The sequence below is a fragment of the Myxine glutinosa genome, chromosome 11 (genome assembly GCF_964187855.1).
Source record: "Myxine glutinosa chromosome 11, kmMyxGlut1.1, whole genome shotgun sequence".
Classification (NCBI taxonomy): Eukaryota; Metazoa; Chordata; class Myxini; order Myxiniformes; family Myxinidae; genus Myxine; species Myxine glutinosa.
The window spans coordinates 121,569,153-121,793,434 of NC_136271.1; the positions used below are offsets into that span (position 1 = coordinate 121,569,153).

The following is a 224,282-nucleotide window of genomic DNA, read 5'->3' on the forward strand; positions in this document are numbered from 1 at the left end:
AAATCTGTTAACTAAATTGTTACCAAAAAATTTATTCACCAATATGTTTGTAAAGGTGTGTAATAACATGTGTTAAAATGTTGAAGTTCAACTCCCGTGGGAAACCCAGAAAAAAATCTGTTGAATTCGGGTACCGAAAAATTATTTTCGAGAATTTTTATTTTTTTAAATCGGCCCTTAAGTAACTTATGAGGGGTCAAATAAGGGTTTTTCATGATTCTGAGTTGATTGTTAACATTTATATTTTCACTTTTACATTTACACACAAAGTAGCTTTTATTTCACATACATATATAATACTCAAGAGTTATTTCTCCTTGAGCTTTCACAAAGACCTTGATCACATCTACCATGTGGTGGTACTCCACCCAGAGTGCAGGTGTTCTTCCTCCTTTTGCGAGTCGTTTGAAGGTTTCTTCAAACCTTTGCTCAAACACTGGCACTACTGGGTCTGAGTGTCTGGCTCCCATCTTCCCATCAGCCACCTTCTCCATGAAGGTCTTCATGTCACCACGCTCCTCCTCAGTGAAGGCAGGTTTCATGATGTGTTGATAGATGGCTGCATCGATGAGGAGGTGAACACGGATTGCCTTGTCAAAACATCCTCCATCCATGATGTGGTTGGCTGTCGTACTTCCAGGATAGATCAACTGGATCACATCTAGTAGTCCAGAATCTTCCATGATGTTACCCATTGATCCAAGATAAGACTTCAGCAGGTGAAAACCACCCAACCTTGGAATGACGGGTAGATTTGCCTGCTTTATTATATTCACAGCCTTCAGCCAAATCGGAAGATCAAAGGTCACTATAGCGACCCCAGCGCGCCGTATGCACTCTTTCAGAGTGGTGAAGATGGTGTTGAGGTCATTAGGGTCTCCTTCAATAACTGGGAGGAACTCGATCTGTGTGCTCTGCTTTGCATCATTAGCATGGATTCTCTTCATCCAGCCATTCCAGTTGGAGTGTGGGAACTCAGGATCGTTGGCTTTGATCACCCACCCCGCTGCCCAGAGTGTGTCACCTGGAGTGAGGAGTGGCTGATCATGAGCCAGGGAGGAGGAAAGCTCAGCGAGGGGGAGAAACATGATCGCGTTCGTTCCTATCTGTTTCCTGTTCGTAAATGGAATAATCTTTACTTCAGTTCCTCTCAGGATCTTAACTTTGTCGAGTGCCTTCAACTTCACCCGGGGGAAAGCTGCTGTTGTCTGTGGATCTGGCAAAGGTGGTGCCGGAGAGGTGACTTCGATCCAACCCATTGAGTGAAAGGGAGTGTTTCCGTGAATAGAGACAATGTTTAAATCTATATTGTCTCCAACAAACTGAGTGACTGCATTGTTTGTTTCCCCAACCTCCATAAAGACCACCTGATCATTACTTGACAATTCACTTTCACTGGCTGGCACTTTGGCTGTCATCACTGATTGATCCTCAAGCGCAGCATCAACTGCAACCTCATCATTGATCTGTTCATCGGTTTCCTCCACAATGGTGTCAAGAGTGCCAGAAGTATCTGAAACATCATCTCCACTCCTACTATTAAGGAAGCAGTATTTGTAGTTTTGTGTCTCCGTGTAAGACTCAGTGTATCCCAGCCGGTGGAACTTGTTGAGCATCCATTTTGACCCAAATCTATGATCAAGTTGTATGGCAAGCCCCATTTGGTGTGGCAATACTCCAGACCGAGGTCGACAGGCCTTAATAAAATTCTGCCCCCAAACGGCAACTCTTTCGTCTGTCTTGACAATCGGTCTCAAGAACATCTGAAGGCTTGCAGGAACAAGTGTCAGCTGACTATCGATGTCAGTCATACTGTGTGTGGTGGGGTATGACTTTGGACCTAAATCAATCAAGGCAATATCATTGGATATGAACTTGAGTGCCGTCTTTATGATCTGAGTCTTCTCATCTCCATGGTCAAGATTAGCATGATTGCACTCGCAGAATATTGTCAGTGCCATCTTTGAGACAGAGTACATCTGCCCTTCTTTCCTGTGTTGTGAAATACAAGGTGTCTTCGTATTTCTCTAGAAGTTTTATCTTTAGCCAATGCTTTGAATAAGAAAGGCTCTTCTCTGGTGACTGATCAAACTCCTGCAGCTTTTCATGGACTTGATCCATGTTCATTACCCCATGCTCTAATTCTGAGTCTAACCATTCGCAGAATTCAAAAAAAACTGCCTCTCGCTCCTCATCAATACTCCTCTGTCCTCTCTTCCTTTTTCCTTCCTCATCAGTCTTGGACAAACTGTCACCTCTCGCAAACATAAGTTTGCATCGCAAATGGTACAGTGTTTCTTCTGCTACCAAGTCGTTGATCCCTTCCAGGCGTCCAGTGACTTCAGTGCCCCAGTCATCCCCGCGACTCCGTGCTGTCTTCAGCAAGCTTGCCTTCAGTGTATCTGCAGTCAAATTATCTGGCACTCTGTATTTCTTTCTAGCTTGTGCTGGATTATTTTTGTAGAGCTGGGCTGGTTGGTTGCAAAGAATGCATACATCCTTATACAGGAGGTCAACTGACTGTGATCTTCTAGAACTGCAGCCAGTTGATGAACTGAACTCACAAGTAGTGCGTCTTCTCTTCAACTTTGATGACTCTTTCTCTGCCTTTGATGCTTGAGCTGACTTCTTGGTGGTTGCAACAAAGTTGTTGTACAGATCATTTTTACACTTCTGGTGGTACCTCAGTTTTCCTTCCTTTTGAGCCTCCTTCATACGTTCCACAACAGTAACATTTTCGACAGTTTCTGCTTGTTTCAATAAAGTTGAGTATCCCTTTGGAGTTGCCTGTATGAGCCTTTCAGCTGGTGTATCCGAGCGTGCACAGATGAAGCAATTGAGCACAGGTGGAGTAACGTCTTCATCCATATTGCTCGACTCCATGTCCTGCAAAGTAGAAAATGAGATATATTTAGAAATTATTTTTCCACAAAGGAGTGTCTGTGGTGAAATATAAATGTTAACAATCAACTCAGAATCATGAAAAACCCTTATTTGACCCCTCATAAGTTACTTAAGGGCCGATTAAAAAAAATAAAAATTCTCGAAAATAATTTTTTGGTACCCGAATTCAACAGCTTTTTTTCTGGGTTTCCCATGGGAGATGAACTTCAACATTTTAACACATGTTATTATACACCTTTACAAACATATTGGTGAAGAAATTTTTTGGTAACAATTTAGTTAACAGATTTTCATATGTTTCCCTTACTATTGTGAACGTTACCGCGATAACTTGTGAACCAGTGATGGGATTCTGACCAAATTTGGTACAATTATGTAGAATGATGTAAAGTTGAATTGTTTAGATTTTGGGGTCAAGAGGTCAAAGTCTGTAATAGGTATATAAATTGAGAACAGCTGAAGTGATCTAATTCAAACTTGGTACAGATATACACAATGATGTAAAAATTAACTGATTAGATTTTGGGGCCAAAGGTCAGAGGGCATGTTCGGTAACAATCCTATAACCACGATAAATTGGGAACCAGTCATGGGATTATGACCACATTTGTTTCAAGTATGTATTATGATGCAAAAATGAACTTATTACCCTCGCCAGAGGAGAGGGTATTGCATTTGAGTCCGTTTGTTACTTGCTGGAATAGATTCCGGCAAGTATGTTGGTTGGTTGGTTTGTCTGTCTGTCTGTTTGTGCGCAGTACTACGTCTACATCGTTGCACATGCATCGCCAAACTTTACACACATATTTGCCTTGCCCTGGAATAGACTGTGCCCAATTTTTAACTCTCTCGGCCCAAGGCCTCCATTATGACATCATAATTCGACATGTACAAAACTTCATCCAATCAAGATGCAATTTCTTGAGCGCCATGTCGGCAAAAACTGGTGGAGAAAAAAAAATTAATGATTGCGTCATCGGTCACGTGGTTTGGCCGCCATCTTGGAAAAACCGAAAAACTTTGCACCTCTATATCTCCGAAAGTGCTGAATATAAAAAACGGAGACATGGCTCATTGTAAAGAACTCTCCATGGGGAATAAAATATGTTAATGATGATGTCATAGGTGCCTCCATTATAATGTCATAATTCGACAAGTACAAAATTTCATCTGATCAAGATGAAATTTCTTGAGCATAATCTAGGAATAAATTAGTTTAGAAATCAAATAATGATGACGTCATCGGTCACGTGGTTCGGCCGCCATATTTTCTGTCTGTCTGTTTGTCTGTCTGATTGTGCGCAGTACTACATCTACATGGTTGCACATAGCATCGCCATACTTTACACACATATTTATTATGAATAAAGTACATTCCGGCAAGTCCTCGGTCTCTGACCGATTTTTCATTTGTTTTCTGTCTGTTTGTTTGTCTGCACAGAATAAATATGATTTTATCTGCAACCGTTGGTCCGATTGACAGGAAATTTTCACCATAGGTGCAACTCCGCCTGTATAATTTTTAATGATAATTATGACGTCATAGGTCACATGGTTCGACCGCCATCTTGTAAAAAACGAAAAACTTTGCACCTCTATATCTCCGAAAGCACAGAATAGAAAAAGTTGAGACAGCTCATTGTAAAGAACTCTCCATGGGGAATAAATATGTTAATGATGATGTCATAGGTGCCTCCATTATGATGTCATAATTCGACAAGTACAAAACTTCACCCGATCAAGATGAAATTTCTTGAGCACAATCTAAGGATAAATTGGTGGAGAAAAAAAATATAATGATGACGTCTTCAGTCACGTGGTTCGGCCGCCATATTTGTTTTAACACAAAAGCTAAAAACACATTCTGGAAAGGGTCTGCAATCTCTAATTGCTATTTCTTGTTTGATTATGGGGTTACGAGGTCAATGGTCAAAGTCTGTAATTAGGTTTATAACTTGAGAACAACTGAAGGGATCTAATTCAAACTTGGTACAAGTTTGTATAATGATGTAAAGATTAACTGATTCGATTTTGGGGTCAAGAGGTCAAAAGTCAGATGTCCCGTCAGATACAAATTCTGTTACCGAGCTAACTAGTGAACCAGTCATGGGATTTTTACCAAACTTGGTATAATTCTATATTGTGATGCAAAGATAAACTGATTCAATTTTGGAGTCAAGAGGTCAAAGATCAGAGATCATGTTAAGTTACAATTATTTCATTACCACGATAACTTAAGAACGGCTGAAGGGATCTAAGTCAAACTTGGTGCAGGTATTTATAATGAGATAATGATGAATTGATTAGATTTTGGGGTCACGGGGTCAAAGGTCAGAGGGCATGTTAAGTAAAAATTATGTTGCCGCGCCAACTCGTGAACCAGTGATGGGATTTTGAACAAACTTGGTATGGATATATATGATGCAAAGATGAACTGATTCAATTTTGGAGTCAAGAGGTCAAAGGTCAGAGGTCATGTTAAGTACAATTTTTGTTGCCATGCCAGCTTGTGAACAAGTGGTGGGATTTTGAACAAATTTGGAAGTGGTATATGATATATATGATGCAAAGATGAACTGATTGGATTATGGCATCAAGAGGTCAAAGGTTATGTCAGGTAAAAATGTGACACTTGACACCAGCTGAATGGATTTAAATCAAACTTGGGACAAATATGTATATTTATGTAATAATGTGGGCGGAGGCATATCAGTTGAAGTCATGACGTCGAAGAGTGTCATTCTAGTTTTGTTTTGTATCACCATCAAAGGAGGATTAAAATCAGATTGTAGGCCTAAACAGTTTTTCATCATCGAAGTAACCTTTCACTCCATTTAGAAAAGGAAACTATATATTTGAAAGAAAAACAAACCTTTAGTTTTATCTCGAGTGTGGAAACTACATTTTATGAACCATATGCTAAAGTTGCAGTAATAACATGGGGAAATTCACATGCACCTGGTCGATCATCAAAGACCTGCTTGAAGACCATGGGAATTGCAGTTTATTTTTTAATCAGATTCGACTTATTTGAGTGTAAAATGTGACATTAAACGGCTCAGGGAGGGACACGATGTTCATTACCAAATGATCTGCTTACACCCATCTTTATACAATTGCCTCTACAGTAGTCACATTTCAATAACAGCACATCAGGTGGAACTTTCGAGAATTGCTTTGATTACGTTTTCATGAAGTCTGACTGATCCACTCACTAAGTGCTACAGATGCAGGTTTGCTACATATAGACCTCAGATGGTATTTCTTTCCATTTAGTAAAATAGTTCCACAAAGTCCATTATGGTTTATAATGTTATATATTACACTAAGTGTCATACTAAAATAAGCAATTTGGTGTCTGACTGATGATTTTTTGACCGCGATACATTCCATCGTTACTTATCCAATCTCAACCAAACTTGACAGGATGACTAAGGGTTACACAATGAAGGTTGAAGCGCATTCATTTGCCCCCCTCCCCAAGGGGTTTTTTCCCCCGAGTGGCCTTTCCCCATCATTGCCGTCAATGGGGTTGCGTGTTGAGGTGTATAGAAATGTTAAATTCGCTTTATCGTGGCGTTTTTCCAAGGCCGCTTCTAATAACAAAACGAATGATAATAGCATTATATTGTTGCGGATCTCAGCACCGGCCTTTTCCCCTTACCAAGGGGGGATTAGTCCCCTTGTCTTTGACTAGCCGACGGGACCCGGGCCCTATGACGTCTTTCCCGGACAGCGCGAAATAGGGTTTTAGGACTAAGAATTTGCTATTACCTAATTACTCGCGCTGCCCAGAAACGAGGAAACAAGCCCCGCCCGAATCACGGGTGTTGGTGGATACGCCGAGCGGTAGCGGACCCGTGACCCGAGCCGTTATCAATGACTAAACCCGATCCAAGCGGTTCTTAATCGTGCCACGCTTACCCAATGATGGAAATCACAGAAACGGCCAAATTTTGAAGAAAGGAAGAACAGAATTTATTTACACAATGTACAATGATCAGCAGAAGAAGAAGACACAGTGCAGTCCTTAAACAGTCTTATACTTATCCCCTGGACAAACGGGCCAGTTCACACTCAGACACACTCACACGGGGTTTGCAGACGAAAATCAGCACGTCCAGGGATGGCGTCCAGGCAGCTCGCTCTCCGGTCCCCAACTCGCACCACGAAGAGGAATAAAGACGGCAGGAGCTCTCCGCGTGTCGTTGGCGCGCACGGGATAACACGGGGCGAACGGTAGGGCTGGCTCAGGCGGTTACACTGGCGGCTATGGCCGCGCTCACTCGCGTGGCTGCGTACGTAATAGTTCAATAGGCGCTCACAATGCGCTCTTCAATTCCCCAAGTCCTCGTGCAAATCCTCTTGCAAAGGTTCTTTCAATACAGTCCTTTTAAGGGCAGTCCTCTTGCATCAGTCCTCCTCTCGCGAGTCCTGTTTAAGGGCTTTTTCCAAGGCTTATATAGCCCTGCCCAGCGAACTCTCTGGAACTTACCAGATGTTCTTCACCATGCCCTATCACGCCATGCCCTCCGAGCCCTGGTTGGCTGGGAGCCCTTACCGTCACCACCTCTGATGTGCTCCTCGACTCTGCCACACCCCGACCTCGCGCTCCTCCCTCTTTTCAGGCCTACCTCGTGTCACTTGGCTAGTTTCGAGCCAACAAAGGGCAGCGAACGCTGCTGGCAGCCAAAGCGTAACAAATTGCGGGTAGCCAAAGCGTAACAAACTTGAGGGATGCCAAATGGGGTGCGGGATCGATTATGCCCACTGATGTAATTGTGGGGGGGGGGAGGGGGGTGGTGCAAAGATGAAAGGACCTAAGCTCATTTCTTTACACAACGCAGATGTTACTAGGGAATGGCCTACTCTTACACATACTATGACATAACTAATACTCTAAGTGGGCGTACGTGTTGCTTGTGGACTAATTATGGGGGGCAAACCTTTAACCTTTAATGATGTCATCTATCTATAATTCCAGTAATCTCTGTGTGTGTGTGTGTCTGTGTGTTTACAAAACAATATTAATACTAATAATTCCCTACTTCCCCAAGGGGTTTTTCCTGCAGTGATAACGTGTATAAATAGCTTATAATGGCGTTTCCGTGGGAGCAAAGGCCTCTACAGGAAGTAAAATTATTGTAAACTACAATCACGTTTGATAACGTTTTTAAATGGTCGATTATGCTGTTTCACAAAGAACTGAAATAAATTTGGAGAAAGCCGGACATTAGTCCATGCTTATCACGTCGACGATTGCTCCTGATCGTAGATCTACTGCAGTACCCCAAGTACCCAAAATCGATCGATGTTAATAACATGACCCTTCCTGCCGCTTCCGTGGAGTTCTTCCAAGGCGTTTTCGTAGCGTTTTGGTTTTTCCAAAGCTGCATCTCATTACAAACGTAATAACAACACTTAGAATAATAGCATAATATTAATGATATTATGAAACGATATCCCCACTCCTCAAAGGGATTTGTGGATTGCGATATTGCCCCCTCCCCCGCCCTGACATCCTCACTGAAGTAAATGTTACCATCGGGTATTTATAATGGTGTGGCATGTTCTGATCCTTTCATTCACCTGATCTAACATGTTATAATATCATGCATGTTCTGATCCTTTCAATGGCCTAATCTAACATAAGTAATAGTAATAATAATTGGCAATAATAATAAGGATAATAACATGACTCCCCCCTGCCACTCCCAGAGTGAGCAGGTGTACTAGTTGTGTAAAAGCACAATTATAGTCATGCTTTTAAATATATGGTCGCAGTGGGACACACACCCCTCTGCCGCACCCTTTCTGTCATATCTTGACCTGCTGTGCCATAATGTGCCTTTTTCGGGTTAAACTCTGTGTTTTACTTGCCTAACCTGGATAAACAGTCTTTCACACAATCAAATCACATCATATCAGGATACTGGAAAATAGGTGTAGTCCTACACATCTGGATTGAATACAACTTAACGGCTGCTGCACTGCGCATACGCCATTGAGGACTATCAGTCTAAAATCTCTGGTTCCATCAGTACAGATATAGACTATTTTTAAAAGGAATAACACTTAGAGCCTCAACAACTTTTTGTGGAAGTCCATTCCATGCATTTATGACACTCTGGCTGAAGAACTTGTTTCTAACTTTCAGTCTGGATTTTAGGTGGTGTAGTCTGTTATACAATTTTAGGTGGTGGACTCTTGTTGTGGTTGCTGTGAGTGTGAAAAAGTGATTGACTGGAACCCTGAGCTTCCCATGCAGTAATAGTACAGACATTATGTACCATTACCTCAAACAAATTGCAACAAGAGCTTTCTCACCTGCGTCATACCTAGGAAGGTGTCTTCTATGATATACAGTGCCCTCCAAAGTATTGGAACAGTGACGTCAAATTTGTTGTTATTGCTATATACTCAGGAAATTTGGATTTGACATCAAAATATGAATACGAGGCAAGCGTACAGAAGATCAGCTTTTATTTATTGTTATTTCTATGGATATATGTTTTACCATTTTAGAACAATAGCACTTTTTATGTTCAGTCCCCCCATTTTAGTTAAGAATCCCCCAATTTTAGGGAAGCATAAGTATTGGAACAGACTCATTAGCCCCCATTGGACTTAGTCCGAAACGGGGGTTTATGGATTGGATCTTGTCTGTCCGTCCGTCCGTCCATAACCATATCTCGGAGATGTATGGACCAATTTTATTTATACTTGGCACAACAACAATGCATGATGATATACATATGTACATCATTCTGTTTTGCGATGCAATTAAAGATGGCCGACTGGCGGCCATTTTAGTTGTTAAAAACCCGATGTTGAACACGTCCTCAAACATTTCTCAGACATGCATTTACCGATGTTGTTCAAACTTGGCACACAGATAATGAATGGTGGCTTACATATGCACGTCGTTTATTTTCGAGATCAGATCAAAGATGGCCAACTGGTGGCCACTTTGTTACTTTAAAATGTCCCCAACCATTTATTGAACCTGCATGGCCCAATTTTGTTCAAGCTTAGCACAAGCATAGCATATGATGGCATATATGTGCATCTCGCTTTCTTTTGCGACCTGATCAAAGATGGCCGACTGGTACACTGTCGGCCATTTGAGTTGTAAAAAACTCAATATTTACCATGCCCTCAACCTTTTCTCGGACATGCATTTACCGATCTTGTTCAAACTTGGTATACAGATAATGAATGACAGGTTACATATGCACATCATTACTTTTCAAGATCAGATCCAAGTTGGCTGACTAGCGGCCATTTTGTTCCTTAAATGTGTCAACCATTTCTCGGACATGCATAGACCAATTTTGTTCAAACTTGGTACAAACACAATACATGAGAGTATACATATGCAGAAGATTTTGTTTTGCATTCCACCCAAAGATGCCGACTGATTGCCTTTAACTCCGTACAGCACAATTACTAAAACTACGGGGGCGATGACATTTTATGGCTTTTTCTTCTTGTTAAAAGTAAATTGAAGTAGTATTATAGTTAGTGTTTGGTTGCAAAGACCTTGCATGCAATAACAGCATCATTGAGCCTGTGCCCCATTGACATCACCAAACTCTTGGTATCTTCCTTTGAGATGCTTTCCAAAGTCTTTACTGCAGCCATTTTCAGTTGTTGTTTGTTTTGGGGGTTTTCTGACTTTAGTCTCCTCTTCAGCAGGTGAAATGCAGGCTCTATTGGATTTAAATCAGGAGATTGACTTGGCCAGTCTAAAACCTTCCACTGTTTTTCCCCTGAGGAACTTCTTGGTTGTGTTGGCAGTTTGTGTTGGGTTGTCTTGCTGCATGGTGAAGCGCCACCCAATGGGTTTGGAGACATTTTCTTGTACATAGGCAGACAAAATGTTTCTGTACACTTCTAAATTCATTCTGCTGCTGACATCATTAGTTCCATCATCAATAAAAATGAGTGAGCCAGTTCCAAATGCAGCTGTGCAAGCCCAAGCCATGACACTACCTCCACCATTCCTCACAGATGAGGTAGTGTGCTCTGGATCATATGTAGTTCCTTCCTTTTTTCACACTTTAACCTTTTCATCACTTTGGTAAGGGTTTATCTTGGTCTCATCTGTCCATAAAACTTTGTTCCAGAACTCGACTGGCTCACCTCTGTACTTGGAAAATTCGAATTTGGTTTTATTTTTGTGCTTCTTGAAGTTTGCATCTTGTGGTGTAGTCTTTGTAATTCTGCTGTCAAAATGTTCTGCCAATGGTTGATTGCGATACTTTCACCCCTGCATTCTAGAGGTTGTTGGTGATGTCACTGATAGTTGTTTTAGGTTTTCTTCTTCACAGCTCGGATGATTTTTCTGTCATCAACTGAATTGTTTTCCTTGGCCGACCTGGCCATTTTCTATTGCTGAGTACACTAGTGGTTTCTTTCTTTTTCAAGATATTCCAGATTGTTGTATTTGCTCTGCCCAGTTTTGGTGCTGTGGTTCTAGTAGAATTCCACTGTTTTTTCAGCTTCCAAATTGCTTGCCTTTCTTTCGTAGATAGTTATCTGGTCTTCATGTTGGTTTATGCCAATTGACTCAAAAGGCAGACTCCCAAGGGAAAAAGCAAAGGCTAAAACCAAGACTAAATATTTACAGCTCTTTTATGTGTGAACAATCAATGCAACAAGAAACATCTGGGCAACAAAAAATACCTGTTATATTGTCGCGTCGACCCTGTAGTGAAGACCTCACGGTGACGGATGGCCAAAACGAGCTTTAACTCCGAGGCGTATACCCCAAAATATGGCTGTGCTATCTCTTTATGGCACGCGAGGTAAACGGTGGTCCCTAGGTCTTATTTGAATGGACGGGCGCGATGAAGGTTTATCCGAAACCACGAACAAATAAAGGTACAAGACAAGAACTTGAAAATGCAACAAATAAGGATTTAATGAAAATAATGCAGGCAATAAAGAAATGGTGGTAAAAAATGGTGTGGTTAAAAACTATAATTCCTAAATGAGGTACTCTCCATTCAGACAAAAATACAGACACAGGGAGAAAGAAATAAAATAAAGTGTGGTGTGGTGCGTTGGCCGGTACTCGGTACGTCCTCAAATGGCCCTCGAACCCTAATGGTCATCGAATGGGTCCGTGGCCCTGCGCGGAAAATGCCCGATGGCGCGGTCATGCCGCAGCCAGCCGGTCCGCGTGAGGCAGCCAAAATCCCTCCTCCTCTGATGGACAAGAGAGAGAGAGAGAGAGATAACAATGGCGTGACCACTTGCACCAAAGGCCCAGGGAGAGAGAGAACAATAGCATGACCGCTTGCACGAAGCCAGCACGAGAGAGAGGGAAAATGCGACCGCTCGCCACGAACGCCGGAACAGAGAGAGCGAAAATTGTGACCGCTCACAATGAAGCCCAACATAGAGAGAGAGAGAGAAAATGGCAGTCGCTTTGCTTTTTCTTCCTCCGTTCTCGAAGGTCCCCTCTGACGTCATGCTTGCTTCAATCACCACGTGCGATTCAATCACCCCAACCAATCGTCCTTCGGGTCGTGGCCTCACGGCCATTCTTGACGTCCATCGAGAATGCTTGGCTGGGTGGGGTAGTAATGTCCGGGTACTGTCGGCGATTATGGTGGTTGTAATTATGTGCCGATTGCATGGTCGGCCGAGTGAATGTTATAATAACAAAGGGAAAAATCACAAGGGCCATTGCACACTGGGAATTTATCCTTATGCCCTACCTAATTAGCATAGCTCCACCCCTCACATGGAGACACATAAATGCTTACACGGACATTCGGCCTTAACTTAGGTACATGAAGGTTCTTCTTCATGACATTCGGGGCAAGCTTCTCGATACAATTCTATTTTTAATTTTTTTATTTTTTTTTTGGATACTGCATCGAGGCTCGTGAAAGAGCTAACATTTATTTCACAAACAAATCAAACAGACAAACAAAATATATAAAAAGAGGGAGCGGAAGACAAGATGGGGAGAGAAGGGGAAGCACACAAACACAACATTTGAGAGCAGGGAGATGTGTGGGAGGGAGAGGGCTTGGGGGGGAGGAGGCGTGGGAAGGGGGGAGGTGGGAGAAGTATAAAACACAAGGACCCCAAGGACTTCCAGGACAGAAGTTGGTATTTCAAAAAAGTGGATTTGGGGTGAAATTAGTGGGGGTAGAAAAGATCAAGGTTTTGGATGGGGGAAGGAAGATAAGAGATGGTGGTGAACAGCTGTTTTAAAGACCTGGAGGGTGGAGTGGGATTGAAGAGAGTGAGGGAGTTTGTTCCAGAGGTGGGAGAAAAGAGGAATGAAGGAGTGAAGATGAGCAGAGAGTCTTGATTTTGGCAGTTTAACCATAAGAGGGTTGCAGGCAGATCTTGTGCGACCTGTAGGAATATTTGGGGGACAGAGCCCAGAGAGAGCTGGGGGGGGGGGCATGGCCAGAGAGGAGTCGGTAGAAGACGGAAAGACCACCAACCTGCCTGCGGTGAGTGAGTGAAAGGCCCTTGGAGTTAGCTTCATCGCGGGAGATTCCAATGATTTTGAACGCTTTGGTCTCAACAGCGTGAAGACGAGCTAGGTGTGAGGCAGGAGCACCAGCCCAGAGGGGAGAGCAGTATTCCATTGAGCTGCGGATGAAAGCCTTGTATGTGGTGAGGAGCTCAGGTGTGCCAAGGAAGGACTTCGCACGACGGAGGATGCCCAGTCGGCGACTGGCTTTGGAGGCCAGATTTTGAAATGTGGTTTTCCCAGGAAAGATCATGGCAGATAGTGAGACCCAAAAGCTTGAGTGACAGAACTTCTTGGAGAGGATTATTCAGAAAGTGGATGGGAGGGTTGTCCAGTCGGTCTTTTCGGAGAGACATCGTAAGAGTGTGAGATTTGTCAGGATTGAAAGACTTGTTTGCCCAGTCTGTGATTTTGTCCAGGTCTGCAGAGAGTGAGGAGGCTGCAGACTGCCGATCTGAGGGATGAGGAATGGAGCGACAGAGAGTAGAGTCATCAGCAAAGAGATAGAGAGGATTTTCAAGAGAGTCAGAGAGATCATTGATGAAGACCAGAAAAAGCACAGGGCCCAGAACACTGCCTTGGGGAACTCCAGCCTGAACAGGAAGAGGAGATGAGAGAAACCCATTCAGGGCCACACGTTGATTACGACGAGAGAGGAAGTCTGCCAACCATGCGTGGAGATTTCCATGGATACCAAAGGAGGAGAGTTTGGTGAGCAGAGCGGGGTGCTAGACCGTATCGAAGGCACGTGATATGTCAAGGGAGACAGCTCTAATTTCCTGTTTGGCATTGAGGACCTCCATCCATTGTTTAGACAGCAGAAGCAGCATGTCCAGAGTAGAGTGGCCTGATCTGAATCCAAATTGATGATCAGAGATCAAGCCATTGGAGAAGAGGAAAGATTTCATATCCGAAGCAATTATGGATTCCATGACATTGCTGATAATTGGGAATTAAGGTATTTCTCGATCTTAAGGTATTTCTTAATCTCGATTAAGGTATTTCATTACCTACCCCCTCACACCTAACAATATATGCCATTATTTATGCTTACCTAAAATGGGGCGACTGAACATAAAGGTGCTTTTGTTCTACAATGGTAAAACATATCTAAATCGAAATACCAAGTAATAAAAGCTGACCTTCTGTACTCTCGCCTCATATTCATCTTTTGAACTCAAATCTAAATTTTTTGGGTATATATCAATAATAACAAATTTGACTTCAGTGTTCCAATACCTATTGAGGGCACTGTATAAAAAGTCTTAGGAAAGGGGAAAAAAGCCTCCTGCGAGGGGAAAGTCCTGAATTCAGTATTTGTTTTTGGATTGCGGGAAAGCATATGAAGACACCTGCACCTGCACAGACCAGGCAAGCCCAGAGGCTCATGACCTGTTTTTCCACCCGGAGCCTATGAAGAACACAAAGAACCCTCGCTTTTGGAACTTCAAGTTGGTGAGGAACAGCTTGGTCCAGACATATCCTCTTCCTCCATGCTGTCCTTGGATGACACATCTCGCCTCTATGGGATTGGGAAAGGAACTTCCCTCAATAAATTCAAGACAAGCAGTCACTTCCTTGAGCAAGCTAAGGTGTTTTATGCACAGTCAGCTTCTACTGATGATGTTGTAGCTGCAGGAGAGAGCCTTCGTGATCCTCCACAATGGGAAACCCAGCGAAAAGCTGGACTCTCTCCAGCACAAGCGGTTCTGTGAGAAGGTGGCTTCCAGCACGTCTCACGTTCAACCACAGGCCTTACCACCTACATCAGCAGCAGTGAAGTACCACAGCCTCTGTGTGTACTTTCAGTTTCAGGAGTGGAAGGGATCTGGGGATGGACTCCTTCCAAAAGAGTGAGGATGGCGGGAGAGCGACGAGGGCCTTGTCGCTCTCCAGGCAGACCTAGCTCCTGCTTCTGACGAGCTGCTGTGGGTCATCAGGTGCAACTGCCAGACCGACTGCAGCAGCTTGAGATGAACGTAGTGTGTTCAAAAAGTATCCGACCTTTATTTTTCGTGCGTAAAAAAAAGAAGAAGCTAGGGAGGCGTTGATTGGTGCACGTATGTAGGCGATCCTAATGCACACGCGTGAATTTTTTCACACCTGCAGAAGCTGTCATTCGATGGCAGACCGCCGATGAGTGAGGAAATGTAAGTGAGCACCGTCGGATTTTCGTTTTTGACAAAATGATGGAAAAACTTGAACAACGCTACTGCATCAAATTTTGTGTTTCATCAAACTTGCATCAAAACTGCAACTTGGTTTCTGGGTCGTACCAATAAACCCAGGACTCATCGCCAGTGATCACTGTGTTGAGGAAGCTGGGATCGCTGTTCACAGTCTCCAGCATGTCCTGTGCGATCTCCAAACGGAGTTGCTTCTGCTCAATCATTAGCAGCTTTGGTACGAACTTCGCTGAGATTCTCCTGAAGCCCAAATCCTCCTTCATAATGGAATGAACGGTGTTGAATCTTGCGGATCGTTTCCACTTGGGAATCGCCAAGCTTTACACAAAATTTGATGCAGTAGCGTTGTTCAAGCTTGTGGAAACTCCTGCTTGTGGAAACTGCAGAGGATCTGGTTGTACAAACGTCAAGGTTATGACTTTATTGGCTTCTGAATGCATTTGTACATTGATAGAAGTTACCCAGGGTGGAAAGATGTTGGCAAAATGGCAACTTCTCGTCTCCATTGCAGATCTATGCTTCTCTTGCATAATATAACATGTACATGTTCACTGTGAAGTTATCCGCAGACTCCCTTGTTTTATTCTAAAAGCTCTCAGTACTGTGAACGTTCTCGGTATTATGCTTGTAATTTGGTGTTATGTTTTACAGTTACTAGTCCTGTCAGTTGATGTTGTTCAATATTTGTAATTTCATTATTTAATTAATTTGTGCAATGGCAACCTGCAATAATTGCAAATGATCTTCAATGTTTTATTTCATCAATTATAATATAATTATGCAAGCATCCTTCCTTACTTGTTGACTTTTGTTATTGTGTCAAGAATACGACTGTATATACAGTACTTGGTATGTATCTCAGTATTGCTTCCTACTTCATTATTAAAGTCCAATTAACCCTTCAGATAGCCTTTAATAGTTTGATATGTTTAAAGAAGGCTGAGATTCAGAAAAATGATATTTTTGGGTGGGGTCGTATTGCAGTATTTTTCACAGGTTTTCCTTTCCAGAATCCATTAAGACTTTTTATATGTGCCCGGCGTGGATCAGCTCGCTGTGCTCGCCTCACCACACGCCACTCAAGACGCACGGGCTTGTTTTAATTCAGGATAATGACCTGACTGAACTTTAGTTGTTGTGTTGTCATGATTTACACCAATCATCTATCTATAATTCCAGTAATCTCTGTGTGTATGTGTGTGTGTATGTGTGTGTGTATGTGTGTGTGTATGTGTGTGTGTCTGTGACCGCTGTTTCTCGACAACCACGGGTCCGATATACTTGAAACTTGCCAGGTATATTGCTGGGGACCTGAGGATGTGCCTTTTCAAGGTTTCATATTAATCGGAGAAGTAGTTACCGAGCTATGTCCAAAAAACGATTCAACCAATCAGAGAGCAGCGAGCTATCACGTGTGCCGAACGTGGCGAACAGACTCTGCCTCGGACGGCACATTTGAGAGCGTATTCATTTATTTCACGTTGGCAAACTATGTTGGCGCTATGTTGGCGTTAAACTATGTTTTAAAACTAATTAAAACTAATTTGCGATTCATCGTAACTGCGATATGCGACCTTCCGGACAGTCAAATGAGGACATCACTTCCGGACTTACGGATAGTCATAGTGACGACGTACTGATGCTGAACGTGGCGAGCAGACGCCTCGGACGGCACATTTGAGAGCGTATTCATTTATTTGACGTTGCAATCTGTGTTGATTGTTGTAAGGTACGATCGATTGTAGTACACGTTTATAATAACTCTGCCGATACAGGCCCGATTAACTGCAGCGCCATCCGAGCTGCGGCGTCGGGACGATACATTCATTGTACGGTCACATCACGCACTTACGGGCACGCCCATGGGCCCATGGGCACGCCCATGCATGCATGGGCGAAGACATTTTTTTTTTTTTTTTTTTTTTGGCAAGGAACGGGCACCCACGTACGGGCACGTCCTAGTAATACAAATATTAATTTGGCACAAATTTATTACTTGGCAAAAATTTTTTTGGGACAAGTATGTTGATCACTCTGGTTTGTGTGTTTGTGTGTGTGTTTGTTTGTCTGTCCGCTCACTTATACTTGCCTACAGGTCACAATTTTAAACCGTTCTTCACGAGACTTCGACCAAATGTGAGTTCGTGGTCCGACAAAATGCTATATATTTTTGAGGTCAAAAGGTCAACAGGCCAAAGGTCAACCACCTTTTTCAAATCTCTAAAATCCTCTTTTTATCCGATTGACTTGAAATTTGAATAGGGTTTTCATATCAGCTAACTGAATTCAACCACCAACTATTTTTGAGATCAACATATAGGTGACAAGGTCAACATAAACCAAAGGTCAACCCCTTAATTACAAATTTCTAAAATCCTAAATTTTCATCCGATTGACTTGAAATTTGAAAAGGATTTGCATATCAGGTTACTGAAACCAACCACCAACTATTTTTGAGGTCAACATAGGCCAAAAGGCCAACATAGGCCAAACTTCTAAAATTGTCAATTTTAATCCGATTAAATTAAAATTTGAAAACGATTTGCATATCTGGTCACTGAATTCAACCCCCAACTGTTTTTGAGGTCAACATAGGCTAAAAGGTCAACATAGGCAAAAAGGTCAACAACCATTTCAAATTTCTAAAATCCTAAATTTTCATCAGATTGACTTGAAATCTGAATAGGATTTGCATATCTGCTTACTGAAACAAACCAACAATTATTTTTGATGTCAACATAGGCCAAAAGGTCAACATAGGCCAAAAAGTCAACATAGGCCAAAATTCTAAAATTATAAATTTTCATCCAATTAACTTAAAATTTGAAGAAGATTTGCATATCAGGTCACTGAATTCAACCACAAATTATTTTTGAGGTCAAAAGGATGCTCTACTAAGTGCCATTCTACTTTGTTCTGTTTTGCCATGTGTCGCTCTATGAGGGATTTTTCATTTATAATATTGGTGATATTATTTATTTGTAATCTAAAAAGGTCCAAGTAGTCTGAAGCTCCAAATAGACAAGGGTCCAAACTGGTCTTATGGGTCTTTGGGATCTTTAAGTGTCTTTTGGGTCTTCTAGGTCTTTTGGGTGTGCAGGGTCTTTAAGGATCTTTTAGGTCTTCAGGGCCTTTTGGGTCCTCTTGGTCATTAAGAGTATTTGGGTCTTCAAGGGTCTTTGGAGCATTTTGGGTCTTTGGGGTATTTTGGTTCTTTTGGGTATTTTGGGTCTTCAGGGCATTTTAGGTCATCAAGGGTCTTTTGGGTCTTCAGGGTATTTTGAATATTTTGGGTCTTCAGGGTGTTTTGGGAATTTGGGAGTTTTTTGGGGTGTTTGGGTTATTTTGGGTCCTTTTAGTCTTTTGGGTCTTTAAGGCTCTTCATGATCTTAAGGGTATTCGGGGGACTTAAAGGGCTTGTGGGACTTAAAGGTCTCCAAAGGTCTCAGGTGTTTGTGCAGTCTAAAGGGTCTAAAGCTATATTCCAACAGTACGTATTGAATCGATATATAATCACACGGCTTCATGGACTCACGGACTACGTTTTTCGGTTTTATATATACAGTCGTGACCAAAAATATTGGCACCCCTGCACTTTTTTCAAATAACTCACAATTTTCTCTAAAAGTAATGTCGTGTTCCTGGGGATTAAGATCCTCCAAGGTAACAGGTAGTCAATCAAGCTTAACACTCCGAGGTGTTCAGTCAACAATGTGGAGTTAATACCCGTGGGGGATAAGGCAGTGAAGGGTAGCGAAGCTCTTACGGAGTAAGATGCAAAAATACCGGCTTTAATGAAAGAAATGCTGGTAACAAAAAAAATGCACAGTGAAGCTAAAATTCCTAAATGGAGCGCCCCCTCCCAGACTCGTATACAACACAAGGGGGTGATAAAAGAAATGTGAAAATACAGCGTAGTGTTTGTGAGGTGCATTTGCCAGCACTCAGCCTGGCGTCCATGACCGTCTGGGGCCGTCGAAGGTCCCGTGTCCCTGCGCGGAAAAACACACGCCCTGGCACGAAGTCCGTGCACGGGAAATGTCTTGGCGCGCAGATCGTGCGCAGGAAAATGTCTTGGCATGCAGTTCGTTCCTCCAGCCACCAAGCACGAAGCGAGCAGGCCGCACCTGTCCACTCGCCGTCTGCTCCACACTGCACCGCGGTCTCTCAGCGCGGACAGCCACCGCACCATCAGCACCAATGAGCCAGGGAAAGGAAAATGTGGCCGCTCGGAACCGATCGCCCAGACCGAAAAGCACAAATGTCCGACTGCACGACACCAATGTCCCTGTCCCAATGCAAGAGCCGGAAAATGTGACTGTTCGCAATGAAATCCAAAACCAAGAAGAAGATGAACTGTAACCGCTTTTCATCAGCCCAAAAGGAGAGGCAGAAAATGCCGGTACAAAGTCTTTTGTTCCCCGGGCTCTCACATCATCCGATGACGTCCACGCAAGCTTCTATCAGCGAGTGCCATCCCAATTCTCTATGGCCGTCCTGACCAATGGTTCTTCAGGGCGTGGCCTCACGACCACTTGCCGGCCTTTGTGATCACCCGGTCGGTGGTATCAGCGGTAGTTGAATGTCCTGTTTCCTGCTACTTTTATTTAGTGTTATTTTTAGGTGTGGAGTGCATGGCGGGTGTGGTGTGTGTGTTGTAACAAACAAAGGAGCAATCACAGAGGCCATTTACAAACAGGGAATTTACCATTAATCCCTAACTAATTAACATAACCCCACCCCTCATCATTGGGACAAAGATACACTCCCACATGACATCCGGTCTAACGGGTCCCTACTTAGGTACAGGGGGTTCCTCTTCTTCATCATGACATTCAGAGCACACGATCCTATACAATCCTACCTGGACCGAAAGTAATCCATTGCCGACCCCTTCACAAACGGAACAACAAGTTGAAATTGACAAAAGTATTTGGTCTACACAATTATTTATTTCACTGTTAATATTACAGAACCTTTGTTTTGGATACAGAACTTAATATATCCTTTTAAATCAGAAAATAAAAATAAATGGCATTGACAAAATTATTGACACCCTCGACTTAATATTTTGTAGCACAGCCTTTGGACAAAATAACTGCAGTCAAGCACTTCCTCTGGCCATGAATGAGCTTCCTACACCTCTCTACTGGCAGTTTGGCCCACTCTTCTTGTGAAAACTGCTTCAGTTCCCCCAGATGTGAAGGGTGCCTTCTCCCAACTGCTGTTTTCAGATTTCCCCACAGGAGTTCAATAGAATTTGATCTGGACTCATTGCTGGCCACTTCAGAACAGTCCAGTGTTTTGTCTTGAACCATTCCTGGGTGCTTTTTGAAGTGTGTTTGGGGTCATTGTCCTGCTGCAAGACCCATGACCTTTGACGGAGACCCAGCTTTCTGACACTGGGTTGAACATTGCACTCCAAAATGCCTTCGTAATCTCCTGATTTCATGATGCCATGCACGCATTCAAGGCACCCAGTGCCAGAGACAGCACAGCAACCCCAAAACATCACTGAACCTCCTCCATGTTTGCCTGTAGGGAAGGTGTTCTTTTCTTTGAAGGCTTCATTTTGTTTTCTGTAAACATAGAGATGATGTGCTTGACAAAAAAGCACTAATTTGGTCTCATCTGTTCACAGGACATTCTCCCAGAAGGATTTTGGCTTGTTCAGGTGTGTTTTGGCAAACTCCAGTCGGGCTTTCTCAGCAGTGGGGTCCTCCTTGGTCTCCTACCATAGAATCCCCTTTCATTGAGTTGGCGATGGATGGTGCGAGTTGAAACTGTCATACCTTGTGTCTGAAGGTCAGCTTGAATCTGTTTGGCAGTTGATGGAGGTGCTTTCTCAACCATTATACAATCCTTCACTGCAATCTTCGATGAAGTTTTCTCTTGCGGCCACGTCCAGCGAGGTTGGCTACAGGGTCATAGGCCTTAAACTTCCTGATAACATTGCGTACGGTGGACACAGGAACATATCAAGGTCTCTGGAGATGGACTTGTAGCCTTGAGATTGTCCATGCTTTGTTACAATCTTGTGACTGACCTCCTCAGACAATTTTCTGGTTTTCTTTCTTTTCTCCATGCTCATTGTGGTTCACACAGTGACACAAAACAGCAGAATGACTGCTTTTCTCTATTGAAACTGGTTGAATGAGTGATTTTTATATTGCAGGCACCTGCAACTCACCACATGAGTTCAATTCCAAAGCAAAGGAGAATCACCTGCTTGAAATCTAATTTTTTCTAACAACTTCTAAAAGATGCCAATAATATTGTCTGGGCCATTTTAGGATTTCTGCATGGAATAAGCTAAGATTTAGTAATTTTTTCAGCTTTTTGGTTTTGTTCCACTGCAAACCAAAGAAATACATATGTGGATACCAAAATATTTTTAAATTTCAACAATTTTAAGGAAGAAATGGTGCATTATTTGAAAAAAGTGCAAGGGTGCCAATATTTTTGGCCACGACTGTATATAAATAGAGGACATATTCAGGAGTACAAGACAGCAGAGATACTTTTTGTTGCAATTTGTTCAAGGTTGACCAAAGATTTTTCAAAAGATTCCTCGATGTCTGTAACACAATGGGTGCAGGTTCAGTATCTCCAGTCATTGCTCGTTTGGTAGGTGACACAACTCAGGATTTATACAAGTTACCGTCTCTGTACCTTCTTGATCCTGTCCCTATCAGTCTTAAACCGCAGATGCCACAGAACGTTTCCATAATGGAGGTGGGGCCTAGCCAAAGTTGTGTAGAGGATTGGTAGCATTTCCAATGTCATGTGTGAGAACGTCCATTTAATGATCCCCAAGATTTGATGTTTTTAGGATTGCTGATGAGACATGATGATGGAAGTTGAGTTCATTGTCAATGATGACACATAAATCATTCTTCTACTGGATACCTTGAAGGTCAACTTCATTCATGCAGTAGTTATTTCGAGTGTTTGACCTTCCGATATGTAGGACTTTGCACTTAGCCTTATTGAAAGGGAGTTGCCAGGTGATGGACCATTCCTGTGCTCTATCCAAATAATATCAGAGGGCTTTAATCTGGTCACGGTTGGAAACACATCCAAACATCTTTGTGTCGTCTACCAGGATATACATGCAGTTCTCACAACTTCCGGCAGATCGTTAATAAAAATGATAAACAGCAGAAGTCCGAGGAACACTCCCTTATGGCATGCCGTTCTTCAATGAGGTCTATTTTGAGCTCACCCCATTTATGGTAACCCTCTGTTGTATTCCAATCAGAAATGCAGTTATATATTTGAGGAGTTTCCCTGCTATTCTATAGGTCACAATTTTCCCGAAAAGCCGTTTGTCCCGTACCAAATAAAATGCTTTCCTCAAATCCAGGTACAGATTTATCAACTGGACCTCCGTCCTCTAGTATAAGAGTCATCTCCTCGAATGCACATAATAGCTGGGTGGTTTATGATCTGTTGACAATCTGAAAGTAGTTTGTAGGTCATCATGTGTTCCATGATAGCATCTCTCACCAAACCCCAACAGTTTGCCGACAATCAGCGTAAGGTTGATTGTGCAGCAATTATTTGAACTTTTTCCAAAGCCTCCTCATCTCATCTCGAAGAAGGGGGCTTCATACTATTGCGTAATACTCCAGTTTAGGCCTCACTATAGTGTTTTGCAGAGTAGTACGGGGGTCTTCGGGTACAGATGTCTGAAAGTTATTTTGATGACTCCAAGCCTGGTGTTGGCTTCATAGTACGTGACCGGCATAAGATCTTAGTGTCTTGAGTTTGAGCCCCTGTTGTGCCGTTAAATTTTGTGGGTTGACTCAGCCTGTTACCCTTCCGATGTCGGCAAAATGAGTACCAGGTTACTGCAAACAGGGGCTGCATCAGCAGCATAACCGCACTTCCATCAGTGATGCAATCAGCATCCACAGGTTGCATACAAATTTATTTTTTTTAAATCACACCAAGTCTATAGTTAGGCCTTGCTGTCGTCCTTCCTATATGTGGTGTATGGCAGGTTATTGGCAGATTTAGGTAGCATAGGATTTCAGTGATGGGTTGAAAGTCACTCCCGTCTTTACCTCTGCCACCGAAGCTCGCCCAATGCGATTTCCTGCACCTCTGGTCCAATACAACTCCTTGACAACAGTGTGACAGTTGCCGCCTCCAGATAACTCCAAGAGGACTGTACATCTTAAAACACCACAATCGCCAGTCGCCTCAGAACTCCCCGGTGGGTCCCAGACCCAAAGTCATGTTACCATACAAAAACGCTCAAGTACGAGTGAGTACCATGCCAGCGATCACGTAACCGATCTTAATTAGTTGGCTGAGCGGAACCGAGGACGTTTCTAGCGCTTATTAAGCCTGATTAACCCTCAGATATCCTATTCCTATTAAGTTCAGATAGTTTCTTAAGAGCAGGCTTTTAGTGGCAAATAAACAGGCAAACAAACATACAATAAGTATTTACAAAGGAGAATCAGGTCAATCAAAGCAATTATCTACAACACTATCACACTCCCATTACTCATCCTCCACATGCCAGCCCTCGAAACCTTAATAATGACTTAATTCTACAGTAGCTGGCGCCGTATGCATCCGGTAAAAAGAGAGGGGGAATGGGTCAACCCAGTAGGAGAGAAAGTCACCTACACACTGCCTTCTATGTTGGAATCGTTCGCAGCGCAAACTCAATCGTGGTTTTGGCCGGGAGAAACGCGGGAGGTGCACAAGGAGAAGCAGAGGTCGATGGTTTGGTTAGACAGCGTAGCATGATGAACAGGGCTCGATGCAAGGGTGCGAAGGGACACGAGGCTTTTGAATGTGTGGAAGATAAATGAAGAGCGAGGACGAAAGAAGTGAACAAAGAAATGAAAGGTGGAAGGGGAGAACGAGAATGAAAAGGAAAGGTGAATAAAGTGAAGGCAGAGATAAAAACTGATCAGACGAGAATGTGCGCTGTGAGGATAGAGTAAAACTGAAACCGACTGCCCAGCCAGCATTTGCTCGAGTACCACGATAACATTGTTTCCATGGAGACCACAATGCTGTTAAGCGATGCCGAGCACTCCATTCTGTTGGAGTGCTTGCTTGAGTGCTTTCAATCAAGCGAGCAGCTTGGTGAGCGGTAACTGAGTTGCTTGCTAATGGAACACGCCCCAGAACACCATGATTATGATCAGGGGTTCCCAAAGTTATTAGTCTGGTAGCATGACATATGAAACGAGAACGGCACTCAGTAGAGAGCATACCTCTGCCACGTGAATAGTTCACGTTTTGTATTCCAGAGTAGACCACAAAATCACAATACAGAATCACATTTAATCAAAATCATCGGTCCACAACTTTTTGAGATATCCTGCTGTTTATCGTTTTTGGCCCTATCTCCCAATGGTGAATAATTGGTTCATGAGTTATCAAACAGAGTGACCACTATATTCGTCATGGGTGTGTGTCTGTCTGTCTGTCCACAGCATAACTACCCAATGATATCCGATCTTGATGAAACTTGGGTGGGAGGTTGATATCATGATCTTGTTGTGTCCTGCCTAGAGTGGGCGTATTGCGCCCATTGTGGGCGGAGCGACACCCGAAAAAGATGTCTTTTTAGGGGGTAATCGAGTTCAAGCTACATCTTCTCCGAGGGAGTTTGTGGAATCTGACAGGGGTTTCGGTATTTAGTTAGGCCAATGTCATGTGTCTAGCCCCACGGAGCTCGATTTTTCATCTTCACCCCAAGGTCAAGGTCACAAGGTCACGAAATTTAGAAAAGTCGATTTTTGATTGTCTTATTACATTGTTCGCTTCCTGATAGGGTGAAATGTCATACATGATCTTATATTATCACATACATCATGAAATACAAGTTTTCCAACAAATTTCAGAATCTGGGACCTTTGACCTTTGAAGGTCACAAAGGTCAAATTTTCAAAGTTGTCGGAATCGAACCAAATTTTCGGTATTGTGGAGCTAACTAACCTCATAACTGATTATACATTATTTTCGATCTCATTTCAAGGTCAGTATCCTTCGTTTTGACATTTCCAGGCCAGCACCACACACAATTATATACAGCTGGCTCTTACAGGCCTGCGCATGCAGCGCATTGGGGCGCTTTGTAAATAGGCATGTACACCGCATGTCGGGGGCCGACACCTGCCACGTGGGCCCCCGACCCCCCAGTCCGGGCCTGTTTCGGTTATAGTCCGTCCTTTGTCATTGAATACCGCTCGCTCGTGAACCATCGTCGTCTCCTGACTTGTCACTTTTAAAATTCTACTAGCCAGATCTGGATCCGGATCTTCACCAAAATTGTATCTTTCTTCCTTGTCACACACCCAACCTCTCCACCAAGTTTCGTCCAAATCCATCCATAACTTTTTGAGATATCCTGCGAGATATCGTTTTTGGCCCTATGTCCCAATGGTGAAGAATCACTTAAAAATTCTAGTAGCCGGATCCGAATCCGGATCTTCACCAAAATCTAAACAATTCGTCCTTGTCACATACACTACATCTCTGCCAAATTTCGTCCGAATCCGTCCACAACTATTTGAGAAATCTTGTTCACAAACAAACAAACACACAAGAAAACATCATGCAGAGCAAGATACTTGCAAAATAATACCTATGTTGTGGGGTCAAACCTGGAACCATTTTGACTCCCAGTAGACCCTCTTTGACCCCGATGTTTTAATGCCGTGAACAAACTTGAGTTGCAGGTCTTACAGCATACCAAATATCATTAGTGCCAAGTTTGGTCACAATCCCATCAGCAGTTTTGGAGAAGAGTTTGTAAGCGTTTCCGTATGGATGGACAGACTGACTGACAGATGGACGGACTTACTGACGGATGGACGGACTGACTGACTGACGGATGGATGGATGGATTGACTGATGGATAGACAGACTGACTGATGGATGGACGGACCGACTGGCTGACGGATGGACGGACTGACGGATGGACGGACTGACAGATGGATGGACGGACTGATGGATGAACCGAATGACGGACGGACGAATGGACTGACAGACTGACGGACGGATGGACTGACGGACGAACGGATGGACGAACTGACAGATGGATGGATGGACGGACGAATGGACTGACTGACTGATGGACGACGCGCCATCCCATAAGCTCCCTGGAGCTACGTTCGAAGTGAGCTGGAAATGTCTGATGAAGCGTTACGATATATCGATCTCATCAACTGATTAAAGACACTACAACAAAGTTGCAAGCCGCAAACATGTGTTTGTTATCGTTTATTGGGATTTGGGGTCTCATTGACATAAAAATTCTACTTTTCCATCAAAAAATTCCCACGGGATTTATTATGAGGGGCAGTCAATAAGTAACCTTAAAATATTTTTCACAACTTGTTTATTGCATGTTCGTGTGCAACAACTGTTATTTTTATTAGCCGCGTCGCAGACGCTGCTAATAGAGTGCCCTCTGCTGTTGTTCTTCTTGTTCTTCTTCTTCTTGTTCTTCTTGTTCTTGCAGAGAAGACAAAACCTCAAAGCTCCACCCATTCTGGGAACCATAGCTCCACCCATTTTGGGAGAGGCTTCATATAAACAAATATCCACCATTTTATTAACTCGCATAGCTTTGAGGCCTGTTTTGTAGGCCCGTGGTGTCTTCCTCTCTCACACAGTTTTATTTCAAATCAAATTCGATATATCATTTCATTTTTCACAGTCGCTAACATAGTTTTAGACTCGGTTGAAAAAAAACGGGAAGAAAATCCGATGAAAGTTGCCCTTTATAGAACGAAATGAATTCTCAAAGGCCTGTAACTTCAAGTCCATTGAGATATATTTTTTTTAAATCGCGGCATGGTCAGTCATACACCGCCTGAAATAACAGACGGGAAAATGCCGAGATATATTAAAAATTCGTCCATTTGATGACAATCGTCACGATGAAATATTTAATTCATACGTCGTCACAATAATGTGGAGAGAGGAGCATAGCTTCGTTCACGTGTCGCCACACACGGGAAATTGCCGAGATATATATATTTTTAAATCGCGGCATGGTCAGTCATACACCGCCTGAAATAACAGACGGGAAAATGCCGAGATATATTAAAAATTCGTCGCCACACACGGGAAATTGCCGAGATATATTTTCACTTTGCACAAAAATAACATCAAGTAATCGAATCAATAGGAATGTCCTGTGCCTATAACATCGACGTTATAGGCACAGCTGCATCTAGGCATTGTGTAACATCGACGCGGCTTTTGTTTTAATTAAAACTTTTTGTACTTGTTCAACATAATCTCCATTGTGTCCAATGCATTTTTTCCAGCGCTTTACTAAGGCCTGGAATCCTCTATAAAAACAAGACCAAAAGTCTAACAGCGGCGTAGCCGGGCTTGTAAAATATAAAAAAAACACAAACACATATGATGAGCTTTTCAAACAGTCGCTAATGCTGTTCATTACATTAAGCGAAGAAATTTGGAGGAATCCCGACATTCGTGAGGTAAGTTTTACTTACAGAACTGAGTGAAGATCTACTGTAATCTAGATACCCCACAAGTGTTGGAGGTATGCTCATTTACCAAGCAGCTAGGTAGCGCGATCCACTTGGCGTTGATCACCAAGTTGATCACGAAACCACTTGGCGATCTCTCCACAAGAAACTTGGTAAATGAACACACACCCAATGTTCTTGAGACCAGACCGTAGATCTACTGTAATGTATATACCCCAAAGGGGAATGACTCTTTCTGCAGCTCGCGTCGTGAGCGGGTGAACGAGTAAATTAAAATGTCAGTCGGTGAAGTCAGCCGTTGTAATGACATCATATACATAATGACGTAATGGACACAAAACTGCTGGTACTTTAATATATAGAAGACTAGCCGAATGCACCTGGCGTTGCCCGGGTTCTTTTTGAATGAATTTACGACTATAATTCAGCTTTTACTCGCGGCCGAAGAAGATTGACTACTATAATGCAGCTCAGCTTTTAATTGCGAAATGGGCCCAGCCTGGCCGAGGCGGCCTCGACCGGCCTCACCAACTAGCCTATAACCTTCCCGGGGCCCGTCCCGACATTTTTAGTTCTTTTTGAATGAATTTACTACTATAATTCAGCTTTTACTCGCGGCCATAGAAGATTGACTACTATAATTCAGCTCAGCTTTTAATTGCGAAATTGGCCCAGCCCAGCCGAGGCGGCCTCGACCAGCCTCGCCACCTAGTCCTTAACCTTTCCGGGGCCCATCCCGACATTTTTGGTTCTTTTTGAATGAATTTACTACTATAATTCAGCTTTTACTCGTGGCCGTAGAAGATTGACTACTATAATTCAGCTCAGCTTTTAATTGCGAAATGGGCCCAGCCTGGCCGAGGCGGCCTCGACCGGCCTCACCACCTAGCCTATAACCTTCCCGGGGCCCGTCCCGACATTTTAAGTTCTTTTTGAATGAATTTACTACTATAATTCAGCTTTTACTCGCGGCTGTAGAAGATTGACGAATATAATTCAGCTCAGCTTTTAATTGCGAAATGGGCCCAGCCTGGCCGAGGCGGCCTCGACCGGCCTCACCACCTAGCCGACAACCTTCCCGGGGCCCATCCCGACATTTTTTTGTTTTAGAGGTTTCCTCCTATCTTTCACCGTTCACGAGATTAGCGTGTGCAGACAAACAAACAAACAAACAAACAAACAAAAACGTTCTTTTATACAGACTTGGCATTTAATATGGAATTGTTTTTTTGTGGGGGTGAACTTACTTTTCAAGATGTCTTAGAACCAAAAGTTCATTGGAATTATGTTGAAATTATTCTAGATTTTGTTAATGTGACCTTTAAAAGAAACAAAAACCACATTTGACATTTCAAAACAAATAAATTGATCCTTGAAAGTGATGTAAACTGATATCGAACTCAATTCATGGACAGTACTGTGTTAAACTTCTGTACGTTTTCCAGAAGTATCTCTTTATTTTGCACATTAGCCAAATTTTTTTTTTAGCAAAAACAAAAGTTAAATTACGACTGGGATTACGGACAGTAAAATTACAGTTCAGTACTTCGTGTAACCCCCACGAGCATTCAGGAGAGCACGTACACATTGAGGCATGCTGTTCACGAGATTTGCCAAGGTTTGGACAGGAATCGCTTGCCATGCAGTGACAATATCCTGCTGCAATTCACACACAGAGGTCGGCTGCTGGTCCAAGTGGTCGATTTTACGCGTTAATTCTGCCCACAAGTTCTCTATCGGATTCATATCGGGGGGCATGGCAGGCCATTCCATATGCTCTACACCACGGTCAGCAAGAAAGTGTTGGATCATGCGAGCACGATGAGGCCGTGCATTGTCATCTTGGAAGACAAAGTTTCCTCGAAAGGCTGCACGAGCAAATGGAAGCAATGTTTCTTCCAGAATGGCCCTGTACTTGAACTGGTTCAGGTTTCCATTCAGAACAACCAGGTCAGTTTTGCCCCCTGCATGAAAAGCAGCCCAAACGGTAACCCCACCACCTCCAGCTTGGACTCTTGGCACGATACAATCTTTGTTGTAGGCTTCATGCACTTGTCTGCGCACTCGGACGTGACCATCTTGACGATAGACCAGAAATCTAGACTCGTCACTGAAGATCACGTGATTCCAGTGTCCTGGCTGCCATTGATGGTGCTCTCTGGCCCACTGCAATCGGTGCTGGCGGTGTTGTCTGGTCAGGCGTGGCTTTCTCAGGGGACGCCTGGCACGATAGCCTGCTTGAACCAGTCGTTGGTTGACTAGCCTTCTGGATACAGGCACATTTGTCAGTTGCTGCCACTCAGCCCGAATCCGATTAGCTGACTTGGTACGGCCATTGCGGACTAACCGGTGCAGCTGGCGATCATCCCTCCTTGTGGTTCTGCGGGGATGTCCTGGCCCCGGTATTGGAGTAGGGACACCCCTCTGAGCATTTCATTTCAGAATCTTTGACACCTGACCTTGAGTGATGCCATACTGCCGAGCAATAGCACGCTCTTTCATGCCGTAATTTCGTAAAGCCACCACCCCATGACAAACAGCATTGTCGAGTTGACGGACCATCTCCAGAGGAAGCGGCAATACCTTTTGGAGACGTGCAGCAGTTGTTTTCCACTAATACAGAATGCAACAACCCTTGTATACCCGACTGTGAATGCAATCGTCAAATGCACCTGTCCGTACATTTTGCCATGCCACCTGTGATATAATCCTGTTGTTGACTTCTTGCTGCGACAGACAATCAGTGACATGGTTCTTTTAACAAATAAATCACCAAAGTGTAAAAGAAACTCACCAGATTGATATGCTGAGTTAAGAAAATAAACCCAAGTCAAGAAAAAAATATATAATCCATATTAAATGCCAAGTCTGTATATATTGTTATGGATACGGAACGACGGCTCTCCCGTTAGCAAGGGGGGGTTAACCCCTTGTCCGTTACCTGGCCGTCGCCGCTCCTGGCACTTGTAACGCTATCCCGCGGGATGGAACGGATCAGGGTTATGGGTCCAGGGTTTATCCCGAATACCTTTATCCGTCCCTCCGCAGACTAGGGAGACAAGTACCGCTCGAACCCCGGTTTGGATGGTCTCGTTGCCGAGCGGTTTTTAGCAACCCGAAGTTCGAGTCATTATCCTTTACTAAACCCGATCCTGAACGTTGGCCGAATCGCGCCACGTACACTCAATATTGAAACCACTAAAGCGACCGAATGAGAATGAAGAAGAAGAAGAGGTACGGAGGAATAACAGGATTTATTAATTATTTACACAAGCCAAAGCAAAAAGAGCAGTCAAGGTTATATACAGGGAAATGGAAGGAGCAGGAGACACAGTGAAATCATTAGCTTACCTATACAAGCTTAATTAATAAACCCCAGGACAACGTGAAAGACAGACGAACATTCACACTTACACGGGAAAATGCAGGCAGGAATGAATGGCTTGGAGATGGATGGCTTTGAGAGGCAAGGAAGGTTCAGCGGGGACTGGGCACGGTCGGGCCAGAAGGCACCGCCGTCAAGAAGCCGAGCCGCTGTCGTGCGAACTCCCGCGGTCCCAAACTGCGCGGGCGAAGTTCCTTTCTCCGCACTGCTGCGTCGCGCGCTCCTTCAGTTGCCTCGGTCCGTATTTCCTGCAGCGCGGCACGTATCACGGCGGCTTGGACACACCTGCTCATCTCCAGCGCAACTCTTCTGTCGGCGTCTCCCGCAGGTTATATAAGCCCCACCCTTCAACCTTTGCGAACCTCCCCCAAGCGTTCTCTCTCCGCCCTCTCAAGCCAAACCCCTCGTTCTGGGTTGGATGAGCGGGGCTGACTCACTCCTCCCCTCTATGACGAGGTGGAGACCCGCCTTTCTTCTCCGTACCGACCGCGTGCTCAATGGAGTCCATTTGCGGCGAAAACCATCCAAACCTGACACTTTGCAGATGGGACCTACTCTTATTTAATTCGGTGCAATGAAGAGTCAAACTATTGGGAAACACAGTCTTAAACTACATAGAATAAGGGACTAACTATTTAAAAGGATATATGGTGCCCTGCGTGTAGGTTTATGGAATTAACTAAGAGGACGAGCTTCGACCTTTCTTTACATTACGGAGGGTGACATTTCCACACAACAAAACCATAATTCTCACATTCTTTACACTTTCTCAAATTCGTTACACTGCACCCTCCTTCCTTCAGGCCCGTCCTCGGGCCTATAAAACTTTACTTTTAGTGTGACACGTAGGTGTAGTTCCCTCTACAATTAACCTGACCCTGAGTGCGACAGATTTAAAACACAATTAAGTATGTCCCCCTGCTGCATTGCACCCTATCTAACAGACTTGCGCCCACAGCTAACCGAATTGCGGAATTGTTTTCAAACTATACATTTACGGTGGGGAGCATTATTTACAGTGACGTTATTCCTTATTTACAACGCAACCCAGGACCTGTGTTTTTTTCTTTTCTTTTTAGGGAAACAAAAAGAAGGAAATTCCTGTTGGGAGGGAGGAGACAGCACGCATTGCATCGATGCACCAGTACCAATAACACTAAAGCACCCAAAAGCACCAACCAGTGCAGTCATTACAGTTTGTAATAAACACAAAAAAACAACTGGTGGTGGTCTTCTCCTTCTCTGCTGGGCCGATGTTCTTCCCGATGTCTTCTTGCTTCATGCGGCCTACTTGAACTAAAAAGCAGAAAGTGTCCATTTTTTTAATTTAGGGCCACAGGGGCCAACTAAGGATGGTCCACCTGTTGGGCATAGGTGCCACCTTACCGAGGTCCGCAAGCAAGATTACCTGGCCACTATGGCCGGTCTCCAACAGAGGTGCCCTGCCCCAGAACCTGGGGTCCATCAAGTGGTACTTGGCCGCAGAACAGCGGTCCATAAAGTGGTACATCAATGCAATGCATGCTGGTTGCGAGGGTCCTGGCACACAAGGCGACCTCCGCACGCTCCCCTCGACGCCCGCCCAGTGGCGCACAGTCCTCGGGTGGGAGACAAGGGGGGGGGGGAAGAAGACAGGTGAGTGAGGGGGTAGGGTCACAAAGGTATACATCAAACAAGGTAATGCAGGACGAGGTGCGTACGGAGAGCGAAGTGAGAAATGCTCGTCCCTACCGTACGCCCCCCACATGTGACCTACACTACCCCCCCTTGCCCCTCCCCATATTTACAAAAACCTACACCTTTACAAATTCGTCACGACTGTTACGTCTCCCCCATATTTCCCCTATACCAAATTCGTCACCACAATCCCTCTAACCAAAATTTGCCATCACCCAATTCATCATCAATCCTCATAAGGAGGCAGAGATGGAACAACAAAGCACAATGTCACACCCACGTCATGATGCATCTCACATTCCAAACATCTGCACAATAAGAATAACAAAAACAACCTGGCATGGTGTGGAGGTACGTCACCTCAGGTGAGTGGATGAAGATGGTGCGAGGAGATTTCCATCCGAACTATCCTCTTACTGACATTAACACACTTTACACTACCCGGGGTCTTCCCTGCCAATCCATTGGCCAACTTACACTATGGGTTCTAAAAACCAATTCCCATTGACCAAACTGTGGTGCTTCTCAATTTGGGGTCTCACTCCCCCGATTCATCTCCCGTTGCCCTTGCACAATTTCCGGGCTGAGTCGTGTAGCTCTCCCAGCAGGTCTACCCACCTGCACACCTCCACCACTGTAGTTGCCACCCGAGCTTACCTAGCTCCCCACCCTAACCTATCTAACTGGGGAAGGCCCTCTGGCGCTCTCCCCACTCGGTGCCCTCTCTGGCACTGGGCTACCCGGGTCCGTCCTCCGGATCCTCGGGCCCCATCCACAACTGTACCGGCTCCCAGAGCCCACCTGTGGCCTCACCTGGCCGACATCCTCACAGTGGTGGAGTGCTCAACCAACTACACATACTAACAGGCCACACGCCCAGCCATTTCCACAACACTAATGCACCCATCCAACCATCATTCTTCCACACGCACCACAGATGCCAATATCCAACCACAATTTACCTGTACCCTCTACCTAACGCTTACACTACCCTCCCCGGGTATTCGTGATGGGGTCCATCCTCCTTTCCCCTATCCACACCTTCGCACCATCCACTCCACTCCACAGTTTCCACCATACTCACTCCACGACCATCCATTCCATACTCCATATATTCCACACTCCATGTATTCCACACAACCATTCTCCATACACCTGCAGTTGCACACCTGTGCAATCTCACCTGGTGCCACCTGCACCCTCCTTCCTTCCTGGACCATTTGGTCAACACCACACACATCACCATCTCTCACTCATACACTGCTCCATACACCTGTTCAGTTGCACACCTGTGCAATCACAATTGTTCCTCACTCACTGCTCCATACACTTCCACGCTCAATACAACTCACAATCACCTTCTCACAATACACTTCTGAGTACACCTCCAACACTCACACGGCATCATCTGAACTACCTGGTGCCCTGCTAAAACTCGCGCTTCCCAGTCGCCCCTTATATTATTGCGCTCCCTCGTCATTATAATCCAACTACCCTCTCTATGTCCCCACTACCTGTTCAAAGTCGCGACTTAAACTTACAGTTACCTATGGTCAATCGTCCCTACACATTATCCAAACCCTCCCGGGCTAGTTTTCACTGCCATAAACCCCATAACTAGTGCTCCTTTGCCCCCGTTCTTTCGTCTCCATTGCCTCTGTCACCTCGTCCAACCTTGTTGTTAGTCCCTCATGTACCGTCTGACACTCCTTCTTTATTACTGCTACGTCCCTCTTTATCTCCTGTGTCGCCTTCAACCCCTCGATCACAGCCGTATTCTTTTGTACCTGATCCTTCAGCTCCCTTTGTCCCACTGTCAGCTGTTCCACCCCCTGTGTCAGGTCCTCTATGCCCCCTTGTAACTTGGCCGTCCCATTTCTCACCTCTTTCTCCATATGCTTCTCACCTCGCTTTACCTCCTCGCGTACCCCCGAGACTTCCTCGCTCACCCCTCGTCTTATTTCCTCCCCCATGTCCTCCATTTCTTTAGTAGATGCCGCCCTCATCTGTTCTAATTCATCCCTCTGAGCATCCAGTTTACCTTCTAACCCGATTTTCACCTCCTCTATCTGGTTCCCCATCCGTTTGATTTCCCGGGCGGATTGCTCCCCTATCTCCCGCAATTTGCCTTCCATCTTATCTTCTAGCCCCGTTAACCCATTCTTTACCTCTTTTATCCCGTTGTCTGACCCTTCAAATTTACCCTCAAATTTCTTGTCTAACCCCTCAAATTTATTGTCTAACCCCTCAAATTTCTTGTCTAACCCCTCAAATTTATTTTCTAACCCCTCAAATTTATTTCCCATATTGTTTAACCCATCTCTTAATTGCTCACTAGTACGCCTCGCTTCGTCCCTCATTTGGCCCCTCAATCGCTCACTATCAGCCCTTGCTCTGTCTTCCATTTCTTTCATTTCCCTGCTTCTTTTTTCGTTGTCGCACTTCGACTCTGCCATAGATTCGCTGAACCGTGCCATGAACTGCTGCATGTCAAACGGCTGCATGTTAAAGCCCGCTGGTACAGCGGGCTCGGCTACCGCGCCCTTGTGCGAGGCGCCATTTTGCGCCTCTCCAACCACGTGCGCGAGGGCGCCATTTTGTGCACCTGAAACTCCCTCAACCACCTCCTCATTGCTCTCCTCCATTTCTTCCCTGTGGTCCTGGGTTACCCCTAACCCCTCTTCAGATTCACCCACCTGCATCCGATCGCCTTGATTGTCCATGGCACGACTCAATTTGGGATGTTAAACAAAATTTCGGCCGCTCGTAATTTCGACCAAATTTTTTTATGTTATAAAAAATTTGGTTCGGGCCTCGAATCTCACTCCCAGACACCAATTGTTACGGATACGGAACGACGGCTCTCCCGTTAGCAAGGGGGGGTTAACCCCTTGTCCGTTACCTGGCCATTGCCGCTCCTGGCACTTGTAACGCTATCCCACCGGATGGAACGGATCAGGGTTATGGGTCCAGGGTTTATCCCGAATACCTTTATCCGTCCCTCCGCAGACTAGGGAGGCAAGTACCGCTCGAACCCCGGTTTGGATGGTCTAGTTGCCGAGCGGTTTTTAGCAACCCGAAGTTCGAGTCATTATCCTTCACTAAACCCGATCCTGAACGTTGGCCGAATCGCGCCACGTACACTCAATATTGAAACCACTAAAGCGACCGAACGAGAATGAAGAATAAGAAGAAGTACGGAGGAATAACAGGATTTATTAATTATTTACACAAGCCAAAGCAAAAAGAGCAGTCAAGGTTATATACAGGGAAATGGAAGGAGCAGGAGACACAGTGAAATCATTAGCTTACCTATACAAGCTTAATTAATAAACCCCAGGACAACGTGAAAGACAGACGAACATTCACACTTACACGGGGAAATGCAGGCAGGAATGAATGGCTTGGAGATGGATGGCTTTGAGAGGCAAGGAAGGTTCAGCGGGGACTGGGCACGGTCGGGCCAGAAGGCACCGCCGTCAAGAAGCCGAGCCGCGGTCGTGCGAACTCCCGCGGTCCCAAACTGCGCGGGCGAAGTTCCTTTCTCCGCACTGCTGCATCGCGCGCTCCTTCCGTTGCCTCGGTCCGTATTTCCTGCAGCGCGGCACGTATCACGGCGGCTTGGACACACCTGCGCATCTCCAGCGCAACTCTTCTGTCGGCATCTCCCGTGGGTTATATAAGCCCCACCCTTCAACCTTTGCGAACCTCCCCCAAGCGTTCTCTCTCCGCCCTCTCAAGCCAAACCCCTCGTTCTGGGTTGGATGAGCGGGGCCGACTCACTCCTCCCCTCTATGACGAGGTGGAGACCCACCTTTCTTCTCCGTACCGACCGCGTGCTCAATGGAGTCCATTTGCGGCGAAAACCATCCAAACCTGACACTTTGCAGATGGGACCTACTCTTATTTAATTCGGTGCAATGAAGAGTCAAACTATTGGGAAACACAGTCTTAAACTACATAGAATAAGGGACTAACTATTTAAAAGGATATATGGTGCCCTGCGTGTAGGTTTATGGAATTAACTAAGAGGACGAGCTTCGACCTTTCTTTACATTACGGAGGGTGACATTTCCACACAACAAAACCATAATTCTCACATTCTTTACACTTTCTCAAATTCGTTACAATATATATATATATAGAAGATAGAAGATAGATGATATCTTTTAACTTCCAGTACGTTTGCAGTCACTACGAAGGGATTCGTGTTTCGATTAGATTTACTATAATATTAACTTTATATTTCGAAAATGATATTACTATTAAAAAACCGAGGCCAATTCCTTACTTCTGCGATTATTAATATTAGTGCAGAACACCGGTTACGTCATTGATTCACGAACCATACGCCGCTTCAATCCATTAACTGTGTATTCACGCCATTGGGATTAAGGTGTTATGGTTATATTTACTCCATTATTATTATTATTATTACGAAAACGATACAACTGAAATGATACACAACTGTATTCAGAAACCTGGGCTTAATTTGTCTGAAGCGGTCCAAAGGTGAGGCATGAAGCCTAAGGCCTATACATACCGTATTGTTGGAAGAGACGTAACCGATGCTTTCGATATTTGATGGTCATTTTAACAATCGGTTTGTTTGTGTTTCACACTGAATGAAAAACGTCAAGGTAGAGCATGGCGATTGTGATATATGACAGGTTCGACGATATGTTCAGCATGTACGGCATATAAATGAAAATGACGGTGCATGGAGAGTCAGCCGCAGCACCGTCGTAATGACATCAGACGTAATCACATCACCCTGTCATGTGACCATATCCTCAGCTCTGATTGGTATACGTTTGCAGGGACATACATACATACATACATACATACATACAGACAGACAGACAGACAAACAGTTCTAGACGGCTTTGCCCGATGGGCTACGCTGTAAAATAATATGTTGTCTGCTTGCGTAGCCATTCCTGCACCGCCTCTTGGACCTCTTCGTCGGATCGAAAAGTGGTTCCACCACGCGCCTCTTTTAGTGGCCCAAAGATGTAGTAATCCGAAGTGGCGAGGTCTGGCGAGTAGGGTGGATGAGGAAGACACTCAAAATGCAGGTCCTCCATTGTTGCAGCTGTAGTGTGGGCAGTATGGGGCCGAGCATTGTCATGCTGCAGCAAAACACCGGCAATGAGTAGTCCACGACGTTTTGATCTGATTGCTGGTTTCAGATGATTTTTTAAAGGAGGTCGCAGTATGATGCACTGGTGACTGTGGTTCCTCTGAGCATGTAATGCTCTACAAGTGGGCCTCGGCTATCCCAGAAGAGCGTCAGCATCACTTTTCCAGCGGACGTCTGTGTGCGGAATTTTTTGGGCTTCGGTGAAGTTGAATGGCACCACTCTTTGTTTGTCATCTTCGTTTCTGGCTAAAAGTAGTGGACACAGCTTTCATCCCTAGTCACTACGCGTTGTAAGGAAGTGTCGCCTTCTTTTTTGTAACGTCGCAGAAGTTCTTCACATGCGTCCACTCGCCATTCTTTCAGTTAGGGTGTGAGTTGTCTCGGCTCCCACCTTGCAGACACTTTGCGGAACCCCAGCACATTGTGAATAATATGGTGTGCTGAACCATAGCTAATGTTCAATTTGGAGACCACTCTATCCAGCGCAATGCGACGGTTTTCCTTTAGCACACATTCAACTCCTGCAACCATTTCTGGTTTGTCAGCTGTGTGAAGCCGGCCCGAGCGAGCAGCGTCTGCCACACTGCACACTCCACTTTTGAACTTCCTGTCCCAGTCGTAAGTTACACCTGCTGCAGCGACAAACATGCGTCACCATATTGCAACTTCATTCTGCGACCTAATGGACGTTCTGTCATGCGTAATACCAAAGGGTTTTGCAGTATCCAACATCTCCCCTTCCCTTCAAACCGACGACATATGGAGGAGGTTTCCAAGAAGTGACAGTCCCCAAAATCGATCAACATGCATGAGTACATACAGTGCATTCAGAAAGTATTCAGACCCCTTCACTTTTTTCACATTTTGTTATGTTGCAGCCTTATGCTGAAATCGTTTAAATTCATTTTTTCTCTCACCAATCTACACTCAATACCCCATAATGACAAAGAGGAAACAGGATTTTAGAAAGTTTTGCAAATTTATTAAAAAGAAAACCTGAAATATCACATTTACATAAGTATTCAGACCCTTTGCGATGACACTTGGAATTTAGCTCAGGTGCCTCCCATTTCTCTTTTTTTTTTTTTTTTTTTTTTTTTGTATACAAGATCGAGGCTCGTGAAAGAGCGAACATTTATCACACAGAAAGACAAACCGAAAAACCGACACATAACCGACAAACCGACATAAAACAAATAACATCGGGAGCGGTAGACAAGATGGGGAGAGAGGGGGAAGGACACAAACACAACATTTGAGAGCAGGAACCGAGAGACATGGAGACATCGAGAGATCTGTGGGAGGGAGATGTTTCTACACCTTGATTGGAGTCCACCTGTGGTAAATTCAATTGATTGGACATGATTTGGAAAGGCACACACCTGTCTATATATGATCTCACAGCTGACAATGCATATCAGAGCAAAACCAAGTCATGAGGTCGAAGGAACTGCTTGCAGAGCTCAGAGACAGGACTGTGTCGAGGCACAGATCTGGGGAAGCCTACAAAAAAAATTCTGCTGCATTGAAGGCTCCCAAGAGCACAGTGGCCTCCATAGTTCTTAAATGGAAGAAGTTTGGAACAACCAGGACTCTTCCTGGAGCTGGCCGCCCGGCCAAACTGAGCAATCGGGGGAGAAGGGCCTTGGTAAGAGAGGTGACCAAGAACCCGATGGTCACTCGCTGAGCTCCAGAGATCCTGTGTGGAGATGGGAGAAACTTCCAGAACGACAACCATCACTGCAACACTCCACCGATCTGGGCTTTATGGCAGAGTGGCCAGACGGAAGCCAAACAGTTCAATCTTGGTTTCATCAGACCACCGAATCTGGTTTCTCACAGTCTGAGAGTCCTTTAGGTGCTTTTTTTGCAAACTCCAAGCGGGCTTTCATGTGTCTTTCACTGAGGAGAGGCTTCCGTCTGGCCACTCTGCCATAAAGCCCAGATCGGTGGAGTGTTGCAGTGACGAACTGGGACACCCAGAGTCCCAGATCCACAAAGAATAATCGTAGAGCTCGGATGAGGTCACGTGGCATGGGGTCACGTGTGAAAAAATAAATGCATGGCCACCCAGAGAGTCGGTCAACGTAGACCAGATACGATTTTCCCGCATCGGAAAACAAATCGGCAGATACCTCCTCGAACACACGCCGTGGTCGTGTATAGCTCATAAATGGTTCCTTCTGAAGGCTGGCCATTCGCTCCTGACACACAGGACACGAGCGAGTCACGTTGGCAATATCGTTGTTGATATTTGGCCAATACACAGTCTGTCGAGCTCGGTGTTTTGTACGTTCCATGCCCTGATGTGAGTCGTATAGTCGATTCAATACCTCCGTACGTGCTGCACGAGGTATGACAATGCGTTGACCATAGAGTACGATGTCATCGTCACTTGATAGCTGATCACATATCCCAAAGTAAGCCTTGAGGCGATGGTCCCACTCGCTACGGTTTGCTGAAAAGCCAGTATTTACTGCCTGAGCTGGTAAGCAGTATGCCTCATCGTGTCGTGCTTCCGCACGGAGTTTATCGAGTATAGGATCACGTAGATGATCTTGATTTCCATCATCGACGTTCGCTACTGCCGCCAAGGTGATTTGGTGTATGTGATGTTGAACGTGTATATCCGCCTCCTCATCTGGCAATTGGATATCCACTGGGTGGCGTGATAGAGCGTCTGGGATGGCATGCTCGCATCCCTTCCTCCACATTGCAGTAAACGTGTAGAGAGACAATTTCTCCACGTGTCGTTGCAGACGTGGGTTTTCGATAGCATCCAAAGTGTAGGTGTTCAATATGGGTTCAAGCGGTTTGTGGTCGATGACAAGCTGAAATATGGGTAGGCCCAGTAGGTAATGAAGGCATTTCTTCATGCCCCAAACTACAGCCAGAGCTTCGAGCTCAATCATCGCATAACGAGACTCGACATCCCAGATAACGAGACCCACACTGAACAAGTTTCCACAGATCGCCGTGTTGCTGGGGCAATGCAAACCCTAGTCCATTGAGACGAGACGCATCGGTCTGTATCATCGTGGGTAACGAAGTGCGCAAGGACAGGTGGTGATGCAAGAACATGCTTAGTAGCAAGAAATGCGATGTCATGATCGGCAGTCCAATCAAAGACTGATCCTGTAGTGTCCATAGATTCAGTGTAAACAGCAACAGGAACGAGAATCATGAGGCTTTTCTTCATTCGGCATTCTGCCTCTTCTGCGCATGCGCACCCTTCCTCCATTCACCCACCATCACGTGGTTCCCCGAACCAACAGACACAGCAACTGCCCCCTTTTTAAATCTCACAACAAATAGGTATAGTCCAGTCAAACTGCAGAAACACCCACCACAAATTGCAACAGAAATGAAACCTGGTGTATTTTGTTGCTTGAAGGTATCTTAATGACATACTAAAAGTATAAGAAACTATTTGAGTGGAACGTATTTTTTTTTAGGGTTCAACATATGACCCATCCAGTAGCCTTGACCGCTATATAAAAAATTCACAAAATTACATAACTCCTCAACCATTCATCAGAAATGGACAAATCTGGTGTCTTTACCCATGTTTTCAGGGTCAATCTTTCAAATGAAAACACCATTTAGGCCGTAACGTGGCCCTAAGTACCCATATATGGTTTCAAGCTTCATTCTTATATACGGAATACATGCAAACATCCGCCGAGTCAACATAGCATATAGTTGAACATTATATGAGGAACATCATGTATGGTCAACATGTTTGGCAAGTTACATTTAACTGTCACTGTCCTCATTATCATCTACGTTATCATTTGACATGTTTTGGCAAATGCCTCTGCATCCCGAACAAGCCGATGAACATTCCAGTCCCTGTCGGCGGCACCCACAGCGTAGTGTACCACAGCCTGACGTGCAGGTGCAACTGACCAATCTCAGCAATGACTGAGGGGCAGGATCCAAGTCTGAGGTCACGGGTGTCAAGCGCCCATCCAAAACCTTCCATCCCCACTCTTCAGCATCCAATGTGTTACCCTTCCATTGTTGGATCTGATGGAACACTCGGAGGCTGTGATACTTTGTTGCCGCAGCTGTTGCGGCAACATGTTGGGGTGGATGGCTTTTTTGCGTGTAGTGACCAGCTCCTGAAACCGTAGATATCTCATGGCATTAAGGTGGTCATTCTCCTTCCCTTTGTATAAAGTGACCATGGCATTCTCTCCAGCTTTGATGACCTGATCCTTTGATGACTGTCTATTTCCGAATAGTTCAGCCTGTTCACAGAATTCTGTGTTGTCATTGACCAGTTTCAAAGCAACTGCTTTTCCAACCCCGAATATCCTCGATGTTGTGTCACACCCCAGGAAAGCATGCACAAAAAGAATATTCTCACAGATGTTCTGCCCTAGTGTGTCCCTGATGGCATTGACCCCCATACATTTGACACCTGCTCCTTTCTTTGGTTCGGGTCGAAAGTAGATATTGTGCTTGTTTCTGCCAGCAAGATGAATTAGCAGAACAAGCAGGTCAGTGTCATCACCCACTAGTACTGCTTCGCATGTTTCTGAGATGTCCACTGCTGTTTGGACAATAAGTAAGTCAGCGTCCCCTGCAGCAAATGCTATTTCACAGCCACACCTGACTAGACTTTCCCCCAAAAGGTCAAGGAACCATACCTTGTTTTCTTGATTTGAGAGGAACTCATTCTTTTTAAACTGCAACTTCATGTATGGATTGAACATCACTTTCTGCCCTTCAAACCCCCCTCGGCACTGATGTGTGCTGTCTTTTGTTGAAGGCCCTGCCTTATACCCGTCAAATATGACCACTGCCTGACCATAGTGTTTTGTCACATATTTGCTATAATCCTCCAATATCTTGCCATATGTGTCACCCACTTGCCAAGCAATACGATGCAGGAGAGCCCCTCCATCAAGAACATACTTGAAATTCTGACTTGGTGGTGGTTGTGATGGTACAACAGTCCAGATGGCTTTAGCAAGTTGCGCTTTCACGGCTTCTAAGAGTCTGTCCTTCCCTTCAAACAATGCAGGGGGGTAGTTACAGAGTTCATAGGCCAGGGCATTCGCAAGATCATTAGCTTGAGATCCGGTGATGATTAGCCTTTGGAATAGGAGTAGAGGGTCTATTTGGACCACGTCATTACCTATCTTGACTGCTGCCTTAGAATCAAACGTTACAGCTTGGTTCTTTCTCTTGAAAGAATACTGAAGCACAGTTTTTCCATCCATTTCATTTAGAATGGCCTCTCCGATCTGTTTTGCACAATCAACATTAACCTTTGGTCCAGCTGTGATGCCACTAACTACGTTCCGAAATGAGAGCTTTGCCTCAAATGGGGACCTCCATTCAATGAATGACATGAGCTTTTCTGAATCCGCAGTGTCCCTTGTTTGCCTAGATCTTGATTGGTCCTTGTGTTGTTCACTTGTCTCATATGTGACTGACGTTAGCTGCTGCATGGCAATGTTCACTTCTGCGCAAGCAGGTCTTGACAGACACCAAACGAGTCGTTGGATTTCTGTTATGCCCCTCCCTCTCGTAAGACCACCACACGTCTTAAGGCTTCTCATTAGTACCTGCTCAATAACAAGGTCCGGGGACAACCCTACCCAAAAACGATCACTCCTCCTGACAACGTGTAGTCCCTGGGTGAACTGCCTGTGAACATCGGGATGTGTGGTTGCCAACTGCGTCATCTTCTGCAGGTACAAGTGTAAGGACTTTGTGTAGAGGTTATGACCAGATGCTGCAAGGTATGGTAACATGGCTTGCAATGTCCCTAGGTGGAGAGACCAATCGCCTGTTCGTTCAGATCTGATAAATGTCATCATGATATTAACCATTTCCATATACTGCAGCCACAGTTTGGCAGTGATGTATTTTGCCTCCAGTAGACTTTTTGTGCTTGCTTCAAGTTTCCTTTGCAGAGAGTTCAGCTCTGAAGATGATTTCACTTCCTCCACTGTGGTTTTACCAGAAACGAGATCATCGTAGAGGTTTCCTATTGCTTCAAGTTCCTCAGAATTGATGTCGGGGTGATATGGACAGCTTTGTTTGGAAAATATCACACAGCAAAAGTGTATGAAGCACAGAATCGATAAGAAAGTGACCGCGAATGGCACGGGCAACAGCTTTACCACTGAGTATATGTAAAACCGTGTTGCCAGCAAAGATCACTTCCAGGAGCTCTTGAAGGCCTGTCCCCACCATTAAGTGTCCTATGCTTCCAAGAAAACTCATCAAAGTATGGAACCCCCCTAGTCGTAACACCACCGAATGCAATGGACTGTCCTCTGGAGCACTTTCAACAATTGTCATTGCCTTGAACCACTTTAGAGGGGGTGGCTCAACTTACCTCCGGCTCAACTATCCCCACTCTCCCCTAGTTACCCAATATAATACTTTAAACACGTCCATATTATTAATAGACCATAAAATTATGCGTTATGGTGTTGTTTTTATTGTTTTATCTTGAAAATTGACAAAGTTATACCTATCTGAAAATTCTGCTATTTCGGCGTTTTATAATGAAATGGGTTAAAAACAGATAATTTTAATTATCAAAATTCACCATTTTCCACCGCAAATATGTCATTATACTTTTGAGACGTTATCAAGTAGACCTTACTTAGACAAATAGAAGAGGTTTCATTTCTGTTGCAATTTGTGGTGGGTTTTGTCAAATTTTATTTAGATTGACTGGACTAGTAGTTAATCATTAAGATCACTGTACTCGTCTGTCATATAAACCAGACAGCACAATTACATCAAGCTGTTCATTATTTCATTAACCAACCTACAATGAACTCAGTTTCACAAATGTTAGATTAGAGAGGTAAAAAAATTTTTTTTCTCATACAACCAGGTGGTCGACAAGTACACAGACTCAGCATTGTTCAATTAGTCTTCGCGTTTTCTTCCTTTCTCGCACCGGAAATCTGGACTCGCCAACCCGGTGGAGGTAGTTGACCAGATGATGGGGAAGGCACGGGTTCATCCACAACCGGTTCTGGGTTCCCAAATTGATCAACCCGTGGAGAAAAAAAAAAATATCGAGTCATCAAAATGCTGATCGGGAAGAGCAGCTCGTTCAACAGGTGGTGTAAATGGGATTTTTTTTTTTTTTTTTTTTTTTTTTTTTTGTATACAAGATCGAGGCTCGTGAAAGAGCGAACATTAATCACACAGAAAGACAAACCGACACATAAAACATATAACATCGGGAGCGGTAGACAAGATGGGGAGAGAGGGGGAAGGACACAAACACAACATTTGAGAGCAGGGACCGAGAGACATGGAGACATCGAGAGATCTGAGAGAGGGCGAGGGCTTTGGGGGGGGGGGGGGCATGGGAAGGGGGCGGTGGGAGAGGTATAAAACATATGGACACTGCCAGGACTTCCAGGAAAGAAGTTGGAATTTCAAACAAGGTGGATCTGGGGTGAATTAGCGGGGGTAGAAAAGATCAAGGTTTTGGATGGGGGAAGATAAGAGATGGTGGTGAACAGCTGTTTTAAAGACCTGGAGGGAGGAGTGGGATTGAAGGGAGTGAGGGAGTTTGTTCCAGAGGCGGGAGAAAAGAGGAATGAAAGAGTGAAGGTGAGCAGAGAGCCGAGATTTCGGCAGTTTAACCATCAGAGGGTTGCTGGCAGATCTTGTGCGACCTGTAGGAATATTTGGGGGACAGAGCACAGAGAGAGCTGGGGGTGCAAGGCCGGAGAGGAGTCGGTAGAAGACAGAAAGACCACCTACCTGCCTGCGGTGAGTGAGTGAAAGGCCCTCAGAGATAGCTTCATCGCGGGAGATTCCAATAATTCTGAAAGCTTTGGTTTCAACAGCGTGAAGCCGAGCTAGGTGTGAGGCAGGAGCACCGGCCCATAGGGGAGAACAGTATTCCATTGAGCTGCGGATGAAAGCCTTGTATGTGGTGAGGAGCTCAGGTGTGCCGAGGAAGGACTTCGCACGACGGAGGATGCCCAGTCGGCGACTGGCTTTGGAGGCCAGCTTGGAAATGTGGTTTTCCCAAGAAAGATCATGGCAGATAGTGAGACCCAAAATCTTGAGTGACAGAACTTCTTGGAGAGGATTGTTGAGAAAGTAGATGGGAGGGTTGTCCAGTCGATCTTTTCGGAGAGACATAGTAAGAGTGTGAGATTTGTCAGGATTGAAAGACATGTTCCACTTGTTTGACCAGTCTGTGATTTTGTCCAGGTCTTCAGAGAGTGAGGAGGCAGCAGACTGCCGATCTGAGGGAAGAGGAATGGAGCGGCAGAGAGTGGAGTCATCAGCAAAGAGATAGAGAGGATTTTCGAGAGAGTCAGAGAGATCATTGATGAAGACCAGAAAAAGCACGGGGCCCAGAACACTGCCTTGGGGAACTCCAGCCTGAACAGGAAGAGGAGATGAGAGGAACCCATTCAGGGCCACACGTTGACAACGACTAGAGAGGAAGTCCGCCAGCCATGCGTGGAGATTTCCATGGATACCAAAGGACGAGAGTTTGGTGAGCAGAGCGGGGTGCCAGACCGTGTCGAAGGCACGTGATATGTCGAGGGAGACAGCTCTAATTTCCTGTTTGGCATTGAGGACCTCCATCCATTGTTGAGACAGCAGAAGCAGCATGTCCAGAGTAGAGTGACCTGGTCTGAAACCAAATTGATGATCAGAGATCAAGCCATTGGAGAAGAGGAAAGATTTCATATCCGAAGCAATGATGGATTCCATGACTTTGCTGATAATTGGGAGAAGGCTGATTGGTCTGTAGTTGCTAGGATCTGTTTTTGCACCTTTTTTGTACAAAGCGGTGATGTTGGCTGATTTCCAAGCAGATGGCAGTTGACCTTGAGCAAAAGAGAGGGTGAAGAGAACAGAGAGAGGGTGAGATAGAGCGGCAGAGCAGGATTTTAGGACCCGTGGGCTGATGCCGTCGGGTCCAGTTGCAGAATCAGAGTCGAGGGTTGACAGAAACTTTTCCACCTTGTCAGGAGGAAAGGACACGGAGTCCAGGAGCAGCAGGGTACGACTGGGTATGGTGGGTACAGAGAGGGATGGGTTTGGGACACAAGATTTAGAGGCAAACACAGAGTTGAGGCATTCAGCTTTTTCACGTGCGGAGTCAGCTGTGTAGCCGTTTGAGGTAAGGGAGGGGGTGGAGGGGGAACAAACACCAGAAACGGATTTGACCAGACGCCACCAGGATTTGGAAGAGGGAGACAGATAAGAGAGTTCGGTCTTGAGAACGGAGAGATATTGTTTCCTGGCTCTCCTGAGGGTGGACACACACTTGTTTCGGGCTTTGTGAAAGGAAATGAGATTTCCTTCCGTTGGATTTGCTTTCCAGGAGACGAAGGCAAGTTGTTTCTGGGCAACAGCCTCACCACAAGATTCCGTGTACCATGGACGGGAGGAAGGGTATGACAACTGAAGACGAGATGGGATAAATCTGTGCATGAGAGAGAGCAATTTACTTTGGAAGAATTCCCAGGATGAGTTGATGTCAGAGGTGGTAGAGATGGGAGACCAGTCCAGATGATTGATGGCTGCTTGAAGACCGTGTCAGTTGGCCTGAGTGAAATGCCAGACTCGTCGACGCTGAGCAGGCTCCCTGAGGATGGTCAGAGAGATGTCCACTTTAACAAGGACATGATCAGATGATCCGATCGGAGCAGAAGAAGAGCAGCAGACATTTTCAGGGAAGTTAGTCATAATCAAGTCCAGAAGAGAAGATGTTCCGTTGACTGAGATCCGGGTCGGGAAATTGACAGATTGTGTCAGTCCCAGTGAGTCACAGAAGTCCTTTGCTGAGGAGCCATGGCTGGTGAGAGAGGTACCCACACCCAGCCAACTGGCATGATGACAGTTGAAATCACCACATATGAGGAAGAGAGAGTTGGGATGAGTAGTTAGAAGTTGGTCCATATCATCAGACAGCGAGATGTAGATGGAGTCATCACTGTTTGGTGGACGGTACAACACACATATGAACAAGAGGTGGGAGCGAAGGGGAAGCCGCAGCCAGAGGTATTCCTGGGGGTGAGGTGGAGAGAGTGCAGTGCAGGGCGAGTGAGGAAGAGAGTTTTTGATAAAGATAGCAACCCCGCCTCCAGGACGAGGCTCAGGTCTATCATACCGGAGGAGGGAGTAGCCCGGGAGAGATACTATGGAATCAGAGACATCATAAAGGAGGAAAGTTTCTGTTAAGCAGATCACGTCTGGTTTGACAGAAGCAACCTGTATGGAGAGATCAGTTAAGTTTGAACGAAGGCCCCGGATGTTTGAGGTCCATACCGTTAATGAAGAGGAAGGGGGAGCATCAGATACAGAACAGAGGGGAGGAGGGGTAGGGTAAGATGTGGAAGAGGTGGAAGAGGTAGGGAGAGCTGTTGAAGGTGTGTCAGAGATTTCAGAATAGCTCGGAGAAAGGGAAGGATGGGGCGGACAAAAGGTTTGATGGTGATTGGGTGAGCCACAATGAGGTGTTATTTGAGGAGGGTGAAGAGCGAGGCAGAAGGTTGGGGGTGATGGAGGTGAGAGTTTGAAGGGGGAAGAAGCGGGGAGGACGCTTTGAGGAGGGGGAGTGAGAGGGGGGAAATTGAGAAGCAATGAGGGTGGGGAGATTTGAAGGGGAGGGGTGAGGGGGGAGTTTGGGAGGGAAGGGACAAGGGGAGGGATTTGAAAGGGATGGGATATGGGGGAGATTTGGAGGGGAGGGGTGAGGCAGGAGTCTAGGAGGGGAGGGGCGAGGGGGCGTCTTGGCGGGGAGGGGTGAGGGGGTAGTTTAGGAGGGAGGGGGCAAGGGGGGAGATTTGAAAGGGATGGGTGATGGGGAAGATTTGGAGGGGAGGGGTGATGGGGAAGATTTGGAGGGGAGGGGTTATGGGGAAGATTTGGAGGGGAGGGGTGAGATTGGATTTTTGAAAGTGTAAGATTTATGGGAAACGAACATTTATTGCAAAATGAGTTTCTTGTGACCTTCGAGTTAAAAATACGTTTAAGGACGCTGGATGGAGGATGGAGTGCAGGAGAGTTTAGGGAATGTAGAAAAAAGGCACTATAGGAGATGGATATTTTTTTTGGGATGAATTGATTTGGTGAGCAAGTCGAAAGCAGCCTTTTAAAGAAGAAGAAGAAAAAGGTGTTATAAAATATGACGGAATACATAACTTGAGGGGAAAGTGTAAACATTGAAGGTTAATGAGTGAAAACTATCTGGGGAAATGGGGGAGAAACACGTGGTCGAAGAACGAACGAACGAATAAGAATGAATAAACGAATGAGAACAGAGAAGGAAATGTTTTTTTTTTTTTTTTTTTTTTTGAGTTGAGATTTACACAAGGAAGTAGGCTATGGGTGAAAAGACTGGGAATACAGAGAACGAAAGTTATTGGATCACAAACGACGGACCGCTGAGAGAAAAAACAAAGCCTCAAGGTTGTACAGTGCACACTGTACAAGGCCTCAAGACACGACACGAATTAACACGATTTTCAATACAGGTATGAAAGATTTGCACCGAAAAATCTTCGTCGGGACACAATATACGTACAATACCATAAATAAATACAGTTTTAATGAAAATACAAATGGGAACAATCACTTAACTTCGATTTCAAATCGTTCGCGACGCGGCAAAGGCCTTGCTCGCGACACGGCAAACAGACGATCAATTTATGAAAGATAAACACCGAGAAACGACCAAAGTTGCACACAATAACTTCACACACCGAAAGATAAATACAGTTTCGACAAAATACAATTGTGAACAGACTTAACTTCGAAAAACGTGGAGACCGTGTGGAGCTTCGAAAATCCCTCCCACCGTCTCCGAGATCTCGCGAGATCCGCGAGATCCTCTCGGAATAGACATTTCCTGACCCCCCCTCCCAACAAGACTAGTTGAAGACAAGGGTCCAGAAAGCAAGACTGGGAATTGGTCGGGGCTGCCCATTTCACCACCGGGTTGTAAACATGAAGGGGTGGTCACATTCCGGGGACGTAGTTGTTCTTCATGTCTCTTCCACACCAACCCGTTTACTTGCACATCATAATGTATTGGGCTAATGACCCGAAAGATAGTCCCAGGAACCTAGCTCGGACCTTTTCCAAAATTTTGCGCAAACACGAGTTGGCCCTGCTGGAACTTTGGGACATGTCTGACGTTCTCTTGGAACACCTTAACTTGTTGTTTGGTTTGGTTAACTCGAAGTGCACTGAGCCTTATTCTAAGCTGTCTGTTCATTAACAGTTATGAAGGTGATTTCCCAAACGAGGTAGGCGTGGCCCTGTATGTCAACAGAAATCTGTACAATTTGGTTTGTAACAACTCTCCGGTATCTCCAATTTTTTTCATTTTCCTCCTTAAAATGACCGACATAACATTCTGCCAAACCATTCGTAGCAGGGTGTCCTAGGGCAGTCAGGGTATGTTTAATGTCATTTGTCGTAAGAAACTCTTTGATCTCGGCGCTGGTAAATTGGCTGCCGTTATCAGTCACAAGGTGTTCCGGCAGACCAAAAACACTGAAAACATGTCGGAGGCTTTGAATAATGGTCGTGGCAGGTGTGTTCACCAAGGGAATTACTTCTAAGTACTTTGAACAAGCGTCCACCAGAACCAAAAACATTTCCCCTTTAAAAGGGCCCGCCAGGTCTAGATGAAGTCGTTTCCAGGGACCGGCAGGCCAAGACCACAGTGCCGGCTGGCTCCCCGGCGGAGCCTTCGCATTCTCCTGACACATTACGCACGATTTCACGGTGCTTTCAATATCCTTGTCGATATTTGGCCACCACAGGTATCTCCTGGCCATTTGTTTCATTTTTACCATGCCTGAATGTTCAGCATGTAAATCAGTGAGTAGAATCTGCCGAAGCGATGTCGGAATAACCACCCGAGAGTTCCACAGTACAATATCGTCTTCCACAGAAAGTTCCAGCCTTTTGTTGTGATAAGGCCGAATCACCTCCTCCAGATTCTCAATCCAACCATGTTTTGTGAAATTAAGTACCTTGCAGAGAACTGGGTCCTTCTTTGTGTCCGCCGCGACGACAGCGGCATTCACAATTTCATCATTTTTCACAAAGTACCTCCACAGTCACTCGTTCAGGCTTTGTAGGATGACCCGGTACGGGCTTTCGTGAGAGGAAATCCGCATAAACGTTTTTCTTGCCTGTGATGAACTGTATAGTGTAGTCATAAGCTGCCAACAGCTTGATCGGCAGTCTGCAGCCTCCTCACTCTCTGCAGACCTGGACAAAATCACAGACTGGGCAAACAAATGGAACATGTCTTTCAATCCTGATAAATCTCACACTCTTACGATGTCTCTCCGAAAAGACCGACTGGAAAACCCTCCCATCCACTTTCTGAATAATCCTCTCCAAGAAGTTCTGTCACTCAAGCTTTTGGGTCTCACTATTTGCCATGATCTTTCCTGGGAAAACCACATTTCAAATCTGGCCTCCAAAGCCAGTCGCCGACTGGGCATCCTCCGTCGTGCGAAGTCCTTCCTTGGCACACCTGAGCTCCTCACCACATACAAGGCTTTCATCCGCAGCTCTATGGAATACTGCTCTCCCCTCTGGTCTGGTGCTCCTGCCTCACACCTAGCCCGTCTTCACGCTGTTGAAACCAAAGCGTTCAGAATCATTGGAATCTCCCGCGATGAAGCTAACTCCAAGGGCCTTTCACTCACTCACCACAGGCAGGTTGGTGGTCTTTTCGTCTTCTACCGACTCCTCTCTGGCCTTGCCCCCCCAGCCCTCTCTGGGCTCTGTCCCCCAAATATTCCTACAGATCGCACAAGATCTGCCTGCAACCCTCTTATGGTTAAACTGCCAAAATCAAGACTTTCTGCTCACCTTCACTCCTTCATTCCTTTTTTCTCCCGCCTCTGGAACAAACTCCCTCACTCTCTTCAATCCCACTCCACCCTCCAGGTCTTTAAAACAGCTGTTCACCACCATCTCTTATCCTCCCCCATCCAAAACCTTGATCTTTTCTACCCCCGCTAATTTCGGTCCCCTTGTGTTTTATACCTCTCCCCCCCCCCCCTCCCCTTCCCACGCCTCCTGCCCCCAAGCCCTCTCCCTCCCACACTTCTCCCTGCTCTCAAATGTTGTGGTTGTGTGCTTCCCCTTCTCTCCCCATCTTGTCTTCCGCTCCCTCTTTTTGTATATTTTGTTTGTCTGGTTGATTTGTTTGTGAAATAAATGTTAGCTCTTTCACGAGCCTCGATTCAGTATACAAAAAAACCAAAAAAAAACCAGTAAGGACCATCTCTTTATCCTTGCTGACGCTAACTGTGACACGGGGTTGTGCTCGTTAAACAGAGTTATCAGAGGCTTGTGATCTCATTAGCGTGAAATGTCTCCCCAGGAGGTATTGCCGAAACTTTGTCACTCCAAAAACTATTCCTAAAGACTCCTTCTCAATCTGGGAGTAATTTTATTCCGTGTCATTCAGAGTTCTCGATGCATAGGCCACCGACTCTAACTCACCCTCTGGACTGGGTTGAAGTAAGACTGCCCCTACACCCACAGAGGATGTGTCCGCCTGAAGGACCAAGCAGGCATGAGGGTTGTAATGACGTAGTACGTGACTGGAGCACAAAGCAGCTTTAATTTTTTCAAATGAGTTACCCTCAGCCTTTCCCCATTTCTATTTCACCTCCTTTTTTAGTAGCTTGTACAAAGGAGACATGATTTCGGCAAAATCTGGAACAAAATGACGAAGGAAATTTGCGAGGCCAATGAATGACTGTAATTCACCCACGTTTTTGGGAACCCCTGCCTGTTGGATAGCTTCAAGCTTCTGTTTTGTCAGGAATACCCCCGCAGCCGAAATAACAAATCCAACATACTCAATGTCGTCCAGCATGAGGTGGAACTTGTCACGTTTTAATGTAATTCCGTTTTCCTCCAGCCTTTTCAAAACCCTGTGAAGGGTTTAAAATGGTTGTCAATACTATCTCCCGTCACCAGGATATCATCAATGTACACGCAGCACCCGGGAAGGTCTTTTAGCAAATTCTCCATGGTACGTTGAAAAACTGGAACGGCTGTGTTTACCCCCAAATGAAAGCCTTCGGTACTGGTACAGGCCTCGGTGTGTATTTAGCGTAGTATACTTTCTGCTCCCAAGGGACAACTCTAATTGGTGGTAAGCTTGGGACAAATCAAGCTTCGTATACTTCTTCCCACCAACTCGTTTGTGTAACATTTCTTCCAGCGTAGGTACTGGGTATTGTTCCAACTCTGAAAATTTGTTTATGGTGCCCGAATAATCACCACAAATCCGCAACTGGCCATCTGGTTTATTGACCGGCACAATGGGTGAGGCCCATTCTGAGTAGGGAACTTTCTCAATGACCCCATCCTTTTCAAGATTGTCCAAAGCCTGGTCAACCCTTTCACGGATGGCAAACGGAACAGTTCTAACTTTCATGAATACTGGCTCATTGTCCCGCACCTTCAGCGTAACCTGTCCCCCTCTCAACCTCCCCAAGGCGTTGTTTTCAAACAACTTGGGGTATTGCTTGACGATGTCATCGGTGGTGATGGGAATGGCAACATTGAAAATATTTTTCCAGGAGAGGGAAAATTTTGAAATAATATCTCTACCCAGTAATGAAGGTCCTGCTCCATCGACCACACGCACTGTAACAAAACCACGTTGCTCCTCAATTTGAACACACATTTCTTTCTCACCAAAGCATTTGATGACATCACCCGTGTAGCTCTTCAGTAATATTGTAGTTGGTTTCAAGGTATTGATGTCACCGGACAGACGTTGAAAATCACGACTGTTTAGTAGAGTAACTGAACTTCCCGTATCAATTTCCATCGGAATCTCTGTTCCGTCGATGGAGATTTTGAGTTGGTCGTGAGGAGTAGTGTTTTTAAAAATAGATGCGGAGTTAATATGCATTAAATTCACCGTATCCAGCTCGTCCTCTGACTCATCGCTCGAAACCATAACATGATGGGTTTGTTTCAAAAGACGTTTTACATTTTGCTGTTTCTTCAAACACACCTTAACCAAATGGCCCTCACGTCGGCAGTATCCGCAGATGGTACGAGCATGTTTGCATGTATCAGCCAGATGTTCCGTAGAGCCACACCTGCAGCAACGTTTTCCCTTTGGAAATGGTAGGGTCGTTTTTTCCGACCGATCCTTGAAACGAGAACCACGATGCGAATAGTTTTGTTTTTTAATATTCGTTGTGAAGTCCACAGAGCCCGACACCCCTGGCTCTCCATAGTTGAATTGTTTTACTTCCTTTTCAGCCGTTTCCTCAGCCACAGCCACAGCCAAAGCTTGTTCGAATGTTCTGTCCAGAAATGTTTACCTCGTCGCCAGTTGTAGTGTCTGTAGATTCAGTAAATAGCAACTGGAACGAGAATCAAGAGGCTTTTCTTTATTCGGCATTCTGCCTCTTCTGCGCATGCGCAACCTTCCTCCATTCACACCCCCCCCCCCCCCCCCATCACGTGGTTCCCCGAACCAACAGACACAGCAGATCCCTTCTTCAGTAAACTCCAGAGAGGATCCGAAGCTGTCGAAATCTCAGTGGAAAAGCTATCCAACTGATGAACCAAACCAAGGAACGACCGACCGTAAGTCGGTGATGTTGGCAGGTGTAGCTGTAGGAAAGTCCGCAATAGCACTTAGTTTGCCCGGATCCGATGCGACGCCATCGCGATTCATGATGTAGCCGCAAAATCTGACACTTTCCTGAGCGAAGTGAAATTTCTGTGAGTTCAATGTGATGCCATGTTCCCGACATCGGAGAAGTACATTCCGCACCTGTTGAACATGCTCATTGAATGTCGGTCCATAGGTATAGCATATCATCGACGACCCTGACCGTATTTTGGATTCCCTCCAGAGCGATGTCACCTCTGTAACAATATTACAACAACAGGGCGTTTGACGTAGCGGTTCAACATACGGAAATCCACGCACATGCGGTACCTATTGACTGGCCCTCGTATCTATTAATATTGTTACAGACGCGGTTGTGGATGTTGGTTTACCGAGCGGTTTGGTATGACCGCGTCTGCACGTTTACCCGATCATACTCGAACGTTGGCCGAGTCGCGCTACGCTAAATCAATTGAGGAAAAGGACACAACGGCTGGGTTAAAATGACACGACACCAAGGGTTCAGTTCTCAAGACCTCCGGAGGAGGTTATAATATTGCGGAAGGTCAGATTACAGGGATGAGAGGGACAGCATAGTAAGGTAGGCACTTAATTACGGTCTTATATAGTAGCCCCGACAGACGACAGATAAACAGGACAAAACTGACTCACACGGGGATTGATGGCAAGGAAAGCGGGTAGTCGATGGCTCAAGGTGCACCTTGGCTCAGGGGCAAAATCGACCCGGCCCGGTCCAGTAGATGCGGGGAGGTCGCTCAGCGCTCGGAGGTCGCGACTTGTCTTCTCAAGCTGGGGGCGCATCTGACGTCACGTCCGGTAAGTCGCTGCGCATATCCGGCGGGGAGTGACACGCCCTCGGCTAGTTAGCTCCGCCCCAGATGGAATCAGTCCGCCCTTCTTACTGGCTGCGGGGGGTTACCGGGCTCCGCCCCTGACGAGGGGCTGACAGCCAGCCCCTTCGTGGTAACCCCGTGGGCGCACATGGCAATGGCGGCTAACCAAGCGGTGTGAGGACGCACACTCCCCGCGCCGCGCCGCCCCCAATCTCCTCTGTTGTTGTAGTTGTAGTTGTTGTTGTTGTTGTTGTAGTTGTTGTTGTTGTGGTTGTTGTTGTTGTAGTTGTTGTTGTTTCATGGGGAAGATGGGAGGAGGTAAGGGGAGGTCCTAAACTCACTACTGGTGCCATACAATCACATTCTGGTGCAACGAAGAGTCAGAATTAATGGAAACGAGTCCTTAACTGACATAGACTAAGATTCTAAGAATAACTAGCAAGATGTCCGAAAGTTGTCTACGTGAGATGCGGTGGACCTGGGCACGACATTTAATGGGGGAAAAAGGGGCAAGGTCGGTTCTACAGAGTGTTATTTACAGGCAATGGGACTAGGGAATGGGGGATTGGGGATAGTTGGGGAGTATTGGGGAAATAGGGGAGTATTTACAAGCGGATATTGAGGCCAAATGCCACATCCGCAACAATATTATGCTTTCGGACTATATTGCAGGACCACACATTTTGCTGCGTCGTTTGCCCAAGTCTCATTTTTGAAGTCCCAATTTCATTGGATTCTTGTATATTTTATATTACTCGCCTTATAAGGGTATACTCCTTTGATTCAAAACAAAACGTTATCGGTTCATGTGGCTGAGATTAAGAAGCGGTGTATAAGCACAAACATCGCCACAATATGAAACTCTCAAAAGTATTTTTTTTTTAAACAAAACTTTTAGCAAACTGTCGTTTCGTCCACAAGTAAGTTGTCTCGATGTCAAATTTGTAGTTTTCCTTCTGTACAACAGTGCGAGAGAACGAAAGTGAAGCTGTAAGACTGGATAGAGCCGATAGTTCGGCGAGGTGTCAAAGGCGCGCGAGCTGAGGCGTGTTGGGGACTCTGAATGGCCGCGTCGGCGCCATTAACCGGCGCGGCGTCCGTCAGGTCCGTTCGGTGAACCACGTGATCGGTCCCCATTCACACACCCCGAGTGACAGCCACTCGATTCTGTGAGATTGCTCCGCGAGGTGACGCGCTCTCCGCACTTGGCGCACTCGGACTTCTCACTTCGCGTTCGTCCAACTCTCAACTTGTGTGTGGAAGTCGCTCGGTGAGGTGAGTTGAGGAAACCGCGGCGCGAAACACTCCGAGCGGGTCCGGCTCCTTATACGGTAATATTTACCGATCCTTGTACCTTTGTGCGCGCACCCACCCAGGATAGCCAGCTTTTAGGGAGCGCGCACAGTTGGCTCGCACTGGGTGGGTTCCCACTCGGTGTAAATGGTGTGCGAATTTTAACGTAAATAAGAGAGACGGAGGGAAAATATTGATTAGTTCGGTCAACATGTGTCGGGTATTTGTATTTGTCGGGATTAGGATATTGGTTAGAGTAGAGGGCCGATTATTGGGATATAGGTTATAGGGGCGATTATTGGGATATTGGTTAAAGGGCCGATTATTGGGATATTGGTTAGAGGGGCGATTATTGGGATTGTGGGTTATAGGGGCGATTATTGGGATATTGGTTAGAGGTCCGATTTAATAGGGATATTGGTTAGAGGGCCGATTATTGGGATTGTGGGTTATAGGGGCGATTATTGGGATATTGGTTGGAGGTGCGATTATTGGGATTGTGGGTTATAGGGGAGATTATTGGGATATTGGTTAGAGCCAGAGGTGCGATTATAGGGATATTGGTTAGAGGGCCGATTATTGGGATTGTGGGTTATAGGGGCGATTATTGGGATATTGGTTGGAGGTGCGATTATTGGGATTGTGGGTTATAGGGGAGATTATTGGGATATTGGTTAGAGGTGCGATTATAGGGATATTGGTTAGAGGGCCGATTATTGGGATTGTGGGTTATAGGGGCGATTATTGGGATATTGGTTGGAGGTGCGATTATTGGGATATTCATATTGGTTAGTGGGGCGATTATTGGGATATTGGTTAGTGGGGCGATTATTGGGATTGTGGGTTATAGGGGCGATTATTGGGATATTGGTTGGAGGTGCGATTATTGGGATATTGGTTAGAGGTGCGATTATAGAGATATTGGTTAGAGGGGCGATTATTGGGATATTGGTTGGAGGTGCGATTATAGGGATATTGGTTAGAGGTGCGATTATAGGGATATTGGTTAGAGGGGCGATTATTGGGATTGTGGGTTATAGGGGCGATTATTGGGATATTGGTTGGAGGTGCGATTATTGGGGTATTCATATTGGTTAGTGGGGCGATTATTGGGATATTGGTTAGTGGGGCGATTATTGGGATATTGGTTAGTGGGGCGATTATTGGGATATTGGTTAGTGGGGCGATTGTTGGGATATTGGTTAGAGGGGCGATTATTGGGATTGTGGGTTATAGGGGCGATTATTGGGATATTGGTTGGAGGTGCGATTATTGGGATTGTGGGCTATAGGGGCGGTTATTGGGATTGTGGGTTATAGGGGCGATTATTGGGATTGTGGGTTGTCGGGGCGATTATTGGGATATTGGTTAGAGGGGCGATTATTTGAATATTGGTTAGAGGGCCGATTTTTGGGATTGTGGGTTATAAGGGCGATTATTGGCATTGTGGGTCTGAGGGGCAATTATTGGGGTTGTGGGTCAGAGGGGCAATTATTGGCATTGTGGGTCGGAGGGGCGATTATTGGCATTGTGGGTTGGAGGGGCGATTATTGGCATTGTGGGTCGGAGGGGTGATTATTGGCATTGTGGGTTGGAGGGGCGATTATTGGCATTGTGGGTTGGAGGGTCGATTATTGGCATTGTGGGTTGGAGGGTCGATTATTGGCATTGTGGGTTGGAGGGGTGATTATTGGCATTGTGGGTCGGAGGGGTGATTATTGGCATTGTGGGTCGGAGGGGCGATTATTGGCATTGTGGGTTGGAGGGGCGATTATTGGCATTGTGGGTTGGGGGGGTGATTATTGGCATTGTGGGTTGGAGGGGCAATTATTGGCATTGTGGGTTGGAGGGGCGATTATTGGCATTGTGGGTCGGAGGGGTGATTATTGGCATTGTGGGTTGGAGGGGTGATTATTGGCATTGTGGGTTGGAGGGGCAATTATTGGCATTGTGGGTCGGAGGGGCGATTATTGGCATTGTGGGTTGGAGGGGCGATTATTGGCATTGTGGGTCGGAGGGGTGATTATTGGCATTGTGGGTTGGAGGGTCGATTATTGGCATTGTGGGTCGGAGGGGCGATTATTGGCATTGTGGGTTGGAGGGGCGATTATTGGCATTGTGGGTTGGAGGGGGTGATTATTGGCATTGTGGGTTGGAGGGGCGATTATTGGGGTTATGGGTCGGAGGGGCAATTATTGGCATTGTGGGTTGGAGGGGTGATTATTGGCATTGTGGGTTGGAGGGGCGATTATTGGCATTGTGGGTTGGAGGGGTGATTATTGGCATTGTGGGTTGGATGGGCGATTATTGGCATTGTGGGTTGGAGGGGTGATTGTTGGCATTGTGGATCAGATGGGTGATTGTTGGGGTTATGGGTCGGAGGAGCGATTATTGGCATTGTGGGTCGGAGGGGCGATTATTGGCATTGTGGGTCGGAGGGGTGATTATTGGCATTGTGGGTCGGAGGGGTGATTATTGGCATTGTGGGTTGGAGGGGCAATTATTGGGGTTATGGGTCGGAGGGGCAATTATTGGCATTGGTGGTTAGATGTAGGGTGGATTGATTGGGGTTTAGGGTTTGATGGGATGGAGATTATAGTGACTGTGTGTTGGAGGGTGTTTGGATGTTTTGGTGGGAATAAAAAGGTGTTTGAGGGGGAGCAGGTTGGAAGATTGATTGGGATCGGTGAATGATTTGTGTTGGATCAGACAATGCTTTGTACATCAGGTATATTTTTTCACGTGATGTAAATATATATTTTTGTTTGATTTAAAAATGAAATTTTGCTCATACTTTTAGTAACTAGTTTCAGGGTTTAAGCCCCATATTGCTAAGTTTACATCAAATGCATGACTGAAATACACCGCATGTAGGAAAAGAAGCCATGTGGTAAATGTTTCCGTGATTAAACACACAGTTTTTGTTTTTCTCTCATTTCTCCGTTGCTCTCTCCCCGTCTCTTCGCCCCCCCCCTCCCCCCATTCCCACATCCGCCCACCTTCCTTCATCCTCCCCACCTCCCTCATCCTCCCCACCTTCCCTCATCCCCCCTCACTCCTCATCCCTCATCCCCCATCTCTCTCTGTCTCTGTCTCTCTGTCTCTCTCTCTCGTTATATATGCGTGTGGTTACGCAGGGGTGAAGTGACAGCATTCGCCAGTAATTTTGTGGGTTTGCCCTTAGGTTGAGCGATTTGTTGTAACACACACCTGCGCTCTTAGCACATACTTTACAAATGTGCGCTCAGAGTCGACGGCAAGTACAGACAGGCACGCTTGTGATCCACAGGTGGAGTCGAACTGAGTCGTCATGGCGCTCGAGCCATTGGATGTTCGGTTGAATGAGCTGGAGGTGCTGATTCAGGATCCACGCTCCAGGGTGAATTTGGAAAGCCTGCTGGTAAGTGTTCCTTCTGTGATCTAAAGTGTTCGGGTCGTGGCATCTCCTCTCAGTAGAACACCCCGGTGTAACGTCGGGTCCCATCCACTTCACGTCATTCGTGGATGGAAACTTTTGCGTAGCTGGTACTGCGCGACAGCTGTTGGATTATGTAAACCATGAAGGAATCTGTTGTGCTCCATTCTGAGCTATTTGTGGCGGTACACGGTACCGCTCTCGTATGTTGGCCCACACCACGAGCCGGCTTGGCCACGTGTGTGCACAGAGACATGCATAACGACAAGCGAGGCTCCTTGTATGTTGCTAGTAATACTTGTGTTCATACATTGTTTGGTCGAGGTCACCTATCTGATGTTTTGTGAGCTAATTGCATTAATTATTGTCGCGGCAAATGATGGTTGTTCATTTCACGAGGGAAGAGTATTTGACTCTGAAGCCGTATTATTAACCAATTAATATATTTAATTGAATTATTTTCTTTTTAATACGAGGGTGGTTTGTTTGGCACGTGTTCGCATCTGAACAAGTGTTGGGATGTTTTTGAGTGTTCTCCTCCTTTTCCCTGTATATGGGGTGAGGTGTTGGGATTCCACATTTAAATCCCATTTTTACATTTTCTGTTATTATCCTAATTGGTGTAAAAGTACACCGACCTCTCCTTGTGCCCTTGGACTAATATGCAATATGGCAAATCCTCCTCACTGACCTTTAAATTGTTGTGTATAGAAACAGCTCCATACAAGTGTTCATTCATTGATTTGCTCTTCCAGTGTGTCTTCGGAGGATTTTCCCTTTTAATCGCTGGTTTCATTCATTTTGGTACACACGCTGTTTATCAGCTTTTGTCCTGAATCTTTCTGGAGAAAAAAATTATGCTCTTTATAAAGAATAATCGATGATTGGTACCAATCCTGTAAATATGACTCGGAACTCGATTGGTTAATCTTTTTATGCCTCTTTTGACGAAGTCGCCGGACACATTGTTTTCAGGTTGTCCGTCCATCTATCCGTGATAGGTTTTCGTTACTGCGATAACTTGAGAATGGTTAAAGGGATCTTAGTCAAACTTTATGCAGGTATGCATAATGAGGTAAAGATAAACAAAGTCGGTCAGAACAAGATTATATTTCGAGGTCACAAGGTCAAAGGTCAGATGTCATGTTAGGTAAAAATCCTTTTAGCATGATAACTTGTGAACCAGTGATCGGATTCTGACCAAAGTTAGTACGCTGATGTATTATGCTGCAAAGATGAACTGATTAGATTTTGGGGTCAAGAGGTCAAAGGTCAAAGTCGTGTAATAGGTCTATAACTTGAGAATGGCTGAAGGGATCAAATTAAAACTTGGTACAGGTATGCATAATATTGTATTGTTAAGCAAAATTTATGTTGCCATGCCAACTTTTGAACAAGTGATGGGATTTTCTGCAAATTGGGCATAAGTATATATGATGAAAAGATGAACTGATTGGATTATGGTATCAATAGGTCAAAGGTAAGTTCAGAGGTCATGTTAGGTAGAGATGTGATAAATTGTGAACAGCTTAAGGGATTTAAATTAAAGCTCGGTTAAGGTATGTATATTGTATAATTATGGAAACATTAACTGATTAAATTTTGGGCTTAAGTAAAAATTATGTTGCTGTGCCAATATGTGAACAAGTGATGGGATTTTGAACAAACTTGGTATAAGTATCTTGCTATGATTCACCAAATGTCCGTCTGTCCGTTCCCAGGTACCGCAAAAACGGCTGAACCAATCGCAACGATATTTTGGGTGGGTAATCCTGGGACCTCCTGGAGTAAAATAGGCTATATTGTTTTTCCAATTTTCCAGTTTTTCCAAACACGATGGAATAATATTTACCGATTATGAACAGTGATGTGGCCTTTATTGAAATTCTACAAATACTGTTTAGATTTTGATGAGAATTATGAACCTGCCGCGAATGCAGAAGTGGACAGATTACGGCAATGAGCGGGTTTGATAATATCCCAATACAACCGTTATTCAATCGTAATGTTAAATCGTTAAACGTTAATTGTGTTAATCGTTTTGTTAAAGTATCAATTGATGATTGGAATTGAGTGAATACAATTACGATTTTGAATTCGTAATTGTGTTCACCCAACCGTATGGAATTTCACATCAGGATTTAAATATTTGTTTATGTCACGAATGTTGTTAAAAGTTTATTTTTTATATTAATGTTATTTAAGATGTGATTTGTGGAGTTATGCTGTTTGGAATGAAAAAAGAGATATCGAGTTCAAGTGAATGATGAAATGCCATGATGGTTTCTACTTTCTAAACGTGACATTCGCGGATCACCATATGCAGATTCGCCATTGACTGGGAATCGAACACACATACCTGTTTGTTTTGCAAATGGGTACGTTTTTCGTGGAAGTCCTTCACAAACTTGCTGTCCATGTCTGACGTGCGTCTGAAGGTGCTACAGGATGTGGAATTTATTGGTTTCATGCTTTAGCATTCGCCGTTTCTGCATTGTCTGTTTGCTTCTGGCCTCCCACCTGTGCATAGCACAGGTACCTCACTAGTATATATGATGCAAAGATTAACTAATTGGATTATGGCATCAAGAGGTCAAAGGTCAGAGGTAATGTCAGGTAAAAATGTGATAACTTGAGAACAGCTGAATGGATTTAAATCCAACTTGGTGCAAGTATTATAATGATGTAATAATGTGGGCGGAGGCATATCTGTCGACGTCGAAGAGTGCCGTTCTAGTTATTTAGGATTTGGGTTTTTTCGTGCTGATATTAACCTGTAGTTCATTGTGTAGTTCATGCATCATCGATTGGTACCGTAAAATCTCCCCGTCACGTTAACCCCTCCATGGAACAATCCAAAGGGTCCTTTTGGAGCATCCTCTTTGTCAATTGCCATTCAACAAATGAAAAGGAACTTCTAATAAAAAATTTTTTTTTAAACTTTTACCAATCCCTGAAATCCATTGTGCGATTTGTGTGTTATAAAAAGCTTGCTGTCTTGGTTGAACTTGCATATGATATTACGTGTTTTCTTCACCATTCTTTTTGAGAAAAGGAAACAAAAAACAGAGGGATATTGTAATCGGCTCCATCTGTTTGTCTGTCCGTCATGCTATCTCCTCCTGAACGGTTTGGCAGAAATTCACCAAGATTGGTTGTTATGATCACCACGTGGCATGAAGATGCAAGAGCAGTATCATTTTTGGCCTCGCCCTCTGGGATGGGTTTAAAAGGTCAAATACCAAAAAATGCACTTACGGGCTCATTTTAAACATTTTTAAATGAAACTTTGTATACGTAATCAACATTGGGAGATGCATGAAATATGTAATGATGTTTTTGGATTTGACCCCCAATTCATGCCCCAGAGGGTGGGGACTTGGGGTCAGTACTATTTAACTCTAAATTTGATATTGGTTATTCCTGGTGGAACCTTTTGCCATATGCCTAGTTTGCTTTAGGTGAGAAGTATGGGGATTTGCAATTGCGCACCATCGACTTTGCTCTAGCCTTTTATTGAATACAGCATTGAGGATCATGCAGAAGTGAGATCTCCACGAAAATTATCATATATGTGTTGGTAGTACCCAGGATCAGGTCATCGACACAAAACGTGCCATAGCGCAAGTAATTTTCTGACCCCTGCTGCAGATGGGGGTGGGGGGGGGTGGTTATTAGCCTTAGCCACAGCAGAAAATATATTTGCACCACCTCACCTCCCCCACTAGCCCCCTCCCTCCTCCCAGTGTGTTTCTGGTTGGATATATCGGTAAGGCAATGCAGTGGGGCAACAGATGGGCAGCAAGGGAATTGATGAACAGGAAGAGAGGAGGGAAGGAAATGCATCAACCTGCAAGTATGGGGATTGGGTGAGGAAGGGTTAATGAGGGGTAGAAAAATTCCAGGTAAGATGGAGGAGTGTGGTGGCATGAGATGATGGTGCACCACCTGATTAAAGCGCTGGAGTGAAGAGTGGGATTGAACACCATCTAGAAGGTAGTTCTACAAATGGAAGAAAAGAACAACAAAGGGGTTGAGGTGTGCAGTCGACCTGGAATGTGGGGGTTTAATGAGGAGCGTGTTAGTGGAAGAACGCATGCATCCTGGAGTGTGCCTGGTCATTTTCCATTTTAAAAAGTCTTTTTCTTTTTCCAAAGCTAATTTTCTGTTTTGTGTTATCAATGGAGAAGGAACTATTTAAATGTGTGCACTTGCATTGAAAAAAAATTACAATTTCCGTCAAGTCACCACCCCTCAAATATTTTACGACTCCCCTCCCTGTGCGGTGTATTTTGCCACCAGGGTGAAGTGGAAACGCGGAGAATAATAAAATGCCAAAATTAGAAAAGCAGGTGGGAAAAGTTGAAAGGAGAAAAAAACCCAAAATATAACGATGTCCATGTATGCTCATCTACTAATGACGTACACAGATGTATCAGTATATACATTGGCATAAATACACCAGGGAGGCATGTCGACAACAACAAAGGGGTTGAGGTGTGCAATCGACCTGGATTGTGGGGGTGTTTTGTGGGGGGGATTGTGGTGTTTACCTTTTCTACCATTATCCTAATTGGTGTAAAAGTACACCGACCTCTCCTTGTGTCCTTGGACGAATATGCAATATGGCAAATCCTCCTCAATGACCTTTAAATTGTTGTGTATAGAAACAGCTCCATACAAGTGTTCATTCATTGATTTGCTCTTCCAGTGTGTCAAAGGATTGTGGGTTGGCACCAACCCAAAATGTGGTGGGTAGGTACCAACCCGACGAGAACAATCCAGCGACAGATGGATTGTGAACAGCAAAGACCGTGTGTGTTGACAGGCTTGATTAAGCCTTGCTAAGAATTTTTATTCGACATTGATTAGATTTTTTGGGGTCCCTCATGGTAAGTAACACTCGACCCAAACAACACCAATGGAAACCTGACACAGCAAACCTGGGCAGTGTATAATCAGCAGAGGCCTACAGGGCTGAGGCCTTAGGTCCACCAGAAAACCAATATGGTGGTCATATGATTTTGTCTGGGTGCCATGGTGGTTGGGGTCCGGCAGCTAACCGGCCAATGGAAGCACATTTCAAAAACTGACCCCCAACATGAACCATAACAAGAACACCAACCATGCGGAGTTCTTGTAGACTTGCGACACATCGCAGGTAAAAACGCAAGACTTATCTCGGGATGATGATTATGCTGTTAGAGTGGGGAGGGTTGGAGATTCGAAAGATGCGGATGTAGAACTTGCGATGGCAGTTGGATCACCGGGAGTGGGTTGAGGCACTGATGGTGGCTGGCATGGTGATGGTGGTGGTGCTATCGACTCTTGTAAAAAGCTTGTTTTGGTGGCTTGCTTCGCTATAGTTTGCAGGTTCCTGTAAGTTTCTTTCTGAGGAATCGTAGCAGCCTCCAACGCCCTTTCCATCTACATTTTCCATCCTTTCAATATGACTATCACGGGACTGTAATGAGACTTTTGTGCTTTGTGGAGCGCTGGCGGCAACACTTTCATGGATATTTGACTCTCTTTTACAGATATCCCGCACAGTAGATTCATTGATCCTGTAATGGCAGCACTTTCACCTCTCGCCAACGTATCTAAACTCAATTTTTTTGCCTAACTTCATAACCCTTGTCTGCCCTTTGGCAAAGCTAATTTTGTCCATCATTTTACGTTTGGGCTCCATTACAAACGGTGCACGAGAAACAGCAAAAGGCTCGTATGGGAGGTGCAGTAATTGTACATGCGGACACAAACGATGACTTATCTCGGCTCAAAAACCGCGATTGGTGGAAATGAAATCCAACAATAACTAAATCGGAACCCAATTGGTTGCCTGCGATTTATATTCATACTCGCTATATTTTGGGGTTTACTGTGTAGCACAATATCTCAAAAAGTTGTGGACGAGTTGACAAAACTTGATGGATGTGATGGGTAGGCGATGAGAACAAGCCGATTAGGTTTTGGGTCAGATATTGGTGGGATGCAAAAGTAAAGCGTAAGCTGTTTAACATGGCTGAGGTATGCGTTCTTGCGAGTGTTGTTCTCGTTTAACTGTCAATGGAATGCATTTGACTGTCAGTATAATGTAGCTCATCGTAAAGCAAACACTTACTTTTCCAACTTTTCAAACAATGCTTTGCTCAGAATGTCAAAGCAAGATAGATGACGAATGCACGCTGTAAAATTGTACCAGCTGTGCTGCATTAGGCAAGTCAGGGACTTTTTTTATTATTATTTTTAGCTTGAAACCATTTCATTTGCTTCTAGTTTTCAAAAGGAGTACTTAAATAATTACTTAAGTGAATGTACTTATTACAAAAACTGCACTCTGCTTATCTGTGTCTATAAAATGACGGCATTTCCATTTCCCATCGGAATCTGCTCTCACCGCTTCTCACATCAACACCAAACGTTGTTTGCATCATTAACAATGTCTTACAATTCTCGTCCATTTATTCCTTTTGTTCCATTTTGAAGTTGACGTTTCTCATTTCATGCGTTTATGATGTTGTTTTGTTGGGTGGTGCGACCAATGCTACATCATGGCAATGTGGTATTCCTGTTATTTGGCCTTCCTCTGTTTAGTTACGATTTCCAGCCACTTATACAGGGTCGCTTTACCTCCCCCCAGAAAAACATTTGTTATTAAACGTTTACTATACAATGAATGAATGAATGATCGTTTTAAGGCCATTTTCCCCGCTACAGCGGGGGTTAGCCTTACGGGCCCCATGACAATCATGGTTCCCTGTTTTGAGGCGATGTTTTTATGGCCGGATGCCCTTCCTGACGCCAACCCTTAGTCGCCTCTTACGATGCGCAGGGATACGGTGTACCTATTCTAAACCGGGGTACACATCGGGATCATTCATCCCAGCAAGCTGGTACTCAATTTGCCGACCTCGGAAGGATGACAGGCTGAGTCAACCCCCTGGTGTTAATTTAGCGAGCGACCGGGATTCGACCTCAGGATCCTCGGATCCCAAGCCGGCACCCTAGCCGCCAAGCCAACACCAGGCAACACCAACACTATGCAGTACAGGTTTTATTGTGTAGTACTTGCACAAAAATTAGTCATTCACATTCAGATACAATCTATATATTCCAGAGTACAAAGAACACGATACCCCACAGTGTTCAAGTATCTATACAGGAGGGCTTGCCATTTGTGGAGGTTACGTTCTTGAAAATCCCAGTGAACAGCAAATCTGCTAACTTACAAACTGCAAATTACAGAGTCTGTAATAGGTTTTCGTTACTGCAATAACTTAAGAACGGCTGAAGGGATCTAAGTGAAACTTCGTACCAGTATGTATAATAATGCAAAGATGAACCGATTAGATATTGGGGTCAAGAGGTCAGAGGTCATGTTTGATGAAAAATGTGCTATTTTTAGAACAGCTGAATGGATTTAAATTATACTTGTTACAAAAGTATGTATAATGATGTATTAATGTGGGCTAAGGCACATTGGTTGATGTCTCAGAGTGCTGTTCTATGATGTCTCAGAGATTTTAAGCAGTATCAGACTACCTCTTCAATAATGCTGATTTACTACTTGGAAAGAAAACACGAGATATCACCTATTAAATTTACATTTCGGTAACAGTTCAATTATATTCGTGTTATTTAGATTAAATGCTTGCCCAGTCATTGATAAATTAAGGGGAAATAGCACGTTGGGTCCAATAAATATTGGATAATCGTGTGTGTGTGTGTGTGTGTGTGTGTGTGTGTGTGTGTGTGTGTGTGTGTGTGTGTGTGTGTGTGTGTGTGTGTGTGTGTGTGTGTGTGTGTGTGTGTTGTGTTGTGTGCATGTGCACAAGTTGTTTTTGACTTCTATCCCCACACGTGGGTGCGCCTAAGGAGATGGAACGGAGATCTGCTGGGTCTCAAGGTATCCTCCATTAGCATGCATGCGTGTGTGCTCGCTTTTACACACTTTCTAAATAAGCAGCTTTTTTTTACGTCCCCAGTTCCAAGCTTGTGCTTTATGCTCCGTGTGCCTGTTTGGAATCACATTGGGTGGTCTGTCCTTTCCAGGCATCTTGGAACTTCTGCAAAACATTTACTACTCCACTAGTGCTCCTTTATTTATTTACTGCTTTTCCTGTGGCTACAATAGTATGTATGATGTCTTTCAGGCTTGATACGCATCCCTTTTAAGGTGTCAATTAGCTCATGAAGAACATGAAGAAGATATTTGTGTCGTTGTCATATGGGAGGGTGACTGTGGACTAGCTTCTCTTCAGCCATATTTTCATAATTTGAGAGAGAGCCGTTTGTGCTGCATTTTTACACCATGCTTAATCACTTGCTCATGTCCTTGCCCGTGGTTAAGTGGCCAACTGCAAAACTGCTTTAACCACACAGGGTGACTGTACAGCAGTTTGAATAAGGCTATTTTCCTCTTCTTTTAGCAGACCTTTTAGGGGATATGCTCTTCCTAGATCTGTTGTGGGTGCAGCGCCAGCTGTGCCCAGTGTCCCAGCCGCGTCCCTCAGCACTTTAGACGGTTTAGTGTGACGCATCCGAGTACATGCCGGCCACTCCTTGCTTTGCCCTTTGCGGTTTGTTTTCGTGGTATCACATACTTTGGTGATCACTTTGAAATATCTGCGGTGCCTTTTGTTGTTTGGAAATCCAGTGAATGGAGCAGCCACTGTGAAGCATTTCTGTAACGAGCCAATTGTGAAACGGAAGTTAAGCATTTCTGCGGTGCATCAGAGTATTCCTTACACCTGCTAGGTTAATTGCATAAATTGCCTTTGGTATCATTACCCATGCTAACTCTGTGTGCTTATAATGCATGTGTGTCACCAGGTGATGACACCAGGTACTTGTAATGGCATCAGAGATGGCTTTTTATGGGGGTTATAAGAGCTGTTTCTGTTGAGGATACGACGATGTTGTTAGAAATAAATATTTGAGATTTATGAATCAAATAAAATCACTTGTGACAAGCATAAAGTATAATGTTTATTTTTGATTGCATGGTATTGTCATCCCAACACTCGTGTGTGTTTGTTTATGCGTGTTAAGCGCTCAGACCGGGAATCAAACACAGGACATCTGGCTATCCGGACCAGTGATCTACCAACAGCTATCTGAGCGACACCCAGCGAATGCTCAATTCTCCCACATATTGGCACTCTCTTTCCATCACTGTAGGGGGACGCATTCATTCCCTCTGTGCCTCAGTGATGGCCTTTCCAGGAGAGGGGTTTTCCCCTGTGGGGGGAACAAATCCATGCCAACCAAACATCACAGTGGACATTATAAATATACTTGGGTGGACAGGATTGAAAATCACCAAGGCGATAATAATACAATATCAAGGTTATTAAAAGTGATAATATTATTATTATTAATAATAATAATATTAATAACTAGCAAGGTTCATGTGCTACCCATGGGAGAGAGGCCAAAATCCCAGAATATAAGTTTGCACCAATAAATTCCACATTCCTGTAACACTTTCAGTCAAGCGTCAGGCATGGACAGCCGGTTTGTGAATGCCTTGGGCAAAAAACGGCGCGTGCCAAACCATGACCCGATAAATTCCACATTCCTGTGCCACCTTCAGTCGACCCATCAGGCATGGACAGCCGATTTGGTGTTTCTATTCGCGGTCAATGGCGAAGCTACAAATGCTGAATCCGCAAATGTCACGGGTGGAAACCCACGCGTCATTTCCTCATTCTGCTTTAAACTCAATCTCTCTATATTTTCATTCCAAACCGCATCATTCCAATCGCAAATTAATAATACAGTATTACTATAACAAAATACAATGTTACAAACACTCGTGAGGTAAACTGGTGCTTAAAGGGACACAGACGCAGATAATCATGTTTGGTTTAATTAATAGATATGGCTTCACTTAACACTTGATCGTTTTTTGTTTTTTTAATACATATCTTGGAAAGAAGATATTGTTGCGGATATGGGATTTGGCCTCCATATCCGCTTGTAAATATTCCCCTATTTCCCCAATACTCCCCAACTATCCCCAATCCCCCATTCCCTAGTCCCATTGTCTGTAAACAACACTCTGTAGAACCGACCTTCCCCTTCTTCCCCCATTAAATGTCGTGCCCAGGTCCACCGCATCCCACGTAGACAACTATAGGACCTCTTGCTAGTTATTCTTAGTCTATGTCAGTTAAGGACTCATTTCCATTAATTCTGACTCTTCGTTGCACCAGAATGTGATTGTATGGCACCAGTAGTGAGTTTAGGACCTCCCAATACCTCCCCCCAACCTCATCTCCGCATCCTCCCATCACCCCATGAAACAATAACAACAACAACAACTACAACCACAGCGGGGGCGGCGCGGCCGCGGTGCGGGGAGTGTGCGTCCTCACACCGGCTTGGTTAGCCGCCATTGCCATGTGCGCCCACGGGGTTACCACGAAGGGGCTGGCTGTCAGCTCCTCGTCAAGGGCGGAGCCTGGTAACCCCCGCACCCAATAAGAAGCAACGGGCCGATTCCATCTGGGGTGGAGCTAACGAGCCGAGGGCGTGTCACTCCCCGCTGGATATACGCAGCCACTTACCGGACGTGAGGTCAGATGCGCCTCAGCCACGAAGAAGAACCAGTCGCGACCTCCGAGCGCTGTGACACCTCCCTGCATCTACTGGACCGCACTGTATCCTGTCCCTGAGCCAAGAGTGCACCTTGAGCCATCGACTACCTGCCTTCCTTGCCATCAATCCCCGTGTGAGTCAGTTTTGTCCCGTTTATCTGTCGTCTGTCGGGGTTACTATTAAGACCGTAATTAAGTGCCTATCTTTCTATGCTGTCTCTCTCATCCCTGTAATCTAAACGTTCCGAACTAATATAACCTCCTCCGGAGGCCTTGAGAACTGTACCCCTGGTGTCGTGTCATTTAACCTAGCCGTTGTGTCCTTTCCTTCATTGATCTAGCGTAGCGCGACTCGGCCAACGTTCGAGTATAATCGGGTAACTTGTGCGAACACGGCGGCCATTCCGCTCGGCCCATCATAACATCTAAGTCGTGTCCGTAACAATATTAATGTTTTTGGGTATCCTCTTACGCTCGAATGGGCCCGCCCTCCAAAAACGCCGATTAAATTACCCACCTGACCCGTTACGTCATGTTGAGGATAGTTTTGCTGCGGATAGTTTTTATAATGATTTTGACTGTCAGAGGATACTTGATCAGAAAAATAATTATTTTATAATCGTCAAATTATAAAATAATAAAATATATGAATTTGACGATTATAATCGTCAAATTCACTTTCTGACGTGTCTGAAGCGAGTTGTGTGTCCATTATCCATTGTGTGCTGATACAACCTTGCCTTTGATTGTCAGGCAGATGACGTCATTACCATCGTGATATTTAGGGGCGGTACCCGACTGGTTTGCCTTTTTTAGCTCACCTGGAACGAAGTTCAGGGGAGCTTATGCGATAGTGTGTCGTCAGTCCGTCCGTCTGTCCGTAAACACTTCAAACTTCTTCTCCGAAACCGCTGATGGGATTGCGACCAAATTTGGCACAAATTATATTTGTTGTGTTGTGACTAAAGTTTGTTCACGGCATTAAAAAATTTGGCGTCTAAGGGGGTTACCGGGGTCGAAGTGAATCCAGGTTTGACCCCCCCCCCCCCCCCCAATATAGGAATTTGCTTTTTTTTCTCTGAAACTACACACACTATTTCAATGAAACTTGACCACAACCCTCATCACCCGTGATGTACCAAAGTTTGTTCACGGCACGAATAAAATTGAAGTTTAAAGGGGGCTACAGGGAGTCAAAGTGGGTCCAGGTTTGACCCCCCAAAATAGATATTTGCTTTCTTCTCTGAAACTACACACACAATTTAGATGAAACCTGACCACAAGCTTCATCACCTGTGATGTACCAAAGTTTGTTCACGGCATAAAAAAAAAAAAATCTGGCCCTGAGGTGGTGTATGGGGGTGTTGTCGCCCAAAATAGGTATTTGCTTTTTTCTCAGAATATACACACGCAATTTCAATGAAATTTCACCACAATCTTCATCACCCATGATGTACCAATGTTTGTTCAACCAATTAGAAAATTTGTGGTCTGAAGAGGTATACAGGATGGGAGGGAGGGGGGTAGGGGTTGCCCCCCAAAATAGGTATTTTTTTGTTTGTTTGTTTAAAGTCTTATGATTATGTTAGTATGATCCTACATGTTGTCCTGTCTTCTAGAAACCATTCAAATTGGTTTAAAATACTTTTAGTCATTGTAGTGTACTGTTTAATCTACCAGGTGAGCACCAGGTTATTGCCCCTATGTTTAACTGTAATACCTTGACTAATTATTCAAATTAAAAACCGTGCTTAGTTGCTTGTTTATTACTTAAAATCTATATAATCACATCAAAAAGAATTATGTGTGTTGACCTTTAAGAGGTATTATGAGCTGGATTGGGTTAGCTTCAGCTTGTGGGTCAATGTAGTCAGAATAGTGACTGCAGTGAATATGACAGAGTCAGATATGGAACCACGAAGTGCTAAGATATCAAACTCAGACATGTTATCAAATTTAGAGTCTGAATTAGCTAATTTACCTGAAGGATAAGAGATCTGATGTAATCACTTTGATTAGCAAGTATGAACGTCTATGTTCTGCCGAGCCAGGTTCCACATCGTTTCCTGTACATGATATTTATGTAGGGGATACGAAACCAATTAAATATCGGCTAAACCCTGGGAAGTTGGCTACGGTTTATGAAGAATTACATGACGTCGTCAAACCCTGTCGGAGCAGCTGGAGTTCACCCATTGTACATATACCTAAACCAGATGCTTCCAGAAGATTATGTATGGATTATGGGAATGTAAATGCTGTAACCCACACTGATTCGTATCCAATCCATAGGATTGAGGATTGCATAAGATATGGTTGGTAAGGCTGCTTTTGTTAACAAGATAGACTTGCTTAAAGGCTATTGGAAATACCTTTAACTGACCGAGCAAAAGCTCTCTGCCTTTGTCACTCCAGATGGTTTATATCAGTGCAAGATAATGCCTTTTGGGATGAAAAATGCACACTGCTACTTTCCAAAGGTTAACGAACCAGGTTACGATTGGTCGTACTAATTGTGTAGCTTACCTTGATGATGTCGTACTGCATCGTGATACATGGCAGGAGCATTTGAGACATCTCGGATAACTATTTGTGAGGCTTACTGATGCCAACCTTGTTGTAAACCTCAAGAGAAGTGAATTTGCGAAAGCCAAGGTTACTTATCTTGATGATGTTGGTCAGGGTCAGGTGGCACCACGACGACCAAAATACAGGCTGTTGTTGATTTTCCGGTTCCTACCCATAAACGAGAATTGCTTTGATATCTTGGTATGTCCGGATTTTATCGGAAATTCTGTGTTTTAAGACAAATAAATTTAAGACAAAGAATCAGCACCTATTCAGGTGGAGTCTTCTGGTGTACAGTACCCATTGAAAATAGCACATATTTCTGGCTGAGATAATATTGTTGCAGATGCTTTGTCTGGAACTTAAAATGACGTTGTATACATGCGTATATTACACCGACAATACTTGGTCGTATACCGGTTAGAGTGTACACTCGGAGTCTGGGAGGTCAACACTTCGAACCCTGGCTGAGCCATATCAAAGACTTCTAATCTATCAATGAGTTTAGAGACAATTTAATTTATAGACTTTAAAAGGTTAATTGTGTTGCACTCTTGGTTTCACTTGGAACCAAAGCTCTTAACTACTTTTATACTGCCCACTGCAAAATGGTGGTGCAACATGGTCGGCAGAGGTTTGATTTGTCGTTGTGAAATGAAATTTGGCATCAACATTATTCATGCTTGTTCTCCCATCATTTCAAAAGTGAATGTTGAGCTTTGCCTCTGTGCACAGCTTTTCAAATGTAGTACAGAAAGTGGCTGCCATTAACGGGAGACAGACAAATGCACGGACAGACGCAATGGTTCACATTTTATATATAGATATACTAGCAAAGGTACCCGGCGTTGCCGGGGTTCCAAATATGTAGAAAGTAAATGACTTGACTTAGAGCAAGTTGTTATGTAGTTCATGTTGTATGTAATTATATGTACATAACATAAGAACTTGCTATAAGTTAAGTCATTTAAGTTAAAAAAGAGTGAGTGAGTTGGTGATTTAGGTCCAAGTTCAATCCATTTAGGGACTATATCTCAGAGCGGGCCACATTTGGTGGCTTCACAAATTTGTGCCGCTGCTGGGATTGGAACGCGGATCGTCTGCGTGGCAAGCAAGCACATGATCCACTGGGCCACCAGCGCTGCCTCGGTAAAGTATTAACAGACATGTGTTTTAGTCAGCAAGAGCTCTGGGGTAGACAACATTTCTTGTTCTGCCGTTTGGTGCTCTGATGAAAAGATGTGTGCTTGCCCCAACACGTGAACATGCAACGTAGAGTTGACCATGAGAGAAACATGGACTTGTCAGTTCAACTCCAGCAACCTTGAGAGACTGTCCCTGAGACTTGTTGATGGTCATAGCAAATTATAGTCTCACTGGAAACTGAAGGCGCTTGAACTAAAATGGCATATCTGTTGGGATGATGGGAATCCGTGGAATAAAAACATCCTCTCCCTTGGCACAACCAGTCATAATGGTGGCTTCGATCACATGGGGCATAAGAGTTTTGACAGCGAGTCTTGTACCGTTAGAGTTTTGGTGCATCCAAATTTCGTAGCAACATAATGGGGACTCCCACCTTCAGTTGCAGATTGTGAGGTGGAACGCCAGTGAGCTGAAGAGAGTTTAGAAACTCTGTTGGATAGTTGACAGCATCGTCAAGATCAACTACAGTGTCAACTGACTTGTACCACGTGGATTAGTCTGGTAGCTGTTGAATGATGGTGGCATTAATATCCTGCACAATGTCATTTTTGGGAGCAAGGATGGCACGTTCACAAAGCCACTCATGGTTTTTATAATTCTGTGAGAGGCTAGGCTAAACCTTTAATAGCATTTCTTCAGATGTGTTGATGATTGTTCCACAATTTGGGGGTATTGTGACATCTCCAGTCTCAGTGTCTACTGGTAGCCGACCATTGCCCAGTTGAAGCAAAACCTTTGGAAACTGGCCTGCTGAGACATCTCTATTAAGTGCAACTCTCATGTTGGTAGAAAGATGGAGTTTTTTCACTCGTCTCCAAATATAGGATTCTTTGAGGCATGCTCTCAACTCATCAGCAGGTGTACCCTTTGGAATGACTGGTAGAGTTTGCCTGAAATCTCCAGAGAGCAAGAGTGTGACTCCACCCATGATTTTAGTGTTACCTCTGAGATCCTGTAAGGTGCGATCAAGAGCCTCAAATGCAAGTCTGTGAGACATTGTGCACTCATCCCATACTATCAGCTTGGCCTGCTTTAGAACCTGTGCCTGTCTAGATCCTTTGCCAATATTGCACACAGGACTCTCATTGTGGACCAGGTTGAGTGGCAGCTTAAAGGCAGAATGAGCAGTCCTGCCACCTGTGAGCAAAGTTGCAGCAATTCCAGATGAGGCCACTGCCATAGCAATCTGCTGTAGTGAACGAACTTGTGCCAAAATTAAGTCGATCAAAAACGTTTTGCCTGTTCCACCAGCAGGGGCATCAAGGAAAACAATTCCACCTGAGTCAGATGTCAACAATTGTTTGATCCTTGTATAAGCTTATTTTTGATCTGGAGCCAAGAGTGGTTCATTTTGGTGGACATATTGTTGCAGCTGTTGGATGTCATAAGTAGTTGCCTGAAGCATCTCTCGACTGAGAGTTGCAGGTTCAGTTCATACAGGAGCAGGCAGTCCACACTGTTGAAGATCCTTGCCAGCCATGGACTGTACAGTATTTTCTATGAGTACCAGTGCTTGGTTGTGCATGGCAGAGGTAAACTGCAGGTTTGGGTTTTTTGACTCTTGTTGTGCTTGATACAGTATGTCTTCTGTCATGCTGTCCTGGTGATTATGCCAAAGTTGCTCAGGATTGGATGGTGAACAGGCACAGATAATGATAGCAAAGAGGCTCCTCATGTTGCTTGGAGAATGCGAGACTGCAGCCTTTTCCAAGGTACTGTTCCAGTGTGCATCATCGTCCAAGAGACCTCTTCTCAGGCAAGCTTCACAGGTGAACAGGCACAGATAATGAGAGCAAAGAGGCTCCTCATCTTGCTTGGAGAATGCGAGACTGCAGCCTCTTCCAAGGTACTGTTCCAGTGTGCATCATCTTCCAAGAGACCTCTTCTCAGGCAAGCTTCACGGTATGTTGCACAGACATATCCAGCAACTGTCTTGAGATCCTGGAATGAGGTTCGACCATGAATGTTGTGCAGGAGGAGTCTGAGATAAAAGCACTCAGAGTTGCTGGGATGAACAGTGTAGACACGACCTTACACTTGACTGGATCTGATGTGAGGGTGTCCAGGGATTGTTGCACCTTGCTTTCTTGGCTGAAATTCCTTTTTCCGTTCTTGCCAGATGTAATATCTGTGCACTTCACAGTAGAGAAGACTTCTAGCAAAGGAATCCTGTGTGCACAAATCAAAGAATGCAGTTAGTTTGGTCCGAGGTGGCTGCTGGGCTCGCTGCAGCGTGGTTTCTTCTGTGAAGTAAACTCTTTCCCCATTTTCCAAATGGATCTCAAGATGCATAACACTGGGGTTATGTCTGGCTAAATCGGCCGCTTTTCTAGAAGTTGTCTGGGCCGGAGTTTCTGCAGCCCTGAGTGCTGTCTGCCTGGTCTGCTGTGCAGCAATTCGCGCTTGTGTTTGAGCAGGAGTTTGAGCAGATCTGAGTTGTGCCTGTCTGGTCTGCTGTGCAGCAATTTGTGCTTGTGTTTGAGCAGGAGTTTGAGCTGATCTCAGTTGTGCCTGTCTGGCTCGCTGGGCTGCAAGTCGAGCTTCTCTCTCTGTTGAGGACTCTCTATGTCTCTTTTGTTGTACTTGTATTGCATGTGCATCTGCACTTGCAGAACGTTGCCTCTTAGGTCCCATTTAAGAAGTTACTGAGAAGTGATTGTCTGTAAGAAAGGAGAAAAACACAAATATATTGAAACGTTAGTGTTGAGTAGTATATGACACCACTGAGTGAAGAACAATATCAGTATGGACTGAAAAACATACGTTAGTGTTTTGTAGTATATGACACCACTGAGTGAAAAACAATATGCGTATTGACTGAAAAACATACACCAAAATCAATATAACTATATCTTACCTTTTGTACTGACAATACCAGTATTTGTAAACATTATTGCAAATGGCTGTGAATAATCGCCTACTGAAACATCCCATGAGAGAGTATCCTAGGATGAAATAGCTTTGATTTGGAGGCAGTGCAGAAATGTCAAATTTGGTCCCCGGGGGGTGGGGGTGGTCGGGTATTTTTGTTCATCAGTGATTCTGTGGTGCATAGGGACCCCCGTGCCAAATCTGGTGAAAATCCGTTCAGAAATGGCAAATTTGGTCCCCGGGGGGGGGGGGGGGGGGGGTGGGGGTGGAATTTTTTGGTTCATCAGTGATTCTGTGGTGCATAGGGACCCCCGTGCCAAATTTGGTGAAGATCCGTTGAGAAATGGCGACGCTGTTTCAAAACAAACAAACAAATAGACAAACTTTCACGCTTATTATATATACATATATATATATATGTATATATGTATACAGCATATGCTACAAGAGAGGTGTGTGTGTGTGTTGCACAGTGAATGGTGCCACTTAGTGACACCAAGCTATAAAAACTACCAAAGAGAAGGCCCATATAGATTGAAGCCATTTCTGATGTATGGGTAACTGATGTTACCTACCCTGTATTTTGGTAACTGATGCTACGAAGGGGCTTCTTCAGGGGCTTGCTGAAAAATTACAAAAGGAATATTTGGGAAACTATTGCACAAATATGGATTGTTACAGGTGGTAGAAGGAAAATTATCAGCTCATTTTAACTCTGTCGTTCTGTTGCAGTATAAAAACAACAGTATGGCAACTGACATTACAAAATATATGCAGCCTTCTCAAGGTTCAACTCGAGGTTCAAATCCTGGCTATATACCTTTTATGACACACTTTAAACTTTCTTGGCAGCAGATTTCATATAATATGCTTAATAAAAACACCTTGTTTAGTGGGGACAATCCAAAATTAGTGGGCCAAGGAAGTGATTCTATTATACCTTTTTGTGGGCCTTATTATATTGTGAATATTGGGTCATCATTCAACACAAACCACTGAAGAAATTGAGGGACAGAGAATGAAAAGTAAAATATTTTGATAAACTTCAATATTCACTTTACCAATTACACCCATTTATTCTTGCCAATACTAAGATTTTGGTTTTTTGGCTCATGTCCACCATCTATCTATAATAAAAAAAGAGCTCGGTCTCGGCATGCTTGTGTGCGTGCGTCTGTCCGTCAACAATTGTCCTATATAGGGGATTTATATGTTGTACCGACGGTCGCCATCAATTCTGATCACCATCTTTTTATATGTCAGATGATACGCAATCTGCAAACAGTATGATACTAGCCAAAACCCGTGGAACATCCACGGAAGGGAGGATGTGGTGTATGGATAGAGTGTACCATTATGGATGGCATAGGGGAGTGCTCATGGGATCTTCTTCTTCCGTTAAGCTCCAATTTTTTCTCTTTAAGTTAAGTCCAATCAGTCCTCTCTGCTCGAAGTGCTCAGGCCATGCCTTCCCGCTCTCATACTTTTATTTCCGTTCGGTGTAGAAAGAGATTGACATATCGTTCGTCTGTTTTCAGCTCGTTATCTTTAAGCTTCCTTACGTCTCGCCACCTGCTACACCTCTCTGAGTTACGAGGATTTATGCAACGCACCCCGAGTATCGCAACGTCACTCCATTTAACTTTATTAAAATGACGATAAAGACGTTTCCTTATATATCCTAATTTAAAATGTTCAAGGGAATAAAAAGACCATTTGGTTCACACCACCCATGTTCACACCACTCGACTGTCCAATCAGCGGACGGCTCGCTTCGCCTTCGCCCAGCAGACGCCAATACGATGGCGTCGTAAGATGGCGTCGTATCGGCAGTTAATCGGATGCTTTTGGGCCCCAACGTCGGCTAATTCAGATTTTTCGAGTATGGCTGTACGTGTACGTGATAAACAAAGAGCGCGGTTCGTAGATCGTAAATCCATTAGTGCCGTGGGCATCGGGTCACTGGGTGCGGCGTAAAAGGGATAACAAAGTCGAGTCCTTACGGTATTATTATATAGATAGTTGAGTAAGGTGGGGATAGATGGGCTGGTTTTAATTTACATTAAAACAAAAACTCTTCCTCCATCTTCTTCTTCACTTATAATAATGGTGAGCCTCATGCCATTCCGTTTCTCATATCGATTTCATTCAGAAAATGCTTGATATATTCAATACATTTCCTTTTAACATTTCCATCTGCCATTTAAAACCCCCCTTTAAACTTTAAACTTTAAACGTTTAAACTTTTAAACTTTAAACTTTTTTAAACTTTTTATTTATTTAAGTTTTTTAAAACTTTTTTTTAAAAACTTTTTTTTTTAAACCACTTTGCGGGGAAAAATGGCCTCTAAACGGTGGTTATTTAAAACCCAATGTCAGTTTGTGCGTTTGTGTTCGTACAGATGTCTGTCCCCCTTCATAAGGGTAGGTTTTAAAGGCCAATCTTTTAACATGAATATGTGTTCACTTCGTTCTATTTTTCCCGGTTTATTTCTCGGTACAGTTTTATTTCTAAAACTCGAAAAACATTTTCCATAAAAGAGTAATTATGTCTCTTCCATTGGAAATGTAGACGGTGGCTTGTAAACCGAGCCTCAAGGGTGGTGTACAGATATTTTTTTATTTTTTATTTTTTTGTTTTGTTTTGTTAACAAATAACAAGAAATACAAGGTGCAGGGAGGTGAAATTTGCTGCAATGGGCAGAATAAAACGAGCGCTCATTTACATCCGTAGGATGTCTAATAAATAAAGAAGATAAAGCACACCTACCACTAGGCCGACGATTCAGACTTTGGTATGCTCAAGAGGCTGCACTGCACCGACAGAATTTGGGGACAATCTCCCCTTGTTAACCCCCATGCCCGCATTTCTTCTTCCAACATCTTTAGCCAAGTCTTTCTCGGTCTTCCCCATCCTCTACTTCCTTCTGCATTCATTTCCATCACTCTTCTCAACCAGTCACTTTCATCCTTCCTCAACACATGACCAAACAATCTCAAACCGTTTCTCTTCACAGCATCCATCACAGGCTCTATTCCCATCATCTTTCGCAATTCATCATTTGTCTTCCTCTCTCTCAACGATATTCCACACATCCACCGAACCATTCGCATTTCCACCCTTTCCATCCTTCGTTGCTGCTCTACGTTCATTACCCATGTCTCACTCCCATAAAACATAACACTTCTCACACATGCAGCATACACCTTTCCATGTGAATTTTCATGTGAATATACAAATATTTCTCTATTTATAAGATTGGTATTCCCGTCGTCGAAGCGACGGCTGTTATATTCCAGTAGTGTGCAATTACAATGGTGACAATTAGCGGAAGATGCCATTGAGCACACTGCAACACATTTGCAATGGTTCAATTATTTTCAATCATACTATTCGAGCAATATTGTCGTTTGCTGCATTTCTCAATTTTAACTGGATATTGATGTTGTTAAAGCTTTCGGAAATAACACTGCATCTTCTTTCAGGATGCCTTGGACACGCTGGTTCATGACCTGAATTTTCCAGCCATCAGGAAGAACAAGCTGGTGGACAGTTTTCTGCAGCGCTGTAGGTTCCCTGATTTGAATAGACTTTGTGTTGTGTTTGACCCAAAATAGTCATTCTTTTGGGGTTTTCACCATCTGTTCGATGGTTTTCACCATCTGTTCGACAAACATGGACAATCTGTGGACCGGTCGTTGGATTGAAAATTTGTTAAGTTTAGTCTCTGCCACTCCCAAAACAATTGTATAATAATAATAATGGGTACCCTTTGGCCTAGGCCACCATTAAATTGGTCAGAACGATTTTTTTTAATCCTACATTTAATCTTCTGCTTCACCTGCAGTTCCTGTTTGGCCATCACAGCACTGGAATAGTCGTAAAGTTTTAATTTCTCCACAATGGGCCCAATGGATTTTGATAATTTAAAATCTATATTATAAAAGGAGTCGTCTGTTTGTCTGTTTGTCGTGTTATAACTTGAGAACGGATTAACGGATTTCAATAAATCCAACTACGGTGGATTCGGGTAACTCCCGGGAGTGTTTGCGATTCCCCCCCCCCACCCCCAAAATTTTTTATTTTTATTTTTATTGGTGCATGGGCATGCGTGTCAAAACTGCAAATGCTAACACGTGATGTTGGTTATCCCTGTACGGAGAGCAGTATCTCACAGGAATCCTTTTTTTTTGTTTCTTACCCCGTAGATTAGCCATCACAGCAAAGATTGGTATTCCCATCAGCGAAGCGACGGGTCTTATCTATATATATAAAGTAGAGTTGGCCTCTGTGTCTGTATCCTGATCTATCTATGATCTCTAAGATCTCGAGAACCCGTGGACGGATTTGCGAGCGGAAAGTACTGTTCGACTCGGGATGGTCCCAGGAATGTCACGGAGACATAAACATTTAAAAAATTTCGGGTTTTAAAATTAGCGTATTATTAGCACTAGCAGAAGAGAGAGGGATTCGAAGGGAGGGAGCGCAGCGCTTCTAGCGCTTCTGACTACAGCACACCTTAAAATTAAAAAAACTTCGGGTTTTAAAATTAGTGTGTTACGCGTAATTAGCGCTAGCAGAAGAGGGAGGGAATCTAAGGGAGGGAGCGCAGTGCTCCCTCCAGCGCTTCTGTTAGCGTAATTAGCGTATTTCGGAACGTTAATTTTTCAACTTCATTATTCGGAATCAGTACGTCCCAGAGAACCTTCGTAACGTTAATTTTTCAACTTCATCCGATTGACATGGGACCAACGGCATGTGACAAAGAGTGAAACATACAGGCTACATTTATTTGACGACAATGAGTTCCGACTTCCGACCTCGGTGGGATGACAGGCTGAGTCAACCCCCCTGGTGTGAAGGGGGAGGAGGAGGGGAGGGGGAAGAGAAGGGGAGGGGAACGAGGGGGAAGGGGATGGGAGGGGGGAGGGGGAGGGGGGAGGGGGAGGGGGAAGGGGGAGGGGGAGGGGGAAGGGGGAGGGGAGGGGAGGGGGGGAGGGGAAAGGGGGGGGAGGGGGGAGGGGAGGGGCCCTTCTTCCCCTGGGCACCCCCGCACCCTTCCCTCCCCCCCTTCCCCTCCCCCCCTCCCCCCCTTCCCCCTCCCCCCCCCCATTCCCCTCCCCTCCTCTTCCCCCTCCCCTCCTCCTCCCCCGCTTCCCCCTCCCCCCCTCCCCCCCCGTTCCCCTCCCCTCCTCTTCCCCCTCCCCTCCTCCTCCCACTCCCGTGCAAAGCCGGGTACCTCTGCTAGTATTCTAGTATAAATAAAACTCCACATTTTCACTTTTTGCAATATCGGATTGAGAGTTGCTCATTGACATGGAACTGTCCACCATAAGTGCTCTTCGTTTTAACAAAATTTGTTATAATGAGCTGTTGTATTGTAATGTAATGGGATTGTACTGTATTGTGCAATCTTTGAGTTTTTGTCTCTGCAAGTGGAAAATTATGCTTGATTGTAAAGGTCATTTGTCCCGTGACATTTGCTCTCGAATACAGATGAGAAAGCCATAATGAATGTGCGGGAACTTCGAATGAAGGTAGAAGATTACGAGACTTTAAAGGTCATAGGTCGAGGAGCGTTTGGTGAAGTTCAGCTGGTAAGTGAAACTATTTTTGACGTTTGATCTTTTGTTTTGTTTTTCGTTTTGTTAATGTTTGATCGTTCTTGTTTTGATAATGTGTTTGATCTCTTGTTTTATTTTTTTAACCTCTACAAGTAAACTGAGATACAAGAGTCAATTTGGCCAGTTACACTGGTGCAATTCCCACCCCAGAATTCCCACTTAATTCAATTATACAGCTAATGCCAAGCATGTCACTTAGCCAGTGTACTAGAACACAACGGCCTACTTTTTTGTTTGGTATACAATGTACTCTGTTTTATGCCCACAATCCAAAAGCGAACAGGACAGCAAGTAAGTCTCCATCAATGGCACATGTTCCCAGGTTTAGTGCTCTCCACGCCTCCCCCACCAGGATAGCAGTTTGACTGTTAACTCCAAACTCATTGTGGATCACACCCAGACAAAATAACTTGGTAGCTGCATGTTACCTCCCGAATACTGTGGTTTGTAGGAACCTGCCAAAGTTTTATTTTTCTATAAATCTCTTCTTTGGGTGCAGTGTCAGCATGGGGAACTTCATTTTGGGGTTTTTTGTTTCAGATAAGTTAATGTTGGTGTCTCCACAATTACATGCAAACGGTCCCATGTATGGTCTTAACATGAGTGTTTTAGTCCTCCGGGTTAATGTTCCATTGTACATGGTTTATTTATAATATGAGTTCCCTTATAAAGAACTTCAACACAGGAGGCCATTAGGTTCATCAAGCCTGCGCATTGGTTGCCAACCTATGGTTGTTTGTCCGTGCTCTATCCATTTTATTCGAAATTCCTCTCCTGACTTCCTGTGCCGGAGTGGTAATTACCTGTACACTGATGTAAAGATGAACTGATTAGATTTTGGGATCACAAAGTCAGAGGTCAAGTTAGGTAAAAATCCTGTTACCACGATAACTTGTGCACCAGTGATAGCATTTTGACCAAAGTTGGTACAAGTATGTATTATGATGCAAAGATTAACTGATTATATTTCGGCATCAAGATGTCAAAGGTCAGAGTCTGTAATAGGTTTATGTTACCACAAAAACTTAACGGCTGAAGGGAACTAAGTCAAACTTGGTACAAATATGTATAATGATGTAGAGATAAATGGGTAACATGATGGGGTCATGAGGTCAAAGGTCAGAGGTCCTGTTAGGTAAAATTTATGTTGATGCACTAACTTCTGAACTAGTGATGGGATTTTGCCCAAACTTTGTATAAGTATATTGGTGCGGTTTTGCGAAGCCCGTTCCCTTACCAAGGGGAGATTAAGCCCCTTGTTCTCCTTGGGTCTTCGAACCGCGAGACTGAGTCGCCACTTCCGGTCAGACGTGGAAAAGGGTTTCGGGACAATTTTCGCACGTACCTAAGTAACCACGCTGCCGCGGAAGCGGGGATCGAGTCTCGCACGAACCACACGTAATTGAGTACACCCGAGCGGATGGCGTACCACGTGGTCCATGCCGTTACCTTGCTATTGGAACCCGATCAGAGCGATATAATTCGTACCTTGCTAAGTCAATGATGGAGAGGACAAAAGCGGTCGAATCAAAGGAATAACAGATTTAATTATTATTATTTACACAATGTACAGTGGTAGAAGAAGCAGAGACACAGGGCAGTCTTAAGCAGTCTTACTTATTTACCCAGACAATGGGCCCACTCACACTCACAGGGGGATGAAGGAAGAATTGTTCATGCACCGAACGCGCCGGCTTTGGTCGTCCAGGAACAGCTCACCCGGCGTGGCCCTCTGGCGGTCACCGCACGTATCCCGACGAAGGCAGGCAGGCAGGCAGGAAAATCCTCGCGGCGCGTATCTCAGCAAAGGCAGGCAGGCGGGAAAATATGCACGTCTGTGGCCCAGCACGGCTGTCTTCCACAGCGCGATTAATACAACTGCACGCTTTCACTCTCGTAACTGAACTCAGCGCAACTTGCCCTCCAACTCCTCGGGGATCTGACTCCAGCTCAACTGAGAACTCAACTGGGCTTTTCTCATAACTCAACACACCGCGTCTCCTCTCGTCTCATATCTCATGGGCTGCGCCACTCTCATAACTCGTTTGGCTTGCCCTGCGCGCATCTCATAACTCGAGCTCATAACTCAGCGCATGTCCTCCTCATAACTGAGGTGGGGGGCTCTGGGCACAGGGTTATATCGCCCTGCCCTAGCCCGCATCGAATGTTCCAAACCCCGCCTTTTGCCGCAGTGGTAAGTCATTCCCCTCGAGCCCTGATTGGCGGCTCGTGCTTACCGGTCACTCCCACAAATTCTGCCCTGCCTTCCTTCGTCTTTGATCGACTTGTTCAGGCCGGCCTCGTGGTATTTTGCGCCAAAACCCAAAGCATCGAGGCATCATAAGCATCGTACAGGACCTAACTCTCATTGTTCCACTCAACGCAAAACTAAACACAGGAAAGGTCCTACGCTTACATTTACTATGAAATAACTGAGCTTTAAACGAGGCTACTTGTTGTAGTGTAACTAAACTGAGAGGGGAAATTAACCTTTTATTGTAAAAACACAAAACTGCAACAATATATTATGATGAAAAGATGAACTGATTAGATTTCAGCATCAAAGGTCAAAGGTCAGAGGTCCTGTCAGGTTAAAATGTGATACTTGAGAACAGCTGAAGGGATTTCAATCAAACTTGGTATATATAATGATGTAATAATGTGGGCGGAGGCATACCGGTCGACATCGCAACAACAAAGTGTCGTTCTTGTTCTCATCCTGATGTATTATGATGAAGGAGCTGGGCTCCAACGCGAGTTGAAAGAATTGACGCGACCAAAGATGGAAATTCGTCCGAGTAGGTTTAATAAATGTATCGCACTCGGGTACTCTGAAAAGCCCGTTTATCGGGCAGCAATATATATACACATTTATGTCGGGAAGTTTGCCCGGCAAAAGCTATACCGGGCATGCCCGGGTATCAAGGGCGAGCCTTGGAAAGGCGAGTCTGGACCTGCCCGGGCGTGTTTGGCTGCGGCCTGGCAAGTCGAGGCTGGGCGTGCCCGGGCGCTCTGGACGAGCACTGGAAAGGCGATAGCGGGCATGCCCGGACGCTCTGGGCGAGCCCTGGAAAGGCGATAGCGGGCATGCCCGGACGCTCTGGGCGAGCCCTGGAAAGGCGAGAGCGGGCATGCCCGGGAAAGACGAGACCGGGCGTGCCCGGGAGGTTCGGGCGTGCCCGGGAACAGTGAGTCCGGGCATGCCCGGGAGAGGCGCGTCTGGCCGTGTTCTGGCCGGTGCAAGGCGATTGTGTGCATCCAGCGGTAACCGCTACAATGAGGTGTAATAAGTAATACGTAAATTGTAGGTTTTATATGAGCTGTTGATGTCTGTGTCATACTTTGTTTAATAGCATGTCATGGTGCACACAGGTGAGGCACAAGTCCACACAAAAGGTGTATGCTATGAAGCTGCTCCACAAGTTTGAGATGATAAAACGCTCAGAATCTGCATTCTTTTGGGAGGAACGGGACATCATGGCTTTCGCCAACAGCCCGTGGGTTGTACAGGTATGCAGGGAATCAGCATCATTACCATTTCAAGAATGTTGCGTATTATTCATTTTCATTTGTACATGTTTAAAATGTGTGGAAATATTTCCTCTCTCTCTGACATCTCTATATAAAAACCTTTCACTTTTGTTTGTATCTGGAGATGCTCGTACTTCATTGCATTGTACCAGAGACATGAGTACCACGTGCTATTCAAGCATTGGGTTAAACCATCAGCGATTAAAATTGAATCCAAATTAAATGTGAACTCGAATTGCCACCGTATCATCATATTTGAAACTATAAAGGCACTCGGTAGAGCGCATACCTCCACCAGGCTGAACAGTTTACGTTTTGTATCCCCACTGATAGGCCGGATCTGGATCCTGACCTTAACCAAAATCGAATCGGCTTGTTCTTGTCACCTACCCAACTTATCCACCAAGTTTTGTCATAATCTGCCCATAACTTTCAGATATCTTGTTATACAGTACAGTACATCATTTTTGGCCCAATCTCTCAATGGCGAAGAATCATTAAAAAAATTGTAGGATCTAGATCGGATATTCACAAAAATCTAATCAATTTGCCCTTGTCACACACTCAACATCTCCACCAAATTTCATCGGAATCCGTCCACAACTTTTTGAGATATCCTGCTCAAAGACAAACAAACAGACAAAGAAGCAGACAAACAGACAGGGGCGAAAACGCAACCACCGCCTTTGTGGAGCAGCATCCACCTTTGGTGGTAACTGTGGCGAGCCAACCAAATGGTGTGATGTACCAGGTATTACTGATTCTTGAATAAATTATTGCAACTTTGTACTTTTCTTGTTCTGTAGTTTGCAGGATCTTGTATATGTGCATTACATGCAGGACAAGGACAATGAGACACATCCTTGTACTTTTATCTGAATTGCAAGTACAGTACATACATAATGGAGTTTTGTTTGTAGCTTTCCTATCATTTATCTCCTCTTTCCTCATTTTTATTTCCACTTTTGATTCCCTTGTGCATCACTTATCCTAGCTCTCATCTCTGATGTACCTACCGGTTATTATTTGATTGTTGTATGTCTTTTTTTAAAGTCTTCTTATGGTTTATACGGTTAACGTAATCAAATGCAACATCCATAGCTCATCCCAGCTCATCTTAAGCATTTCAATATTCTCACATGCCCCAGTGTTCTTGCTCCCATCCCTTGTACCACATGTGTGTGCTTGGCTCGTAAAGGAGCTCCCCCGACTCATCTTTGTGCATCAGCAGGTCATACTTGTACCACTTACTTTTTGAGGACGGGTGATGCAATGCCAGAGCCACAACAACTTGTATGCATTGTGATAGATATCCTTGAGCCAAGTATTCATTTATCTCATGTGGGCAGCAAAGCTAGCGGAACATTTCTTCCGAAAAATCTTTAACAAAAGTACGAGGGCAGAGCAAGCTGAGTCGTTTTAACTCGTGATTGCACGTTCTCAATAAGTGCATAAACTTTTATCTCTTCTTGGAGAACGTCACTTTATATAATGTGGAGAATCTTGAAAAGGTCACATGATGTGTGTTCATGTTATATAACTGCCCATTACATGATGGTGTCTGCATGATCCTCGTGCATACCTTTTGTATAAACGAACCATCTTGCGTATCTGCCCCCAGCTCTTCTCTGCCTTTCAAGATGATCGTTTTCTTTACATGGTCATGGAGTATATGCCAGGGGGAGACCTGGTAAACCTTATGAGCAATTATGATATGCCGGAGAAGTGGGCACGCTTCTACACTGCTGAGGTCGTGCTTGCCCTCGATGCCATCCACTCCATGAATTTTATTCACAGGTAAGTTGTGCCATTTCCATGCAGTTGGATTTGTATTTATTTATTTTGCATTGCCTTTTCTCATCAAAGGAACCGTGAAATAATCCGACTTCCCCTGTAATCACCTGTCCTTATCTCTAGATTATGCTGTTAGATGCTGCTTTTATGCTGGTCTCATTACAATCTCCCCCCACTTCTCCCCACCCTTCAACCATCAGCTCCATCATTCTCATATAACTGCAGTTCATACACGAAAGACTGCCACCGTTGTAGGATGTTTAATTTTTTTAATTTTTTTTTTTATACAACCCAAGTTTGTATTCCAGAACTTTGAGCCCCTGGGAGATACTTGATTGGATTTCCTGGGCTTGTATGTTACGTATCTGATGGTAATATAATTTGTCCTCCATTCACTCATGCGCTGATCATGTGTCTGCTTTGTTCGCAGGGACGTGAAACCAGACAATATGCTCCTTGACAAGCTGGGGCACTTGAAGCTGGCAGACTTTGGCACTTGCATGAAGATGAATTCGGTGAGGTTCCTTACGCACACTGTTGCTTGGTGCATGTTGGGGGAGGAGGGAGAGGTTGCACACCATGTGATCGCATGTTCGGCATCTGTGGCAGGAAGGCATGGTGCGATGTGAAACGGCCGTGGGCACGCCGGATTACATCTCCCCAGAGGTTTTGAAATCCCAGGGAGGTCACGGTTATTATGGACGCGAATGCGATTGGTGGTCTGTCGGCGTGTTTTTATACGAAATCCTTGTTGGTAAGTTCAGGCTTTGTTCACTTTTGCTTTTCCTCTGCTCAGCTGTGTTTGTTTGAGCAAACATTTTACATCAATTATCTTGGCGTGCAGGAGACACGCCTTTTTATGCGGAGTCGCTTGTTGGAACCTACGGAAAGATAATGGACCACGAGAACTCGCTGACATTTCCCAGTGATGTAGATATTTCCAAAAATGCCAAAAGTCTCATCTGCGCTTTCCTGACGGAGAGGTGAATGATTTGATGAGGGGGCTGTCGGGGAGGGTGGGGTTAGAGTGGCACTTGTTTGATTGTTTTTGTTTTTGAGTGTATCAACCCTTCTTTTTCAGAAGTGTGAGATTGGGACGAAATGGCGTTAAGGAGGTTAAATCCCATCCGTTCTTCAAGAATGACCAGTGGACATGGGAAAACATTCGTGAGAGTATGTGCTTTTACACACCTGTCTTGAATCTGATTCTAATGAGCCATGTGTTTGCTCATCTTGCACCACATTTTAACAAGTATATGTCATTTGTGATTTGTGTTTTATCTGACACATTCTGTGCTTGGTGGTATTTTCAAAATCCATACACAGTATTAAACTTGTAGGGATCGTACTTCTTGTTCCGTCATGCTATCCTGCCCTGTAGGCAGTGCCCCCGTGATTCCTGAACTCTCTGGTGACACGGACACGAGCAATTTTGATGAGATAGAATGCAACAAAGGAGAAGAGGAGACATTTCCGGTTCCCAAAGCATTTGCTGGAAACCAACTGCCATTCGTCGGATTCACTTACTACAAAGATTACAAGTATGGAGGCATTATGGTTCTTGGTTTTTCGTATGGCTGTTCTTCCATCCGTCCGTGATAGGTTTTCATTCCCGCGATAACTTGGGAACGGCTGAAGGGATCTTAGTCAAACGTGGTGAGGTATGTATAATGAGAACGCTGAACTGATTCGATTTTGAGGTCAGGAGGTCAAAGACCAAAGGTCAGAGGTCATGTTAGGTAAAAATTCTGTTACCGTGATAACCTGTGAACCAGTGATGGGATTCTGACCAAAGTTGGCATGACTGGGCTGTAATATGAAGAGGAACGAATTAGATTTTGGATTAAAAAGGGTAAAGTTCTTATGCCAAATGCCCTTTTATTAAAAGTCTTTGTTACTGCAATAACTTGTGAATCACTCAAGAGATTTCAACCAAACTTAACACGTATGGAATGTAAGGAATTACATTTTGGGTTCAAAAGTCAAAAGGCATGTGCCCTTCAATACGTGACTTTCAAAATGACGTATGAATGCTAAATGAGGCCTTTTGCACATGCGCTCACAGTGACTTGGTTCTGCTCGCACTTTTAACCTGCCATTGCTAGTATGAAATCTGCAATTAAAATCACATTTTCAACATAATTTTCAATATTTGGATGAAAGAGTGGCAATTTCTGGATGGTTAACTATAATTCTGTTCCTGAATGAGACTCAGACTCACATAAATACAGGAAGTATGGTGTGTGTGTGTGTGTGTGTGTGTGTGTGTGTGTGTGTGTGTGTGTGTGTGTGTGTGTGTGTGTGTGTGTGTGTGTGTGTGTGTGTGTGTGTGTGTGTGTGTGTGTGTTAGATAGATAGATAGATACTTTTTGTGTCAATTAATTACATACGTCTATTAAATAATTACGTATTATGAATTATTAAAATGTATCTTTTAACTCTTCAGAGTGTTGAGACCCCTTCAACCTTTAAAGACCCTTTAAGATCCTTTACACCCCAAAGACCCCTAAAGTTTCCAAGGACCCAAAACACTCACCTCCCTCCCTGAGCCCGCCAAGCAGGTATGCCACAAGGCTGTGCAGACCAATGAATTGGTCCAATGGACCAACGACCCCCCTAGTTCGTCTAAATGCTGAAAATCATGTTTAAAAGATGATTTGAATCACAGATTTCACACTAGCAACAACAGGTTAAAAGTTGTCAGTTGTTTGCACTGAATTTTTTTTAAGTGCAAGACCGTGTCCTATTACTGTGTTTATTTATCACATTGTTTGCTTCATTGCCATTAAAGAAAGAAACCAAAGTATGTGAATCTATTCAGTGTTGATGTGGACTTTTCATTCCTAAAATAAATCAAAGGGTAAAAGGCAGTTGATGAAACTTAATTTATGTTTTGAAGATTTTCCCCCCTGTGGTATGTATGCACTTTTCCAATATATTTCATAGGGCCTTTATTCCATCTGTGCAGATCTTTCGGACGGATTCACAACATCATTGCTATTTCAGGATGCGTGCTTTGACATCCTTATCATTCGCAAACCTCATGCCATCCCATTGTCATTTGAGTGGTTTAGAAAAAAAATTAAAATCATTAAGTGACAACTCTAGACTGTATGGGGGATCGTTTCGAGTTTCCCAGTCCATCTCATCAAGAGGAGCAAGGTGGGAAGCAGGAGCACTATCCCAGAGTGGGGACTCAGTGGTGATTTACATGAAAACAGCTTCTACATCGTGATGAGCTTGTTGTGTCTTATGAATTATTTTGCTCTCTGGAGAATATCCAGACAGTGACTATGCTTTGATTGTAGTTTGGAGATATGATCCTTTTATGAGAGTTTATGGCAGATAGTGAGGTGAAGGAGTTCCATGGGCTGCACCTTTTTCAGTGGCTACCCAGAGAAGTGAATTGGGAAGTTTGGTTGCTGATCCTTGTGGAGAGAGGGTGTGACTTTCTGGTGTTGAATGTCATGATCCAAGTAGCTAACCAGCGGCTTGTCTTGTCCAGGTCTAACCAAAGGGATTCAGTAGTAGACACGATTTCAGTATTTAGACGAAAGAGTGGCAATTTCTAGGTGGTTACTGAATGCAAATTGGGCTCACGGAAATATCGGAAAAATGATAAATATCTGTCGAAGAGAGGTGTCTGGTTCAGTGTGTGCATGTGCGTGTGCATGTGAGTGCGCGCGCGTGTATGCGTTTGAGTGTGTGTGCGTGTGTTATAATCGCTGTTGTTGCTAGCAAGTGGTACGAGACTGACTGCTCTCGTCCACGGATATTTATCATTTTCCTATATTTCTGTGAGTCTGATTTGGTATTCCTATTCAGGCCCAGCACAATTATTGTGAACCATTTTGTGTGATCTATCGACCTATCTTTCATAATTGTGATCTATCGTTCTACTTGGTGAAGTTATCAGCAAAATATTGAAGATCGTGGGAAAGGACCCCATCAAGGGTCACCCATTGTTTCTATTCAGTATAAATCAGACAACCACTCTTGCATGGGGCCTGAGTTGTGCCCCTGGGGAAAAAAGGGGAGTGGGTTGTCTACTTATTTCTGTCTCTTGTATGCAATTTCCACAGAGTAATAACCAATCAAACACACTCGGTGATCTTGGTCTCAACCCTCATATTAAGGAAAGGGCCTATTGTTTCGGGCCTAGCATTACTATTTTCCATTGAGTTGCAAAACTTGTATCAATTTGGATCGATACTGAACCCGGAATTAATGTTGTTTGTGAAATAAGAAATCGCTTTTATGAGCTTGATGCATTGCTGTAACTTTGGTTTGCAAGCATTTGCACTGGTTATCTGGATCTGTCGTGCATGCCAGTAAATATCCGAATTCCTGAACAACCTGAACAACCTGATCGGCACAATGTTCATATGTAATTCTTGCACTGGTTATCTGGATCTGACGTGCATGGCAGTAAATATCCGAATTCCTGAACAACCTGATTTGGCACATTTCTTATATGCAATTGCTGTATTTAATATGTTGAAGACGTTATCACAGTGTTTGTGGGTACTTGCTGCAAACATCATGATGAACCTCTGATTTCCACATATGCTAATTTTTGTGCTGTACATCCTTATGACGTTCTCATTTAATTCTTTTGTAATAGCCACTTTGCCTTTCAAATTCATTTTTATTCATGTTGGTTTTCATTTTTAACGAGGTGTACAATTTGTCTACTGAAGAATAAGCGTTTATATTGCAATGTGTATTTTAGCTGTGTTTGTAGATGTAGGTAGTGCCGGTAATGGTAACCCATGGGTATGATCCCTGTATGAGTCGTACTTTTGACTATCATTTTGAAAGCATGATTCTTCTCCCGTATCCCACACGGCAGTGGGAGGTGGGGGGGATGGGGGAAAGGGTGAAAGAATCGCTTAAAATTAAGGCCCTTGGCACACACTCAACCTGTCCACCAAGTTTCATCCAAATCCGTACATAACATTTTGAGATATCCTGCTATATATCAGTTTTTGTCCGATCACTCAATGGTGAAGAATCACTTAAAAATCTGGTATCCGGATCTTCACCCAAATCTAATCGGTTCGTCATTGTCACACACCCAACCTACCCACCAAAATTTCATCCAAATCCATCCACAACATTGAGAGATATCCTGAACACACAAACAAACAAACAAACAGACAAATAAAGAAACAGACAGAGGCGAAAACATAACCACAAAATGTCAAGGGTCAAATGTCAAGGGGGTAATAATTGGGTCAAAATCTCAAGGAGTAAAGCCATAATAACTATAAATAGACCTTAATAGCCCATGCATCGTTTCGGGATTTTTAGGTCATCTTATCTCGATCTTGATGAGATTAACTTATAAAATGGGTTGTGATGACAGAATGTCTGTCCGGTAACCTGTTACCTTTTTGCTATTTTTGCTACTCCTCCCTTATCACCTGCCTGATTGTCCTGAAACTTGACACATTAATACAACCAAGTTTCGATTTCGAATCATGAGGTCTCTCGGTAGGGGGGGGGGGGGGGGGGCGGGGGGCGACTAACACTTTGGATCCCTACTCGTCCCTTATTAAACAATTGCTTTGAAACCCGATACAGCCCTTCTAATCGATTGTCTGCAGGATTGCTTGGTCTTAGATTTTTCTATTTATGATCAGGGGGTTCCCGGGACCCTTATCCCATTTTGGGACCCTTATCCCATTTTTATTTTTATTTTCTTATTTTATTTTTGCTTTGGAGACGTGTTCCAGGAATATGGTTGCTCGGGGGAAAGCGCTATAACAATGAGAGCCTTTTAAACTGTTTATTTATCGGCAAGCAAAACAATCAAAAAAAAAAAAGAAAAAAAAAAGAAGTGTTCAGGGCTTCTGAGGGAGAATGATAATTATAATGATAATGGTACAAAATGATAGTGATACTGATAATGGTACAACATGATAATAATGCTGATGATAATGATTTATGACAATGACATTGATAATGGTACATAATGATAATAATGCTGATAATGATAATGTTGATGATAATTATCATGATACTGCTGCATAATGATGATTATAATAATAATGACAATGGCATTGATAATGGTACTGATAATTATAATGGTACATAATGATATGGATGATAATGCTGATAAAGACACTACTGATGTGATGATGATGATGATTCTGATAATGTTAATGATAATAATCATGATAATACTGCATAATGATGGTGATTATGATTATAATAATGACAATGGCATTGATAATGGTGCATAATGATAATGATGCTGATGATAATGATGATTTTGATGATGATGTTAATGATAATAATCATCATGATGATGATGGTGATGATGATTATAATAATGACAATGGCATTGATTATGGTACTGATAATGATAATGGTACTGATAATGATGACTGTGTGTCCAGGCCATAACATTTTTACCAATTGAGATTTTGTCATCAAATCTTCAACAAACCTTTATTATGAGAATATGGAGATCAGTGCTCATCCAATAATTGGGTATAAAATGCAATACGACAACTATACGGTATAAAGTGCAATACGTCAATGCTATAATTGTTTACTTTTATTTTATCTTCTCCTTATTTATATGTAACATTTGTTTTGTAGCTTACTCAATAATGTTCCTACAAATGAGAAGAATAGAATGCGGCAAAAGCTCGACGTCGAGGTAAGTTTGCAGTCACTGGAAATGACTTTTAATTCTAATTCTAATTCAAATAGTATGTGAAGAACTAATTTGCTTATATGCTTGTCTGTGTTGCAGAATGAAAACTGCGAGGTTCGTGCCTCATGTTCTCACTTTGAAGTAATCAGTTCCTTTGTAAATTTGTCTGAGCAACTGTAATTTGCTTGCTAGAAATTTAAAAAAATAATTATTGTCACGACAGATTGCATTTCTATGAATTTATTTGAGGTGAGAGGATCGGCATCGATAACAGTATAAAGAATGGTTGGTTTGAGTGAAATGTGTAAATCAAAAAATGTTGCATGGAAATGCACAAAGGTATTTCATTAGTAAGTAGAATGAAAGAGCTCCCTTAATAAGAAAAGGGAAAGATCAACCAGTCGTCCTTCTGCTTCGAGGCCCAACAGTCAAATGGAATATTATTTTCAATCCAAACTGCTGATTGAAGAGCTCTGAGTTGTACAGAGATTTGAATTGAATTCAAAAGCAATTCCAGTGAATATCTTCATCCTGTGTGCGCAAATTTCAAGTGACCGGCAAGATGAAATGCAATTGGATCGAGAACGACACTCAGTCAAGTGCATACCTCCTTCAGGCTGAACAGTTTACATTTTGTATCCCACTGATAGGCCGGATCTGCACCCGGACCTTAACCAAAATATAATCGGCTTGTTCTTGTCAACTACCCAACTCATCCACTAAGTTTTGTCATAATCTGTCCACAACGTTTTGAGATGTCATGCTATATAAGCTGTCGTTTTAGTAAAAAATCACTTTTAAAAACTCGGGTATCCGGATCCGGATCTTCACCAAAATCGAATCGATTTATCCTCGTAACACAACCATTCCCATCACCAGGTTCAATTTCCTTTGGCCAATCCTTGGGGAATCACAATAGTATTTGAACGTGGTAACATAAAAGATTGCAGAGGTCCGCGGAGGTCTTCGACCATTCGGCTCAAACGATCTGTGTTGCCAGACCCTTCATACACGACAATACCTTACCCCCTTTCTTTTCTTCCTTTCATCCACCCATGTCTGACCTCCTGGACTCTTAGTCTGTTAACCTGCTGGCCTTTGTTATTTATCTCCTCCACAAGTCTAGATTTGTGTTTCTGTTTTTTTTTCTCTAACCATTAATATGCACAATCTATTTCTTGAAGCAGCTCACTCATTTACATATTGACTGATTGCTTCTTATACCTGGGAAAACAACTTGAGCTTTTATTGTTTTTATTTATTTATATAAAGCTCATGGAGCTGCAGTATCATGACACAAGTTGTTTTTATGATTCTCCAAATGATGTTCCTCTGACAGTAGTTCACACGATCAGATAATTAACCTTACAAACCACGCTGCAACACTTTCTGTGGACTAAAGAGCTGACCTCCAAGCCATTAATCTCGTTGGGAAAAAAAGAAAGAAAAAAATGAATTCACAACTTGCACACCATACTGTCACGTTTTTAGCTCAGCTGGACTTAAGTCCAGTGAGCTTATGTGATTGAGCAGTGTCCGTAGGACCCTTAGGTGTCAGTCAGTCAGTGAGTCTGTAAACGCTTTAGTCATTATCGCTTGAACCAAAGACACGATTTTGATGAAACTTGGCCACAAGCTGCATATCTGATGCTTAACGAAGGTGTATTGACTGCATCAAAATCTGCGTTCATTAAGGAGGTTTACGGGGGGGGGGGGGGGGGGGGAGTTTTGAACCCCCCAGAATAGGTATTTGCTCTCTTCTCCGAAACTACACACACTATTCCAATGAAACTTGATCACAACCTTCATCACCCATAATGTATCAAAGTTTGTTCACGGCATTAAAAACATCAGGCTCTGTGGGGGGTTTGAGTGACTGTTGCTCCTGATCCAGGTGAGCTTCAGGACCCGTGGTGATGCAGCCACCAGATGATGTACAAATAATGTAACCTGTATGTTTAACATTGAGAAATGATGAACGCGTTTTGGGAGTGCTGTCTCTGTGCAGCTGTGTAACAAAGCTGTGACTGTTTGAAATCAAATCGTATTTGTGTGGTCATTTACAGGACAGCAGTTTCAAAGAGCAGATGAAAAAGCTGGAAGAACAACTGAGAAAAGAAGTTCAGAAAAATGAGGACATAGAAGAAAAATATGAGTAATTAATTTGCAAATGTTAATGCAATTGTCACATACATGACCGAGTGTGCACTCCGACTTGCTAGTGTGCACTCGGTCATGTATGAATGTGTTTGTTTTGGCGCCCCTGGGGCATAAGTAATCTCTTATTTGACGATTGTCTTTGCATGACTGGATATCTGAATTTGGAAACAAAATTTGTCGCGTTTTAAAATTGTTTTTCATGCTGTGAGATGACAGTCGTTTTAATTTCCTCTGATAATCTTGCTGTTTCTACAGAAGTAACATCACAATGATAGAAAAGCTGACAAACGATCTTGAAGAAGAGGTGAGGAGTTTGAATGAGTCAGTATCTTGTGTATCATTAACATGGATGTTTTGCATATTTGGAGTCTGAGCTATTCATTCCACATCAAATTACTCTTTCCTTTCCACAAGAGGAAAGCGTTAACAGATTGCACCAAAAAGCACAGGGGTCTTAACATTTTCCAAACCAAACACAAATGACCCCTCATTCTTTTTCTAAATGTTGGATTATGTTTTTGACACGACAAAGACAGCCATTTTTCCTTCATCTGCTGTGTCAGTGCGGCATTTTTCTGAGACGCACACTGAAGCGTTAGGGTAAAATATATCGATATTGTTTACACTCTTAATAAAGATTTTCATATTGCTTTGAACAGGTTAAAATATGAAATGACCCCCATTTTTGGAACGTCGTCATTGTCTGTCAGAGAATGTTGGACACATATTGTTTGTTTATTTTTAACCGCTGCCAATGGCTCCCAAAAATTATTTCATTAAATTTACACTGAAATATCTTGGATGGAATGAAATCCACTAAGTTTTGGATTTTATGTTTTGATGTCAAAGTTGGATTGGTTAATAAGCTGAAAGTTTGCAATTATCTTCATGACCACGTGTCAATTGTAATTACCTCATCATGGTGTGGAGGATCCTTTTTATTTATTTATTTTCGACAAAAACAACCTATGAGCATAGTTTGATGTGAATTTTTTAATTGTAGAACATGTAAAAAGAAAAGTTCAATGCTGAAATTTTGTTCAGTGATATTGGCTACCCTGATTAAGTTATACAGGAAGTGACATCAATATGGATGAAAGCATTGTGGGTAAAACCAAGCAGCGAGCCGATATCAGGTGGGACAAATCAGAGGGTATAGGGTGGAAGAACAGAAAGAAGGCAGTGGAAGACAGAGAGATCACCGACCTGTTAGCGATGGTGGGGATTGGCCCATAAACTCAGTTTCATCACGGGAGATTTCAATAATCTTGAAGGTATATTACATGTGTATATATATATATATATATATATATAATGTGTATGTGTGTATATATATATATGTATAATTGTATATGTGTGTATATATATATATATATATATATATATATATATATATATATATATATATATATATATATATACATACACACACACACACACCATGACATGGACAATTACAAATGGGCAGGGTACAGCCCGAAGTACCCCGTGGGGGACCCCACTCCCTCTCGTCAAAACTCAAGGTGGGGAACCCGATCGAAGCAAGGGTGGAAATCATTCCATTTATGATGACGAAACGTCTGATGCCCGATGTGGAGATCGGTTTCTGAGGTTTGGGACATGGAATGTAGGGACAATGACAGGGAGATCAGGAGAAGTGGTGGAAGTATTGGTCAGAAGAAGAGTGGACATATGTTGTGTGCAGGAGACGAGATGGAAGGGAAGTGGTGTGAGAATGGTGAAGGGTAGGCAGGGACAGAAATACAAGTTTGTGTGGCAAGGGTGCCCAGAAGGTGTGAATGGTGTTGGTGTCCTGTTTTCTGAGGAGTTTGTAGACAGTGTGGTGAGTGTGACTAGAGTGAGTGATAGGTTGATGATGGTGAAAATGATGATTGGAAAGCTCTTGGTGAACGTCATCTCGGGATATGCTCCGCAGGTTGGTCGGAGCAATGAAGAGAAAGACAAGTTCTGGTGTGCTATTGAGAAGCTGATGGAAAACGTGAAAGATGAGGAAGTTGTTGTGGTAGGAGACCTAAATGGACATGTGGGAAGGAGTATGGCCGGTTTTGAGGGAGTTCATGGGGGTTACAGATTGGTGTGAGAAATGGAGAAGGTAAAAGGATTTTGGAGTTTCCTGATGGAGCTGATTTGTTGATTTGTAATACTCAGTTCCAGAAAGAGGATAATAAGCTTGTTACATATACGTCAGGTGGGTCGACGACAATCGTTGACTACCTGCTGGTTCGTAGGCGAGATAGGGGGCACCTCCGGGACACAAAGGTGATCCCGGGGGAGGAGGCTGTTTCACAGCAGCACTTGGTTGTCTGCGACATAAGGGTGAAAGGTGCGAGGAGAGCTCGGCGGGTGAAGTACCAACCGAGAATGAAGATGTGGAGGTTGAAAGAGATGACAGTGAGGGAGGCATTAAAAGAGAGGCTGAATATGGTCGAGGATGATGTGGTTGAGCTTGAAAGTGGTTGGATGTCAATGAAAGATAGTCTGTTGGGAGCCGTTGGTGAGGTATGTCGATGGACAAAAGGACCACCGAGGCCCTCGGAAACATGGTGGTGGGATGATGAAGTTGGAAAGAAGATTGATGAGAAGAGGAAGAAGTTCAAGGAGTGGCAGAAGGCAAAGGGTATGGGGGCAGAAAAGGCAGAGCATGAAAGTTATAAGGCAGCCAAGAAGGCTGCAAAGAAAGAGGTAGCAAAGGCGCAGGAGGCATGGAGTAAAATGTTCGGAGAACGCTTGGATTTGGAAGAGGGTCAGAGAGCGGTATTCAGGATTGCAAAGCAGATAGCGAAAGAGAGGTGTGATGTGATGGGGGTGAGTTGCTTGAAGGATGAAGTGGGACAAATCGTTGTGGACCCAGATGGAATTAAAGGGAGATGGAAGAGATATATGGAAATATTGTTGAATGCAGAGAATGAATGGGATGGTAACATAGAGAGTAACCCAGTTTTAGGACCGGCAGAGAAGATAACCGAGAAGGAAGTTGAGGAAGCGATAAAAGCAATAAAAACCACCTTTAGAGGCCATTTAGAGGCCATTTTTCCCCGCAAGCGATATACGATACGAATCGAATAAATAAACGAATACGAATAAATACGATAAAAAAAAATAAAAAAAATGAAGCGATAAAAGCAATGAAGAGTAGAAAAGCGGGAGGGCCAACGGGAGTTGTGGGAGATATGTTGAAGGCAGCGGGAAATTGGGGTGTGAAGAGAATGACAGAGATCTGCAATCTGGTGGTGAAAGAAGGCCGCATTCCAGTGGATTGGGAACTGAGTACCCTCGTCCCTCTATACAAGGGGAAAGGTGACCCTCTGGACTGTGGCTCGTATCGAGCGATAAAGTTATTGGAGCATGGAATGAAGGTATTGGAAAGGGTGTTGGAGAGGAGGATAAGGAAGAAAGTGAAGATTGACGAAATGCAGTTTGGATTTATGCCAGGAAGAGGAACGACAGACGCGCTTTTTATTGTGAGGCAGTTGCAGGAGAAGTATATGGAGAAGAGGAAGAAGTTGTTTCTTGGGTTTGTTGATCTGGAGAAGGCATTCGATAGGGTTCCACGTGATGTAGTGACATGGGCATTGAGGAAGTTAGGAATGGAGGAATGGTTGATCAGAGTAGTGATAGCAATGTACAAAAGAGCGCGCACAGCTGTAAGGACGAAGGACGGGAACAGTGGTGAGTTTGAGGTGAAGGTGGGAGTGCATCAGGGGTCGGTACTAAGTCCACTATTATTTGTAGCTGTCCTGGAGGTGCTGGCTCAGAACGTAAAGGAGGGTTTACCATGGGAGTTGTTGTATGCAGATGATCTGGTGTTGATTGCAGAAAGTATGGATGGACTGAAGGAGAAGATGAACAAGTGGAAGGAATGTATGGAGACAAAAGGTCTGAAGGTGAATATCGGAAAAACGAAGGTGATGGCAAGTGGTAAAGCATGTGGTGAGGTGGAAAGAACTGGGAAGTGGCCGTGTGCTGTGTGCAGGAAGGGTGTCAGAGTGAATTCCATTCAATGTCCAATCTGCGCTGAGTGGGTTCGTCAAAAATGTAGTGGTTTGAGAGGGTCATTAACCAGTGTGGCAGCTACATTCAAGTGTAAGGTGTGCACAGAGGGAGCTGCAGATGGAGGAAATGTTGAGTTGGATCTTGGAGACGGCGTGAAGCTGGAAGGTGTGAAAACATTTTGTTACCTAGGAGACATGCTGAATGGAGAAGGTGAATCAGACTCGGCAATGGTTGCTCGAGTGAGATGTGCAATGGAAGAAGTTTCGGGAACTGAGTGGCGTGCTGACAAGGAGGGGAGTGTCGTTGAAGGTGAAGCGAAAGGTGTATGCTGCATGTGTGAGAAGTGTTATGATTTATGGGAGCGAGACATGGGTAATGAACGTAGAGCAGCAACGAAGGCTGGAAAGGGTGGAAATGTGAATGGTTCAGTGGATGTGTGGAGTATCGTTGAGAGAGAGAGGAAGACAAATGATGAATTGCGAAAGATGATGGGAATAGAGCCTGTGATGGATGCTGTGAAGAAAAACAGGTTGAGATGGTTTGGTCATGTGTTGAGGAAGGATGAAAGTGACTGGTTGAGAAGAGTGATGGAAATGAATGTAGAAGGAAGTCGAGGGCGGGGAAGACCGAGAAAGACTTGGCTAAAGATGGTCGAAGAAGAAATGCGGGCAAGGGGGTTAACAAGGGGAGATGCAGAAAATAGGGCAAAATGGAGAACATTGTCATGGGGACCGCAAGGCTAACCCCTGCTCTTGCAGGGAAAATGGCCTTAAAATGCCTGTTGTTGTTGTTGTGTGTGTGTGTGTATATATATATATATATATATATATATATATATATATATATATATATATATATATATATATATATATATATATATATATATATATATATATCTGTGAGAAATAGTAGAAACTCCACAGTACGAGCAGGGCGTCTCATTTGCATTAAATAAATAATCGGGAGATTCAATCAGACGCGGACGTAGCTTCAGGACGTTGATCTTTAATTGTCGACAAGCTTTCGACCAACAAAGGTCTTCTTCTTAGTTGTCCCCAAGGTCCGTTGAACTTGGGGACGACTAAGAAGAAGACCTTTGTTGGTCGAAAGCTTGTCGACAATTAAAGATCAACGTCCTGAAGCTACGTCCGCGTCTGATTGAATCTCCCGATTATATATACATATATATATATATATATATATATATATATATATATATATATATATATATATATATATATATATATATATAGATAGATAGATAGATAGATAGATAGATAGATATATATATATATATATATATATATATATATATATATATATATATATATATATATATATATATATATATATATATATATATATATATATATATATATATATATATATATAGATATATATATATATATATATATATATAGATAGATATATAGATATATATATATATATTGTTACGGATCGCGGATTAGATGTTATTTACCGAGCGGTGGTATTGCCGCGACCTAACAGTTCCCCCGATTCCACCCGACGTTGACCAAATCGCGCTACGCTAAATCAATGATGGAAAAGACACAACGACTGGGATAGATGAAACGACGCAAGGGGTACAGTTCTCAAGACCTCCGGAGGAGGATATAATTGGTGGTGGAGAAAAGGGGTAGATTACAAGGTAATGAGGTAGAGACACAGAAAAAATGGGCACTTAGTTACAGTCTTATCTTATCCCCGACAGACCACAGACAAACGGAACAAGACTGACTTACACAGGATTGATGGCAGGGAAGGACAGGTCGGTTGATAGCACAAGGTGCACCTTGGCTCAGGGACAGGATAAAGCATGGTCCAAAAGATGCAGGGAGGTGTCACAGCGCTCGGAGGTGGCGTCCTTCTTGCTTCAAGCTCAGCGCGCATCTGACGTCACCTCCCTCTTCCTGCGCATGCTCAACGGGGAGTGACACGCCCTCGGCTGCTTGGCTCCGCCCCAGATGGGACCGGGCCGCCGCTCCCATTGGGTGCGGGGGTTACCGGGCTCCGCCCTTGACGAGGAGCTGACAGCGAGCCCCTACGTGGTAACCCCGTCGAGCACATGTTCAATGGCGGCTCGTTGGAAAAGCCTGGTGTTGCTCCCAACACCCCCTACCAACCAAGCCGGAGTGAGGACGCGCACTCCCCGCGTCGCCGCCGTTGTTGTTGTTGTTGTTGTTGCTGAACCGTGAGGAAGAGCTGCGGGGAGGTATTGGGAGGTCCTAAACTTCCTAACGGTGCCATACAATCACATTCTGGTGCAACGAAGAGTCAGAATTAATGGAAACGAGTCCTTAACTGACATAGACTAAGAATAACTAGCAAGATGTCCTATAGTTGTCTACGTGAGATGCGGTGGACCTGGATGCGACATTTAATGGGGGAAATAGGGGGAGGTCGGGTCTACAGAGTGTTGTTTACAGAAAATGGGACTAGGGAATGGGGGATTGGGGATAGTTGGGAAGTATTGAGGAAATAGGGGAATATTTACAAGCGGATATGGATGGATGTAAATCCCATATCCGCAACATTGCACCCTTCTCTACCTCGGGGCGTCCCGACCCGATAAATTTTTACCTACGTTAGTGTGGCACTCAGATGTAGTTCCCTCTACTACTAACTCAACCCTGAGTGCGACAGTTTTACAGATGTTCACAAATGAGTAAATATGTCCCCCTGCGACGTTGCACCCTTCTCCTCACAGAAACACACCCACAGGATAACCGAATCGCGGAAAGAATCCTCAAACTAAACATACAGCCGGTAGGGAGCATCATTTATACAAGACTACACTGATATTTACACTACGATCCAGGACCTGTTCTTTGAGGAACACATGCAGATGTTATGCATAGAGAGAGCACGCATGCCAGCATCGATACACCAACCCACGAGTGCCCTGTGGCCCTACGGCCTTTAATAATGTGCAGAGCACCCCATCCAAGCACCAAAAGCACCACCCCATACACACAGTCAGCACCATCCGGTGCACCAATAAAGTGTTCATAAAAATGCACAATTAAGTGTCCATGGTCACCGGTGGTGTCGCAGCCGGCCGATGTTCTGCCGCTGGTCTTGTCTTCAGGAAGTGCACTTGGCCTTCTGGCTTCTTTAGAAATAAAGAAAGGCGCCAACCGCGTCCATTTCTTAATTGTGGCCGTCAGGGGGCCAACTATAAGTGGTTCACCTGTATGGCATAGGTGCCACGTTGACCCAGAGGTCCATCAACGGGTGGTGCTTGCCCGCAAAAGAACTGCGGTCCATGGTGGGCGGCTACAAAAATTGCGGTCCATATGGTGTATCGATCCAGGCAGCAAGCAGCGAAAGTACAGGTCCACAACTGCAGAGCCAGCACCTCTCTCTCCTCTCTCTCTGCCCCAAAGCCAGATCCTCGGAGGTGGGAGACAAAAGAAGACAAGTGAGCAAGGTGGTAAGGGCGCAAAAGTGCACGCAATACAAGGTAATGCACACTGGGGGCACATGGGAACCAGGTGAGACAGGTACGTTCCTACCGTACGCCCCCCCCCCCCCCACCAGGTAACCTACATTGCCCCTCCCTTACCCCTTACTGTATCCACAAAACACAACACTACCCATAAACATCTACTTTACACATCAACAAACGTCCCGACTGTCTTCCCCGTTCCTCCCATAAACCAAATTCGTCTTCTCTCCCTCCTAACCAATCAAATTTGCCATTTCCAACTCTCATCAAAATTTGCCATCTCCAACTCAACATCAAAATTTGCCATCACCAATTCATCATCAGTCCCTCCTAAGGAGGGAGAGATGGAATCACCCCAATGTCTCATCCACGTCGTGATGCATCTCACAAATCCACACAGCAATTCTCCTTTCCTGCAACACAGAACAAAGGAACACAGGTGTGGAGTCATCATCATCACCTCAGGTAAGTGGCTGCGTATGGTGCGACAGGTTCATCAATCCTAACTATTTCCTAAATGACTTTAACAACTTTACATTACCCGGGGTCTTTCCCTGCCAATCCATTGGCCAACTTACACTATGGGTTCTAAAAACCAATTCACATTGACCAAACTGTGGTGCTTCTCAATTTGGGGTCTCACTCCCCCGATTCATCTCCCGGTGCCCTCGCACAATTTCTGGGCTGTGACGTGTAGCTCTCCCAGCAGGTCTACCCACCTGCACACCTCCACCACTGTAGTTGCCACCCGAGCTTACCTGCTCCTCACCCTAACCTAACTAACTGGGGAAGGCCCTCTCGCACTCTCACCCCCTCAGTGCCCTCTCTGGCACGGGCTGCCCGATCCACACCCGGGATCCTCAGGCACCCACTGACACTAACGGCTCCCAGAGCCCACCTGCGGCCTCACCTGGCCAACATCCTCACAGTGGTGGAGTGCCCAAACCAACTATCACACACTAACAGGCTACACGCCCAGCCATTTCCACAACACTAATGCACCCATCCACAATACCATTCTGCAACCGCACCACAAATGCCAATATCCAACCACAATTTACCTATACCCTCTAACTATTCTTTAAACTACCCTCCCCGGGTACTCGTGAAAAGGGGTCCACTCTTCCCCCATCCACACCTTCGCACCATGCACACCACTCCGTACCACTTACTCCAACTCTCTCCACACCACTCATTCCAATACTCCATGTATTCCACACACCTGTACTTGCACACCTGTGCACTCATACTTGGTGCCGCCTGCACCCTTCTCTCCCCTAAGCGCATTCGCGCTGATCCACAACACTCACTACTCATACACTGCTCCACACACCTGTCCAGTTCTCACACAGCATCATCTCATCTAACTACTCCCCTCTGAAACTTGCGCTTCCCAGTCGTCCCTTTAAACTATTGCGCTCCCTCGTCATTATCATCCACTCTAATCTACCTGCGTCCCCACTACAGGTATCCTTGTCACTAACTAACTTTAACGTTACCTAATGTCATCTTCGCTAGATCCCTACACGCAATATCCTAACCCACCCGGGCTAGTTTTCACTGCCATACACCCCATAATCTAGTGCTCCTTTGCCCCCCCTTTGTGAGGGATGGTGGATTGCCCATCCCACCACATCGGGCATCTCCCACTACCAATTTTGCACATCAAATTTCAACAAATCAAAAATTTGCCAATCACTACCCATCATCTGCCAATCATTACTGCCAATCCTTTGCCAATCATCAAATTTTTTCTTCTAATTTTGGGTCCAAAACACTAACCTCATCACCCGTCTACTTATTAGGTCCTATCGGTGCGCCAATTCACGTCTACAGCCCGGCTTCGTACAGCCAAGCCATGAATGCGGGTTGTTTGGTGCCAGCGGCTGGATACGTCCCGCATTCGGTGCAGGGAAGGAGGTTTACCCGGGCCGAGGTCCCACGCACCATCTCGGCACGGAGCCATCCCATGGCCCGATCTCGACCTGCCGGAATGCCTCAACAAAAAGTGGTCGCCATGACGACCCTTCCTATCGGGCTGCCCGCTCCGCCTAGTGGAGCACGGACGCGGCCGTTCAAAGCGAGGCCCAGCGTGGATCGCGTACGACGGTCCTTTCGAACCCGCCGTGGCTCGGATCCCCGCTGGTTCTCGCGGCACGCGAAGCTGCCCGACGCGCACCGAGGGCCCGATTCGGCTATAAGTCGCTCTAACCGCTAACCCGGTTACCGTCGATGCCTCACCTGCATGCTTACACGCATACGCTACCCCTTTCTTGCCCATACATCCAGCTGTTCCCATGCTCCTCGTCGTACCTTCTCTAACACACCCAGGTACACTCATTCCACTCACAGCCTTGGTCACACACCTGACCACCGAACACTTTGGCACACATTCGTTGGTCGCACACCTCACCAACACACCTCTTCGCGCCCCTTCCTCGGTCACCTCCTCTGTGACAATCACAGGTGTGCCCTCACTCGCACACCCAACCACGTGCCTCACTACCAATTCCAGCGTGCATTCCCACACACGCTCTACCATTCCAGGTGTGCTTCCTTTCTCACCTGTCACAACCAACTCACGCTCCGTGTCACTCTTACTACTCTCACCTCCACTCTTGACAGTGCACTCTTTCCTCATGCACCCGTCCGTTACACACCTTTCTCGCGCACACTCTCCCGTTACACCCTCTGTAACACTCACCACAGGTGTACACTCTTCCTTACTTTTGACAGCGCACTCTTTCCCCATGCACCTGTCCGTCACACATCTTTCTCGCGCACACTCTCCCGTTACATCCCCTGTAACCCTCACCACAGGCGTGCATTCTCCCTTTACATCCTCCGTAACACTCCTCACTACGCGCTTCCATGTGCTCCCTCGCACACGCGCTACGACCGACTCACTCTCGACAGCACCCTCACTCCTTGGCACGCACTTTTTCCTCACACACCCCAGAGTCGGACTTTCTCGCACACCTCCTTTTTCGCACACCAGACCTGTCGCACACTTCACCAACGGCCTCTCACGAACACCTGGGTCCATCTCGACCCCCAAGCTTATTAAATCACCTGGCGCATCATACGCACGACCATATTGGTCACCACTTACACCGGGTCCTCTTTCTCTTCGCTTCTCCTCCATCACCTGCGAATCCCTCATCCGGTTAATGAGCACATCATCACGATCCGAACACAGACTTTGGACCAATTCTTTTACCTCCTCTTTTATCTCTTTCTTATCCCCTCTCCGTCGCTTCTTAATTTCGCTCACCCCTTCTTCCACTTCTTCTAATTTCTGCTTCACCTCTTTTATTTCCCGGTGCGTCTCCTCAAGCTCGTCCTCTAAGGCCACCTTGACCGTTTCTATGTGCGTCCTCACCTGCCGGTCCTTCGTCTCCATTACCTCTATCACCTCGTCCAACCTCGTTGTCAGTCCCTCACGTACCATCTGACATTGCCTCTGTGTCGCTATCAAGTCATTTTTTATGTCGTTTTGTGTCGCTTTTAACCCTCCTAATACCGCAGTGTTCCTTTGAACCTGCTCCGTTAGTTCTTTTTGTCCCTCCGTCAGCTGTTCCACTTCCAGCGTCAACTCCTCTATACCACCTTGCAATTTTTCAGTCCCCTTTCTCACCTCCTTCTCCATGCGCTCCTTACAGTGCCTCACCTCCTCGCGCACTCCTCCGACCTCCTCACTCACACCTCTTCTGATCTCTTCTCCCATCACTTGCATCTCCTGCCCAGATGCCACCCTCATCTGCTCCATTTCCTCCCTGTGAGCATCCAATTTAGTTTCTACCCCCATTCTGACCCCCTCTATCTGCTGCCCCATTTGTTTAACTTCCCTTTCCGCTTGGTCCCTCATGTCCCTCAATTTGCCTTCCATACTGTTTTCTAACCCCTCTAACCCATTTTTCACTCCCTCTATCTGATTCTCCTGGGCAGCCATTCTATTTTCCACCCCCATTAACCCCTCCTGTATTTCCCCTAATCTATTGTCTAATCCCTCTATTCTACTCCCTAACCCTCCGATCTGGGCCCCCATCCTTTGTTCTAACCGTTGGCTATTGGCCCCCATGTCCTCCCTCAATTTCTCGCTATTGGACCCCATCCTTTGTTCTAACCGTTGGCTATTGGCCCCCATGTCCTCCCTTAATTGCTTGCCCATTCTTTGTTCCAATTGTTTGCTATTCTGGGCCATAAGGGCCTTCATTTGTATTAAAAAAAGGTTCAAATCTACCAGCGGCGCTGCTACGGTCGCGGGCGCGGTCGCCGTAGCCATCTGTGAGGCGCCATTTTGCGCGCCCGTAACCTCGTGCGCGAGGACGCCATTTTGCGAACCTGCCGCCCTCACTGCTTCGCTCTCCTCATGTCCCTCAATTTGGTCCTGGATCGACCCTGCCTCACTCTCCTCTACCGGAACCCAGCCGTCTTGATCTGCCATAGCGCGACTTTCAAAATTCGGGTTTTTATTTTAAAAACAAAACAAATTTCACACTGCTTGTAATTTTGAGCGCGTTAAGCGCGCTTCGGGTCCAATCCCACTCCTGACACCAATTGTTACGGATCGCGGATTAGATGTTATTTACCGAGCGGTGGTATTGCCGTGACCTAACAGTTCCCCCGATTCCACCCGACGTTGACCAAATCGCGCTACGCTAAATCAATGATGGAAAAGACACAACGACTGGGATAGATGAAACGACGCAAGGGGTACAGTTCTCAAGACCTCCGGAGGAGGATATAATTGGTGGTGGAGAAAAGGGGTAGATTACAAGGTAATGAGGTAAAGACACAGAAAAGATGGGCACTTAGTTACAGTCTTATCTTATCCCCGACAGACCACAGACAAACGGAACAAGACTGACTTACACAGGGATTGATGGCAGGGAAGGACAGGTCGGTTGATAGCACAAGGTGCACCTTGGCTCAGGGACAGGATAAAGCACGGTCCAAAAGATGCAGGGAGGTGTCACAGCGCTCGGAGGTGGCGTCCTTCTTGCTTCAAGCTCAGCGCGCATCTGACGTCACCTCCCTCTTCCTGCGCATGCTCAACGGGGAGTGACACGCCCTCGGCTGCTTGGCTCCGCCCCAGATGGGACCGGGCCGCCGCTCCCATTGGGTGCGGGGGTTACCGGGCTCCGCCCTTGACGAGGAGCTGACAGCGAGCCCCTACGTGGTAACCCCGTCGAGCACATGTTCAATGGCGGCTCGTTGGAAAAGCCTGGTGTTGCTCCCAACACCCCCTACCAACCAAGCCGGAGTGAGGACGCGCACTCCCCGCGCCGCCGCCGTTGTTGTTGTTGTTGTTGTTGTTGCTGAACCGTGAGGAAGAGCTGCGGGGAGGTATTGGGAGGTCCTAAACTTCCTAACGGTGCCATACAATCACATTCTGGTGCAACGAAGAGTCAGAATTAATGGAAACGAGTCCTTAACTGACATAGACTAAGAATAACTAGCAAGATGTCCTATAGTTGTCTACGTGAGATGCGGTGGACCTGGATGCGACATTTAATGGGGGAAATAGGGGGAGGTCGGGTCTACAGAGTGTTGTTTACAGAAAATGGGACTAGGGAATGGGGGATTGGGGATAGTTGGGAAGTATTGAGGAAATAGGGGAATATTTACAAGCGGATATGGATGGATGTAAATCCCATATCCGCAACAATATATATATATATATATATATATATATATATATATATATATATATATATATATATATATATATATATATATATATATATATATATATATATATATGTCGGATCAGGACTTTAGAACTTGGGACTCAGAAGACTCAGAGAAAGGAGCAACGGATATATTTATTGGAACTCGTTTACACAAGCTTGCGGGGAACAGGGTGTCGCAGGAAGCTCACATGAAATGACCAACACTACAACAAGATGCTCTGCAATAATTCGATTAAAACTTGCTTTATATAAGGAATATCGGGTGTGGTTTTAGCTCACAAGATACAGAGACAGAATGGGCTCATTGGCTCTCCCACCATAGTCCCATCCTGTTGTTCAGTTAGTTAGAGGAAGCTCATCCAAGGCCACTCATAGGTTAGCTCAGATAAGGAGATGGTCAGCCATATGTGGCAACATGTTTACAACTTTCTGTATAGAGACCTTGGTTGGGAAAGTACAAAGGGAGTGGGCACTCATAAATGTGTCAGCCCACAGGATATTGGCAAAGTCATATGGGAGGCAGAGAGATTGCAGCTGCAACCAAGGCCAAAGAGGGGAACTAAGAGATTGTGCCCACACAGGCCAAGAGCTCACAAGCACAGAACTCCTTATTAGGATATTACACATCCTCAATGCACAAGAAAGGACTAAGTATTATAAAAGAGTACAGCAATCAGTCAAAACAAAACATATAATTGGTTATACTTGGTAATTGGTAAAGCAGCAAGAATTAACAAAGGGGGAGGGGCATAATAGCTCCCTACATATATATATATATATATATATATATATATATATATATATATATACACAGTGAAACCTTGACTTACGAGTTTAATTCGTTCTGTGACCGAGCTCGTAACTCAATTTGCTCGTTTCTCAAATTAAATTTCCCCATTAAAATGAATTGAAATGCTATTAATCCGTTCCAGCCCCCCAAAAACGACACCAATTTTTTTTGAAATATACAGTATATATAAAAAATATCTCGCGCTTTATATTTCACCTGTATGCAGCATACAAGTTGGCAGGATGGCCTGGACTGGAGGTACGCACACTTGACTCTAAACGGTCCAGCCTGGGTTTGAATCCCGACCCAGCTATAACCTGTCATGTCGGTGTTTCACAGGCAGGGTGATTCATCAATGTGTGTACCGCTAAACTGGGCGCCCCGTTTGCGTCCCATTAGTTGTTGGATGTTAAGGATCTCACCGTGTCTTCCACAAAGAGAAGGCGAGCTATCGCCGGCACTCTGAACAAGTTGTGGCCTGGCATGCTCTTCTCCTCTGCCGTTGTATACGTCCTCCTCGGCATCTTTTTCCAGAAGAGCCCTGTCTCGTCACAGTTGAAGATTTGCTGGGGGATGTATCCTTCGGCTTCTATCAGTTCGGCCAAAGTTATAATAAAATCTTCAGCTGCCTTCACATCCGAGCTTGCTGCCTCACCATGCCTGACGACGGAGTGAATGCCGGTCCTCTTCTTAAAATTATCAAACCATCCCCGACTGGCTTTGAATGACTCTTCCGATGCCTCGTCCGTTGATGTTCCCGCCGCCTGCTGCACCAAATCCCCGTAAATGTCTCGGGCCTTCTCACACATGATGCCCTCGGTCACGGTATCTCCTGCGAGCTGCTTCTCCGTCAACCACACAAACAACAACTTCTCCATCTCTTCATGGACAGAGGTCCGGAGCTTTGAAATAATCTTAACGCCCTTGGCTGGCGTTATAGCCTTTATCGACTCCTTCTGCTTCAAAATCTTACATATCGTAGAAGTACTACGATCGTACTGCCTCGCCAAGTTGACAACACGCACACCTCGCTCATGTTTTTCGATGATGGCGTGTTTTATATCCAAGCACATCATCCTCTTCTTCTTCTCAGCACTGCCCTTGGCACTCAATTTCTTAGGACCCATGGTTAAAACTAAGAAATTTTCCAAAATAACAAAAATGCGAAAACAAAGCAGCAGCGATATACGGCAGAGATGCTTGCACGGCAAGATAACCACGTGACCTGAACGCTCGTTGGGCCACCTAGTGGCGGGTGGCGTAAGCTCGTAACTCAGATCTCGGCTCGCATCACAAAGCAAAAAACCGCCCGAGCGACGGCTCGTATCTCGGAAAACTCGTAAGTTGGTGCACTCGTAAGTCGAGGTTTCACTGTATATAAACTCAAAGGCAAAAGTTATTGTGACACACAAACAACAAACAGAATCAGTGTTAAACTTTTACTGCCGCGAATGAAATGTTATTACATGGAAAGACAAATGTTTCAAGGTATGGTAACGATCAACAGTCCATAAGAACAGCGCCCCTGGCATATGCAAATGAGCCACAACACAAGAGGGGGTTCACAAGCAAGTTCACACGGTCAGTAGCGAGTGTGTCCACCTTGTGCATTGATGCAGGCCTGGCACCTTCGCCTCATTGAGGCCACTAAACGTCGATGAAAGTCCTGGGGAAGATCATTCCATATCCGAGGAAGGATTTGGCGGAGTTCCCGCAGCGTTGTTGGAGGATTCGGATGACGTCGTAAACGTCGCTCCATTTCATCCCAGACGTGTTCAATGGGTGACAAATGAGGGGATCTTGCTGGCCAGGGTAACACATTAACATTGTTCTGATTAAGATACTGCTGTACAACTCGAGCAACGTGTGGTCTGGCGTTATTGTGTTGAAACGTCACTCCAGGGCCGTTCTGTTGCAAAAACGGTAAAGCGGCCATTTGCAAAATCTCGTCTCGGTACCTCACAGCATTCAAGTTCCCCTCAATCACAATCATTGGTGTCCTTGCTGCAGCTGTTATCCCACCCCAGATCATAACGCCCCCACCTCCAAAACGATCCCCTTCCAGAACACATGGTCTGATGTAACGTTCACCTGTGCGCCTGTAGACACGTGTCCTGCCGTCAGCTCGGTGAAGAAGGAAACGTGACTCATCGGTGAAGAGAAACTCTTCTCCACTCACGTGCTCCCCATCGCAAGTGTTGTCTGCTCCACTGGAGACGTCGACGTCGATGTTCTGGCGTCAGAATTGGCCGTCGGGCTGGGTTCCAGAACGATGAATAGAGGTGTTTTTCTGACTTCTGCACTTCTTAAGACTGCATTGAGTGGAAATGATAAGCGTCTGGTTGTCTGGCCTTTAAAAGTGAACATTGCTGGCCATTTTTCTCGAATATGTCATGCTTCTTGCAAATTTCGTGCAATTCGAACAACAACTGCTTGGTTGCGTTTCTTCGACCATTTTAACACACTCTTTCTCTGGTTCAAATCCAAAAATTCATTCACAAGATTACCAATGAAAAAATTCCATGTCACAATAACTTTTGCCTCTGAGTATATTGTTACGGACACGACTTTGATGTTATGGTGGGCCGAGCGGAATGGCCGCCGTGTTCGCACAAGTTACCCGATTATACTCGAACGTTGACTAAGTCGCGCTATGCTAAATCAATTGAGGAAAGGACACAGCGGCTGGGTTAAAATGACACGACACCAGGGGTACGGTTCTCAAGACCTCCGGAGGAGGTTATAATATTGCGGAAGGTTAGATTACAAAGACAAGAGAGACAGCATAGAAAGGTGGGCACTTAAACACGGTCTTATCTTAGCCCCGACAGACGACAGATAAACGGGACAAGACTGACTCACACGGGGATTGATGGCAAGGAAGGCGGGTAGTCGATGGCTCAAGGTGCACTCTTGGCTCAGGGGCAGAATCGACCCGGTCCGGTCCAGAGATGCGGGAGGTCTCTCAGCGCTCGGAGGTCGCGACTTGTCTTTCCAAGCTGGGGGCGCATCTCACCTCACGTCCGGTAAGTGGCTGCGCATATCCGGCGGGGAGTGACACGCCCTCGGCTCGTTAGCTCCGCCCCAGATGGAATCGGCCCGCCGCTTCTCACTGGCTGCGGGGGGTTACCGGGCTCCGCCCCTGACGAGGAGCTGACAGCCAGCTCCTTCGTGGTAACCCCGTGGAGCGCATGGGCAATGGCGGCTAACCAAGCCGGAGTGAGGACGCACACTCCCCGCGCCGCGGCCGCGCCGCCCCCCGCTGTGGTTGTAGTTGTTGTTGTAGTTGTTGTTGTTGTTGTTTCATGGGGAAGATGGGAGGAGGTATGGGGAGGTCCTAAACTCACTACTGGTGCCATACAATCACATTCTGGTGCAACGAAGAGTCAGAATTAATGGAAACGAGTCCTTAACTGACATAGACTAAGAATAACTAGCAAGAGGTCCGAAAGTTGTCTACGTGAGATGCGGTGGACCTGGGCACGACATTTAATGGGGGAAGAAGGGGAAGGTCGGTTCTACAGCGTGTTGTTTACAGACAATGGGACTAGGGAATGGGGGATTGGGGATAGTTGGGGAGTATTGGGGAAATAGGGGAATATTTACAAGCGGATATGGAGGCCAAATCCCATATCCGCAACATTGCACCCTTCTCTACCCTCGGGGCGTCCCGACCCGATAAATTTTTACCTATTTTAGTGTGGCACTCAGATGTAGTTCCCTCTACTATTAACTCTACCCTGAGTGCGACAGTTTTACAGATATTCACAAATGAGTAAATATGTCCCCCTGCGACGTTGCACCCTTCTCCTCACAGAAACACACCCACAGGATAACCGAATCGCGGAAAGAATTCGCAAACTAAACATACAGCCGGGAGGGAGCATTATTTACAAGACTACGCTGATATTTACACTACGATCCAGGACCTGTTTTTGGAGGAACACATGCAGATGTTATGCATAGAGAGAGCACGCATGCCAGCATCGATACACCAACCCACGAGTGCTCTGTGGCCTTACGGCCTTTAATAATGTGCAGAGCACCCCTTCCAAGCACCAAAAGCACCACCCCATCACACAGTCAGCACCATCCGGTGCACCAATAAAATGTTTAGTAATCATGGTGTGGTGTCGCAGCCGGCCGATGTTCTGCCGCTGGTCTTGCCTTCGTGTGGTGCACTTGGCCTTCTTACTTCTTTCGAAATAAAGAAAGGCGCCAACCGCATCCATTTCTTATTGTGGCCGTCAGGGGGCCAACTATTAGTGGTTCACCTGTTTGGCATAGGTGCCACTTTGACCCAGAGGTCCATCAATGGGTGGTGCTTGCCCGCAAAAGACTGCGGTCCATTGTGGGTGGCCACCAAAATTGCGGTCCATATGGTGTATCGATCCAGGCAGCAAGCAGCGAAAGTGCAGGCCCACAACGGCGGAGCCAGCACCTCTCTCTCCTCTCTCTCTGCCCCAAAGCCAGATCCTCGGAGGTGGGAGACAAAAGAAGCAGACAAGTGAGTAAGGTGGTAAGGGCGCAAAAGTGCACGCAATGTAAGGTAATGCACACTGGGGGCACATGGGAACCAGGTGAGACAGGTACGTTCCTACCGTACGCCCCCCCCCCCCCCCCACCAGGTAACCTACATGGCCCCTCCCTTACCCCTTACTGTATCCACAAAACACAACACTACCCATAAACATCTACTTTACAAATCAACAAACGTCCCTACTGTCTTCCCCGTTCCTCCCATAAACCAAATTCGTCTTCTCTCCCTCCTAACCAATCAAATTTGCCATTTTCAACTCTCATCAAAATTTGCCATCTCCAACTCAACATCATAATTTGCTATCACCAATTCATCATCAGTCCCTCCTAGGGAGGGAGAGATGGAATCACCCCAATGTCTCATCCACGTCGTGATGCGTCTCACAAATCCAACAGCAATCCTTACTTCCTGCAACACAAAACAAAGAAAACACAGGTGTGGAGTCATCATCATCACCACAGGTAAGTGGCTGCGTATGGTGCGACAGGTTCATCAATCCTAACTATTTCCTAAATGACTTTAACAACTTTACATTACCCGGGGTCTTTCTCCTGCCAAACCATTGGCCCTCTTACACTATGGGTTCTAAAAACCAATTCCCATTGAGCAAACTGTGGTGCTTTTCAATTTGGGGTCTCACTCCCCCGATTCATCTCCCGGTGCCCTCGCACAATTTCTGGGCTGTGGCGTGTACCTCTCCCAGCGGGTCTACCCACCTGCACACCTCCACCACTGCAGTTGCCTCCGAGCTTACCTGCTCCTTACCCTAACCTAACTACCTGGGGAAGGCCCTCTGGCGCTCTCCCCACTCGGTGCCCTCTCTGGCACTGGGCTACCCGATCCACACCCGGGATCCTCAGGCACCCACTGACACTAACGGCTCCCAGAGCCCACCTGCGGCCTCACCTGGCCGACATCCTCAGTGGTGGAGTGCCCAACCAACTACACACACTAACAGGCTACACGCCCAGCCATTTCCACAACACTGATGCACCCATCCACAATACCATTCTGCAACCGCACCACAAATGCCAATATCCAACCACAATTTACCTATACCCTCTACCTAACACTTACACTACCCGCCCCGGGTATCCGTGATGGGGGTCCACTCTTCCCCCATTCACACCTTCGCACCATGCACACCACTCCGTACCACTTACTCCAACTCTCTCCACACACCTGTACTTGCACACCTGTGCTCTCACACCTGGTGCCACCTGCACCCTTCTCTCCCCAAGCGCATTCGCGCTGATCCACAACACTCACTACTCATACACTGCTCCACACTGCTCCAGTTGCACACCTGTGCAATCACACCTGTTCAATTCTCACACACACGGCATCATCTCAGCTAACTACTCCCCTCTGAAACTTGCGCTTCCCAGTCGTCCCTTTAAACTATTGCGCTCCCACGTCATTATCATCCACACTAATCTACCTGCGTCCCCACTACAGGTATCAGTCACTAACTAAACTTAACGTCACCTAATGTCATCTTCGCTAGATCCCTATCAATATCCTAACCCACCCGGGCTAGTTTACACTGCCATCAACCCCATAAGCTATTGCTCCTTTGCCCCCACTTTTGTAAGGGATGACAGAATTGCCATCCCACCACATCGGGCATCTCCCACTACCAATTTTGCACATCAAATTTCAACAAATCAAAAATTTGCCAATCACTGCCCATCATCTGCCAATCATTACTGCCAATCCTTTGCCAATCATCAAATTTTGTTTTTCTCTAATTTTGGGGCCAAAACACTAACCTCATCACCCGTCTACTCACTACTGCCTCTCGGTGCGCCAATTCCCGTCCAAAGCCCGGCTTCGTAAAGCCGAGCAATGAATGCGGGTTGTTCCGTGCCAGCGGCTGGATGCGTCCGGCATTCGGTGCAGGGACGGGGGCTTACCCGTGCCGAGATCCCACGCACCATCTCGGCACGGAGCCATCCAATGTCCCGCTCTCGACCTGCCGGCACGTCTCACCAAAAAGTGGTCGCCATGACGACCCTTTCTATCGGGCTGCCAGCTCCGCCCAGTGGAGCACGGACGCGGCCGTTCAAAGCGAGGCCCGGCACGCACCGAGGGCCCGATTCGGCTAAAAGTCGACCTAACCGCTGCTCTGTTTAACGTCGATGCTTCACCTGCATGCTTACACCCCGCAGCCCGTTCCTTGCTCACCCATCCAGCCGTTCCCATGCTCCTCGTACCTTTCCTTACACACCCAGGTACACCCATTCCACTCACAGCCTTGGTCACACACCTGACCACCGAACACTTTGGCACACATTCGTTGGTCGCACACCTCACCAACACACCTCTTCGCGCCCCCTCCTCGGTCACCTCCTCTGTGACAATCACAGGTGTGCTCTCATTCGCACACCCAACCACGTGCCTCACCACCAACTCCAGCGTGCATTCCCACTCACGCTCTACCATTCCAGGTGTGCATCCTTCCATCCCAGGTGTACATCCTCGCTCACCTGTCACAACCAACTCACGCTCCTTGTCACTCTTACTACTCTCACCACCACTCTTGACAACGCACTCACCCTTACTCTTGACAGCGCACTCTTTCCTCATGCACCCGTCCGTTACACACCTCTCTCGCGCACACCCCTGCGCACACTCTCCCGTCACACCCTCTGTAACACTCACCACAGGTGTGCATTCTTCCTTGCCTTTGACAGCGCACTCTTTCCCCATGCACCCGTCCGTCACACACCTTTCTCGCGCACACTCTTGCGCACACTCTCCCATCACACCCTCTGTAACACTTACCACACCGCGCTTCCATGTGCTCCCTCGCACACGCGCTACGACCGACTCACTCTCGCCAGCACCCTCACTCCTTGGCACGCACTTTTTCCTCACACACCCCAGAGTCGGACTTTCTCGCACACCTCCTTTTTCGCACACCAGACCTGTCGCACACTTCACCCACGGCCTCTCACGAACACCCGGGTCCATCTCGACCCCCAAGCTTCTTAAATCCCCTGGCGCATCATACGCACGACCATATTGGTCACCACTTACACCGGGTCCTCTTCCTCTTCGCTTCTCCTCCATCACCTGCGAATCCCTCATCCGGTTAATGAGCACATCATCACGATCCAAACACAGACTTTGGACCAATTCTTTTATCTCCTCTTTTATCTCTTTCTTATCCTCTCTCCGTCGCTTCTTAATTTCGCTCACCCCTTCTTCCACTTCTTCTAATTTCTGCTTCACCTCCTTTATTCCCCGGTACGTCTCCTCAAGCTCGTCCTCTAAGGCTACCTTGACCGTTTCCATGTGCGTCCTCACCTGCCGGTCCTTCGTCTCCATTACCTCTATCACCTCGTCCAACCTCGTTGTCAGTCCCTCACGTACCATCTGACATTCCCTCTTCGTCGCTATCAAGTCATCTTTTAGTTCTTTCTGTGTCGCCTTTAACCCTCCTAATACCGCAGTGTTCCTTTGAACCTGCTCCGTTAGTCCTTTTTGTCCCTCCGTCAGCTGTTCCACCTCCTGCGTCAGGTCCTCTATGCCCCCTTGTAACTTTACAGTCCCCTTTCTCACCTCCTTCTCCATGTGCTCCTTACAGTGCCTCACCTCCTCGCGCACTCCTCCGACCTCCTCACTCACACCTCTTCTGATCTCCTCTCCCATCACTTGCATCTCCTGCCCAGATGCCACCCTCATCTGCTCCATTTCCTCCCTGTGAGCATCCAGTTTGGTTTCTACCCCCATTCTGACCCCCTCTATCTGCTGCCCCATTTGTTTAACTTCCCTTTCCGCTTGGTCCCTCATGTCCCTCAATTTGCCTTCCATACTATTTTCTAACCCCTCTAACCCCTTTTGCATCCCTTCCATTTGATTCTCCTGAGCGGCCATTCTGTTTTCTACCCCCATTAACCCATTTCTCACCTCTTTTATCCCGTTGTCTAACCCCTCAAAATTATTGTCTAACTTCCCAAATTTCTTGTCTAACTCCTCAAAATTATTGTCTAACTTCCCAAATTTCTTGTCTAATCCCTTAAAATTATTGTCTAACCCCCCACCGGTACCCCTCGCTTCGTCCCTCATTACCCCCATTTGGTTTCCCATTACCCCCAATTGGTTTCCCATTACCCCCATTTGGCCCTCCAATCGCTCACTCTGAGCATCCATCCGGTTCCCCATTACCCCCATCATTCTGCTTTCCATTTCTTCGCTATTCTTGTCCATAAGGGCCTTCATTTGTAGAAAAAAAAGGTTCAAATCCACCAGGGGCGCTGCCACGGTCGCGGGCGCGGTCGCCGTGACCAGCGAGGCGCCATTTTGTGCGTCTGCTACCCTCGCTGCTTCGCTCTCCTCACGTCCCTCAATTTGGTCCTGGACCGACCCTGCCTCACTCTCCTCTACCGGAACCCAGCCGACTTGGTCTGCCATAGCGCGACTTTCAAAATTCGGGTTTTTATTTTCGTAAAACAAAATCAAATTTCGCCGTTATAATTTCGAGCGCGGGAAACGCGCTCCGGATCGAATTCTACTTCCCAACACCAAAATGTTACCCTAATGGTACAATTGGTGTTCCAAAATTTGGGCCTAATAAATTTAGTCCCAGGTCCGAATTCCACTCCTCGACACCAATTGTTACGGACACGACTTTGATGTTATGGTGGGCCGAGCGGAATGGCCGCCGTGTTCGCACAAGTTACCCGATTATACTCGAACGTTGACTAAGTCGCGCTATGCTAAATCAATTGAGGAAAGGACACAGCGGCTGGGTTAAAATGACACGACACCAGGGGTACGGTTCTCAAGACCTCCGGAGGAGGTTATAATATTGCGGAAGGTTAGATTACAAAGACAAGAGAGACAGCATAGAAAGGTGGGCACTTAAACACGGTCTTATCTTAGCCCCGACAGACGACAGATAAACGGGACAAGACTGACTCACACGGGGATTGATGGCAAGGAAGGCGGGTAGTCGATGGCTCAAGGTGCACTCTTGGCTCAGGGGCAGAATCGACCCGGTCCGGTCCAGAGATGCGGGAGGTCTCTCAGCGCTCGGAGGTCGCGACTTGTCTTTCCAAGCTGGGGGCGCATCTCACCTCACGTCCGGTAAGTGGCTGCGCATATCCGGCGGGGAGTGACACGCCCTCGGCTCGTTAGCTCCGCCCCAGATGGAATCGGCCCGCCGCTTCTCACTGGCTGCGGGGGGTTACCGGGCTCCGCCCCTGACGAGGAGCTGACAGCCAGCCCCTTCGAGTAAACCCCGTGGAGCGCATGGGCAATGGCAGCTAACCAAGCCGGAGTGAGGACGCACACTCCCCGCGCCGCGGCCGCGCCGCCCCCCGCTGTGGTTGTAGTTGTTGTTGTAGTTGTTGTTGTTGTTGTTGTTGTTTCATGGGGAAGATGGGAGGAGGTATGGGGAGGTCCTAAACTCACTACTGGTGCCATACAATCACATTCTGGTGCAACGAAGAGTCAGAATTAATGGAAACGAGTCCTTAACTGACATAGACTAAGAATAACTAGCAAGAGGTCCGAAAGTTGTCTACGTGAGATGCGGTGGACCTGGGCACGACATTTAATGGGGGAAGAAGGGGAAGGTCGGTTCTACAGCGTGTTGTTTACAGACAATGGGACTAGGGAATGGGGGATTGGGGATAGTTGGGGAGTATTGGGGAAATAGGGGAATATTTACAAGCGGATATGGAGGCCAAATCCCATATCCGCAACAATATATATATATATATATATATATATATATATATATAAAATTAATTATATATATATATATATATATATATATATATATATATATATATATATATATAATGTGAATCCATGGTAATATATATATATATATATCCTAGTATCCACCTCCCCTCACATCCGGAATCTTGGCATCATCTTTGACCAAACCCTCTCCTTCGACAAATACACTAAACAGATCACAAAGACAGCCTTCTTTCACCTGAAAAACATCGCCCGTCTCAGTCCATCCCTCTCCTCCACAGCTGCAGAAACCCTCATCCACGCCTTCATCACCTCCCGTCTGGACTACTGCAACAGCCTCCTCTTTGGTTCACCCTCAATAATCATCAATAAACTCCAATACATTCAGAACTCCGCTGCCCGTCTACTCACCCATTCCTGGACCCGTGACCACATCACCCCCGTCCTTTACAAGCTTCACTGGCTCCCCATCTCCCAGAGAATCCAGTACAAAATCCTCCTCTTGACTTACAAAGCCCTCCATAACCTGGCCCCATCCTACCTGGCTGACCTCCTCTCCAGACACACTCCCACCCGCAACCTCCGCTCTGCTGGTACCAACCTCCTGAACCCCCCCATCCGGACCAAATTCAGATCCTGGGGGGACAGGGCCTTCTCCGTCGCTGCTCCCACCCTCTGGAACTCACTACCTCACACCATCAGAGACTCCTCACTCACCACATTCAAAACATCACTCAAGACCCACCTGTTCAACACTGCATTCAACATTTAACCCACATCATCTCCCGGTGTGTACCCCGGTTTAGAATAGGTACACCGTATCCCTGCGCATCGTAAGAGGTGACTAAGGGTTGGCGTCAGGAAGGGCATCCGGCCATAAAAACATTGCCTCAAACAGGGAACCATGATTGTCATGGGCCCCGCAAGGCTAACCCCCGCTCTAGCGGGGAAAATGGCCTTTAAAACGATCATTCATATTCATCTAACCCCTGATTATCTCCTCTCCTTCTCCCTCCTTTGTGCTTTGAATATTTCCCTATTGATTCTTCTTTTTTGCAATTGTTTTTATGTTTTGCTGTGCTTTATGTTTTGCACTCTGTCAAAGCGTCTTTGGGCTTCCTGAAAAGCGCTATCTATCTATAATTCCAGTAATCTCTGTGTGTATGTTTGTATGTTTGTATGTTTGTATGTCTGTGACCGCTGTTTCTCGACAACCACGGGTCCGATATACTTTAAACTTGCCAGGTATATTGCTGGGGACCCGAGGATGTGCCTTTTCAAGGTTTCATATTAATCGGACAAGTAGTTACCGAGCTATGTCCAAAAAACGATTCAACCAATCAGAGAGCAGCGAGCTATCACGTGTGCCGAACGTGGCGAACAGACTCTGCCTCGGACGGCACATTTGAGAGCGTATTCATTTATTTCACGTTGGAAAACTATGTTGCCGTTAAACTATGTTTTAAAACTAATTAAAACTACTATCTATAATTCCACGGGTCCGATAAAAAACACCGTACTCGCAAGCCGTTCGCTTTGGACCAAACCATTTCATGTAAATAGAGGGGGGGGGGATTGTCACCGTACTCGCAAGCCGTTCGCTTTGGACCAAACCATTTCATGTAAATAGAGGGGGGGGATATAATTTTAGATATATATATAGTACGGGCATGCCCTAGTATAAAATAAATGCATTATATATATATATATATATGTATATGTATATATATATATATATGTACACACACACACACACACACACACACACACACACACACACACACACACACACACACACACACACACACACACACACTTGTCAGGAGTTGGCATTTGGACTTGAAAGGATGGAATGAGGCCAAAAACTCTGTGTTGGCATCCATGGTAAGTAGGAATTTTGTCCTTAATTGCCTGACCAAATGCAAAGAGAAAATAGATGTCACAAAAATGGCATTGCTCGTAGCCAAAATGGTCTTGGAAATTACATCACTTCCCCCAAGCTCAGCAGCTGTCTGGCTGGTCAAATCTGGTGTTGTCTCATGTATTTGTCTGCATGTGTGTGCCTCATTTGTCTTGCTGGTCTTGAATGACTGGACTTGCAGGTCTTCCATTAGACCATGTATAAAATAAGTTGCTCTCTTTTTCATTTTGGAAGAACAACCAAACAGTTTTGCAATTGCAATTACATTTGTCATTTTGTCAAGAAACGTAAATGCAAATGGCTCGTCTCACTTTAGTTGAAAGTTGAAACAAATTGCTGAAAGTTCTTCTGTCTTGTAACTTGATCCACAATTTGGCATAAAACAACTTTCTCTATTTTGTTCTCCAAGGCTTGTATTTGAAATGCAAAAGTGGTGGAATATTTCCTCCTCCCTTCCCCCCAATCCTTTTAATATTTTTCAGGCAAATCCATTCCCATTACTTTTCCCTCTTTTAATCCAACTTTTTTAATCCATTCCCAGAACAACAGCTCTTTTAATCCTCCCACATTGCATCCAAACTTCCGTCCTCATCCTTTTTCTCATATATCCACTTTCTTTTTCCTTTAATTTACTCAAATGTCCTTTTATCATGTGACCCTGCTTCCTTTACGAATGTGATATGTAAATGACCCATAAAAGCACTTTTTACAAAGAGCTTTAAACACCAAAGGGGGAGGGGGGGAAGAGTCCAGTGTAGCCTGACCTTTCCTTGGTGCATTCTCCTGGCAGAGCAGTAGCAAGAAGGCAACAGAGAGCAAACTGTGGCAGGAAGAGTGTGAGCGAGCGTTGGCTCAACAAAGGCTTGGTGAACAGCAGCATAGAGCCGATGCCGAGCTTGGCAAACGACAGGCTGCCCAATCAGAAGGCAAGAAACTATAGCAAAGCCTCCCTTTATTTTTCCCAATTGTTGTACTTGTTTCCTTGGTGTTGCAGAGGCATTGTTAATATTGCAAAGGCACAAAAGCTTGCCAGCTTTAGTTTGAGTATTTTTTTTAAATTTAATGTGCTGCCTATTTTTTACAGTGAAACGCCTTAATGAGCAGCTGGAAGAACTAAAGGTGGAAAATAGAATGGTGGCATCTTACAGCCAAAGGATATCACACTTGGAAAAGCAGGTCCTTAAACCAGAAACGTTTCCATGTCTGTTTAAAGGAAATGAACAACAGCACATTGACGACATGTATTTATATAAATTGTTTGTTTGATTATTTATTTGCAGTGCCATTATTAAAATGCAATGTTTACTTAGTTTTTCTGGCTGGCATTGTAAGAGTCACAGGATAGTCACTGTACAAATGTACAATCTAATGAGAGAAACATCATATTGAATAGGAAGAATGTATATCTACTTGGGGGCCATGTACATATTTTGCACTTAAACACGTTCTTGTTTTCCAGCTTGAGGATGTTTCTGCACGACTGAAAGCTGAACAGGAGGTGGTGACTCGTGCCCGCAAGGCACAAGCAGAGGGATCTAAGGCTTTTGAGCAGGAGAAGCAGCAACTGCTGCAAAAGAGCAACTGCATGGAAGGAGATAGACTCAAGCTCGAGAAGGAAATCCTCAACATCCAGGCAGCTCTTGAGCTGGAAAGACAGGATCACAGCCGTACCTCGGACCTCATGGGAGATCTCAAAGGTATTCTGATTATCCTTACTGAGAACTAGCTTTGCATTTTTTTTTTCTTTCTCACACACATTTTTTTTTTCTCACATACATTTTTCTCAAATATATTTATTACTGGAATCTGATAATAAAAGATCACATCTAAATAAATGAATTATATGTAGAATAAGAAATACGTTTAATTCTTGACAAATTCTTGCCAAAATCAAGACTCTCTGCTCAACCTTTGTTGTAAATCAGAGATACAACATTGTCCCAAGAGTAGGTTTAATCGTAATCGTTCTCAAACAGCATCTAGAGAGAAACCAATAATCATTGTATTAATATTACTTCAGGTGAATACAGGTGCATACAGGTGGTATCTCGATAAGCGGGCAGATAGTGTACATTGCAGAATCGTTACCATTCTACAGAAGCCCAGAGGTGCTCTAGAGTTACATAGCGATGATGGATGAAGAACTCCTTTCTGCGCTGAAAGGCAGTCTCTTTTATAGGAGCCGCGGTGGTGTCGCGTAGTGGCAATGAGGAGAATAACATCAGTGTCGTAACTTGGATGACGATTTCATCACATTCTCCCCACGTTTAAAACTTGACTAGCTGGTAATGAACAGTAGGCACATATTGATAAACAGCAGAGGGATACATAGGAATGCAAAGAATCAAAATACATCGGAAAGGCTGTTACTGCCAGTCAAAACGCCCAGGGTGTCATCAATCCCAATTGCAGGGTTACTGCAATTCAACCGCGCTTTCATAGTCTGGTTAGCAATCTTTTCCCAGATATAGATGTATCGAGAAAGGAAATCCCAAACAAGAAGATATCGAACAAAGCAAGCAGTGTACATCCCGTGGGTCCCAGGGAGAAGACGAAGAGCCCGTGGGTCGCAGTAGTCTTACAGTGGGGTAGTCGGCACAGTAGCTAGGTTGGATAATTTGTACCTTGTCGAAGAGCAAATCGTCATTCGTCACACGGCGCATTTACAGTAAGCCTCCACGTCGGCCTTTACCTGTACTAAGCTCCCAAGGGTTCATGTTAGATCCATGTTGGGTCCATGTTGTCATGGAATAATAGCGAGGACAGGAGTACACATCGAGGGAGAGAGAGAGAATCGATGAGAGCCATTCGGAGCCAATAGGTCGGAGCCATTAGCTAAAGTCTCCCCGGCCATCTGTCGCGAACTAAGTCAAAGTATTTATGTTTGCAGCCCCTCACGACCAGGCCTCACCCGGCACAGACGCCGTACGTCCCCACGCACGTTAAAGTCAATCATCAAAGAAATCTTACTCGCTCTCCGCGATTCATACTCCTCCGAGGCCTCCGTTCATCTCGAAAATGCAGACGGGCATATCACGTCCCGTCCTGCAGTACAGCTCTCTGTGGATCGGTAATTACCTCGGACGGACACACACGGCATGCGATGTCACGTGTAACCTGACCTAAATTGTCCTTCCGGGACCTTAATTAGAGTTAAAGCTCGGCGGAACGAAGGAGATCGGTTGGATCGCTCCACGTACTGACGCTATGGAGTTCCGCAATGTTCTGGATGGATTTGCCATCCATCCATCCATCCCTTCAATGCTGGGCATTGAATGGCTCAGATCTAGTTGGATCGCTCCACGCACTGATGCCATGGAGTTCCGCAATGTCCTGGATGGATTTGCCATCCATCCATTCAATGCTGGGCATTGCATGGCTCAGATCTAGCTGGATCGCTCCACGCACTCACGCCATGGAGTTCCGCAATGTCCTGGATGGATTTGCCATCCATGGATTTGCCCTATCGACAAACCCGAGAGAATGCTCTCATCCACCCCCTCATTCTCATCCACCCCTTCATCCACCCCGCCTCCGAGATTGCAGCTGCGCGCTGTGTACCGAAGTCGAGCGACCTTCACAGTCTGGGTCAGAGGGAAAGGGAAACAGGCAGCAGCCGGGCGAGGCGTCTCGCAGTCTCGATCCCGGCGCGAATGTCGTGGAAACGAGCCAAGAGCTCTGTCCTGGAAACAACAAGCCAAGAGTCAAGGACGAACAGGCGGGATGGCGCCTCCGTGTCTAGCTCAGGAGACAAGGGAGTCGGGCGCTACGCTCAATGTTATCATCTCATGGGTCACCGTGTACCCCAAATGCCCCATGGTCCTAGCGAATAACGGCATGAGTCCCCGTTGAGTGCTAGACGCCCCGAAGGCACTATGGTCCTAGCGAACAACGGCATGAGTCCCCGTTGAGGGCTAGACGGCGCGGGCGCGCGACCTCTAGGAAGCGCCGCAGATAATTTTATGACACGCACGTATGTGCTGGGGCGGTCAGGTTGAGTATTTCCGCCAACCGTGGAGTTACCAAGGCACATGGAAACTCGGGTAAACGAACCCCGATGACGAGAGCGCTTGAAGCACACAATTACGGTAATGACGCCTTAGGGCAAACACCTGATTTGTTGGTGACGTCATCAGTTGGTTCGGGCGCGGGCGGGCGGGTTTGACGGCGGGTCCTCGGGTTCCCCGAGCTGAGTTCCAGCTGAGCGGTATCCCCGCACGGAGCAAAGTGGCGCACCGAAACTATAGACTCGCGTCCATTTGGCACCAGCACTCAAGCGGGCTCGAGATTGGGGTACCGAATATGAACCTGGTCGACCAGTGGATTGTATGTCCCAGGGCGCACTGCGTTCGAGGGAAAACAGAAAGTCGAACTCGGCCTGTCGAACTCGGCCTGTCGAACCAGCGCGGCACGCCGAGTCGAGTGGGCAAGTACGCTGGGCAGCGATAAATTGCACGTCCTGAAGTAGCGTCTCGTTTGATAGCTATCGGGCCGTGTTTGTCAGGCGTTAGATGCGGGGAATAGCGTCAACAGTGCGGTAGCCATTCCCACTATCACCCGAGCAAAGAGGATGGTGGGCAAGACCGTTAGGCGGTCTTCCGACTACATCGTGCTATGGTGTATCATCATCGAGCTTGATACGACATTCCCCTGTCGTGCCCGAGTGCCGTGAAAGTCTATGAAGATCCCGCTCGATGTCCTCAGAAACTGCCGTCAGACGAGGCTCGCTGCCTGTCCGTTAATCGGGACAGAGATTACGGCGCCGACAAGCCGGGCATCCGTGCAGTGGCGAGTCCTCGAGTAGTGCCAGACGAGCCTCAAGCGTTGAGGCGATTCCGGGCAGCGGAGTTCGCCGGCCTCGCTGAGTAGCCACGCGTAGGTGGGATTCCGACAAGCAGCAATCGGGGCCGCCGGCCTCGCAGAGTAGGGCCCGCAATGGGAAATGCGCGCGATTCGCGTGTAGAAGGGGTTCCATCCAGCGATGGGTGCAGCGCGCGCGATTCGCGCATAGAAGGGGTTCTATCCAGCGATGGGTGCAGCGCACACGATTCGTGCGTAGAAGGGGTTCCATCCAGCGATGGGAGCAGTGCGCGCGATTCGCGCATAGAAGGGGTTCCATCCAGCGGTGGTCGGATATGCCGGCGGAGTGAGGCACGTTAGACAGGCGCGTCGTGAGCACACGCGTAGAAGGGGTTCCATCCAGCGGTGGTCGGATATGCCGGCGGAGTGAGGCACGTTAGACAGGCACGTCGTGAGCACACGCGTAGAAGGGGTTCCATCCAGCGGTGGTCGGATATGCCGGCGGAGTGAGGCATGTTAGACAGGCGCGTCGTGAGCACACGCGTAGAAAATCACATCTCGTGCCCGGCACGCAAATCCAAGATGACTCCGATTCTCGCATAAGCAGCCGCTGGCGTTTCCCGTAACCGAGGCAGTCACAGCCAGACTCGTACCTTCGGCTCCGAGCATGTCCGTTGTCCCGACGGGGTTTCAGCTGTAGGACGTTTCCCAGTAGCATCGTTCTCCAGGCGTCTTGCTGGAGTTCGGCACACCTGCTCTGGCATTCGGACCTCGGGAGAGCAGTTCGTGCTCAGACGGCGTAGTTCCGGAACGAAATGCTTGCGAGGTTCCAATGCATCCGGTCTCTTCGTGGCAGGCTGGCAGCGAGAGTAGTTGGCGCTCCGTGGCTAGAGCTGGCTCGACGGGTCCTCCGCTGGTCATTCTTCTTCGAGGTGGGCAGTCGCAGGAGCGTGGGCATCGGGGCGTCTAGCACTCAACGGGGACTCATGCCGTTATTCGCTAGGACCATGGGGCATTTGGGTTACACGGTGACCCATGAGATGATAACATTGAGCGTAGCGCCCGACTCCCTTGTCTCCTGAGCTAGACACGGAGGCGCCATCCCGCCTGTTCGCCCTTGACTATTGGCTTGTTGTTTCCAGGACAGAGCTCTTGGCTCGTTTCCACGACATTCGCGCTGGGATCGAGACTGCGAGACGCCTCGCCCGGCTGCTGCCTGTTTCCCTTTCCCTCTGACCCAGACTGTGAAGGTCGCTCGACTTCGGTACACAGTGCGCAGCTGCAATCTCGGAGGAGGGGTGGATGAGAATGAGGGGGTGGATGAGAACATCCAGCGAGAGTAGTTCGACTGGCAGTGAGAGTAGTTGGCGCTCCGTGGCTAGAGCTGGCTCGACGGGTCCTCCGCTGGTCATTCTTCTCCGAGGTGGGCAGTCGCAGGAGCGTGGGCATCATCTCGATTCCGAGCGATGTCAGGAGAGGATTATGATTAATTGTTGTAAATCAGAGATACAACATTGTCCCAAGAGTAGGTTTAATCGTAATCGTTCTCAAACAGCATCTAGAGAGAAACCAATAAATCATTGTATTAATATTACTTCAGGTGAATGCAGGTGCATACAGGTGGTATCTCGATAAGCGGGCAGATAGTGTACATTGCAGAATCGTTACCATTCTATGGAAGCCCAGAGGTGCTATAGAGTTACATAGTGATGATGGATGAAGAACTCCTTTCTGCGCTGAAAGGCAGTCTCTTTTATAGGAGCCGCGGTGGTGTTGCGTAGCGGCAATGAGGAGAATAACATCAGTGTCGTAACTTGGATGACGATTTCATCACAACCTTCACTCTTTCATTCCTCTTTTCTCCCGCCTCTGGAACAAACTCGCTCACTCTCTTCAATCCCACTCCTCCCTCCAGGTCTTTAAAAGAGCTGTTCACCACCATCTCTTGTCTTCTACCATCCAAAAGCTTGATCTTTTCTACCCCCGTTAATTCACCCCAGATCCACTTTTCTGAAATACCGACTTCTTTCCTGAAACTCCTAGCTGTGTTCATGTGTTTTTACCTCTCCCACCCCCACCCCCACCCCCATTCCCACGCCTCCTCCCCCCCAAGCCCTCTCGCTCCAACAGATCTCCCGATGTCCCTGCTCTCAAATGTTGTACTTGTGTGCTTCCCCCTCTCTCCCCATCTTGTCTCCCGCTCCCTTTATTTTGTCTTATGTGTCAGTTTGTTTTTTGTCATTAATGTTAGCTCTTAGATGAGCCTCGATCTTGTGTACAAAAAAAAAGTTTCGCAGTTTATCACCCTCACGAATTTTCGGTTATTCTAAGATAAGGATTTCGTTTCAAGTAATTATAGCTGGCATACCACTTGACCGATGTCATCTTTATCAAACTTTATTCCCTATGGAGAGTTAATGACGTGTGATGTTTCAATTTTTTTTGTTGAGCATTTTCGGAGAAGATTTTCCTTTAGTCCAAGATAGCTGCCATACCACGTGATTTGACATCATAATCAGAATTTTAAAAATTCTCCATGGGGGGTCAGTCGCTCCTATGTTGAAAGTTTCGTTTTAATCGGACTAACAGTTGCTAAGGGGGAAAAATTAAAAGCAAAAAACTGGCGAAAAATAACAATAATAACAACAACATGCGAGCTTTATAACTGCGAGCAGTTATGGCCGGGTACTATTCCTCCCCAATTTGATACAACCCCGCTTTGATCGGACACCTGACCCATGACGTCATCTTTATCAAATTGAATTCAGAATGGGTAGTCGATCACATCTTTAAAATTTGGCATTGATCGGATGAGGTTTTCTTTATCCAATGTGGCTGTGAGACCATGTGACTAATATTGATATTTTCAAACCAATATTCCCCATGCCTTGTGATCATATATTTTTAAAATATCTCTCTGAAACCGCTTTACCTAACCATGTGATACTTCACAAATATAATCCACTATTCTCAGTGCATATATGTTAATAATGTCGTCAGTCACGAATTGTAGTAGCTACATTGGCTTCAAGGAAAATATTAAATAATTATATCTCAGAAAACACTGAAGCTATCGATACAAGACTTTTGGCAATTATGATCCTCCCCAACCCTTGCTACGTATATTGTCATGTTTCACCTCAATCAGTTAAGCGGTTTCAGAGAAGGAGGTTTTTAGAATATCGGTTTTCAAACTAATATGGCTGCCAAACCACATGGCCTATGATGTCATCATTTTTGCACTATATGCAGCAATGGGCAATGGTGTGAGATGATGCTTCTTTAAGTTCACATCAACAGGGTAAGCGGTTTCAGAGAAATAATTATTTAATATTTTCCTTCAATCCAATATGGCTGCCACACCATGTGACCGATGTTTTTTTGATCAACTTTTAATCAACATGCCCAGGTGATGACAAACGTACAGTTTCGAGTTGATCGGTTCGGCGGTTTGGGAGATGTTTTTTTAAGGTTTTAGATTAAATCCAATATGGCTGCCCACCAGACCCTGTGATATATGATGTCATGGTTATCAAACTTTATTCCACATGCTTTGGTGATTGTGTGGAGTTTCACTTCGATTTCTGAAACAGTTCAGAGGAGAAAAAAAATCTGAAGGGTTTATTCTTCAGAGTATTATAATTTTTTTATTTTTTATTTTTTGTAAACAAAATCGAGGCTCGTGTAAGAGCTAACACATTGAACATGAAAACATGCACAGACACATAAAACATACAATGAAGGGATCGGGAGACAAGAGGGGGAGAGATGGTGAAGTACACAAGCACAACAACAGAAGAGAACAGGGACGTCGGTAGATCTGTGGAAGGGGGAGGGCTGGGGCAGGAGGGAGGGGTGCATGGTATAAAGCAAATGAACACGACTGGGAATTTCAGGAAAGAAGTTGGGGGTTGAAAGAGGCGGATTTGGGGTGTTTTAAGGGCGTAGAAAAAGATCGATTGTTTGGATGGGGGAAGATGAGAGATGGTGGTGAACAGCTGTTTTAAAGACCTGGAGGGATGAGAGGGATTGAAGAGAGTGTGGGAGATTGTTCCAGAGGTGGGAGAAAAGAGGAATGAAAGAGTGAAGGTGAGCAGAGAGACTTGATTTTGGCAGTTTCACCAGAAGAGGGCTGCTGGCAGATCTTGTGCGTCCTGCAGGAATATTTGGGAGGCAGAGCACAGACAGAGCAGGTGGAGCTAGGCTGGAGAGGAGTTTGTAGAAGACAGAAAGATCAACAACCTGCCTGCGGTGAGAGAGTGAAAGGCCCTCAGAATCGACTTCATCACAGAAGATACCAATGATTCTGAAAGCTTTGGCTTCTACAGCATGAAGCCGAGCTAGGTGTGAGGCAGGAGCACCAACCCAGAGGGGAGAGCACTATTCCATTGAGCTGTGGATGAAAGTTTTGTATGTGGTGAGGAGCTCAGAAGTGCCCAGAAAGGACTGCATGGCGGAGGATGCCCAGTCGGCCACTGGCTTTGGAGGCCAGTTTGGAAATGTCGTTTTCCCAGATAAGATCATGGCAGATAGTCAGACCCAAAAGATTGAGTGACAGAACTTCTTTGTGAGGATTGTTGAGAAAGTCGATGAGAGGGTTGTCCAGATGGTTTTTTCGGAGACAAAGTGAGAGTGTGAAATTTGTCAGGATTGAAAGACATGTTCCACTTGTTTGAGCAGTTTGTTATGTTATCCAGGTTTGCAGAGAGTGAAGAGGCTGCTGCCTGCAGATCTGAGGGCTGAGATATGGAGCGGCAGAGAATGGAGTCGTCAGCAAAGAAATGAATCAAAAATGACGTTTGACGTCATAAATTTAATCGTTTCAATACAATTGGGTTATAGTGGGGCAACTTAGCATAACAATTGTGCATTTTGTGAGGAAAGCACCAAATTTGGCACACTAGTAGACTATCCTATTATGAACAGATTTGGATATTGGGCCATCTCAAATCCAGCCCCTGATGGCTGTGGCGGCCATTTTTCAAAATGACACCTTCAGCTTGTTCCGACGAATTGAATCATCAATTGGCTTGGTCCTTTCCACCAGGCATTCTCTGGTGAAAGCCTGGAACTGCTCTTGGCCAATCTTCTTCACATTCCTGACAGTCTCAACTGCAGCAGGACCTGCAATTTCCTTTGTGTCAAGGACAACCAGATCCATGCTCTCTTCCTCAAAGGGGTTGCCAAGCTCTTCTATGACGCTGACAAGGGCGCGGACATCCTTGGCGAAAGAGGTCTGCACACTTGGTGTCTGGTCGTGATGACGTGTGTCCTCTCGCCTCCCCCAGTGTTGATGGCCATCTTGGAACTCTTCTATGGCCCTGGCAACTTCTGGCCCGGCAATCATCCAACGCCGCAGGGCACTTGGGTTGTCAGTGAGGCTGACTGCTCCACCATCTCCTTTGATGCAGGCGTTATTCTGTTCATGCGCCTGGTCGATTGGGATCGAAGAGAACACCTTCTTCGTCTTCTGTACAGTGAAGTTGCCAGCCCTGAATTCTCTGGCTACATCTGGGTGCTTCATTGGGAGTGCAACCATGTCCCTCAGGTGAACAGGGACCTACCTGGCATAGTGTGTGTGGTCTAAGGCATGGAACCATGGGACCAGTTCCGTCAGGGCATCAAGGTACATCGTGAATGAAGCCTGCCGCAGAGAACACACGTAGACCAGTACCAACATCTCTAGTTCCAGCACAGTTGCCCAGTACTGAAAGTTGGGAATGTCTTCTCCTCTCTGGTGACACCAGTCTTCGAACTCAGGCAGGTCTTCTGCATCATCAGCATATGTCATACAGTGGCGTTCATACGCACGGTGTTGCAGGATGTGCAGTGCCGCTGCAGTGATTTGATGAGCTCTTCTTGTGCGGGTGACGTGGGCAGCTCGCAGGAAGGAGTCGGCCGTCCCTGGCGTTGCAATCTCAGCTTGCAAATCTGCAAAATCTGCAAATCTTGCAAAAATCAAATCTCTGAATCTGAGATGGCCCAATATCCAGATCTTTTCATAATATGATAGTCTACTAGTGTGCCAAATTTGGTGCTTTCCTCACAAAATGCACTATTGTTATGCTATATTTAGCTTAGCTGCTGGACTATTATAATTATAGATGACGTGTCGGAAGTTTGATTTTTAAGATAAGGATGATGATTCACACATTTATGACTGGTCTACCACTTCACTGATGATGTCATAATTATCATGCTTTCGATCCCCATTGGGAGTACTTGAAAATGTGCTAAGTTTCAAATTTTTCTGTTCAGCGGTTTCCAAGATCGCATTTTTAAATTATATGTATTTAATCAAAGATGGCTGCCATACCACTTGACCTATAATGTCACAATTATCATGAAAACATTCCAATTGAGGTGTCGCTCCTTCCCTGAAAGCTTTGTCTCAATCGGATATGTGGTTATTGAGAAAAAAAAATTAATAAAATAATAGCGCAAAAAAAAGGCCAAAAAGGGAACAAGAATAACAATAAACGGAACAGACCACACCCTGTAAGGCTAATGATACCCTAATAAAAATAATCTGCACAAAAACAATTGGGTACCACCCAGGATGGCTTGGTCCCATAATAATTCATACAACAACAAGAGGATACCAACCAGGATGGCATTGTCCCCCAATAATTTGTACAAAAATAATAGGTTACCAGCCAGGATGGCATTGTCCCCTAATAATTCATACAAAAGCAATCGGATACCAACCAGAATGGCGTTGTCCCCTCAATAATCCGTACAAAAACAATAAGGTAACAACCAAGAAAACCGGAGGGTATTCGCACGACAACTGGTGGAGGCGTGGGATAGTTGTCGTGCGAATATCCTCCGGTTAATACCAGGGCTCGCAAATGACCAAACGGATTTAATTGAGGCGACGACCAACTCGGATTCGGCTATAAAACGCGGGAGGAAGAAGTGAAGAAGAAGAGGTGGAAGCGCTTATCTGGAGAGGGAACGAACTCAAACGGGAATCCGGGGTAAAATGTACAAAAAGAAACACGTTTATTACGACCCTGAAAACAATGGAACGCGACGATGAAATAAGTAGCCCTAAATTGGGATCCCACACACAGACTTCGAATACGCCACAAAGGAAAATGAATTACGAAAGGAAATGTCTCGTCGTGTATTGGTTCGTGGGTGCGAGCTTATCTGTCCGAAATGTGGTGTCCTTCGTCCAACGCGGCTCCCTCAGTCCGCCTCGCCCACGTGCTCCGCCAGGCCCGAGCGACCCGCCCCACTCCAGGCTCCTCGTCGACCGCCCACGAGGTCCGTTCGCTCCACGGCATGCCTCACTCCAGCACCAAAAGCAACTGGGCTAGCGATCTCCAAGCACCATGAAGATGGCGAACCAGCGACCACCAGGACCTCTCAAGACGAAGAGCCAAGAGCCAAGGATGAACAACGACAAGCGAAGGGCCAGCACAACTCAATACCAAGCGCGAACCATCAGCATGACTCAATCCCCCAGAGCGAAGCTTCCAGAATCCCGCCAGCGAGTCCTTTTGAAACCTGGCATGTGACGTCAGTTCTGACACGTTACCAACCAGAGCCTCGTAGCTTCCCGCCGTTTGCCGAACCTCCTCACGCCTTCCGTGCTGATTCGCTCCAGGTTCGCGCCTTCCGCGCCAACCAATCACAGTCCTCCTGGGCGTGGTTACAGCTCGTCTCACGCGATGTTGCTCGGCCAGCTGGTGGTGCGGCTGGCGGCGGCCGTCCGGCGGTGCCCCGATCTGGCTTCGTGCCGGTCTTCTTCCAAGGGCATTGTAAGGGAAGGGGAATTATTTAATGTTGCACTAAGGGCCTATCTAAGTGTTTATATGGGTATGCATTGCCATAAGGGACAAAGGTTTGGCGACAGGGGGGACGACGAACAAAGGAATCTTACCAATAATCCCTGCACGATTTAGCACGCCCTGCTCCCTCGTAGCGGGGACACCAATACAGCTTATCCCGACAAACCGGACTAACATATAACTTATTACAGGGTAGATTCCCTATCGCGACAGTCGAAGCATGTTAGCATGTTACCTATACAGATCTACCTGGCTCGAGATGTCACTCTACCCAAATTCATAACAATACACACACATATATATATATATATATATATATATATATATATATATATATATATATATATATATATATATATATATATATATATACATACATACATACATACATACATACATGCATACATACATACATACATACATATATATATATATATATATATATATATATATATATATTGTTGCGGATTTGAGAATCCTTTGTTGTAAATATGCCCCCCTAGTGTAATGATTCCTTGTAAATACCTCCGTTTTGTGTGTAAAGGTCAAAGGTCGTCCCCGTAGTTAATCCATCGCATGCACGTAGAAAATCATATACCCTTCTAAATAGTTATTTCTTATTCTATGATAGTATAAGGCTCTGTTTCCCATTAGTTGACTCTGCATTGCACCGAGTTGAAATAAGATAGATCCCCTTTCTTTCAAATTCCCTCAAAGCCTCCCTTTCCAACTGCATTTGCCGCCATTACGCACGCGGTCAAGCCCACGAACAAGGGCGTTGCCCGCCCCTCGTCATCAGAAGGTGGAGCCAGCAAGCCCCCACCAGCCAATCAGGGCTGGTGAGATAGCATCACGGGCGTGGCGCGCATTGATCTCGAAGCGCGTTATAAAAGCGCCCGCGCAAGTCTATTGAGGGGAGATGCGCGTAAGAGTTCACCTGAGGCAGTTCACCGGAGCCCAGTTGAGTCCAGTTGGAGCAGAGGACCGAGGAAGCCCCCCACAGCAGATGAGTAAGGAGTCCACCGCAGCTGAACCAACCGCAGCTGAGTCCACCGCAGCTGGGTGGAGTTGAGCTTTAACGGCGGTTCGACCTGCGGCCGCGAAGCAACGCCGCCGTGCGAACGGAAGTGTGGAGAGTCGGCGGCTGCTCACTCCCGGCCCGGCCGTTCTCCTGCGTCCAGCTGAACCTTCCAGCCTTGTGGTCCCACCTCCTCGTCCATCCAGCCATCCACCTCCTGCCATTCCTGTCATCATCCCCGTGTAAGTCTGACTGTCGTCTGTTTGTCCGTGTTGTCCTGGGTATAAGTTAAGCCTGTATAGATAAGTTAATATTTGCACTGTCTTCCTCTTCTGTAAATTATTTTCGTATTTTTCCTTCTTCCTTGGTTTCTTTGGTCTTGTAAATATTAGTAATAAATTATATTTGTTCTTCCTTACCTTCTGGTTTCCTCACATCCGATCGTCTTTGTGATTTCCCCATTGAGTACCTGTGGCGCGATTTTGGCCAACGTTCAGAATCGGGTTTAGTACTTGCTGACGGTTCGAGCCACGGGCTGCCATCCGCTCGGCGAAATAACATCTTGTCCGCGGTCTCGAACGAGGTTGCTCACCTGCCTCTCTGGAGGGAGCTGGGCAGCTTCAGGACTCACGTCGGTCAGTCGCAGACAAGGGGATTAATCCCCCCTTGGTAAGGGGAAAAAGGGCCGACGGTGAGATCCGCAACTATATATATATATATATATATATATATATATATATATATATATATATATATATATATATATATATATTGTTACGGTACGCGGTTAAGGATGGTATGTTTGCCGAGCGGAGGCTCCGCGACCGAACAGTTGTTCCCCGACTAAACCCGATTCACCCAACGTTGGCCGTATCGCGCCACAGATATTCAATGTGGAAAAGACTAAGATGACGAATGCAAAGAGGAAGAAGAAGAAGCAGACGTACAGAAGAGTAACAGAGTTTATTATTTACACACACATAAGCAAAAAGAGCAGTCACGGGTATTTACAGCGGACATGAAAAAGCAGGTAACACAGTGCAAATTACTAGCTTATACTGACTTAGTTTACTACCCAGGACAGCACGAACAGAACAAACTCACGTACGCAAATGGATGGAAGGGTAGGAATCGTTTGGACTTGGAGGGATGAGCAGGCGGGATCACAGGGCACAGCGAGCAGGTCCACTCCGGGCGGGAAGCGAGGAGCCGGCAGCTCCTTGTATTCGGCTTTACAGCGCACGCCGGCAGGGTCACTCAGCTGGTTGAAACGGGGCTGGTTGAAGCGGCTCTTTGTCAAAGGCTTTTCGTATCTCTCACGCAACTCCGGTGCAACTCTGAACTCTCTCCCGGTGGACTGCCAACCCTCTTACGCACCTGGACTCATCTGCCGTATCTCTGGTGTCGCTTGTCCCAGCGATCGTCGCACCCTTCTGTCCAAACCTTCAGCGCGGGTCTGACACGCCCTCTTCGGTTTCGGTACCGCCCCCCCCCCCCCGTGCTCTGTTTCGTGACCTTGTATGGTAATCCCACGGGCTTGTCTCCTTATTTGGGCATCGCGCCGACGGCACGCCCCTCGTGGCGAGCCACGGGCTTGTTTCCTTATTTGGGCATGGGGCTGAACAGCCCCGCCCTTCGTGGCGCGCCCTGGGCTTGCCTCTCCCGGGCAACCCCGCCCCTCCTGTTCAAACAGAGCACGGAGCACATATTCACTATCGCAGCGAAATGAGAGGGCGTGCATCCCACGCTTGTGAACTGCTTTACCCACAGATGGAGAGTTTGGCTGGGAAATGGAATGATTGAAGGGGAGCTATTCTTAATTGATTCGGTGCAATGGAGTGTCATTCTAATGGAAGACAAGGCCTTACTCTAAAACACATAATAAGATATAAGCTACTGAACAAGGGTTTTATCGTGTCCTTCAATGTGGTGTTTCATGGAATAACTACCGGGACGCCCTTTTTACCTTAACACAACTCTGGAGGCAGGAGGGGCCATATTCAACCAATGTTACACAACAATTTACCACTACAATACACACAATCCAAAAAAATGCACTCCTCATATCCGCAACAATATATATATATATATATATATATATATATATATATATATATATATATATATATATATATATATATATATATATATATATATATATATATATATATATATATATATATATTTATATATATATATATATATATATATATATTTATATATATATATATATATATATATATACTGTATGTATGTATGTATGTATATATATATATATATATATATATATATATATATATATATATATATATATATATATATATATATATATATATATACATACATACATACATACATACATACATACATACATACATACATACATACATACATACATACATACATGAAGAGCCAGTGATGAGCCCAGATGTGCTGATGTTGTTCTTGATGCAGATTCAGTATTTGGTCCAAGCAGAAGTTTTTAGCAATTTGTTCACCAATGAATTCTGGGAGTTGATGGTTACCCTTTCGAATATTTCCAGTTTTGGCCACCTGCAATGAGATCATCACCCATGCTGTAATGAATAGTTATACAATTACTTCATTATTGAAAAAATATAATTCCAAATAGGTTTATTCATCCAAAATTTATAATACAGGTTTATCTTGAATAATTGTATAACTATTTTGTTTGTATAGGATTTTTTTTTTTTTTTAACATAAGGCTTTCATAAGGATTTTTGGCGTTTTTAGTCACAGTTGAAAGATTTTCTATTTTTTTTTTTTCCAGCTAAGTTAGCGTCCTTGCAGGAAGAGCTTCAGGAGCACAAGCAGAGCTTAAGCAAAGCTGAGGCAGAGCAGAAAGACCTTCAAGACCTCTTCACAACTGCAGAAAAGGTCAGTGAATGACTTGCTGGTTTAGCTGTGTTATCGCTAATGAAACCTTTCATGCTTCCTTGATACCGCCGTGTTGTACGTGGGGGAAGTTTGGATCCGAAGTTGCGCAATCATAAGTTCAGTGCTCACGGGCGTATGAAAAACGTTGCTTATGCAGGGAAAGACGAGCCTTGAGATCGACCTTAATTACAAGCTGAAAGCTCTCCAGGAGAGCCTCGAGCATGAAGTTGCCGAGCACCAGGATGCAAAGGCCCGACTTGAGGAACGTCAGAACCAAGAGAGCCAGACCATGGAGGAGGTCCGCTCAGCTGCCATTGCTGGTATGTATCATTTGCTCAGCTGTCTGTCTAGCTGTCATTGCATCCACATTCATGACGGGTATCTCTTGTCTTATTCATCTGCAACATAAATCTTTTAATGTCATTCTTTGGTATTTGTTTTCATTTTTACCCTTGAACAAACATAGAGATGGAAAAGAAACTTGCAGAAGAAAAAATGGCTAAACAAGAGGTGGAGACTCGGCTGGTGACTGCAGAGAAGCTCTGCTCCATGCTCAAGCTCGACCTGAAGCAAGCACATCAAAATGTTGAGCAGGAAAAACTCCAACAACAGAGATTGGAAGCCGAGGTGATCCCTGATTCACATTTTGGTGACTTGGGGAATTTTTGAGCATCATTCAAGTTTTGCCTTTGATTGCACTTTTACACATGGGAGTCATCCTGACAGAGCGAACCTGAGCAACGCTGCGGCACCTAAATCCATCTGAGGCGGAGCGTAGCTTCACAACAGTTAAAAATAAACAAACAAAAAAGTCACCCATGCTCACGATCTGTTGAGTTATTGTGCTTTGTGTGCTTCATTGACCAAAAAATTGGGGTCAAAGCTTGGCCCAAAGCTTGGATTTGTCAATACGTTGGACACTTTGTCTCGGGAGCGATTATAATACCAATGCAGGTTATAAGCAAACAGACCCGTATGAATTGCCGAATAGAGCAAGGTCCAGATGCGAGCCAAACTCTCCATCCATTTTATATCCATATTTAATTTAGTTAAGCTTGTCCCTGTGGGGTGAGGTTTGAGGTCTGATAAATTGCTCTTAGCAGAGGAGAGGGTATTACATTTGGGTCAGTTTGTCTGTCTGTTTGTTTGTTTGGCTTTGTCCACATAGAATGTGAGTTGGAGTATTAATTACACGTGACCCCTATATACCTTAAGAGCCTTATGAACCCAAAGATCCTCAAGTACTTTTCTTAAGTAAGATACTTAAGAAAACAACATCTGTAAAGTACTTCTATGACTCCATGGGACTGACTCAATCTGTGAACTTTCCAACCCAGATTTCTCCCAATAGCCAATCCTCCCTTCTGGACTTGGTGATGACTAAATTTCCCACATATGTCTCCTGCTCTTCCTTTGCTCCAATTTGTTCATTTGATTATGTGCTTGGGAAAGTCAACATCTCTCTGGCTGTTCTCGGAGACCTGCCTCAGTCTGGCAATTCACTGAGGCAGATTGTCAGGGACTGCCTGCAGCCATCTCTCTTCAGGACTGGTCTCCCATATCTACTTACTGGTCATGATGTTAACTCAGTCTGGGAATCCTCCACAGAAACCTCCTTTCTCTCTGTCTCTGTCTCTGTCTCTGTCTCTGTCTCTGTCTCTGCGTCTCTGCGTCTCACCATTATTCCCGCCCATGGTACACTGAATCCTGTGGTGAGGTGGTTGCTCTGAAGCAACTTGCCTTCTCTTCCTGGAAGGCTAATCTGACCAAAGGTAATCTCAGTGTATTCCAAAATGTCCACAACACGCGTGCACTCTCAGTAGAATCATAAAACAACATCTGTCCATCCTCAAGAATGAGCCTTCAAACTTGTCTCACTCTAAAACCTGGTGGCACCTAGCTACCTCCACCACCAAAGGTGGACGGCGGTTATTTTTACCCGTCTGTTTGTCTATCTTTGAACAGGATATCTCAAAAAGTTGTGGACTGATTTGGAAGAAATTTGGTGGACAGGTTGGGTGGTTGACGAGGATTAAATGATTAGAATTTGGTGAAGATCCAGATCCGGCTTCTATGATTTTTAAAAGTGATTCTTCACCATTGAGATATAGGGCCAAAAACGTTAAGGCCAAAAAAGATGTGGATGGATTTGGACGAAAGAAGGTCGATGAGTTAGTTAGGTTCCAAGAACAAGCCGTCTCCATTTTGGTTCAGGTCCTGATCCAGATCCGGCCTATCGGTGAAATACAAAACGTAAACTGTTCAGTCTGTGATGGAGGTATGCTATGTACCGAGTCCCGTTGTAGTTAAGTCTGTCTCTGGAGTATTCTCCCCTTCCATTCTTTCCCTCTTCTTCTCTCCTCAAATGGCTTCCCTCTCCTCGATTCCGCTTGTGAGAAGGCTCAATGCGTCAATTCTGTTTGTTTCCAAATCATGTATTCCCAACCCCTCACTTTTAGTACCCAACACTCTGTCGTTCCCAACTGCTCTTGGACTCTGTCTTTTTCATCTGAGAAGGTGGAGAAGATTTTCAAACCTTGACTCTGCAAATGGACTGGATGGCATCAGCTCACGTGTCCTAAAAAACCTGCTCTGCTTTCTTTCACATCCTCTCTCTGCCCTTTTCACCCTGTCATTTGTGCAATGTCATCTTCCATTTGCTTGGAAATCAGCCAACATGACTGCATTACTTAATGGGTACAATTAAGTAGAACGGGCACTCGGTAAAACACATACCTCTGCCAGGCTGAACAGTTTGTATTGTATCCCTCTGATAGGTCAGATCTGGATCCAGACCAGAACCAAAATAGAATCGACTTATTTTTGTCACCTAACCAACACATCCACCTCGTTTTGTCATAACTCATACACATGATTTTGAAACATCATGAAATATAATTGTAGTTTTTAGCCACATCTCTCAATGGTGAAGAATAATCACTTCAAACATTCTCGTATCTGGATCTTCACTAAAATCGAAGAGATTTGTCCTTGTCACACACCCAACCCAACCTGTCCGTCCACAACTTTTTGATATATCCTGTTCAGAGACAAACAAAGACAGACAGGCAGACAAACAGGGGTGAAAACATATAAGCTCCGTCTGTCTTTAGTTGCAGAGGTAATAAGGTGTAAAAACTGATCTGCTTAACTACAGACCTATCAGCTTACTTCCATTCATCAGAAAATATGTGGAATCCATCAACGCAGTTGATTTGAAATCCTTCATTTTCTAAATGTCATATCAATTTGGTTACAGACCAGGTCATTCCACCTTGGACATATTGCTTCTACTCACCCAATAATGGATAGAGGCCCTCAATGTTAGACATGAGATCAGGGCTGTCTCTTTGAACATATCTCATGCTTTTGATATGGTCTATCATCCTGCTGTCCTCTCCAAACTCCTTGCCTATTGCATCCAAGACCAACTCTACACATGGCTTACTGACTTCCTCGACTCTTGTAGCCAACATGTGGCTCTGAACAGAATATTTTCATCACCTCTCTCTGTCAAGGTCGCAGTCTTCCGTTATGAATCACAACCCTTCGTGAACCTTTCCCCCTTCTTCCCATTGAAACATTGCCCCAACATTTGCCGATTCGACATTTGCAGCATTTTTCAGAAACATATCCTCCGCGAATGTTGGGGTTTTGCAGTATACAAAAAAAAGAAACCCTTTAGACTCCTAAGACTTGTTAGAGTATTTGACCCTTTTAACCCGAAGACCCTTTATACCCCAAAAACCCTCCATATTCCTCAGACCACAAAGACCATTTTTGAACCCTAAAACACTATTGACTCCTAAGACACTATAGACCCTGTTACACCTTTTCAACTCGTAAGACCCCTCAAGATCGGGGGTTCCCAAACCCAGGGTCATGACCCGAACTTAGAAAAATCCCATGGACAAAAATTTATGGGAACCACTGCTTTCAATCGTGTTGGACTCTTTTGAACCTCAGCACCATATATATCCCATTATACCCTTTAGAACCCTAATACCCCATGGACCAAACTGCACCTTTAGACCCACTAAGACCTTTTAGATCCTGTTAGACCCTTTCAACCCTTAAGACCCTACATACCTTGTTAGACCTGTTAAAACCCCTAAGACTCCTTAGACCCCCCTTCTACCTCTTCAACCCTTTAGGACATTTATGCATTTAGACCTTCACACCTTTTAGACCTTTTAATACTCTAACCCTTTAGACAAGTGCAACCCTTTAGACAAGTGCAACCCTTTAGACAAGTGCAACCCTTTAGACAAGTGCAACCCTTTAGACAAGTGCAACCCTTTAGACAAGTGCAACCCTTTAGACAAGTGCAACCCTTTAGACAAATGCAACCTGCTACACACACACACACGCACGCACGCACACACACACACACACACACACACACACACACACACACACACACACACACACACACACACACACACGCACACAAAAAACGGCACACACACAAAAACATACAATAAAGGGAGCGGGAGACAAGATGGGGAGAGAAAGGGAAGCACACAAGTACAACAGCAGAGAACGGGGACATTGGAAGATCTGTGGGAGGGAGAGGGCTTGGGGGGAGGAGGCATGGGAAGAGGGGGGGGGGGCGGGTGGGAGAGGTATAAAACACATGGACACTGCTAGGACTTCCAGGAAAGAAGTTGGTATTTCAAAAAAGTGGATCTAGGGTGAATTAACAGGGGTAGAAAAGATCAAGGTTTTGGATGGGGGGAGACGAGAGATGGTGGTGAACAGATGTTTTAAAGACCTGGAGGGAGGAGTGGGATTGAAGAGAGTGAGGGAGTTTGTTCCAGAGGCGTGAGTAAATAGGAATGAAAGAGTGAAGGTGAGCAGAGAGTCTTGATTTTGGCAATTTCACCAGAAGAGGGTTGCTGGCAGATCTTGTGCGACCTGCATGAATATTTTGGGGACAGAGCACAGATAGAGCTGGGTGAGCTAGGCCGGATAGGAGTTGGTAGAAGACAGAAAGACCACTTTCCTCCCTGCAGTGAGTGAGTGAAAGGCCCTCACAATCAGCTTCATCGCGGGAGATTCCAATGATTCTGAAAGCTTTGGTTTCAACAGTGTGAAGCCGAGCTAGGTGTGAGGCAGGAGCACCAGCCCAGAGGGGAGAGCAGTATTCCATTGAGCTGCAGATGAAAGCCTTGTATGTGGTGAGGAGCTCAGGTGTGCCAAGGAAGGACTTTGCACGACGGAGGATGCCCAGTCGGCGACTGGCTTTGGAGGCCAGCTTGGAAATGTGGTTTTCCCAGGAAAGATCATGCCAGAAAGTGAGACCCAAAAGCTTGAGTGACAGAACTTCTTGGAGAGGATTGTTGAGAAAGTAAATGGGAGGGTTGTCCAGTCGGTCTTTTCGGAGAGACCTAGTAAGAGTGTGAGAATTGTCAGGATTGAAAGACATGTTCCACTTGTTTGACCAGTCTGTGATTTTGGCCAGGTCTGCAGAGAGTGAGGAGGCTGCAGACTGCCGATCTGAGGGATGAGGAATGGAGCGGCAGAGAGTGGAGTCATCAGCAAAGAGATGGAGAGGATTTTCCAGAGAGTGGGAGAGATCATTGATGAAGACCAGAAAAAGCACAGGGCCCAGAACACTGCCTTGGGGAACTCCAGCCTGAACAGGAAGGGGAGATGAGAGAAATCCATTCAGGGCCACACGTTGACTACAACCAGGGAGGAAGTCCGCAAGCCATGCATGGGGATTTCCATGGATACCATAGGAGGATAGTTTGGTGAGCAGAGCGGGGTGCCAGACCGTATCGAAGGCACGTGATATGTCAAGGGAGCCACCTCTGATTTCCTGTTTGGCATTGAGTTCCTCCATCCATTGTTGAGACAGCAGAAGCAGCATGTCCAGAGTCGAATGACCTGGTCTGAAACCAAATTGATGATCAGAGATCAAGCCATTGGAGAAGAGGAAGGATTTGATATCTGAAGCAATGATGGATTCCATGACTTTGCTGATAACTGGGAGCAGGCTGATTGGTCTGTAGTTGCAAGGATCTGTTTTTGCACCTTTTTTTTGTGAAGCAGTAATGTTGGCTGATTTCCAAGCTGATGGCAGATGACCTTGAGCAAAAGAGAGGGTGAAGAGAACAGAGAGAGGGTGCGAAAGAGCGACAGAGCAGCATTTTAGGACCCGTGGGCTGATGCTGTCTGGTCCAGTTGCAGAATGGCATCTAGGTTTGACAGAAACGTCTCCACCTTGTCAGTTGAGAAGGACACAGAGTCCAGGAGAAGCTGGGTTCGACTGGATAAGGTGGCTTCAGAGAGAGATGGGTTTGGGACACAAGATTTTGAGGCAAACACAGAGTTGAGGCATTTGGCTTTGTCACGTGCGGTGTCAACTGTGTAGCCATTTGAGGTAAGGGAGGGGATGGAGGTGGAACAAACGCCAGAAAAAGATTTGACCAGACACCACTAGGATTTGGAGGGGGGAGACAGGTTTGAGAGTTCAGTGTTGAGAGTAGAGGGATATTGTTTCCTGGCTCTCCTGAGGATAGACACACTTGTTCCGAGCTTGGTGCAAGGAGCTGAGATTGCCTTCAGTTGGATTTGCCTTCCAAGAGGCAAGGGCAAGTTGTTTCAGGGCAACTGCCTCACCACAACATTCAGTGTTCCATGGACGGAAGGAAGGGTATGACAACTTAAGACGAGATGGGATTATTTAGACAATTACAACCCTTCAGACTTTAAATTACATCCCTTTGACTGTTTAGACCATTTAGAACCTTTGGAACCATTGAGACATTTTCATACCCTTTGGCCTTTACACCCTTTGGTCTTGTTTGGTCTTTACACAGTTTGACCTTTACTCTCTTTGACCTTTACTCATTTTGACCTTTAATCACTTTGACCTTTACACCCTTTGACCTTTACACCCTTTGACCTTTACACCCTTTGACCTTTATACCTTTATACCCTTTGACCTTTACACCCTTTGACCTTTTCGACATTTGCACCTTTTCGACATTTGCACCTTTTCGACATTTGCACCTTTCGACATTTGCACCTTTCGACATTTGCACCATTTGCACCTTTCGACATTTGCACCTTTCGACATTTGCACCTTTCGACATTTGCACCTTTCGACATTTGCACCTTTCGACATTTGCACCTTTCGACATTTGCACCTTTCGACATTTGCACCTTTCGACATTTGCACCTTTCGACATTTGCACCTTTCGACATTTGCACCTTTCGACATTTGCACCTTTCGACATTTGCACCTTTCGACATTTGCACCTTTCGACATTTGCACCTTTCGACATTTGCACCTTTCGACATTTGCACCTTTCGACATTTGCACCTTTCGACATTTGCACCTTTCGACATTTGCACCTTTCGACATTTGCACCTTTCGACATTTGCACCTTTCGACATTTGCACCTTTCGACATTTGCACCTTTCGACATTTGCACCTTTCGACATTTGCACCTTTCGACATTTGCACCTTTCGACATTTGCACCTTTCGACATTTGCACCTTTCGACATTTGCACCTTTCGACATTTGCACCTTTCGACATTTGCACCTTTCGACATTTGCACCTTTCGACATTTGCACCTTTCGACATTTGCACCTTTCGACATTTGCACCTTTCGACATTTGCACCTTTCGACATTTGCACCTTTCGACATTTGCACCTTTCGACATTTGCACCTTTCGACATTTGCACCTTTCGACATTTGCACCTTTTGACATTTGCACCTTTTGACATTTGCACCTTTCGACATTTGCACCTTTCGACATTTGCACCTTTCGACATTTGCACCTTTCGACATTTGCACCTTTCGACATTTGCACCTTTCGACATTTGCACCTTTCGACATTTGCACCTTTCGACATTTGCACCTTTCGACATTTGCACCTTTCGACATTTGCACCTTTCGACATTGGCACCTTTCGACATTGGCACCTTTCGACATTGGCACCTTTCGACATTGGCACCTTTCGACATTGGCACCTTTCGACATTGGCACCTTTAGACATTGGCACCTTTCGACATTGGCACCTTTCGACATTGGCACCTTTCGACATTGGCACCTTTCGACATTGGCACCTTTCGACATTGGCACCTTTCGACATTGGCACCTTTCGACATTGGCACCTTTCGACATTGGCACCTTTCGACATTGGCACCTTTCGACATTGGCACCTTTCGACATTGGCACCTTTCGACATTGGCACCTTTCGACATTGGCACCGTTCGACATTGGCACCTTTCGACATTGTCACCTTTCGACATTGGCACCTTTCGACATTGGCACCTTTCGACATTGGCACCTTTAGACATTGGCACCTTTAGACATTGGCACCTTTCGACATTGGCACCTTTCGACATTGGCACCTTTCGACATTGGCACCTTTCGACATTGGCACCTTTCGACATTGGCACCTTTCGACATTGGCACCTTTCGACATTGGCACCTTTCGACATTGGCACCTTTCGACATTGGCACCTTTCGACATTGGCACCTTTCGACATTGGCACCTTTCGACATTGGCACCTTTCGACATTGGCACCTTTCGACATTGGCACCTTTCGACATTGGCACCTTTCGACATTGGCACCTTTCGACATTGGCACCTTTCGACATTGGCACCTTTCGACATTGGCACCTTTCGACATTGGCACCTTTCGACATTGGCACCTTTCGACATTGGCACCTTTCGACATTGGCACCTTTCGACATTGGCACCTTTCGACATTGGCACCTTTCGACATTGGCACCTTTCGACATTGGCACCTTTCGACATTGGCACCTTTCGACATTGGCACCTTTCGACATTGGCACCTTTCGACATTGGCACCTTTCGACATTGGCACCTTTCGACATTGGCACCTTTCGACATTGGCACCTTTCGACATTGGCACCTTTCGACATTGGCACCTTTCGACATTGGCACCTTTCGACATTGGCACCTTTCGACATTGGCACCTTTCGACATTGGCACCTTTCGACATTGGCACCTTTCGACATTGGCACCTTTCGACATTGGCACCTTTCGACATTGGCACCTTTCGACATTGGCACCTTTCGACATTGGCACCTTTCGACATTGGCACCTTTCGACATTGGCACCTTTCGACATTGGCACCTTTCGACATTGGCACCTTTCGACATTGGCACCTTTCGACATTGGCACCTTTCGACATTGGCACCTTTCGACATTGGCACCTTTCGACATTTGCACCTTTCGACATTGGCACGCACCTTTCGACATTGGCACCTTTCGACATTGGCACCTTTCGACATTGGCACCTTTCGACATTGGCACCTTTCGACATTGGCACCTTTCGACATTGGCACCTTTCGACATTGGCACCTTTCGACATTGGCACCTTTCGACATTTGCACCTTTCGACATTTGCACCTTTCGACATTTGCACCTTTCGACATTTGCACCTTTCGACATTGGCACGCACCTTTCGACATTGGCACCTTTCGACATTGGCACATTTCGACATTGGCACCTTTCGACATTGGCACCTTTCGACATTGGCACCTTTCGACATTGGTACCTTTCAACATTTGCACCTTTCGAACTTTCGAACTTTTTTGGAACTTTTGAACTTTTTTTGGAACTTTTGAACTTTTTTTGAACTTTTGAACTTTTGGACTTTTTTTGAACTTTTGGACTTTTTTTGAACTTTTGAACTTTTTTTGAACTTTTGAACTTTTGGACTTTTTTTGAACTTTTGGACTTTTTTTGAACTTTTGGACTTTTTTTTGAACTTTTGGACTTTTTTTTGAACTTTTGGACTTTTTTTTGAACTTTTGGACTTTAAAAAAAAACTTTTTTGGACATTTGTGTCTTTTTCACATTTGCAACTTTGACGTTTGCAACTTTGACATTTAGACCTTTAGGACTTCAGACCCTTTGATCTTTACACTGTCACAAATAGACCATTTAGACCTTTCATTTGCAATCAATAACTTTTCATGCAGTACATCCTTCCATTTATTCTCACCACAAAATAAGTTATGGCCAGGGTCTGCAATCTCTGATTGCTCTTGTTAGTTCAATTGTGTGCCACAAATGGTTGGACAGGTGCACTTGTTGACAAGACAGGTAATTAGAGTGCATTGCAGTTGTACTTTCCCAGCTGAAAAATTGGTTTGAAGAAAAGCGCTCCCATACTGCGATCAAGATACTGAAGATTTTCCTTATTTTCCTACGGAGACCACAGGTACCATGCTGGCCTAAAAGCAAGTAACCAAACGGACGCATGCTTGTTACTGATTTAGTACTTAGAGTATACAACGGGCCCGAAGTAAAGCCAAGGTTTTTATGGCGTAGCCCGTAGGGCAATGCCATCTAGAACAGCGTTTGTCTGTCCGTATGTCCCCACAAACCTACACCAATAAGAGCTAAGGATCTGGTCACATGATATGGGGATACATTTAGTAACCATTACACTTGCATATTTTACTGACTAGTACACTCGCACACTACGGGAGCGGAAAAAAGGGTCATGCCTCTTTGGGGTATATAGATTACAGTCGATCTATGGTCGGATCTCAAGACATTGGGTGTGTGTTCATTTACCAAGTTTCTTGTGGAGAGATTGCCAAGTTCTTTAAGCATTCGAGCAAGCACTTAATTTAAAACTGTTAAGGAATGGCTGGCTTGGCAAACACTAGCTAGCTGCTTGGTAAATGAGCACATCCCGGTCTTCCTCCCTTTGTTTCGTATTAAACAGTGGGAGCGAGTTTCAAAAGTTCGCTACGAAAAATGCCACAGTAGTGGTAGAAAGGGCCATGTTATGAACTCAACTTTTGTGGGTTATATAGAGTACCATAGATCTTCGCTCAGTTCTGCAAGTAAACCTTACTTCATTGATGTCGGGATTCCTCCAAATTTCTTCATTTAGTGTTATAAACAGCATTAGCGACTGTTTAAAAAGCAAATCATACGTGTTTGTGGTTTATAATATTTTTTCTTCCTGTAGAAGCTGTAGAAGCTCACACGGAAACGCCATTATAACGATAAGCTATTTAAACACGTTATCACTGCAGGAAAAACACCTTGGGGAAGTGGGACATTATTAGTATTCATATTGTTTTGCCATGATATTAATAATGTGCGATTATCATTAATTTTGTTATTCAAAGCTACTTTGGAAAAACGCCACGATAAATCTTCTTCTTTTGACAAATGCCACGATAAAGCTAACTTAATACGGCTATACACCTCAACATGCAACCCATTGATGGCAATGGTGGGGAATACCCGATCGGGGAGAAAAGCCCCTTGGGGAGGGGGGCAATAGAATGCGCTACAACCTTCATTATGTAACCCTTGGTCATCCTGTCAAGTTTGGTTGAGATTGGATAAGTAAGGACAGAATGTATTGGCATTAAAAATTAATCGGACAGACGGACAGACACAAATGGCATATTTTAGTATGAAAGGAAATATAACAACCTCTGTGGGACGTTTTGGGTTCCCAGCGGGTGTCGTAAGGTAGGTCGGAGATTTCAGAAATTATTCGGTCTTGTTATATACAGTATGTATTTTGACAATATACCCATTAGCTTACCCTCTTTTCCTTGTCGTCTAGAACAAGGCCCAGGTGCAAAAGCTGGATCAGGAGATCCAGAAACGGCAGCTGTTGCAAGATGAAGTGAAGTTGCAGACACAGCAAGTTGGGACTCTACGTTCTAGTGAGAAACGCCTGAAGCACGAGTTGAATGAGCTTCAAAACCAACGGCAAACGCTGGAAAGGCAGCTGGTGGACTTGCACAAGTATGCAAATGCATCTTACTAATTGTTTATCTACTAAATCTTGGAGCGTGGAAAAGCGATCATTGTATTGATTGAAGCACTGAATGGTTGCCAAGTACATCTGCGGCGTGGTTCTCGCAATCACTTATTGCTTTCCATTTCATTGGTCTTGGCCTCTTGGTAGTGTCTTGTTGGTCGATCCTTGTTTTACATCTTTTTGTACACTGCTCCTTTCATACTTTCGGCTTTCGCACGGCTTTCATTTGTACTATCTCCAGGCACTGCATGACGTCATCGCCGGGCACTGAAGGGGGCCTGGCGATGACGCGCGCTGAGAGTACTCAGTTTTCACTCCGGTTTCTTTCTTTCTTTCTTTGTTTTTTTTTTATCCCGGCGATATCTCAGCCATCCTTTGAGCTAGGAAGCTGAAATTTCAGCACAATAGTGACCACATGTTTTGGCAAAAACAGTATTTTTTTGTTTTTTTATTAAACAATTATTTAATTATTATCGATTAATTAAATACTTATTTCTTTTCTTTCTCATCTGGGCAATATCTCCGGCACCTTTTGAGCTAGGAAGCTAATATTTGGACATGACAATAACCAAGTGATTTGGCTGTTAAGGGTATTTTTATGTATTGATTGATCAATTAATCGATGAATTATTTAATTATTCGATTAATGACATGGTTAAATAAAATTTAAAAATTACAGATTCGGATGAAACGGTGGTGGTTTAGGTATTCTATTAGCCAATTGCATATCATTTGGGGTATTCTATTATGTATTTCCTGGATGCAATGGGAACTAACCATGCTATAACCACAATGTGTTCTATATGCACATAAGCACATAAGCATGTTTACCTTCATATACGTAACCCGGATTGTTTTTATTTTCGGGAGTGAGTGAGACAGCAGTCTGTTGCCTATACACCGCCCAAATAAAATGATGTGTCAGAAAAATGTGTTGCATGCTTGGAACAAGATCGCCAGTGGGGTGGGTACTCTGCTAGTAGGTTATACAGTAAATGAGAAAAAACATTTTTTCCGCAGAATATTTCCCGAATCTTAATTTATCCAAAAGTAGGCTGAATGACGTTGATGTATGTATGATTCCAAGTTATTACTGGTGGACAGAGGTTATGTTTTCATCCCTGTCTGTTTGTTTGTCTGTCAGCAGGATATCGCAAAAATCTATTCACGGATTTGGACGAAATTTAGTGGACAGGTTGGGTGTGTGGCAAGGACGAATTGATTCGATTTTTGTGAAGATTCGCATGCAGATCTGGCTATCAGTGTGATTTAAAATACGTAAAACTGTTCAGGCAGGTGAATTTATGCACTCTGCCAGGTTCCGTTCTCGTTTACTTTGAATTTTAAAGGTTTTACTTTCATGATTTTAATCCACGCTGAACTTTACCCAAAAGGGCTTCCAGTTCGACAACAGCTCCCTTGTGGGAAAATCTTGAGGTGGAAAACTAAATTACCAAGCGATTAATATAATTTTCACATTGAACAGATTTCTTGCTGCAGTCATCTTTCATGTTCCTGTGATTATCTTGAGTTGCATCATTTCAACGGGATCTCCTTCGGGCATCATCAAGTAAATGACCTTTGACATTCACTCTTGGTTTTCTCCTGTATATCAAAGGTGCCGGAGGCATTCTGTCTTCGGTTATCTGTATGTGCTTCTGTCCATTAAGTTTTATTACCGTGATAACTTTTGAACCACTGAAGTGAGTCTTTAACAAGCTTGGTACAAAGGTGTATCATGATGCAAAGATGAACCGATTCGATTTTGGAGTCATGTGACCTTGAGCTGAAAATAGCAGATTTTAGTTCACATGATAATTTGTGAGCCACGAAAGGGATTTTGACCAAAATTGATGCAGCTTGGTAGGATGATGCAAAGATGAATTGATAAGATTTATGACTCAATGATCAAAGGCCACGTGTCCTTTAGCTGAAAGTAGAAAATTTTCATTACCGTGATAATTTGTGAACTGCTGAAATGATTTTGACCAAACATGGCATAACTATGGACTGGAAGACAAAGATGAACTGATTACATTTTCGGTTAAAAAGGTCACAGACCTAAGGTCAAGTGCCCTTTCAAACACAAAAATCTGTGTTGCTGCAATAACTTATGAACCACTCAAGAGATTTCAACCATACTTGTCACATTTTTGGACTGTAGTAGAACGATGATCTGATTCAGTTTTAGATTGAACATGTCAAAGGTCATGTGCCCTTTGAAAATCATTTTGCAGACCATAATGCGAGTCAGAAGCATCTGATGTTGTCGCTCTTCTCTTCTCTCTCTCTCTCCCTCTCTCTGTCTCTCTGTCTCTCTAGCTCGGTCTCGCTCTTGCCCAATCTCTCTCTCTCTCTCTAGGTCTCACTCAAGGAACCTTTGTTTTTTCATGTGACCTTTGATTGCGATCAAACGTTACAGTTGACATATACCATTGGTGGAGGCAAATCTATTGACGCAAATTCTACTTTCTATTTTTAGTTTGAAGCTGAACAATCAAATTGTACACTGGCAATGCAATTTTTGTCTTGCATTAGGATTCTCACAGAAGAATTGTGTAGTTGCAAAATGTATGCTTTCAAAATGTGTGCTTCAAAATTACCTTCAAAACCTTCAAAATGTGTGCTTTGGCACGCATTGGTGTGTGCATGTATGTATGTCAGTAATTGGGGTCATTTGTACTGTTTTGTTGCTCTTTAACAGCCGCTATTATCCCACCTTGTGGGGTCGGCCGGGGAAGCTTGGCCCAAGTCTTTCACGAACCGGCCTGGTCAGGCCTGAAATTCACCTAGTTAGGGCAGGAATTTGGCATTTGGCAATACTCGCCTACTCTTTGCGAAGGACACCATGGAATCTTTAATGTCCACCAACCCATGCTGGCAGATGGGACTCCCAGTTTGACGTCTATTCGAGGGGAGGCACACACATTGATGAATCGCCCTGCCTGTACTATTGTATTAAAATCCCATTATTTTAATGGCCAGGATGATTGATGCGTAAATGAATCCCTGCAGTTAATAGCCTGATCAACCGCAAGTCTAGCTGGGAGTTCTCGACATGTCAAGTCTAGCAATCGTAATATCTGACACCATTTACGTATGGATTGCTAATTTCCAGTGTGCCGTATAAGATAAGGGGCAGAATTCCCGGCTTGACTTGCAGTGTCCCAGAGAATCCGCCATGAGTTGGTACTTTCGCAGACGTGCCGTGCCAGGTCTGCATTGCACTGCCGAGCTCATTCGCATCAGGGTGGGGATCACAGATTCCTGTGTGACCCCCTATTGCAAATAATTTTCATTTAGTATTATTCCATCAGCATGTGTTTGCGGACGTTCTGAGCATTATCCCCTTGTTAGAGAGACTTGCAGATCTCGTTTGAATGAACTGTCATTCCTAAAGATTGAAATTGATAAAAATACTCTTTTTGTTTTCATCATGTTCATGATTCATGATTCATGAAAATCAAATTCATGATTTTTGTTTTTTTTCCACAAATTGTTTCGATTTCATTTCGAGATTGAAATTTGTTCTTTCATTTGCAAACAATCGGCCTGTTTGGTATGCAATATTGCATGACAGGAGCGTAATTGTACGGTGAAGCTTTGTCTCAGATCACTGCGCTGTGTTTTTTTTCCACTGCACTGCGGTCTGAAATGTTTTTTGCCATCTTGTTATTTATTTATAACTTTATAAATGGCAGGAGTACCCGGTGTCGCCGGGTGGGGGGGGGGGGGGGGTGGAGGCAGGAGAGGGAGGGGGAGGAAGGGAGTGGAAGGGGGAGGGGAGAGAGGTGAGAGGAGAGAGAGGTGAGGGGAGAGAGAGGTGAGGGGAGAGAGAGGTGAGGGGAGAGAGAGGTGAGGGGAGAGAGAGGTGAGGGGAGAGAGAGGTGAGGGGAGAGGGAGGGTAAAGATATACTGCATATACATCTTGGGGGGGGGGGGGGGGGAGGGGTGGTGGCTTTGACAGGCCCCTCCGTTTTGGGGGAGGGAGGGAAGGGAAGTAGGAAATTTTTTCCCATGCAAAGAGTGCTTTAACCTCAGTGTTGCCCAGATGAAAAAGGAAATTGTAGTACCCTCTGCCACAATCACCAGGTGTCTCTACACGGTACACATTTACATAGAGAATGTATGCCCCTTTCCCTGTCCCCCACACTCCTGCATGAGGCCGCGGCCACCACATAGCCTATGTTACCCCCCTGACAAAGTTGTATTTGTATTTGTACCCTGAGGAAAGTATATAAGTGTTTATAGCTGGAGTACCCGGCGTTGTTCAAGCGAAAAAGAAACATTAACATATTTGAAATGAGGGCAAATATAATGGAAAAGCAATTGCATCCAAATCAGAATCCATCACAAATGTCAAATCATCATTTTACCTTTTCGTTGAATATATGTTGGTGAATGTGCCGTTCATCACGTTTCTGAATTATGTATGATGACGTTCAGGAATAAGAAGCCTGACCATCAACTTCAACCACTTTTGGAATTGTTTGATTAATTTTTGTTCAAATGTCTGGTGATTGTTTTATATTTATTTATTCGAATGTGTACTTGTATATAACTGTCATATTTATTTATTTATTATTATTATTTTTTTAATCCAAAAAAAACAACTTTTATTATTATTATTTTTTGCCTGAAACATTCCCAAGCACTCACTGATGAAACTGTGTGTTTGACGAAGATCCGTTCAGCCGTCTATGAGAAAAATGGCGGCACACAGACAGACCAACGGATCCCTTATATAGTAGATGAGGAGAGGAGGGTTAGGTAAATTGAAAAATAAATTGAACATTAAAAGGTGGGAGTGGGAGGAGTTTGGGTCTGTCTATGAGTCTGTATTGACCTGCTTCTCAGTCTGTCTTTGATTCTGTGTCTGAATATGTCTTTGGATGCAAATTTCATGTCACTATATCCTAGAAGATGTTATGTGATTCTGTGTGCAAATTGAGACTCAGGTCTCACCTTCAAGTCTCAAGATGATGGTAGATGTCCAGAAATTCTGATTAGTTGTATCCATAATATGGAGATATACTCTTAAATTTTCTGTTGATTTCTCCCCCCCCCAACCCCCCCCCAAAAAAAAATGTGCACCGGGATTTATATAGTCGGACAAACTGAAATCTTCCTTCTACCTTTGCTGTTGTGTTACACTTTTTCCAATCCTTTTTAATTTCTCCTTTTTTTTCTTTTGTTCACAAAACCAGCATCGCTCGTGAATTCTGGTTACCTACCAGCCGTGCTTCTTGGATGTTTTCTGTATTTATCGCTGTGTGTTCAATCGATACATGCAAAACTTGGACTTGACCCATATTACATCAAGGAAATTTGATGCAGGAGAAGGCCATTCATCCCATCATTCCTATGCTACACCAAAACAAGATTAAGCAAGAAAGAGCAATCAGATCAATCAAACTGATTAAGCAAGAAAGATTGCAGACCCTCGCCAGGACGTGTTTGTGTGGTGTTTATTAGCTGCTGTGTTTGTGTGGTTTATTGACAATGTAGATTTATGTTCAATCCAATATGGCTGCAGAACCACGAGACCAATGATGTCATCAATTTAATTCGCCCATAGAATGTTTGTGTAGGTCACATTCAAGAGCACGTTCAAACTGATAGGATCAAGTGTTCTACTTGTCTTATTATGACGTCATAATTAAGGCATCGATGACATCATCATGAATATATGTTGTTCCCCATGGGGAGTACTTGACAATGAGTCATGTTTCAAATATTTTCCATGGAGCGGTTTGTCTGTCTGGATAATCTATTTGCTCTACTTGTAAAGCCAGTCATTATGAGTGACTGTTATTCCCTTTCCCTAACGTGATGTTCTCCTGTATTTTCCACTTAAAGATAAAATACTCATCCACTAGGTAAAAAATGTGGACCACTGCATGGACCCCAGATGGAGACTTTGTGGAAAAGGACTAATGTCTGTACTGAGTTTCTCTACTACATGTCCATTCTTTTCATAGTGGGGAGAAAGACCGTTTTAGGGGAGAAATGTTTTGACTTCCATTTGTATATATGAGTTTTCACCCTCTTGTCCCTCACATTGTGATCTTGAACCCAAATGTTAGGGAATGTTTTGTTTTATTCACTCGATGCTTTATCCGTTTTGAGATATTCAATGGCGTCCTCGCATCGTGAAGCTGATTCTGAACCCTCTGTGCAGGTGGCGCCACGATGCCGAAGAGCAGCTGAAAGACCTTCAGGATCAACTGCAGACGGAGCAGTGTTTTTCGGTCAGAGCTCTATAGAGTGCATTCCTGCGGCTTGCCGTGGTCGTCGGCCATGAGGGGTACCAGCGGGTGTGCATCTGATTGTTTCTCTCTGCTCTCCTCAGGCTCTCTACAAGACTCAGGTGCGAGAGCTGAAGGAAGATTGTGAACAGAATGCAACAGTTGCTGAAGAATTTAAACAGAAGCTTAAAGACTTGAAAAGTGAAAGGTAACACGTTGTTTATTTAGTATTCAAATACATGGCAGCATTTTTGTGATTTACAAAATACATTAATATTTATCTCTACCACCAAAGGTGGATGGAGGTTACGTTTTCACCCCTGTCTGTCTGTTTGTTATTTGCAAAATCAAATTTTTTTCAAGTATATTGGTCGGTTGCGTTTGTTATTCTGTCTGTCTGTCTGTCTGTCTGTCTGTCTGTCTGTCTGTCTGTTTGTCTGTTTGTTTGTCACTAGTCTACATATCACAATTCTAAACCGATCGTCACGAAACTTCACTAAGTTGTAGAGGTCCTCACAATTGAGAAGCCTATTGATTTTGAGGTCAAATGTCATCTGGAGGTCAAATTTCTAAAATCGCCATTTTTAATCCGATTGACTTGAAAATTGAACAGCATTTGCACATCGTCACTAAATTGGAAATCAACTATTTTTGAGGTTAAAAGGTCAAAGGTCAACTCAAGGTCAATCATCCATTTTCATCTGAAAACCCATCAATTTTCATCTGATTGACTTGGAAATTGAACAGCATTTGCACATTGAGTCACTAAATAGTAAAACGAACTATTTTTGAGGTCAAAAGGTCAACTCGAGGTCAAACTTCCTGAATCGTAAATTTTCATCTGAAAAACCATCAATTTTCATCCGATTGACTTGAACATTGAACAGCATTTGCATAGTGCTTCACTGAATTGGGAAACCAACTATTTTTGAAGTCAAACGGTCAAAGGTCAACTTGAGGTCAAACTTCCAAAATCATGATTTTTTTTCATCTGAAAAATCGTCACTTTTCATCCTATTGACCCGAGCTTTGATCAAGATCGTCAATTTTAATCTTTATGAAATGGACAATTTGCTGTATCAATGGAAACCTTTGGGGGGTAGGGGAGATTTTGCAAGTATCGTGCTCGGCATGACATGTTCTGCATGCAAGTATCGTGCTTCTTGTTTGTTTGTTTATTTGTGAACAAGATATCTCAAAAAGTTGTGCACGGATTCAAACGGGATTTGGCAGAGAGGTAGCGTATGTGACAAGGACGAAATGATTAGATTTTGGTGAAGATCCGGATTCGGATCTGTTTACTAGAATTTTTAAAGTTATTCTTCACCATTGGCAGATAGGGCCAAAAACGACATATAGCAGGATATCTCAAAGAGTTGTGGATGGATTTGGACGAAATTTGGTGGAGAGGTTGTGCGTGTAACAAGGACTAATCGATTCCATTTTGGTGAAAATCAGAATATGGAATCGGATACGAGAATTTTTTAATTTTTTCAGTGATTCTTCACCATTGAGAGATAGGGCCAAAAACGATACATTGCAGGATATCTCAAAAATGTATGGACGGAATTGCATGAAACTTGGTGGACAGGTTGTGTGTGTGTGTGACGAGGAAGAATCGATTACATTTTGGTGAAGATCCGGATCTGGCTAGTAGAATTTTAAAGTGATTCTTCACCATTGGGAAATAGGGCCAAAACGATATACAGCAGGATATCTCAAAAGGTTGTGGACGGATGATTTTGTTTTAGCTGCGGTTAATTTTTTTTTTTTTTGCTGTGACCTGATGGTGGGGGATGTGTTAGTGTCTGTGCATTTATTTGATACTTCAAACATTTAATATATTTTTGATACTGGGTACAGTTTTACCACCTCTGGAATACACACGTGACACTTTCAATTTGTATATTGATTGATAAAATGGTTTTTTTCACGTTACCCATGTTTAACTCTCCCACTGAAGGTAGATGGAGGTTATGTTTTCACCCATGTTTGTTTGTCTATCTTTGTGAACAGAATATCTCAAAAAGTTGTGGACGGATTCGGACGAAATTTGGTGGAGAGGTTAAGTATGTGACAAGGACGAAATGATTAGATTTAGGTGAAGATCTGGATCCAGTAATTTTTGAAGTGATTCTTCACCATTGAGAGATAGTTCAAAAATATCAAATAAAAAACGATATATAGCACGATATCTCAAAGTTATGGATGGATTCGGCCGAAACTTGGAGAGGTTGGGTATATGACAAGGCCAAATTGATTAGATTTTGGTGAAGATCTGAATATGCATTTTTAAAAAGTGATTCTTCACAATTGAGTAATGTGTGGAGTTGGCCTTGGATGCCATAGGCAGAGAGATTGGAGAGTAAGGCAGGATGTCAGACTATCAAAACCACCAGCTATGTCCAGAGAGACGGCCCTGAACTCATGTCTGACATTGAGGACCTCCATACATTTTTGGTTGAGTAGAAGCAGCATGTTCAAGGTGAAGTGACCTGGTCTGAAAGGAAGCCTGGTGATCTGCGATGAGGTTGTTGGAGAAGAGGAATGATTTCATATCAACTGTGATGATGGATTCCATGACCTTGCTGATTATTGGAAGTAGGCTGATAGGTCTGTAGTTAAGGGGATCAGTTTTTTTGCACTTTTTATGTGATGCAGCGATGTTTGCAGATTTCCCAGCAAATGGCAGATGATCTAGCACAAATGATAGCATGAAAAGGACAGAGAGGATGTGCAAGGGCAGCAGAGCAGGTTTTTAGGACGCGAGAGCTGATGAAATAACCTTCTCCACTTTCTCAGGTGAAAAAGACAGTGCTGGAGCAGTTGGGTATGATAGGGAAGGATGGGTGCAGAGAATGAGCGGTTGGGGGTACAATATTTGGAAGCGAACACAGAATTGAGGCATTCAGCCTTCTCACGAGCAGACAGCAGATTCAGCTGTGGTGCCATTTGAAGAGAGTGAAGGGATGGAAGGGGAGCATACACCAGAGACAGACTTAACAAGACACCAACAGGTATAGAGGGAGAGAAGTTTGAGAGAGATGTACACCATGTTAAAGTGTATAGAGCAGTTTCATAGGTCCTTCCATTGCATGACATTCCAATTACAAAATAAAAAACAAAAATAATAACATTGTACCAAAGCATATATTAATTAATACTAATAATGTTAACAACAATATTAATAGTAGCATAATATGGCAATAATAATAACGAATGTATAACCCCACCTCACCACCCCCACCCTGACCCGGGCACATCTTTGTTTGGTGATAGGCAAGCTAATGCTCAAACTGTACAGCAGGCAGGTGTGCTACAAGGCCGTTAAAACCAATGGTAATTTGGTCCAATGGACCAATGGGCCCACTATTAAGTTGAAAAAGAGGAGCTCAGATTTCACCATGCAAGTGCAAAAAAACCCTGAACCCGAAGGTTTGAGTCTCAGCCCGAATAAAGACTGCCATTCCGACGTTAAGCCGGGGCCATTTTCTGCTAACATTGATTGCTGATACACATTAACGAACCTACTGTGTCTTTTGTAAATTTTAAGTTTTTGTGTGCCAGCACCCTGAACAAATTTCAAATTCCGGTCTTAAGCTATCACCGATGGATTGGGTGTGGTGACTTGAGTCGTTTGCAGGCTTTATTACCGAGACAGTGCAACATGTGTGCCTTGATCTCACTTGAGGACTGAGTTGGATCACACTTTTCTCAAGCGGTGAGGGCCAGTGTTAAGGCAAGGGCCAGTATTTCTCATTTTGGACTCTTGAGAAGATGGTGGTCTGGAAGTGTGATTGATAGCTTTTGCTTGGGAATTGACGACTTTTGAGGTAAACAATGTTTGAGTCCACCTGCCAGGCATGTGCTCTTGAATGGGTGAGAAAGTGAAATAGGAATTGCTCGGAGCAGAAGTGCTGCCTCCTTACTTCCATAATGGTGATATTTCCATTTCAATAAAGTCGTCGTTATACAAGTGAATGTCATGTCCGAGTGAGAACCTTACAGCAAGGAGCCATGAGTCTGCAGATATGGTTTGTGCATTGTAAGTATGTGCATTAAATGATTTTGGCTGTGAACCATTTTGGCTGAGATATGAAATCTTTCCTCTTCTCCAATGGCTTGATCTCTGATCATCAATTTGGTTTCAGACCTGGACACTCTACTCTGGACATGCTGCTTCTGCTTTCTCAACAATGGATGGAGGTCCTCAATGCCAAACAGGAAATTAGAGCAGTCTCCCTTGACATATCACGTGCCTTCGATACGGTCTGGCACCCCGCTCTGCTCACCAAACTCTCCTCTTTTGGTATCGATGGAAATCTCCACGCATGGCTGGCGGACTTCCTCTCTAGTCGTAGTCAACGTGTGGCCCTGAATGGGTTTCTCTCATCTCCTCTTCCTGTTCAGGCTGGAGTTCCACAAGGCAGTGTTCTGGGCCCTGTGCTTTTTCTGGTCTTCATCAATGATCTCTCTGACTCTCTTGAAAATCCTCTGTATCTCTTTGCTGATGACTCTACTCTCTGTCGCTCCATTCTTCATCCCTCAGATCGGCAGTCTGCTGCCTCCTCACTCTCTGCAGACCTGGACAAAATCACAGACTGGGCAAACAAGTGGAACATGTCTTTCAATCCTGACAAATCTCACACTCTTACGATGTCTCTCCGAAAAGACCGACTGGACAACCCTCCCATCCACTTTCTGAATAATCCTCTCCAAGAAGTTCTGTCACTCAAGCTTTTGGGTCTCACTATCTGCCATGATCTTTCCTGGGAAAACCACATTTCAAATCTGGCCTCCAAAGCCAGTCGCCGACTGGGCATCCTCCGTCGTGCAAAGTCCTTCCTTGGCACACCTGAGCTCCTCACCACATACAAGGCTTTCATCCGCAGCTCAATGGAATACTGCTCTCCCCTCTGGGCTGGTGCTCCTGCCTCACACCTAGCTCGTCTTCACGCTGTTGAAACCAAAGCATTCAGAATCATTGGAATCTCCCGCGATGAAGCTAACTCCAAGGGCCTCTCACTCACTCACCGCAGGCAGGTTGGTGGTCTTTCCATCTTCTACCGACTCCTCTCTGGCCTTGCCCCCCCAGCTCTCTCTGGGCTCTGTCCCGCAAATATTCCTACAGGTCGCACAAGATCTGCCTGCAACCCTCTTATGGTCAAACTGCCAAAATCAAGACTCTCTGCTCACCTTCACTCCTTCATTCCTCTCTTCTCCCGCCTCTGGAACAAACTTCCTCACTCTCTTCAATCCCACTCCACCCTCCAGGTCTTTAAAATTGCTGTTCACCACCATCTCTTATCTTCCCCCATCCAAAACCTTGATCTTTTCTACCCCCGCTAATTTCACCCCAATTCCACTTTTTTGAAATACCAACTTCTGTCCTGGAAGTCCTTGGTGTCCTTGTGTTTTATACTTCTCCCTCCACCCCCCCCCCTTCCCACACCTCCTCCCCCCAAGCCCTCTCCCTTCCACACATCTCCCTGCTCTCAAATGTTGTGTTTGTGTGCTTCCCCTTCTCTCCCCATCTTGTTTTCCGCTCCCTCTTTTTGTGTGTTTTGTTTGTCTGGTTGATTTGTTTGTGAAGTAAATGTTAGCTCTTTCACGAGCCTCGATTCAGTATACAAAAAAAACCCCAAAAAAAAACCGCCAAAAACTTGTCATTTATGGACACAAAGTCTGGCTCTGTGGACTACCAGTGAAGGCTTTCCATAATTTGGATATCAATTTGTAATGGAGCTTGAACTCTCTGCAGGTAAGGAATGAGAGGTGTGAAGCTACATAGGTATATAAATGACATATAAATTGAGTTGAATTCAAACATGCTGATTTAGGGCTCTGGTAAAGGTACAAAATATGTGTGCGCTTTGTTCGTTCATTCAGTTGGACACATGAATGAGGATGCGACTCCATTTGTTTTATTCCTGCAGGGACACTCTGGATGAAAAGCTTCAGGCAATTGTTGGGAAGACCAACTCTGACCAGATGGAGCGTTCCCGATTGGATGAGCAGCTATTGGACCTGAGGAAAGTGTTGGCACTCAGGGAGAGCGAGCTGGACAGTCACAAACAATCCCTGACGGATAAACATAGTATCATTACAGAGGTGGGATTGCATATACCGTTCATTCTACCCTTGAGGGTCTGACCATCTTGTTTTCTTTCGAGTTATTCATTCCTGAGTATAAAACTAAACCTGGATTGTCCATGTTATGTTCAATTTTTTTTTTCATGCTTTGACTTTGGGTTTGAATCCTTCTGCTGCGTTGATTTGTCCACAGTCTCATAATCTGCATGTTCATATGTGACTGCTGGTCTTGCATGTACAAGGTGTTTCAAAAAGAGTGATACAACTTTAAACGTTTATTTACAAAGAAACAGAAACCTCAGGAACGTGAACCAAACATTTCTTGAAAGCTTATGACATGGCATTTTCTATCACTAATTGCTATTGCAGTAAGTCACTGCTCGAGTTTGTGAGAGGCCAGGGTCTGAAATTGGCATTTACGCAAAATCCTTGCAATTGACGCTCTCGATGTGTGCCCCTCGCAATTGACTTTAGAGTTTGACATGACATGAAAGCCCGTTTGGAGTTTGCAAAAAAAGCACCAAAAGGACTCTCGGACTTTCAGAAACAAGATTCTGTGGGCTTTCATGTGTCTTTCACTGAGGAGAGGCTTCTGTCTGGCCACTCTGCCATAAAGCCCAGATCGGTGGAGTGTTGCAGTGATGATTGTCCTTCTGGAAGTTTCTCCCATCTCCACACAGGATCTCTGGAGCTCAGCCAGAGTGACCATCGGGTTCTTGGTCACCTCTATTACCAAGGCCCTTCTCCCCGATTGCTCAGTTTGGCCGGGCGGCCAGCTCTAGGAAGAGTCCTGGTTGTTCCAAACTTCTTCCATTTAAGAATTATGGAGGCCACTGTGCTTTTGGGAACCTTCAACGCAGCAGAATTTTTTTTGTAGGCTTCCCCAGATCTGTGCCTCGACATCCTGTCTCTGAGCTCTGCAGGCAGTTCCTTCGACCTCATGGCTTGGTTTTTGCTCTGATATGCATTGTCAGCTGTGAGACCTTATATAGACAGGTGTGTGCCTTTCCAAATCATGTCCAATCAATTGAATTTACCAGAGGTGGACTCCAATCAAGGTGTAGAAACATCTCAAAGATGATCAAGAGAAATGGGAGGCACCTGAGCTAAATTTCAAGTGTCATAGCAAAGGGTCTGAATACTTATGTCAATGTGATATTTCAGTTTTTTCTTTTTAATAAATTTGCAAAACTTTCTAAAATCCTGTTTTCTCTGTCATTATGGGGTATTGAGTATAGGTTGATGAGGGAAAAAATGAAAAATGAATTTAAACGATTTCAGCATTCGGCTGCAACATTACAAAATGTGAAAAAAGTGAAGGGGTCTGAATACTTTCTGAATGCACTTTATATATATATATATATATATATATTTTAATATATGTATATATATATATATATATATATATATTATGTAGTTTAGTGATTTTTGTATTGATACTTTTATGTCCTAAATTCAATATTAAAAAGTTTATGGCACGTTTAACAATTTTGACAGCCATTTTGAAAACAATTTGTGTTGAATTTGAAAACCTTGTTGAATTTCTCGTTGGCCAAATGACTGGATTTAAAGAATATCTGTATAAGAACATCATTGCCAAGATTCATGCTTGTATCGTAATGTGAATGTTTTTTTTTGTGTTAGCGGCCTCGCTATAATGAGGGCCAAAACTGACAAAAACCCATAAAAGTAGCCAAGAGCATATTTTTAGGTTATTTCAGAGTATTTCTCCGAAATAACTTCAGAGTGGGAACAGTATGATCTCATGAGGCTGTGCTCCCCATTTGGATCCGCCCCTATAAGAGGCTGAAAGGTGGTTTTGCCTCAAATTCAGGCAATTAGGTTTCCTTTGCATGCAATGCAGAAGAAAACGTATTGTTTCTGTTCAGATTATTGTTCCCCGTCGCACCGCGGAGCGAAAGGGGGACTATGGTTTTCCCCTGCGTGCGTGCGTGCGTAAGCGAAGGACCGAATTCTAATTTGGTGTGTGGGTGCAACCCACGTCAAAATCCAAGATGGCCGCCGCCATGTATGTCTGAACCTTGTGAGCGGAATATCTTGAAAAATAAGCGAAGTACCAACTTCTAATCTGGTGTGTGGGTGTATCTAGGCATAAGGAAGATCGCTATTGAAAATTGGGTCGCCACGTCAAAATCCAAGATGGCCGCCACCATATATATGTCTGAACATTGTGAGTGAAATATCTTGAAAAATAAACGAACTACTAACTTCTAATCTGGTGTGTGGGTGTATCTACGCATAATGGAGAACGCTATTGAAAATTGGGTCGCCACGTCAAAATCCAAGATGGCCACCTTGCGTCTTCCACTTTGTCAACTCACATTACTTCACCGGCGGGGGACCTAGGCGTAACGCTTATTATTATTATTATTATTATTATTATTATTATTATTATTATTATTATTATTCCACCGCAATTTTGGCCGTTCAAAACCTTTAAAATCAATGTTCCCAACAACTCGACCTATATAATTTTTTACTGCTAATTATGACGTCATAGGTCACGTTGTATGGCCACCATCTTCGAAAAACCTTCAATGAATTGCCCCTTCAATGTTAGAAACACCTTCAATCCCTGAAACGGCTCATTGGAAAACATTGTCATGGCTTATTGTAAAGAACCCTGCATTGTGACCAACAAATGTATTCATTCAGGATATCAAAAGTGCTACTGTTATGACGTCATAATTTGACAAGTAGAACCATTGATCCTATGAATGTGAAATTTCTTGAGCATGATCTAAGGAAAAATCGGTCGTTTTTTTTTTGTTTGTTTTTTATCACGTCATAGGTCACGTGGTTCGGCCGCCATGTTGGTTTTTTTGAAAAGCGCTAAAAGCCCTTTTTCTCCAAAACAGCTGAACGGATTGAGGCCAAACTTTACATGCATAACTGCATACCCATGACGAACAAAAGTTCCGTGACCATTACGTCATCGGTCACATGGTTTGGGAGCTGTGATTCTTCTTATAGAATAAACCTTTAAAACGTATGTTCCCCCAGTCGAGCAGATCGAGTGAAAACCTCACAAATATATTCCCCATGTCTTGAGGATAAAATGGTCTTTTGAAATAAGCGATAGGTGACATGGTTTGGCAGCCATAAATAATTGAACGAAATTCTTAAAACCTTGCATCTCTTAAACCACTTCATTGATGGACATGAAACTTTAAAGTAAGGTAGCAGTCGTCATGGGGAATAAGTGTTTACAATTTCAACATGATTTGTTGTACGGTCTGAAAGCCAGAAGTGGTTATTGCTTGAAGAAGAAGAAACGATATATTTATCTTAGGCCATGTGACTGATTCTTCCACTGCGATTTTTCAGGTTTATTCCCTTTGAAAAGCATTTTCTCTGCAATCGTTGGTCCGATTGACAGGAAATTTTCACCATAGGAGCAGCGACTTCTGTGGAATTTTTAAAATGGTAATTATGACGTCATAGCTCATGTGGCATGGGCACCATCTTGGAAAAACCGAAAACTTTGCACCTCTATATCTCCAAAAGCGCTACGTAGAAACAATTGAGACATGGCTCATTGTAAAGAACTCTCCATGGAGAATAACATATGTTAAAGATGTCGTAGGTGCCTCCATTATGACGTCATACTTCGACAAGTACGAAACTTCATCCGATCAGGATGAAATTTCTTGTCATCTCGGGATAAATTAGTGGAGAAAAAAGAAAAAATGACGTCATCGGTCACATGGTTAAGTCGCCATCTTTTTTTAAACACAAATGCCTTAAAAACCACTAAAAACTTTTCTCTGAAACGGTTGAACAGATCGAGAGGAAACTTTACAAGCATGACCGCATACCCATGACGAACAAGAAGTTCCTTGACCATGATGTCATAGGTCACATGGTTTGGGAGCTATGCTTTTTGAAAGAATAAACGTTTTAAAAACCACTCCTCCAGAACTGCTGAACAAATCGAGTGGGAACTTCACTCGTATGTTCCCATGGCCTGGGCCATGGGCTTGGGCTTGGGCCATGCCATGTCCTTGAATAATTCCTAGGTCACATGGTTTGACAGTCATATTAGATTGAACAAAAATTATTTAAAAAAATTATATCTTTTGAACCGCTTCATTGACTGATGTGAAACTTCACAGTAAAGTAGAAGTCGTTAAACGGAATACTTGTATTAAAATTTCAACCTGATTGGTCGTACGGTTTTGCAGCCAGATGTTGTTATTGTTTGAAGAAGAAGAAACTCTACATTATTATCTTCTCCAGCCATTTGACTTTTCAGTATATCCATTAATGATGTGCTGTTGAAGTCAGTGGCATGCTCTCTATTAATTACGTACGTCTGTTAATTATGTACTATCGAAATGTACCTTTCGACGCTTTGGACTGCTAAGACCCATTAGATCTTTGAAGAACCTTTAAGACCACCAAGACCCCAAAATACCCCAAAGACCCTTAAATACGATAAAGAACCCGAGGACCCAAAAGACCCCAATGAGCCAAAAGAGCCAAAGGACCCACGAGGACTCAAAAGACCCAAAATAACCCTCATTAAAAAAAAAAAAAGGTTTAAAATACAATACTAAGTTCAGTTTTATATAGAGGACTAGCAGAAGTACCCGGCATTGCCGGGCGGGGAAGGGGAGGGGAGGTGAACGGGGGGGAGGGGAGGAGAGGGGGGGGAGGGAGGGGGAGGGGGGAAGGGAGGAGAAGAGGGGAGGAAAGGAAGGGAGGTGGGAGGGGTAGGGGGGAGGGGGAAAAGGGAGGGGGAGGGGGAAAAAGGGAGGGGGAGGGGAGAAGGGGAGGGGGTAGGATGGAGGGGGAAGGAAGGGGGAGGGGAGGACGGAAGCTCTGACGCTCGGAGGACGGGGGCTTCTGCTTCTGCTACTAATCCCTCCCCCTCCCCCTCCTCCCTCGCACAAATTACACCGTGAAGGCCCAATGGCCATGTCTATGCCACAAATCAAGTACGTGAGCGAGTCGGGCGCACTGAATTGAAAATATATAGAACGCTCATACTCCGTGAAAAGTGAAGCCAACTGGCGGCGGGGATGGAACATCACGTGATCACGTGATCGCTCTGAGCGAATCAGCGTGCTGCTTTGCCACCGGTCAGAATCCGTGTATAATATTCCTTGCTGAAAAAAAATCTATGTGAAACATGCTACTATCTATGCTAAATCATGCTAAATGCTAATCATGCTAAAATCTATGCTACTTGCTGTGAGTTTATGGCGGCAAGGAACATCACGTGATCGCGTCACGAACATCATTCGTGATCACGTCATCACGTGATCGTGATCGTCATCAATGAGCGCGAATGAGCGAATCAGCGCACTGCTCTGCCACCGATTCAGATTCCGTGTATAATATTCCTCGCTGAAAAAAAATATGGATCTACAGATGAAAGAAAAAAAAACCTATGTGGTGTGAATGGCAATGTTCCTCGCTGAAATGTGAAAAAACGCAATCGCTTTTCGCTCTGAAATACGTGCGAACGCGTAACTGAGTTAATGGCGGCAAGGAACATCACGTGATCGCTCTGAGTGAATCAGCGCGCTGCTCTGCCTGAGCCGAGCGTCAGATTCCGTGCATAATATTCCTCGCTGAAATGCGCTGAGGTAAAAATATGGTAAAAAAATATTATGAAATAATTTTTTTTAGGTCGGCCATGTTCTTCCCAAGCTCAATGGCCATGTCTATGCCAAATATCAAGTACGTGAGCCTCTCCGTTTAGGAGTCTATCGGTAACATTACACACACACACACACACACACACACACACACACACACACACACACACACACACACACACACACACACAAACTGTGTTTTTTATATATATATATGTCATGTGTCATGCATGTCTGATGAAAGCGGGGTTGTATCAAAGTGGGATGGTGGAGGAAACTGGTCATCACTGCCAGCAGTTATAAAGTGGCAGCAGTTCTAGTTTATTTTAAAATCTTCCCAGAAACCATGGGGAAATGGTTGTCAGCCTCCCAGGGGCTATTTTTGTGATTATAATGCAATTTTTCTCCCTCTGCAGCTACAAAATGAAAAGAAGACCTTTGAAGAAAAACTCGCAAAGGAACTATCTGAGGAGGAGGAACGAAACAATCTTCTGATGGCCAAAAATCAAGGTAAGCGACCCCATCATATAACTTGAAGATCGTGCAATGATTTAACATTTTCTCTGATTCCGGTATGGGTCGTGCTCGACTTATCTCAGTAAAGGCTCCATTATATCTTGCGCACAACATTCTGGATTTTTTGACAGAAATTCAACTCCTAGAGGAAGACGCCAAGTCAGTGATGCAGATTAAAGTGCAATACGAGAAACAGTTGCAGATTGAACGGACCCTGAAAACGCAGGTAGATCTTTTTATGTATATATATTTTTTATCATTTAAAAAAAATCAAACTGTGTTTTACTGCTTTTAATGCATTCAACATTGCAAACATGACCTTGTACGTCATAAGTGCTTTCTCGTGAGATTACTACGAGTATAAAACCATGTTGAGTCCCCATCATCGTGTTTGCAGGCGGTGAACAAGCTCGCAGAGGTCTTTTGCCGCAAGGATGTGAGGATTGATCGCAAGAACAGCAATATGAATGACCTTCGGCAGAAGGAAAAGCAAAATCGGAAACTGCAGCTGGAACTGAACAGTGAAAAGGACAAGTTTACTAAGATGGTCGTCAAATACCAACGTGACATGAATGAAATGCATGCGGTATGGTCAATACCATTATACAGACATGGATCCGGGAAATGAAAAGTAGGAAGTGCTGGGGCTGAAAAATCAGTGTGGGCGGATGGCGCAATTGGTTGGTGATTTAGTTGTGGGATTGGGGCTTGAGCGTTCATATCTACAACAAAAGAATGCATCCTTCTCTGTCACTCAAGACCACTTTGTGATAAAACAACAGTTTGGGCCAGAAATAAAACGAACAATTTCTTAATTTATTTTTGGTTATTTTATATGCTGCGGAACACAAATATAGTTCAAATCCATGACATCCATGAAGTTCAAATCTCAGCTGCTCATCTAATTTCAATCACTAGTCTTGTTGCATTCATAAATGCAACTCATTGATTATGATCCTCTAATACAGAGAACCATAAGTGATGTCGAGTGTAACAACTTGCATGGACAACCGCTAACTCTCTCATCCGTGAGTTAGACAATTTTAGTTGAATGTCCATAACAGAAGAATCCTGGTCAATGGAATGAATTGAAAGTGTGAAGCCGAATATTACAATTTGTGCAGGAATAACAAAATGCTACAATGAAACCATCAAACAGAATGTGAGATGCAATATAGTTTACAGAAGGGATTTGTCAGACCGATCGGCACTCTGGCCATGACCGCACTGCACTGATGAATCCAGGCATCAGGGAAGAATGGGGAAGATTTGGCCCCCAACTTGCATTGGGGAGGGTGGTACAACCACCCTGAAGAGGCATCCCCGATAGTTGTCCTCCAAGAGTTGGGCAATCTATTGACCCTGTCATCCTCTTTGGGAATATGTTTCTGTGGACGTAAAACATACGGGTGTCTCAGGACACCAAGTCCACCGGTCACTCACCTTATCTGTTGTGTTGACCTTTTAGGTAAAGTAAAAGTAAATGCAAAGCCCAAAGCAACCGCTTTGTATCCGGTCTTCTTCTTCTAAAAAAAAAAGGAAACTTTTCAGCGACCTTGACCTTTTGACCGCAAAAGAAATAGGCTTCAGTGTCCCAATATGCAATCCCTGCTCAAATTTCAAGTCGGATAAAAATTGGAGATTTTTTTGGAGATCCAACTTGGCCCATTTGAAGTGTTTTTCAACATCAATCAGGATTTGGAATCTAAAACTGCACATTAAAGATTGAGTCAAACTGGGAAAGAAAGCCACTCTTCCATATTCTTCTGGTTACATCTCTTCTGTTATCAGATTTAATGTTTACTTGCATTTGCTGTTGGGTATTTTTTTTCTTTTCAAACTGCTTGAACTCGTGCGAATCACGTAAATGTGACAACTGGCTACACAGATTGTTGATTTTTCTCAATGAGGCGTTGGGTGATGTAGAGTGAGCGGCTAATTTCACAATATGCAGTCACCTTATCTAACCGTTTCTCAGTAGATTCAAAGCAACCTGATACATCAAAGCTACATCAAAAATTACAAAGCTACAATTATCTGATACATCTATGTAATGTTGTCTGCTCAGTAATAATGAATTTGCATTGAATGAAAATATTCTGGTCAAATATGGCTTCTTGATACGGTGAAAGACAGAATCTCCTCTAAAAAAAAAAAAAAAAAACCACCTTTAGAGGCCATTTTTCCCCGCAAGCGGGGGTTGGCCTTTTTCGGGAACCGTGGTTGTTGTTGTTTTTCGGTCCCCTTTTTGAAGCAATGTTTTACGGCCGGATGCCCTTCCTGACGCCAACCCTTTTTGCCGCCTTTAACGACAAACAGGGAATTACAAGTGAACTGGTCCTCAATTAGCCGACCTCGGAAGGATGACAGGCTGAGTCAACCCCCCTGGCGTTAATTCAGCGATCGACCGGGATTTGAACCCAGGATCCTAGGATCCTAAGCTGACACCCTAGCCTAGCCGCTAGCCCAACACCAGGGTTTCCTCTGACGTTTCCAGGGTTTCAACAGACAGGGTTTCAACAGAATCTCCTCTGACGCTCCATATTTCCTTTTTTTTTTTTTCCTGTCTGAAGCACTCTGCATCAAGTGCATCAATTCCCTCTTCTCAAGCACACACACTCGCACCGTCGATTGATGGAAGTGCAAGTCATCAGTCGTTGTTGATCAGTTGGGCTACAATTTGCATTACCGTACTTGTAAAATTATGTTAGGCAGCCAAAAACTTGTGAAACACTACTGTTAACATGTTGCTAAAACATGAGTAGGGTTCAAGAAGGGGTTGATGGCCTTTGCCAAATTGTGACCCCCTGTTAAGGTAAATGGAGGTTCCAGGAGAAGAAGATCCAATGGTGTAATAGCTAAGACTGTGACCATGTATGACACACGATGTGTTCATGGAAAGAATTATAGGCGTTTCCAAAAACCGGTAAACGTGTACACGTTTTGTTGCTAGTCACCCTCTAGTAGTTCTCAGATGATCTCATTCTCATCACCCCTATTCTACTTAACTTATTTTTGTAACCTTTGTTTTTGTTACTTGATGTGCCATTTACATAACTAAAACAGACAAAGAAACAACAACCTACCGTCAGAAAAAGAATGTATATTCATTAGGAGGAGTAAGGTTGAGAAATGCTTTGATTAGAGAATAGTGCAGTACAAACCAAACGATAACGGCACTCGGCAGAGAGCATACTCCGCCAGACTGAACAGTTTACGTTTTGTATCCCACTGATGAACCAGATCTGGATCCGGACCTGAACCAAAATGTAATCGGCTTGTCCTTGTTACCTAACCAACTCATCCACCTAGTTTTGTCACAAGTCGTCAACAACTTTTTGAAATATCTTTTTATATATAAACATATATATATATATATATATATATATATATATATATATATTTATATATATATATGCTCTAAATATATATATATGCTCTAAATATAGTATATATATATATATATATATATATATATATATATATATAAAAAACAAAAAAAAATAAACGTCATTTCTCTATCTCTTTCTCTCCCTCTCCCTCCTCCGCTCCCTCTCGCGCTTCCTCTTCCCACTTCCTCTTCCCACTCCCTCTTGGTTTGGTGGTTTGCTGCGAGTATTACAATTTCCCTTTTTTACCTGGGCAACGTTGAGATTAATGCACTTTTCACTTCCCCTCCCATCCCATCTCCCGGATTTGAATCTTCACTAAAATTGAATCAATTATTCCTTGTCACACACCCAACCTCTCCACTGAATTTAGTCTGAATCCGTCCACAACTTTTGGAGAGATCCTGTTCACAAACAGACAGATTGGGGTGAAAACATATCCTCCCTCCATCTTTAGTGCTGGAGATAACAAAGAAACTCTAGGGCAGCGATCGGAGATCGCTGATGGTTCCTGGTATGGACAACTCATAATATTAGCCAATTGCATGAGGATTGCGTTGCTAACAAGCTCATGGGGTTGCGCTCCCCATCCGGATGCGCCCCCTATAGAGGGGCTGAAAGAGGGGTTTGCCACAAATACGATAGTGGCCAAAAATATTGGCACCCTTGCACTTTTTTCAAATAATGCACCATTTCTTCCAGAAAATTGTTGAAATACAAAAAATATTTTGGTATCCACACATGTATTTCTTTGGTTTGCAGTGGAACAAAACAAAAAAGCTGAAAAAATTACTAAATCTTATCTTATTCCACACAGAAATCCTAAAATGGACGACAATATTATTGGCACCTTTTCGAAGTTGTTAGAAATAATTAGATTTCAAGCAGGTGATTTTCCTTTGCTTTGGAAATGAACTCACCTCTGGTGAGTTGCAGGTGCCTGCAATATAAAAATCACTCATTCAACCAATTTGAATAGAGAAAAGGAGCCATTCTGCTGTTTTGTGTCACTGGTTGCATCGCAATGAGCATGGAGAAAATAAAGTAAACCAGTTAATTGTCTGAGGAGGTCGGACACAAGATTGTAGCCAAGCATGGACATTCTTAAGGCTATAAGTCCATCTCCAGAGATCTTGATGTTCCTGTATTGACCGTACGCAATGTTATCAGGAAGTTTAAGGCCCATGGCACTGTAGCCAACCTCCCTGGACGTGACCACAAGAGAAAACGTATTCGAAGATTACAGCGAAGGATTGTTCGAATGGTGGAGAAAGCACCTCGATCAACTACCAAACAGATTGAAGCTGACTTTCAGACACAAGGTACGACCGTTTCATCTCGCACCGTCTGTCGCCAACTCAATGAAAGGGGGTTCTATGGTAGGAGAGCCAGGAGGACCCTACTGCTAAGAGAGAGACATAAGAAAGCCAGACTGGAGTTGTCTAAAACACACCTGAACAAGCCAAAATCCTTCTGGGAGAATATCCTGCAGACAGATGAGACCAAATTTGAGCTTTTTGGTAAAGCACGTCATCTCTGTGTTTACAGAAAACAAAATGAAGCCTTCAAAGAAAAGAACACCTTCCCTGCAGTCAAACATGGAGGAGGTTCAGTGATGTTTTGGGGTTGCTGTGCTGCCTCTGGCACTGGATGCCTTGAATGTGTGCATGGCATCATGAAATCAGGAGATTACCAAGGCATTTTGGAGCACAATGTTCAACCCAGTGTCAGAAAGCTTTGTCTCCGTCGAAGGTCATGGGTCTTGCAGCAGGACAATGACCTCAAACACACTTCAAAAAGCACCTATGAATGGTTCAAGATAAAACGCTGGACTGTTCTGAAGTGGCCAGCAATGAGTCCAGATCTAAATCCCATTGAACACCTGTGGGGAAATCTGAAAACAGCAGTTGGGAGAAGGCACCCTTCAAATCCGGGAGAACTGGAGCAATTTACACAAGAAGAGTGGGCCAAACTGCCAGTAGAGAGGTGTAGGAAGCTCATTCATGGCTATAGGAAGCACTTGACTGCAGTTATTTTGTCCAAAGGCTGTGCTACCAAATATTAAGTCTCTGGTGTCAATAATTTTGTCAATGCCATTTATTTTTATTTTCTAATTTAAAAGGATATCTTTAGTTCTGAATAAAAAACAAAGGTTCTGTAATATTAACAGTGAAATAAAGAATTGTGGGGACCACATACTTTAGTCAATTTCCACTTTTGGTTCGAGTCAATTGTGAGTTATTTGAAAAAAGTGCAAGGGTGTCTATATGTTTGGCTACGACTGTATTGGTATTTCATTCAAACATCTTCTCAGAAACCAACATCGGATCCATTCCAAACTCGCCAGAAGGCATCGGGACCATGCCCTAACCTTAAGTTGTGCTCTTCAGGGTCGTATCTCCCCCTAAAAGGGGACCATGTTCCACCTCCCTGAATCTCTCATTTTCACTAAAACAACTCCGCAACTACCCGAGCGACAGAGTTGGGCTAAAGTTGTCAAATGCTTGGACTAGAAAATAGTGCAAGTATGGGGGTGTGGAGGTGCAGACAAATCTACGGTCCAGATTAGGCTTATTGACTTGGGAGATTTAAACTTTTACATTTGTGTATGATCAACGAACAGGCCGTGTACACGTTTAGCAGAATACACGGACATGCACAGCTCTCGTTAATACCACAGAGCAACAAAACCATTCAATTCCACTCTTCCTTCCAGGCCTTCAAGGAAGTGGTGTACCTCCAACCCCCATCCCTGCCTGTGGTTATTAGCTCTACCTAATAATTAACTCTACCTAATAATTAACTCTACCTAATAATTAACTCTACCTAATAACCTGTGGTTATTAACTCTACCTACTCTCTTACTTGCAGGTTACTATGTTTCCTTCCTCCTCTTTCCTCTTTTCCCGTTTATTCATTCTCTTGCTTGTTGTGTCCACCTGTTGCCACACTGCCTTACTCTCTGTACATTGCCCTTTTACTCTCTGTCACCTCGCTCTTCCATGAGCCTTGATCTTTTATTGAAGAAGAAAAAAAAAAAAAGAGAGCTACCTTTGAACATTTGAGTGTTTTTCTTTCATTTTGAGTGCTTAGAACAAATGGGAGTCATCATCTTTGCTTTTGATGGAAAAATATGAATCCAAAATTGTCGGAATAATTGAGGCCGTTTGCGTTGTTGAATATAAACATCCTTGTTGTTTTGTAGCAAATAGCAGAAGAAGGCACAGCCATGGTAGAACTTCAGATGACCTTGGACAGCAAAGACTCGGACATTGAGCATCTGCGGTTGCACATGCTGTCGCTGCAGCAAGGCCTTGACTCAACGAACTTCAGTGGCCATAGCGACGTGGACACGGATGATGGATTTCCTGGTAAAATTATTCTTTCCTATTGTAATGGCAATTCAAAGACATCTTGATTTAATATGCACAATATGGTATCTTTCCTTATGTATAGCACCCAGTCTTTCGTTTTCGCAGCATCTTGGTTGTATTTGTGAGGTCATTTATCTAAATATAGGCCTATTCTGTTCTACCTGTCTTTTCTTGCTTTTTTCCTCCTCCTTTCCTTCCTTTTGTCCGTACGTGCTTCCTACCATTCAGTACAAATCGCACAAGTTCAATTATCGGAGTCAATGTCCTACTCTTATCACTGCAAAAGCTCAGATGTTCACATCAGCACCAAGCCTTGGTTGGAAACCGACTCACCAGACACACCACATGTTCCGATGGATGCCGAGAGTAGTTCTGGAAAACCTAAATGTGCGGATAATGAGGAAGGCTCCAGTGACCGAGGTGATCGCTGTGTGACCAAAAGGAATACATTTGCTTTCTTCACCAGAGTTCCTTTTGTGGCACAACTTTGTTTGTGTGTTGTTTTTGGAGCAAACGTCTGTTTTGTCAAGACTCCTTAACGACTCTGCCATTGCTTGCCCTTACTATTGGTGCCCACACATATTGAATGAGACCATAGCACCTAGTGGAGGCATATTAAGAGATGAGCGTGATCAAGGTCGAATACCTCATTCCCAGCGTGTATGTGTATATGTGTGTGTGTTTTTGCAGAGAGGCTCGAAGGTTGGCTTTCCATTCCAAACAAGCACGTGAAACGATTTGGATGGAAGAAGCAGGTAACAAACAAATAGTGGCAAGGATTGCTTCGATAAAGTGTATTTTTGTTTTATGCCTCCGCCCCTGAAGGTGCCCGGAAGCATGTTTTCAGGTTGTCAGTCCGTCCGTACGTCCGTCCTTCCATTCGTATGGGCTAAACCTCGATTTTCTCAGCAAACACATGGCCGATTGAGACAAAACTTTCAGGGTAGGAGCAACACCGATGTAGAATTATCACTGCAATTAGTTTTATTATAATTGTGACGTCATAGGTCACGTGCTTTGGCAGTAATCTTAGATTCAACGCAAATAATTGAAATATTATTTCTCGGAAACCGCGCAATGGAAACATTTGAAACTCGGCACACTGTCAAGTACTCAATGGGAAACAAAAGCATGATAATGATGACATAATTGAAGTGGTATACCAGCCATAAATATTTTAATTGAATGCCTTATCCTAAAAATCTTAAATTGCATGACATGATCTGTGACCCATTTATGTTGAAATATTAAATTTATGACATCATAGGTCACATGGTTTGGCAACCATATTGGATTTAACCTAAAATCTTCAAAATAAACATTCTCCCAAACCACCGAAGCAATCGACTCGAAATTTTGTGTGTCATCGACGGGGCATGGCAATTAAAAGTTGATTGTGAAAACGTCATCAGTCATATTGTGTGGCAGCCATATTGGATTGAAGGAAAATATTAAATAATGACATCTCAGAAACTGCTTACCCTATCGATGCAAAACTTTACAAATGCCATCTAATACCACTGCTACTTGTAGTTTGAAAACGATCATGTCGTAGTTCACGTGATTTGGCAGCCATCTTGGATGGAAAAACGAACCTTATCTGATCAACCTGAAACTTCACAAACGTGATCCCCTGCCCATACATATGCAGACAACATTTTTGATGTCACATGTCACGTGGTTTGGCATCCATATTAGCTTGAAAGGCGATATATATATATATATATTTTAAACCCTTCTCCAAAACGGCTTTACCGATTGATGTGAAATCCGTCATGTCTGGTAAAAATGTGATACTTGAAAACAGCTGAAGGGATTTAAATCAGACTTGTTTATTTTTAGGACAGTCAACGAGGGCATCTACCCATTGTCACAGGCAGGAACTATGCGGAGGCATATTGGCAACGCAGTCGCATTGAACTAGTTCTTTACAAAATATAGGTTCGTGAAAGAGCAAGGGGTATGAATTGAAAGTGGGCCAGTGGAGAAACAGTTGGATGCAATAAGCAAGGTCATGAACATACAGTATAATTGCAGAAAGAAGAGGAGAGGAAATACTGTCACCTGCATGTAAGAGGGTTAGGTTCAGAACGGTTAATGGGAGCAATAAAGATTGTGTGTAACGATAGGGGAAGACATAAGATTGTGGTGCACCAATTGCTTGAAATCGACAAAGCTGATGGTCAGAGACAAAGAGAGCAAGACCGGAGGAGAGGCAGTGAAGAAGAAAAACACAGGGGCCACCAACCTGCTTGAGATTTCATCGTAACGGACCTTGTACTTCGGTCAACGGCCTTTTTTTTTTTTTTTAATTAAAAGTATCTTTTCAATTTACTCATGGCATACAATACACCATTCTCATGGCTACATTTTTGATGGGCCTGTCATCACCAGACGTCCTCTGGGTGCGTAGTAGCGACATGTCTTTACGTCATAGACTGCCTCTCCATTGAGATCTCGCCCGTCATCGGCAATCCTGACAGTTGCACTGCTCTTTTATCTGAATGATCAGGCACCTGGTGAAGCTGCTGAATGAGGTCATGCTCCCCACTGTCAAAGCAGCTGGTAGAAGCCAGGGTGCCAACGGAGCTGAAAAGCAGGTCTGCCACCACATTGTGCTGCCTCGGTGTGAGCTGGAGCTGAAAGTCACTCCGGCGGGGAAGCTCTGACCACTGGCACAGTCAGAGCGCGGTGTATGGCTTGTACTGGAGATAGCTGTGAGGGTCTTGATGTGGAGGGCAAATGCATGATTATACAGATAAAGTCTTACCCCAGTCCATTCCCAGGTCTCGTCCTTTCCCTGCAGCTGGTAGAGCGATACCGTCGTTGTGGAACAGCAGGAACCGCAGCAGGCCATGCCAACTGGAAGAAGCAACCTCGTTTGCTGATGTAGGTTCCAGGGCGTGGTAGATGGCCTCCATGTTGGACTGAAGCATGGAGATGCCGTCAGCCCAATCACTCTGTGCAGGCGTTCACTGTGGATGAATACGTACGGCCCATGTACAACAACAAATAATACTAAACCAAGTATGAGATATTGTAGCATTATAGTATGTAGTATCCAAATCCATCCACAACCTTTTGAGATACCTTGCTACATATAAGTTTTAGCCCTATCACTCAATGGTGAAGAATTACTTTAAAAATTCTCTGATCCGGATCCGGATTCAGATCTTCACCAAAATTTAATCAAGTCTTCCTTGTCACATACGCAACCTCTCCACCAAGTTTCATCTGAATCCGTACACAACTTTTTGAGATATCTTCTTCACAGTTCAACACTTGTTCGGTGGTGGAGGTAATAAACGAGACAAAGTACTAACACATATGCTACTTGGAATTTAAATTTGTATGTGTTTCCAAAATCATGAGCCAGGGGTTGAGATGGAAGCACTCACAAGCCATCCAATATTAGACATTTTTATTTGTGTTACCTATGCCACCGAAGGTGGATGGAGGTTATGTTTTCACCCCTGGCTGTTTGGTTGTCTGTCTGTTTGTCTGTCTTTTTTGAACAGCATATCTCAAAAAGTTGTGGACTGATTCGGGCGAAATTTGGTGGAGAGGTTGAGTATGTGACAAGGATGAAATGATAAGATTTTGGTGATAAAACTCAGGCTCTTTAAGAGGTTCATGATGATAAAACTCGGGTTCTTTAAGGGGTTGTGATGATAAAACTCAGGCTCTTTAAGGGGTTTGTGATGATAAAACTCAGCCTCTTTAAGGGGTTGTGATGATAACCTGAGGCTCTTGAAGGGGTTGTGATTATAAATTTAGGCTCTTTAAGGGGGTTGTGATGATAAAGTGAGGCTCTTTAAGGGGTTTTTGATGATAACCTGAGGCTTTCTGAGGGGTTGTGATGATGAACTGAGGCTCTTGAAGGGGTTGTGATGATAAATTTAGGCTCTTTAAGGGGTTTGTGATGATAAAGTGAGGCTCTTTAAGGGGTTTTTGATGATAACCTGAGGCTTTCTGAGGGGTTGTGATGATGAACTGAGGCTCTTGAAGGGGTTGTGATGATAAATTTAGGTTCTTTAAGGGGTTTGTGATGATAAAGTGAGGCTCTTTAAGGGGTTTTTGATGATAACCTGAGGCTTTCTGAGGGGTTGTGATGATGAACTGAGGCTCTTGAAGGGGTTGTGATGATAAAACTCAGGCTCTTTAAGGGGTTGTGATGATAAAACTCAGGCTCTTTAAGGGGTTAGGGGTTACGATGATAAACTGAGGCTCTTTAAGAGGTTGTGATGATAAAACTGAGGCTCTTTCAGAGGTTGAGATGTTAAAATTTAGGCTCTTTAAGGGGTTGTGATGATAAAATTCAGACTCTTTAATGGGTTTGTGATGTTAAAATTCAGGCTCTTTAATAGGTTTGTTATAATAAAACTCAGGCTCGTTAATGGGTTTGTGATGATAAACTGAGGGTCTTTAATGGGTTTGTGATGATAAACTGAGGCTCTTTAAGGGGGTGTGATGATAAACTCAGGCTCTTTAAGGGGTTTGTGATGGTAAACTCAGGCTCTTTAAGGGGTTTGTGATTATAAGCTGAGGCTCTGAAGGGTTTATGGTGATAAAACTCAAGCTCTTTAAGGGGTTTGTGATGATAAAACTCAGGGCTCTTTAAGGGGTTCGTGATGAAACACGGGCTCATAAGGTTCATGACAATGGAGTACAGGGTCATTGATTATTCTCGATCGCTCTTCTCACTCCTATGTAATTTTTTAATTATTCTCTACCCCTTCCTTTAACCCCAACCCCTTTCTTCTGACACCCCCCCCCCCTACCTAATTTTCCCCTTCTCAATTGGTATCTCCATTCAGATCATGTTTTATTTCATAAAATTTTTGATGGAAGGCTGACATGGCTCGTCAAACGTGTATGTTTTTGCACTGTAATAAAAAAGCTACATGAAATTGTTTCTAAAGTCAAATGAACCGTGTCTCACTCGAGTCGATCTGCGTGGCTTAAATTTGGTTGTTTTGTGTTTTCCAGTATGTGGTTGTCAGCAGCAGAAAAATTCTTTTTTACAATGATGAGAATGACAAAGAGCATTCCGCTCCATGCATGGTCCTTGACATCGAGTAAGTGTCGCCAGGTCCTTTCACATCCGTGAATCAATTGTTACTTTCATGCAAAACATGATCCTTGGTGGTCTTTTATTTCTGAATTGTCACCATCTCTTCTCCCCTACGCTGTGAACTATTTTACCAAGTTATTTAAACCTACTTCCTCTGTTTAGCAAATGACTTATTTTCTGTTGGTTTGGCTATGGTGTGACAGAAAGCTTTTCCATGTAAGACCCGTCACCCAGAGCGATGTTTACAGAGCTGAGCTTGTGGATATCCCAAAGATTTTTCAGGTGAGCAATGGTTCTTTGCTGATTGATTTGTCGTTTCGCCTGTGATATAATTTGTTTGTGTAACTTTATCTCTATTGTTGTCATTGGTGTAAAACGTATACAGTTCTGGTTGCCTGTTTTTGGTGTAAATACAATATTTGAACATGTCACGTCAGCTTGGCTTCCATATTATTCCATGCACTTGATGCTTTCCTTCAGCTCAATGAGACTTCATTTTAATTCCGAGCCTGTGGCTGATGTTTCCTGATGTGCCGGGCAGATCCTGTATGCGAACGAAGGTGAGAGCAGGAAGGACTTGGAGTTTGTCACAGAGTCACAGAATCTTATGGAGAATTCTAACTGCCTCGTGCACAAGGGCCACGAATTTGTGCCTAACCTTTACCACTTCCCAACGGGCTGCGAAGTTTGCAGCCGCCCACTGTGGAACGTATTCAAGCCGCCTGCGGCCTATGAGTGCCGCAGATGCCAATTTAAGTGCCACAAAGACCACTTTGGCCGTGGGGAGGACAAACTGCCTCCATGCAAAGGTTATATTTGCCGCTGCTCACCGGTTTGCACTAGTTAGTTGTGCTGACTAGAATTTGCTAACAAAACTTTACTCTCTTCATCAAACTGTGATGCTTGAGATCCAATATCAGGATCTATTTGCAGTTGTCCATTTCCAGTTGGAGCATGCTGTAGGTTTTACTGATTGGAGCTACTTTGGACAGATTTTGTGTGTTGTCTTCCCTTCACCCCTCAAAATATAGGCTTATAGAAGAGCATGGTGACAGAGGGTAAAAGGCAACATGCTGACAGTTGGGCAGTGGAACAACATGGGATGCAATAAGCAAAGGGATGAATGGAACTCGACGCCAATCATGTTTCTCACCCATTAAGGCAGCTGTGGCCAATTACTCCCACTAATTAACCAAAACTGTTTTGTATCTGCAAACATAAATATCAAAGACCTCTCCAGTTTAAAATGTAACTTGGCCTGCTTTTTGTTGCTAAGCAGCCTCTATCTATACTACCAGTAGAAGCCTGTGAGGCCTGTCCTGATTTTTTGAAGAATAAAAAATGGACGAGGGCAGCCATAGTGTGTACAAATTGAAAGGTCCTTCACCAACTTGAGCTCAATTCCCTTTATGTTCAGTAGTTGTGGTTACATAGTGGGAGTAATTGGCCGCAGGTGCCTTGAAGGTTTTTATTACCTTTGCCACCAAAGGTGGATGGAGGTTATGTTTTCACCCCTGTCTGCTTGTCTGTCTGCTTGTCTGTCCGTTTGTTTGCTCGTTTGTGAACACAATATCTCAAAAAGTTGTGGATGGATTGAGACAAATTTGGCAGAGATGTAGCATATGTCACAAGGACGAAATGATTAGATTTTGGTGAAGATCCGGATTCGGATCCGGCGACTAGAAATTTTAAGTGATTCTTCACCATTGGGAGATAGGGCCAAAAACGATACATAGCAGGATATCTCAAAATGTTGTTGACGGATTTGGACGAAACTTAGTGGACCAGTTGGGGTGTCTGACAAGGACGATTCAATTCGATTTTGGTGAAGATCTGAATATGGATTCGGATATGAGAATTATTTAATTTATTAAGTGATTCTTCACCTTTTTTTTTTTTTTTTTTTGCATACAAGATCGAGGCTCGTGTAAGAGAGAAAGAAAGAGAAGCACACAAGCACAACAGCAGAGAACAGGGACAGCGGAAGATCCGTGGGAGGGAGGAGGCATGGGAAGGCGGGTTAAGGTATAAAACACATGGACACTGCTAGCACTTCCAGGAAAGAAAGAAGTCGGGATTTCAAAAAAAAGTGGATCTGGGGTGAATTAACGGGGGTAGAAGAGATCAAAGTTTTGGATGGGGGAAGACAAGAGATGGTGGTGAACAGCTGTTTTAAAGACTTGGAGGGAGGAGTGGGATTGAAGAGAGTGAGGGAGTTTGTTCCAGAGGCAGGAGTAAAGAGGAATGACGGAGTCAAGGTGAGCAGAGAGTCTTTATTTTGGCAATTTCACCAGAAGAGGGTTACTGGCAGATCTTGTGCGACCTGTAGGAATATTTGGGGGACAGAGCACAGATAGAGTTGGGGGAGCTACGCCAGATATGAGTCGGTAGAAGAGAGAAAGACCACCTACCTGCCTGCGGTGAGTGAGTGAAAGGCCCTCGGAGTTAGCTTCATCGCAGGAGATTCCAATGATTCTGAAAGCTTTGGTTTCAACAGCGTGAAGACGAGCAGGAGCACCAGCCCAGAGGGGAGAACAGTATTCCATTGAGCTGCGGATGAAAGCCTTGTATGTGGTGAGGAGCTCAGGTGTGCCAAGGAAGGACTTCGCACGACGGATGATGCCCAGTCGGCGACTGGCTTTGGAGGCCAAATTGGAAATGTGGTTTTCCCAGGAAAGATCATGGCAGATAGTGAGACTCAAAAGCTTGAGTGACAGAACTTCTTGGAGAGGATTGTTCAGAAAGTAGATTGGAGGATTGTCCAGTCGGTCTTTTCGGAGAGACATAGTAAGAGTGTGAGATTTGTCAGGATTGAAAGACATGTTCCACTTGTTTGACCAGTCTGATTTTGTCCAGGACTGCAGAGAGTGAGGAGGCTGCAGACTGCCGATCTGAGGGATGAGGAATGGAGCGGCAGAGAGTGGAGTCATCAGCAAAGAGATAGAGAGGATTTTCCAGAGAGTCAGAGAGATCATTGATGAAGACCACAAAAAGCACAGGGCCCAGAACACTGCCATGGGGAACTCCAGCCTGAACAGGAAGGGGAGATGAGAGAAACCCATCCAGGGCCACACGTTGACTACGACTATAGAGGAAGTCCGCAAGCCATGTATGGAGATTTCCATGGATACCATAGGAGGAGAGTTTGGTGAGCAGAGCGGGGTGCCATACCGTATCGAAGGCACGTGATATGTCAAGGGAGACGGCTCTAATTTCGTGTTTGGCATTGAGGACCTCCATCTATTGTTGAGACAGCAGAAGCAGCATGTCCAGAGTAGAGTGACCTGGTCTGAAACCAAATTGATGATCAGAGATCAAGCCATTGGAGGAGAGGAAAGATTTGATATCCGAAGCAATGATTGATTCCATGACTTTGCTGATAATTGGGAGAAGGCGGATTGGTCTGTAGTTGCACGGATCTGTTTTTGCACATTTGTTGTGTAAAGCGGTGATGTTGGCTGATTTCCAAGCTGATGGCAGGTGACCTTGAGCAAAAGAGAGGGTGAAGAGAACAGAGAGAGGTAGTGAAAGAGCGGCAGTGCAGGATTTTAAGACCCGTGCGCTGATGCCGTCTGGTCCAGTTGCAGAATCAGAATCTAGGATTGACAGAAACCTCTGCACCTTGTCAGGAGAGAAGGATACAGAGTCCAGGAGCAGCTGGGTACGATGGTACAGTGGGTACAGAGAGGGATGGATTTGGGGCACAATATTTTGAGGCAAACAGAGTTGAGGCATTCAGCTTTTGTTGTTACTATGTGTGTGTTACTATGTGTGTGTGTTACTATGTGTGTGTGTTACTATGTGTGTGTGTTACTATGTGTGTGTGTTACTGTGTGTGCGTGTGTGTTACTGATACTGAACAAAACGCTCAGGTGAAGAACCACCTTTAGAGGCCATTTTTCCCCGCAAGCGGGGGTTGGCCTTTTTCGGGAACTGTGGTTGTTGTTGTTTTTCGGTCCCCTTTTTGAAGCAATGTTTTACGGCCGGATGCCCTTCCTGACGCCAACCCTTTTTGCCGCCTTTTTAACGACAAGCACGGAATTACCAGTGAACTGGTACTCAATTTGCCGACCTCGGAAGGATGACAGGCTGAGTCAACCCCCCTGGCGTTAATTCAGCGATTGACCGGGATTCGAACCCAGGATCCTAGGATCCTAAGCCGGCACCCTAGCCGCTCAGGTGAAGGAGAAAAATAATGTCATTGTCTTACACGAATGGTTTATTAAATTGCAGAAGCATTACCTGGTACTTCGTATGCAGTTTGTGAGTGTAACTTCCATGGGATACGGTGTCACTCCACTGCATCAGATTACCTGCGATCTATTTTTAAAATTTGCTCTGGATGATGGACCCAGATTGCGTATATCATATTCCCTCCCGTCAGGAAGCGATTCATTGTTACCCAGCAATGCCGAGTACTTTTGCTTGTTAAATTTAAAGAATGCCTTACCGAGGTTTAACCCTCTGGAGTCTTCTATCCAGGAGGCGGTAATTGCGCGGTAAATTTGAATGCGGTTAGAGCCGATAAATTCGGCTTGTAGACATTTTGGCGCATGCGTGAAGCCGATAGAATCGGCTTGTAGACTCCAGAGGGTTAAAGGCGTATAAATAAATAAATTCTGGGTTTTGCCACCACTTTACACTGTGTCTATCACATCACCCTGTCTAACACGTTACATTAGTTAATTGTGCCTGTTGTTTGTGTCATTTATAATGTCCTTAAAAACAGTAAGTTCCCTGTTTGGAATGATTTTCAATTTTGCTCGACTGCCAGGCAGGTAGATGGAGAAAAAATATTATGTCACTCCTCTCTATACATGCGTATTCGGGACGAATTCAGAGCCAAGGTGCGCTAAAACGACAGATTGTCTTCTTATTAATGTTCCGATTTGTTTTCAAAATAAAACGTTCAATTTAAATCAGTTGTTCCTCAATCATAAACTGATAGGACAGATGGACGGACACGAACCAATTGCTTCACTCTGCTTTTCGCATTGTGTGTTTGGGGTAATTACTAATTATGCAGATTTGTGAGGGATTTTTGATGATCCCTTTCTGTGTCTCCTTTGAGAGCACAGTCTCCTTTGAAAGTGTAGTCTCCTTTGAGAGCACATTGATAACAGAGTGTGGAAGCATTGTTTTGATAATGATAAACATGGATAAAAGGGATGAATGGAAGGAGGAGGAGATGGAAGAGGGAAGGAAAGCAAGCAACATTTACATTGATAGGGGAAAGTAAGGGTGAGGATGGGTTAGTGAGGAAAGGATCACGGGTTGGGAATGGAGGGTGACCTGAGACGTTGGTGCACTGCCATCTTTTGAAGTCCTGGAGGGAAGGGTGAGATTCAACAGACTGAGGAAGGATATTCCACAAGCAGTTTAAAAAGAGGAATACAGGGGTTCAGGTGTCTCATCTCTACATTAAAATAGTAAAACTTTTGTGTTTCATAAAACTGCTTCATTATTTGCCATCCCCCATGCTACGAGAGACGGGGTTTTGCAATCACTTGAGTGATTCTTTCCAGGCCATGACTTTTTGACCATTTGAGATTTTGTCATCAAATTTTGAACAAAGCTTTATTATGAGAATATGGAGGAGACAAAATAATTAGGTCAAAAGGTCAAGAGTCAGCATCACCTAAAATCATCAATTTACATCCAATTGACATGAAACTTGAATGTACCATTTGAGCTTTGTCATCAAATTTTCAACATAGCTTTATTATTATTATGGGATTGTGGTGGAGACAAAATAATTCGGTCAAAAGGTCAAAGGTGGACATCACATAAAATTGTCAATTTTTATCCAATTGACCTGAAAATTTAAGAATTTGCATATTGGGTCACTGAATTGGTTCACCAATCAAAAGTTAGAAGCCGATTTGTTTTTTTAGGTCAAAAGATCAAGGATGCATAAAATCATCCATTTTCATCTGATTGATTTAAAATTTGAGCAGGGTTTGCATATGGGGTCACTGAAGACTTGCTTTTGACGTCAAAAGGTCAAGGTCGCCAAAGATCGTCAATTTCTTTTGTAATTTGGCTGTTTTCGTCATGTTTAGGGTTTTTAGTCTGAATACAAAGTGGACTGAATGAAAGAGTCTGAATCAAAAGGTCATTCCCTACCTCCTACCTTCCCCATCCCCCCACCCCCCACCCCACCCCACTCCCTTTCTCAATCCTGTGTTGGACTCTACTTCTCTGCATGACCAGATTGGAAGCAAGATATTTCATTCCTCTGTAGAAACGTTATTGTTATACAATGCAAACACTTGGGTGTTGACTGAGACCTTTCAGCAGGAAATTGATGCTACACACTTACACCTTCTTAGAGCCGCCTTCAAGATATATTGGCCGATGTGGATAACTAATGAGTACCTTTACCAGCTTGCCAAGCTCAAGCCACCGAGCCAAGTGTTGCAAGCACAGAGACTGCGATTAGCTGGACATATTCGATCTGAAGGGTATTGCCTTCAACCAATCTGGCAGGTGTTGAACTGGTTTTTCACATAGTGGTTGCATCATGGTCAAGGATGCAACAGGACTTATCTTGATAGGACTTATCTTACTTATCTTGATATCATCATGGCCAAGTGATGCTCCTGGTCAGATCTCAGCAACACAGCATCTCAGAACATTGACCAATAATTGGGTTATCTGACATCCCGACTTAAATGTTTTACATGTATTTTGTACCTGTACCAGTGTACCTGTGTCCTGTACTTACCGTAATCATTGTATGTGACCTCTTATTATTATTTTCCCTTCACTTTGATTTTTTTTTTTCATGATTTGTCACTTGTTCTATGCATTGATTATTTTTTTTCAATACCATTATTTAAGGTTTATTGTGTAGCTTGTCCATAAATGACTTGAAGAACGATAGTAGAAGTCGTCACTGTTGAGGAATGGGGTAGGGGTAGGGGGCTGATGGGTATTAATGGAAGCTGATTTGACATGGCAGTTGTAAATATCGTTTCCCGAATATTCATTGATGCAAATATAAATGGCACACTAAGTGATTTTGGTCGGGCAAGTTCGATATTTGGTCTTCCTCCTTTTCCTGACCATTTTTTAGCAAACATTTTGTCTGTTTTCATCTTTTTTTTCATGTCGACTTAGTTTCATCAAAGCATGTGATTTCTTCCCTTACCCCTCCATCCTCCCTCTTCCCTCTCTCCCCATCATAGTTTACTTTGATGTGGCATCTGCAAAGAACCTTCTGCTTTTGGCTAACTCTCCAAAAGAGCAGCAACGATGGGTTAAACGTCTGGTCAAATGCATTCCAAAGAAGCCCCCAGGTAGCGACGTGTCCACAATTGGGACGATGAACCGTTCTTCCCCACGATCGTCTCGGCGGATGCCACTACCGGTATCGAACACTGCAACTGCTAGAGCGACGGCGGGTCAGGGGCAGAGGCGAGCCAGCGAGCAGCTCCCTCAGAACAGGCCAAGGTCAGTAAATGTTGCTGTGAAGGAGCGAGTTTGTACTAATGTACTATGCTCTCCAGGTTAATGTGAACTCGATCCATCTTCCTCCACCCCACCAAGGGCCATGATGTATGCGCTCTTTGCAATCCCACGCTTGATCAACTTCCCCAATGCTAAGCTGAACTCTCACCTCCATTTCTTCATCCCTCTATTCTCTCGTTGGTGGAACCAAATGCCCTGTGTTTGTCATATTGTGACCCTGCCTCCATTCCTTAAAGAGTGCCGCCCATCTCACCTCTTGCTTTATCCAATACCCACCCCATCTCTCATCTACTCTCACTGACCCTTACCCATAATCCCTTTCCTTTCCGCCACTCATCCACTCGTGTGATTTCTCTGCTTATGAACATCCATTATTGAGCTCCTGAGTCTTGCTTCCTTATACATAATAATCTTGAATGCCATGTGACTATTATACACCTACTTTTGCGTATCTCTCTGCTATTTCTTCCTATTTAATTCGTTTCCAAGCTCTGAATTGATATTTTATTTAGTTTTGCTCAGAACACATATTAGTTCATTTATTTTGCTTGACGAGGTATCATAAGACATAACAAATTCACAGCACACATCAACCTTGTGCACATAATTGACAAGAGACACAACAAATGGCTTGATATCTGCCGGGTCTGTATGACAGACATAGTTTACACTGCAGAGGAGTCTCCATTACCAAATTTTATGCGAGACCCTTCTCGGCATGGCACGGGTTCCTCTGCAGAAGGCGTGACAAAGCACTTGATGAACTTCCTCGTTATTCGCTAGCTGGGGTAACAAGATCTATGGAACACGGTGTCCATGCTTCCCTCGAGTATTTCAATAAGTGCACTTGACCTTTTGATTCACGTCTTGTAACCTTTCATGTTTTAAATCCAACTTTGTATTACTTGCTCATTTTGATTTTGATGCCTAAATGTTTGTGTTTTTTAAATTTATTATTCTTGGAGACTCTTCACTTGCTGTACATAATTTCTGTTTATATCCTGTATCTCAAAGTGATGTTTCACGTTTTGTGTAAACTCTTTGCCTTTTGAAAATCTGACTCATGTTTGAAGCAGTTGGTTGGAAAATCATCCTCTGGTTGTAACAACGTGTGTGTGCACGGTCAGTGCAGGACAAAAGGTAATTAGATTTGAACTTTTGCATTCGATTCGCTGGAGCGATGAGACCACGTAGATTAATTATTGAGTCGAGCGACTTTGTTACCAGCGTAACGGGACCGTGCCAAATCGCCGTGCTGTTTTCTAGTTAAGGAAGCCCGGAGAGTTTTATTTTTCTTGGCTCAATCCTGATGTCTATCGTAGTGTAATAGCAGGGAAGAGAATAGGCATTGTAATGAGGTTTGTAAGCACTCAAATGCAACCCTGCAGGGAGAAATCTGTCACATTTGCTTATGGAATCATTCGACAATGGCTGCCACTACTGGTTCTACGACCCTAATTATTCCCACATTATTTTTCGGCCAGTAACGTTATTGGACAAGTCTTTCAAGCACCAACTGGCCAAATGTGATGCTTGACTGAGGTTGATTTGTGCAGGAAGTTATACAGTGCATTCAGAAAGTATTTAGACCCCTTCACTTTTTCACATTTTATGTTGCAGCCTCATGCTGAAATCTTTTAAATTCAGTTTTTCCCTCATCAATATACACTCAATACCCCATAATGACAAAGAGAAAACAGGATTTTAGAAAGTTTTGCAAATTTATTAAAAATAAAAAACTGAAATATCACATTGACATAAGTATTCAGACCCTTTGCTATGACACTTGAAATTTAGCTCAGGTGCCTCCCATTTCTCTTGATCATCTTTGATATGTTTCTACTCCTTGATTGGAGTCCACCTGTGGTAAATTCAATTGATTGGACATGATTTGGAAAGGCACACACCTGTCTATATAAGGTCTCACAGCTGACTGCATATCAGAGCAAAAACCAAGCCATGAGGTCGAAGGAACTGCCTGCAGAGCTCAGAGACAGGATTGTGTCGAGGCACAGATCTGGGTAAGCCTAGAAAAACATGTCTGCTGCATTGAAGGTTCCCAAGAGCACAGTGGCCTCCATAATTCTCAAATGGAAGAAGTTTGGAACAACCAAGACTCTTCCTAGAGCTGGCCGCCCGGCCAAACTGAGCAATCGGGGGAGAAGAGCCTTGGTAAGAGAGGTGACCAAGAACCCGATGGTCACTCTGGCTGAGCTCCAGAGATCCTGTGTGGAGATGGGAGAAACTTCCAGAAGTACAACCATCACTGCAACACTCCACCGATCTGGGCTTTATGGCAGAGTGGCCAGACAGAAGCCTCTCTTCAATGAAAGACACATGAAAGCCCGCTTGGAGTTTGCTTGCAAAAAAGCACCTAAAGGACTCTCAGACTTTGAGAAACAAGATTCTGTGGTCTGATGAAACCAAGATTGAACTGTTTGGCTTCCGTCTGGCCACTCTGCCATAAAGCCCAGATCGGTGGAGTGTTGCAGTGATGGTTGTCCTTCTGGAAGTTTCTCCCATCTCCACACAGGATCTCTGGAGCTCAGCCAGAGTGACCATCGGGTTCTTGGTCACCTCTCTTACCAAGGCCCTTCTCCCCCGATTGCTCAGTTTGGCCGGGCGGCCAGCTCTAGGAAGAGTCCTAGTTGTTCCAAACTTCTTCCATTTAAGAATTATGGAGGCCACTGTGCTCTTGGGAACCTTCAATGCAGCAGAAATTTTTTTGTAGGCTTCCCCAGATCTGTGCCTCGACACAATCCTGTCTCTGAGCTCTGCAGGCATTTCCTTCGACCTCATGGCTTGGTTTTTGCTCTGATATGCATTGTCAGCTGAGACCTTATATAGACCGGTGTGCCTTTCCAAATCATGTCCAATCAATTGAATTTACCACAGGTGGACTCCAATCAAGGTGTAGAAACATCTCAATGATCAAGAGAAATGGGAGGCACCTGCACTAAATTTAAAGGGTCATAGCAAAGGGTATGAATACTTATGTCAATGTGATATTTCAGGTTTTTCTTTTTAATAAATTTGCAAAACTTTCTAAAATCCTGTTTTCTCTTTGTCATTATGGGGTATTGAGTGTAGATTGATGAGGGAAAAAATGAATTTAAACGATTTCAGCATGAGGCTGCAACATAAAATGTGAAAAAGTGAAGGGGTCTAAATACTTTCTGCATGCATTGTAATTTGTTCAGGATGCTAGTGATAACTCGCCTTCTCTTTGCCAAAGATGGACACCCAGTTTAACGTTCATCCGAGGGACGGCACATGCATTGGTGAATCACCCTGCCTGTGAAACACCGGGATGATAGTTTATACCTGTGTCGGGATTCGAACCAAAGTTCAATAGCTCAGAGATAACTGCGAATACCTCGAACCCATCCTGCCAGCCCTTATAATAGTGCTTTGAATCCTGCATAGGATTCCTCATCCAAACATTCCCACTTTATTACCTTTACCATCGAAGGTGAGCGGAGGTTATGTTTTCACATAACCTAGTGTCTGTCTGTGAGCACACGGACATCTGTCTGTGAGCATGGTATCTCAAAAAGTTGTGGACAGATTCGGCCGAAATTTGGTGGACCTGAGAGGCCCGTAACTGAGAGACTTTGGTTCGCCTCAGACCAGAGACACTTGGGTTTGCTCTATACCAGAGAACCTCAGGTTAGCCCTGGACCTGAGAGGCTCAGGTTAGCCCTGGACCTGAGAGGCTCGGGTTAGCCCTGGACCTGAGAGGCTCGGGTTCGCCATGGTCCCGAGAGGCTCGGGTTCGCCATGGCCCCGAGATGCCCGGGTTCGCCCCGGACCAGAGACGCTCGGGTTCACCCCGGACCAGAGACGCTCGGGTTCACCCCGGACCAGAGACGCTCGGGTTCACCCCGGACCAGAGACGCTCGGGTTCACCCCGGACCAGAGACGCTCGGGTTCACCCCGGACCAGAGACGCTCGGGTTCACCCCGGACCAGAGATGCTTGGGTTCACCCCGGACCAGAGACACTGGGGTTCACCCCGGACCAGAGACACTCGGGTTCGCCCCGACCAGGGAGGCTCTCGCAAGACCCAGGTTCCCCCCCCCTCCCCACTCATGAACAAAACAATTTTTCCAAGTGCTGAGGATCCTTCCACACAACCATAAGAGTTGGTATAATTTTTTGGTATAATTCCTTCCAGTGATGGAGCGTATTATTTTGGAAGACTAATTGTAATCATCCTATTGTGTTAAATTATCACATTATAACTCATGTGCTCTTACCACGCTAGCTCCCCACCTCGTCTCCGAATTATCCTTCACTGAGACTTGCCAAAGTGTGACCCGAGTAAGTACGTTTGGTCCGCTCCTGCTCCCCACCCTTGTTCTGAGCATGAACGTTTGGCTTGTCCGTCTCTTCTTCCTATCAGGAGTCGTTCCGGCTCCATGGCTACGGCGCTGCTCGAGGGCGTGCACGGTGTGTTTACAAACCGTGCCGTGCATGTGACTCAGTAAAATCGTGCTCATAACAAGCTGCATGTTCTCATGGCAATCGCTCCTTCGTGACTGCAAACATTTTCTGCTGCAGGATTGGAGAATTTTCTGTTCGAGTTTGATATTGCTGAATAGTTTGTGTGTCCATTGTACTTTACAAGAGCTTTCTCTTTAACCCATCTGCTGTTTCACAGACGTCTTTAGGCAAGGATGAGTATTTTTATGAATCTCGTACCCACGTCTACCTTACTGGCTGTATTTAGATCACAGGAACGATGATCGTTGTTTTATGTATCCCAACAATTGGTGACAATTTTTACTTCAACAATCATTGTGTGCCTTCGCGCTGTTCCCTTGTGTTTGTTTCGCCAATAATGGAGGTGCAAAGCTGTATTTATTATGCGGTCGTAGATATAAAATTTGATCATTCCTGTTGCAAACCATAGTAACAGGTCATGGACCATGTTTTTATTTTGTACACATGCGGTGCTAACCTCGCCGAATGGTAGGTGGTGGATTTCCTCTTCCTTGCGTACATAAGAAACACACGACCTCAAACTTTTGAAATCAAGTGCATGAGCCTCAAGCCTGAAGCACATTGCTGATCCTGAGCAAAATTCCCTTTTTGCACTTGCTGCAGGGAAAACAGCTTTCTGGTGGATTTTTTTTGAGCCATTGTTGCATATTAAGAAACAAGAAAGAGCAATCGGAGAATGCAGACCCTCGCCAGGACGTGTTTTTAGTGGTTTTTTAAGGCTTTTGTGTTAAAACAAATATGGCGGTCTAACCACGTGACCGATGTCATCATTATTTTTTTTCTCCACCAATTTATCCCGAGATGACGCTCAAGAAATTTCATCCTGATCGGATGAAGTTTTGTACTTGTGGAATTATGACGTCATAATGGAGACACCTATGACATCATTATTAACATATTTTATTCCCCATGGAGAGTTCTTTACAATGAGCCATGTCTCAATTTTTTCTAAGCAACGCTTTCAGGGATATAGCTGTGCAAAGTTTTTCGTTTTTCCAAAGATGGCGCCCTACCACGTGACCTATGACGTCATAATTATCATTAAAAAATTGTACCAGAGGAGGTGCACCTATGCTGAAAATTTCCTGTCAATCGGACCAACGATTGTAAAGAAAATCATATTTATTCTGTGCGGACAAACAGACAGACAGACAGACAGACAGACAGACAGACAAACGGTAAATATGCAAAAGCAGAGGTGTTTTTCATCCAGGAAGGAAAAGACATGCTTGTTAGACCTCAAGCTGTTCTTTTTGAACCGCAACACTTTGCTCTATTTGTAAGACACTGAACCATTGCCCATAGTCTGGATGTCCACAGCTCTGTGCTGATCTTGGCAGTGTTTTTAATCGAGGATTAACTGCAAACCTCTTCAATTGCCTTTGCATCCTGCGGAGAGCTTGATAAAGGTCCACGGGATGGATGGATGAAGGTTTGCTTTTGATTTCTTGTACAAATTACCGTTGTCGAGAAATAAGAGCATGAGAGGTCGTGAATTTTTGTTTGCAATTTTTAAATGTGTTAACTACTCTGCAGTTGGGATTAAATATTTTGTATTACATATCCCTCCCTGCTTAACATTGCTTCAAAAAGGGGACCGAAAAACAACAACAACCACGGTCCTCGAAAAAGGCCAACCCCCGCTTTGCGGGGAAAAATGGCCTCTAAATGTGGTTATATGCATCTGGGGTAGGATGCTTTCCATTTCTTTAACAATTTTTGTGGTCATCGTCCGTTGGTCAGGAAACGTGTCTTGCTATCCCCTTGGATCCTAACTGGCTCCAGAGTAATTCCAAGGGCCGACAGTGGACAATTCTTATTCTTATTCTTTTTCATCAAAGGAACATCTCACAAAACGAATTTTGAACTCTAGGGGATGAACTGTAACTTACACACGTTTTTATTCCCTTTCAAACGTTTAAAGATTGTTCATGATTTGAACACATCGGGGAATTTTGCTTCAAAAAATTATGATAGCTGTTCAGAGTAAAGGTGGAGATATTACAATCAATCTGAAAATAAGAGATGTCAAAAAAGAAATTACAGAAAAGTGAGAATGGATTAGTGCAAACTGTTCTTGTGATTTGGTGGTGGTGTGAGCTGTTTCTTTGATTTGGTGGTGGTGTTTTTTTTTTTGTTTTTTTTGTATACAAGATCGAGGCTCGTGAAAGAGCTAACATTAATCACACAAAAAGTCAAACCGACACACAAAACACAAAAAATAAGGGGAGTGGCAGACAAGATGGGGAGAGAGGGGGAAGGACACAAACACAACATTTGAGAGCAGGGACAACGGGAGAAATGTGGGAGGGCGAGGGCTTTGGGGGAGGTGGGAGAGGTATAAAACATATGAACACTGCAAGGACTTCCAGGAAAGAAGTTGGAATTTCCAAAAAGTGGATCTGGGGTTAAATTAGCGGGGGTAGAAAAGATCAAGGTTTTGGATGGGGGAAGATAAGAGATGGTGGTGAACAGCCGTTTTAAAGACCTGGAGGGAGGAGTGGGATTGAAGGGAGTGGGGGAGTTTGTTCCAGAGGCGGGAGAAAAGAAGAATGAAAGAGTGAAGGTGAGCAGAGAGCCGAGATTTTGGCAGTTTAACCATAAGAGGGTTGCTGGCAGATCTTGTGCGACCTGTGGGAATATTTGGGGGACAGAGCACAGAGAGAGCTGGGGGAGCAAGGCCGGAGAGGAGTCGGTAGAAAACAGAAAGACCACCAACCTGCCTGCGGTGAGTGAGTGAAAGGCCCTCGGAGTTAACTTCATCGCAGGAGATTCCAATGATTCTGAAAGCTAAAGCTTGTGATTTGTGTGAGCTGTTCCTTCGATTTGGTGGTGTGAGCTGTTTCTTTGATTTGGTGGTGTGAGCTCTTTCTTTGATTTGGTGGTGTGAGCTGTTCTTGTGATGTGGTGGTAGCATGAGCTGTTCTTGTGATGTGGTGGTGGCATGAGCTGTTCTTGTGATTTGGTGGTGGTGTGAGCTGTTTCATTGTTTTGGTGGTGGTGTGAGCTGTTGTGATTTGGTGGTTGTGTGGCCTGTTTAGTTGATTTTTTGTTGGGCCGACCTGTTCTTGTGATTTGGTGGTGGTGGTGGTGGTGGTGGTGGTGTGAGCTGTTATTGTGATTTGGTGTTTGTGTGTGCTGTTTATTGATTTGGTGGTGGTGCAAAGTCAAATGTGATTATGTCTTGGATCTTGCAGGCTTCTCAACGTAGGCTTTGAAGATTGGACCACCAGCTTTTTTGACGATGACGATGATGATGATGATGATGAAGAGAATTTTTTTAATTTCTAAAGACGTTTCTCTAGGTACCCATCAAATAGCATGAGGGTGTAGTTCTGCTGTGCCGTACGTTCGGTCACGATGCGCTGGGCCGGCCATTTGGCCTTTCACGTTTGATCTGATACTTAGAACGTTGCATCGAAATAAAATAAAATAAAAACTTGTTTTTGTCCCTTCATAACGGTTTTGATCATTTGTTTTGTTGAAGCATCCACTTACCTTGTGCTTGCTGTGTGACTCTAACCCGCTCGTTTGATGTGTCATCGCATGTTCAGAATATACATTGCACATTTATTTGATCATCGAGTATCAGTTGCACATCATTCATTTCCAAGATGTTCGTTTTGCTCTTCTCTTAGCAGCTGATACTAAGCAAATGAGTACGGATGAGCGGGAAAAGCTGTGTGCCAGAACTGGAGCTGTCGTCAGATCTCGGACCGTCCCGAGCGGCTTCATCAGCCAAGGTGTGATGGGACCGATGGGGCCTGGCTTTTAAGGCTTTTGGATTCTGCATCAAATTCAAACGAGGTGAACATGCCCTCATCTCACAAACTGCACGAGCATCATGATGGTGGACTGTGGAGGAATCTTTCTGAAAAATCGTGGTGTGGTAATCGCTGAAGATCTTCTTGGGGTGGTTTTTTTATTTTTACATTTTACACTTATTTGTGGAATTACAGCTTTTGAAGTTCCATTGAAGTGACTTATGATGAAACTTTGCCAGAGTGGCTGTTTGTACAAAATCGAGGGAAGGTGAGTGAAACGTGATAACACATTTAATTGTTAAACTGCTGGGTTATGGACTTGGACTCACTGGCAGAATAAATCATGGTAATAACAAAACCTCTGTCCATGGTTAACTCTGCACCTGATGCTGTTACTGTAAAGTCCACTGAGTGCTGTATTAAAGTTGCTTAGCTGGTTCCAGTGCTCATTCTGAAGCGGTGCTTTTTTTTTTTCGATGCAACTTTGTTCGTGGGTGAAGGTTACGTTGAACAGCCATTGTTTATTGCACTTACTTTGCTGTGTTTTTGTCATGGGTTTTCCTGTATATTTTAATCATCCTCATCATCATCATAATTATTGTGGACTTTCAGCCAAAGTGCTTTTTATTTTTAAAGCGTGATCTGCAGTATGTGGCGTGCCCTTGATTACCCAAGCTTTGCCTCCGATGTGCCCCGGTGTGAAGTCATCGGCGCAGGCGGCGCTCAGTAACTCGAGGTGTATTTTATCTTTAATTGGGACTATTTCAATGAAAAGACTAATGTGTATATATATATATATATATATATGTATATATATGTATATATGTGTATATATATATATATGTATATATATATGTGTATATATATATATGTATATATATATATATATACACATATATACACATATATACATATATATATATATATATATGTATGTATATATTTATATAAACACTTGCCATCTGCATTGGAAAACTTTATGAAGGCGTTTCAACCACAAAGGAAGAGTTGAAGTTTGGAAAGGTCATGATGACCTTTACTTTGATACAGTTTCAAGATTTGCATTTTGGAGTTTTTGGAAATTTAAAATTGAGAGGTTCAACAAAGAGCGAGTAAATGGACGTTGAATGGTAATAAAGTCTGAGTGCAAATGAGCAATTGTAACTTGTGTTTCACTCGTTAGAACCTATCCTTTTGTACTCTCCAGGAGATGTAACATTTTTGAGCCGAATAAGCAGGTTGGATGGAGTCAGGATGTTCACAAGAAGAGGTAGGTGAGCAGCTTGGATTAACTTTAATTGGAGAAACACCTGAATACCACCATGTTGTTTCAGTTGCAGATGCTGAAGACCAAATCAAATACAGATTACCAATTACTCCACAGCGAGCTTGTCATGGTGGTGTTACCAACTCAAATGACTTGATTTCCTCCCAAAATCTTCTGAGGCAGGTTTGATAAACTTTTAAAAATGGAGGAATCTGGAAAAAAAATTCAAGAGTGGCTTTCTATTGTGTTGATTTGTGGAAAATCATTGCATCCAAAAAATTGAACTATGGTTGTTATCTCCGTATGCGTGTTTCAGAAGGAGGAACAAATTCCTCCCAGGTCTCGAAGTGTCCACCTCAGTTTCAGTAAGGGATGATGATTCATGGACCAAGCTATAAAGTTTTCTTCCGAAGGGTCTTTTCAGAATCGTCACCGAGCCGTGGACAGCTTCCACTTGTCATTTGTTTGTCGTCATACTCACGAGGATTTTATTTTTAAATCTCCGTAATATTTGTCATCATCATTCCCGTTGCTCCAATTATCACTGGCACAATTTCAGTGTTAATCAGCTTTCAGGATCCTTTCACTTCATTTTGAGGTCTTGGTATATGATACTTTTCTTGTTTTGTGTGTTTAGGCCAAAATTGCTAGGTACTGAAACCTCAATTAGCAATGCCTTATTTTCCTTTACTCTTTTCCTTAACCAAGTACGATATCCGGTCGCAATGCTTTTTCTATGTTCACGCTCGATGGGATAATCAGGTACGTGAGTGTTACTTCCGTGTTTTCAATTATTGTTTTTTTATGCCTCCATCAACGAAGTCGACGGAGCCATTATGTTTTCAGGTTGTCCGTCCGTCCGACCGTCCGAGATAGGTTTTTCGTTACCGCGATAACTTGAGAACAGCTGAAGGCATCTTGGTCAAACTTGGTGCTGGTATGCATAATGACGTAAAGATGAACCGATTCGATTTTGTGGTCACGAGGCCAAAGGTCAGAGGTCATGTTCGGTAAAAATGCTGTTACCGCGATAACTTGTGAACCAGTGATGGGATTCTGACCAAATTTGGTACACTTATGTATAATGTGGTAAATATGAACTGATTAGATTTTGGAGTCTTAGGTCAAAGTCTGTAATTGGTCTATAACTTCAATACGGCTTATGTGATCTAATTCAAACTTGGTATAGGCATGTACAATGATGCAAAGATTAACTGATTATTATTTGGGATGAAGAAGTCAAAGGTCAAAGTCTGTAAAAGGTCTATAACTTGAGAACGGCTTATGTGATCTAATTCAAACTTGGTATAGGCATGTACAATGATGCAAAGATTAACTGATTATTATTTGGGATGAAGAAGTCAAAGGTCAAAGTCTGTAAAAGGTCTATAACTTGAGAACGGCTTATGTGATCTAATTCAAACTTGGTATAGGCATGTACAATGATGCAAAGATTAACTGATTATTATTTGGGATGAAGAAGTCAAAGGTCAAAGTCTGTAAAAGGTCTATAACTTGAGAACGGCTTATGTGATCTAATTCAAAACTTGGTACAGGCATGTACAATGATGTAAAGATTAACTGATTATTATTTGGGATCAAGAAGTCAAAGGTCAAAGTCTGTAATAGGTCTATAACTTGAGAATGGCGAAAGGGATCTAATTCAAACTTGGTACAGATATGTGTAATGATGTAAAGATTAACTGATTACATTTTGGGGCCCCAAGGTCAAAGGTCAGAGGTCATGTCAGGTAAAAATGTGATAACTTGGGAACAGCCGTATGAATTTAAATTAAAACTTGGTACGGGTATGTATGATGTAAACATGAGCTGATTAAATTTTGGGGTCAAGAAGTCAAAGGTCAGAGGTCATGTCAGGTATAAATGTGATAACTTGAGAACAGCTGAATGGATTTAGAGCAAACTTGGTGCAAGTATGTATTATAATGATGTAATAATGTGGGCGGAGGCATATCGGTCGACGTCGTTACATCTAAAAGTGTTGTTCTAGTTAGTTCATGTTTCCATGAGTTTTCTGAAACTGGAGTATTGAAATTTCTGCAGATGTGCCTGTGGATTACTCTACGTACCTTGTTCTACCTGTGTATACACCTGTTCTGAAGTGTTTTTTTTTTTTTTTACATCCATTAGGAGGTGACTCGTGCTTTCTGTTTCTACCTTACAAAATCTACACTTGTCCGAGTGACTCAGTCCTGCCATCTTCTTAAAGCCATTAGTCTATTGTTATTGGTGTGTGTGTGTGTGTGTGTGTGTGTGTGTGTGTGTGTGTGTGTGTGTGTGTGTGTGTGTGTGTGTGTGTGTGTGTGTGTGCGTGCGTGCATGCGTGCGTGCGTGCGTGCCGCCACCGCCACCAGTCATCATCTCCACTCGCGAGTCTCTTAGACTGAACAAAGCCTTCCCTGATCCTGAAGCATCCATCTTCACCCCAGCAGCATGGAACTCATGGACCAAGCCGTCTCCTTTTCCATGTGCCATTTCCCCCTCTCTTTTCCCCTGGCGACGATGAAGATCTGCACGGCCTACAGGGTACACCTGGTCTCGGTCTCTTCCTTCTCAGTCTCATCATTCCTTGATGGGATAGAGTCGGCAAAACCCAACAAGACAAGACGCAAGGCTATGGCATTAGGCCACGTCCCAAATGCATGTCTGCTAGAAAAGAAACATTTAACTAATTTGAGTGACTTTGTGTTGCTTTATTTACAGGTTTTTTTAGGTTTACCATTTTTTGCTTTTGTACAAGATCTAGGATCATGTCCATCGGCACAACTTCAGATACCTCCTCTCCCCTCCACTTGGTTTCAAACAATGCTGAGGAGGTGAAGGTCATGATGGAAAGCTTCATTTGAAGTGCCAAAATAATGCACTAAAATGAATATGACAAATATAACATTGATGTTAAACTTCGGCATACAAATTGATCATTGCACAATTTCAGAAACTATTAATTACATTCATTTCAGACAACGTAACAAAAATGGATATGGATCACCGAGGAAACGAAGAGGCATATTAGAACAGGATTGGCAACATTTTGGAAAATTAAATAATGTCATTGCTGGATCTGACAAAACAAAAGGTGGCAACCCAGACAAAGTCCTGGAAGAAGCAGAGGTAGACCCGAAGATCAGCTGGAGAGAAGAAATTGAGACATTTTCTAAATCTGCGATGCTTCTGATGGAAGCTTCTGCGATGGTGCGTCGTCAGTCCGCCCGTAAACACTTGCAACTTGTTCTCTGAAACTGCTGATGGGATTGTGATCAAACTTGGCACAAATGATAGCTGGTATGTTTTGACTAAGGGTATTGCCCCTATTTATGTTGTATACAACGTCGAGGCTCGTGAAGGGGCTGGAACAAAACGAATGCCTTCCCTGATTGGCATCAAATTGCATCAAATTGCATTGAATGGAACAGAGTGTACCATGTTGTGGGATGTCTTTGTCCTGGATTGGAATAAATCGATGCTCAAGTCAAAATAGCATTGTGTGCTGTTCCATTGTCCTTTAACCATTTGAAGATTGCGCATTTGGATGATTAGTCCCAATTTGATGTTCAGTTTGAAATTAATTGTTTTTTTATTTTCCATTCATGTTGTTGTGGGGTTCCTCATTATGCGGAAACAGGAGCAGGTGATCATTGTTTAGTGGATTTTAGCACTTTCCTCTCAAATTATATTCTTCATGAATTACTGAAACAATTTGCTTGTTGATGCTCAATTTTGGTATGACGACGCAGACCGACACTTGAAAGGAAACTTAACTAATTTGAATGACTTTTTGGGTGCTTTATTCCCAGGTTGCTTGAGGTGTACCATTTTTTTGTTTTTGTCCAAGATGTCGGCTCATGAAAGAGCAAGTTGTGGTTGCTATTGTTTGCAAATGCATCCTGGACCAGGATTCCATTTTTGTCCCCCGTCGCACCGCGGAGCGAAAGGGGGACTATGGTTTTCCCCTCCGTCCGTGTGTCCGTCCGTCCGTCCGTACGTGCGTGCGTAAGCGAAGGACCGCATTCGAATTTGGTGTGTGGGTGCAACCCACGTCAAAATCCAAGATGGCCGCCGCCATGTATGTCAACCTTGTGAGCGGAATATCTTGAAAAATAAGTGGAGTACCAACTTCTAATCTGGTGTGTGGGTGTATCTAGGCACAAGGAAGAAACCTATTGAAAATTGGGTCGCCACGTCAAAATCCAAGATGGCCGCCGCCATGTATGTCTGAACCTTGTGAGCGAAATATCTTGAAAAATAAACCAAATACTAACTTCTAATCTGGTGTGTGGGTGTATCTATGCATAAGGAAGAACGCCATTGAAAATTGGGTCGCCACGTCAAAATCCAAGATGGCCGCCGCCATGTATGTCTGAACCTTGTGAGCGGAATATCATATCATAGCATGTTTTCTGCGTCTTCCCCTTTGTCAACTCACATCACTTCCCCGACGGGGGACCTAGGCGTAACGCTTGTTGACCTGTTTTTTCCTGGCAAGCGTGACTTTGCCTTCCCTGTATAGTAGGGCAGGGATTTAGAAAGGAGCAAGAGTACAGGCACACAGTGGCCTTCTGGTTTTTTGTTTGTTTGTTTTTTTAAGACAAAGGTATTTTTCATCAGTTAATGTCTATTGGCTTATATTTGCAGAAGGGACACCCGGCTTGGTGGCCCATTAAAGGGATGGCACATTCATTGATGTAAAGGCCTGCATGCATATCACTGGGATATCAGTTTAGAGTTGGGTCAGAGATCGAACTGAGATGGCTGAGACGACGGTGCACGACCTCTAAGTAATCCGGTATCGGCTGTCGGGATGGTGAACCATGATTCGCTAGTTGAGCTCATGGTTTCTCGTCAAAAAACGAATGTTCACGATTAATGCGATTTTTACGCTGCAGGTATCCAAGCTTACAAGGAAGAAATTTTTTTCCCCACATTTGTTTTTGTAAATGGAATGTGTAAGTCGAAAACTCGAGCAGAATTACATCTATGCTTGCTGTCGAATCTGAATTCCTCGACTACGCAAGTTAAACGATGAATTAGCGATTGCTTTCTACGCACAGTCAATTACAGTATTTTGATGCAAACTTTACTCAAATATTTGTCAATAATAAAACTGTGCTTTCAGCCTGTCCATTTTTTGGGGCAAATTGCAGCCATTTTAAAAATCGATGTATTGCACGATATCTCAAAAAGTTATGGACGGATTCTGACGAAACTTGGTGGATGAGTTGGTTGTGTGACGAGAAATCTCTTCCATTTTGGTGAAGATCCGGATCTGGATCTGGCCTATGAGTGGGATACAAAATGTAAACTGTTCAGCCTGGCAGAGGTATGCGCTCGACTGAGTGCCGTTCTAGTTTTTAACTCAACTGGACTACCGTCCAGTTGTTCATCACATACTGCACCCTCCGGCGTCCGTCGTCTGTCAACTTTTCGACGTTAACACTCCAGCGTCCACAAATATCAACCGATTCTGATCAAACTTGACATGCAGCATCCTTACCCCAAGGACCAGGTTGGTATTACATTTCAGCCCGATCCGTTGAAAAATGGCGGACTTAGGCGACCATTTTGTTTTTGGTCATGAAAACGACTAACACTCCAGCGTCCACAAATATTAACAGATTTTGATCAAATTTAGAATGTTTAACCCTTACCACACAAGGTCGGTTGCTATTGTATTCCAACCCGATCCGTCACAAAATGGCCGCTATAGGCCCCATGCAAAGCCTTAATTAAGGGCCTATCTCATTGGCCTGGAGACTAGGTGGCGACCTGGTGGCGACTCGAGTCTCCGCTGATTGCGGAGACGTCTCCGCGACGTCTCCTGGAGACTAGCCGGGTCTCCGGGAAGTCGCGGGAAATTCAAACATGTTCGATTTTTTTGGAGACAACTACCGGAGACGTCGCCGCAACTGAGAAGACGTCGCCGTGACTTTCGGGCGAATTGGTTGTCACCTTGTCTGGAGACGTCTCCGCGAGAGAGAAGTCGCGGGAAACGACCTCTCCGTCGCGGAGACGTCGCCTTGGTGAGAGCGCAAGCCATTTTTTGGTCTCCCGAGTTACCCTAGTTGCCGCGACTGCTCAGTCACGGCAGTCGCGGCGACGTCTCCGCCAATGAGATAGGCCCTTAACAACCGATTTCCCCACACCTGCTCCTCCTGTGAGAAAAACATGCAATGGTTCCTTTGCAGGCTTGTTTTTGTCCCCCGTCGCACAGCGGAGCGAAAGGGGGACTATGGTTTTCCCCTCCGTCCGTGTGTCCGTCCGTGCGTGCGGGCGTAAGCGAAGGACCGCATTCGAATTTGGTGTGTGGGTGTATCTAGGCACAAGCAAGAACGCTGTTTAAAATTGGGTCGCCACGTCAAAATCCAGGATGGCCGCCGCCATGTATGTCTGAACCTTGTGAGCGGAATATCTTGAAAAATAAGCGAAGTACCAACTTCTAATCTGGTGTGTGGGTGTATCTAGGCATAAGGTAGAACGCCATAGAAAATTGGGTCGCCACGTCAAAATCCAAGATGGCCGCCTCCATGTATGTCTGAACCTTGAGTGAAATATCATATCGTAGCATGTTTTCTGCGTCTTCCACTTTGTCACATCACATGTTATCGTAGCATCAAGTCACATCACTTCCCCACGGGGGACCGAGGCGTAACGCTTGTTCACCCAGTCCAAGACATGAAGAAAAAATTATCTCTGTTGTCAGTTCAGTTGAGTTCTGCTTCCCTGGAAACTCTCATTTTTAATTGTAACAATGTTTTGGGTGACCAATGCATGAAATTTGAGGTTTGCGGGGTTTATCGTTAGTTGAGTTGTGTATTGACAAATTTCTGTTTGAAAATTTTGTCCCCTTCCACATCAACCCCAATCACAAAAAAATTCAAAAAAAACAGTTTCGCTCTTCCTGATCTTCAATCGCTGTATATAAAAGGTCAGTGGTAAGAGTTTGGGAATGAAAACGCTGACTGCACAACACTGACTTCCCTTCCATACAGATCATGTGATCCCAGTGCACTGTTACTTTACCTGGCTCGACAGTGGGTGTCGGTGGCCGAACCGAGCACGCCACACCCGCCAGGGGGCACCGCATGCGTGCATGGCTCGAGCTGCCTCGTGCCCGAACCTGCGGTCGTACTGCGCGTACAGCAGCGGGTTCACGCATCCGTTGGCGGAGGCTGCCAAAACCGCAAGGCGACTCCCCCAGACGCTGTGCCGTTGAACGAGGCCCATTAGCTGCACCAGCGTGAGTGCAAATGCGGGGGTCCAGCACAACACATACACGGCCACGGCAGAAAGCACAAACTTGGTGGCGCGGCACAGCGAGCTCGGGTGGCCACCCCTTTGGCAGCCCCTTCGTGCGAAGTGCTTGCAGGCGGACGTCACATGGCATGCTGCAATGGACAGTAATGGAATGAGATATGCGGCGCCGAATGTGGACCAGCTCCAGACGTCCCTCCACCACCAGGCTGGGCGCGGAGGGGACAAGGTGCACACGTAGCCAGGCCCGCTACCACGCGTAGTCGCCATCAAAAGCACAGGTGTCGTGAGCACGAACGACAGCATCCTGCGGCACAGCAACGCAGATTTGCACAGTCTCCCAGATGATACATTTATGATAACAAGGCAAGTGTTTCTGTCAGAGCACGTTTGACACGAATGGCCAGGGGCTTTGCGAACAGCTGAGAGAGCAGGAAGACCAAGACCAGAATAATGTCAATAAATAAACTGCAAAGCCCATAACCTGCCTATACTGGCAGCAGGAGGCAGACCCTGAGACTCAGCTTCATGATTTGATATTCCAATAACATAGAGGGTCTTCGATAATTAGACCTCAAAAGAGGGTAGATGTGGAGCAGTAGCCCCTGTTCACAATGGGAAGCCATAATCCATGACATTCAGATAAAGTCTTTGCCCTCCAGAGAAGTCGGAGGTGGCAGCCAGCTTGGAGATGTGATCGGCCTGAGACATGTTATAGCTGAAACTGAGGTACAGGAGCTGCAAGAGACTACCTTTCCTTGAAACTTACTACATCAATAAATTATGGGCTTGGGCTGCAGGTATAGTGAGAATTAGTCAGGTTCACTATGTCAATAAATTATATTTCGTTCAAAATCATGGTAGATTAACAAACCTATACATTTTTGGAAAGGTTATAGCATAAGGAAACTAAAAATCAATGTTTACATTTGGAGAGATACCTGTATAGCGGCCATTTTGGATTTTCAAAATGGCCACTGTAAAATACATATTTTGTTCTATTTCTGCCTCTAATTACCCTAAAAACTTTTAAAAATATACTAAACCTATATTTTCAGGGACAAGGAATCCAATGAAAGTATCAAATTAGTGCTATGGGGAATGGTAAGACACGAATCAAAGGTTTTGAATTGCAAAATACTGTTTATATTCGCGATAAGTTGCATAATCAAATACATGTTATCATTTTGTACAGGCAGTTAATAACATCAAAATGTGTCACAATAATTCATATCACCAAACATACACAGGCAGTCAGCAAAATCATATATACACATGCAGTCAGTATAACTTCACATCTACACAGGCAGTCAATGACAAAATATACACAGGCAGTCAATGGCATCAAACATACACGATTACAGAATATGCCATTTAGAGTTCGTCATCACTGTCCTGTGTGTCGTATCCGACAATATAGTCCGCATCGTTTTCACAGTCCGTTCCACACAAGCAAAGGTCGGTCAAATTGATTGGCAAATCGAATTGGTCGATCGAATCGAATTCGATGAATCGAATCGAATTGGTCGAATGGTCGATCGAAGCGATTGGTCGAATGGTCGAATTGGTCGAATGGAATTGGTCGAATTGCTCGAATCGAATTGGTTGGAATTGGCAAATGTAAACATTGATTTTCAGATTTTCCATGTAATAACGTTTCCAAAAATGTATAGGTTTGCTAATCTACCATGATTTTGAACGAAAAAACATAGTGAACCTGACTAAATAGGGTGTTTCTTGTACCAACAAAATTGACCGCACTGTGTCCACAACCTGCGACAAAATTCCCCCTTTCCCTGCCTCGCAGGAGCGGTAAAGTAAAGGGGGTATTGTGCTCCCTTCGGGAGTGGGTGTTTCTGGTAGGCCTATCTAAAATTACCCAAAAATACCTATAAACGTTCTGCAAAATTAGTTTTTGACAGAAACAATGCTAGGTACGTACATTTTAATGCATACTTATGGCTGACAACTCTTTTCTGAAAAAAAGACTTTCAGGTATCAGGTATGAACTTTCACAGTTCGCAGTCGGCGAGTCGCAAAGTAATCGTCAAAAGCCTCGGTGCACACACACACACCACAAATACGTCGGAAAGCGGTGGGAACGGCTGACGAAGCAAGGAAAGTCTGCTCGGCGCGCGAGTCAAAATAGCCGACGGCTCGTTCTCGAGTCGCAACGACCCGGCGATGATTCTTCGGAATCTAACGCCAAACCTGACATGCAGAATGATCAGTCACAGCGATAACAACTTTATCGCAGGAATTCCTTTTTCCCAGGAAATCCAAAGTACGTGACTCTTGCTCGACCACGTTTGATCCCGACCGCAAAGCAACCAGCTTCTTCTCCGACCCTTTCGCTCCGCCCCCTTTTCTTATCCTTCCGCTTCGTCGTCGTCTGGTTCGGGTTTCATTTATAACCTTAACCTTTTTACCTTTCGACAACAATAACCGCCATTTCCCTCAAACCACAATAATAATAATACATGGAACCAGAAATGTTTCAAGTGGATGAAAACCACAACAGCGGAAGTGATGAATCCGTAACACTTCCCCCCCCCCCCCCACCCCCCCCTCAAGAAAGAAAGTTTGAACATAGTGAAAACGTTCTTTGTAGGCAAAACTCTCCCAACAAACAAAAGTAAACTCACCCTCAAATCATCAATTCCCGTGAGCAACAATAATCAATATTTCCCAAAAGTAAAGCAACAAAACTTCAAACAACCTACAGATATTTCCAAAGTTAGTTCACTCTGGACAAAGCATCCGTAACGACATTGTCCCTGCCCTTTACATGCTCAATTTCCAAGTTGAACTCCTGTAAAGCCAAACTCCATCTCATCAACCTCTGATTTTTATTTTTCATTTTTTGAATGAAGGTTAAGGGGTTGTGATCAGTGAAGACTTTTATAGGAAAGGTAGTAGTTCCTAGATACACCTCATAATGCTGAAGCGCTAGCTGAGCGCAAGGGTCTCTTTCTCCACGGTGGCATAATTTGCCTGGTGTTTGTTGAACTTTTTGGAATAGTAGCACACTGGGTGATCCACTCCATCCTCATCTTCCTGTAATAAAACTGCCCCAGCCCCCACATCACTTGCATCAATGGCCAACGTGAAAGGTGCTTGAAAATCCGGGGCGGCTCGGACAGGAGAGCTCATTAATATTGCTTTGACGTGGGCAAAGGCAGCCTGACATTTGTCATCCCAAACAAATTTGGTCTCTTTCCTCAGCAAATTCGTTAAAGGGGCTACCACATCAGAAAAAATTCCTGCAGAACCGCCGGTACCAACCAGCCATACCCAAGAATCTCATAAGCTCCTTCTTCCCTTTTGGAACTTGGAAGCGATCAATGGCTTCTATCTTGGCTGTCACCGGTTGCACCTGACCCTGACCTACTACATGGCCTAGGAACACCACCTGTGCCTTTACAAACTCACTTTTAGATAAGTTGATGGTCAACCCTGCCTCGGTCAGTTTCTTGAAAAATGCATGGATTTGTTTAATATGATCTTCCATGGTCATGGTGTGGATGATGACATCATCCAGATAAGCCTCCACCCCCTCAAGGTCTGCAATAAGCTTATTAATCAGCCGTTGAAATGTAGCAGGCCCGTTTTTCAATCCAAAGGGAAGAACCTTGTACTGATACAACCCATTTGGTGTGACTAAAGCCGAGATTTCCTTGGCTCTATCAGTAAGAGGAATCTGCCAATTGAGATCTCGCGAGATCTTGGAGACGGCGGCAGGGATTTTCGAAGCTCCACACGGTCTCCACGTTTTTCGAAGTTAAGTCTGTTCACAATTGTATTTTGTCGAAACTGTATTTATCTTTCGGTGTGTGAAGTTATTGTGTGCAACTTTGGTTGTTTCTCGGTGTTTATCTTTCATAAATTGATCGTCTGTTTGCCGTGTCGCGAGCAAGGCGTTGTACAGTGTGCACTGTACAACCTTGAGGCTTTGCTTTTCTCTCAGTGGTCCGTCGTTTGTGATCCAATAACTTTCGTTCTCTGTATTCCCAGTCTTTTCACCCATAGCCTACTTCCTTGTGTAAATCTCAACTAAAAAAAAAACAAAAAAAAAAACATTTCCTTCTCTGTTCTCATTCGTTTATTCATTCTTATTCGTTCGTTCGTTCTTCGACCACGTGTTTCTCCCCCATTTCCCCAGATAGTTTTCACTCATTAACCTTCAATGTTTACACTTTCCCCTCAAGTTATGTATTCCGTCATATTTTATAACACCTTTTTCTTCTTCTTCTTTAAAAGGCTGCTTTCGACTTGCTCACCAAATCAATTCATCCCAAAAAAAATATCCATCTCCTATAGTGCCTTTGTTCTACATTCCCTAAACTCTCCTGCACTCCATCCTCCATCCAGCGTCCTTAAACGTATTTTTAACTCGAAGGTCACAAGAAACTCATTTTGCAATAAATGTTCGTTTCCCATAAATCGTACACTTTCAAAAATCCAATCTCACCCCTCCCCTCCAAATCTTCCCCATAACCCCTCCCCTCCAAATCTTCCCCATCACCCCTCCCCTCCAAATCTTCCCCATCACCCATCCCTTTCAAATCTCCCCCCTTGCCCCCTCCGTCCTAAACTACCCCCTCACCCCTCCCCGCCAAGACGCCCCCTCGCCCCTCCCCTCCTAGACTCCTGCCTCACCCCTCCCCTCCAAATCTCCCCCATATCCCATCCCTTTCAAATCCCTCCCCTTGTCCCTTCCCTCCCAAACTCCCCCCTCACCCCTCCCCTTCAAATCTCCCCACCCTCATTGCTTCTCAATTTCCCCCCGCTCACTCCCCCTCCTCAAAGCGTCCTCCCCGCTTCTTCCCCCTTCAAACTCTCACCTCCATCTCCCCCAACCTTCTGCCTCGCTCTTCCCCCTCCTCAAATAACACCTCATTGTGGCTCACCCAATCACCATCAAACTTTTTGTCCGCCCCATCCTTCCCTTTCTCCGAGCTATTCTGAAATCTCTGACACACCTTCAACAGCTCTCCCTACCTCTTCCACCTCTTCCACATCTTACCCTACCCCTCCTCCCCCCTGTTCTGTATCTGATGCTCCCCCTTCCTCTTCATTAACGGTATGGACCTCAAACATCCGGGGCCTTCGTTCAAACTTAACCGATCTCTCCATACAGGTTGCTTCTGTCAAACCAGACGTGATCTGCTTAACAGAAACTTTCCTCCTTTATGATGTCTCTGATTCCATAGTATCTCTCCCGGGCTACTCCCTCCTCCGGTATGATAGACCTGAGCCTCGTCCTGGAGGCGGGGTTGCTATCTTTATCAAAAACTCTCTTCCTCACTCGCCCTGCACTGCACTCTCTCCACCTCACCCCCAGGAATACCTCTGGCTACGGCTTCCCCTTCGCTCCCACCTCTTGTTCATATGTGTGTTGTACCGTCCACCAAACAGTGATGACTCCATCTACATCTCGCTGTCTGATGATATGGACCAACTTCTATCTACTCATCCCAACTCTCTCTTCCTCATATGTGGTGATTTCAACTGTCATCATGCCAGTTGGCTGGGTGTGGGTACCTCTCTCACCAGCCATGGCTCCTCAGCAAAGGACTTCTGCGACTCACTGGGACTGACACAATCTGTCAATTTCCCGACCCGGATCTCAGTCAACGGAACATCTTCTCTTCTGGACTTGGTTATGACTAACTTCCCTGAAAATGTCTGCTGCTCTTCTTCTGCTCCGATCGGAACATCTGATCATGTCCTTGTTAAAGTGGACATCTCTCTGACCATCCTCAGGGAGCCTGCTCAGCGTCGACGAGTCTGGCATTTCACTCAGGCCAACTGGCACGGTCTTCAAGCAGCCATCAATCATCTGGACTGGTCTCCCATCTCTACCACCTCTGACATCAACTCATCCTGGGAATTCTTCCAAAGTAAATTGCTCTCTCTCATGCACAGATTTATCCCATCTCGTCTTCAGTTGTCATACCCTTCCTCCCGTCCATGGTACACGGAATCTTGTGGTGAGGCTGTTGCCCAGAAACAACTTGCCTTCGTCTCCTGGAAAGCAAATCCAACGGAAGGAAATCTCATTTCCTTCCACAAAGCCCGAAACAAGTGTGTGTCCACCCTCAGGAGAGCCAGGAAACAATATCTCTCCGTTCTCAAGACCGAACTCTCTTATCTGTCTCCCTCTTCCAAATCCTGGTGGCGTCTGGTCAAATCCGTTTCTGGTGTTTGTTCCCCCTCCATCCCCTCCCTTACCTCAAACGGCTACACAGCTGACTCCGCACGTGAAAAAGCTGAATGCCTCAACTCTGTGTTTGCCTCTAAATCTTGTGTCCCAAACCCATCCCTCTCTGTACCCACCATACCCAGTCGTACCCTGCTGCTCCTGGACTCCGTGTCCTTTCCTCCTGACAAGGTGGAAAAGTTTCTGTCAACCCTCGACTCTGATTCTGCAACTGGACCCGACGGCATCAGCCCACGGGTCCTAAAATCCTGCTCTGCTGCTCTATCTCACCCTCTCTCTGTTCTCTTCACCCTCTCTTTTGCTCAAGGTCAACTGCCATCTGCTTGGAAATCAGCCAACATCACCGCTTTGCACAAAAAAGGTGCAAAAACAGATCCTAGCAACTACAGACCAATCAGCCTTCTCCCAATTATCAGCAAAGTCATGGAATCCATCATTGCTTCTGATATGAAATCTTTCCTCTTCTCCAATGGCTTGATCTCTGATCATCAATTTGGTTTCAGACCAGGTCACTCTACTCTGGACATGCTGCTTCTGCTGTCTCAACAATGGATGGAGGTCCTCAATGCCAAACAGGAAATTAGAGCTGTCTCCCTCGACATATCACGTGCCTTCGACACGGTCTGGCACCCCGCTCTGCTCACCAAACTCTCCTCCTTTGGTATCCATGGAAATCTCCACGCATGGCTGGCGGACTTCCTCTCTCGTCGTCGTCAACGTGTGGCCCTGAATGGGTTTCTCTCATCTCCTCTTCCTGTTCAGGCTGGAGTTCCCCAAGGCAGTGTTCTGGGCCCCGTGCTTTTTCTGGTCTTCATCAATGATCTCTCTGACTCTCTCGAAAATCCTCTCTATCTCTTTGCTGATGACTCCACTCTCTGCCGCTCCATTCCTCTTCCCTCAGATCGGCAGTCTGCTGCCTCCTCACTCTCTGAAGACCTGGACAAAATCACAGACTGGTCAAACAAGTGGAACATGTCTTTCAATCCTGACAAATCTCACACTCTTACTATGTCTCTCCGAAAAGATCGACTGGACAACCCTCCCATCTACTTTCTCAACAATCCTCTCCAAGAAGTTCTGTCGCTCAAGATTTTGGGTCTCACTATCTGCCATGATCTTTCTTGGGAAAACCACATTTCCAAGCTGGCCTCCAAAGCCAGTCGCCGACTGGGCATCCTCCGTCGTGCGAAGTCCTTCCTCGGCACACCTGAGCTCCTCACCACATACAAGGCTTTCATCCGCAGCTCAATGGAATACTGTTCTCCCCTATGGGCCGGTGCTCCTGCCTCACACCTAGCTCGGCTTCACGCTGTTGAAACCAAAGCTTTCAGAATTATTGGAATCTCCCGCGATGAAGCTATCTCTGAGGGCCTTTCACTCACTCACCGCAGGCAGGTAGGTGGTCTTTCTGTCTTCTACCGACTCCTCTCCGGCCTTGCACCCCCAGCTCTCTCTGTGCTCTGTCCCCCAAATATTCCTACAGGTCGCACAAGATCTGCCAGCAACCCTCTGATGGTTAAACTGCCGAAATCTCGGCTCTCCGCTCACCTTCACTCTTTCATTCCTCTTTTCTCCCGCCTCTGGAACAAACTCCCTCACTCCCTTCAATCCCACTCCTCCCTCCAGGTCTTTAAAACAGCTGTTCACCACCATCTCTTATCTTCCCCCATCCAAAACCTTGATCTTTTCTACCCCCGCTAATTCACCCCAGATCCACCTTGTTTGAAATTCCAACTTCTTTCCTGGAAGTCCTGGCAGTGTCCATATGTTTTATACCTCTCCCACTGCCCCCTTCCCACGCCCCCCCCAAAGCCCTCGCCCTCTCTCAGATCTCTCGATGTCTCCATGTCTCTCGGTCCCTGCTCTCAAATGTTGTGTTTGTGTCCTTCCCCCTCTCTCCCCATCTTGTCTACCGCTCCCTATGTTATATGTTTTATGTGTCGGTTTGTCTTTCTGTGTGATTAATGTTCGCTCTTTCACGAGCCTCGATATTGTATACAAAAAAAAAAAAAAAAAAAAAAAAAAAATACCCTTTCAGCAAGTCAAATTTAGTTACAAATTTAGCTGGGCCTTTTCTATCAATACAGTCATCAATCCTCGGGAGGGGATATGAGCCGGTCTTGGTCACTGCATTAACCCGTTTTAAATCCGTACAACAACGAAAACTGCCATCGGGTTTTGGAACCAACACACATGGTGAGCTCCATTCGCTGCTGCTTGGTTCGATGATGTCATTCTCCAACAACCAACATATACTGAACTTCCTTCCGAAGATACTCCATCTTCACAGGGTTCATCCGGTAGGGGTGTTGTTTCACAGGAGTGGCTTCCCCCACCTCAATATCATGATGTACCAAGTCAGTACGACCAGGTACATCTGTGAACAAATGTGCAAATTCAAATATTAGGCGGGATAGTTGTCCTTGTTGTTCCCTTGTCAAATGACCTAATTTCTCATCTAAATGACAACACTTCTGTGTTCGTCAATCTGGGACAAGCCTGGTCATCAAAGTTATCAAACTTCACACCGGCGTCTACCTCTGTATTCTCTTGCCCCCCGGCTGCAGGCACGACAGGTGAGACAGGAACCATTTCTTCCACAGGCTTCCTCATGATATTTCTTCAGTCGGTTGACATGACACAGCTGCCGCTTTTTCCGTCGGTCCGGAGTTGTCACCACGTAATCTGATTCATTAACCCTCCTTTCGATTGCATAGGGACTGAAATATCGAGCCTGTAGTGGCTGACCTGGAACAGGAAGCAACACTAACACTCGGTCCTCAGGACTGAAATTCCTTATCTGAGATTTCTTGTCATGTCTCACTTTCATTTTATCCTGTGTCACTTTCAAGTTCTTCTCGCAACTTCACAAGCCTTTGCTAATCTGTGCCTAACCGTTGACACATACTCCACCACGGTTGACTGTGACTCCTCCTGTAGCCACTGCTCTTTTACCAATTTCAACGGTCCTCGCACTGCGTGTCCAAACACAAGTCAAAAGGACTGAACCCCAATGACTCCTGAACAGATTCCCTCATAGCAAACAACAATAAGGGTATTCCTTCATCCCAATCCTTGTCACATTCAAGACAATACGTTCTGATCATATTCTTCAACGTCTGGTGAAACCTTTCCAAGGCCCTCTTGGCTCTCGGGATGGTAAGTACTTGATCTTACTTGCTCCACTCCAAACAGGTGTACCACTTGCTGAAAAAGCGTCGACATGAAATTGGAACCCTGATCAGATTGGATGACCTTAGGTAGGCCAACCAAAGTGAAAAATTTAATCAAGGCCTTCGCAATAACTGCCGCAGTAATTTTCCAAAGAGGCACTGCCTCTGGGAACCTTGTGGAAGCACACATGATGGTCAACAAATACTGATGTCCAGCCTTAGTTTTAGGTAAAGGGCCTACACAGTCAATAATGACTTGGCTGAATGGCTCTTCAAATGCTGGAATTGGTTTTAAAGGGGCGGATGGGATTTTCTGATTAGGTTTTCCCACCAGCTGGCAAGAATGGCAAGATTTGCAGAACTCCGCCACATCACGTCGCAATCCTGGCCAGAAAAAATGTACCAATATTCTGTCACAGGTCTTGTTCACTCCACGGTGCCCGGCCAAAGGTGTCTCATGTGCCAAACTCAATATCTCCTTCCGGTACGGCAGTGGCACCACAATTTGGTAATGAACTTTCCACTCATCGTTTGCTGGCTCCTCCGGTGGTCTCCATTTTCTCATGAGTATTTCCCCTTTCATGAAGTAACCAACAGGTATCTTCCTAGCCTCTTCCTCTGTAACGGCTTTACCAATTAAACTCCGGATCTCCGAGTCTCCGTGTTGTTCTTCAACCAGTCTCTTTCGGACCAGCACTGTTTGCTCAACCTCGTTCCCAGATGTCTCCGACGGACACTCCATTTCCTCTTTGGTTCCAGATGCCACCTCTTCCTTAAGTTCCTTGATGTCACTCCCTTTCCTATTACCTCTTTCAGAAGTCTCCTCCAATATCTCTAAGGGACTCAAATCCACCTCGCTTTCCTTCTCCTTCTCTTCAGAGCGCTTTCTACCCATAGCACGAGTCACTGCACAGGATGGAAAGATACCCGGAATCTCCTGCTCTAACCATGCGGTGTTATTTTCCATACTGGGCTTTTCAACCAACATTGGATTTCCAGAAACTCGACCACCGGCCAAATCATTCCCGATAATAAAAGAGATTCCCTCTACAGGAAGAGTGGCTTGTAAACCTATGGTGACCGGTCCTGACACCAAATCAGACTTCCAATGGATGACATGAAGTGGAGCTTTAACATAGCCACCAACCCCCTGTAAAATAACACTCACACCAGTTGCCGTCTTCTCTGACAATGGCAAAATGCCCTGAAGCATCAAAGATTGATGTGCTCCTGTGTCCCTCAATACCCTAACAGGTCTCTGGTTAGTCAAGTCTCCATCCAGTGACACAAACCCCTCTGAAATAAAAGGTTTGTAACCCTCTTGAACACGGTCGTTCTGTGATGCCGTAACTTTGGCATGGGAACCTTCACAAGGCAGTGTCCTCCGAGGACGATTTCTCGCATTTGTCAATGCATTCGGAGTTGTACTAGTCTGACTCCGCTCCTGATTTTCCTTTTCAGGGCATAACATTGGGACATCAAATGTCCAGGTTTCTTGAAAAAAGCGCAAGTAGGCCCGGAGGAAAAACTCGTGGTCTGCCTCGGGCCCCCCGGAAGATAAGTCTGTCTTGGAACTGTAGTCTTCTGATCCCTAAAAGTCACGGTATCAGATTTGTCCCCATAGTCATCTCTAGGCCGCCTCCATGAATATTTGTTCTCCGCTCTTGATTTACCATAACTCCCCTGGCTAACTCTAGGTGGGAAGTTAGGTTTGTGGAACCCCATCCTGTGTGTCAAGGCATAGTCATCTGCCACGGTTGCTGCCTCATACAACTTTGGTACTTTTCTCTCATCCAGATGTACTTTAATGTCCGCGTGGACACACTGTTTGAAATCCTCCACCAAGATCAATTGTCGTAACAGGTTGAAGTCTTTCCCAACCTCCTTCGAATCACACCACCGATCAAACATGGTTTCCTTCATTCTGGCAAACTCCACATGGGTCTCACTCTCCCTCTTCCTGGCATTCCGGAATTTTTGCCGGTAAGCTTCATTCATAGGCTTTGAGAATGGCTTTCTTCACTTCCTCATAATCTGTACATGTGTCAATTGGTAAAGCCGAAAATATATCTTGAGCTTTACCCACCAGAACACTTTGCACTCACATAGTCCAGGACTCCACAGGCCATTTTAGCATTTGAGCCACTTTCTCAAAATGTAAAAAAAACTTGGCTACCTCCTTTTCATTGAAGGGTGGAACCAGCCTCACATGCCTACTAACATCCCAGGTGTTCTGACTAGTTGTCGAACCAACCGGCATGGATGCTACCTCTCCCCGTTCTCTCATTAATTCCAACTTCTTGAGTTCAATTTCCTTCTGACACTCCATGTCACGTTCCTTTAACTCCCTTTCAGCTCTCCTCTCCTCTGCTCTTTCCTTTCCTCTTCTTTCTTCGAGTTCACTTTCAGTTCTCCTTTCCTCTGCTCTTCTCTCCTCGAGTTCTCTTGCAGCTCTCCTTTCCTCTGCTTTTAACCTTTCCTGGCTCTGCAGTTGCATCTCCGTTTTCCAGAGCTCCACATTTTCTTTTTCCTCGCGTAACTGCCGAAATCTCGGCTCTCTGCTCACCTTCACTCTTTCATTCCTCTTTTCTCCCGCCTGTGGAACAAACTCCCACACTCCCTTCAATCCCTCTCCTCCCTCCAGGTCTTTAAAACAGCTGTTCACCACCATCTCTTATCTTCCCCCATCCATAACCTTGATCTTTTCTACCCCCACTAATTCACCCCAGATCCACCTTGTTTGAAATTCCAACTTCTTTCCTGGAAATCCTGGCAGTGTCCATATGTTTATACCTCTCCCATCCCCCCCTCCCCCCCTTCACATGCCTCCCCCCCTTCACATGCCTCCCCCCCAAAGCCCTCTCCCTCCCACAGATCTCTCGATGTCTCCATGCCTCTCGGTCCCTGCTCTCAAATGTTGTGTTTGTGTCCTTCCCCCTCTCTCCCCATCTTGTCTACCGCTCCCGATGTTATTTGTTTTATGTGTCCGTTTGTCTTTCTGTGTGATTAATGTTCGCTCTTTCACGAGCCTCGATCTTGTATACAAAAAAAAAAAAAAAAAAAAAAAAAAAAAACCAATCCGAGGCTACCTCTGTCCATGTTCCCTGTCCCACCAGAGATTCTACCACCAATGTCTGCATCTCTGCCTTCTTCATACTAACTCGGACCTCCAAGTTAAAATGTCTGGCCAACATCAAGAGTTCCGATCTTTTTAACGCTTGGAACTGTGCCTCATTAGGGGACGCCGCAAACGTTTCTGCGTCAAACACCATGGTGACTATTAGTTAGCACCTGTTAACCTTCACACAAAAATTTCCAAATTTTTTGAAAAATTTGGGAATGTGTTACATATTTATGTGAATGTATGTGAATTACCATTCAGGTCTTTGCTTATCCGTGTGTAGTATATTAAGTTGTTGTGTAGTGGTTGTGGTTGGAGGGTCAGGAGCCCTTCTGAGGGAGTGGCCGGAAACGGAAGTGACCGGAAACGGAAGAGAAAAAGACACGAGGAAAAAGGACGGGTATTATTCTTCCTCGCCCCGCTCCGAAAAAAGGTGGGATCGACCTTGCGCTGCGTGGAACAGCGGCGTTCCAAAGCCTGGCTGGCGAGAGGAATTACCGGAACGTGTACCTGCCCGGTGGAGACGTCAAGTTGACGTGGGGCCGTGCATCGAACCCGGGTCTGGCCTCGTTCGCGGCACCGTCCAAACAGACGCGTGCGGGTCGCACGTTGGGGCCTAACGCGCCTTGCAAGCGGCGTGGGGTTTGGCTGGCTTTACCGTATCCGCTTCGCGTGGCCACGAGGGGCTGCAGCCACGGTGCCTGGTACGATACCTGCCCGGTGGAAACACGTCCACCCGGGATTCGTTCTACCGCCCGAGTGCGGTGACGGCGACCATCATCTTGGTCAGGAGGGGCCCAGAGACATTGTGCGGGACCGAGACCAAAAGGGTGTCGTGAGTACTCACCGGGACACACGTATATAAGATGGCCATCTTACTCATAGGAAAGTGCTTGTGAATTGGGAATTGTTGATGGTTGTATATGGTTGATTGCTCGGGGAAAATCTCCGTGGTTGTGTCATTGCAATTGTATGGTCATTCCCATTGAAATATATCCTTGAACGGCAGTTGTCTCCTGGGGTGAAATTCATATGGATTGCGTGGCGAAAGCGCATATTTAATACAGCTTTCTGGCGAAGTTCCTCTCACGGTCCGGGGGTCACCGAGACCAGGTATTCACCGAGGGGACCACGTAACAGAATTGGGGGCTCGTCCAAATTACGATTTGCGGTTTCGCAATTGGGTCTACGTCCGGGATTTAAAATTGTATAAAATAATAAAATAATAATTTTTTATTAATAAAAAATTATTAATTAATTATTAATTGGTAATTATTTTTTTTGAGAAATTGGGGTAAAGTCTTGGGTGAAGGTTAACAGGTGTTAACGATAGGCACCATGGCGTTTGTGGCACAGAACTTTGGGGTAACCCCGAGTGAGGCACAGTTCCGAGCGTTGCTAAAGTCGGACCTCTTGAAATTGGCCAAACATTTTAACTTGGAGGTCCGAACTAATTTGAGGAAGGCAGAGTTGCAGGCCACGGTGATACAATCTATGGTGGGATTAGGAACATGGGACGAGTTAGCCTGGGAGTGGCTACCCCGAAGAACCAGAAGACGTTGAGCTCCGGAAACTGGAGTTGCAATTACGGAGCCAGGAACGGATTAAAGAAGAAGAAAGGAAAGCAGAAAAGGAAAGAGCAGAAGAAGAAAGGAAAGCAGAAGAGAGGAGGGAAGAGAAACAAGCGGAGGAAAGGAGAGTGGAACGAGAACTCCAGGAAAGGTTAAAAGAAGAAGAAAGGAAAGCAGAAGCGAGGAGAGAAGAGAAACAAGCAGAGGAAAGGAGAGTGGAACGAGAACTCCAGGAAAGGTTAGAGGACAAAAAAGCAGAGGAAAGGAGAGTGGAACGAGAACTCCAGGAAAGGTTGGAAGAGAAAACAGCACAAGAAAGAACCGAGGAAAGGAGAGTGGAAAGAGAACTCCAGGAAAGAAGAGAAAAGGAACAAGCAGAGGAAAGGAGAGCTGCAAGGGACCTCGAAGCAGAGGAGAGAAAAGCGGAAAGGGAATTAAAGGAATGTGACATGGAGCTTCAGCAAGAAATCAAATTCAAGGAGCTGGAGTTAATGAGAGAACGGGGAGAGGCACCACCCTTGCTGACGGGGTCGACACCTAACCAGAAAACCTGGGATGTGGGCAGACATGTGAGGCTGGTTCCACCGTTCAGTGAAAAAGAAGTCGCGAAATTTTTTTCCACACTTTGAGAAAGTGGCTCGACAATTAAACTGGCCGGAGGAGGCATGGACCATACTCGTGCAAAGTGTGCTGGTGGGGAAAGCTCAGGAAATTTATTCGGCGCTACCAATGGACCAATGTGCAGATTATGAGGTACTGAAGACGCACATCCTCAAAGCGTATGAGTTGGTTCCGGAAGCTTACAGGCAAAAATTCAGGAACGCCAGGAAGAGGGAGAGTGAGACCCCATGTGGAGTTTGCCAGAGTGAAAGAAAATATGTTTGATCGGTGGTGTGAGTCAAAAGGAGTCGGGAAAGACTTCCGAAACATTGCGGGACTTGATCCTGGTGGAGGAATTCCAGCAGTGTGTCCACGAGGACATCAAAGTGTACCTGCAGGAAAAGAAGGTACCAAAGTTGTGGGACGCAGCCACCATGGCAGATGATTATGCCTTAACCCACCGAATAGGGGTCCACCGAACCTAACTCCTCGCCTAGATCTCCGCAGGGGAGGTGGGGAACAGCAGGTGCGGAGAACGACCATACATGGCGGCGGCCTCGAGATGATTATGGGGACAACTATGATACCCCACCGGTTCGAAATCAGAGGGATGCGGGCCCAAGACAAACTTATAGTTTGGGGGGCCCGAGGCAGACCCCGAGTTTTTCCTCCGGGCCTACTTGCGGGTTTTGCAAGAAACCTGGACACTTGATGTCCAGTTGTTACCTCATGAAAAGGGACAACCCAGAGCGGAGTCCGACTATTACAACTCCGAATGCGATGGCTAGCGTAAGAAATCGCCATCAAAAGGGTGACCAACCATTTATTTCAGAGGGGTTTGTGTCACTGGAGGGAGCCTCGACTAACCGGAGACCGGTTAGGATATTGAGGGACACAGGGGCCCATCAATCTTTAATGCTTGAAGGCATTTTGCCATGGTCCGAGGAGACGGCAACGGGGGATAGTGTTCGTTTACAGGGGATCGGGGGTGGTGTTAGTGCTCCCCTTCAGGTCATCCAGTTGGAGTCCGATTTGGTGTCAGGACCGGTCACCGTCGGTTTACAAGCCACGCTTCCTGTCGAGGGTGTATCTGTGGTTATCGGGAATGATTTGGCCGGGGGTCAAGTTTATGGTAACCTGAGGGTTGGTAAAGAGCCCAGCAGGGAAAATAACACCACACCAGCTCGGGATGGCGACAAAAGTGCCAAGTTATTTGTAGGGGGACTGAACTTCAAAACAGAGGAAGAAGTTCTGACCTCTGTCTTCAACAGATATGGGCCGCTGGTGGAAGTGCGGTTGGTAAGAGACTGGGAAACGCAACAGTCAAGAGGGTTCGGCTTTGTCACGTTTGCCAGCACAAAAGACGCCAGAGAGGCAGAGAAGAATTGGAATGGCAAGGATTTGGAGGGTCGGACCATAACAGTAGGGAAGGCATTTCGTAGGCGTCGAGAGGTCTACAGGAGAGGACAACTGGGCGGTAGTTTTGGTAGTGGCCGAGAAGGAGACCGCTATTCATGGGACTACAGGGACCAGTGGTCCCACCCTAATTATTAGGGAAGTTCTGAGAAGTTGAAGCACTGAAGGCGGCGGAGCCGCCGAGCCAAGATTCCTACACGAATTAACCGTGAACGCCGTTCCTAAAGGCGTCCATGTAGTGAACTTTCATGCACGGACTAACCGTGAACTCCACGTTCCTCAAGGCGCCCATGTAGAGAACTTTCCTGCACGGACTAACCGTGAACTCCGCGTTCCTAAAGGCATCCATGTAGTGAATACTCGGCTTGGCCTCCCGGAAAAAGTGCTATCGAGTTGCTTAACTTTGGATCTTTGATCAACCCCTTAACCTTCATTCCAAGAAACTGACGGTCAAAGTCAGAGGGTCATGAGATGGAGTTTGATTTGGCAGGGACAAGGTCGTTGTTGGTACTTAGTCCAGAGGGAGTAATCTGGAGGGGTTGTGGTGAAATTTTGGTTGCTTTATTTTTAAGTGATAACTGTGCCCGGGGGGAACGGATAATGTGGGGGGGGGTGGGGGGGGGGGGGGGGGTTGAGTTATCTGGTTTGTTTCCCCAAATTGGCCGGCAAAGAAAGTTTTCGCTGGGTTCAAACTTTCTTTCTTGAAGGGGGGGGAGTGTTACATATTTATGTGAATGTATGTGAATTACCATTCAGGTCTTTGCTTATCCGTGTGTAGTATATTAAGTTGTTGTGTAGTGGTTGTGGTTGGAGGGTCAGGAGCCCTTCTGAGGGAGTGGCCGGAAACGGAAGTGACCGGAAACGGAAGAGAAAAAGACACGAGGAAAAAGGACGGGTATTATTCTTCCTCGCCCCGCTCCGAAAAAAGGTGGGATCGACCTTGCGCTGCGTGGAACAGCGGCGTTCCGAAGCCTGGCTGGCGAGAGGAATTACCGGAACGTGTACCTGCCCGGTGGAGACGTCAAGTTGACGTGGGGCCGTGCATCGAACCCGGGTCTGGCCTCGTTCGCGGCAACCGTCCAAACAGACGCGTGCGGGTCGCACGTTGGGGCCTAACGCGCCTTGCAAGCGGCGTGGGGTTTGGCTGGCTTTACCGTATCCGCTTCGCGTGGCCACGAGGGGCTGCAGCCACGGTGCCTGGTACGATACCTGCCCGGTGAGAAACACGTCCACCCGGGATTCGTTCTACCGCCCGAGTGCGGTGACGGCGACCATCATCTTGGTCAGGAGGGGCCCAGAGACATTGTGCGGGACCGAGACCAAAAGGGTGTCGTGAGTACTCACCGGGACACACGTATATAAGATGGCCATCTTACTCATAGGAAAGTGCTTGTGAATTGGGAATTGTTGATGGTTGTATATGGTTGATTGCTCGGGGGAAAATCTCCGTGGTTGTGTCATTGCAATTGTATGGTCATTCCCATTGAAATATATCCTTGAACGGCAGTTGTCTCCTGGGGTGAAATTCATATGGATTGCGTGGTGAAAGCGCATATTTAATACAGCTTTCTGGCGAAGTTCCTCTCACGGTCCGGGG

General features: G+C 44.8%; 1 protein-coding gene across 2 annotated transcripts; it reads left to right on the top strand.

Moving 5' to 3' along the window:
* The first annotated feature begins 56,681 nt into the window (after positions 1–56,681).
* LOC137436918 (rho-associated protein kinase 2) lies at positions 56,682–198,490 on the top strand. Of its 2 annotated transcripts, none has more exons than XM_068131147.2 (35): positions 56,682–57,073; positions 60,381–60,491; positions 81,239–81,320; positions 83,250–83,350; positions 86,750–86,887; positions 88,530–88,705; positions 89,133–89,217; positions 89,312–89,456; positions 89,547–89,685; positions 89,784–89,875; positions 90,084–90,243; positions 95,312–95,372; positions 95,469–95,483; positions 97,436–97,524; positions 97,785–97,833; positions 124,465–124,600; positions 124,759–124,850; positions 125,134–125,371; positions 140,083–140,189; positions 140,347–140,509; positions 140,656–140,816; positions 151,782–151,966; positions 158,164–158,233; positions 158,335–158,438; positions 164,167–164,341; positions 170,367–170,460; positions 170,598–170,692; positions 170,864–171,052; positions 177,061–177,226; positions 177,920–177,984; positions 182,219–182,307; positions 182,507–182,585; positions 182,845–183,112; positions 189,494–189,758; positions 197,920–198,490. In XM_068131147.2, exons 2-35 carry the CDS (start codon positions 60,402–60,404, stop codon positions 197,924–197,926), a joined length of 4,170 nt encoding a protein of 1,389 aa, XP_067987248.2. In that variant the 5' UTR covers positions 56,682–57,073; positions 60,381–60,401; the 3' UTR covers positions 197,927–198,490. The 2 variants fall into 2 exon arrangements, with proteins under 2 accessions (XP_067987248.2, XP_067987249.2); XM_068131148.2 differs by having other exon boundaries at positions 197,923–198,490.
* Positions 198,491–224,282: the final 25,792 nt, after the last annotated feature.

Bases quoted from the DNA above. Each gene is read 5' to 3' on its own strand.
- LOC137436918 (XM_068131147.2), top strand. From the start codon at position 60,402: ATGGCGCTCGAGCCATTGGATGTTCGGTTGAATGAGCTGGAGGTGCTG. The intron at 151,967-158,163 runs GTATGCAAATGC...CCCTCTGTGCAG, and splicing joins CAGCTGGTGGACTTGCACAA to GTGGCGCCACGATGCCGAAG. The intron at 182,586-182,844 runs GTGAGCAATGGT...TGTGCCGGGCAG, and splicing joins ATATCCCAAAGATTTTTCAG to ATCCTGTATGCGAACGAAGG.